Source organism: Ceratotherium simum, chromosome 9, assembly GCF_057802395.1.
Source record: "Ceratotherium simum simum isolate JZ-2026a chromosome 9, ASM5780239v1, whole genome shotgun sequence".
In the NCBI taxonomy this organism is placed as follows: Eukaryota; Metazoa; Chordata; class Mammalia; order Perissodactyla; family Rhinocerotidae; genus Ceratotherium; species Ceratotherium simum.
This window is the reverse complement of record NC_141908.1, coordinates 40,637,618-40,925,975: the sequence shown is the minus strand read 5'-3', so window position 1 is coordinate 40,925,975 and position 288,358 is coordinate 40,637,618. Positions and strand designations below refer to the sequence as shown.

The 288,358-nt window shown below is 38.8% G+C and overlaps 2 protein-coding genes and 1 pseudogene across 7 annotated transcripts; all 3 read left to right on the top strand.

The window, feature by feature from the left end:
* The first annotated feature begins 19,383 nt into the window (after positions 1 to 19,383).
* Positions 19,384 to 132,257, top strand: PLA2R1 (phospholipase A2 receptor 1). Of its 3 annotated transcripts, XM_004428276.3 has the most exons (30): positions 19,385 to 19,718; positions 37,716 to 38,099; positions 40,699 to 40,872; positions 54,044 to 54,217; positions 58,202 to 58,312; positions 58,802 to 58,945; positions 61,019 to 61,213; positions 62,949 to 63,106; positions 66,170 to 66,268; positions 69,534 to 69,646; positions 78,187 to 78,356; positions 89,801 to 90,003; positions 92,107 to 92,252; positions 95,582 to 95,666; positions 98,083 to 98,215; positions 98,796 to 98,831; positions 99,334 to 99,491; positions 104,590 to 104,654; positions 104,917 to 105,020; positions 106,590 to 106,729; positions 114,729 to 114,846; positions 115,846 to 115,976; positions 116,338 to 116,485; positions 119,714 to 119,952; positions 122,390 to 122,558; positions 124,596 to 124,736; positions 125,245 to 125,361; positions 126,748 to 126,924; positions 129,482 to 129,514; positions 129,641 to 132,257. In XM_004428276.3, the coding sequence occupies exons 1-30, from the start codon at positions 19,472 to 19,474 to the stop codon at positions 129,853 to 129,855; spliced, it is 4,527 nt and encodes a 1,508-aa protein (XP_004428333.2). In that variant the 5' UTR covers positions 19,385 to 19,471; the 3' UTR covers positions 129,856 to 132,257. The 3 variants fall into 3 exon arrangements, 2 of the variants coding, with proteins under 2 accessions (XP_087291408.1, XP_004428333.2); XM_087435282.1 differs by lacking the exon at positions 40,699 to 40,872 and having other exon boundaries at positions 19,384 to 19,718; XR_015553205.1 differs by lacking the exons at positions 129,482 to 129,514; positions 129,641 to 132,257 and having other exon boundaries at positions 125,245 to 125,649; positions 126,748 to 126,854.
* Positions 132,258 to 165,541: 33,284 nt separating this feature from the next.
* Positions 165,542 to 288,136, top strand: LOC101395501 (CD302 antigen). Of its 4 annotated transcripts, XM_087435277.1 has the most exons (39): positions 165,542 to 165,676; positions 171,058 to 171,429; positions 175,975 to 176,145; positions 179,234 to 179,398; positions 184,926 to 185,036; positions 186,157 to 186,297; positions 189,079 to 189,270; positions 190,216 to 190,373; positions 191,870 to 191,980; positions 192,533 to 192,621; positions 192,769 to 192,938; positions 195,030 to 195,229; positions 196,642 to 196,784; positions 206,749 to 206,830; positions 207,774 to 207,842; positions 210,389 to 210,503; positions 214,696 to 214,731; positions 215,151 to 215,326; positions 215,917 to 215,984; positions 216,268 to 216,347; positions 216,959 to 217,098; positions 218,590 to 218,698; positions 218,927 to 219,087; positions 225,901 to 226,030; positions 227,303 to 227,529; positions 231,636 to 231,801; positions 233,262 to 233,429; positions 234,636 to 234,752; positions 238,667 to 238,861; positions 241,457 to 241,683; positions 243,179 to 243,347; positions 247,632 to 247,781; positions 249,907 to 250,029; positions 251,273 to 251,440; positions 272,905 to 273,015; positions 278,773 to 278,889; positions 279,571 to 279,744; positions 281,325 to 281,351; positions 287,847 to 288,136. In XM_087435277.1, the coding sequence occupies exons 1-39, from the start codon at positions 165,583 to 165,585 to the stop codon at positions 288,047 to 288,049; spliced, it is 5,625 nt and encodes a 1,874-aa protein (XP_087291403.1). In that variant the 5' UTR covers positions 165,542 to 165,582; the 3' UTR covers positions 288,050 to 288,136. The 4 variants fall into 4 exon arrangements, with proteins under 4 accessions (XP_087291403.1, XP_087291401.1, XP_004428337.1 ...); XM_087435275.1 differs by lacking the exons at positions 272,905 to 273,015; positions 278,773 to 278,889; positions 279,571 to 279,744; positions 281,325 to 281,351; positions 287,847 to 288,136 and adding an exon at positions 253,714 to 255,889; XM_004428280.3 differs by lacking the exons at positions 165,542 to 165,676; positions 171,058 to 171,429; positions 175,975 to 176,145; ... (29 more) ...; positions 249,907 to 250,029; positions 251,273 to 251,440 and adding an exon at positions 261,023 to 261,098.
* LOC106801531 (centrosomal protein of 57 kDa-like) lies at positions 244,160 to 246,737 on the top strand (annotated as a pseudogene).
* Positions 288,137 to 288,358: the final 222 nt, after the last annotated feature.

Genomic DNA, 288,358 nt, shown 5'->3' with positions numbered 1-288,358 from the left:
GGCTAGGATGCTCTAGTACTAAATGAGGGAAGTTCTGGATGAGGCTTCTGCAGCCAGGAGAGTGGGCAGTGGTTGAAGAGTCTCACAGTTTGAGCCAAGACATTTATTCCTTTGGGCTGTGGACCACAGGGTGTTAAATACGGCCCTTCTTGTGCTTTGGAGACATCCAAACGTGAATCACCCTAGGCTAAATGGAGGCTCAGTGACTTGATCCTCTGTTCTCTCCCACTTGGCTGCACAACCAGCAAAGAGAGAGCAGCATGGGCACCCCAGAAGCTTTTCACCCCATAGATTTGTCCTGGATCTAGCCTCTGGGGGAGACCGGGCACTGGAAAGCACAGATTTGACCCACACACAATCTTTGGTGTCATTAACAACTTCAAGACTTTACAAATCCCACAGAAGTTCTACTTCAGTTTGAAATTTCAATCTGACCTTTGCAATTCCTAAGTACGTGTTTTATGAGGAAACTTACTGCTCAAATAGTATATACTTTTTTGGTCTGAAGTGTATTTACATTCACGGTCCTTACACAGCAACCAATTCTGTTCGTGATCAACATCGAAAGATAGTGCATCGTGAAATTCCATTGTTTGTCAATAACTGACTGGGTAAAAAGTCACTTTTTTTTTTTAATCCAGTTGGCTTCACTGTACCTAATATAGGTGTGTGTTTGTGTATATATACACACATATATACATACATACACACACATATATTTCTTCCTTATTTTAATAGATGTATCTTACTAGAATTAAATAGCTTGCATTGTTAATAGAAATAGGTAACAGCTAGTGTTCCAAGAGCTTTATATATGCCAACTCGGTCAGAGCTCGAAATCATCCTATGGGATGGTATTCTTAGTACCTCCTGTTTACAGATGAGGAAACTGAGACACATAGATGTTAAGTAACTTGCCCAGGTCACACACCTAGCAAGCTTTGAAGCCAGGATTTGAATGCAAGCACTTGGCTGAAATCCATGCTCTTAACCACTATGCTATATTGTCTTATAAATCCCAAAGATATAATAATGATAAAAGCCACCTTTATAACCAGTATCATGTAAAAGCATGTCATGTATCTTATCGTATTTAGTCCTTGAAAGGCTTGTATTGTTTTCCTTGCTTTACTAAGAGGGAAACTGCAGCTCAGAAAGCTGAGGGATTTGCCCAGAGTTCCCGAGTTTATAAATGTCAAGGGCGGGATTTGGACCTAAGCACAACTCCCACCAAAGCCTTCCGTCTTAAACACCGCGCTCTATGAGAGTCACTGGCGGTGCTCACCTTTTGCCCTCTGTCTGCAAAGGAAGGTGCTGCCACTAATCTGCCCCTGGTAGGATATGTCTTAGAGTTGCTTTCCCAGATGTAATACTGGATTTGCGCTGAGCCGCGTAGGCTTAACTGCAGGGTTATGATGAAATCTAGCTATAAAATAAAGCCCCTTTTAGGACATTGGACTCTAACAAACCAAGTTAGTGAGCCTGAGAATCGGTGTGGGGCGTGTCTGGCTTGGTTCTCCTTCCATAGCCCTGCCTGCCACCCTTTTAGTCAGATGCCTCAGAGGACCGCCAATATGCACACATGTGTGAAGTTCAACACCATGAGTTCTTGGGGGAAAGTTTAGGGTGTTTTGGAGGTAGGGGTCTTAGCCTGCCAAGGAACCTCCTCTCAGAAGCAAAGACTTTCATATACCCAGCGGCCTTTCTGGAAACACTGCTGTTTTATGCTAAATGGGTGGAATTGGCTGTCTGACAGGAGAGACTCGCTCTTTCCACAATGTCCTTGCTGAGTGCATACGCTGCCTTCCTCATTGCTCCCCTGCTCCCTTCAGGGCTGCTGCCAGCGGAAGCAAGCACCCGCCGGCCTTCACTCAGCACCAGAGGGGTCCTGCCTGCTTGACAAGAGAGAGAACTTGGAGGGAAAAGAGGACAAATGCCCCCCTTTGCTAGCTGATTAATTAGAAGGAAGAGACAGGGGTGGGGATGCGGGTGATGGTGATGGAAAATGTAGCCAAAAAATGATGACAACTGTGACATGAAAGGCTCTCCAATATGGGTAATTCTGAAGCTCTCGACGTGTTTTTTTTCCAAACAAGCTAGTGAAGATACAAGTTGTGATTAGTCTTTTTAAAATTAAAGATGATGATTACCATTTTCTTAAAATTTCTTTTATAAGTTGTTCTTAGGCTGCATTGTATAAAGTGCCCTGAATTCAAGTCGTAACCCCCTTTATGAAATGTCCTACAAAAAAATATTTTAACGCTACTAATAAACTTAACAGTTATTTCATAATTTCCCTTTGATTAATAACTATTTTGTTTCATACTTTCCTTTTTAAATAAAAGCTGTCTCTTTTATTTGTTTATTCATCTCCTATAATAAATGACTATTTTCTACTATATTCTCTACAGAATACTATTAGTTTTATAAACATCGCAGTGGGATAATGAAAATTTAAATTAAGTAGACTAGCTATTAAGTGTATTTTGCATAGTTTTAGTATATTAAAAGTCTATTTCATCGATTTCAAGAAGTGTGTCAGATTTTGGAAACTTTTTTACTAAGAAGACGGAACTGGAGAAGAAAAATATAAAGAAAAGAAGATTGAAAACACTGGACAAAATAAAATATATTAATTTGTTATAGAGGCAAAAGAAAGAATATACAGTGTTTTTCTCTGAGACTTTCTTGGTAATGTTCAGTCACTGTTTGATTTAGTCAAATCTAACATTCATTTTAAGAGATAACCAACCCATGCTTTAACAAAATTCTGTGATTCATCCAAAAACCCAAAAATGGTTTCAGTTGCAGATGGACACAGGAAAGCGCATATTATAATTTTTATGCATAGTTGCAGAGCAACTTTTTCAGCACACGATGTTAACATTTAATATTCTAGGCTTAGATTTAGGCAGTAATAGGAAGTGAGTATTTAATTGTGTCATAACTTCATGCACTGAGAAGTTCACAGGGAAGAGATAATCTGATAGATACTCCTGTCCTCAACCTGGTTCTGTGTTACATGGCTATTGCATACATTCCCACCTATTCCCTAGGATTATTGTGAGAATTAAAGGAAGTAATATATTAAAGTGTTTGACAATACTCTCAATAAGGGTTCCATAAATGGTGGATATATTCATGAACTGAGTGCCTCCGATAATCGCCCTCTGTGAAAAAGAGCAGAGTACCCACGGCTAGGTTCTAGGTATGCTTGGAGAACTGGGGAAGGGAGGAGGTAAAACAGAAGACAAATTTCAAGAAAGAGCCATGAAGCACATGAAAAAGAATAACATAGAAAAGTCTCTGATACCATGAGTTAGATAACTCAGACCAAGAGTCAAATTGTAGGAGGAGAATGCCGGTTCTGGGTAAATGTGGTGACAGCTTCTTAAACCAGCCGTTCAAAGAATTCTATATAAACTGAAGTCCTACCCACTAAACTCTTGGGGCCCAGGAAATTCTAGGGTGGGGCCTTTTTGAAAAGAGTGGAACCCAGGAGAGAGGAGCCGCTTCCAAATGGCAAAAGAAAGATGGGTTCTGTTGGTTCAGAAGGCAGAGCATCATGCTGTGGTGTGGAGGTGAGCAGCAGCGGTGGAGCAGGTATCTGCCAGGGCTGCAGGGTGAGCAGAAGCCTAGAGACAGGCAGCAGAAGGTGACACAGTGACAGGAGTCTCAGGTGGGAACTGGAGGCAGGTGTTCGGCTCAGGCAATGGAGTGTGGAGCAGCGTTCTGGGCCTGGGCGTGGTGCTGTGGAGGCAGCTGCCTAAAAGAGCACTGAGAAGTTACCATGGGGCATGTGGGTGCCCCCTGATGGTTCCCAGATGCTAGAGGTGAGCGTGAACCTCGGAAGAGGTCCCTTAGGTCTTCGTGGTACCATGGTGAGGAATATAGCCAACGAAATTCAGGTCTGAATGTTAAAAACACTTTATTCATACCACTGGGTGCTGACACTTGGAAAGGTTTGGGACTCAAAGGATAGACACATTTGATACGGAGGTAGACAAAGAAAAAACAATTTAAAGCAAAATTTCTCAAATTAATATTTGTATACCCTTGGAGGTCATTGCTCAGTTCTAAGAATAATTTTGCAATAACGCGTCTTACTCAATCCTTTTGCTAGCCAGTCCTCCCAGAGGGACAGCCCAGAAAACAAATTGCAGGCTTTTCTGAGAAATAGAAAGGTGCTGGGAAAATTGGGAAGAAGGAATAGAGGAATAATATAGGTTGAGGAATAATGTAGGTCATGAGGACCTACAGGCAAAATTAAGAATACTGATGGAAAAAACAAGGCCACAACTATGATAAACAACGAACACAAGTGACAGATTTTGTGTTTTAAGAGACTCAAGCTAACAAGCCAGAACCAGTTCAGACTTGAGTTTAGCCTTTCTTGAAAATAATTGCTCTTACTAATAAACAGGAATTTGTCTGTATGGAAAGCACAAGTCAAAACATAGAAAGATCTAGTAAAAAGAGATGCCCAGGTTTTCTGTAGCTTGCATAGGTGAGTCGCACAACGCCCTGAGGGAATACAATTAAAGGCGGAGGACCAGGGAAAAATCCAGAAGGCAGAATATTTCATCACACCGGAGGAGTGGGACGATATAGAAGGTACCACCACGTTGCCTGGGTGATTTGGTGTAAGCACAGTGAACCTTATCCAACACACATCTGGGGATGTGTGCTGTCCTCAGAGCTGGAAGTTAAATTTCTCTGGAAATGAAACTAGTAAAAACCAGTGCGAATAGAGGTGATTAATCCCTTGTAGAAATAACACAAGAGACCATCTTTGACTAAGTGATTCAGGAAGATTTGGATATCCACAAACGGAAGTAAGACAACTAGAATGGAGCTGGAATGTGATTTCTGGAAGAAAGCCACAAGACAGTTGATGATATTGTCTATGTATGGTCTGGGGAAAGATAGTGCTAATAGAAGGCAAATGGTCTTCATGGAGCCTAGGAAAAGAGAGGCGAAGGGAGGACCTGATCAGTGTTTTCCCACACTGCCTAAGATGAACAGGAAGCTTCCGACACAGACCTGCCCTGGCCTGGAAAGGGTTAGCTGCTGGAGTGCAGGGACTACTCCCCAGGCTTCTCAGCATGCAGTCCCTTCTCCTTCAAATATCACTTCTGTGAAATTGGATTAAAACCCGATATCCCGATATTAAAATCATTTATAATATAAGAGTGTGTGTCTGAAGTGTTCTCCTGTAAATAAAACACAGACATTTTAGCCCAGAGACTTCAATAACTTGCTTCTAAGATTTTACATCTAATTTGGCTGTTCAGATTTGGTTTGTTTGTTCATTTTTTTAAGTTTAGTCATTGGTTCTGAAATATAGTCTCAGTGTGAAACACATCCATCTACTAACACCACACACACACACACATGCACACACCTCGCAAATACTCCTGGGGAAAAACCTAGCAGAGTCATGAGCCATTGGAAAAAGGTGTTATAGTACAGATTTCTAGAGTTCCTGATGCCAGTCTTTATTTTTTGCCTCCTCTTCCTCCTCACCTAAAGCCAGTTTGGAAGTCAAATGCAATGTGAGAAAAAATGTCCCTAAAAAAGGGATGCGACTTCTGCTTCTGAAAAAGATGGAGTAAGAAGAGCCAGATTTACCCTCCCACCTGCAGCAGAAAAGAAGAGAAAATAAACAACAACCAAACAAAATACATGAAACAATGGCTTTCAAGCCACTGGACATCAGGCATTGAAGGTAATGCCTGATGAGACAGGAAACAAACAAGGCGAGTCCCACAGTAGTCCCAGCTTACCTAATTGACATTTGTAGAACACTCTACCCAATGAGAGCAGAAGATACAATATTTTTAAGCACATAGGAAACATTTAGCAAAATAGACCATATTCTAGGCCATAAAACAAATCCAATAAATTTAAAAGAACTCAAGTCATACAAAAAGGACAAGTTATATGTTCTTTGACCATAATGGAATTTCATTAAAATATCAATAGCAAAAGATATCTAGACAATCCCCAAATATTTAGAAAATAAATACACATTTCTAAGTAACTCACGGATCAAAAAAGAACTCAAAATTAAAATGAGAAAGTATTTTGGACTGAATGAATGCACAGTATATCAGAATATGTGGGACACCACTATAGCAGTACTTAGGGGGAATTTATAGCAATAAATGCTTATATTAGAAAATAAGAAAGGTCTTAAATCAATGACATCAGCTTCTACTTTAAGAAACCAGAAAAAGTAGAGAAAATAAAATGCAAGTAAGCAGAGGAAAGAAAATAGTAAAGGTCAAAGTGGAAATCAATGAAATAGAAAACAGGAAAACAATGGAGAAAATCAATGACACCAAAATCTTCTTTAGGATAAATAAAATTGATAAATCTTTAGCCAGACTGACCAGGAAAAGAAAAAGAGAAAACACAAGTTATCAATCAGAAATGGGACAGGTGACATCACTATAGATTCTACAGATATTAAATGGATAAATAAGGGAATATTATGAACAACTTTATGCCTATAAATTTGAAAGCTTATATGGAAAGGACAAATTCCTTGAAAGACAAGAACTACCAAAGTTTATTTAAGAAAAAATAGATAATCTGAATTGCCCTATATCTGCAAAAGAAGTTGAAATTATAGTTAAAAACCTTCTCACAAAGAAAACTCCAGGCCCAGACAGCTTCACAGATGAATTCTATTAAAGGCTCAAGGAAGAAAGAACACTTATCAGTTCTACACAAACTCTTCCAGAAAACTGAAAAGGAAAGGAATACTTCCCAATGCACTCTTTGAGGCCAGCATTAATCTGATATCAAAACCAGACAAAACATTACAAGAGAAGAAAACTAAAGACCAATATCCTTTATGAACATAGATGAAAAAATTCTAAATGAAATGCCAGCAAATTGAATCCAACAACATATAAAAATAAAATACATCATAACTAAATGGGGTTTATTCACATGTAAAAAAATGAACCTCACAGGATAAACAAATATTAACTCAAAATGAACCAGAGACCTAAAAGTAAAGTCTTAAGATATAAAACATTTAGAAGAAAATGTAGAACATCATTGTGACCTTGGGTTAGACAACGTTTCCTAGATTTCAAAAGCATGATCCGTGCAATAGCAAACTGATCAAGCGGATCTCACCAAAATCTAAAACTTCTCTTCTTTAAAAGACAATATTAAGACAATGAAAAAATAAGCAGAGTGGGAGAAAATATGCACAAATTATATACTTGATAAGGAAATTGTATCCAGAACATACAAAGAATTATCAAAACTCAGGAATAGGAAAACAATCCAACAAAAAAAAAAATAAGCAACAGATTTGAACAGATACTCCACCAAAGAAGATATATAGATTTCAAATAGGCACATGAAAAGATTTCAGCATCATTAGTCATTAAAGAAATGCAAAGTTTTAAATTTATTTTTAAATTACATTAAATTTAATTTTTTTTTGCTGAGGAAATTCACCCTAAGCTAACATCCGCTGCCAATCTTCCTGTTTTTGTATGTGAGCCGCCACCATGACATGGCCACTGACAGACGAGTGGTGCAGGTCTGTGCCCAGGAACCAAAACCAGGCTGCTGAAGTGGTGTGTGCCAGACTTAACCACTAGGCCACCAGGGCTGGCCCAAATTTACTTATTTATTTTTTTCTTGAGGTATAGTTGATGAATAAAATTGTATCTATCTATTTATTTATTTATTTGCTGGGAAAGATTTGCCCTGAGCTAACGTCTGTTGCCAATCTTCCTCTGTTTTTTTTTCCTCCCCAAAGCCCCAGTACATAGTTGTATTTTCTAGTTGTAGGTCCTTCTAGTTCTTCTATGTGAGCTGCTACCACAGCATGGCTACTGACAGACGTGTAGTGTGGTTCCACACCCAGGAATGGAACCCAGGCCGCCAAAGCGTGGCACTCCGAAGATTAACGAGTGGGCCATCGGGGCTGGCTCAAATTGTATCTATTTAAAGTGTACAACATGATGATTTGATATATGTGTACATTATGAAATGATTACTACAATCAAGTTAATTAATATATCCATCAACTCACATAATTACTTTATTTTTGGTGAGAACACTTAAGATCTACTCTTGTAGCAATTTCAAGTATACAAGACATAGACATATTAACTATAGTCACCATGCTTTATGAGAAACGCAAATTTAAACCACAATGAAAATACCTCTATACTCCTATTAGAGTGGGTAAAATTTAAAAGACTGACCATACCAAGTGTTGGCAAGTATATTAGTTTCCTAAGTTCCTATAATAAAGTACCACAAATTAGGTGGCTTAAACAACAGCAATTTATTGTCTCATAGTTCTGGAGGTTAGAAATCCAAAATCAAAGTGTCAGAAGGTTGGTACCTTCTGAGGGCTGTGAGGGAAAGATCTGTTCCATGCTTCTCTCCTAGCTTCTGGTGGTTTGCTGGCAATCTTTGGCATTTCTTAGCTTGTAGATGCATCACCTCAATCTCTGTCTTCATCTTCATAGGGTGTTTTCCTTGAGTGCATGTCTGTCTCTGTGTCCAAATGTCATGATGACCTCATCTTAACTTGATCATCTGTAAAGAACTTATTTCCCAATAAGGTCACATTCACAAGTACTGGGGGTTAGGATTTTAACATCTTTTGGGGAGGATACAATTCAACCCATAGCAGTGAGGATATGGAGGAACTGGAACTCTCACATACCACTGGTGGGAAGGTAAAACGTTACAACCACTTGGAAAACAATTTGGTAGTTTCTTAAAAAGTTAAGTGTGTAACTGCTATGTCATCCAGTTACTCCACTTGTAGTTATTTACTCAAGAAAAATGAAAGGATATGTCCATACAAGGATTTGTACATGAATTGAATGTTCATAGCCACTTTATTTATTATAAGAGCACAAAACTGGAAACAACCCAAATATCTATCTATAGGTAAATGGATAAACAAATTGTAGTATATCCATAAAATGGAATGGACTATTACACAGCAACAAAAATAATTGAACTATTAATGCATGCAACAACATGTCCGTATTTCAAAATAATTATACTAAGTGATATAAACCAGACAAAAAAGAGTATACAAATGATTTCATTTATATAAAATTCTGGAGATTCCTAACTAATCTATATTTACCAAAAGCAAATCAATAGTTGACTGGGGTCTGGGATGGAAAGGAATGGGAGAGAGGGCTTACCAAGGAACATAGTGAAATTTGTAGGGATGATGGATATGTTTGCTATCTTGATTATTATAATGGTTTCATGGATGTATAGAAATGTCAAAAATTCTAAATTGTACATTTTAAATTTGTGCAGTTTATTATAAATTTGATCTCAATAAAACTACAAAGAAGCCCTTTTATAATTTTCTAATTTACTGGATTCACTAGGAATATATTAAAAATGTTATTTAACCCATCAATCTTAGTTTAAAAGACTGAGGTTTCTGGCCTTATATTAATAAATCGCTTTTTTCTAGTAACAAAATGAAAATAAAGCCATTACACAGAAACAAAACTATATGTTGATTTATAAACATAATGCAGGAAAAATTAAGTTACATTCATGGATTCCTGGTCATTTAGCTATCCATATATCCCTTTTACAAAATCCATATAGTTGACGACACTATGATTCCTGTTTTAACCTAGAAAAATTGTTAAGCTATGGAAAAGCTAAGTACCCTGCCTTGGATGATTCCGAGGAGACCTAGCAATATAAAACAGGTTTGCCAATTTCTTAGTGCTCTATTCCCTTAGCTTTGCAGACTTTCTTCTCAGAAAGCTACACTGAACTTTATTATATAACCTGCAAGTTTCTTATCATAGCCCCATGACTATCTCATGTCTAATCCCCATTATTTCTTCTACCCTGAGTTTTAGCATTTTGCTTTGGCTTAGAAATCAAACTTGACAAAGTCTCCAATCCTCCAAGCATGCACAAGAAGACAAGTGTGAAGACACCAGAGGCTCTTTGTCCCTGATCCTTTAGGATCATTTTCCTTCCCTCAGAACGGCTGTGGCCATCCTTCTGGAGGCCTTGCTGTGCCTGGCATTTGGCTCACATTATTTCTCATCTTACAATAATTCTATAAGGTAGGTTTTTATTGTCTCACATGTAGAGAGGAAACTCAGCAAGATTATGTAATTTGACCAAAGTAACACAGCTAAGAAATAACGGAAGACGGACATTAACCCATCAGTTCTACCCTGCTCTCTATCTGCTTCCTCCTTCTCCCCTTACCTACTCCTTCAAGATGTGAACACATCCACAGGCACTGCCTGGATTTATGTGGGGAGTCTTTGGACGAAATCAAAAGGTGCAGCAACCCCTCTATTTTGTTATTGTTTTTATTTAAAAGGAGAATTGGTGATTACCAAAACTATCTTATACGCTTTTCTGAATATTAAATGGAATAGAATATCTAAATTACTAGAAAGTGATTAATAGATGTTAAAATAAATATTGATCACTCCCCAGCCTTTCCCCTTAAGTTCTAGGAAAGTTATAACCCACAGAGTGACGACCAGAGATGCAAGGCCTGAGAAGGCTCATCAGTAGCGCAGGTTCCCAAATGACTCTGGTTCCCCTAGAGTCAGGCAGTAACGTTCCTCCTCGACAGCCACGCCAAGTAGGCTATGGCTTTCCACACTTTGCTCCTCCCTCCTTTGTAATGACACCACAGCCAATTGGAAATTTTACTTCTAAAACCAGCCTCATCTCCCTGAACTAAGAGGTTTATTGTAGATTCCACTTCCTTTTCATGTGCCAGACATTACCTCCTGCTCTCATCTATTCAGAACCCAACATGGATTCTGAGCACAGACCCAGAAGTTCTCCATCCTAGCTGCACATTACAAGCACCGTGGGAGCTTTCAAAAAAACACTGATGCCCGGGTCCCACCCCAGATCCCTTTAATCAGAATCTCTGGGGATAACAGCCGGTGTATTGGTGGTTTTTAAGAGCTCTCTAGGTGGCTCTGACCACAGTGAGGGCTGAGCACTACTGGGCCAGCTAGGTTTCAGAAACCATGTGCTGCTGGTGGACTTTCTCTCCCAGAGTTCTCCTCTTTCTTCTAAGATGTGTGCCCCTTGGCCTGCTTCCTCTGCACGTCCTCAACAAGGTTACATCCGGGAGGCAGAAGGAAAGCATGAGCATGCACAAATTAGGCTAGGTACAGACAAGGGCAGCTTTAAGACACCCTGTGCAGACCCAGTCAAAACAGAGGCTCAGCTGAAACTTCTGAGTGAGTAGAACGAGCTTTCTGGCTAAATACCACACACTGGGAAAGCCATTAATTGAATTAAATTGATATAAATTGCTGCCTGGACTAAGGTGAAAAAGTAGTTCATTAACTCACTACTGAAATTGGCCCTTAGCCCAATGAATTGTCACTTCTTTTCACCCCTTTATACACCAGCAACCACGGGTGTTATTAGTTAAAATATTACGGTACTGATAAAGCACAACATGAAATAATATTTTGAACACATCCAGAAATGTTTATGTAAATTGCTGGAGGAAAGCTGCTAAAAATACATATTAAATAGGTTAGAAAACTCACGTCTTATATAAACCAATATTCTCTTTTATCTACGGTACAGTTTTCTCTTAATGAGATAGCTCATTACATAATGTTGATGGGTAGCTCGGGGTAGGGCTTCAACAATAAGTCACTTAAACTCTCTCAGTGTCCTCCTCAGTCTATAATGACTGTAATAATGCCTACCTTGTGGTGTAACTCTGTGGGTATTATCTAATAATCATAGTTACATTTCATGAGCAGTCACTATTTGCCAGGTTATGGGTGCTTTCCATATGTTATGTTATGGGGTGGGCTTTCTTGTTACTCCATTTTACAGAGAGGAAACTGAAGCTGGGCAAAGTGCAATGATTTGGCACAGGTCACAGAGCAGATTCCCACCCAGGTAGTCTGACCTCTTAACCACTACACTGTGGTACAGAGCAAGCACTCTGTAAATGGCAGCTACTAAGAAGAAACAAGGACCATCAGACGGCTTTTCTCTCCACCCAGCAAGAAGCCAAATCAATACTCATTCTTTGTTTGCCTCCCAAATATTTTTTAAGTAATAACAATTAATAATAAAAACTGCCTTTGCTGAGCGTTTACTCTGTGTCAGTCACTGTTCTAAGCAGTTTTCAGATATTAACTCATTTAACCTCCACAACAAGCCAATGAAATGGCACTATTGTTATTCCAATTCTGCAGATGAGGCAACTAAGGCACATGGAGGTCGAGCGACTCGCCCTAGTCACACAACTAGTGAGTAACAAAGCCAGGATCTGAAACTGGCAGGCTGGCCCCGGAGCCCTCTCTGCCTACCCCCGCTTGCCCATCTGTGATCATGGAGCCGAGTCCTGTGAGATCCCACCACCACCATCAATCCCTCTCTTACCATCATCTTCAATTCCCTGTCCATAATATCCTGATTGGGTAACATCAATCTGGATGAGGCTCAATGTCCACCCTCTCCCTGCATGTACCTGGGCTGCTGAGCATCCTTAAGAAAAAATAATGACCCACTATAAATTCATGGTCCCTGACCACAATCTGGGCCCCTGGCGATGCCCGGGTTTCCAGTTACTTTTCCCTAGCAGCTCTCTCTGTGGACATCAGGGCCAATCTTACCTCCTCTCCCAAACTCCAGCTATCCCCTTGTTCTCAGCAGATGAACTTCCCTGCTACTTCATAGAGAAACTAGAACCTAGTAGATGAGAGAACTCTAAACTCTACCCTTACAGACTTGCCTGTGCCTACAGCCATTATTTCCTTCAGTCCTGCTATAATGGGAGGCATCACCTTCTTTTCTAAAGTGTATCCTTTTAATTTTTGTTCTGGAAACTTCTGCCTTCTCAGGGACCTCACTCTGACTTTTCCAACAGTAAGTATCTTTGACTTTCTCCCTCTCTGCTGGATCCTTCCCACCAGCATTCAGACATGCTCAAGTCTCTCATCTAAAAAATAGCATAATAATAATAACAGTGACGACAACATTTGCCCTCATCCCCAACCATATACGCACAGTCTGTGCAGCTATTTCTCCTTTTCCCTACAACCACAAACTGCTTTAAAGGGTTGTCTACTTTTGGTGTCTCTGCTCTAGCCATCCTCAAACCACCAATGTGTCTTCTGCCTTCAACCATTAGGAACACTCTCCCCAAGGTTATAACTTACCTCTTTGTCCCCAAATCCAGTGCGTATTTCTGTCCTTAAACCGTTTGACCTTTCCAGAGCATATGAAGCTGTTGATGGTTCTCTCCTTGAAACACTCCTCCCCAGCCTCCAGGCACCTAACTGCCTCTCAGTAGGCTTCCCCAGCTGTCTCTCAGATGTTGTGGTTCCCTATGATTCTTCTCAGGCCTCTTCACTCTCAACCCACGAAAATCACATCTACTCCCAAGGCTTTAATTATCAACCACAGATAACCTCCAAATCTATGCTCCCATCCTGTTTCTGACTTTGATACCCATACACGCAACTGCCCCCCGGATGTTTCCACCTAAATGTCCCATAAACCTCTCAACATATTGCAAACTGAAATCCTACTCCTCCCCCAAACTTGTTTCTCAGTGGATGGAACCACTAGATTGGCCAGGCCAGAAATGGGACATCCTTCTTGACAACTCCTCTTTCCCCCCAACACACCTGCTCAAATACTAAGTCTTGATGATCCTTCCTCTTAAACATCTCGCAAGGTGTGTTCACTTCTCCCAATCTTCACTGTCTCCTTTCTAGTCCAGATGAGGGCCATCTCTTTATCCAGACTCCTGCAGCAGCCTCCTAACCCTTATGAATAGCTCACCTTCAATCCATTCTCCATACTACAGCAGGAATGTTCTCTCTAAAATGTAACACATATATCTGGTCACAATGAAACCCCCTAATGGCTTCCTGTTGGCTTTGGTATAAAGATTTTTAACATGATTTTGGATCCCCAGCTTTCCTATTGAGCCTCAATGCTCCCAGAACCTCCCACCTCAATACTCGATCTCTCTGCCACAAGGGTTTCTCAGGTACCTTATGTCCACTCTTGCCTCTATTCCCTCTGTCTGGAACATTCATCCATGCTCTCTTAACTCAGCTAAGTCTCTCTCCTTCCACTAGCCCCCCATTCCCATTCTCACTTCCAGGCAACCACAGATTAGTTTACATTTTCCAGAATTTTATATAAGTGGAATCATAAAATATGCACTCTCTTTTTGTCTAGCTTCTTTCACTCAACACAATTATTTCAAGATGCAGCCACTGTTGTTGCATGCATCAGTAGTTCACTGCTTTTTATTGCTGAGTAGTATTCCCTTGTATGTATATACCTAAACCTATTTATCCATTCATCCCTTGATGGGCATCTGAATTGTTTGCAGTTTTTGGCTATTACAATAAAGCTCCTATGAATATTCATGTGCAAATCTTGTGTGGACTTATGCTTTCATTTCTCTTGGGTAAATACCTAGGAATGGAATGGCTGGATCATATGGTTATTGTACTGGATTGAATAGTGTCCCCCAAAATTCATGTCCACCCAGAAGCTCAGAATGTGACTTTATTTGGAAATAGAGTCTTTTCAGATGTAATTAGTTACAATGAGGTCATATCAGCTTAGGGTGGGCCTTAAATCCAACGGGTGATGTCCTTGTAAGAAGGTTATGTGAAGATAGAGAGAGATATACAGGAAAGAAGGCCACGTGACGATGGGGGCAGAGATTGTAGTGATGCAGCCACAAGCCAAGTAATGCCAAGGACTGCCAGCAACCACCAGAAGCTAGGAAAGAGGCGTGGAACAGATTCTTCCTCAGACCTCAAGAAGGAACCAGCCCTACTGACACCTTAATTTTGGGCTTCTGACCTACAAAATTGTGAGAGAATAAATTCCTGTTGTGGTACTTTGCTATGGCAGCTCTAGGAAACTAAGTAGTTACATGTTTTTTAACTTCTTAAAAGACTGCCAAACTGTTGCATCATTTTACATTCCTATCAGCAGTGTGAAAGAGTTCCAGTTTCTCTTCATCCTTGCCAATGCTTAGTGTGGCCAGCCTTTTTAATTTTAACCATTCTAATAGGTGTACAGTAGTATATCATTGTGGTTTAAATTTGTCTTTCCCTAATGCCCAGTGGTCTTGAAAATCATTTCATGTGTTTATTCACCATCTGTATATCTTCTCTGGTAAAGTATCTGTTCAAATCTTTTGCCCATTTGTTATTTGAGTTGTTTGTTTTCTTAGTATTGAGTTTGAGAGTTCTTTATATATTGTAGATACACGTTCTTTATCAGATATATGATTTGCAAATATTTTGTCCCAGTTGGTGGCTTCTTTTCATTTTCTTAACTGTATATTTTGAAGTCAGCTGAGTATTTGAGGTGCCAGTTTGGATGCCACTTTTTCTTGGAAGACTTCTCTGAGACTCAAGCCTTGATAAGTGTCCCTTCTAATTACTTCTTGAGTTTCAGATATATCCTCATATCATGACATGTATTGTACTCTATTATAATTGTTTGGTTACTGTTTATGTCTCCCCCAAGACTCTAAACTCTGTGATCATGGTCAAGGACTCATTTTGCCCTCTTCTCTGTTGTATCCTCGCACCAGCATGAAGACTGACAGAAGGTGCTTGCATTGGATATTCCCCTCTTGTCCCTCCAAACTCACTGTCCGTAGTCTCCACTCTGCTCTGTGCTCTGGGAAGCTGACTTCTGTGGACTCCTCGCCCACTGCCTTGCAGCTGGGTTCAGCTAATGGGAAGAGATCAGAGTGCAGGAGAAGACAGGACAAGCCATTTTTTCTCTCAGCTTCCTCCCCCACAGGCTTCAGATTGGTAGTAGTTGCTCTTCTCCTGTCCTGTCGGATGTTCCCTGTCCCATAGGAACAGCTGTCTTGAGGGTCCTGTGACTATTCACTGCCCTTGTTCTTTCAGGCCTAGGGATAGTAATGACGGCTTCCAGCACTTGCTAGTGGGTCTTTACCATCCTGTTTCGGTTCTCTTCGCTCTGCCCATACCCTTGTAAGTAGTTCCCTCATTAAACCTCCACTGTAAATCAGGGTCTCACCCTTTCTTGCCGAGACCCTGATTCCTATAGTGCTCAAAAAATGTTTGTTAATTTTGACCCTCACCAGAACCCATCATTGAGTTTTAATCTCCGCATTTTCTTTCAACTTATTTTCTTTCAATTTATGTTTTCATTCAACATAATTCAGGTTTATAATATTTTTCTTGAGCCTCAAGTGACTCCAAACACTATATTTCTTTCAGCCTCATTCCTTCCTTCCTTCCTTCATTCATTTACCAGAAATTTTTTGAGAATTTACTAAGTGCCAGGAACTGTGCTGCCCTGGAGATTCAAAGAGAAGGAAAATATAGTCAGTTCTTCAAGGAACTCACATTCAGGTGAGAGGTATGAATAAATAACTAATTCTAATTCAAAATGAGAAGTTGAGCAATGGAAAGATATACCACGTGGGGTCGGGAGACATCGTGACAACAGACACTGCTCTGCTCTGTGCTTGCTTCTGACCCCTCCTTTGCTCTTCTCTTTGCTGCCCTACTCCCTCCTCACACACTCAGCTCCCATGAACGAACATTGACAATATGCCAGGCTCTGTGCTAAGTGCTGCACATACTTATCTCATTTAATACAGCAACACTGTGAAGCAAGTATTATCATCTTCATTTTACACAAACAGAATCCAAGACTAAGGGAGGCTAAGTGGCCTGCTGGTAAGTGCAGAGTACCTCTTTTAACCATTGCACTACCCTCCCTCATAAATCTGAAATGGACACAAGACCGGAGGGTACAGGGAAGGATCATTTTCTCAAAGGCTAAAAAGCTCTTTGCCACAGATTTCCACCTCAGAGCCACAACACTTCAGGAAGACGACATGAAAAACTAGCTCTTTCTGAGTCTTCTAATTGTTGAATAGGAAATGTGGTGTCGGTAGGGCAGGAAGCTGTCACCACCATTCTTCATTACACTAATTGCTCTGAAGATGAAATATGGCTTGTTTCCCCTCTATCCTGTTCATATTAACAACTCTGCTATTTTGGAATATTATCTGCTGTGGGTCAGGGAAGATTTTTTCTTTTTTTCATTATACAGTGGATAAAACCGAAGCAGGTGACTGTCTCACCCAGATGCCGCAGTCAGTAGAGGTAGTCCAATGTCCCAGTGACTGACCTCACTTGCCAGGGTGCCCCAATAGCTGCCCTTTGCTCCAGCCAGGCCTGCCCACTCGCTGTCTCCCATTCAAGCATCCCTCACGCCAACCTTTGTATTTTTTCATACAACTTCTTCTCATCCTGGAGCAGCTTCTTCCTCCCAATACCCTCCACCCTATCTGAACACATCTAACCCTGCACAATCACGCTAACTCCTCCTGGTCTCTCTCTTTTACTCTCAGTGCACTGCACCTCACCAAAGGTTAACCTAAGTATGCCACATGGATTGCACTTGACTGCTGCAAAAGATGCCAGCCCACTCGGACAGGTCTGAATTGTCTACTTTGGGGCTATTCCCATAGCACATAATGTAGTTCTGAGGCCGTAAGGGAGATTGATAAATTCTTGTGATTGAAGTCTATATAGTCTGGTATGCTGAAAGCATCCCTTTTCTGCATGTTTTCAGGCAGGAATGCTGACATCTACATATAATGATATGCTATTGACTCAGTACACACACTGGAACCTCTCAGGCCCACCTCTTACTCCAGCCACCTCTGCAGCAGCCACCTCTGCACAGACTTCCCCCTGGTTTCCTCTGGGGCAACATGACAGCACCTCACTTCTGCCCATGCCACTCACTTGCTGCCTGCCCCTGGGCTTCTCAGATGCCAAGGGATAGGCCCATGCTTGAAGCTCACCACTGCTGCAGAAGTGTGCAGAGGAGTTTATAACACTAGGATCACCTTGACCAGAAGGGAAGGTGAGCCCATGGATAAATGCTTTCCCTTTCTCCCCAGGGCAGACAGTTCTGAGGCCTTCTAAGCTTCCTCCAGGACTGAGCACATGTTGCTAGTGCAATGGCCAAGGCAGTGGCTTTCCCTTCTTTCCTATTTCACGCTGATCTTGAATCCCACCCCCTGTCAGGGATCTCATCCCAGGCTCTGCTTTCTGAAGAACCAGGCTAATTCAGTTTATTAGTTTGCTTGGGCTGCCATAACAAAATATCATAGACTGGGTGGTTTAAACGAGAGAAATTTATTTCTCACGCTTCTGGAGGCTGGAAATCTAAGATCAAGGGCCCGCAGGTTTTAGTTTTTGATAAGGGCTCTCTTCCTGGCTTGCAGATGGCCACCTTCTCGCTGTGTCCTCATACGGGCTGTCCTCAGGGCCTGCGGGTGGTGAGATCTCTCTCTCCTCTCCTCCTTATACCGCCACCGATCCTGTCTAGGACCCTACCCTTACAACTTCAGTTAATCTTAACTCTTAAGAGCCCTATCTCCAAATATAATCACGCTGGGGGTTAGGGCTTCAACATATGAGTTGGAGGAGGGAGACACAATTCAGTCTATAGCAGACAGTGTTACTCAGAAATGTTGGTTTGGTCTTAGCCAATACGCAGCTGAGAAAGGCAGGGTCCTCCAAGATCCCACCACCTTCCTCTTTTTTGTAAAGTTCTCTTTTGCTTTCTTCCCTCCTCTTGTGTTCTAATGACTAATGTCAAGGTGCTATTTAGGAAAGGTCTTATATCAGCCTGTTCTTATGAATAATAAATGTTTCTAGTGTTCTGCTGGTTATTTGAAAGACTACAGTTAGAAGGACCACATTCTAGTCAGGAGTTACTAGTTTAGGGAGTAACTTTTGCTAGATTAAGGAGTAACCTAGAGCAAATCACTTTGCCTTTCGAGATAAGTTTTCTCAGCTACAAAGGGAGATAATCCAGCTATTTTGCTGGGTTAGGGGATCCAAGGAGAGGAAAGGAGCTCAACAATGGAAGAACCTTCCGGGTACTCTGGAGTGAGGAGGGTGCACACCCGGGCGCATCCGAGGCATCTCTAGGGGTCCACATTGCAGAAGAGAGGAGGTCCAGAGCGCTCCCAAAACTCCTGGGTTCACGGAGCAGCTCGGTTGACTAAACTGCCTGCTGCCAAACCCGCAGTGTTTACCAGAATCTGGGAGGTTTGCAAACCCAGATGTCAGACTTCCTGTCCCGGAGATTCTCGACTCAGCTCACTCTCAACTCCTCTTCGGCCTCCCCCAGGAAAGAGAGAGGAGGCTGGAAGCAGGAGGAGCATGCACTGGGCAGCCTCACCCCTCCTCCCTCCCCACCCCAAAGGCAGGAATTTCTGGGATGGGCAGATGGTCCACCCCCTCTTCCTCCTTCTTTTCCAAGCCGGAGTGGGTGGGGCGGGGAAAACCTCTGCGACTTCCCGGTCTCCCAGCCCAGAGCCCCGAGTGTCCGCACACTGTGGAGACAGGGGTGACGGAGTGGGTCTCCGGGGCGCATGGGAGGCGAGGCCCCGGGAGGGGTGGAGCGCGGTGGAGGCTGCGGTCCCGCCTACCGCACCGCAGAGCAGCGCGCTCGGGCTGCAGCGCTGGCCCCTGCTGGCAGGACCCGGGGCGCCGGGGGAGTCCAGTGGTTAGCGATGCTTCTGCTGCCGTCGCTGCTGCTGCTGCTGCTGGCGGCGCCGCGGGGCTGCGCCAAGAGCGCGGCGGCGGCGCCTACCCCCGAGCGGGTCCTCGAGTGGCAGGGTGAGTGTCCCCCGGGCTGGACGGAGGGATCAGATCGGCACCTCGGGGGCGGGGGTGGTCAAGGAGAGGAGCAAGGGGCGACGCTGGGGGCGGGCGAGGGCAGCGAGGACGGCCGAGTTTATATGGTGGCCGCGTCTCTGTAGTCCCGAGAAAGCCCTGAGGATGGGCCGGTCCTGCATCCGGACAGGCCTGCACCCCCTCCTCCTGCCCCGCATCCTCCCGGCTTCTACCCGGAGCGCGGCGAGGGGCGGGGCCTGGGCTCGCAGGCAACTTGACTCGGCTCTGACCCGGGACAAGCGGGCGTAGGAGGGTAAGAGACGTTTCAAAATGTAAACTCCGGAGAGTTATTTGAGGGGACTATCTTTCGGATAAATAATGGCAATCAAAGATGTCCCATTTCGTCCCCTCCCAAAGCAAGCTCTCCAGGTGTGCGCCACCACCTGCAGAGTGGCCCCAAGCCAGGCCTTTCCCCCCGCCCCTTCTTTCTCCTCTCTATTAACGCCTCGCAGACTAAATGCGGGAGAGGAGCCCCTGTGGCCCGCATGAGCTGTGTGAGCCGGAGCAAGTTACCCTCTTTGCTGGTCAGTTTCTCTCTTCGGAAAAATGGTGTCTGTGATATCCACAGACCACGAAGAGTAAAGGAGGTCGTTTGTAAGGCACGTGGCACGCCAGCGAGCGAAAGTGCCTTCCAAGTTACCCCCCGCAACACACACGTGCACACACGAATCAATTCACCAAACGTTTATTGAGCACCTACTACCACTTCCGAAAAAGTTGGCCACAAAAACTTGGTGAACAGCAGTGGAGCGCTGTCTGCTGGAGCGCAGGAAGGTGCGAGGATGGAGCAAAGGGCAGGCAGGCTTCCGCTGTGCTGCGTGCGCACAGGCTGGCTAGGACTCCGAATCGACTCCAGGGCACTAATAACAACAAACTGCACGTAAGACTCATCAAGAGACATGTGAAGAAACCTGAGGAGAGGTTGTCCTGCGGGGACTCACATTCTTGAATAACTGCATGGGCCGCCTCTGAGGAAAAGAAGCCAGTGTCCAAACGTGGAAGCCCGTTTATGAAGGGAGGAGGGAGGTAGGGAGAAGTTAAATGGACCGGGAGGAGCCCCCAGACAGCCTGCGTCCTCTCTGCCCTTGGGACTAAGTTAGGAGGGAAGGGGTGAAGCCAGGCGTGATCCGTGTCTGTGTTCACTTTTTTTCCTTCTCAACATATTATGTATACATTTTTGAGGTAGTCTTTTCTGGACGGTATTCTCTAGCACTCCCAGAAGGCTTTCTCAGGGATGGGGTGAGTAATTCTTATTCTAAAGCGGCCGAGGTCAGAGATCTCTTACCTTCTCGGTGAGTTCAATAAAAATGCTCCTGTGGATGCACCGCTGACCCCATGATGTGATCCGTCTCCACTAAGAGTTTACCGGACAGTGCTTTTTCCTTTACATTTTAAAATGTGGGCTTTGCCTGAGCACCAGGTCTCTAGAACACAGCAGCTGGACAGAAGCTGGAACCGAGCCGCACAGAGAGAATGTGCTTGTTATCCTCTGAGCCAGGGTTAGCGCTGATGGACTAATCCCTACTATATGTAGCAGACCCAAATCCTGGCCTGAAATAGTTTCTAATCAGTGCCTTCCTTTTAGTAGACAAGGACACTCTGAAGTTAGAACCATCTGCGACCTCTTGTGCACTCCAGGTGACAGTTTGCAAATCTGAGGGCATTTAACATAGTAGGCACAGAGATTTTCAGATATGAAAATGCTGCTGCTGATGTTCTCAAGAGCAGGGAGATTATGTGGCATTGAAGGTACCAGTCCTCACACAGGCCCCCGTCTCTGACTGCAATCACCCACATCGGTGGAATTTCAAGCATAATCTAGATGGGCTTGAAATCAAGTTTTTCCTATCTATACGAAGATGGAAAAACAAAATATTAGCGTTGGAAGGGACCTGAGATCCTCTCTACTCCAGCCATCTGTTTTTCAGATGTGGAAGCTGAGGTACAGCCGTGGTTTGTTTAGCCATGTTTTTGGGTGCCTCAGTTTACCATTGTGTTTGCTATAGCACGTTGACTTGCCTTTAGCCATGATCCACAGATCCTTTTGCATCCACAGAGCAACCAGGAGAAAATATGAACCCATTTCAGTTTCATATCCACTAATAAGGGATATGTAATAATGCAAGGCAGATTATACATATAGTATTTTTCCTCTGAATTGTTTGATATGTATTATTTGATATGTATTATGAATGATCTGATATGTATTATAAGCATCCCAGCCTTGGGAAGCAGATAATGGGTGGCATTGTGCTGACTTTTTAATCATTTATCAATAATTTTGTGTCGAAAGATCAGTAAATGCAGTGTCATGTAGTAGTTAAGTTCACGGGCTCTGGAGCCAGACTGTCTGGGTTCAAATCCTGGCTCTACCATTTACAAGCTGTGTGACCTTGGGCAAGTTACTTAAACTTTCTGTGCCTAAGTTTCCTCATATGTAAAAATGGAGCTAATAATAGTACTTACCCAAGTGTTGTCCTTTTGTTTCGCTATCACCACAGTGCCCTCTTCCTCTGGCCAGTCCAGACCATTCTGGCAGGTTGATAGCCCTCTAGAAATTATTTCTTGCACTGCACACGACACTGTACTTGGCATCTCTGTAGCCTGTCTCCTACCTCTAGTTGGCTATATACCAAGGGGCCTCATTGTGGTTCTGGTATCTCAGCTCTTCTTCTAGCAAGTGCTGAAACTTGATAACTTCTCTCACTCAAGTACCCCCAATACTGGGAGGGCAGGGGAGAGAATGCGGAAGGGAGTGGGCATCCTGGGGAGAGGTGGGCATAGGCTCTGTGGAAGTGGCTAAAGGAAATGACCTGGGGGCAAGTGAAAAAATTTTGAAGCTACATTGAGGGCTGAGCATTATAAATGTGAAATGGCCCCAACTGGCATAGTAGGAGAGTTTCCTCCACAGCATTCCTCTTCCCAGCGGCAGCAGTGGAGGGAGCCCAACACTGTATCCGTCCTTGGGGACGGTCGGGGTCGGCCCTTCTGAATGGGCAGTGACCAAGGGAGGTGAGGGTGCCGATGAGCGGGAGGTCAAAGTGCTTCACCGTGGGGTCCTACCTGGGGAGAAGAAAGTGAGCCGGGGGTAGGGGGGTGGGCATGTCTCCTGGCGTCCCGTGCCAATGGGAGCAGGAGTGAGGCGCGGGAGGTCTCCGCTGCTCATTCACTATCTGTCGAACACTGTGTGCTTTATCTCCCTGTCTTGGTTTGGGTTCACTCAAAAGCAGTCGCTGAGACATGTATTTATTTGGGTGCAAGTAGTTTATTTGGGAGGTGATTCTAGAAGGCACAGTGAGGGAGTGAGGAAATGAGACAGGGAAGGGAAGAAAGAAAGCTCTTACAGGCAATAGGGGCTCAGTTTCATACGGCCCCCCTGAGGGACTGGGGAGAACACAGCGGGCACGCTGAGGGGCAGGAAGTGCAGGTGCTCACAGCCCCCACCCCCTGACCTCCTCCTTGATGGAAGCTTCCCCTGGCCTGCGAGGAGCACTGCCAGGCAGGGGGACACAGAAAGTCAGTGGAGTATATGGGAACTGTCTCAGGTGAGTGACCCCCAGAGTACATGCAGTGGGTAGGGAACCAACAGAATCTGCTACTCACCCCCAGAGTGGGGAGATAAAAATATGAGCAGGACACAATACTGTCCCCAAGAGGCTGAGAGTCCAGAAACAGAAACAGAAACACAAACAATTTCAAAACAGTGCGGTAGATGTTATGATAAAAAGGAATGAGCAAAGCGCTAAAGGGATGCAGAGGAGGGACTGGCCTGAGGGGCTGGGGACTCATGAAAGGGCATTTGTTTTCCTGAAGGATAAGTAGGTAGTTTCCACACGGAAAAAGGGGATAGAGCATTCCGGGAAGACATGGAATGTGTGCCAAGCACAAAATCACGTGTTGGGCAACAGTAGTTCAACGGACTGAAAGTTCTAGTCTGGGCTCTTTTGAATGGAAGAAAGAGGGCCACTGAAGGTCACTCAGGAAAATGTGGGGCTGGATGTAAAGGTACCAGGATCTCAAAGGGACCCAAGGACAGGTTGTCCTGTGCAACCAGGCCTCCTGAGAACTGAGAACTGAGAACTGGCCACTGGAATGAAGCAACTACTTCCTCTGTTTCTATTTCTCAGGGGCTGCATGGTGTTCCCTGTTTGGTTCTCTTTCTGTGGACTGGTTTCTTCTGCACTTGCACGGCCTTTCATATGTAGCTCCCACAGCTTCCTTGGAAGAGTCTCATAATTTCCTAGGAGATGAATCTGGCCACACTATTCACAGCATGCTGGCCAGTCCCTGTGCTCTGCCCTTGAATCAGAGGCCTTCCCATGGCTAGTAGGCCATGGTAGGGGCGAGAGGTGTACACAGGTATGCTGCCCCATCAGGGGCTGTGGATGGAGTAAATCTCCAGAATAGGGTCATGGCAGGACAAGAAGCTGTGACATGTCTATATCTGGGAGCATGCGAGAGATGAGGAAATGAAAGAGAGTTTAGTTAGAGGCACTCTGCTTACGGAAAAAAATTCTGGTTGGGTGAATTGGGTACAGCTGAGAAGAGCCTCATGAGTTTTGACAAAGGGGAATCAGGTCACACTTTTAAGTTTAGGAATACTGTGGTCAGTTTGGGACTTGAAGAGGTTAATTCTGGAGGGTTGCAAAGAGACCATCTGGAAGGTTAAAGCAATTGTGCATGAAGAAAGACGCTGATGACCTGAGCTGTCAGTCCCAGTAGGAATAGTAAGGAGCAGAAAGTTTGGATTCAAGAAATATGGGTTAAAACTGAAGAAAATTAAAAATAATAAGCAGTGAAAATTAGGAGATGCGAGAAATGACAGAATAGGAGGGGTAGTAATTATACAATGGAAATAAGTTTTGGAGGTAGATCCATTCTTGGTAGTGACCAGATCAAAGATATGGTTGTAGGAGTGATCACCAAAGTGGAGAACAGGTGAAAGACGGTCCTCGGAGCAAAGGAGGTTGAGGAGCTGCGAGTCCAGAGTAGTACAGACATGTGTGTCTGGAACAAAAGTTTCATTAAAAAATACCCTTACCTAATATGATGTGCTGCTCCCTTCTACTCTGCGCCATTCTATTTTGTTTTGTAGTGCTGGTCATGACACACTAAATTGATTTCATGTCCTGTTAATGAGCCACAACCTGTGGTGGAGAAAACACTGGGTCAGGGTGTTGGGTCATCTGTGTGGAAGTTAAAGTCTCTGAGGTAGAGAGGACCTCACACTATGTGCTGGTATCACATAGTGAATCTGAGGAAGGGGTGCAGGGCAGTGCACCCGAGTGTGGAGGAAGGGAAGAAAGGGTACCCCTTTGGAAAGGTTTCTGAAAAAGAGTGAAGACAGCCACCACCTGGAGACAGCAGTGGGGAGAAGTCATTACTCTGAGATTTCCCCCACAGCTTCCATTTCTAATACAAAGGTAAAAATGCCACTCTCTGCTGCTCCTAATAGTGTCTAACACTTGGATAGTGGTTACTCTGTGCCGTTTTACATGCATTAACATACTGAATCCTCACCACAGTCAGGTAGGTGCTAGTAATACATACCCTTCATTTACAGATGAAGTGTTAAGTTAACTTGCACCATAGGAACTTGTAGAGTGGGGATTCAAACCAGGCATTCGAGCACTAATGCAAAGGACCCCTGGATAGCCTTGTGACCCCACAAAATAGTTCATTCTGTGTCCCACTGTTTGATGGGAGCATGTGACTTGATTTCGTGGCAGGAGGAACAGGAGGCCAGCCTCTTGTTCTCTGCAACTCTTGCTTTTCCAAGCCAGTACTTCCACATGTAGGAATGAATATTTTCATAAAGCAGAAATGTGCAAAGTTCTTGATTTTTTTTAATTGTTCTAGGCAATTCCTGCGCTCTTGGACAATGAGCCATTCTCCTAATCTGGAGATTTGGAATTTAAGTAAAAGCGTGAGCAGATACTGGTCTAGCTGCCCTTCCTGGCCGCCATCTGCCTCCCTTTCTCCCGTCTCTGTCCATCGTCTCTCAGAATCTCTTCCATTTCAGACTCTCTCATCCCAGCTTTTCTGACTGGCTCCTTTCCTCACAAGCCTTTGGGAGTCAGCATAGATTTCTAGTATTTCTGGACCTTTTCATCTTTCTCACTAAGCTCCTAACCTCTTTTCCTATTGTTGGTTGTCTCAGTAACTGATACCACACAATGCGGGTTCCAAACCAGTGACCACACAGGGTGAACCACACAGAGAGCTGTTGTCCCCTCAGCTCCCCTTCATTGCCCTAACAATTTGCTTATTTATATCGGGTTTTCTGAAGAAGTGATTCCTTTGTTTTGCCTATTCTGAACTCATCCCTATGCAATGAATCCTCACATGACCTATCAAAGTCATATGTTTGAGACATTTGTAGACCCGTGCTTCCATGTTCTTTCAGAAATTATCCTTGAAAGCCTTTTAAGAGATGTTCTAATACAAAGCTAGGAACATAAATTATATTTTTTTGAATTGATCAGAGTGAAAAGTAATATTATAGTTCACAAAAGAAACAAACAAAAGAACATCTTATAAACACCATATTAAGTCATTTAGGGAAAAATGTTTTATAAAGCCACTCAAGAAAAATGGAGGAATATTATTCGAATTTCTAGAAATTGTGTTCTGTGATACAGAGCTAAACAAAACAGACAAGAGGCTTCTGCTTTCATGTGTGACCACATAACTTTTTAATTTATGACATTTTCCAGACTACCACAGTTCCAAAGAAATATGCTGATGAGAAAGTTTTACTATTTCTGGCTTTTGGCATGCTTTTCTTGAGAGCTTTCCTTTTCGATTATGAAAATATAAACAGGAAATTCAAAGTGATTATCTAACTATGAACATTGTTGTCTTAGTTTGCACTGTCCATGTTCAAGTTTAAGATTTGCTTTTCTCTTATTAACATATATAAAGTGACCATAGTGACTGAGGTAATCCTTAACAGGATCCTATGATTCTATAAACCCATTGTGCAGATGGGGAAACCAAGACAGATCCTCTTTAGCTTCGAGCAGTTCTACCCTAAAAGAAGTGCTCTGTAGTCTGCCAAAGTCTTTCTTCCATAGTGTTAGCCTTGTTCAAATAAGAACAGAGTGGGCTTCGTGGGCATGTGACTAATGTGGTCACACAGGGCCTCATGTTCAGCAGGGCCTCAAACTTAAGATTTAATGCTCTATGCTTTGGGGTCTTGGAATTCTCAATAATTTTAATCTTTGAATTTGTGCATTGGGCATAAGTCCCATGGGACAATGAAGCATGAGCCAGGGGCTTGGAACTTTGGCTCAAGCTCAGTCCCACCTGGTGTCACCTCCCCACCTCTCTTGTTTGGGTTCTCAGCCTCTCCTCCCCACTCGTGCTCTCCACCCACCATGGCAAGCAGGTTGCATTGGGGTTAGGGGACTGGAGGCCCAGGGCCTGCGAGTGGACAGCCAGTGGCGTCTGGAGCAAAGTTGGGCAGTAGCTGACCCCGCTGGGCTGGCAGCACCACTGCATGTTCGACAGGGAATGAGTGAGAACATATCTCCTAATCCCAATCCAGGTAGTGTGTTACCAGCACTTTCCGACTCGGGGGTTGCAATCCCTCTTGGCCCCTGGGAAATGGAGATTGACTTGACTTCCCTGCCCCAACCAGGGCCTCACATTTTTATTTTACTCTGGGTCCTGCAAATTAGGTAGCCAGCCTGAATAAAAAGCATAGGGGCTGTTATGGGTTGAATTGAGTCCCCCTCAAAATTTATATGTTGAAGTCCTAACCCTCCAATACCAAGAATGAGACCTTATTTGGAGATAGGGTCTTTACAGAGGTAATTAAGTTACAATGAGTTGATTAAGGTGGGCCCTGATTTAATATGACTGATGTCCTCATAAGAAGGGGAAATTTGGACACAGAAATATGCACAGAGAGTAGATGATATGAAGAGACACAGGGAGAAGACGGCCATCTGCAAGCCAAGGAGAGGCCTGGTATAGATCCTTCTCTCACAGCCCTCCAAAGGAGCCAAGCCTGCTGACACCTTGATTTTTGACTTGCAACCTCTAGATCTGTGAGACAATAAATTTCTGTTGTTTAAGCCACTCAGTTTGTGGTAGCACAGGCATACCTCAGAGATATTGTGAGTTCAGTTCCAGACCACTGCAATAAAATGAATATCACAGTAAAGCAAGTTACAAGAATTTTTTGGTTTCCCAGGGCATGTAAAAGTTATGTTTACACTATACTTTGGTCTATTAAGTGTGCCTTAGCATTATGTCTAAAAAAACAATGTACATACCTTAAATAAAAAATACTTTATTGCTAAAAAATGCTAACCATCATCTGAGCCTTCAGCAAATTGTAATCTTTTTGCTGGCAGAGGGTTTTGCCTCGATGATGATGGCTGCTGATTGATCAGGGTGGTGGTAGCTGAAGGTTGGGGTGGCTGCGGCAATTTCTTAAAATAAGACAACAATGAAGCTTGCTGTGTCGATTGATTCTTCCTTTCACAAACGATTTCTCTGTAGCGTGTGATGCTGTTTGATAGCATCTTACCCACAGTAGAACTTCTTTCAAAATTGGAACAATCCTCTCAAACCCTCCCGCCGTTTTATCAACCAAATTTATGTAATATACTAAATCCTTTGTTGTCATTTCAGCAGTCTTCACAGCATCTTCACCAAGAGTAGATTCCATCTCAAGAAACTACTTTCTTTGCTCATCCATGAGAGGCAATTCCTCATCTGTTCAAGTTTTATTATGAGATTGGGGCAATTCAGTCAGATCTTCAAGCTGCACTTCTAATTCTAGATCTCTTGCTATTTCCACCACATTTCGCAGTTACTTCCTCCACTGAAGTCTTGAACCCTTCAAAGTCATCCATGAGGGTTGGAATCAACTTCTTCCAAACTCCTGTCAATGTTGGTATTTTGACCTCTTCCCGTGAATCACAAATGTTCTTATGGCATCTTCAATGGTGAATCCTTTCCCTAAGGTTTTCCATTTATTTTGCCCAGATCCATCAGAGGAATCACTATCTATGGCAGCTATAGCCTTATGAAATGTATTTCTTAAATAATAAGACTTGAAAGTCGAAATTATTCTTTGATCCATGGGCTTCAGAATGGATGTTGTATTAGCCGGCATGAAAACAACATTAATCTCATTGCATGTTTCCATCAGAGCTCTTGGGTGACCAGGTGCATTATTAATGAGCAGTAATATTTTGAAAGGAATCTTTTTTTCTGAGCAGCAGAAATTACTTAAGATATTCAGTAAACCATGTCATAAACAGATGTGCAGTCTTCCAGGCTTTGTTGTTCTATTTATAGAGCACAGGCAGAGTAGATTTAGCATAATTCTTAAGGGCCCTAAGATTTTCAGAATGGTAAATGAGCACTGGCTTCAACTTAAAGTCACCAGCTGCATTAGCCCCTAACAAGAGAGTCAGTCTATTCTTTGAAGCTTTGAAGCCAGGCATTGACTTCTCCTCTCTAGCTAGATGCCATTTTCTTCCAATATAAGGCTGTTTTATCTACATTGAAAATCTGTTGTTTGGTGTATCCACCTGCATGAATCATCTTAGCTAGATCTTCTGGATAACTTGCTGCAGCTTCTACGTCAGCACTTGCTGCTTCATCTTGCACTTTTATGTTAGGGAGACAGCTTCTTTCCTTAAACCTCATGAACCAAGCTCTGCTAGCTTTAAACTTTGCTTCTGCAGCTTCCTCACCTCTCTCAGCCTTCATAGAATTGAAGGGATTTAGGGCCTTGCTGTGGATTAGGCTTTGGCTTAAGGGAATGTTGTGGCTGATTTGATCTTCTATCCAGACCACTAAAACTTTCTCTATATCAGCAATAAGGCTGTTTTGCTTTCTTATCATTTGTGTGTTGACTGGAGTAGCACTTTTAATTTCTTTCAAGAACTTTTCCTTTGCATTCACAACTTTGCTAACTGTTTGGCACAAGAGGCCTAGCTTTTGGCCTATCTTGGCTTTTGACATGCCTTCCTCACTAAGCTTAATCATTTCTAGCTTTTGATTTAAAGTGAGAGATGTGCGACTTTTCCTTTCACTTGAACACTTAGAGGCCATTGTAGGGTTATTAACTGGCCTTATTTCAATATTTTTATGTCTCGGGGATAAGCCAAGGAGCGGGAGAGAGACAGGGAACAGCCAGTCAATGGAGCAGTCAGAACACACACAACATTTATCGATTAAGTTTGCCATCGTTTATGGGTGCAGTTCATGGCATCTCAAAACAATTATAAAAGTAACATCATAGATCATCAGAACAAATATAATAATAAATAAAAAGTTTGAAATATTGCAAGAATTACCAAAATGTGACACAGAGAAGGAAGAGAGCAAATGCTGTTCGAAAATGGTGCTGATCGACTTGCTCGATGCAGGGTTGCCACAAACCTTCAATTCATAAAAAACGCAATATTGTACTATGTTATGGCAGCCCTAGCAAACTACAGTCATGCACTACATAATGACATTTTGGTCAACAACGCACTGCATATACAATAGTGGTCCCATAAGATTAGTACCATATAGCTTAGGTGTGTAGTAGGCTGTACCAACTAGGTTTGTGTAAGCACTCTCTATGATGTTCGCACAACAATGAAATTGCCTAACAACACATTTCTCAAAATGTACCCTCGTGGTTAAGCGATACACGACTGTAATACACGGTCTAACAACATATCTACCATTAAAAGTTGGTTTTCTTTTTGCTGTAATTTCTACCTGCCACTGAAGTAAATGTATTTTTTTAATGGATGTATTCTCAAAGCAGTTAAGATGGATAGCTCATTATTGAAAGCTCATTATTGTGACATTATTGAAATCAAAATATCTGTTAGATACTTTCGAGTTAAATAAAGAGAAATTGACGGAGGAATAGACGAAGAGCTAAAAGGAAGAAAAGTGTTTTCAGCTTCATTTAAAAATTCTTTGGTAAGATTCTGCAAGCTCCTGCTAAATGAGAAAGAGAGAGAGGGAGGGAGGGACAGGGCAGGGAATGAGAATGGCAGGGAGTGCAAAGGACATTCTGAAAGGGTTAACTCACTTCACACAGGGGTGGGTAACAGGCAATTTGAATCCTCACCAAACTGAAGCCTGGTGGAGGTGATTAAGCTGGGTTTCATTTTTCCTGCATGTGAGAAAGAGTTTTGTATGCCTCATGGAACTTGGAGCGAAGATTTGGGGAGATTAGAGAGAAAGGGGATGAGAACATGTAAAAAGATTTAACAAGAGGGGTCCCACGGGCCTGTGGAGGTGGTGATTATCCAGGTTCAGAAGCTGCGGGAAAATGAAGAAGGCCCAAAGTCAAGGACAATGCGAGGGCAGGGAAAGAGGAGGAAGTTCTGAGACAGGACGAGGAGAGATTTTTTAATGTACTCAACTTTTTAGTTGATTAATAGAAGGCAATTGATAGGAAGCCACAGGCTTTTTAGGTGCTGCCAGATTGTCAAGAGACAAACACCAAATCTCACATAATCTGGGATAAAATGCAAAGATGCATGCAGAGAGGGCCAGGGAGGGCAGGCACACTTTTCACGTTGTACTGTTGAGTCTGTTCTTTCAAGTACGGCACACATGCTGCAGGCTACAAGCTTCAGAAATCCCTTGCTTATTGGATTGGAAAGGCATATTAAGCTTCCAGACTTTCTGCATCATTCAGCCATGAACGGGACTTGATTCAGCCGCTTACAACATCCCTTCCTGCTACAGAGTTATCTAAGTAAGGAACACAATCACATCTGAATCTATTATTCACTGGACGGAACAAACCCAAATTTGTGTAGCTGGAAAAGGTCAATCCATCTCAAAAGAGAAGCTGCTCACCTTCAGATCGGTTGCGGGACAGAGATGCCCTCCCCACTACCTCCCGGACCCCTTCCGTGCTGAGATTGAAATACTGTCAGAACAGCAAGGAATTTAACAGATATGAGATGATACGGGGCAGGAAGTGCCCAGCTGTGTGGGTGGACAGAGTGGAAGAGGTTTAAACCCAGGGGAGTGGGGTAGGAGATTGAAATTGGATTGCAGTTGGAAAGCTGTGGTTTCCTAATAGCTTTTCTTAAATATTGCACTTGACGTGAACCGTGCATTTGAACTTTTCCTTCCAGTTCCCTTAGCATGGAGCAGCACAGAGGCCGACTATAAAATGTGTGTTGGGTTAGGTGGCCAGCATTATGGTGTAATTTCTTGAATACCAGAAAGCCTAAAATCCAGCAGGCCTAAATCCAGCTGGCCTAAAATCCACTATAAAAAGAGTATTTCTTTAGGAATTGTTGTTTTACTGTTTGTTTCGAGTGTTTTTTGTTAAAAGTATAAAAACCTCACCCAGGCTTAACACTTCAAACCATCTTATTCACTTAACACTTCAAACCTTCAGCTAGTTCTAAGAGAAGAACAGTTTAAAGCAGAAGGGAGTACCAAAAGGCGGGTGGAGGTGATCAGAAGCGGTGATGAAAGTGATGTGGGAGGGCCTGAAGAGAAAATTCCTACAGGTACCCCCAGTTGGCATTGTTCAAACAAACGGATCAAACTGTAAGAGTAGCCCCAGGCTTTAAACTCCAACCTCATGGTATTGTAGGAATTGGCAGGCATCTGACAGCCAGTTGAATACCTGACGCCAGAAAACAAGTCATTGCAATTACTTTTTCCAGAATCCTCACATTCTATCAATCACCAAATCCTGTCATTTCTTCCCCCTTTGAATTCTCTCTCTAGTGACTGGAGTCTAACCATTCCCTCCTCTCCTTTCTCATCACCACCAGTTGAAATCTGTCTCCCTTGCCAGATCATGGCAATAGTCTCCAGACTGTTCTGTGTTCCATCCATGGACCGTCTCATCCCACCTAAATGAGAACTCCTCCAGGCCGGGAACTGGGACATTTGCCTTCATAGCTATATTCTCAGCTCCTAAAACAATGCTGGTCACACAGTAAGTGCTCAATAAATGTTTTTGTTCAATGATTCGCCATCCCAATTCATCTTCCACACCACAGCCTCAGTCACTCCCTCTCTTGTTCCAAAAGCTCCCTTTCATCTGAAGAATAATATACAAATTTTTGAATAAAATTCAAGTTCTTCATAAAATGACCCCAAACTACTTCTTTTCAACTTCATATTCTACAACCACCAAACTCTTTTACATAGCTAGGCTCTCGTCACCCTAGAGCTGATTATTTTTATCACATCTGAGCTTTGGTGACATTCGCTCTTCCCAGAACGACCCTTAACCAATCTTTCACCTCTCTATCTATAGATCTCCTCCACCTTCCTGAACTCTCTGTAACAAGGGTGGACAGGCATTCATGCTGGTCTAGTTCACCAATGGACCTCCATGTGTAACAAATATTAGGTCCCTAATAAATGTTTGCTGAATGAAAATGTGTGTGTGTGTGTGTATGTGTGTGTGTGTGTGTGTGTGCAAGAGAGAGAGAGAGAGAGGTTGATTTCTCTGATCTTCTAGGTCAAACTGACCCCTTCCACCCCTGGCTTCCACCTCATTGTGCTTATACCTCTTATGTCAAAATATATTTTGGCAATAAGTGATAGTTCTTTCTGTACATTTCATGATATACTCCCGGGGAGACCATCAGGTCCTTGGGGGCAAACACTGTGACGTATATATCCTTCTATCTGCAGGGTTCCTACCATACTCCATGTTAGGTACTCAATAAATGTTTGTTTGAAATTTCAAGTCTCCTACTTCAAATTCTTGGGCATCAAACTATGCCAGTTCATTTTCTTCTTTCTAGGTTATAAAGGAATGTATGTAAATAAAGCTAGACCTAGATCTATGTGGTCTTCCCTGAGTATATGGGTATAAAATTTCTAAGACAAAATGGATTTAGAAAAAAGATGTAAAAGAATGATTCAATTAAATGAGCTTTACAGACCCATCCCACTCTGAAGTTGGTGATTCTGGGTTAAGGGGTAAGGTTAGTCTCCTCTGCCATGTCCATATTCCTTCCAGAACTGTTTGGCTATCTCCTCCCTGCAAAATGGGCAAGTACGTGCGTACACACACACACACTGTGCACGCAGAAAGGTCCTATGACAGTGAGCAGTCATGTCCACCTCACACGTGACATCAGTCGAGGATCCAGTTGAGTCTTTTAAATTCTGGTCTACTTTCTTTTTCCTTATTTTTCATCACTTGTTTTTAAGGGCTTATTTTAAGTGCAGTTATAATGTTTTCTTTGGAACTGATGAAACTCCCTTCTTTCATTAACTAGGAGAATGCCCATGATTCCAGAACAAATAGATATAGTTTTAAGGGACAGATATTTAAGCAAATAATTCCTCTTTCTATCTTTAGCCCCCTACACAGTGCCTACCACATAGTCAGCACCCAGTGAATGCTTGTTGAATGAATGAAGTCAAGACTGCAAGGAATGCAGTCATGAAAAGACTCCCGAACCTTAAATTCAACACTTAATCAAGGAAGCATTCTCCTCCTATTCCTTAGAAAAGTACATATTATCCTGTGGGGCCACAGGATGGGTCTAAACTGATCTCCTCCTAAAAGGAACTCAGAAGAAGAAAGTAAAGCCACTGTCTTCCATGAATTTTACTCAAAAAAAAAAAAGATGATGGGGGCTGGCCCTGTGGTGCAAGCGGTTAAGTGCCCGTGCTCCGCTGCAGCGGTCCAGGTTTCCCCGGTTCGGATCCTGGACGCGCACCCACGCACCGCTTGTTAAGCCATGCTGTGGCGGCGTCCCATATAAAGTAGAGGAAGATGGGCAGGGAGGTTAGTCCAGGGCCAGTCTTCCTCAGCAAAAAAAAAGAGGAGGGTTGGCATTGGATGTTAGCTCAGGGCTGGTCTTCCTCACCAAAAAAAAAAAAAAACGATGAAAATTAACTTATAAGTTACTTCTAGTAAATCAAGTCTTGTCTCCTCCTAAACTTATAATTATGAAGGAAAGTACAATAACATTTTACTGCAAAGAGATTTAGTAATTCTGGCAGTACTTCATTAATCACTTAATCAGTGTTCAAGCAGAACTGATATCCTTGACGGATATAATCAATCTCGATTCTTCTTACATTTGATTTTCATCCCTTTTGAAATCTGACTACTGACACTAAGGATTGGTGGCTTATTTTCACATTATGTTTTTGTTACAGACAGCCCATATGTGTATAATAATAATCAGAATATTGGTACCTATATTGGGTCTCCTCATAGTCTATTTGAAAATAATTGTTTTCTCTTCAGTGAATTTATGGAGATTAATGGTGCTAGGACCAGATTCTATAATAGCTTAATGGAAAAATGGGATTGGGCCACTTTTTAGCTGAGTACAACATAGTACAGTTTTGAAGATGGCATGTTTATTGTTATTGGTAAGCCAGAGCTACTTGTTTATGATGCATTCTGAAGAACTTATCCAAAGCTACATTCTAAAGGCAGCTGGGCATGGAAATCGAATAGCACCCCACAGCTGAGCAGTGTGGGATTGAGTCTGTCTAATATCTTCTGCTTTGGAAAGGTATTTTTATGATCACTGATGTGACTTCAGAAGTTCTGATTCTATCACTCCTTTTCTCTTAACACTTAATAATTTGGATGTTTAAAAACATTGTTTATTCACCCCAAACTTTAGTGATATATAATTTTCATGTACACTTACTCACAGACCACCCATTCACCCATCCATACACTACTTATCAACATCATGTATTTTTCTTTCCTATCAGAGAGCTACAGTATAGACTTTACAGGTAGCTAGTGTGGAAGATGAACCGATGAAGACTCATAATTCATAATTACACATATATCTGAACAAATGAGACAAGGATTGTGTTATCTTGTTGTTGTTATCTTGTTTCCTCCATCAAAGGTGGTAGCGTGGTATTTCAGAATTGTTTAAAACTAAAAAGCTTTTGTGTGCTGCAGAAGCTAAAGTAAAAATGAGCTTTTGTGCTAATGATAGAAGAGAAGTCTGTGGGGTGTGCTCAAATTAGCACTCTACAGGTGTTCAATCAGGTGTACAGCTGGATCTACAGATCAAGAATCAGGAAGCCAGAGGGATAATAATAACAACAACTCACATTTACTGAGGCCTTCCCTTGCCAAGGTGGGGCGTAGTGTGCTTTGCATGGCCTATTTAATGGAATACTCAGCATCCCCATGAGGTCAGTATCATCCACAGTCCCAGTTCAAAGAGGAAAGGCGAGGCTCACAGAGATCAAGAAATTTGCCCAAAGCTACAAAGCCAGTCTTTGGCAGGTCTGCCTGATTCCAGAGCTCTCAACCACTAGCCAAGTAGTCTACTCACCTATCTTAGTGTATAAACTGAAGCCCAGAGGGCTGAGGTCCAGCCAGTAAGTTGCAGAGTTGGATATACTTGAACATATATATTAGATAGATGCAAAACTATAGAATAATTGGGGTAAAATAATTATCCTTTAGTGAAAAATTAATGGAACTCTGGTCTAGCTAGAAAGTAATTAGTAGATTACAATAGAAATTAAGGTTAACATTCTACCCAGTCACAAAAAGGAGAGTTGGAGAGGAGGTTGAATATCAAAGTCCACATCTCATTGGCTAATGGTAGATTTGATCTTGAATGACTATTACTAATAAGCATACGGACATGGGCTTCATTAGGAAAATAAATTTCTTGATCTAAATGAAATCTCCCTTAAACTATTCATTCTCTCCTCCCCCCAACACACACTCCCTTCTGTTTTGCTCTGATGTATGGTGATCAAAGCAATTTTATGACAACTAATTCAACTCCTCAAATATATAGTTATAAGTATGGTTTTCAATTGTTAAATGAAGTACAGTTTTCATTAATACATTGACAATCTTTTTTTAACAGTGTCTTAAGTGATTTTGGTTACCGTAAATCAGTTCTTCTCAGCCCGAGTAACTTCGGGGGGAAAGAAAAGAACTTTTACCAAAATGAAGCATTGTTCTTATGCACCAATATGTGAGGAGGCTTGTTCTGCACTGTTCTGAATCTCTAGGCCTCTGCCTGTCCCTGCTGTGCCCCTACCACACAACACGACTTGACCTAGAGTGCAGCCATTTTAAGGAAGCCTTAAATGTCCCTTCAGACTTTTGAAGAATGGACAAGAAGTAAAATATAAGAGGAGAGCCTAGCTAATGAGAGAACAGAAGAGCTCTTGGACCTGACCAGACCTTCTGAGGCGAGCAACTTCAGCAACTATAGACCCAAGCAGCTGCTGCCAGAGTGTTTAATCAACATCAAGCATTTACTGAACTTCTGCCATGTGCTCAGTACACTCCGTGCTTAGACTAAAGAATTTTGACATGATTTCCACCTTCGAAAAACCTGTGGGAGGACAAGTTCATAACTGTTGTGTAATAGGCGCCTTCCAGGCCAGCAACGTGAGGTAAAGTTGGGTAGCAGGCAGGTAGAAGCATTGTTTCTCACCAGCATCACAGCATCACATCTTGTATCAAGACACAAAGCAGCACTTCACTTCTATCCTTTGCATTTTCCACAGGAATTTGATAGTATAAATTTTTTTTCCAGTGGCTCTTAATTCAGCTGCCATGTTCTTAACATTCAGGCACTTGTCTGAAGAAAACCAAAGTGTCACCATACCTCTGGGCACCCAATGTCCCTCCCCTCTAACTCTGAATATCATGACCAATCCCTGCTCTCTATCCAGTTGTGACAAGCTCCTTCTTTGTTAGTACCATTCCTGAGTGGATCGATACCTAAGATGCAGGTCTTCGATCAGAGGTATCCCATTAGATCCAAGAAGTCCATTTATGCTTCTGTTTTGTGCAAATAAAGCCCTCCTGGTGGACCACACCCATCAACTCCAGATCTGTTCAAAATGGCTGTCGACTATGACATATCACAGCTTAGACATGCACACTGGGATCCTTTGACACTGGTTAATTCTATGTGGAAATTCCATACCATATCTCCTATTTTCCTGTTTCAGGTAAAGGAATATTCGTTATCCAAAGTGAGAGCCTCAAGAAATGCATTCAAGCCGGCAAATCTGTACTGACCCTGGAGAACTGCAAACAGCCGAGCAAGTACATGCTGTGGAAATGGGTTTCAAACCACCGCCTCTTTAACATAGGAGGCGGCAGTTGCCTGGGCCTGAATTTATCTAATCCAGAGCAGCCATTAAGCTTATATGAGTGTGATTCCACCGTCGTTTCCTTGAGATGGCACTGTAACAGGAAGATGATCAGCGGCCCGCTCCAGTACATGGTCCAAGTGGACCCTGACAACACGCTCGTGGCCTCACGGAAATATCTTCATAAGTGGATTTCCTACATGTCAGGCAATGGAGGCATTTGTGAATATCTGCACAAAGGTAAGAAAAATTTAAACCAGAGTACTCCTGAAATGATATATTTAGAAAGATGCCCATAAGTAAAGATTTGTAAAATATATTATATGAAAGAAGTACACAGCATCCGGAACCTCAAGGGACTTCTGCTAAATACATTTTAGTTGCTTACTCACTTATTGTGAAGCATTACCAGAGTCTTGGAATGTACTTGCTAAATTCTTCTAAAGAAGCAGAACTTCTCAGAATCTAAAGAGAAAACACTTAACTTTGGGAATCAATGGAAAGGAGGAGAAAGAACAGGAGGACAAGAGGGGGAGAGACAATGAAGGTGGAAGGAAAAGATCTTTGAAGGTAAAGACTTGTCAGGACAAATATTAAGAACCTCTCTTGCCACCATTTCTCTTATTGTGAAAACTCAGTCCCGTGTATGGAGCGTGTGTGGAGGACACCTCCATGCCTCCTAATGCCCGGCTGGCATCCATGTGATGGCCATGTTGTTACAAGGCATTTAAAGACAGACTATTTTCAGGGGTTATTTAGTGTGTGCCAGGGAGTGAGACAGCGTGGTTTTGGGGAGGAAGGGGTGCTTTCCTTTTGCATAGTTCTGTAATATTTGGCTTCTTTTTTTTTTTTCTTTTGGTGAGGAAGATCAGCCCTCAGCTAACATCTGTTGCCAGTCTTCCTCTTTTTGCTTGAGGAAGATTGTCCCTGAGCTAACATCCATGCCAGTCTTCCTCTATTTTTGTATATGGGACGCCACCACAGCATGGCTTGATGAACAGTGTGTAGGTCCACACCTGGGGTCCGAATCCTCAAACCCTAGGCCGCCAAAGCAGAGTACACGAACTTAACCATTACGCACTGGGCCTGCCCTGGCATTTTTAAACAGAAAAAAAAAAAACCAGTAAAAGAAAGAAAGCAGCATAGTTAAACTCTGAAACCGCAAACCTTTTGTCAAGTTTTGTTTTGCAGCTATCTTCATTCCTTCATCCATCCGTTCATCATCTATCACACATTTATTGGGCCCTGACTGTTTCTCAGGCACAATGCCAGGCGTTTGATGTACAAAGACCAACAAGATAGATGTGGTCCCTGCCCTCATCGTGCTCTGTAGAGGCTTGCCTTAATAAGAGCATATCTTTCTAAGAACTCTATACCAGTCCTAGGGAGCAGAGCAAGGAACTCCTAAGATCCAAGGCAGGACTTTTTCCTGTACCTAAAAGAAATGGGTAAAAAGATACAGAGTCAAGAGCAAGCCATTTTCAGGACTCACTACAATAAAGCAAGGGCTACAAACCAGCACTCTGAATAATCTACAGTTCTAAGGAAGAACTTGACATTTTGTTTAATGCTAACCTTTTAGCCCTATAACCACACTCACAATGTCTTCAGGGGAAGCCTGAGTAGAAGGCAGGGGATTGAAACCTCAAGATGTGTCCTGAAATACCTAACCTCTGGGGCTAATGATGTGAGCTCAGTCCAGCCCCTGCTAATTGTGGGAAAGGGGTGGGAATCTCCACAGCCCATCCTTTCACTCTGGGACCTATTTACTTAGTTGAGGGTGGCCCTGATCCCCTTTCATAGAAAGCCCCAGTTGAGTCGTGAAAAGTTGTTGTTGTTTCCTGCTTAAGGCCAAGGATGACCGATTATTGAAATACTCTGAGAAAGCCAACCAGCAGGCCACCTCAGCACTGTCCTGTCTCTCCTACACTACTGTAGAGGCCTCCCCGCTAGTCATCCCATTTCACCCTCTCCCTGTGTAGGCTCTGTTCACCACACTGCATCCCGAGTGAGTCTTTAAAAATAGAAATCTGATCAGAGTACTTGCCTGATTCCACCCCCTCGTCGCGTCTCCTTGCTCTCCCTCATTCACCCCACACACGTTCTTGTCACAGGTCCCTCGTATTCACTGTTCCTTCTGCCAGAACAACACCTTTCTGAAGATGTGCTCCCTCGCTTCACCCATTTCTTATTCAGAGAGGCCTTCCCTAACCACCCTATACAAAATAGCGCTCCTCCACCCCTCACACACACACAGTCATTCCATCTTCTTACCCTGTTTTGTTCTTCATCATGGTACTTATCACTACCTGAAATTATACGTTTACTCGCATATTTGCTTTCTCTTTCTCTCTCCCACTAGAACAGGAGCTCCCTATGAAAGGTTTGTTCACTATTATATCCCCAGTGCTGGGCACATTAAGTGCTCAATAGATATCTGTTGAATGAATACATTAATAAATCCTATAAAACTCTTGAGGTACAGATGCTGATGGCTGATGTATTTGGGGGTTGGAAGATATTTTAACGTAAAATCTCCATTTAATTTTCTTTTGCATTCATTCACATATATGTATGCTACTGTAGCCGTGCACCATAGTGAATAAACAAGTAGATAACTACATAAACAAACCATTTATCAGCACCTCCTCTGACCCCAGCACTCAGCCTTGCACTTTTACATACACTAGACAGTGAGTTCCTGAGGATTCGCTGTGGTAGAGCTAGGGCCTGGCCCATTGCAGGTTTTCAGTTGACAAAAATGCATTTCCTATATGACAGTTTCCAATGATAAAGCTGACATAATACTTACTTGATTTTGTCCTTTTCTTTCTCCTAGATTTGTATACAATTAAAGGGAATGCCCATGGGACACCATGCATGTTTCCCTTCCAGTATAACCATCAGTGGCATCATGAATGTATCCGGGAAGGGCGGGAAGACGACTTACTGTGGTGTGCCACGACAAGCCGATATGAAAGAGATGAGAAGTGGGGATTTTGCCCAGATCCCAGTAAGAATAAAATCTAGTCTTCCCCATATGTCATGAATGAATCAAGGATGATTAGAAAGTTATCTGTGTCTAAAGAAAAGAACTGGGATTGATATATTGAAGTCTGAATAAGCACTCTGATTCCATTTATCCAGATTTTGATTTTGTGTTTGTTTTTGCCTTGAAAAGACAATCCTGATGTATATTCCTTTTTTCTCTTACATTCAAAAGATGTTAATTAGCCATTCTTCATTAAGCTCAGTGCATAAGGATGCTTTAACTGGAATCAAATCATAATACTCTGTGATCTCGTTAATCCCAGCTTCCGGGCAGAATACTTCAAAACAAACCTGAACGCGTATGAAGCTCAGTTATCATTTTAGTCCACTTCCTCTTATGAGCTGCCTTAATTTTTCCACGTCCAGGCCGCTTGTCTTGCCCATTGTCAAGCCCAGGCATCAGCTAGACACTTGATGATCTTTCTAAAATCACAGTTGCCCTCATTATTTCTCGACGATGAGTTTTCATCTTGATTCCCTTTCCTTAGTACTCGAGTTCCAGGTACAACCTCAAAATCTTTTTCTCTTCTTAACTTGATTTTCAAGGTCCAGTGACAGCTGCGATGTTCTAACCTTTTTTTTCAGTTAGTACTTTATTATTTTATTTTATTTTATTTTTATTTAGCTAAAACGTTTCCAATGGTTCCTAAGTATTGGGGAATATTTATATATACCTTCTACTTCCTATATTCATTTTCCTTCACCTTGGTTCCTGCGAGTCAGAGAGTATAGCTTTTACAATCTCCTCATCCTCCATGCCTACCTCCCCTCCACGAAGATGATAAAATACAACAAACAAATTTGAAACGAAAGCAAACTGAAGAGATTGATACCAAAGAATCTGATTTATAAGTTATCTTAGAATTGTTTTCTAATCTAAGAGCCAGCAGAGCTCAGTGAATAAGAGAGAATATGGGCTTTGAAATCAGGCAGACCAAGATTGGAGTACGACTTCCTCCCAATGATGACATCTTGTGTCTCAGTTTCCTCACCATAAAATGGAGATAATAACAGTACCTATTAGGGTTGTTAAGAAGATCCACTTAGATGATGCATCTAAGGCACTTATCATGGTACCTGGCACATGTTAAGCATTCACCAGGATTAGCCATTGCCATCAGCATCATCAGCATCATCAAACCTAACTTACCCTTTCAGCATACACTTCTGAATCAATGATCCTTCCTCTTCATTGTCTGTCAACAGCATAAGCCAGGCACAGTGCTGAATACCAAGAGTGTTAGGACTTAGGACCCTCCCTTCAAGGACTTGGCATTTAGATGGAATACAGGACAGATTTGCTGTACACCAGAAAATGCAGACTATATTTGACATGGTGCTCTAGAATCACCTGGGTGAGAGTTAAAAATGCATATCCTGGCCCCTCTCCTAGAGTGCAGTGAGTCCAGTGTGTGGGACCCAAGCATCTGCATTTTTGACAAGTGGCCCAGGTAATCCTGTTGCAGATAATTCTTCATCAGACAACTCGTAATATGAAGGTAATTCTATGCAACGTATATCTATGTACAGGGATGATATTAAGATATTTAACAACCAATATGGTGTGGGCTATTGACCAGTCCAAGTGGAGACCTTAATGTGGGGGTTAGGAGTCCTGGAGTCCCACTGCTGGTATTAACTCCTTAGCTGCTAGAATGTGAGGAGGGGGAGGGGAAGGTGCAAGGGAGACTGGGGCAGCAAGGGGCACTCAAGGAGCTCAGGACAGCAGCTGTTCACCAACCAGCATGAAAGTATTTCATTATTTAATAACTGTCAGAGCATCAGCCTTCTCACTCTTAATCTGAATGTACCTATGTAGGTGTATGTGCATGTAATCCCTACACTCCTTGGATTCTTAAATCACGTCATATTATTTGCATCATTTTCTCTTTCCATTTCTATCTCTAATAGATGTCATTATTAAAAATAAGTAAACTAATACTAATAAAATCAACATGTATTTCACATGGCCCTAATATTAGGGACATTTTTAAAAACTACAGTATTCTCCTTGAGGTTCTGCGAAGAGCGCTGTCCCCGTCCTCTGTTCACTTTTAGCCAGTTATCGTTTCCCAGGTGGAAGCCTGGGTTTAGAGGTGCTCAGGGCTTTTCACTCCCCAGACTATCTATTTGTTCAGCTTCCTACAGCTCAGAAGCTTCCTTCGCTTGACAGCCTGCCAGATTCCAGCTCTCCTGACCTTTACCACAACCAGCAGAGAGCATTTTTATTTGTGCAGTGCTAAATTACAGTTCCCGTTTTCTTCCTTTCTTGTCACTTTTGGTTCCTGGTGGCCAACATAACCCAAAATGATATGTCAGAGACTGAAATCTGAACAAGCTGATAGCTCTTTCCATGCGATCAACAACCCTGGATAGGATGCAGAAGAGTGAGTGGAATAAAGCAAATATCCATCTTTCTGTATCTCATCTTTCTTACGTGGAAGTTTTTTAGTATCTCAATGCAAAATGATGTTTTTTAAAAAAAATTTTTTTGATTGTAAGTGAGCAAAATTTAAATTTAGTACTAAACACATGCACAAACACACTAGCAGTGAGGGATGTGATAAAATATCTGTGACTATAGATCTTCGGGAACAACAATGATACATAGGAATCTCTCTGGATTTGTTCAGAGGCAATTCTGAGTCATGCTAGGTCCCTCCTGGTTGTGTATGTTACACAGCTGGAGAGTCATGATTAGTTAGTTTGAGATATTTTTAGGATACCAACCTCTGGAATGATCTGATTGCCCTTGAACCTTATTCAGCTGCTACTATTTTTATCAGTAACTTGAATGATACAACAAAGCCGATTGGTACCAATATAGGTGTATGATTGCCAACCTCACCTGAGCCTCCAACATTGGTCAGCAATGCTATTATGTCTGTCTTATGCTTTATGCTCTCTCACTCCTCACAAGGACCATACCAACCTCTCTATTCTCCTCTAACGTCTAACTCTATTTTCCATTCTCATTCCCAACTGTCATCAGAAGACCTCAATTCCTACCTCATAATGTAAACAGGATCCATCAGAGGGGAAGTTTTGACAACTTTTTGCTCCCTCTCCTTTAAGTCTACCTGGGTCTGGACCCATCTTTTTTCCCTCCATCCTGTACAATGGCACTCCTCCTCCTACCTAGGGCAAATCTCCCCACCTGGACTCTGGAGCCTCCTGTCCAGCCTTCTCCAACCTCTATCTCAGCGGTACTCAAAGTGTGGTCCCCATTTCAGCAGTGTTAGCATTCCCTCCAAGCTTGCTAGAAATGCAAATTGTTAGTCACACAAAAACAACTATATCAGAAATCCTAGAAATGTGGTCCTGCAATCTGTTTTAACAAGCCTTCTAGGCGATTCCAGCGCACACCACTCTACTAGGTCCTTCTCATTAGCGGTTAAACCTGCCCAAGTCTTAAAATAACACCTTAAAAATAATACATCTCTTTATCCCCACTTCTGCCTCCTGAAAATACCTATCCCTCTCATCCACTACATAGACAGACTTCTCAAAAGAATTGTCTATACTTCCTCACCTTGCTTTCATTCCTCAGTGCACTGTCTCTTCTTGATTCTGTGATGATGTGTGTCTGACCTCCATTTCCACAAACAATTCATTCATTCATTTCCACAAATATGCATTGAGCACCTGTTATATGCCAAGCACTTTGCTGGCTGCTGGGATTATAACCATGAATGTGAAACATGAAAGTCATAGTGCCTGCCCTGATGAAGTTCACATTCAAGTATAATACCCAAATTGATTTAGAATTACAATTTTTGATAGATGCTACTTAAAAAAAACAAAAATGGTGTTATAAGTGAGAAATCAAATGTAAATTTGAGAGTCAAGGAAAATTTTACTGAGGAAGTTGCATTTAAACTCTAGCCCAAGAAATGAATGGGAGTTATTAAGATGGAAATTAGGGGGATGAGATGTCCGTCGAGAGGTGCATGGTGCAGCAGTGTACCAAGGAGGCAAGGGGAAGAAGCCATGGGAGTGGTCAGCACTGGTACAGGCAATAAAGGAAGTATATTGTTTAAACAGAACTAAAAAATAATAAAACCAACTAAAGGTCATTCTGCTTTTGATTGACCATGCACATGCACTGGCAATTCTAAACAAAGTCCATGATAAAATACTCCCACCTGTCCAGGTTGACTGCTCCCCACCCCCACCCCCAGCATGCCACTGGCCAAATGTCTGAAGGCTTTGAGGAGGGAAGGGGTTTTACTGTCTAGGGAAGAGGATGTGGCAAGAGGACCATGAGTGAGGGAGAGGAACAAGACATTCTGGAAAGGTAGGCAGAGGCCAGCTCACACAGAGGCAAGATAATTCAGGATGTCCTAGAGGTAAGAATTTACCTAATTTCAAGAGTAAAAGAAATCCATAAAGCAGTCTTAAGCAGGGGAATGATAATGATTTAAAAAATTTTTAAGGATCATTCTGGCTCCTTATGGTAAATGGCTTGGAAGGGAGCAAGAAGGAAATCCTAGAGCTCAGTTATAAGGCTACAACAAGAGTCTGGGCCAGAGATAGTGGTGACTTGGGTTAGGTGGCAACAAGCAGATTGGAGAAAAATGGATGTATTGAAAATCTAATTTGGAGACAGACCAAACAGGACCTGGTTGTCAGGAACTCAGCTGAGCTGGAGAGAGAGAGCTAAGCTGTCAGGTGTCTGAGTAGCTAATTAAAGCAATAAGCCAAAAATGAAAGAGTGAAGGCTTTAATCACTTACCATGATGGCATAAGCAAGAGCCTAAAAACTGGAGGGAGCACCGACTCCCCCGGTTCCATTTTTCCTTATGGAATGGCACACGGGTCAAGGGTCAGGCAGATCAGCATAGACTATTGAGAGAGCCTTGAACAAAAGACTCTTCAGTTTTATGGACTCTGAGGTTGAGGGTGAAGTGAGGGGAAGGAGTGGGAGTAGAAAAGTACAGGGTACTGAGTCAGAGTGGGGAAAAGTGTCTTCAGAGTTTTCCCCTCCATTCCTCCCCCAACATCAGCAGAGGTACCTGAAGAGGATCTCGGCTCAAGGCCTCAAATAAAGAGACCTAGGAATGAAGGCGCCAGGGCTAGGAATACAAATGTGGGAAGAGCAAAAGAGTATGACGGGCCAGAGGGGCCTAGTCCTTGACTGCAACTCCATTCAGAGACTGCAGTGCACTGACTATGTACCAAGGCTGGTGTGCGGAGGGCAGCTTTCCCCCATGAGGCCTGCCAGGTAAAGCCTTTGTAATTGCCTATAGTCAAGCCTGAAAAATCACTGTAGATTTTTAACCAGGAGTTGGACTCCTTACTGATAAGTACAGACTTGGAGGATAAGGGAGAAAGTGAGGTGTTAATTAAGACCCAAGGTTTCTGATATGCATGGCTAAGTTAATGGAGATACAGATTTGGCAGAAAAAATCAAGCATGCAGGTTGGGACATGTTATATGTGAGTCAGTCAGGTGGAGATGTGGAATAGGCAGTTAAACATAAAGATCTGTATATATTTGAGAGTTATAGGAAAGGGATTTATGGGAATGGGTTAGTTTAGAGTGTGTGTAGAATAGAAAGGAGTGGGACTCAGGGCCAAGTCTTAAGACCTCAACATGTAGTTTGAGTAGAGGAGAATGAACCAGCAAAGGAGACTGAGAAGGGCATCCACGGAGGTAGAAAGGTAGCCAGGCATGTGAAGTCGAGAAAAGAGACTGTATCAGCAAGGAGAGGGAGCTCAACTTGCCAAATGCTGCTGAAGGACCTGCTTGGACAAGGTCTAAAACTAAGTATCTGGTGGTTTTGGCCACATGGAGGTCATCGATGGCCTTAACAAGATACACTCTAGTTCCATGATTGAGTGGGTTAAAGAGTAAATGGAAAAATGGAAGAGGAGGGAACACTTCCCAATTCATTCTATGAGGCCAGTATTACCCTGATAACAAAACCAGATAAAGACATCACAAGAAAAGAAAACTACAGACCAATATCTATTATGAATATAGCTGCAAAAATCTTGGACAAAATACTAGCAAACAGAACTCAGTAACATATAAAAGAATTGTATACCATGACCAACTGGAACTTATTCCAAGAATTCAAGATTTGTTTCAAATCTGAAAATTAATTAATGTAATAGCCATATCAGTAGGACAAAGTACAAAAACCACATGGTTATCTCAATAGATGCAGAAACAAAATTGACAAAATTTAACACCCGTTCACGATCACTCAAAAAACTTGGAACAGAAGGGAGTTTCCTCAATATAATAGATAATGATAAAGGGCATCCATGAAAAACCCACAGCAAACACACTTAATGGTGAAGAACTGAATGCTTATCCCCTAAGATCAGGAATAAGACAAGTATGTCCATCTTATCACCACCTCTATTCAATATTGTACTGGAGGTTCTAACCACGGCAAGTAGGCAAAAAAGTGAAATAAAAGGTATCCAGGTTGGAAAGGGAAGTAAAACTATCTCTGTTTGCAGATGACATGGTCTTGTATATATAAAAGCCTAAGGAATCCACCAAAAACTATTATAACTAATAAAGCATTCAGCAGGTCACAGGATACAAGATTAATATACAAAAATTAATTGTATTTCAATACAGTAGCAATGAACAACCCAGAAATTAAATTGAGAAAACAATTCCATTTATAGTAGCATCAAAAAGAATAAAATACTAAAGAAAAAATTTAACAAAGCAAGTGAAAATCTTATACTCTAAAAACTACAAAACATAGCTGAAAGAAGTTAAGGAAGACCTAAATAAATGGAAAGATGTTCCATGTTCATGGGATCAGAAGACTTAATATTGCTAAGATAGCACTACTATAGCAGTCTCAATCAAAATTCTAGCTGGCTTCTTTCCATAAATTGACAGGCCCTAAAATTTATATGGAAATTCAAAGGACCCAGAAGAGCCAAAATAATCATGAAAAAGAAGAAAATTGGATGACTTACCCTTCTCAATTTCAAAACTTATACTAAGCTACAGTAATCGAGACAGTGTGGGACTAGCAAAATGAAATAAAATTGAGAGTCCACATTTATGGTCAATTGATCTTTGACAAGGATGCCAAGACAATTCGACGAAGAAAGAATAGTCTTTGCAACAAATGGTATAGGGAACACTGGAGATCCACATTCAAAAGAATGAATTTGAACTCCTACCTCTCACCTTATTAGAAAAAAACTCAAAATAGATCGAAGACTAGAGCTAAAACTATAAAACTCTTAGAAGAATACATAGGGATAAAGCTTCATGACCTTGAATATGGCAATGGATTCTTAAATATGACACCAAAATACAAGCAACAAAAGAAAAAAAATAGATAAATTGGACTTCATCAAAATTAAAAACTTTTGCACTTCAAAGGACACAAGAAAGTAAAAAGACAACCCACAGAATGGGAAAAAATATTTGCAAATCATATATCTAATATGGGACTTATATCTATAAATATAAAGAACTCTTGTAACTCAATAATAAAAGACAAATGAACCAATTTAAAAATGGGTGAAATGTCTAAATAGACCCTCCTCCAAAGAAGTTTTACAAATGGCCAAGAATCTCATGAAAAGATGCTCAATATCATTAGCTATCAGGGAAATTAAAAAAAAAAAATCACAGTAAGATGCCTCTTCACACCTACCAGGATGGCTACAATCAAAAAGACAGATAATAACAAGTGCTGATGAGGATGTGGAGAAATTGGAACCCTCATTCACTGCTGGTAGGATTGTAAAAGGGTACAACTGCTTTAGAAAACAGTCTCTCAGTTCCTCAAAATGTGAAACATAGAGTTACCATATGACCCTACAATTCCACTCCTAGATACATACCCAGGGGAAATGAAAACGTATGCCCACATAAAAACCTATACACAGATGCTCATGGTACCACTACTTATAATAGCCAAAAAGTAGAAACAACCCAAATATCTATCAACTGATGAATGCATAAATAAAATGTAGTATATCCATACAATGGGATATTATTTGATGATAAAAAGAAATGAAGTACTGCTACATGCTACAACATGGATGACCCCTGGAAACATTACCCTAAGTGAAAGAAGTCAGTCGCAAAAGACCACATATTATATAATTTCATTTATACGAAATGTCCAGAATAAGCCAATCTATAAAAACAGAAATTAAATTAGTGGTTGCCTTGGACTGGAGGTGGGGGAGGGATTGAGGGGGAAAGAGGGAGTGACTGCTAATGAGTACTGGGTTTCTTTTTGGAGTAATGAATGTGTTCTAAAATTGATTGTGGTGGTGGTTGCACAATGTTCTGAATATACTAAAAATCATTGAATTCTATACTTTAAATGTGTGGGTTATATGGTATATTAATTATATCTCAGTAAAACTGTTATTGTTTTTAAAAAAGTAAATGAGAGATGAAGAATTGGAGGTAGTATGCATATAAAAGTATGTGACTAATAGGGGTAGAGAGAAGGCAGTGACTGGAATGGGGAGGCCAAGGAAGGGAGTTTTTTTGTTTCATATTTTTTAAGGATGAGCAATATTAGGCCATCTTTTAATGCATCTGGAAATGCTCTAACAGAGAGCAGTTGAATATTTGGGAAAGTGAAAGCAGCTGGTGGAGTATGTGTGGTCTCTCAGAAGACAGAACAATGTAGGGTCCAGATCATAGATGGACAAACTGGCCTTTTATAGATATAAAGACAATTTCTCTGTAGGAGAGGAGAGGGAAGGATAGTACCGGTCCAAGAAAGTTGATGGATTAGGTAATGGGAGAAAATGAGGAGAAACTAGTCCAGTGGCTGTGGACTTTCTCTCTGAAGAGGGAGAAGAAGGAGTGAGAAGTTTGGGCAATAGGAAAGGCATGAAATGGTCATTGTGGCTGCTGGGAGAGCAAGCTTGCTAGAGAAAACTACTAATGTTTCCAGAAAGTATGGATGTAGTTGATAATGCACTAATTGGAAATGACTTTTCTTGGTAGTGCTCATTTGTTGGGTGAAGGCACAGAGAAGGCAGATGATTGGGTTCCTCTGTTGAAACAGCATCCCATAAAGTCACTGATGGACTGAGTCTTCATCGGACTCAAAGATTCAGCAACATGTAACAAAATTGACACCAACTCTTTCTCTGGGCTTCTGTGGCCCACACCTACCAGTTTTCCTCTTTCTTTTGTGGCCGCCACTTCTCAGCTTCCTTTGATAGCATATTCTCTTCTACCCAATAATGTTTAAATGCTGATGGGCAAACTTGGAGAATAACATGAACAAGATGGAACATGGTACCTGCTTTCCTGACACTTACATTTTGTCAGCAGAAACAATCAACTAGCAATCACATAACGCATCATTTAATTTCAGTTGTGATCAAGGCTACCAAGGAGCGTGTAAGGCATTGGGAATGTATAGCAAGAAGTCCTGACTTGGTCTGATACCTCTTTTACACGAGATTTACCAACACAGCACTTTGCGGGAAGCAGATATTCAATAACTGTTTGCTGAGTATATGAAAGACCAAAGAGAGAGAAAAATAGTAACTTTGTAGCTTGGAGTTGCTCTAATAGTAGAAGAATTCACTTTTTTAAAAGAATTCAACAATTTTAAAAAGTGGCAAGAAATAGCACAGCTGGGACGATGGCAAAGCTGTATCCTTAGGGAAGAAAAACAAGCCTCATTAATGGAGAAGGAGGAATGGCTGCGTCTCAGTCATAATCCATAATAAAATCAGTGCTGATATGAATATAACTCAGTTCATTAAAAGAGAGGTATATTTTGGAAGGGGAAAAATCACCTATTTATAACTTCATGCAAAAGATTTTGGTAATCTTTCATCAAATAATAGGAGATACAGAGACAGCCCTGATGGCCTAGTGGTTAAGGATCGGCGTGCTCCACTCTTGTGGCCTGGGTTCGTTTTCCAGGCGTGGAACCACTCTTCTGTCAGTGGCCATGCTTTGGCGGTGACCCACATAGAAGAACTAGAAGGACCTACAACTAGAATATACACCTATGTACTGGGGCTTTCGGGAGGGGAAAAAAAAGAAAGAAAAGAGAGGAAGATTGGCAATAGATATTAGCTCAGGGCGAATCTTTCCCAGCAAAAAAAAGAAAAAAAGAGAGTAGAAAAAACTAGGAGATACAAAGATATACCACACAGTTGCTTCCCTCAAAGAGCTCCAAATTTAGAAACCAAAGAGATAATATAAAGATAACCAAAGATGCAAAGAAATATAATGATATGATTCTAGCCCTTAGATTAGAATTTTTCAAAAATAATTAAATATACCTGAGATCCCAGGCTTCAATGTTGCATTTTCAGTGGCTTGGAAAGAGAGATTATATATGAAGAAGCAAGAGAACTAAGAGTGAATAAATGCATACGCCCCAGGCCAAGATGGGTGCCTGTGCCAAGTGGGTTCCCAGGGAGCAATTTTTGAGGCAGAGAGGAACATGCGGGAGGTCTCTTGGGAAGTGCTGTCAGGATTAATAGACATGGAAAGGAAGGGAAGAGAGCAGGATTGCACAGGATTGTGATGAAGGCCTGGCGACCTCTAGACTGACCATATGAGGAGTTGTCAAGCTGGATTTGCCCCTACTTGGGATGAGAGGAGGGGCCTGATAGCCCTGCACTGACTAGTCGCGGTTTACCAGCTGCCCTTGGGAAGTTCAAGTGACATTGGGGAGAGACTCTTCAGGCAAGTCAATCTTTGAAGAAGGTTTAACATTGAAAGGTGTCTGCTGAGCAGAGGAAATAAGGCCTTTTGTCCTGAAGGGCAATCAGGGCAGCCCATCACAGCGCCTGGGCCCGGGGTGGCATTTTCATTCCACTTGTTACCATACATCCTTCAAATAAGGTCCATGGAGCGCCATGCAGCCCACCTGGAGAAGCAGGGAGAGGACTTGTGTCTCCCTGCATAGAAATATAAATTCTTATATTTTAGTTAAAACCAAATTTCAATGACAAATGAACTTACTTGTTAGGAGAATATGGGCACATGTTGCAAATATTTGACTGGAGTTTCCTTTTGATTAACCTTGAGAATTGGCACAGATAATCCAAACCCAAGGAAAATTTAACAAAACTGGGCTACATAACTTGCAGCACAGATGAGATCACCTGCAAGTCTCTCATCTTAACTGTTTAATACATAGAATTCAGGCAGGTTACTTTAAAGGGCTGTGTTTACATAGCTTGATCTATGTCCAGTTAAAGGGCAAGACCAACTCTTGGCAAAAATGGAAATAAGATCAGTTGAAGTGTCCTCCAGACCTTTTCTTATCATGTACGGGGCTGTGGTTTGGTGGCTTATAATTAGGACTTGTCAAATCTTTCTCTACAGCAGGAGATGAGAGGCAGGTGCCCTATTCCCAGATCTCCCCTTCTGACATCCTCTCCCTACGTCTCCCCTTCTGCCATCCTACTATTTTCTAGCAGTCAAAGGCTACTCAGACGTGCCCTCCTTGGGAAGTGCTTTGAATTTTTTCTTTCTGATCATTATTTCCCAGTATTTGCTTCATAGACCATCTGCCTGAGAATCAGGAATATGTTTAAAATGCAGGTTCCTGAATCCCACCCCAGACCTACTGATTCAGAATCTGAGACTGAGAACAAGGAATCTGCATTTTTTTACAAGCTGGCCAAATGATTCTTATGCACACTGGAATTGCAGACACTTCCCTGCTCCTCCCTCGTGGCCTCAGCTGTCACACTGGATGAACGGGGCTGAACTGATGTCTGATAACGCTTAGTGTTGTCCATCTCAGGGATGGCCTAGCGTTTTAACTGAAGACCGTCTCTAGGGACTCAGCCTTAGAAATTTCAGCTGCCAGGGAAAGATGATTACTGAAAATTTCCTCCTATCTTTCCCTTCCTTTCTCTTCCCTTCCTTCAGTTTTACTTGGTAACAATAACCCCGTCTTCTGCCCTCCTTCAATCTTGGATCCTTCTACAAATACATGTGTCAGTCAGGCAAATCTATAGACAACCTTAGATCTATAAGTGTTTTAATAACTTCTGGTTAACTACTTCAGTTCTGGGGAAAGCACGTTGCAACCAGACATGAAAACAAACTTTCCACATTCCCGAGGGAACCATCTAACTAAGATGGTGGGAAAAAGAAAATAAACAAAAAAGATTTCATTGTCAAATAACTTCCAAGTATACTGAGTTAAAATTAAGTGTTTCTTTACTACAGAACTTCTCAGAGCCTTTTATATGGTAATGTATTTAATGAATTTCCCAGGGGAGGCTATATATGCATTATATCCCAGATTTTCTTGAGAAGGTCTTGAAGTTATATTACTCTGTGGATTATACTTCGGGAAAGGCTGTTCTAGATTTTAGAGATTGCTTGTCCATCAGCTATTCTCATGCTGTAGCATGGTTCACATTTTCTACATTCTGAAATTCTTTGGCTGAGTTTGATTTCAGGTAAATATTATGGCTGCTTAGTTCACCTTGGAGTTTGATTTAAAATTTTAGCAAAAGCCCCCAAACTAGGTCTTCATTTTCTGTTATTTCAATAAACTTCAGATTTCAGACCCACATTTCATACTTTATTAAATTTACTTTTAAGCATACTATGCAATCCTTGGCCAATGTTTTACCAGTGGATTTTGCTTCTCTTCTTTTGGCTGAAAGAACTTTCTTTAAATATCAATGTTCCTGTTCTCAATGTTTATTTGAAAACTTGTGTTCATTATAGACTCATATTTCTACTGCATCTAGAATTTAGTATTGAGGGGAAAAAAGCCTTTTGAAACAACATTTGATTCTATCTCAAATAAACCCTTCAATTCACACAGCTTTCAGTATAAAGTTCTAAATGATTGCTTTTTAAAGAACTCAGATGTTATTTCCCAAATGCTTCACTTCATTGCCTTCTCTAAAATGGCTTCTATTATTTTCCCAGAAAGGAACAGAACCTCTTTATTGATAATTTCTTGAATTTCCATAAAGTCTTAAAAGAGTTTAACCATAAAATGCCCATGGGATAACAATGCAAATTTCATCTTGAAGATCTATCAAGAATCAATAATGCACTGAAGTTTTAGAGGTTGCAAGTTGGAATCATTCCATTCTAATTCATCTCAGAAACATATTGATGTATAGATAAAATAAGATTATAGTTAATGTTTTAATGGATTTTGTTTCCAGCATCTACAGAGGTGGGATGTGATGCTGTCTGGGAGAAGGATCCGAATTCACACATTTGCTACCAATTCAACCTGCTTTCCTCTCTTTCCTGGAGCGAGGCTCATTCGTCATGCCAGATGCAAGGAGGTGCTTTACTAAGTATTGCAGATGAGACTGAAGAGAATTTTGTAAGGAGTAAGTAGGTGGATGATGCACATTGATATTAATACAATTAAAATTACTGTTGTGAATAGTTATGTCCATGTATGCGAAGATAAGTTCTGGGGAAAAAAAAGTAGCTGGGAAAATATTTTTCTTTTATTAACATGATCCAAACTCACACCCAGATTTTGACCTAAACTCTAGGGCATTCCATTTGGTACCTGATCATGTCTTCCTTATTTCCTCTCCCTTGGAGAAGAGAAGTTGAGGGCACAGCGAGGGACCCAGGAGAGTTTGCAGCTCTTACAAGTGGATCTGGAGACTCTAAACTTGAGGACAAATTCCTGCTCTGCTGCAGATCTTAGCCATTCAGTTTCCGTTAATGAATAACTAAGTTGTTTATTAATTAAACAAAATATTACCTATTAGTCACTGTGCACAGGTTAGCCGTAGGCCTTCTGGTGAATGCCAAAGAACTTAAAATTTAGTTGGAAAAGCAAAAACACACATACTAACATAATGTTAACTAACATAATGTAAGATGTCAAAAGAGTTGTGCTAATAGGCTGGGTCTTGTGTTTCACCTATCACCTAAACACTGCTCTTACTGTTCCTTTATAGACTGAATGTGTTTGTACCTGTGTACATACAGCTTTTTAAAAATTTTTGGAAACATTTGAAAGTGCCACAAAATTAGCCACTTTCATCAAAAGTTTCTGATGCTTTTTTTTCCAAATTTTATTGCACATGTAGAACATGTTTATTCTAGAATAGTTTTAAAATTTCAAATATACAGAAAGAAAAACAAAAGAAAAGTCTCCCATAACTCCACAATCCAGAGACAACCATGTTCTTTTGTAAAAAACACATAAATGCATGCATATATAGTATCTACGAAAATCGGTATTGAATTAAAACATGAGGCAGCTGTTGCACAGTGGTTAGGAGCAGGGACCAGAGAGCCAACTGCCTGGGTTTGAATCCTGCCTCTACCCCTTACTAGCAGGGCTGAACAGGTAAGTGACTTAACCTCTCTGTGCCTCAACTTCCCTCCTCTATCAAATGGAAATGATAACAACGCCTACTTCTTGGTGGTGCAGGTTACATGCTATAGTGCAGGTGAAGTCTTAGCAAAGTGCCTGGCACCAAAACAAACACTCCATGTGTGTTAACCATTTAACAACAGCTTTGCACGTAGTTTAGTAATATGCTTATTTAATTTACCTGCATGTAATGAACATCTGTCCATGTCTGTAAATATAGATCTACATCGTAATTTTTAACAGTTACATAGTATTATAGGTTAGCAATAATATATTTACCTAATCTCCTATTATTAGATAGGGATACATACACAAAATTACTTGTTTCGTTTTTATTTATTTATTCGTTGCTATTATAAACCATCCCTGCACATAGCTTTGTGCAAAGATCCCCAGTTATTTCTCTATAAGTTTGTAGAAGTAGATTCACTGGGTGGAAGAGGAAGCACATTTTAAGGCTTTTGAAAGTTATTAAGACCTTCCAGAAGGATTGTAACAAATTCGTGAGCAGTGTGTGCCTGCCCCTTTCCCCACAGACATGCAAAAGTGGGAAATTAATCATAAAAACTGATTTGAGTGAGTCGTATTGCAGGAAAACACCCATTTTCTGTATCATTATTAGCCTGTAATGGTTTTTATAGAAAATTTTGCACACCATTTGTGAATTAAAATTTCTATCTATCTTGACTGCTGGGTTTTTAATAAGAGGGTTTGGACTTACTCATCAAACTTGAATAACGATTAAAGAAATAAGATATCCTAGAGACTTTGATTTAAATACCACAATTCTATAATTAGACTCTGGGGATTGTTTAGGAAAACAGAAGTCTATTCACATAGACAGAAGCCTGTTCTGAGCCAGGTATTTTTCAATGATGAGAATAGTCTACTGTTTCTTGCTAATCACTGATGGACATTAGCTATGGTGTAAGGAATTACCTAAGCTGTCACGAATGCCGAGAAATAGCCAAAGGAATTTAGGTTTGAATTTGTTGTTATAAAATTGTGAGGCAATTTAGTTGTAAACCTAAAAAGATTGTTTTGGTACACTTAAACAGAGATTATAAATTACAAAATGATTTTTTATGTGTATTGTTAAAACAATTACACAGAGGGTATTCAAAATAACATAAGAATACTTAATATTTAAACATTTTGAGTAGATTATTTGTGATATCACTTGGCACTTACCCCAATATGAAATATGAAAATTTCTCCTTCTTGTCAATCCATCTTCCATTCTGCCTCGTGTCATCAGGATGCCTGTTACATGATTTACTCAAGTGGTGCTATTGAAAGAATTAATCCAACCGACATTAGGAAGAAACTCCGTGTTCACGCCACAGAAATTTGGAAGGGCAGGGCCCATGAATGTTATGCTGTTTCTGTTTAGAGATTTCTAGGGTCTCAAAATTATAAAGCACCTTTTTCGCTTTCCTTAAGTGGGTTAGGTTCTTCCAGTTTTCCACAATTGTATTGAAATGCCTAATCACAGAGCATGCTGCAGCCTTTTTATGTGAATTCACTAATCTTTATAACCTGGGTGACCATACAATCGATCATTCAAACTGAGGCTCTTTTGAGAGTAAAAAGGACTGCGATTAATAATTATTCTGGAACTACTAGCATAAACCATGAGTTTTCCAGGCAAACTGGGACATATTCTCATCCTATTTATAACTCTTATCTGTCAGGGGCTCAGTCTCAGGCAGGGCCCCTGCATCTGGCTCAAAATAAACTGCGTTCTGAAGCACATGAAACATAAGAGAACAATGTTCTTTTTTATGGATTAAAAAATTAAATGGCAACATTTGAAAGTGTCACAAAATTAGTCATTTTCACTAGAAGTTTCTGCCTCTGTTTTTGTCCCCAAATTTTATAGCACAAGTAATACATCTTTATTCTAGACCAATTTTTAAAATTCAAGTGCACAAAACAAAAAACTAAAGTTTCTCCTAATTCTATGATTTTAAACCGTATTTTTCTGCAGAAGCATGTCAATGCACGTGTTTATATACAGCATTTATAGCAAAACCGGTATCGAATTAGAACATGAGGATCTGTGGTGCAGTGGTCAGGAGCGGGGGCCACACAGCCAGCCTGCCAGAAAACCTGCTGCCACCCCAAGTTGAAGGAGCAGGCTCGTGCGTTTGCATTACACATGGCCCGTATGTCCCAACCTGCTATAGATCTCTCTGGATACTTTGGTCCCTTGGATTATGCTGCTCCACTTGGCCAGACAACACCTACTGGATAGCTCCCTCCCTTCTCTGCTTTAGCATATCTTCTTCAAGTTGAAGACTTGCCTCCATTCACCAACAATATTTATCTGCTTTCCTATTCCTTCCCTGAAGAAAAGCTTCTTTAAATTGTTCAATTTTTTAACTGTGAAATATTGCAAAAATATTGAAAAGTGCAGAAAATTATATGTGCAAACACACATACCTGTTATACAGATTTAACAGCATTTCTCCCATTCCTCTTGCTCAGGGCCTGTAGCCACCTCAGAGTACTGGGGTCCCGAGCCTCAAAGCTGGGGCCACAGGGCACACACGGCAAGAGAAGGAAGACAGAAGGGCGCTTTCTGGGAGTGGCCCTGGACACTTCCTCCTTCTCGCGCTAAAACCCTTAAGTGCACGAGTTCAACAACTCAAATGGTCTCAGATTTGTGACCATGTACTCTTGGATGGATTGACCACCATTGAAAGGCAGCATTCCTGGATGCTTAGATTAAGCACTTCACAGCTTCTGTCAGTGAGCCTTTAGGAGATTGCTGTGTTTCTCAAGGCAGCAGGAGACCAGCTTTGTTGCTCTGAAGCATCAGGGTGGGGCTTAGTAGCACTTGAACTCTTGTCTGTCATTGACTGGAGTTAATTTATGACTGCATGCTCCAGGAATAGGAAAACAAGAAAGAAGCGTAACATTGATTTTTTTTTTTTTTTTTTCTGAAACTGCATATTTCTCTTCATTTCAGAGCACTTAAGCAGCGAAGCGGAAGTGTGGATAGGTCTGAATCAGCTGGATGAAAATGCTGGCTGGCAGTGGTCTGACAGAACACCACTCAACTATCTGAGCTGGAACCCAGGTACCCACGGCGTGTTATTTACCTTCTACAGGTGGCACCATCCCACAGCCTTAAAGAGTAGTATTGCCCACGTATAATAAGACATGTTACTTTGAAAGTGGTTTATAAACGTTTTTTAAGCCTGCCTGAATCCTATGAGGCAAGCTTTTCCGGACAAGAAAATGGAGGCCAAGCAAGTAAGCTATGTAACCAATGTCGCAGGAGGATTTGGGTCAGAGCCAAGATTCCAGTCAGCTGTTTTAAAAATAGCAACAAATTGCAAACTATTTCTCTACTTTAAAACAATAAAATCAGCTGTTGCTCTCTTTGGAAAATCATTTCGTTGTCGTGCCTGGGCTTCAACTGCAAAATCATAGGTATAACATCTTACAGGATTTACTATGTGTGCCGAAGAGAAGGGCTGTCTCCTTGATGCTAAAACTACATTTCAGTACACATTAAACTAACCGCTTCTGCTTCTAACATTAAACACACACATTGTATTTTCAGAAATAAACTTTGAGCCATTTGCTGAATATCACTGTGGAACATTTGATCCATTTATGCCAAATGGCTGGAGGAGTCGGGATTGTGAGGCCACCCTGCCTTACGTGTGTAAAAAATACCTAAACCACAGCGATCACGGAGGAGTCGGTAAGTGTTTTTTATTTAAAAAAACTCGTTTTTATGAGTTGCTTGCTTATCTTCTCAATATATTCAAATTTTTCTTTTTTTTTTTGCTAATAATTCAACATTTAAACTTAGCTAAGGCTAGTTTTTATATGAACAAAAATATGTAACTAGATAATATCTGTTAATATCTGAATTTAACAAATGCATTTAGATTTTTCCTAAAAATGAAAGCAAAATAACCTAAGTGTAGAAAATTTTCTTCCTCTGGTTTTAAAAAACTTGCATTCTTAGTCATTCCACCTTCGAAAAACAAAGATATACTTCCTTTTCTATTCTAGTTTTGAGTTTTATTTATGGTTACTCTAGAAATTAAATATATGTTAGAAAATAGTTTTATAAAATTCTTTACTTCATTGATTTCCTATTGCCCTCTATATCTCTTATTAGTAACACATCCTCTTCCCCAAAATAACATACAAAACTTTTAGGTGTGTTTAAGACTTAAATACTACCTAATTACAGTCTAGTACCTGAAACCCAATTATTTCTGTTTTTAAGATCTATTACCTCTTTAGTTTCTGTGGGAATTAATGTCTTAGAAAGTAGAGATAAAAACATAACCATTTTGAAAAGAATCATTACCAGCATAATTAGAAACAACTCTACATTTAAAAAAATAAGCTGAGTTATCATTTTTAAATATTATCCTTTACAAGTAGGCTTTAACTTTCATTTTTAAGTAGCTAAGCCTAAGGGTATTGTAGAATATGGGGGGGGGGGGAGAAGAAGCATCGAGCCATTTTTTTATGTAGCAATTTTTTCATTATTTCAAGAATTTGCTGAAATTGCTATAGCTCTTATTGTCCTTTCTCTCCCTCTCTTCCTTCTTTCATCTTACTTTCTCCATTTTTTCCTTTTTTTCTGTCCTTATTATGCCGCCTACACTCCCTCCTCCTTTTCTTCTGTTTTATTGATTCTCCCAATCTACTAATTGAGGTCAGAAGACCAGAAATGAGGGTAGTTACACGAAGTTTGGATTATTTGCTGTTGCTTCAAGTTCAACAAATTCCTTTGATGATCTGGTCCAGGGTCTTCAAACTGTGTTTCTAGAATCCCCAGGTTCCTTGCGTGGCTCTGCCTTTGCATCAATCAGAGAAGTTCCTCTTTCATCTTTTTATCTTACCTTTAGTGTGAGTTTAAGGTTACATTTTTAAAAGGGGTTCCGTGACTATTTTTTTTTTAGGTTGAGAACCACTGGGGTAGGTGATATCTAAATGTTCTAACATTCTTTGACTGTGATTCTAATTGCTGTCAGAGTCCTAGAGGCAATTTTAAAAGAATGTCTTGTTTCCCAAATAGCAGTGAGTTTGTACCTAACTAAATTATTGCTTAAGGGAGGCACCCATTGTGGTTAATAAAATGGAGTAAAAATGTTATCACCAGGTTGGGGACAAGCTTCTGGAAGAGGAGAGCCACAACTTGGCATGCACACCACTGCCTTCCCCAACAATGTCAAAGCATCCTGGCACTGTTTTCCTGTTAGCCTGACCCAGAGGCCAGTGGGACACCACAGGCACTCAGAATGACCCTCAGGATGAAAGCTATTTGTCATCTCTGCTCTAGAGGAAGTGGCCAGAATTTCAGACTCTTTTCAGCTGAGGATAAATATTTATCCCAACCTACATACTGTACATAAAATCCTTGGGATACCATTTAAATTGTGTTTCATAATACTCCTTTTTCAGTGTAAAAATAGTTAAAAAATGGACAACTCAAACTGGTAAATCTTATACCTGGCCCTGACTTTCAGCTTTGGCTGTATGACTTTTACAAAGTCTCCTTACCTCTTTGCGCCTTAGATATCTCATCTGGAAAATGAAGCTCTGAGATTCGTTAGATCTGAAGTTTAGATCGTAGATTGGATCCTTCTCAACTCTGAAGATCTAGAATTCTATGAGCTATATGTTATTGTTTCATATGTTTCTGTTTTTCAAGTTTTAAAAACAATCATATATTAAGGGTAATTTACGTTAAGTAATAAGTAGTGTTAAAATAATTTTGGAAAATGACATTGTTTTTTGTCGGTTTAAAAAGAAAAAGATGCTTGGAAATATTATGCTACCCACTGTGAGCCTGGCTGGAATCCCCACAATCGTAATTGCTATAAACTTCAGAAAGAAGAAAAGACCTGGGATGAGGCTTTGCATTCTTGCCAATCTAATAACAGTGTACTAATAGACATAGCTTCGTTAGCAGACGTGGAGTTTCTTGTTACCCTCCTTGGAGATGGTGAGTGCCAACTGTCCATGATTTCAGAGGTATGAAATAAAATGTAGTAACTATCTTTATTAGTGGAGTTGAAAAGAAATTAAGCTATTTAAAAGTGATTATTTATGGCACATATTTATGAAGTTTCTAAAAAATATCCAGGAGTGAAAATTTATTGGATTTTTACAAAATACGTATTCAGAAATTTTGTGTCATCTCACATATGCTAGATATATTAGATTTTTAAAATTTTTTTCAAGGGGCAAAGATAATTTCTGAAACTTCTAATGAAAAAATCTGAACCTGTAATTTAGCTTTATGGCCACTACATAGCAGTAGTGTGCTGTGGTCGTGTAATCCAAGCAATAAAGGGAATTCCTTAGACAAATAATTGGATTTAAATCACTTTTGTTGTTGTTAGTGCCATGGAGTCAATTCTGAGTCCTAGCGACCCTGTATAGAGCAGAGCGGAACCCTGCCTGGTCTTTTTGCGCCATCCTCTCATCTTCCAGCGCTATATCATCCAATGCTCCACTGCTATTTACAGGGTTTTCATGGCCAGTCTTTTCAGAAGTGGGTGCCAGCCTTCTGGTCCTTCTTCCTAGTCTGTCTTAGTCTGGAAGCTCCGCTGAAACCTGTCCAGCATGGGTGACCCTGCTGGTATTTGAAATACTGGTGACACAGCTTCCAGCAACACAGCAACACACAGGCTGCCACAGTAAGACAACTGACAGACAGGTGGTGTGGTTCCCTGCCCAGGAAACAAACCTGGACCGCGGGAGTGAAAACGCCAAATCTTAACCACTAGACCACCGGGGCTGGCTTAAATAACTTTAGCCAGTGAAAATGGATAATTTATTTGGTGTAGTGGTTTTCAAACAGTGTGCCATGTTCAGGAATTCTAAGCTCCTAGGCCTCCACCCAGCTTTAGTCCATTAGGGTACGTCTGCTGCTACCTATGTCATGTATTTGACATAGGATTCTGCTGCAAAACATTGAAATCACTGACTTTGAGTAAATTTTTTTAAATAAAAAAAAATCTCCAGAGTCTACTCTGATGACCTTTCCAATGCTGGTTTTAGTTCAGAGTGAAAACAAAAATCCTTCTCTGTTATTTTTCTTCACCCTTTGCATTTGGGATTAAAAGAATCCTGTGGCTGCCTTTATCTCAATAGGGGCACTTGAACAGCTCTCTCAGCAACCTCGGGTCTTTTCAGCCTACCAGGGCTGTCAAACTGTTTACTTTTCCAGCAAGCCCATTGCTCCCATTTCAATGCTTCTAAGAGTTTCTGATCCTTTTTCACCATGGGAAAAAAAAAGCAAGAAAAAATGTATCTTAAAGCTAGACTACCATTAAAAGTTGTTTTTTTTTAAAGTGCCCTTTTCCTAATCCAATGGACCTTTTTACTTTTCCTCTCTCTGGGCAGAAGCAAAACCAGACTTTTCAGATCTACTTTGCATACAGTAGCAGGACCTAATTAGAGTCCAAGCAATCTGACTTGCTTAAGCTGTGTCCTTGTACTGCTTTTAGGTCACACTCTGCCTCACATATAAGGGCAATATCAAGCTGACTGGACAGGATGGGGGGAAAAGATTTAAGCAGGTGTTTTATACCAAGACTTAAACAGATTTCATCACATGAAGAAATAAAGAAGTAATCACACGCAAAGTGGTATATTTTGGTAATAGCCCCAGTGCCTTATCTCCTTTGCAGATTCTAGGATTCCTATAAGTAATTTACATTTATCTCTTACAGAAAATGCCTCTGAAACATGGATTGGTTTGAGCAGCAGTAAAATTCCAGTTTCTTTTGAATGGTCTAATGGCTCCTCAGTCACCTTTACTAATTGGCACACATTTGAGCCCCAAATTTTTCCAAATAGAAGCCATCTGTGTGTCTCAGCAGAGCAATCTGTAAGTTGATTCATTTGTTCAATGCTCAGTTTGCTGGACTTGTTTTGAAGGCCATCTGTGCCAAGGATTTGGACTGTGGCAGAGACCAAGACAGGCACAGTTCCTGTTCCTCATGGGGGTTCCATGCTGGGCAGTGAACATGTGCACCCAGAAAAAGCATGGTGATGATAGTTGTCATGATAGCTCTGAGGAAATAGGTGACACGATGGTGAGAAACAATTCCTTCAGACGGGACAGTCATGGGAGGCTTCTGAAGAGAAGCCATTTAAGCTAGGACTTAAAGAAGAAAAAAAAAAACCTCTTGAAGACAAGAGGAGGAACACTCCAGGCATGGGGCAGCTAGTGCAAAGCCCAAAGGTGGACCAAGGCCATAATCAAAAAGGAGACCAGTGTGGCGTGAAGGTATGAATGGCGAGGGGGTGGTAGGAGATGGGCTCATAGGCCCAGTACAGACCACTAAGGGCTTCAGGGAGACAAAGGGCATGATCTGATTTACATTTTTAAAGTAACTGTGGCTGCTAAGTAGAGAATAGATTGGAGAGGGATAAAATGGAAGCAGAGAAACCATTTTGGAGGCGACTTTCGTGGTTGAATTAGAGTGTAGTGAGTATGGAGACAAGCAGACAGATTCAGTGATTCTCTGGAAGATAGGAATTGTTGCTAAATTAGATGGGGGGTTGAAAGAGAGGTAGGTTTTTGGCTTGAGTGACCACCATTTTGGTGGATGGTGGTGCCATTGACCACCATAGTGAAGACGAGGGGAAGAACTGAGGTGTTGGGAGTTTACTCTGGAGAGTGATGGTTTTTAAGGTCCGCTATCTTATTAACATAAAAAGATTTCAACAGTGTGTGCAACCTCTTTGAAAACTGTGAACTAGTGGAAAATCTTGCTCTTTTCCTCACATGACTATAAGGTCCCAGTGGCCTCAGCATCACACTTATCCCTAAGCTCTAGTCTCTCATTTATATAAACATCTGATTATACAGAATTAGTTTAATCCCAAGCCATTTGAAGGGCCTATTATATGTTTAGAACAGACTTAGTCTCTCTGATCAGATAGCTGCTGAACTCACTGGCTGAGTTTTCGGACGTTACAGGGATTTGATAGGCGTCCTCACTCTTTCAAACCACCAGGAAACCATAGCAACTTCCCCCAAGAAGCAGTTTATTAAATGTTACTTAAGTAGCTTGACAAAGGAATTGTGCCAAGCAAACATGGAAAATTTCTAGGCACTTACTTTTATGACATGTTTCATTGTTTTACCTTTTAAGGCTGTCACAGATGTGCATAGTTATAATTATAATGCTTAGGCAGTGTCTCAGAGTCACATTTGAGGAGGGACAAACAATGACCTCTCTAAATGCTTGCTTGGGTCTAACTCTGCTGAAAGCCACCACAGTTTATTCTACAATATTTAATGCTTCATTGGTTTATTGGTTTTGATATAATTAAGATGACCTTCATTTCCTACTGGCATTCTCCTTTTTTATTTGACAGACATGGGTATCTCACTTAGCATGTTTATAGAACAGGAGCCAACATTTAGACAGAGAAGTTATTTTTAAGACAATGAGGATAGGTGTTAATATTATTGGATGTGTCAGCACAATGCTGCTGTGAGTGTGATATGTTGTGGCCCCCTTTTGGCAGCTCAGTAGCTCCTTAAATAGTAGATGAATAAAAAGTACCATGTATTCTCATGAAGTAGAACTCAATATGAATATAATTACTATAATTAATGAGTTACCTAAGCATGGTTGAAGCCTAAATTTGAATGTGAGAGCCTAGGAAACTATTTATTTGTTCATCCATCCATTCAATAGTTATTAAACAACTACGGTATGCCTGACACTGTCTTATTACTGGACGGTTTCCTGAAATACTCCACAGGGGAGGGCTACAGGCTGCTCTTATAGATGAAGGTGTCAGCCTCCTTCATAGGATGTTTCTGAGGGTCATGGAAGGACTCCATATTTCCCTAAAACCCTGCATGCCTGAGATACCACCTAAAATTTAAATTGTGCGGTTTTAGCCTAAAGGTCTGATTTGTGTTGAAATAAAAAAATCCTTTGGGAGGATAAAATTTTAATCTGTTAGCAGTTATTGTATTTCATTATTAATGAAGGTTGTGAGCCTTCAGTAGAACTAGGCGAAGACATGAATGTATCTGCCTGTTATATAAAGAGGAAATGGAGTGGAGCTTTGGAAAATTAGTGATGAAGAAAGATATCGGGGGTTGAACATGACGTTCGGCGATGAGAATGTTATCTAGGATGATTCCTGGTAGCTTCCAGGCATTTCCCCAGCATCAGGTTTATACTTGTAACCAGTAAAGCAATCAATTTAGCGCTCAGAAGTGGTTGAAGAAAGGAGGCAGCATTCTCACTTGGTCAGGGGGATGGCTTCATCCAAGTGGTTCTCAAAGTGGGGTGCCCAGACCAGCAGCATCAATGTCACCTGAAAACCTGTCAGAAATGCAAATTCTCAGGTCCCACCTGACCGACTGAATGAGACACTGATCATGGAGCCCAGTCATCACCCTCCACATGGTTCTGCTGCACACGAAAGATTGAGGATCACTGCTCTATCCCATCTCTTTGAAAGAAAAATTGAGAGCAGCCTATTGTAAAGTCAGACTGAGCTTGGTATTAAATCCTAGCTCCAACTTTTACTGACTATAGGACCTTGTGCAAAATATTAAACCTAACCTTTAAAATGGGAATCATAATGCCCACCTCACAGGAGCATTGAGATAATATATGAAAATCACCCCACATTAAGCCTGGCACACAATCAAGAAACATTGGTTGCTCCTCCTCTCCTGCCCACCAATCCAGGATTGCATGTCTTGAAATTGTTTACCCACTGGAGAGAGAGCAGGGCCTCCCACTCACACGTAAAGAGAGAATCAACCCTTTCTAATGACGACAGAAGGTGCTGACACATTACCCCTGCCTGAAATACTTATTATAAATCATATTTTTATTCAAAATAATTGCTATTGCCTCTCAGCATCAATAATGGAGTGTTTTCATTCACCTTGTAATATTTTTCCCCTTAGGAGGGACACTGGAAAGTTAAAAATTGTGAAGAAACACTTTTTTACATTTGTAAGAAAGCAGGCCACGTCCTTTCTGACACGGAATCAGGCTGTCAAGAGGTAAACGCTGTTAACATTGTGATTTAGGTACAGGGACTCCATAACTAGAATAATTTATCTGTCATCAATTTAAAGTGAATCTCTCCCTCTCTCTCCTGCCTTTGCTCCCTCCTCCCTCTCTTTTCCCTCCCTCCCTTCCTCTTTCTTTCCTTCCTTCCTCTTTTTTTCTGAGTGTGGGCTCTTTTAAACAAACCAAACCATTATCAGCTAGAGGCACCTGAAGGATTTACAGCTCTACAAAGGATTATTGTCTTGCCATCCTCTTTGACCTAAGATTACTTTTCTTATGATATAAAAAATATAAATGATCCTGTTGTACCATCTGTACAAACAATGTGTGTCACGTGAAGCCCTGTCTCACACGTGGTTCATGGTCTTCCAGTGGGATGTCAGAGTGAAAATGAATGCACTCCTTTGAGTCAGAGAGTGAACTTCTGCACCCAGAGTTTTGCTTTCCTGTTCACTTTTCTGAATAGCATACAATAATGGAGAGAAGTGCATGTTTGCAATATATTTATTATTTGGGAAAGAAATCATAAAAAATACTTTAGTATTTTAAGTAATAAAGTATTTTCAGTACTTTAAGTAATAAAAAATACTTCATACTTTACCTTTAAACTTGAGGTAGAAAATTATTTGTTTTAAATTTCTTAAAATACATTCAATTTCCTGCAGTAGAGTTACAAAAAAATCCACCTATCAGTGTCTTCAGCACATGCATTCTCTCTCTCTCTCTCTGTCTCTCTTTCTCTCTCTCTCTCTCTCTCTCTCTCTCTCTGTGTCGCTCTCTCTCTCTCTCTCTAGTTCACACACACACACTAAAGAATTTGGATTTAAATATTGGAGATTTTTATGCTGTATGAGTCTCAAAAATTTTCCAAACCTGATTTTTATGAAATTCTGCTTTAATTATTTTTTCTTCTAGCCCAATTATTTATGTTCTAATTAAACAATAATGCATCTCTCCAGAAACTGTATTTTATTCGTTAATCACATTCGTTAATGTGTAAACATATGAATTATCTTCATACTCTAGCTGAACAATACATGTGCCATAGCTGACATGTTACCGAACATTTTATCTAATGATTATAATTCCCGAATTAGTTATAGCTGATCACTGATCTAATCTCTATCTGAATAGAAATATTGGGAAAAAATTGTCTTACTGTGTGGCTTTCAAGGCAACTCAACATGTGTTATTTGTCTTGAAAGGGCAATTAACTTCATACATAGCAGAAACAGAAATGATGTTCTAGTCAAACTTTTGTATACTGCTTCCCTTTTCTGGCCAGCATTACCAGTATTTAAAGATTCTGAGTACAGACCCAGTTTTCTTTATGGCAAAATTCCCATTAGTTTTTTTATGCATCAGTCTATGGTTTTGAAAGTTTCTTTTCTTTTAGCCAGTTGCTTCAATGCAATTATCTAAACAGTCAGCACACGCAAAATCAGCTTATAAAATAAGTCTTGATAATTTCAAAGCAAAAAAAAAAAAGATTTATTCTTCCCTCTGAGTCACTTTTTTGGGATTGGACAATATGAGCCATTGTTTCAGTATTGTTATCATCATTTCATTTAAAATGAAATGGTACCTCATGTACAAAGGATATTCACAGATACAATCAGTTATTCTTCCCACTTTCACTGTGTGGACAAAGGCTTAAAGAGTAGTAGTAAAGAGTCTTTGTTTTTCTAGTTATTACTATGCCACCTTTCCCCCCTACCCTTTTCTTGGGCCTGGTCAATTCTTGGATTTTTTGTTTTGCTAAGCAGCCTGTGATCTAAAAACTACTAATGAAGAAGGAATACTTTGTTAGAAAGGTCAAATTGTCAGACTTCCTCTGCCTCTCCTTCCAAATACAAAAGTAGTGTAACCTCTCTGCCCCATCTGGAGTGATTGAGGGAGGGCTCTGGCCGGAGCTGTCAATTACTCACACAGATAAGGTTGGGGGAGAAGTTGAGGGAGTGAGTTCAGTGCACAACCTGGCTGGCTGGATGTGGAACTCCTGTGATTCACACTTCATTTAATAATATGTTTTGAACTAAAATAGCTGACTTCTAAAATAAGGTTTTCTTTAATTTACTGGAAGACCGAGACCTTTTCCAAGAAATATATATTAGAAATCATTGTATATCTGATCAAAATCTGGCAAGTAGTAGCACAGCACAAAATGAAGTGTATTTTAAAACTGAGGAATACGTAAAAATAGATAGATATAAGTGATGTGATTTTGTAATACGGGAAGAAAAAGAACTAAAATAACTCAGTTGAAATATAGAAGACGAATGAAGGCATGTCTCCTGTACCGTATGATTTTAAAGAACAGAGCCACCCTTCATTGCTCCCAGAGCTGAGCCATGGAGCTACACATTTGTCATTTTTGTCTGAATGCCAAAACTTGCTTTCTTACTCTCTAAAAGGCTAGCCAGTTGATTTAGTGATCATCTTTACCAAAAAAAAAATTTTGGCCATTCTGTATTTGGCAGCATTATGATCCAGCCAAGACCATCCTGGATTGTACCAGCATTGGGTTCCAGGCCAGCTTATCCACTAAGGGACTTATCCAAACCCCTAAACTCAGTGAATCTCAATGGGATGATATGAAATAGGCAATATGAAAGAAAGTTGAAAAAAAAATACAATATATCTAGATACCTATGTCTTCTTTGCTCATACTGAGTCCCTGGCTCTATTCTAAGGTCTCTGCCTGCAATGTCTCCCTTTGATTCTCAGCACAGCCCTATGGGTACTATAATTACCCCATTTTACAGAGGAGAAAACTAAGATATGGAGAGATTAAATAATGTCTCATAGTGGTAGAGGCAGGATTCAAACCTATGCTTTCTCTCTTCAGAGCCAACACTTAATTTCTACCAACTTGTAGGAACCATTTGTATGAAATTCTATATGTCTGAACAGAGTGTGTGTGTATATGTGTGTGTGTGTGTGTAAGAGAGAGAGAGATCTTGAGTAAGTGCCCCTTTATTTTCATTTGCTTTTAAGATTTTAGGTTTTAAGATTTTAAGTTAGTTAAAAATTGTAGGTTTTAAGAATTAATTAAATAAATGTGGAAGTTGCTATAGCTAATGGCATTACCAGATAGAATAAATATAAAGCTATCAAGACAAAAATTCAAGTTTGGAGTTTTGAGTGGGTCAGAGAAGAAAGTCATGTAAGTGGTGAATGAAAATACACAAAAAATGATATTTTGCATTCAAATAAACCAGATTATGTCCTTAATTTTCCTTTTCATTTCTTAAGGGATGGGAGAGACATGGTGGATTCTGTTACAAAGTTGATACTGTCCTTCGAAGCTTTGGCCACGCCTCCAGTGGTTATTACTGTCCTCCTGCACTTATAACCATCACAAATAGGTAAAATAGAAATTTTCTGTCAGAAATATAACTGTGCTTTTTTGACATGAGGGCTCTTGGAATGATAAAATCTGGCCAGAATCAGTAACTTGTCAAAATCTAAAGTGTACTATACATTAAAGTATTAAATTATTTAAATTATTGATTGAGATGAATTTAAATCATACAGTGTTATTCCTAAATTGATTTTTGAGTAACGAATAGTAAAATTTAAGGTGACTTTTACTTTCCATCAAGATTTATTATTTATCTAGCTTTGCTAATATATTCCATTGTATTTAGATTTTAGCTTCTAAGTGCTTGTAATGCAAAAGAAATATGTTATTTAACACAAGTATTTTTTTCATGTAATGTGAGTCATGTGGGTTTTTTTCAAGAACAAAAATAAGTATAACTCAACTGTGGAGGATATTCGAATGCTTCCCCATTGCTTCTTAGGTCTATGTCTGTTTAGATTTAGACTTCTCTGTGCACAGCTGTCTCCTCGATGCTTACAAAGAAGCTGTGGCCTTTTCACACTCCACACAATTTGCAACATGCTACAGATGCACAAGACGGAATAAAAGTACCAACAGCAGAAGTGACCTCAGTGTCACTATCCATGCCAGGAAGACAGTGAGGGCTGGGAGACCAACTCCTCCTTGCTGAAGGTCTCCAGTGGTTCCATGAGAGATTATACCTGCAAAGCTAGTCACTTGCTTTTTCACAGAGTCCATTGCCTTTAAAAATACCGACTGAAGACCAGGAAACAGGACACTGGTGCTGTGGTTTTCTCTAGCGACCCTTCACATGTAGGTCTAACCTGTAGGAGGAATTCCCGTGTGCTTTCTCTGCTCTCTCCACGTAGGAAGTCAACATTCAAAGCTGCCAGTATTTCCGTGCTCCTCTTACCTCTTGCCTTCTTTCCCATTCTTTCTTCCAAACAATGCACACACACACACACACACACACACACACACACACAGAGGAATAGATTGACAGCATTTGGCAGAATAAATTACCTCAGGGATTTATTTAAATGCTCAGCAAGAGTCCTTCCTTCAGGGTATAGCACCACCTTTGATGTATCTTGCTGTTGTTTTTAGTTCTACCTTTCTCCTTCCCTGAATAGCTACCAGGCAGATGGAAGCCTTTATCCTCAACTTGTTCACCCACCCAAAAGGTTCAAGAGCACCTTGGGTTGGAAGTCCTCTAGTCAGTGAGTCAACATTGGACTTAATTCAGGAGGCTGACCAGTGAAGCTATGCTCTTTTGTTAATTATAATTTAATTATGTTTTTCACTGAAGAAAAATAAGTCTAATTGTTTCACCTGTTTTTTATATCTTATTCTTTCTTTTCCTTTTTTTGTGTAATATTCATTGAGTGCCTGTCACATACCTGGCGCTGTGTTAATTACTTTTCATATGTCATCTGACTGTGCAAAAAATCAATAGTCAAGAGTTTATCAGAAAATTATTTATTGAATATCTATATTATGAGAGGCACCATATTAAACACTGACATGCTGTATGAACGAAATAAAAGGCATGGTGTAATTGTCCTGGTGCCACTTGCAGGCCAGCAGCTATAGAGATAGAACACAGACCCATGAAACAAGTGAAGAAGGTGGAATAGCACAATAAATGGTTAAACTCAGAGTAACATTGTAGATAACCCACAGTGCCAAAGTGACCCAAGGTTAAGGCAGAAATCTGTTAGAATGCAAATGCTTCCTTTTCTAAGAACCCTTGGGACCTCATGCAAATGATAGAGAGTGTTGGGGAAAAATCTACTCTGTTTCCCTTCTCCCAAAACTTGATATAAGAGTATGCTGTGAATACTTTAAACTTTTTCTTATTCAATAGCCAATATTAATGTTTCTTATTTAGTAGCCAAAACTAATTCTTATTCAGTAGCCAATACCAATTAGCCAGTCTTTAGCAGAACTATGGCTTAGGTAAATTTGTTTTCATCCCATCCACAACCTCCTAGGCCTACCCAGGTGACCTTGCACTGACATGCTACTCAGTCACCAAGCCAAGCCCCCTCAGTACTGCACTTTAGCCCCAGTGAGGCATCTCTCTGAGGCAGTTAACATGCATACTGCCCTGCAAACATGTCTACAACCAAAGTAGTGCCTCCAACACGGGACATGCAAGTTGAGGAAAGGAAGGGCCTCATGCTCTTGATTTGTATTCATTCAGACCCCATCAGGTAAGAAACAAAGACCCACACGGTACTGCTCTTTGAGTGACAACGCATGTTCGAGTATTTTTCAACAGCATCTTTTGTCTGAGAAGGTTGGACAGTAGATGGAAAGCCTCCTCAGATCCAGGATGTCCACTAGCAGCCGTGGTAATCATTTTCTTCCATTACTGATTTCCTGTTTGAGTTAAAACACTCCTGTCACTCACCAGTACCCAAGCTTGTAGTTGCTAATTGATTTTCCACTCTTCTGCACAATTGAGCGACAGGTTTGATGGGCACAATTAGAACCACCTGCTACGAATTACGTATTTCTTTTGTAATCGGGCAACTGCTCCTGGTCTAGAACTTTTAACACTTTGTGGAATAGAGAGGAGAAGAAAAACAGACCCTTATTGCTGAATAACAGAATTTTATTTGCTTGCTAACTGTCACAAAATTTTTTCAGGCCTGGCCACTTTGCTTCCAGACAAATCATGAATACAAAACTTGAGTTTCAGAGTGGTCATGGATAATTGCCTAAATGCATGTATATTTACATCTTGGATCAGCCATAGAATATTTGGTACAAAAAATCCAAATGACATTAGATTTTGTGAATTTTGCCAAAAGTGAGAAATCCTGCAGTATCTAATTTTCTCTTAAGTTTAAATGTGCGTTATTTTCAAGCATTTTTACAGCTCTACCATTTTCCCGCAACCACCATATCCCCCAAACATTTTTGCAGCTAAATTTTTTTATTACAGTAAAATATACATAACATAAAATTTATCATTTTAACCATTTCCAGTGGCATTAAGTACATTCACATTATTGTGCAACCATCACCACCATCCATCTCCAAAACTCTTTACAGTTTCCCAAACTGAAATTCTATACCCATTAAACAATAACTCCCCATTCTCTCCTGCCCCCAGCCTCTGGCCATCACCATTCTACTTTCCATCTCTATGAGGTTGACGACTAGTTACCTCATAAGTGGAATCATGCAATAGTTGGCCTTTTGTGCTGGGCTTATTTCACTTAGCCTAATGTCCTCCAGATTAATCCTTGTTGTATCATGTGTCAGAATTTCCTTCCTTTTTAAGGCTGAATAATATTCCATAGTAGGTATGTACCACATTTTGTTTATCCGTTCATCCATTGATAGACATGAGTGGCTTCCACCTTTTGGCTATTGTGAATAATCCTGCTATCAATATGAATGAACAAATATCTTTCAAGTCCCTACTTTCAATTCCTTTGGGTAATATACCCAGAAATGTAATTCCTGGATCATATGATAAGTCCATTTTTAATTTTTTGAGGAACAGCCATACTGTTTTCCATAGCAGCTGCACCATTTTAGATTCTCACCAGCAGGCCACAAGGGTTCCAATTCCTCCACAGCCTGGCCAACACTTGTTCTTCTCTGTTTTTTTGATAATAGCCATCCTAATGGGTATGAAATGGTATCTCATTGTGGTTTTGATTTGCATTTCTCTAATGATTAGTATTGTTGAGCATCTTTTCATGTGTTTATTGGCCATCTGTATATCTTCTTTAAAGAAACGTCTATTCAAGTCCTTTGCCCATTTTTGAATGGGAGTGTCTGTTCTCTGTTGTTGAATTGTAGGGGTTCTTTATATATTCTGGATATTAATCCATTATCAGATACATAATTTGCAAGTATTTTCTCCTATTCTGTGGGTTGCCTTTTCACTCTTTTCATAGTGTCCTTTGATGCATAAAAGTTTTTAATATTTATTAAGCCCAATTTATCCATTTCTTATTTTGTTGACTGTGCTTCTGGTGTCATATATAAGAAATCATTGCCAAATTCCATGTCATGAAACTTTTCCCGTATGTTTTCTTCTAAGAGTTTTATAGCTTTAGCTCTTACATTTAGGTCTTTGATCCACTTTGAGTTAATTTTTGTAAATGGTGTAAGGTAAGAGTCCAACTTCATTCTTTTGCCTGTGAATATCTAGTTTTCCTAACATCATTGTTGAAAAGACTGTCCTTCTCCCTCTGAATGGTCTTGGCAACCTTGTCAAAAATCATTTGACCATATGTGCAAAGGTTTATTTCTGGTTTATTTATGCTATCAGTCTAAATGTCTCTCTTTATGCCAGTACCACACTCTTTTGATTACTGTACTTTTTAGGAAGTTTTGAAATCAGGAAGTGTGAGACCTCCAACTTTGTTCTTCTTTTTCATATTTGTTTTTGCTGTTCATGATCACTTGAAATTCCAAATGAATTTCAAGATTGATTTTTCTATTTCTGCAGAAACTATCAGTGGGATTTTGATAGGGATTGCATTCAATCTGTAGACAGCTTTGGGTAGTGTGGACATTTTAACAATGTCTTCTAATCCATGACCATATGATATCTTTCCATTTATTTGCATCTTCTTTAATTTCTTTCAGCAATGTTTTGCAGTTTGCAGTGTACAAGTCTTCACTCTCCTTGGTTTAATTTATTCCCAAGTATTTTATTCTTTTTGGTGCTATTATAAATGGAATTGTTTTCTTAGTTTCCTTTTCAGATTGTTCATTGTTAGTATATAGAAATGCAACTGATTTTTGTGCATTGACTTTGCATCCTGCAACTTTGCTAAATTCATTTATTAGTTCTAACAGGGTTTTTTGGTAGAAAGAAGCTAATTTTCTTTTTAAAAACACATTTTAGTTACCCTCTTTAAAATTAGGCAATAAGAACATCCCCATTGGTACAAATTCAAGCAAGCCAGAAGAATATAGACAAAAAAGTGAAAGTGCCTCCTCACTCCCTCCCCCCCCAACCAATCCCACTCCCCTCCCCAAAGGTAACTGCCATTAACAGTTTGGAATTTGCTCTTCCAGGTTTATTTCTTGTGTATATGTTAAGTATATCTTCCAAGTCTATATTTCTCTTCTAGTCTTTTGCAAGAAACAATATCCAAAAACTTCACATTTCTAGTTCTTGAGGAATGCCATCAGAAACTTCTTGCGAGAATGATCATGATGTGTGTCTCCCACTTTAAAACTGATACTCTATTTCTAGTCTTTATTTAAAAGAAAAATAAATTTATCATTGTTATATTAGTTCAGCAATAGAGTCAGTTATTTGAAAATGGCAACAAAAATGTTAACAATTGTGTTATTGGGAGAAATCCAGTAGCAATTACTCAGTTCGTAGCTGAGTCTCTCTCTGTTTTGTTTTGTTTTTTTTGGTGAGGAAGATTGGCCCTGAGCTAACATCTGTTGCCAATCTTCCTCTTTTTGCTTGAGGAACTTTGTCACTGAGCTAACATCTGTGCCAATCTTCCTCTGTTTTGTATGTGGGACGCCGCTACAGCATGGCTTGATGAATGGTGTGTAGATCCACGCCTGGGATCTGAACCCGTGAACCCCGGGCCACTGAAGTGGAGCATGCAAACTTAACCACTATGCCATCAGGCTGGCCCCCTGAGTGTCTCTTAACTGGATCATTATATATAAAGACTACCACTATTTTTTAAATTGAAATAGCTCTCTAGTGAAGCTACTTCCAATGCATTACTTTTTTTCAATTTCTTATTTTAAGTAATACAAACACAATCATTATAGTACTGCTATCTGCTAAGTACTGTGTTGTTCACAGACAGGAAACTTTTTTTTTTAGCTACATATGTCACTAGCTAAACTGCTGAATAAATATAGTGTTCAATTTGAGATTTAAGTATAAAATACTTCCTTTTGAAGTGTGCATTTTTTGAAATGCCAAATATTTATTTTGAAATGAAAAAACTTGTCAATATATGCCCCAAATAGTATCGCTGTCTTCAAGTTGATTAAAATTTAATGTTTAGCACCATGAGCAACAATTTCATGTCAAACCTATGGAAGTTCAAGATATAATTTTCTTGTTTACACTGAAAACACACAGTTGATTTCTAAACTTTTTTAAGGAGTTGATTGGAAAAATTAATTTCTTTCAGATTCTAAGAATTATTCCTGTACAAAATTTGATCTTATAAGTGGGTACACACAAGCAAAATATTTTATCATTTGTTTTTCTAAAGAATAATAAAGTTGTTATTTTACTGAATTCTTTAGAAGTAACATGTTATCTTGGTTCAAATAATAATATAAAAAACATGTACATTTGGTTATTTTTTGTTCCTTAAATCATAACAACATTTGAATTAAACAACCTCAGTGAAAACAGACAAAAAGGACAGATGCTATAAAACTATGGAATAGTCTCAAATGAAGAATTCTAAAACACAGGGCCAGAAAAGACTTTGAAAGGTCATCTGCTCTATTTCCATAAGCCAGAGTTTTTTCACAACCCCTTTAGTGTTTGAAACCAAATAGTGAGTGGTAAAGAATATAAAATATTCTCTTGTTTCTTTATCAGTTGGAAACAGACACTCAAGAGATTGCATACTGTTCTCCAGAGTTCATTTCTTAGAATGTATGGTTTAGAAGAAAGACATGTTTGCTGAATTACTTTATTAACAATACCATCTTCTAAACTAGACCAAGAAAACTAGAGTCCTGTTTTGATTTGAAGGTTTTAGGATTTAATGTATGAGTATTATATGCAACTACTTAAGAGACACACTTGCCAATTCAAAAAGCAGAAGGCTTCTATTGTTTTAAACAATGATAAATGGTGCTAAAACAGCAAATCAGAGTGAACTAAATAAATCTAAAACCAACAAGGGACAAAAGCAAAATGTTGTCATGAATAATGACACCAGAGGCCAAGTTCGCAGATAATGTTATTTCTCTCCATTATCAGATAAATGCCATTGTACAAGGTAATGGAAGAACCAGCAGTGCCCCTTGGATTTAGAACCAGTACAGTGACTAGTGGTCCTGGCCATAGCCTCCGTGGGCAAGTCTAAACGCCTTGCTGGCCTCCTAGCACAGCAGTTTCAGGCACCAGCTGGGCATGATAATGATGCTACTGTGCCTCAGAGGGGAGAAGGAAAAGCAGATCCTATGTTAGAAGAGCATGAACCAATGGAAGTGTAAGGAAAATCACAACAGTATCTAGACAATATTTAGTTTTATATACCTTCCTGTTGAAGCATATTTACATAAGGTTCTGCCACGGCAATCTGATTAAAAAAGAACTTTTCTAATTTCAGATGTGCGTTGTTTAGATTATTAATAGAGTATCTGCAGAAAGTATTTACTAAAGCTTGATGAACATGCATATGCTCTGCAAAGATGACTATCATGGATGCCTCAGATCACTAAATGTTACTAGTGCTGCTCATAAGGCGGTTAAAAATCTTTCTTCCTTGTGTTCTCTTCTCCTTTTCTCCCCTGTTTCCTTTGAGATTTCTCTGTTCTTGAATGACCCCACTGCTTTTGCTTCCCTTAGCAAGTTAAGGATGCATGGTAATAAAAAAATCCAAAATCGAATGAAAAAGTCTAATATGCTTCCTCCTTAGGTTTCCTGGGTAATTTCATCAGGCCTTTCCTTTCCCATTGATTCAGCAAGTCGGCCCAAAAATCACTGTTTGAAATGTATTTCTCCAAAACTTTATATGTATTGAAAATAAATTTTTCAAGATAGTTTCCAACTTAGCTTAAATTTTCAATGCTAGTTAAATTTTAATACTCACGTCTATCTATTGGTATTCATGTGGAAGCATAGATACAAGTTTTCTAGATTCTGTTTTTGATGTACTTGTGTTGGGAAGGAAGCATTGCCACCAAAATCAATGAACACTAATTCATTCAGCTGTTTGGGGAAAATATTAGTGGGTGTACTTCCTTGGATTCATTCCTAGAGTTTTAAATTTATCTTCAGTGAATATGCACATCGGAACACATTTGAATAAGCCAAGGACTCCATGTGCCTGTGAACTGATTTGGGAGACATAAAAATACTACTCTAATCTCTGTTCCATTCTCACCAGGCAAGTATGGTGGGTGGGTGCATGTGAACTTTATGTTGGTAGATGCTCATTCAGAAAAGCATAATATCCTTTCTCCTCCCCTCTGCCAACTCTCCATCACACACATATTATGGCATGGTGTGTGCTGTGTGGCCTAACTACAAAATAGTGCACATGTTGCCCCAAGAGATATATTGCTAGCTTTGTGGACTTTATCACCTACCCTCTGAAACTGGAGCTGGACTTTATTCCTTGAAAGATTTAAGCCTTGTCTGTAAGAGTCAAATTCTCCTCACTCATGTATTTCTGGGAATTGCACTATTTGGCATTTATTAGTAATGTTTAGGGTCTTTGGGTATTTTTCTGCTCCATGTTCTAAAGCATTCATGAGAACTGCTTACTCTGGTGCCATTCTGTGCACCTTGTTATGTTTTAATGACATTTTTTATTGCCCAGAAACTTACTGTAACCATTTCCTTTTTCCCTTTTTAAGGTTTGAACAGGCTTTTATTACCAGTTTGATCAGTACTGTGGTAAAAACGAAGAACAGTTATTTTTGGATAGCTCTTCAAGACCAAAATGACACAGGAGAATACACTTGGAAGACAGCAGGGCCAGAGTCTGAGCCAGTGCGGTTCACACACTGGAATGCACATCAGCCCCGTGAGTAGAGGGGACTGTAGCACCCCTTCTCCTCCTGTTTTATTTGCCCAAAATTCCTTTCACTCCTTGGTCCATCTCCTTTGATTCTTCCTTAATGTTTTCTTAATGCCTCAGTCAACTAAAATGATTACCACAGGTTCTCGGGGGTGACATATGTCTGGTCATTTTTAAAAGAGTAATCCATATGAGTTATTTGACATGTTCAAGGTATAGATTCATTGCTCAAGACCACACATGCCTTTATTAGTAGAAAGTCCATTTTCTCCCTCCTAAAGTCTTTTCCGCATCCCCCCTCATTGTCCAAGAATCTCAGGTATTTACTCAATCCAGAATAGTGTGTTATACTTTGAGGCACAGTGAATGGGCACATCTAATCGGTTCACAGTCACTGCCACGTGACTTTGCTGTGGAATATTGACCCATTACTTAGGTAACATTCCTGTTAGTCCATCTCCTCTGTGGACTTCTGTGGCACCTTAGCCAGGATTCCAGAGTAACAGCTCTATTAGTTCACCCTCGTGTGCGTGTGCTCAGCTCTGGATCCCAAAGCACAATACTGTGCCAGGTTAGCCAGTTCCAGTGAACCTAATGGCTTCAGCCACAACCTATGCTAGAGCCAGCCCCTGTGGAACAAGCTTTGGGCCCTTGTATTAAGCTAAGTCAGGAACCTAGACCCAACACTGCTTTACCTCAGCACAAGTTCCTGTTTGGATGCCCTTTCCTATGAATCTCAATCATGCTACCCTAATAGATGATAGGCAATAGGTTACCTCTAAATTTGTATTTGGAGGAAATGGGTTAGGGGGCCTCAGGCCCTTCCCTGAGGAAAGATAAATATTATTATAATATAATAATAATTATCATATATCAAATATATAATAATAATTAGTCAAAGGACTAAATATACCAATTAAAAGACAGAGATTGTCAGAGTGGATCAAAAATAAGACCCAGCTATATGTTGTCTACAAGAAACCCACTTTAAATATACAGATACATTTAGATTAAAAGTAAAGAGATGGAGAAAGTTACACCATGCTAACATTAATCAAAACAAAGCAGAAATAGCTAAATTAATATAAGACAAAGCAGACTTCAAAACAAAGAAAGTTTTCAGGGATAAAAATGACATTGTGTGGGGGCCAGACCCATGGCCTAGTGGTTAAGTTTGGCACACTCCACTTAGGCGGCCCAGGTTCGTGGGTTCAGATCCCAGGCACAGACCTACACCATTCATCAGCTATGCTGTGGCGGCAACCCACATATAAAGTAGAGAAAGGTTGGCACAGATGTTAGCTCAGGGCTAATCTTCCTCGAGCCAAAAAAAAAAAAAAAGGGCATTACATAATGATAAAAGAGTCAGTACTCTAAGAAGACATAACAATTCTTAGTATGTATGCACATAACAACAGAGTGTCAAAATACATGAGGGAAAAAATGATAGAACTGCAAGGAGAAATAGATGAATCTACTATTATAGTTGGGAACTTTAACACCCCCCATCAGAAATGGACAAATCCATCTCTGAATCAATCAGTAAGGACAAAGTTGAACTCAATAGCACCATCAATCAACTGAATATAATTAATATCTAGAGACTACTTAATCCAACTACAGCAGATTACACATTCTTCTCAAACTCATTGGAACATTCACCAAGATAGACCACATTCTGGGCCACAAAACGCACTTTAGCAAATTTAAACAAATAGAAATCATACAATGTCTGCTCTCAGACCACAAAGGAATTAAAATAGAAGTCAATAACAGAAGGACAGCTGGAAAATCCCAAAATACTTGGAGATTAAACAATACAGTTCTAAATAACACATAGATCAAAGAAGAACTCTCAAGAGACATTTTTAAATATTTTAAACTAAATGAAAATCTGAAAATACAATTTATCAAAATTCATGAGATGCAGAGAAAGCAGTGCTTAGAGGGAAACTTATAGCACTGAATGCACGTATTAGAAAAGAACCATCTAAAATCAATAATCTAAGCTTCCATCTTATAAAGCTAGAAATAAAAAGCAAATTAAATCCAAAATATGCAGAAGAAAAGAAATAATAAGAATTAGAGCAGAAATCAATGAAATTGAAAGCAGGAAATCAGTAAAGAAAATCAATGACACCAAAAGCTGGTTCTTTGAAAAGCTCAATGACATTGATATGCTTCTAGCCAGGATCACGAAGGAAAAAGAGAGAAGACATAAATTACTAATATCATAAATGAAAGAAGAGACATCACTACAGATCCTACAGACATTAAAAGGGTAATAAAAGAATATTATGAACAACGCTATACCCACAAATTTGATAACATAGATGAAATGGACCAATTCCTTTAAAGACACAATCTGCCAAAACTCACACAAGAAGAAATAGACTGTCTAAATAGGCTTATATCTATTAAAGAAATTGAGTCAATAATTAATAACCTTCCAAAACAGAAAGCACCAGGCCCAGATGGATTTGCTGGTGAATTCTACCAAACATTTAAAGAAGAAATTATATGAGTTCTCTATAATCTCTTTCAGAAGATAGAAGAAGAGGGAATACTTCCTAACTTGTTCTATAAGGCCAGCATTACCTTAATACCAAAATCAAAGACATTACAAGAAAAGAAAACTACAGATCAATATCTCTCATGAACATAGATGCAAAAATCTTCAAGAAAATATTAACAAATTGAATCCAACAATGTGTAAAAAGAATTACATACCACAACCAAGTGGGATTTATCCTGGGTATGCAAGGCTGGGTCAACAGTCGACAATCAATTAGTGTCATCCATCACATCAACAGGCTAAAAAATAAGAATCAAATGATTATATCAATAGATGCAAAAAAAGCATTTGACAAAGTCCAATACCCATTCGTGTTAAAAACTGTTAGCAAACTAGGAATAGAAGGGAACTTCCTCAACTTGATAAAGAACATCTACAGGAAACCCACAGATATCATACTTAATGGTGAGAAACTAGAAGCTTTCTCACTAAAATCAGCAACAATGCAAGGATGTCCCCTATCAACACTTCTTTTAGACATCGTACTAGAAGTCCTAGCTAATGCAATAGGACAGGAAAAGCAAATAAAATGTATACAGATTGGGAAGGAAGAAATAAAACTTTGTTCATAGATGACATGATTATCTATGTAGAAAATATGAAAGAATCAATAAAAAGATTCCTGGAACTAATAAGCAATTATTACAAGATTGCAAGATACAAGATTAATGTACAAAAGTCAATTGCTTTCCTATATACCATCAATGAACAAGTGGAATTTAAAATTAAAACCACATTGCCATTTACATTAGCACCCCAAAAAATAAAATACTTAGGTATAAATCTAGCAAAATATGTACAATATCTATATGAGAAAAACTACAAACTTTAATGAAAGAAATCAGAGAAGAGCTAAATAAATGTAGAGATAGTTCATGTTTATGGATAGGAAGACTCAATATTGTCAAGATGTCAGTTCTTTACAAATTGACCTATAGAGTCAACACTTTCCCAATCAAAATCCCAGCAAGTTACTTTGTGGATATCAACAAACTGATTTTAAAGTTTACATGAAGAGGCAAAAAGACCCAGAATAGCCAATTCAGTACTAAAGGAGAAGAACAAAGTCAGAGGACTGACTCTATCTGACTTCAAGACATACTATAAAGCTATAATAATCAAGTCAGTGTGGCACTGGCAAAAAAAAAAAAAAAAAAAAAGACAAATAAATAAAACAGAATAGAGAGCCCAGAAATAGACTGACATAAACATAGTCAACTGATCTTTGACAAAGGAGCAAAGGAGGCAATATAATGGAAAAAAGATAGTCTTTTTGACAAATGATTGTTAGACAACTGGACATCCACATACAAAAAAAAAAAGAATCTAGACACAGACCTTATACCCTTCACAAAATTTACCCAAAATGGATCATAGACCTAAAGGTAAAATGCAAAGCTATAACACTCCTAGAGGATAACATAATAGAAAACCTAGATGACCTTGGGTATGTCGGTGACTTTTTAGATACAACACAAAATGCACAATCCAAGAAAGAAATAACTGATGAGCTGGACTTCATTAAAACTAAAAAGTTCTGCTCTGAGAAAGATAATGTCAAGAGAATGAGAAGACAAGCCAAAGACTGGGAGAAAATATTTGCAAAAACCACACCTGATCAAGCATCCTTATCCCAAATATACAAAGAACACTTAAAACTCAACAATAAGAAAATGAAGAACCCAATTTAAAAATGGACAAAAGACCTTAAACAAAGAAGACATAAATATGAAAATATGTTCAACATCATATGTCATTAGGAAATTGCAAATTAAAACAATGAGATACCACTCAACACCTATTAGAATGACCAAAATCCAAAACACTGACAACACCAAATGCTGGTAAGGATGTGGAGCAACAGAAATGCTCATACATTGCTACTGGGAGTGCAAAAATGGTACAGCCACTTTTGAAGACAATTTTGCATTTTCTTACAAAACTAAACATACTCTTACCACACAATCCAGCAGTCACACCTCTTGGTATTTGCCCAAATGAATTGAAACCTGATGTCTACACAAAAACTTGTGCACAAATTTTTATACAAGCTTTATTCGTACTTGCCAAAGCTTGTAAGCAATCAAGATATTCTTCAGTATGTGAATGGATAAACAAACTGTGGTGCATCCTGACAATGAAAAATTATTCAGCTCTAAAAGGAAATAGACTATCAAGCCATGAAAAGACATGAAGGAATCTTAAATGCAAATTACTAAGTGAAAGAAACCAATCTGAAGGACTACATACTGTATGATTCCAACCGTAGGACATTCTGAAAAAGGCAAAACTGTGCGACAGTAAAAAGATTAGTGGTTGCCAGGGGTTGGGGGGAGGGAGGGATGAATAGGCAGAGCATAGAGGATTTTTTGGACAGTGAAAGTATTCTGTGCAATAGAAAGGCGGATATATGCCATTATACATTTGTCCCAACCCGTACAATGTACAACACCAACAGTGAACGCTAGTATAAACCATGGACTTTGGGTGATAATAATGTGTCACTGTAGGTTCATCAATTGTAACAAATGTACCATTGGGGTATGGGATGTCAGTAGTGAGGGAGATTTTGCATATGTGAGGCCAGGGGTACAAGAGAAGTCTGCACTTCCACTCAATTTTGCTGTGAACCTAAAATGCTCTAAAATATATAGTTCATATCTTTTTTAAAAACTGTACTTTTTAAAGATGCATGCAAAGTGAGGTTAAGACAAATTAGATTTTTTGTGTATAAGCATCAGTTTAGGAAATTTATATAGAAACTGGTGACTTTGTGCTCTAAACAGGAAACATCAAATTCTTTCAATAAACAACCTTCTTATTCTACAAATCTATGAATATTATTAAAACACAGAGAATAGTCAGGATCCATGTCACACTATTACTGAAAAAAAAATTTCAGGTATCATTTCTAATATATTTTGGAATTTTGTTAAGAATGTCTATATGTGTCAAAATAAATTAATACATTTTGAGTAGACAAAATTCTTGGTTTTTAATGTTACCTTCCTTGGGGCATATTTGGATGTCTAAAATCTGGAACTGAAGCAGAGCTCCTTGTCATTCATAAGTTTCTGCTGTAATTTATTTGAGTGGCACTACTCTTTTTCTCTTTTCCCTGAAGCAAAAATAATATCGTGATGCTCAGTTTGGCTGCTCATGCTGATTGACATTGAGTAAATTGTCTCTGAATAAGATGAAAATGTAAATCTTTTCCTGAAGAAAATAGCAATATAAAAGCCCCTGTGTTTCCTTTTTTCTTTTAAATTGCAGTTTTCAGAAACACCGTCCTGAATCACATTTTTTCCTGCCTGTCACAAAAGAATCATTAGCTTGGTCCCCATGTCAGAATCTTAATCCGGCCCAGACTGACTATATAAATTGACCACCGAACAGTAAGCCTGCAGCTTTCTATAAACTCAGCTGAGATACTGTGCTTATGTCATATCATCAAAATATTCAATCTGTGGTGGAATCATAGTTTTGCCATTTTTTTCAACTTTGTATTATGTTCTCCAAATAGTATGATGAACCACCATATATCCCTCACCCAGTGTCATCAATTATCAACTCATGGTCAATCTTGTTTCATCTGTACCCCTGCCCACTCCCCCCACTTCTCATATTTTTTCATAACAAATCCCAGACATCATATTGTTTCATCCATAAATATTTCAGTATTATCTCTAAAGACTCCTTTTTAAAAAGCATGAATTGAATACAATTATCGCAACTAAAAGTAATTAACTATAATTCCACAACATCATAAATCTTCAGTTAGTGCTCAAATTTCTAAATGACTCATAAATATTATATAACACATTTTATAGTTTGTTTGAATCAGGATCCAAAAAAGGTTCACACATTGCAGTTGGTTGACATATCTCCCAAAGTCTGTTTTAATCTCTAGGCTTCCCTCTTCCTTGCCCCGTGTCGTTTTTTGTTTAATTTGTTGATGTAGATAAGTTGTTTGTCCTGTAGAGTTTCCTACAGTCTGGACTTTTTTATTGCATCCCCATAGGTTGTTTAATACATTACTCTATCTTCTTTATTTTCCATAAATTTGACATTTTTACTTTTAAAAACTTAGAGGCCTGATCCAATTCAGATTTTCGTTTTTTTTTTAAAAGACCATTTCATAGGTTGTTGTGTGTTCTATCTGGAGGCACATGATGTCCAATTTTCTCATTTTTTGCAATGTTAGCAGCCACTAATGATCAATGCCTAAATCCATTGATTCACTGGGAGTTTCTTCATTTATAGCTGGGCTATTTCTATAAAGATATAATTTCCTGCTATTTTTACTGAAACAACAACAAAGAGACTATGGCACTTGGGATTTCAAGACAAGTAACTATTCAGGAAAAACAGTTTTGATCTATACCAACTAGCACAACTGATTAAAGGGAAAGATGTTAAGCAGGGCCTTTCTCATTTAGGGAGAAGCTAATGCATTAGAAACTAAAATGTAATTTGTACTTAGATTAAAGATTCAGCATGAATGGAGACTGCTCTATGGTGAAAGAAAAATACGTGAGTCCATCCTTGTTATGTCAAAAAAGCTTTTCCAGGTTATATTAGAGTTTCATAGGTGTCTATACAGAGAAAAAGAAACACTTTGAGACTGCTATTTTGTATCCATCCATAACTCAGGCTCTGTGACAGAAGTTTTGTGTTTCTAGATCTAGATTCCACTGCAGAAAAGCCATTTCACTCATATGGGATAATTCCAGAGCACGTTTACCCCAACTGTCCCAAGTTAATGGAAATCTTCTGCCAGTGACAAGGAAAATGGGATCCCAGTAGACCAAGTCAGATCTCTTTTCTTGAAAGTGCCCTACATATAGCAAGGAGAAGCCTGTCCGACTGGTAGATAGATAGGCTGATCCATTTTAAGGCTCATCAGAGTTCTGGAATGAACTACCACATAAATGAGGACAAACTTAGTCTCATTCCTGAACACCCTTTGGGTATTTCCATATCTTTTTATAACCATATAAGTACCTGCCATACAAGGTAAAAATGTGATAGTAGATCTTCTAGGAAATGCTGTGGTCACACGAAGGAGAAAAATGTGAATGAGAGGAGAGTGAGAGGGAGCTCCATGGAAATAGAGGAGCATAACTTGAGGGGAAAATTCAATCATTCATTCAACAGCTATTTATTGAACGCCCACCTACTCTGTACCTTGACATTGTCTCATAGTAGACTCAGTTAAATCTGGTTTCAAATTCTGGATCAAACCCTCACTAACTATGTGGCCTTAGGCAAGTTACTAAACCTCTGTGTCTCAGTTTTTCCCTTAGCAAACTGTAGATACTAATACCCACCTCAAAGAGTTTTTGAAGATAAATAGGGAAAAGACCATATCAAATGCGTAACGCAGTATCGGGCAGGAAGGTCAGTAGGGTAGAGGACTTGAGAGGCAAGGATCTGAAAGGGTTGTTGCAGAGAATGGGAAAATAGTTAGACAGACTCAAGTAAAATTGTCTAGAGGCTCTGACAGTCCAGCTACAATTCCCTCCTGCCCTGAGGTCACAAATAGATTTTGTTTGTTTGTTTGTTTTCAGGTATTTGGCCAGAAAGGTGAAAGATGGAGGCTTTCCTAGCTCAGTTCAATTTATATGGTTAGATAGCTTTGCCAATTAGAAGAGGCTAGTATATTGGGCCGGCTTGGCGGTTGGGTGCGCGCTCTGCTGCTGGCGACCTGGGTTTAGGTCCCAGGCGCGCACGGACACGCCGCTTCTCCGGCCGTGCTGGGGCCGCGTCTCACATGCAGCAACTAGAAGGCTGTGCAACTATGACATACAACTATCTACTGGGGCTTTGGGGGAAAAAAATAAAATAATAAAAAAAAAAAAAGAAGAGGCTAGTATAGTGAATTGAATTTCTCAATTAACCGAAAGTTTTCCCGTTCATGTTTAATGGAGACAGTGGAAGTGGGTAGAGGGAGGGTAAGGCAGGTAAGGAGAATCCGTTTAAATGTGAGATTCACCACTGAGGAATAGGATGATAGTTTTTCTTCTCCAATGGGAAATGAGTTATGGAATTTGAGAACAATTTCTCTGGGAGAAAAACCACCTCCACTCTTTCCCACACTCTACCCTTATTATTTGGCTTTGCAAGCATCCCCACAATATAGGATTATAAATCCAGTTTATATCTCCCTTAGCCCAATCTCCCTTTATTACACCCCTTTACTGCTTCTTTGGGGCTGAGATTCTAAAATTTGGGTCAAATGTTCCATTAAGTGAACCACTTGAGAATACCAATAACACTCCTGCAGCACTTTTCATCTCCATAGCAGTTCACAAACATCTCCTTCTTCACTAATGAAGATGAGTTGAATATCTATAGTGTCTAAAACCAAAGTTATTTAATCATTGTCTGATGTAGGAAAGTAAGACAAAATGCAAGACCAACAAAAAAGTATATTACATTTTAAACTTGCTGATTCAAGCTTTTTAAAAATTCTTTGAACATGCGGGCAGAACTCCTGGCACAAAACCCCAGGTTTTGTAATGAAAACAGTCAAGGTAAGAATAGTAGCAACATATTAGGGGTAGTTTTGGCCCTTCATACTTTCAGTGTGCTTTTTAATACATTATTTCATTTGATCTTCTTGAAAACCTATGAGAAAAAAGGAATTATTATCCCCATATTTTAGACAAGGTTTTTTGTGATTAATTAACCTGTTCAAGTTTCAAGTTACTAAATATTTGTGCTGGGACTAGAACCCCAGACTTCAGTCTCCAAGTCAAAGCCTGCTGGAAAGCAAGGATGGAGGAATCAGGTGGGAGTGCAATTTTTCCCTCCTCTTCCAACTAGAGCAACTCCATTAGTATATTATGTTTTGAGCTTCCACATGGATTTCCACAATTCAATTTCATTAGAATCTCATTGCACAGAGCTTGCAGCATCTCCTCTATTGTTCATGACTCAGCTAGATTGTGAGCTGTATTCCAAAACTACACTCATCAGGAATGCAAAGCTCCGTTCATGGCAGGTTGTGTTTGCATGCTATAATCTCTCCCCCTGGCCTGGCCCTCAATCATTCATTTTTAACACTAACTAGCTGTCTGGCCAATGGAGCTGACTGATGGCCTTTGTCTGGACCAACTCTCTCTTGACTTCCTTTTCTTCTATATGTCATGCTAATCATGTTTTCTTGTTTACGACTGGTCATTTTCACCTTTGCGGGTCTCTGTGATACATCAGCATGCACACATACACGACTGTGAGCTTCTTGGGGATGGGCGTGATGCCCAGTGCCTATGCACCCAGGATTGTTGGAGACACAACACTCATTCTTTAGCTCCTTACTCTTTCTCCTCTTTCACAAACTCTTCCATTCCTTTAAGAGAGGCTTTTTGTATGTCTTCCTCTGTCTTTTTTCTTCTCACCCCCACTCTTCATTTTCCCTCTCTTTCGTCTTTCTGTGAGCATATACAACCCAAATATGGCTGACAAGGATAATGCCTGTTACCCTGTATCTAAAAAAATTGAAGCCGTTACTTCTGAGGGGAAATTAAGCAAGACAAATATCTAGTACATAGTGACTACATTTTTAAAAGTGCCTTTAGGTCCAGAATCATCACAAGTCTTCAGGTGCTCCATCTATAATTGCTTGCTTTTTTCAAGCACTCCTTGTCAACTCTTTTTCTTCTTTTCATCCTTCAAAATTCAGCTCAAACGTCACTTTCTGCAAATCCTTTACTGACATCCCAAGGCAGACTCCATCACTCCTTCTGAAGTCTCCTCACAGAAATTTGAATACACCTTTGATAGCACTTCACACAGTATGTTTATTGCAATTAATAGTTTGTGTCTGTGCCTGACATTAAACTAAGAGTTGGATTTTGTTTGTTTTGATTTGTCCTTCTATCTCTAGCAGCTAATATACAGCCTAGCCTGCTATGTAGAAGTAGATGCACAATTTTGTTGTTGTTATTGAATGTTGATTTAGTTAATTGAATGATCAGTCTGGATTCAAGAAAAAAGAAGTTCATTCTTACTCAATTTTTATTCTATTTTTGGAATGGGATTTTTTTCTACTATTCACTGAAACTTGAAGTGTAATTTTTAGCTGTCTTATGAGTTGTATAGATTTGATGAAAAATTTGAGACTCTTAACTCAACTTAGAAATTGTTTCTGTGGAAAAATATATTTCATTTTCCAAAATGTTCAAACATACACAAAAGAATGAAATGGAGTTCTGTCCATATCTTAATGGTCTTTCCCTTTTCCTTGTTGTCTGCCCCATTCCTACCCCCAGAGTTTCCCCCCATTTAGAATTTATCTCATTCTCTCCACTCTCCCATGGTTTACAGTTTGGTTTTCTGTTATGTACCTTGCAGTCTGCCTTGAATCCATCATTTATGTGTTTTCTCCATTGAATCTATTTCTCAGAGGATGAGCACTCTGCATTTTTCATTGTTGATTTTTCACAATGGGGTTTCCAAGCACAGTGTATAGAGTAGGTACTCAATAAATGGTGAGTTAAATTTTTCTCTGCACAGTGAAAAAGCTCAATAATTCAAAGTAGAGGGATGTTGGCATTTGATGAGATATAGCGATATTTTGTTCCCAAGTTGGAACAGCTCCTAGTTTCCCATCATTTGCCATCTGAGCTCAAGATGCCCAAATTTCAGGCTTCACAGTCTCTCTTCTCTCACATTTCCATCTTCTAATCTTTTCTCCAGAGATGAAGAGAAATGAGATAATCATACCAATAAAGCGTCCTTTTTTATCTTTATTGTTCTTATTGGGTGCTTCATTATGAGATGTCAATTATTCAACACTCTAAAGAGCTGACTTCCAAGCACAAAGTGTTCTGATCATCTAGTATTAAAATGTGTTGTTTGCTGCTTTTAGGCTACAGTGGTGGTTGCGTTGTCATGCGAGGAAGGAGTCCACCTGGTCGCTGGGAAGTGAAAGACTGTAAACACTTTAAGGCAATGTCCCTGTGCAAGCAACCGGTGGAAAATCAGGAGAAAACTGAGCATGAAGAGAGATGGCCCTTTCACCCCTGCTATTTGGACTGGGAGTCAGAGCCTGGCCTGGCCAGTTGCTTCAAGGTGATGCCAAGGTTACGTGGGCATTCTCAATGGGACCAACATTATTTCGATTTTGTCCATGTATCCCAAATTCCTTTGTTCCAGAACAGTCCTGGCGCACAGCAGATACTTCATGCATCTTTGCTGACAGTCTCTATCCTTTCAGTTATATTCCAAAATAATTTTTAAGTCAAAAGATTGACATATCCCTGGTGACATTGAAGTCTTCCTCATGAGGGCTGATGTCAAGGCCCCAGTCAATATTGTTCTTATTGCATATACCAAATGAACAAGGCAGACATTCATCGGGTGCTGAAATGGTACAATTCCATGTCATTGGTAAGCAAATGAATAAAGTTCTTATTGTGGAATAATACCATTCTGCTGTTAAGAATTGCTATTGCAGTTTGTCAGACACCTGAAGATCAAACAAATTAGTACACACAGTTGATATATACGTGTGCGTATGTATATATATGTGTGAATAAATGTCTTTTTGCAAAGCAGCTTTAGATCCTACCTTTAAATCAGTACCTACAATTTTCTTGTCAGAAATACATTTTTTTTTCCCCCCCCCAAAGCCCCAGTAGATAGCTGTATGTCATCGTTGCACAGCCTTCTAGTTGCTGTATGTGGGACGCGGCCTCAGCATGGCCGGGGAAGCGGTGCGTCGGTGCGCGCCCGGGATCCGAACCCGGGCCGCCAGCAGCGGAGCGCACGCACCCAACCGCTAAGCCACGGGGCCGGCCCAGAAATACATTTTTTGAAATATGATGTTTTTGTTCGGTGGTTTTGTAATTGGTTTGTTTTATAAATAGAGAGTTCCAAAAGCCTGGGAGAAAGTTCTCCTCTGGCACGTGGGCACATGCAGAGCAGAATGGAGACAGCCTCTATCTCTAGAGATATTGCAGTTTCATAGATGGCATGAAACACCTGTGAATGCACTCAATTTAAATGTACACATGTATAATCCTACATTAAATTCATGGAATAATAGGCCCAGAAATGACCTCACAGACCAATAAATTAAACCTTAGAAATGAGTAAACTGAGGCAGTGAGATGTAGTGATTTGCCCAAGATCACAATTATTTATTGACAGAGTTGGAATAAATCCCTGGTCTTGGGACTCCTGGTCCAGTGCTTTTTCTACTAAATGCCTCCCTGATATGTCAACAAATGTATGGTGTGTTGATGGGCATAGTAGTAGGCTTTATGATTTTAAAGTGATTTGAGAAAAGGTTCCCAGAGGAGGCAAGTATTGACGTATAATTTAAAAGATGGAAAGGCTGCACTGTGGTTCACAGAACTGGGAAAGCTATTCATTCTGGTCCCTGCAAATCAGAGCCTGGTGAAGCCTGGCCGCAGGGTGACTGCCTGGCATCAGAGACAGTTAAAAATGAGCAGGGTGCAGGGGCCCAGGATCTGGAGCTCTGGGTCTTCAGTCCCTCATCCTTGATCTTAAATAAAGTCAAAAGCAGACCCTCCATTTGATGGACTTCTTCCTGCTACTGTGAGGACAGCTGAGAAACAGCAGAGAATTTAGGCACAGCTAAGACCCAAAGACCCTAGAAATATACTTGCCCTAGCTCCCAAGTCTCATTTCTCACTTCTTGCCATAGGTCAGCCAGATTCATGATCATTCAGCCAATGTTAATTTGTCAGAAGGCAGTCTGGTGGGATGGCAATTCATGGACTCTGGAAGCGAGGAGAACTGGGTCTAATCTTAGCTCTGCTGGTTTGTAGCTGCGTGACCTGAAATTTGTAACCTCACTTAGCCTGACTCTCCTCATCTTTTGACAAACATTTATTAAGGGACAAGTATATGCCAGTCACAGGAAATTTAGGGGAAAAAACAGTCCTCAAGGAACTCATTTATAAAACTGAGCTTATCATATCCTCCTCATGAATTTGCTATGATAATAAAATGAGATAGTTTTTTTGACAACTAGACACATTCTAGTTCATTAAATGTTATTTCTCCCTGCTGGGTCAAGCTTTTCATAGAGAATAATGACATAATGAATAATATAATAGTTATATTAATGTTATTTTCTTGTCTAGAATTAAACAGCTTCACCTTATCCGTGACAGTGTCCACATTTTTTCTTCTTTTACTATACAGGTATTCCATAGTGAAAAAGTCCTGATGAAAAGAACATGGAGAGAAGCTGAAACATTTTGTGAAGAATTTGGAGCTCATCTTGCAAGCTTTGCCCATATTGAGGAAGAGAATTTTGTGAATGAGCTTTTATATTCAAAATTTAATTGGTAAATACTTGTTAATTTTGAAAAATTGCAGTCAAATAATCTGTCTCCCAGTAATGGCTTCTTAGGGAAGAGTACCCCAAATATTTGTTTAAAATCTCAAGTATTTGTTTTAAGCCTAAAACCAACTAGACACTAGTTGTGAAAGAAAAATGTGTACATATAACTGTATTTAAATTGCACCAAGTTCTTCTTCCATAAAACAAAGAACAAAGTGATGATTGCTTTGATATTTGAAATCTTTTCTGTGGGCCTCAAATCAGAATTTTAGAGCTTTTCTGCCAAGCTTAGAAATTATCTAGCCCAGTGTTTTTCAAAGTGTTGTCTGAGGATCCCAGGGATCCTGGAACCCCAAGAGCGGGAGGGGGCCAAGTGGGCAGAGCTCCTGGTTCCTTGCTCACTGATTCATCAGAGCAGCTCCAACCAGCTCTACTTCTAGTTATTTTGTGTATAATAGGAGTCTATGTAAGATTTTGTTTGAAAAAAAGAAAGTCCCACTGATTTAAAAAACAAAATTCCAATCCAACCTCCTAATTTTACATTTGAGGAAACAGGCATTCACTTATCTGCATCCACTTTGCAAGTTTACAGAACCTTGAATTCCATGGAGTTAGAAAATCAATTAAATTTAAACTTGAAGAAACTTAAGAGGTCTTGTGCTACCTCCCACCCAATACAGGAATTCCTTCCACCACATTTCCATGGTCATCTACTGTTTGCAAAATTCTTTTCAGTTTCAGAGGGTTCTTTAGTTGTCAGAAAGCCCATTCCATGGTTGGAGGCTGGTTTCAAAGATCACCTTGTTAGTAAGCCAGAGCGATACAGAGCAAGTCTACTCTATTTTCAAATATTTGAAGACAGCCGTCATATTCTCTTCCCATCCCTTGGTCTCTTTCTCTAGAATGTTCTTGTCAGCATACATTTTGGTAATATCTTCTATGGAAGGGGCACTGTTACATGCATAGCTGGCTGGAGAATCCAATAGACATGGCAGACAAAATCCTGCCCCTGAGGATGTTGTGGTCTAAGAGGGATATGCCCCCATGGCTCCATACATTTATTTAACGAAAACAAGTGTAACACCAGGCACTCTGCTCCAAGCTCTGGAAATCTGGAGTCTCAGTGAAACAGTTGCCTGAATCTAGAGAAAATCCAGAACTATTTTTTTGAGGAAAATCCTGGCCTTCCAAATAAGTGTCCTTTAAGACACTCCCATAAGAAAGTTAATACGTAACATCTATCAAATTATTCATCTCCAGCATCTACAAAAATAGCCTTAAAGGTGAGAGTCTTTGACAGCATCTCCCAATGTGTGTCTCATGGATTACTCTTTGGGGAAAAAAGGGAATTTTGTGATCAAATATGTTTGCAAAACAAGGCATAATCTTGGAAATTTGCCATATACATTGGCATTATAAAGTCTCCTAGAAGGAAGCACTTTCTTTGACCCCAAAACTCTTTTTTTGAGAACATTTATCAACATCCCATGGTACTGCTGGTCCCTACAGGAAATGCTGACCTGAGACCATGGCTCCCAAACCTGGCTGATTATCATTCACTTCGGACACCTTTTAGCACAGAGCGCTCTGTCTCACACCAGAACTGCTGAGTCAGATTCTCTGAGGCTGAAGAAAAGCTCAAGAAGCTTCCTGGCTAATTGGATTGTTAATCTGGTGTGGGGCCACAGATCCAAGGGATACATGATGGTCTCCATTGTTCTAAGTTATGACTTTGCTTCATAAGACTTTAGCCCCTTGCAAAACTTACTCTCATACTGCACATAGTGAAGTTTGCTCTATGAACAACCACATTCAAACTGCTTCCAAATTTGCTGTAAGATCAAATATTATTACATCATTTCTATCTATGTACATTCTCACACTTGGAATTTCTCATAGAATTTAGTGCCAAGAATCTGTCAAATTATTGATCTTCAGCACCTAATCATGAAAGCTATATATTGTATGTTTTACTTTTTGCCCAGACTGCCAGGGAGTTTAGCCAAATCTGATGCTTAATTATAGCAAATAAACCAATTATCATTGTTAGCATATATGCTTCTTCTCCTTCCTATGGCACAGTTTATCTATTTCTATTTTATTGTTTATTATATTTATATTATATTATTTATTAAAAATTATACAATTTTAGGGAGTTTATGGAGACAAAATAAATAGCAGTTCATCTTCTAGGAGCTGGTATACAGTAGGAAAAGTGTAGAGCTCTGAATCCAGTGAGGAAAGGAATGAAAAATTCTCAATGCAGGGAGAGTGACATGGATTTCCAGCCGAGACCATTGAGATTAATATGCCTGGTTTAACCTTAAGGCAGCATCCTTACCTTCCCACAGCCTTAAATGTAAGTTGTAATCATGGCAGTGACCAACCAGGCCCCACTGATCTCTCGGATTTTCTAAGTCACAATTTACTTTCATTTGTATCGTTCTGGCAGAGTAGCTCAAATATCTGAGAAGGGGATGCTTGCTTCTCTGCACTAAGGAAAATAAAGCATCTGTCATGATTTCTGAATCTTTTAAATCTTTAATTCTTCAAAATTATTCTCAGAAAATTATCTTAGTGAGACGGTTCGTTGTACAATTAGGCTTTATTGCTTGATTTATTGAATACTCTGTGGTTTGACATATTTGTCCTCTGCCTAAGAGGAGGGAAGATGGTTCTCTGTGGGGCTTCTTGCCAAGTCTAACCCAATGGTGACTGCTGAAGTTAATCTACCATGCCTCAGACTGATTCGCTGTGGAATTGTTTACACTGGGATCTGAAAGAACCTCAAATCTGCTGTGTACTTTTTGTTAAATGGGGGTGGTGGTGATTAACTTTCAAAGGATACATGAACATTTGACAAAAAAGCAACAAATCAAAGCATAGTAAAGTAGTATAAATAGTATAGAAGAGTAGTAAATAAATAGTAAAGCAGTAAAAATTCCTCGATGGAAAAGATGTTCCAAAATGTCTTACCAACTTGCTATCACGTGTTCTTGTCCTGATTGAAAGGTGTTGCCATTCCTACCTAATGAACAGGAGAAAGCCATGTTCTCAACATGGGCTGACTTTCCCCCAACTGCACAACACCAATGAGCACACCATACAAACCAAGAGAAATAGGAAGCGAGGCTACATCTTCTCTCAGTTTATTTCATAGCTTAGGCTTTGCATATAGGAAATATTCAATAAATGTTTATTGACTTGATCAGTTCTGCTAGTAGCATCAGCTGTTTCCTGCACACATAGATACTTTAAAATATTTCTTGAACCTTTTACATAATGTTGTGAATTCAATGGGAACAGCCAAGTATTTGTTTCTTCTCTTCATAGGACAGAAGAAAGGCAGTTCTGGATTGGATTTAATAAAAGAAACCCGCTGAATGCTGGCTCTTGGGAGTGGTCTGATGGAACTCCTGTAAGTCTTTCCAAACTGGAAAAAAGGAAATGAATCCAAAACAGGTGGCGCTGGAACCACTTGGTAAACCAACCAAGAGAACCTGGAAATAATGACCATATTTCCCATGACTCAGACCCAAATCAAAAACTGCACCAGACTGGGGTACCAGAAGAATTATTTCAGCCAGGTCCTGGGAAACCTTTGCTAGCAGATAGTTCTGAGGCTAGCTGTGGGATCTCATCCTGAAAAGAAATAAAAATCTCCAAAAAGGGCCCCACACCCATGTGGAGAGTCTCTGGCAGAGAAGCAACTATTCTTTAAAATAACACCAGGCTTCCTTTTCCCCATCCTCCCTTTCCTGCACAGCACCTGTGAGTGGGGGACCCTTGCCTGTGTCACAACAAAAAGAACCATTTTTGGTTTATCTCACTCTAAAAGGACAGAAATGCCAGCCTTAGAAATATCACCTCCTTCTCAGCCAGAGCAAGTTATTTGGAAGGAAAAAAAGACTTGCTTTTCATTTAGCCTCATACTTGTAAAAACCTGTGTGAAGGAAAGAGGGAACTCACGATTACATTTTTTTCAGGTGCAATGAGGAATTTCCATATTTTCCTCAAGATGGTAGGGAAAACATGGAAGCAGTACCTGGGATTGAAATAAGATCCATCCAACGGAACATGCAAAATCAAGTCACTCAGCTTCACCTGTGAACTAGGGAGGCCAGCAAGAGCCTGCAGTGAGCATTGAAAGCAGCTCCTGCTCATTGAGCCCCAATTATGTTCCAAGTCCTAAGCTGAGTGCACTCCTACACAATCTCATTTCATCCTTACAATGATTCAATGCAGTGGGTATTAGAATGATTGAGTAGCTTGCCTAAAATAATACATAAGAGAGACAGGATTTGTACACAGGTGGTCTGCAGCCAAAGCCACACTGTCACAATGTCTCCTAGTTGGCAAAATATCAGCAGCCAAATTTTGAAATAGTAAAGATCAATAGAGCAAAGGGATCTCTAGGCCCACTACATAGATGGTGTTCACATTTGTGGCAAGGAAGGGATTTGTGGAAAAGCTATATGTGTATAGTGGGAACAAAAATAATAAGGGTATGCTAGTTAAAAAAATAATGTTTCCACGCCAGTCCTGCTTCTTTGAAAAGAGCATCGGGACCAGAGAATGTGAAGAGATTTTAGAGATCACCAGCCCCACCCACCTATTTTACTGATGAGGAAACCAAGGCCTAGAAAGCAGAAGAGACTTAGCAGGGTCTACCTGCCCCGTAAATGGCAGCCACCACATGGCACAGTTGGCTGCTTAACATCAATATGGCACTTGAAAAATGAAATGGGATACGTAGAGGTTGAGAACACTTCATTTTGTTTTAGTAAAACAAACTCATTAGTAATAGGAGAGGAATAGATAATTTGGTTCAGAATAAATGAGATAAAGCCATGAAGCAGTGGACCGAGTTCCTCACCACTCCCCTCTGGACAAAATAAATATTCATACTCATGCCATTCTCTGAATCTGAGTTTATATATATTTCGGTAGACGAATCCTTGCACGACTGTGTACATGTTTGAGGAGTATAAGTGGTTTCCAAATATCCTCTTTTTTCCCAAATTTTTACCCCAATTTTACTTGTGGTCCATCCATTCTTCTGTCAAGTAGTCATTAAATCATGGAGAAGGTTGAATATTTCATACGCCTGTTATGTGATTATTCATGGAAAGCATTGGATAGTTTCCTGATTAAAGCTAGCGATGACTTAGAAGTTAGTGATTAGAGACTAAAAGCTTAGTGTATGTGCAAAAGAATCTACACCAAAGGGGAGACCCAAATCTGCCTGATCCCTGAGCCTCTAGAAGTTTACCCAGGATCACAGGGCGAGCCTAACTCTGCCGGTGAGAATACAGTGCAAGTTCAGAAGGAAGCTTGATCTGATTGGTTCCTTCTGGAGAAAGGAGGAGCATGCCTCTTATTAAGAAAAAAGCATCTTGGGCCGGCCCCGTGGCTTAGCGGTTAAGTGTGCACACTCCGCTGCTGACGGCCTGGGTTCGGATCCCGGGCGCGCACCGACACACTGCTTCTCTGGCCATGCTGAGGCCGCGTCCCACATACAACAACTAGAAGGATGTGCAGCTATGACATACAACTATCTACTGGGGCTTGGGGGAAAAAAATAAATAAATAAATAAATAAAATTATTAAAAAAAAAAAAAGAAAAGAAAAAAGCATCTTTAAGAGAAAATGCTAGTCTGATTAGCTTGCTCTTCACAAATATGGAGCAACCTTTAACTGGAATCACATCCAGATGTTTCTGAAGCTTTCTTCAGAAATCTATTGTAATTTATTTACAAGGATGCCTTTTTTGATCTTTTGAAACTTTTTGTGGGGGACCATCACTAAGGAATAATGAACTTCATCTGCTGCAGGTTGTCTCTTCATTTTTAGACAATATTTATTTTGGAGAAGATGCAAGAAATTGTGCTGTTTATAAGACAAATAAAACACTGCTGCCCTTGCACTGTGGTTCCAAACGCGAATGGATATGCAAGATTCCAAGAGGTAAAAATATGAATGCGATCTTTATGTTTGCTTTCTGATCATCTATAGCACTGTCCCAAGTGAGGAGTTACAGAGATCTAAAATTTAAGCACCCTGGACCATGGTACCAACAACCCTCATCATGAACCAAATTGCACTATTTTAGCAAAGAATGTATGGCAGGGGGCTAGGAAAAGATGACTCCGGGGAAGTATGCTATGGGAGTTAATAGGAAATGAGGATAACTGGCTATATTGTAGAATATTGTATTTTGTGCATCCAAACCAGAAGAAATGTCACTGTGACATTAAAAGCAAACAAAATTACCTTTCAAATGAGTAAGTGAAAGCACCTAACAGTGTGTGACACACAGTAGGCCATCAACAAGTGTTCATATCCTTTCTTCTTTAGTCAGAGGCCTCTCTTGAACCTCCTCTCCAAGTATGAGAACTCACCATATTCCAAACGGCAAAAAGGACCTGGTTTTTAAATGGTCTTTTAAAAGGCAAAGTACACAATACTGTGTTTAGAGCTGATGTAATTCAGAAATAGTGTATCTGTGAGGAAAGGTCACTTAAAGCCGTGTGCTTTTGCTTTGCAGATGTGAGACCCAAGATTCCACCCTGGTACCAGTATGGTAAGAACTATCCTGGCAGTCCTTGAATTTGTAATTATGTGTTATTATATACTCTTACTGTATTATTACAGCCCTCCAATCAAGCCTCTCTTTTCTTATGTTAATCTAGAACTAATTTGTTCAAATTAATTAATAAATAATCAAATTAATAAATGTCATTAAATATGATTAAAAACTAATATCATAGCTTAACTCCATTTTCATGACACACGATTTTAAAATATGCCTCTATCCCGGACCTTTGAATACAAATGAAGGTTTCTTATATGAGATGACCAAAGAAAATAAGCAAATTACGTACTTATTTATGTGTGTGTAAGTATACTTATTTATGTATATACATATATACACAAACACACATATATATGCACACACACACATTCTTTTAATGCTGAGTGACCAAATTACAAATTTGAGGTCAATCATAGCTTATCCTATTTAAGTCTGCATTATGTTGGTCAATAGTTTTTACGTTATTTGCATTGTTTATTTTTTTTTTCAGATGCACCCTGGCTCTTTTATCAGGATGCAGAGTACCTTTTTCATACTCGTGCCTCAGAATGGTCCTCCTTTGAGTTTGTCTGTGGCTGGCTGCGCAGTGATCTTCTCACGATTCGTTCTGCCCGTGAGCAAGAATTCATCCACAGCAAAATAAAAGTGGTACTTGAATACAATTAACAATGAGAAATTCAGAGCTTAGCTCCTCTTCTGTCTTTGGGGGGATTTTTGTTTGTTTGTTTGACTTCAGACATTTATTTAAGTTTCATTAAAAGCCATAGGTTTTTGAGAATTGTTTTTCTTCCTGTTATAGAGATTAAGAGAAAATAATGGAAACACAGGTTTACTATGTTGGTCAGTCATTTCACTTCTCTTCATTCTTTACTAGCAACAATGGTGAGTAAGTAGTTTTATTGTTTCTGTGAGGGTCATTCAATCATTCAACACATATTTATTCAGAGTCTACTCTTCTAGGGACTGGGGCTCTATCGGTGATTAAAATAGACCAAAATTCCTGCCCTCGTGAAGTTTATAGTCTAGTCTGGGAAGAAAGACCATAATCAATATAGGTAAATAGAATTACATAGTATTTTAGAAAAAGATAAATGGATAAATGCCATGGAGGAAAATAAAGCACAAATGAGAGGCAAGGAGTACCTGGGAGTTGCATGGCTGTTTTAAAGTTTTGAATTTTACATACAAGAGCACAATATTTTTAAGTTTGTAAAGACTCAATATACAGAAAGTGGTAAGGAGTGGTTTTCCATTTCAGCTTAAGACAGAGAAAGACTAGACTTAATCCTTTGAGGAGCTAGGCTAATTAGAAAAGGGCATGCAAAGCCTGTTAAATAATGAAATAGACTGCCAAGGAATAGTAGGTTTTCAGTGTATTTCTTCAACAACAAGCATTTATTGAGCATTAGATATGTGTCAGGCATTTGCATCCAAGACACAAAAATGTTAAGGACACAAAAATGAAATATAGTCTCTGTATTTAAAAAGCAGGAGATAATACAATGTAGTAAGTAAAAAGGGAGCAGTATGTACAAATTACCAAGGGGGCACTAAGGAGGGAAAATCTCACTCCCAATTTTCCCTAGGAAATCTTTGAAAGTAAGAGAAAGCCTTTTTTCTTTTTCTATAATTTAATATTATTTCATGATCCAGGAATCCTTTCTCCCTCTATCATCTTCTCATGTGTTTGTAAGTTGACTGTTAAAATGAAGCTCTGTATTAAAGCATCCTTGGCTTTTAAGAGAATTGTCTTCTCTCACAGCTCATGGGGCTTTCCCATTTCTGTGATCCTATCTGATGCACATACAGCCTGTGAAATGCAGGCAGGTCAGAACTGCTACTGAGTTTTGATGGCAAAGCCAAGAAACAGGGGGGTTAGGTGACAACTCCATGGTCCCACAGACATACAGTGGCAGACCAACCACTAGAACCAGACGTTTCCCACTATTGGTTTGTGCACTATTGTACCACCCTTCCTCTCTGACAAATGGAACGCTCAAGCCAAAACTGTAGTGTTAAGTATCAACAAATTACATATCATGATGTCAGAAAATATGTTTGCTTCTTTAGCTAGACAGCAGACTCATCACCCCAACTGGCAATAACAAAACATGAGGTGAACGGCTAAAAACCAATCGATTGACATGGCAAAGTACACATTCCGAAAGGAGCTGATATTTGGCCAATATTTATGGTAGCAGTGTCAAGCACTGTGCTAAGTGCTAACGTTTAATAGCATTTAAGGGCCGGCCCTGTGGCTTGGTGGTTAAGTGCGCGCGCTGCAATGCTGGCGGCCCGGGTTCGGATCCCGGGTGCGCATCGAGGCGCCACTTCTCCGTCCATCCTGAGGCCGAGTCCCACATGCCGCAACTAGAAGGATGTGCAGCTATGACATACAACTATCTGCTGGGGCTTTGGGGGGAAAAAATAAAATAAATAAAATCTTTAAAAAAAAAAAAAATAGCATTTAATCTTTCCAAGAACTCTGTGTGGGAAGTCTGTTATTAGTACATTTTACAGATGAGGAAGCTAAGACTCCAAAGAGGTGAAGCAACTTGGTTACACAGCAGCTGAGTGGTGGAATTTGGAAGTGAACCCAGGCCATCTAACTTACAAGGTCATTGAAAAACCCTCTGCTGGCAGCCCAACAGCAGCGTCATTGGAAAACCCTCTGCTGGCAGCCGAATAGCAGTGTTGGGCGTATATAAGAACACAGTGTCTTCATTATATTAAAATGCTAGTTCTAAAATCCCTTCCCAAACGATGACACCAGCTCTGTCTCAGATGCACAATGAAGGGCTTCTTTCATCTTTCCAGCAGAGCTTAGTTCTCCTGGAAGCATCTACAGGTCTTCTCTCTTCACCTTTCCTGTAATTCACTCACCCAATCTTTGGTGGTTGGGAAGCCAGTGGGGATGGCAGAGTTAATACCTCCCCTAGAAGGGAATAGTAAAACCCACTGGTTTAGCAGTTTGACAGTAAGTCGTAGCCAGTGCCATGATCTAGTTGAGGGCTAGATCTAGTTGTGATCTCAAACCAGACAAACATTGTGGTGTCTTATATGGCAAAATTGTTACCCAGCCTGTGACCAGGTTAATACAGAATGCCCTGACAGTATTATGGGTGAGGGGATGACTGATCTAACCCAACACTGACTGTGCTACAAAAGAAAATTATTGGATTGTATACGACATGGAGACGGAGAAAGGGGCTAGGGGGCCACAGGGAAAAGGTATCAATTTAGAAAGAAGAGAGCTGAAGATTTCCAAAGCAATTCTTATTTCTGCATAATTTGTGGTTGTGTTAGGTACTTTTTGTTGGTGGTAGTGGTGATATTTATGGGACTTTACACTTCATAAGTAAGAAATCCCATATCTAAGAACGTCCTACTGGAATGGGTCAGTCCAGAAGTTATTTTATTGCAGAATAAGGAACTAAACATGTAAAGATCATACCACTCACTTTTGTGGCACACTCGTCCGGTAAGTGCGAGAAGAATCAGAATAATTAATTAAATATTTTTAAAATTACATATGTGTTGTCTAGTTGCCCTGTGAAAAGAAGTAACTTAGAAATGGGAAAAACAAAAATAACATTTAGTTGGAAAGTAGAAGAACTAACTGCTGAAAAAGAAAGCTGGGTAAGGTTTTAAAAATCTGAAGTAGAATTTTTTTAACAAAATGTTTCTATCTCGGGAAAGTTATGAGTCAGTGTTTTCTCTTTGAATAACAGAGTACCACAAGGCATGACGAGAGTGAATTTTTGAGTCAACTTGTTTTTTGAACCATCTTGGTGGTTAGATTAATGCCAGAAAGGTAAAAAGCCGCAAGCACTTTCACAGTTGTTTAACATGAACTGCTAGCCAATTAGTCCACTCAGCCAACATTTTTATGCTGTGTTGTACAAAATTTGCATTTCGAAATTGCAACTTACTCTTATGTTTTAAATTTCATTTCTAAATAATTCTAACAAAAATATATCAAATCCATTAGTCAGCCTCCAAAATACGGTGTTTTAAACCCTTAGGTAACATGGTTTTGTTATTTTTGATGGAAACATTTGAAGCCATGACAGGTTGTTCTTCCTTATATTCTTAGTAGATTAATATGTTAGTTGTTGCTGTGTTTTCTTTCTTTTTGGTAAGTATTCTTCCGATATGATGCTATGTATAATGGCTGTTTGTAATGAAACATAGTTGATATTATAAAATCCGCAGTCATATCACATTTCTTTATATAAAAGAATGTTGTCTTCTACTGTTGTGGTTGTAGGCCTAAGCTAAAATCAAACCATCCATTTTTCATGTTGGATTTTTCACTCTGAGTATCTTTCTAGTTTGTCCTATGAAGTTCTGTTCCACTTTTGTGCCACGTGGAAGATTACCATGCTACAGTTGAGGTGGTAATAAATAAGCCACTTAAGACGCAGTAGTTATAATTTCTCTTCAGAGGTCCTTACTTGGGGGCAGTGAACAATCAGGCCGTGATTTCCACTATTGTTGCACATGAGCCCTCTTTAGATTGAGTGAAATTGTTGTGGTTCTCCCACTGAGTTCACAGCCAGTCTCAATGGACCCATTCCAAAGTCTGACAATGGGAATCTAAATTCAGCGTGTAAGAACACATCCATGAAACAACACCTCAGGGATCCAAAATTATAGTTGCTCCATCTTGCATTATTCTCAAATTGCTGATATGGCAGGCAGCCACACTGTTTAAGGAGGAAAAATACCTGTTTATAAATTCGAATGTTAGAGATTTATTAGGTTCTGTTGTATGATGACCTGAAATTCACAGGGAAAAAAATATATCTTAAAATGTATTCCTAAGATTTTACAGAAGAAACGGAAATGCAAATTTAAATATATAATGCCTTCACGTTAACAGATTTTTAACTTAAAAAATTGTTATAGTTCACACATACACATACACACATGTGGCACACACACAATAAAGTATGTTGATTTAGAGGTCTTAGAGAAATCCTTACTGCCTCTTCCTCTCCTATAGTTAGAGAATTTCAATTTCCTAGGTCATAAGTCCGATATTACATCTGCTTTAATATTTGTGTGGGTGCACGTGCACACACATGGTGTTTCAATTTTATGCTTTATTGTACTGAGATCTGTGTGATAAACAATGTAAAATTAATAAAATATATAAAGGATAAATTTCTAGTTGTCAAACACTGGAAATTCTGTAGTATTCTTTTGTCCTATATTGCATCTGTCTATTTGTATGGGGAGGGTGCTAATACTCAGTTTAAAAACTTAAAAAGCAGGTGAATGCCTAAAATTCAAAATCTTTTTACTATTGATGTCTTTGTGCCTTGAATTGTTTTTCAAATAGTGTGATGTATGCAATGAACTTCTATAAATCACTGAGAGGATAAGTAACTAAATTTTTAGTCAAAAAAAGGAATCCACATCCTATTTTACTTTACAATACGTATTACTTATTAAATCGCTATTATGAGAGTTGGAAAATTTACTTTTAAATACATAGGGAAAGTTGTAAGAAAGATGTTCAATAATTGATTCCAATTTTCCTTCATAATGAGGAGGGGATATTTTAGAATAATGAAGCTTCAGGTTTTCTCAAGATGCTAGGCTTCAGTGTACTCTTCTTTGGATAATTGGGTAAAATACTGAAGAATAGAAAGCTATTAACAGCAACTCCATTAATCTTAATAGTGAAAAGGGAAAACAAGTAGAATAAATGCTGACATTTTCTTTTTTTTTTTAATAGCTATCAAAGTATGGTGTAAATTGGTGGATTGGACTTCGAGAAGAAAGAGCCAATGATGAATTTCGGTATGGACCTAGAGTCATTTGTATTTAATTTTGTTTGATGGATTTTATTTGCAGAATGATTGGAGTAGATCTTAGTGATCAGTTTGTTGAATAGCCTTCAAATGTTATCTTTAACTTATAAATTTTCATTTCCCTAACTAAAGAATAGGTATTTTTTTTAATTTAATAAAATATTATGCCTTCAATCCATACCCCAAGAATGGTGCTGGAGGTTGAACATGCAGAGGGAGCCAAGACCTTAAAATTTTTAATTTTCCTACAGCTGGAGAGATGGTGCACCAGTAATATACCAGAACTGGGACAAAGGACAAAAAGGATCTATGAATAATCAGAGCCAGAGATGTGGCTTCATTTCATCCATAACAGGTTATTTTAGTCATCCATTTTGGGGTTTATAATACAAACTGATAATTTTCAGAGGCTTCAGAAGTCTCCTTTTCATTGCATTAGTTCAGTGAGGTTTTGTTTGGTTATTTTGCTTTTCAATTGAATGTGTTCAATTTCATCAGTCTTAAGACTTAAGGATGGCCATTTCTACAGTTTATTCCATACATTCATGTTCGTGAAAATAACTTACATCCAGATAAGTCCTTCTTCATGAGCCAAAACAGCACCAAAAATGGGCGCATTGAAACTAGTCAAAAATATGCCTGACAAATCCTATTCTCTATGAAATTTCAATATGGGCCCATTTTTTATCTCTTCCTAGTATCCACTTTATAATTGGCCAGAACTTTAACCTCTGTGAAATTCACTTCTATTTTCCCATTTAAGAAAAATTTTCATTGAATTCAGTATACTTTTTTCAAAATACCGGGCATTAATTGCTGCTCGTCTTAGAACACCAACTGTTTGCAAGTTGGATTTAGAAGTACATGTTTAAGATGGGTTTTTTAATTCTATTCATCAGTACAGTGTTATTTGGGTTGATTGTCCACTCATATCCACCCCACTCTTGCTATCCAATAAAAGGTAACAATGTTCCTGACTCGAACAGGTTCATAATGAACCTGTGCCGCAGGTCAGGAGAGGGATAGATATGGAAAGCAATCCTTGGTGTAAGAGCATCTGCCAAGAGTCAGGAAAGGAGAAATTATGTTGTTAATCAGCTCGCTTTTGCCAGCAGGTGTCACAACAGCCTGCAGAAAGGCTGTTTTGTGATTCTGGAAGAATAGCAGCTCATCTGCATTGAAAATAGCATTCCAGCCCCTCCTTCAACATGCCATCGTCTTTTTGGCTCATATCCCTCCCACTAAAAAACTGAACTTTCCCTTGCAATTTACATACATCCTTGCCCTATGCTGGAATTTATAACTTGAATGCTAACGAAATGCATTCTATAACCTTTACTCTGAAAATACAGCTCTTCTAAATTAAAAAACATTTTCCAGGAGACTGAGGACTTTGGGATATATCTTCCTGAGGGCATGTGTGTGCCCGTTTTGCTTAAGGGTTAGTGTTGAGAAGTGCATCTTGCTTAGAAGTTCCTGAGTTAATTTTTCTAAATCATCATATTTTCTAAAGAATTATAAAGTAGAAATGATCTTCTATTGTTTTAGAATCTTTTTTCTCTCTTTAAAGTTGAATATTTTAAAACAAAAATCTTACCCTACAAAGTACTCTTTTGCTAACCAAGTAAAATATTTTTAGAACTTGAATCAGTTCTGTGATTGCAATTGCAGTATTTGTTTAGTTATATTTTTTGTTTTTTGCATTTACAAGATTTCTACATTCTTGAATTAGAATTACTGATTAGGCACCTTGCCCAGTTAGCTCTTGTCACTAGAGAACTCTGTGACTAGTAGTTTAGTTCAATTTCTAGATTTAAAAAACAAATTTTGATAAACCATAGCAGTCACAAAAGTAGTGATCAATAGAAATGCCTACAAAGAGTCACCGTTGTTTCTAGTCATTTTAACCCATTTTCTCCTCCAGGACTCTGGGCTAGTGAAGAGTGTTCAGTTTCTATGCCTAGCATCTGCAAGCGAACAAAGTTTTGGGTCATAGAAAAAGAGAAAGATACACCAAAACAACATGGAACGTGTCCCAAAGGGTGGCTATATTTTAATTATAAGGTAAATTTGTTTTTAAAAAGTTGCCTTTGTTTCTCTTTTGTAGACATTAATATTAGAAAGTAATCAAGAAGTAGGTGTGGCTTTGAAAAACCATGAGTTGTTCCTTGGACCTAGAATTTTTTTGTCACAACTTTCAAGAGATTTGAGAAGTTTTCGATTTAGGGACAAATCTCCTAGGATAAAAAGTTTTTGTCAGAAACAGCCTTGACACCACCCTTCATTTGTGTACTCAGTTTTTGCTGCTGACACAGTCATTCGTTGTGCTGTACGACTGTTTCATTAGGTGTGATACGTGTGTGTGTGTGTACATGTGTGTGCATGCATGCATGTGTATCCAGGCCCTGCTCCCAAATGAGCTGTCAACTCCAGAGGGCCCAGACTCCATGTCCTTTTTTTGTGTCTTCCCTACCTGGAGCTGGCATAGAGCTCTAATAACGGAGCTCACTCAATGTCGTCATGAGCCTCCTAAAGCTGGCGCTTCCACGCAGATTTCAATTAAAAAAAAAAAAACTGCCGGTGGGGTTATTGCAAACCAGATTTATTATTTCTGATACTGCCTCCAATTAAGGCTGAGACTTCCCCTTCACTCCTTACGTTTTATAATAAAATAACTTTATAGGCCTTAGGTGGAAATAATTAAAACGCATCCCAAATTATAAATGTTTAACTCTTCAATAATTAAAAAACCCAAGCTGTGTCATAATTCCACATGCTAATATGAAATTGCTCTTCAATCGTGAACAGAAGATTTTCAATCTATATGTCCGGTTACATTGTCAGAGCATTCTCTCCTTTCTGATCTTCCTTTCATTGTTAATTTGTGAAATGGGGCCATTTGGATTTTACACACTTATTGAGCACCCACTACATATTTTGCACTGATTTTTTTTTAATTGTGGTAAAATTCACACACATAATATAGAATTTACCATCTTAACCATTTTTAAGTGTACAGCTTAGTAGTGTTAAGTATATTCACATGGTTGCAATGAATCTGCCATCTTGTAAAACTGAAACTCTAAACCCATTCACCAACCATCCTTCATCCTCCCTTCCCCCAGCCCTGGCAACCACCATTCTACTTTCTCTCTCTGTTAATTTGACTGCTTCAGATACTGCATATAAGCGGAATCATACAGTATTTGTCCTTTTGTGACTGGCTTATTTCACTTAGCATAAAGTCCTCCAGGTTCATTCATGTCGTAGCAGGTATTGGACTTTCCTTCCTTTTTAAGACTGAATAATATTCCATTGTATGTAGATAACACATTTTGTTTTTCCACTCATCCATCAATGGACATTTGAGTTTCTTCCACTTGGCTAATGTTTTTGCTGGCTGATTTCATATATATATATCTCTTACTTTATTGAATTTTTTAAATACACAGAATTGTTATCCCATTGTACATTTGAGAAGATTGAGGCTAATATAATTGTGTGGTTTTTCTGAAACTTCACAGCAAATAAGTGTCAAGCCAAGAATCAACCTCAGGTTTTCTGACCCTGAGTCTGGTAGTCTTGTCCCTTTCCTACAGCTGCCACTTGATATGAGAACTTAAGGATTACCACACCAGCTTAGCCCCATGATACAATCAGTCCAGTGGCACTGTGAGATATTTTCTAAAATAATATAGTGGTTCTATAAAACTTTATGTAGTGTTGAGATACACTAGTTTTAATAGTTGATACTTTCTGTCTGCTTCCTGTTTTCTCAAACTATAAAATCTTTCTACCAGTCATTATTTATGCATTTCAATATGAGAAATGTAGCAAATATTCAATAGGATGCTGAATATTACTAAGTCTTTTAATAAAACCTTTGACAATTAGTTTTTTTAAGCTATTTTATTGTGGCAAAATATATATAACATAAAATATGCCATTTTAACAATTTTTAAGTGTACAATTCAGTGGCATTAATTACATTTACAGTGTTGTTCCACCATCACCACTATTTTCAAAACTTATCATCACCCCAAACAGAAACTCTGGTTTTTAAGTAATAACTCCCCATTCCCTTTCCCCTCCAGCCCATGGTAAGCTCTAATCTATTTTCTTTCTCTGTGAATTTGCCTAGTCTAGATATTTCATGTAAGTGAACTCATATAATATTTGTCCTTTTGTGTCTGGCTTATTTCACTTAGCATAATGTTTTCAATGTTTATCCATGTTATAGCACATATCAGAACTACATTCCTTTTTATGACTGAATAATATTCCATGTCACATTTTGTTTATCCATTCATCTGTTGATGGACTTAGGTTATTTTCACTTTTTGGCTATTGTGAATAAATCTGCAATGAACACTGGCATACAAGTATCTGTTGGAGTCCCTGTTTTCACGTCTTTAGGGTATACATCTAGGAGTGGAATTGCTATGTCATATGCTAATTCTCTGTTTAATTTTTTCAGGAAACAGCAAACTGTTTTCCACAGTGGTGGAACCATTTTACAATCCTTCCAGCAGTGTATGCTAGAAATTTCTCCACATTCTTGACAACACTTGTTATTATCTGTCTTTTTGAGTATTGCCATCCTAGTGTGTGTCTAGTATTATCTCATTATGGTTTTGATTTACATTTCCATAATGGCTAACAATGTTGAGCATCTTTTCATGTGCTTATTGGCCATTTATATACTGTCTTTGGAAAAATGTCTATTCAAGTCCTTTGCTCATTTTTATTTGGGTTATTTGTCTTTTTGTTGTTGAGCTATAGGAGTTCTTTACATATTCTGGATATTAAACTCCTATCAGATATATGTTTTGTAAATATTTTCTCCCATTCTGTAGGTTGTCTTTTCACTTTCTTGATAATATCCTTTGATGCACAAAAGTTTTCAATTTTAATGAAGTCCAATCTATCTAATTTTTCTTTTGTTGTTCCTGCTTTTGGTGTCATATCTAAGAATACACTGCCAAATCCAAGGTCATGAAAATTTACCCCTTATGTTTTCTTCTAACAGCTTTATGGTTTTAACTCTTATATTTAGGTTGTTGGTCCATTTTTAGTTAATTCTTGTATATGATAGTTTTTCACAGCTGTTAGAACAAGTATATCCTGGAGTGGTCTGTAGGGAACAGGCACAAAGAAATGCCTACCTTATCTTAAAATCACATTTTGATACAGACAGCGAGCAGCCCCAAAGCATGAACACAACTGTTCTAGGAACTAATCATAATTTCTCCCCTGTGTAAAAGAAGATACTTTAAGGAAATTAATGGCAAGTCAAACCCTTGGCATTAGAGAAATAATTCTTAGAAACTCACAATGGTTCTTTTGGGTCAGCTCTTGGCTATTATCCTTCCCCCAGGCTTTTTATCTACAAGGCTTAGGTCTGCTCCATATTTCCTCCTGTGTGAGCACAGGGAGTGTGCACACACATGGTCACGGGAGCAGTGATGATGCAGCAGACCCAGGGCAAAAGAGCAAGCGAATGCTTCCTTTAAAGGAATAGAAGGGGGCATGAGTGGAGCACAAACGCATATATGATAGGAAAAGGGCTTTCTGAAGCTAGCTGTGGGGCAAGATTAAATACCCTTGTGTAGCTCAGTTTTTTAAAAAAATCTTTACTGATAACTAACAGCTAGATTAGTGGTTCACAGCACTGATCAAATATTTAGAATCACCAGGTAAGCTTTTAAAAAATATCAAGGTGCAGGTGACATCCTAAAGATTCTGATGTAATTGATCTGTGTGGGATCCAGGCATTGGTATTTTTTAAAAGCTCCCTCGGTTATTCTAATGTGCAGCAAATATTTGCCCAGGAACGCAACAGTTGCACAACTTAGCCTTTGAGTCATTCGGAGGATTTTATTGCTAAGGATACTGTCACAGCAGACTTCACAAGAAGGTGACCTTTCACAGAGTGAAGTTTCAGGGTCCCCGAGTGTGTCTCCCCACCTACGGTTCCTTCCCTGCCTATTAATGGCTAAAATCCAATGGAGTCTCACTCCTTTGCCTTAACACTTCCCTTTATTTTTTTTAAAGGGAAATATTTCTGAGATTGCCTCATCTATTATCTACACCTTAGAATAAGTGGGTTTATCAGATCATTAGAAAAGCTGAAAATAGGAGGATTGATAGTTGAAAGGAATGGAGAGCTTAGTGGAGTGGTTCCCCTGATTAACAAAAAAACTACAGAAGGAAAATTGGGAGCTAGCAATGACAGACGTTACTCACTTCACAGTTCCAAATAAGTGTCAATATATTATGTCCCATTGAACTTTGATTCTTGTTTGTCAATTTCCTAGGACAAATTTTTTATTTATTTTTTGCTGAGGAAGATTCACCCTGAGCTAACATCTCTTCCGAATCTTCCTCTTTTTGCTTGAGGAAGATTTTCCCTGAGCTAACATCCATTGCCAATCTTCCTCTATTTTGTATGTGGGTCGCTGCCACAGCATGGCCACCAACAAGTGGTGCAGGTCCGCACCCAGGAACCGAACCTGTGGACCCGGGCTGCCAAAGTGGAGCTCACCGAGCTTAACCACTAGGCCACCTGGCCAGCCCCCTAGGATGAATTTTTATTGATTATTTCTAAGAAAAAAATCCTAGCTAGTTGACTAATTATCCACCTTTAAGAGTTTTAAAACTGAGATACCACCAGAAGTTAAGCATCTTTTTAAATGTCTCATAAGTTATTTTCTCCATGTTTGATGATATAAAAGAGGCTTGACTGGGGATTACCCCAGGAAGAGTGAGTCATCTAAGACAGTTGTCACAGCAGAGCTGCAGGAGGAAGAAATCTAAGATTGTGTATGTGTGTGTGTGTATTAGATTAACTCTTGTGCTTCTACTTACACATTTTTATTCAAGGATCTGGATTAAGTGCTAATGGATGCTTTGCACCATCTAGTTTAGGATTAGCCAATATTTGATTTCATGCACAACATAGTTCTTCCTTAAAAAATACACTGTCTTCTGTTTTTTAATTTATTCAAATTCTTAGCACTTCACTCATTCATCTAACTATGTTGGATATTGTTAATTCAATGGTGAAGGAAAACAAACACAATCTCTTCTCTTTTGGAGCTTACAGACTAGAGTGGGGACAAATATTAGTAAATCAATCAGGAAAATAACTCTAATTTACAATTGTGGTACATGTAATGAAGGAGAGTTACATATTTCTGTAAAAGTATATAACCAGAGGACCTGACTGAGGTGATCAGAAGGACGGGAAGCATTAAAAGTAGGGGGAACAGCATCTGCTAGGTCCTGTGGTGAGAGGGAATGGGACATATTTAAAAAGCTAAAGGAACTGTAGAGAACTAGAATGCAGGAGGTGAGAAGAAAGAAGTAGGCAAGGGTCATATTGTGTTAGAGTTTCTGGTTTTTATCCTCAGACCAATGAGAAATCCCTGAAGGGTTTTAACTCAAGAGGGACATAATCAGGACTGAGTTTTGAAAAGAATCACTCAGGCTGTGGTGCCAAGGATAGATTGGGAGAGGGCAAGCATGAGGAAGGTAAGAGCAATTAGGAAGCTAATTGCAGTGGTCCAGGCAAGAGAGGAGTAGGTTGGGCTAAGATGGTGGTGCAGAGACTGTGGGGCAGTGGGAATGGTGGACTCTGAGAAATGGGATGGCCAAATGGTAGCATTGAAGGTGTGATGGAGTGGGAGGGTGAGGAGACTCCCAGGTTTCAGGATTATAAAAATGTGTGACTGTGCTAGTCAATGTCAGTAAGAACATGGGAAAGGAGCAAGTTTAGGGGGAAGATCATGAATCCCATTTTCAAATTTTGAGCTGAAAATAACTTTGAGACAAAAAAGAATTTTATATTCAAAACTCATTTGAAATACAGTAGGATGTCCTTCATTCACAGTCATAATCAGAGATGCATTAAACTTGATCACATTTTGCAAATTAGTAGGTAAATAGACAATTTAAAATTAAAGATGCTGTACTTCATCTTGCTGCTTTGCTTTCTTTATTAATGACACCATTTTGAAGTGTGTTAGTAAATACGTCGTATTTTTAGAAACAATGAAGTCGTGGTAATGGGAGGCTGCACTCCCATAGTCAAGCTAGTAAATCTTGGCTGAGGCAAAGCAGGGGCGGGAAGGGAAGGGGCACGTGTGTGTGTGTGTGTGTGTGTGTGTGTGTGTGTGTGTTTTCTGGAAAGATTTATTGAGCTAACTGAACCAATGAGGTTCAGTGGTATTTATGAGTGGTTCCTTAGTGTGACTATCTGAACATAAGGTGAATTCGCATTAAATGATAAGACTTCCTAATAATTAGGATGTGTCATTCTTTGGAATTTGTAATTAGGGGAAAGAGGCAAAATGAAAGGAAATAGATTAAAGGATAGTTGTTATAAAATTAAAATCCTTTAAAGCCAATTCCATTTCTTTGTGAAGCAAACAAGGTGAAGGCGACCAGAAGAATTAAAAACGTACTTCCTCTCTTAGTCGGTAACTCAAGTTCAGGCTAGATCAAGGTTTCTGGTTTTTTCCTAAGAACTGTGGAAAACCCCTGAAACATTTAAACTAACGAGTGATATGATCAGGACTGAGTTATGAAAAGAATTACCTGGGCACTATTGACATTTTGGTCTGGATAATTCCTTGCTGTGGGGGACTCATATGTGCATTATAGAATGTTTAGCCATTTCCCTGGTCTCTACACATTAGATGCAAATAGCAACTCCCCCCACCTCCAGCTGTGACCAAAAGTGTCTCCAGACATTATCAAAATACCCCCCGAAAGGCAAAATGGCTCCGCTTGAGAACCACTGGACTAAATATAGAATGCCTGAGAATGGCCTTTGACAACCATTTCAGAGTCTATTGACTTTTATTTTGTTCCACAAATATTTGTTGGGGTCTTTCTTTAGTGTGATGTTCAAAAAGGAGTAACGCTTAACCTCTCTGCTTTTTAAGGCAGTCATGATGGTGGGGAAGGGGTGGGGGACTGACAAACTTGGAAATTAAAGAAAGATGGGGAAGGATGTCATGCCAAAGGAAGATGAGGAAGGATGCTCTATCAAGTGTAGGCTTCCACGCTAGCCTAGGATTATCTTGTAGCTGGGATTTTCTCAGTGGCAAGATCTTGAGATCTGACCTATCAATGATGACAGTTATCTGTGTTCATTGATGAGAGAATATTCCACATGGAACATCCTTTGCATAAAGTCTCTCCTGACTTCTCTGGAACTTCACCTCATCTGTTATGGCCTGTCTCTTCTGTCTACCTCTCCCCTGGCTCTATCTGGCCCTAATGTGCTAAATTTCACTGAGCTTTAAGGGGAAAAAGAAACAGCGTTTCTTCAACCTTGCCTGTCCTGCCTAGCAGTTACTGTTCCATTTCTCATCCCATAATGAGTAACCCTTGCCAGGCCACAGAGTCTCTCTGGAGTAACAATCACCTCTCACTGGCAAATTCACAGCTTTCTTTTTGAGTTCCATTTGGCATGGCTGCTCACCCTCCCCTTTCTTTCTCCTTCCTAGGTGTCCTTGGTCTGGCCTTGCTTCTCTTCCCACTGGGCTCATTTTTTCTTTTCTGGTTCTTCCCAGTGGACTTAGATGGCTGACTCTAAGTACTCAGTGAATTTAAATACCTGATGTGGTTTGATTCCCCAGTATTCCTCTCTCACTTAAACTAATGAAGTATATTTGTAAATAAAATTGAACTAAGCTGTTAATTGCCAACCACAGAATTTTTTTTAGATTAAATCCATCATTGTAAACTTTGCAGTGAGGCTGGCTCCTTTTTAAAAGGAGTACCATTTTCCATTGAGCAGAAGACGTTGTTCTGATACCCTGCATGACAAAACACATCTTTGCTTCTCTTCCTGCCTGATGCAAATACACACCAGGCATTGACTCACCCTGGAAGCTGGTCTTCTTTGTTTTACTTTCACATCTTGGGAGCAGCTCAAAGAAAAAATGTCATTTTTGTAAAGAATTTTCAAGGCTGATCCTCAGTATTTTGGGGAAATTTTTAAATCATTTAGAAAAACACGGAAATGAACACTTTGTTTTGACATTTTTTATAGTGCCTTTTGGTGAAAATCCCCAAAGACCCAAGGGATTGGAAGAACTGGACGTCTGCTCAAGATTTCTGTGTTGAAGAAGAGGGGACGTTGGTAGCCATTGAAAATGAGGTGGAGCAAGGTAGAGTACTCAATGTTCAACCAGGCAAAAATTACCATTTTTATTCAAGTATTTATTAAAATATTCCCCCCAAATACTAACGTTTTCAAATCAATATTTTATTTATTTATTATTTTTTTAAATATTTATTTATTTATTGTGTGTGTGTGTGTGTGTGTGTGAGCACGCACTCGCAAGGAAGATCAGCTCTGAGCTAACATCCATGCCAGTCCTCCTCTTTTTGCTGAGGAAGGGCCCTGGGCTAACATCCGTGCCCATCTTCCTCCCCTTTATATGGGACGCCGCCACAGCATGGCCTGACAAGCAGTGCATGGGTGTGCACCCAGGATCCGAACCTGGGCCGCCAGCAGCGGAGCGCACACACTTAACCGCTACGCCACGGGGCCACCCCCTCAAATCAATATTTTAAGTATTTTATTGCTGATGACACATAGATTTTCAGTTTGACCTATAAGCTTTAGATCATGACATCTATAAAAGTTAGTACACTGCGTTGCTTATAAACTGCTGATTTTTGGAGGCTTTTGTCTCACCAGTAGTAGTGGAAAGAATATGGACATATTTATGATCTGTATTACAAAATGGCTAAAATAATCTGAGGCATAGTCTATTATAATTGCATGGTATAATTTTTTAGACGCCTTTAGATTTACTCATACACTTTTATTTGATATTTAGGCAATTATATACTTTAGCAAATAAATCCTGTTTTGTTTAGAAAGGCATTGAATGAACACTAGAAATTGTTTTGTTAATGATATGTTGAAAGCCCAGGCTTAGCCAGCTAATTTCTGTCAATTTAAACTGAAACAGAAGTGAAAGAGACTGCGTTACCTTAATAAGGACAAAGTAACAAATTCCTACAATTGATTTGTAATTAAGTTTTGCAGTCATTTAAATAAAATCATAGCTATAAACAGAATTCAGTGATAGTCTGAATTATCAAAACCCAAATAGTTTATATGGTATTAAATTTGATAATGTATTCCTATTTTTCAGCTTTCATTACTATGAATCTCTTCGGCCAGACCACTAATGTGTGGATAGGATTACAAAATGATGATTATGAAAAATGGCTAAATGGAAAGCCTGTGGCATATTCTAACTGGTCTCCATTTGATAAAATAAATGTAAGTTTTTAGATTTATTTTTTACAAGTCATTTTAGCAAGAGATCCTATTAGAGACTAGTTTATGAAAGTTTCTTTTACTTATATTTTGTAGGCATAATTTTTATTAGTCAGTTATTAATATATTGATTTTTAATAATATAATTTCATATAATTTTCATGTGTTCCATAAATGTAATTACTTTACTCATCACAATAATTATTTATTTTGTAGGTTATGAAGTGATTTGTGAACAGGCTTATTAAATGCAAATAAAGGAATAATGGTGTTTGAATTTTTTAAATTATGTCCTTAATAAAAATGTCAGTTATAATAATGTTATATGTTACCATTTTTTTTGAAAACATGTATTCCTTTAAAGATTCCAAGTCATAACACCACCAAAGTTCAAAAACACATTCCCCTCTGTGCCCTGCTGTCAAGTAATCCTAATTTTCATTTCACTGGAAAATGGTATTTTGAAGACTGCGGAAAAGAAGGTTACGGGTTTGTTTGTGAAAAAATGCAAGGTAAGAAATATTTGCTTTTTTATTCTTTTCATTTCCGTGGTCCACTCTTCTCTTGCATGTTTGTTTCACACACTGTATAACTGACGGTTTCATAGCTAACAGTGCTAGGCACTTATTCTTTGAGCTTTACTTGTAAATGGTCATTTAATCTCTACTATCACAGGATTATAGCCTTTAGTGGGGTTCTAAGGACTGCAGAGACCCCTTGAGTGATGACCAAGTTTATGCATCCATTTTGGTCATATTAAAAGGCTTTATTGCTTTGTTCTGGGATTATGTGTCTGTTCAGGCAATAAAAAAGACATTGAGAAAATGTTGGGAAAAAGTCAAGGAAATAAACCAACTCAATACTTACGCCTTTCTTGGAACCCTAAAAATGGTCTCTGTGGCTAAATATGGCATGCAGCATGGTTCTCGATCTGATGATCAGAACCCCCAATGACTTCTGGAGTGAAATACCAAAGCGATCCTATTACAAGTAGCCAATGGTGTCCATGAACAGTGTGAATGCACTGTAAGTGACCTTGAGTAATAAAAATAAAAACAACAACAACAATAGCTCACATCTCGTGCTTTTACTAATTGCTCCGCTTCCCTGTACCATGGCAGCCTAGAAGGCCATAGTTTGCATCTGGAGCTGTGTGGAATTCTGGGCAGCCTATGTTTACTTGGAATACGAATGATACCACTTAGTGTTGCATACATGTGAACACTTTAATGATACTAAATATCAACCCATCCTCAGAAAAGTGGTTCCAGGGAAACCCCATTTCGTAGTTCACACTTATCACACAGTAGTGGTCAGGAACCGAAAGAAGACAGCAGATCAGTTATAGCAAGAGAATTTTGAGAAAAGCAGAGTCTCCTGGGGAAGGAAATAGTATCAATATAGCATGTACTTGCACACTCATGATGTGCCTGGCACCGTGTCTTGGCTTTATAAGCATTATGCCATAAAATCCTCACAACAATTCTATGAAGTAGGTAAAAGTCTCCCCATTTTACAGATGAGGAACTTGAGGCTTAGAAAAAATAAGTAATACACTCAAGTTCTCTCAGTTAAATCTGATGATTCTGTTCTATGACCTTGATGTTGACCTCTTGTTGAAATGTACTCTCAGACCACTTTCTCTATCATTATTGGGACTAACAATGTACATGCTCTTTTGGAAGTAGTATAGAGTAGTGGTGGTTGAGAGCATAGGTGCTGGAGTTCACACCACTCCTGGGTTCCCACCCCACCTCTGTAAATAAACTGTCAGTCAAGTTTCTTCTCTTCTCTGAAACTTGATTTCTGAATCTGTAAAATGGGATAATAGCTATCTCACAGATTCTATGTATATACAATGCTTAGCCAGTTCCCAGCGTATGTTTAACAAATGAGAGTTGTTTTCATAATTATTATTTCCAAGAAATATTATTCAACTACACAAATTCTTGTAGTCAACAATGAATACCCAAATTCTGCTCGTCGTCTTTACGTGCCACAGAAATATGTGTTTACATTGGGCTTTGAGCCTAAAGTCTCTTATCGGCCTGAAAGAATAAAGATATCAGAATAAAAAGAGAGACAAGGACAAAGTCAAGAACCCTAGTTGGGAACTTGGTTTCCAATGGATCTTTCTTTTTCATGGCAACGGGTGGCAAAATCATGTTGTTCAAATCACTTATGTTTTGAAACTTGAAGAAATCAATTACATAGAGAGAAATTCACATGTGTGAAAATACAGATGCATAACTTAGTGGGAAAAAAATAGTTAATTTGGTATTTGGGTCAGATATACAAAGAATTTCAGTAACTTTAATTTTAATAATTGTTATCATTTTTAAATAGCTACTTTGGTATTCTATTGGCTTTGTATAAATAACCTTAGGCTTCATACATAGGCTGGCAAACAGACTTCTGGCAAAGAATAAACAGATGATAAAAGTGTGGTCCATCACAATTTAGTTGGTAAATAGATTAATTTCACTTTGGCTTTACAATATGTACTACTGCTGTGTTGAGATAACAGTTTCAGGTAAAAGTCAAATTCCCACTTTGCCATATTTATTTGGGAGAGTGTGACAAAAGGAGGAGAGGGGAACAAGAACAAACATTTATTGAGTGCCTGCTATGTCCTAGGTAGTATAGTTAAGTGCCCCATGTATGTATCTCATTGAATTCTACCCACACCCCCTAAGGAAGGCCTTACTAATCTTACAGACCAGAAATTTGAGGTTTAGAGAGCAACTACTTTGCCCAAGTTTTCTCAGACATTTAGGGTCAGAACTAGGGTTGAGTCGGAGGTCTTCTCACCTATCCACACCTCACCATGCTCCTTTTCAAGCCCAAATGTAATAAAACCCGTATACGGAGAGAAATCCTGGCCCCTTTGGATCAGACAGTTCAGAAACTCTTACTTTGTTTTTGTGATTTAGGTTTTCAAATTTAGCCTATCCTAGTACATAATATAATACAGAGCAAAAAGGCAAATGCACATATTAAAGAGGAAACATCTATATGTAAAACACGGGCTTAGTTTTCACATGATCACAGCCGCTCATGAACAAGAAAGCACCAATGATCACATATGGGAAAACCTTGCCTCTTAATTTATAAATCTTGACTCTGCCAGGTGATACATTAATAGCAACTCTTTATAAGACCTGTGTGTGTTCCTAAGCATTTATTAGCTTAATTTTTAAACCTTTTTTTAAAATTTATAATGTAAACTTTAAACACAATAGCAACTATCATACAGTCTCAAAAGTTTAATAAAGTGTTGTATTTGAGAATATGCAGTCATTAAATTATGTTTGCAATGCAATATATGACTACATAAAATATGTCAATATTCTCTTAGTAAGCAGTAATTTCTCCCAGAGCAGCATATGTTAGGCCAAGTATAGCTAGTAGAAAGAAACCTGCCTAAGGAGATCACATTAGTTCCACCAAAAAATGGTCATTTTGACCAGAGACTGTCAAAAATGGGAAACTTTCTAGAAATTGTTCAATATATATTTATATTTTTTAAGAAACTCATTCATTAAATTTCTTAAGTATTCTAATTCTTTGGCATCACCTACGCTCTCAGGTAGTGTCCACATTTTGAAATAGTCAATTCTGGAAAGAAAAACTCTGATGTTAACAACAGCATGGATCATTGTGACAGTGATCCATGCTAAGCTTTGCCTCTCCCTTTCTCATCCAGATGCTACAAATGATTTTTGTTGTTCTTGTTCTAGATACTTCTGGACATGGTGTAAATACATCTGATATGTATCCAATCCCCAATACCTTAGAATATGGAAACAGAACTTACAAAATAATTAATGCAAATATGACTTGGTATACAGCGACAAAAACCTGCCTCATGCATGGAGCAGAACTGGTCAGCATTACAGACCAGTATCACCAGTCCTTCCTCACTGTTATCCTCAACCGGCTAGGACATGCCCACTGGATTGGACTGTTCACTGCAGACGTAGGTGTCCTCAAATCCCTTAGACAATCTTTGCATAATTAAGTTTCACATCTACCTCCTTAATGATATAGCCATTGAGATTAGCACAGAAAAAAAATTCCCAGAAATAATAGTAAATGTAACATCTAAGTAATGGGTTTATACAATAACTACTGGCCAACTTTATGAGCATCCTATGACTACAAAGTAAAGGTGTACACCTTCTTAGAGTAAACATTCACTTGCCTAATTTCTGGAAATTAATGCCCTTCTAAGGTTCTCTGAAAGTTTCTGAGAAATTTCAGGATACTGCCTCATGTGTGTGCTGGAACACATCCTAAACTCAGGCACCTGCATTTGGGTAATTTGTTGCATTTAAGGAATCCCAGAGAAAAATGAATCATGCTTCCTGGCTAGAAATTTAGTTACTAATTAATTCAGTCCCCCTTGGAATTTAACACGTGGGTTATTTTCCCACTCTAGGTACGTGGTTTGGAGAGTAAACATTTTTTTAGTTTCCTTTTTTTTTTTTTGTGAGGAGATCAGCCCTGTGCTAACATCTGCCAATCCTCCTCTTTTTTTTTGCCGAGGAAGATTGGCCCTAGGCTAACATCCGTGCCCATCTTCCTCCACTTTATATGGAACACTGCCAAGCATGGCTTGCCAAGCAGTGCGTCGGTACGCGCCCAGGATCCGAACCAGCGAACCCCCGGCCACCACAGCGGAGCGCATGCACTTAACCTCTTGCACCACCGGGCCAGCCCCTTGTTTTCTTTTTTTTAATAAAAGTATTACACACTCAGATTAGTGAAAAGTAAATCTATTCCATCCTGACCTCTAGTTCTACTCTCCAAGGTCAATCACTGTAAACAGTTTCTTGTGTGTTATTTAGAAATTTTCTGTGTATGCACATATATACACATGTAATGGATGAATATGTGTGTGTGTGTGTATATATATACATATTTTTTTTCCTGAGGAAGATTCGCCCTGAGCTAACATCTGTTGCCAATCTTCCTCCTTTTGCTTGAGGACGATTTGCCCTGAGCTAACATCCATGCCAGTCTTCCTCTGTTTTGTCTGCGGGCCGTCACCACAGCATGGCCGCCGAAGAGTGGTGTAGGTCCACGCCTGAGAACCAAACCTGGGCCACTGAAGCTGAGCGCACCGAACTTAACCACTAGACCACAGGGCCAGCCCCTGTATATTGTTTTTATTTATTTATTTATTTTTTTTTTAAAGATGCTGTATACATTTTTTTTTTTTTGAGGAAGATCAGCCCTGAGCTAACATCCATGTTAATCCTCCTCTTTTTGCCGAGGAAGACCGGCTCTGAGCTAACATCTATTGCCAATCCTCCTTCCCCCCCCGCCCAAAGCCCCAGTAGATAGTTGTATGTCATAGTTGCACATTCTTCTAGTTGCTGTATGTGGGACGTGGCCTCAGCATGTCCAGAGAAGCAGTGCGTCGGTGCGCGCCGGGGATGTGAACCCAGGCTGCCAGTAGCAGAGTGCGCGCACTTAACCACTAAGCCACGGGGCAAGCCCCTGTATGTTGTTTTTAAAATACAAATGAGATCATGCTATATATGGTTTCCTTAAACTTGCTTTTTTGTTTAATGTACCTTGTACAGCTTTCCATGTCAGCACATAAAAATCTAACACATTCTTTGGGACAGAAGCACATAAGGATAGACCACAATTTATTAAAGCATCCTCCTGTGAATGGACATACAGACATTCCCAATTTTTCACAATTACAAACAACGCACAACAAATGTCCTTGTACAAGTAGGATAAATTCCGAGAAGTGAAATTACTAAGTCCACTTTAAATTTTAACAAGTGGTGCCATATTGCCCTCCAAAAGTCTGCACCAATTTACCACAGTATATGATAATATCTAGTTTTTTCACATCTTTGTGAACACTGAATATGTCAAAATTTTAATCCTTGCCAGTGGGATAGGTGAAAGGATGGTATTTCATAGTTGTTCATTGTATTTTTGTATTACAGAATGTTTTAACTTTATGTAGTCAGTTTTGCTTTATGACCTCTGGATTTTGTATCAGACTTAGAAACATTTTCCTCACACCAAGAGTATAAAATATTTAGCCAGCTTTTCTTTAGCACTTTTATGTTTTTAATTTTATGTTTGAATCTTTGATCAATCTGAAATTTAGTTTGGTGTAAAGAACAAGATACTGATCCAACTGCACTCTGATTGCTTACTGGGAAGTTATGGTGGCAGGGAGCCAAGGATTCCCAAAAACCAAAAAAGATACTGCTCATGGCAGACTTTTTGTGAGGACATATTTGCAAGCTATTCTAGACCCCCTAAAATATAAATCTAGATGTGAAAAAATAAATCTATGTGTGAAGTGAGGGCTTCTCAGACAGCATTGAATGATGCCACCAGCAGTCTTGGCAAGGAAATGAGTGCTCAATTTCCCTCCACAGAATGGTCTTCATTTTGACTGGTCAGATGGCACCAAATCCTCCTTCACTTTTTGGAAAGACGACGAGTCATCCTTCCTGGGTGACTGTGTTTTTGCTGACACCAGTGGACGCTGGAGTAGCACAGCCTGTGAGTCATTTCTGCAAGGAGCCATTTGTCATGTGCCCACTGGTAGGTTCAATTCTGTTTGACTTAAGAAATATGTACTGTGCACCCACTGTATGCAAGGCACTGTGCTAAGCAGGAGCTATGAGGAAGAGCAGTGAGAAGTATCTGCTCTCAAGAAGCCTCTGGTCTGGTACATGATGTACAGACAAATAATTGTTATACAAAGCAGGGCTCCAAACTATATAAGAGAGGTAGCAAGTGTTGTGGGGCGAGAAAAAGAGTGCATCATATCCACTTGGGGAAAAGTAGACAGGCTTCTTGAAGGAAGTGACTGTGGAGACTGGCTTTGAAGAATGGGTGGAATGTAAACGGGACAATGATGGGACGTGGAGAGGCATTCTGAACAGAAAAGGTTGGGCAAAGACGTGGAAGGAAGAAAGGACTGGGCATGTACAAGGCAAAGCAAGTGTTGAGATTTTCCTGCATCGCAGGTTACAGGTAGGAAGAGATGGGAAATTAGGCTAGAAAGGTGAGTTAGGAACGTGTGTGGAAGACCTTGAATGCCAAACTGAGGATTTATGTTTAAGTCAAAGACTAATAGGATTCTAGAGTCATAATAATAATAATGATAATAATATTTATATTTATAGTATATATATTTATATTATATAATAATAATAACACCTCATTACACTTTAAGTTCACTGGGTCCAACCAGATGAACTTTATTTTAAAGATGAAACAAACTCAGAGCATTACATAGCTTCGTGAAGATCTCATAGATATCCGGCAACAGCACCAGGAGTAGAAGCCAAGTTTCCTGGCTCTCTGATGTGATATTTATCCCATTATACCACGTCCCCTTTCTCTTGATTGCTATGGTGTACACAAAGAGAGTTCCTTAACACTAGCTGGTTTCTTTTTAAATTTCTCATTTACTAAAAGTGCATGTATGTACTTACATTCTGGATACTGTCAGTCCACTAGCATACACATTATGTAACTTCAAGCCCAAACAGTTCAGTATTGGGCCTGGCCCTGTGGCCAAGTGGTTAAAGTTCCACACACTCTGCTTCAGCGGCCTGGGTTCAGGCATTCAGATCCCAGGCACAGACCTACTCCACTCACCAGCCATGCTGTGGTGGTGTCCCACGTACAAAGTAGAGGAGCACAGATGTTAGCTCAAGGCTAATCTTCCTCAAGCAAAAAAAACAAAAAAGTGAGGAGGATTGGCAGCGGATGTTAGGTCAGGGTGAATCTTCCTCAGCAAAAAAAAAAAAAAAAAAAGGAATTCACAATAAAAGTGTAAATGTTAGCCACATATATTGGAAAAGCTAATTCTGCTTCTAAAACACCATAAAAGTTAGTCTTCCCTTTTCAATAACACTGCATTTATTGAGTGCTTAAGAGGTTTCAGGCACTAGGTTATTTAAACTTCTCAAGTTGTAAAAAAGATGTTGTTATTAGCTCTCTTTTATAGATAAAGAAACCAAAGTGTAAGGAGGTTGGGTAACATACCCACAGCCATACACCCAGGATCTCACATGGGTGTGTCTGACTCTCATGCTTGCCCTCTGAAGCAAAGTCCACCTCAAACTTCCCTTAGTTACGTGTTGTTATGTTAGGTTATGTTATGATATTTTATTGAATGCATTATTTTCTCTCGTAGGTCTACTAGTAGGTAAGGAATTTTTAAATCTGTAATATTCAGCACTGCATGGAACACATTTTGTACATTTGGAAGTGCCATTCAGCTGCCGGTACTTCTGTGAATCACATCCCCCAGTTTTTCCAACCGTGAGGATACTAATTGTAAACATGAAAGACAGCCATCCTCACCCAGGCAGCACCCAAACTAAGCCCATGGAGTTATGCATTAATATACTCTGTTATGTGTAGGTAAAGATTATTTCTGCCAGAAACGCTATAAACTAGTCCTAGTTTTATAACCATTTACATTAAACCCACTCTTTCAGAGTATTACCGTGAAAATCTCATCACATATATTTATCTTGGTCTTTCATAGAATGTAATGCAATGTTTATCTCAATAAACGAACCCAGTCACCACCCTGAAATCATAACTGATTTTTGTTTACAGAAACAAGAGCATTTGGATACCCAGAGTTGTGCTCAGAAACATCTATCCCGTGGATAAAATTCAAAAGTAATTGCTACAGTTTTTCTACAGTCCTAGACAGTACAAGTTTTGAGACTGCTCATGAATTTTGCAAAAAGGAAGGTAATTCTTTTGTGATGGTGAAATGCTTTCAATGTGCTCCTTCTTGACATTTCAGTAAACAATGTGGTTTTCTTCATTTGTCTGATTATTTGGTGACTTTAGGAGCAACAAAAACCATTGGAAAAATAAATACTATTGAATTTGCTTGTTTGGGGAATGGCTGATATATGAAACTCAATGTCCAGTATAGAATTTGAAAACCTAAGGTGCTGTCTCAGAATGCTGTGTTTTCCCAAGAAAATGTTCCTTTTGAATGTGTTTGAATTATGAATTTTTAATGTTCCCTAAAATTAATATTCTACGCTTTAACTTCTAAAGTACAAGCTTGTATCTTTTAATAAATGTAGTTTTACTTTTAAATTTTTAATCAAAAATCACATATTTACAATGAAAATTTTCACTTTTAAATGCCTGAACTTTACAAATTATGGTATAGGAGACATTTTTTTAAATTGTATTTATGTGTAAACACAAATACTTGTTCATTTGCTGTTGGTCTCTTTTATAGGATCTAATCTTTTGACAATCAAGGACGAGGCTGAAAACTCATTTCTCCTAGAAGAGCTTTCTGCTTTTGTTTCTTCTGTCCACATGGTTTGGTTGAATGCTCGGTTTGATGGTGACAGTAAGTAATTTGGGTAGAGAAGAGGAGAGGGCATAAATAAATACACAGTGGTCAACGCTGATGAAAATGGCTTCTGCAAACCAGAACGCTCTCCTTGGATACACTTGCTGTGAAAAAATAGCATGAGTCCTAAAGCCGTTTCTTGCAAAGACAACATTGCTAACTCTTTTCTCTCTACCGTCTTGTCCTTTAAAATACTCCCACAGTACCAAAAGTGAAAACAAACAGTTTATCTTATATTTACCCTCACTTCATGAAGATGCTTAACTGGAACTTTGTAGTCACAGGGTAAGTCATAGACACCAAAACCATATTTACTTGAAACTACCCCAGGTTCCTAAATGTTATAAAAACACCATAGAGTAATGGAAGTGTTTCAGTGATAAATTGTGCTATTAGAATTGTTACTTGCTACTCATAAAAACCAGAGTTTGTAATCAAATAAGAGCATGGTAGTCTTTCCTTTATGTAAGTGATGGTTATTGAAAGTACATGTAAAGAAAATTATTTTAGAGCCAGCCCTGATGGCCTAGTGGTTAAAGTTCAGTACGCTCTGCTTTGGCGGCCCGGGTTCGGTTCCCAGGCATGGAACCACACCACTCATTTGTCAGTAGCTATGCTGTGGCGATGGCTCACATAGAAGAACTAGAAGGACTTACAACTAGAATATACAACCATGCACTGGGGCTTTGGGAGGGAAAAAAAAAGTGTAAAAAAAAAAAGAAAATTATTTTAATTGGTATAGAAAGCTTGTTAGAGTGTTGTACCAAAGTGGAGAAGGGTCCACCCTGGTGAGGAGGAGTATTTCCATCACCGATCTTGTTTAGAATTTCTAGCACATGGTGGCAATAAAAAGCTGACCGACTTTTAGTTTTTATCTAAATCCTTTTCAGATAATGCACCCTCTTATTGCCTATACATGGGTGGACTCTCCCACCACCCCCACCCCTTGGTACACCACTTGCTTGCTATTCAAAGAAACTCACTGTAAAATTCTTTCAGAAAGTGAGCCATTTTGTAATGATTTGGATGTTAGGTCCTATTGGATTTTTCTCTGTATTGATTAGTTTGGTTTATGAAATGAATTCTTTAAATTGATTATAATGATATGGAATATTTCAAAATTCAAACTGTTACATTAAGAAATATATCCTAAATGAACTAAATTAGAACAATATATCTAAAATAAATAGAGTTGTTCACAAGGCATCTTTACTAATACCTACCTTTTGTTGTTAAGTTCGTGACTGTACCTACTGAGTTGAATGCATTAAATAAGAAGAAAGTCTCATTAAATTTAGGGGCTGCTTTTTGTGGTTCATTCCAGTCTTAGTATGTTTGATAACCATGCACATAATTCATAATAAGTCAGCAATTTTTCCACAGATGAAACCATAAAGTGGTTTGATGGAACTCCCACAGACCAGTCAAACTGGGGCATTCGGAAGCCAGAGATGGACCACGTCCAACCGCATCTGTGTGTTGCCCTGAGGATCCCCGAAGGAGTGTGGCAGTTATCCCCATGCCAAGAAAAAAAAGGATTCATATGTAAAATGGAGGCAGGTGAGTAAAGTTAGAGTGTGATTCTTCATTTTGATTCTACTCCGATTAATGTTGACCCACCTCCTTAGCATTTAAAGGTTTTAAAATCCAAGTATTCAGAGAGGATTCAGATAGATTCTGACATTATCTTCTCGGTCTACATCAAAAGAGTCAAAGGACATTGCAGCTCCTTCTTTCTCTGATATGAAAAAAAAAAGCATTATAAATCAATTCAAGGACTATGACTTTCTTGTGTCACCCAGCTGTTAACCTAATGGGCAAAAAAGCAGCGTACCTCAAGCAAATAGAGCCAGAAATGTAAACCAGCTAGCCTCATTCTGGCCACTCCTACTTAGAATTTTTAAGGTTCATCTTTGGTCCCAGGAAATATAATCTAGGCCTAGGCATCTCTGTTATAAATAAGTAGATGTGATTCTCTGTTGCAAGCTATGTCATAAAAGTCACTATTTAGCTTCATCTTGAGCTACATACTTAGTTTGTAAGGACATTTTAGAAATCTAACCCAGAAAATTATAGTCAGTTGCAAACAATAGCAGGGATTTCTAAAATAGGCTGTTAATGAGATCATTGACGTAGCACAATGTTTATAATAATTGCAACAGTTCTAGATACTAGTATTATAAAGAAGGAGGGATTGGTGTGGCCTGGGCCACTGGAGAAGGCTTCAGAGAGAAGATGAGGCTTTGGAATCCCAAAGGATGAAGAGAACAGAGGAGGGAAGGCATTTCGGACAAAGTCCCAGCATGATTAAAGGCAGCAGTTGAGAATGGGCTTAGATTGGAGTGAAGGGCTCACATTGGGTGGCGATGGGAGTAAAATTGGGCAGTGATGTAGGATCCATTCACAGAGAGTGCTGTGAAGAGCTGAACCTCATGGTGAAGGAGGCAGGGACCTCCATGTGCTCTGTAGACAGCTGCAGTGGAGTCACACTTATCTGGATGTAAAGGGAGGCAATTTTAATTTGAGTGACAGAACTAGGGACAAAAAAGGAGGGTAGAAATGGGAAAAGAGAATGATCAGGCCTTGGTAACTGATGAGATACTGGGAATGAAGGAGCAAAAAATTGGTAGATGTGGCACCAATGTTTGAAGCCCCAGTAGTGTCAATATCAACTCTGTATGGAAAACAGGACTAAGCCTAATAAATAGTTTGCCCAAGTGATCACTAGTATTTAAGCATCAAGAACAAATCAGAAATACTCCGTGTCCGTATAGGACTTTAGAGCTTCCTATAACACGTAGGATACCTCTTTCGTACTTCACAGCAACTTTCCATGGCAGTCAAGCAGATAAGATATTCCCATTTTACAGATGAGAAAAGTAGTTGTCTAAACTGAGGCTACATGGAGGATTACACTCCAAATTTTCTGGCCATGGGCTCCTTCTACACCTGCTCACTGCCTCCCTTCTGAGAATAAATACTCTTTTAACAGTCTTTCTTTAAAAAGTATCTTCACACACACACACACACACTAATACATGTTTTAAATAATATTATGCAAAGTTATACAATTTTATTTTTAAGTTGCAAAAAAAGGTTTTTTAAAAAATATAGTCTGGGGCTGGCCTGGTGGCATAGTGGTTAAGTTCGCACGCTCCACTTTGACGGCCTGGCGTTGGCGGGCTCGGACCTGCACCTGCCCGCTGCTCATCAAGCCATGCTGTGGCCTCGTCCCACGTACAACATAGAGGAAGACTGGCACAGATGTTAGCTCAGGGCCAATCTTCCTCACACACACAGAAAAATATGGTTTTACTATTGGTAACAATGTTGATGTTTCTTTTAAGTCTGTAAGAGTGAATGGGCATAAGTAGTGCACCAAGGCACTTCCTCCTCCACTCACAAATCCTTTACTGATCTTCCTCTGGGTCATTCTCTACATATCCTCTGGATCTTTACCTAGATCAAAATAGCAGAGTTCAAATTTTGAGATAGAGTTTACTTGAAAGAGATACGTTTTTACAGTAGAAAATCCTCAAACAAGAGCCATCTAACTTTTTGAATGGTGGAGCCATTATTCATTTCCCAAGATTCTTGAGACCACAAAGGTAAGAAGGTGTTGATTTTAAAATCCTTGCATAGAAGCAGGGAGTTTATCATTGCTGGACAGACTCCATGTCAGATCCCAACCAAACTGAGTTCCTTGCGGACAGAGACTATGTTTTACTTATATTTTTATTGCAGCACGGTGCTGAAACTGGATGGGAGTTCTTCAGCTTAAAAAAAAAAGTAGCGTATGTGTTTGTGAGCACTAATAATGATTCCTATAAATCAGGGGCCAGCAAACTTTTCTTGTAAAGGGCCAGATAGTACATATTTTAGGCTTTGGGGGCCATGATGGTCTCTGTCACACTGCCATTGTCGGATGAAAGCAGCCATAGATAATACATAAATGAAGGAGCGTGGCTGAGCTCCAAGAAAACAGTAATTATAGAAACAGGCAAACAGATTTGATCCGTGGGCCATAGTTTGCTGAGCCCTGCTATAAGTAATGACATAATTTTGCTGAATTAAAAGGAAAATTTCATCTCAGTATTTTTTTTGTATTTGATTTTAGATATTCACACAGTAAAGGAACATCCAGGAAAAGGTAGGTTCGGAACAGTAGGGAAGATTTTGATTTTTCTTAGAAATAATAAAATAAGAAATAACTATGTGACAGTATCTATCTTACTTTATCGTCATTGAAGTTTTCCTTTTTTTCACCTTCTTTCAGGACCAAGTCACAGCATTGTACCTCTTGCAGTGGCACTGACACTGATAGTAATTCTGGCAATTTCCACACTTTCCTTCTGCATATACAAGCACAAGAGTCGTATCTTCAGGAGACTTGCAGGGTTTGAGAATACTTACTATCCTACAACCAACTTTAGTACAGTCCATTTAGAAGAGAATATTTTCATTTCTGATCTTGAGAAGAATGACCAATAATAATGAAGTCAGAGAAGGCCACAGCCATGAGGATAAGTAAAGAAGACCATAAGAGAGTCTCCTCTGTATTTTCCTTTCCAGACCAGATGCCATTATAATGTGAAATTGTGTCACTAGTTGAATTATTCTTAAAGTGATTACTGGTTTTGAACTGTAACCAAATCAGATGAGTGTTAATTTATTCATTTCCCCAAACTGTGATCTATTCTTAAAAAGGGGAAATTATACAAGTCTTATTATTCAGAAAACAGGAGCTATTAAAAGAAACTCCCTATTGAAGACTCTCAAACCAATGTGAATAATAGTTTTTGCATTAATGTTTCTACCAAAATTTGGGGGGAATTTTTAAACTAATCTGGTATCTATTAAGACATTTACTCACACTCACTCTTTAAAAGAGAGAAGGGGAGAGCAAAACAAATTTTAAAACCCTCCACTTGTATATGAGAGGCAAAAGAAAAGGCTTCTGAAAGGTTTCTTGTTTGTTTTTAATGCAATCTTTTAAATTCAATCAGTTTTAACTGATTTGGGTTAAATTCAATCAGTTTAACTGATTAGGTTTGGGAAATACTAATTTCTAAGCTTAAAACTCACAGGTTCTGGGCTCTAAACTAATATTTAGAGTGACATTCATTTTTATTAGTTCTCACTTATCAAACTAAAGGAGAAGAAAAATAATCTTTCTTTAAATAGTAAAGATCTTGGATAGCAGCACACTTTCATAAGCAACCACACAATGTGGCCTAAAATTTTCAATTATTAAATGATGACTAAGTTTGATAGTTAAAAACGTCTTGTAGATAAGCTTAAAGGAATTTATTGAGATCTTAATACTGTTAAAACTCATGGGCCTTATTTAAAACTAAAGGTATAAAATAATACGTAACACTCAACAACCAAAAGATATAAAATGTGACTTCAATTTAAATAGGAAAAATTGAAGATCTAAATTACAGTCCCATTACAACCAGACTAGACGATATGTTGGGAAGTACTAAATAAATTACTCTCCAGTAGTAATCTAAATACATGTGTTATATAAATGAGTTTATTTGGGGTGTTCTATTTAGTAAACTATGGTTTTGGGGAACCACATCCTTTTGTGTTGGACTAGTTAGTGGAGTCACTAGTTAGTGGAGTAAATAATGATTAAAAGCATGATTTTGTTGTTAATGCCATCAAGTTGATTCCAACTCCTAGCGATCCTGTGTACAGCAGAGTGGAACCCTTGCCCTGTCTTCCTGCGCCATCCTCTCACCGTCTAGCACTGTATCGGACAATGTTCTGCTGCTATTCATAGCGTTTTCGTGGCCAATTTTTTCAAAAGTGGGTGGCCAGGTCCTTCTTCCTAGTCTGTCTTAGTCTGGAAGCTCAACTGAAACCTGTTCACCATGGGTGACCCTGCTGGTATTTAAAATACCAGTGGCATAGCTTTCAGTATCACAGCAACACAGAGCCACCACCTGCCACAGTATGACAACCAGGTGGTGTGGTTCCCGAGAAACGAACTGGGCCGTGCCAGTGAGGGTGCTGAACCTTAACCACTAGACCACCAGGGCTGGCTTAAAAGCATGATACTGTCCATAAATTAAAAAGATTTGATCCTCCTTCATTAATTTCTTATAAGGAAACATGACTTCATGACCAGTATTCAAAAGTTACTCATTACATAAACATTTATTAAGTTCCTATTAAGAACCAAGTGCCATTGTAGGAACTGGGGTACTGGGGTAAGCAAGTCAGTGAGATCTGTTTTCATTGCACTTATTTTCTAATGAAGGAAAACTGACAGGAACCCAGTAAAGGAATGCAGAAGTAGAAAATATCAGGTGGTTAGGAAAATTAAGTAAGGTCCCACAACAGAGAGAAGCTGAGGGACTCTCAGGGCCTCCCCAGAGTGTGCATTTTAATTATTACAACCAGCTGCCTCAAAACTGGGGGCCACTAGTCACAAGGTGGAGCTCCGGGAGAAAGTGTGAATAAATTTCTAAGTGGAAAACCATCATCACTAGAAATAGAGTTTGAAGAGCATGCTCTAAGAAGGAAGGCCTTGTGGCCTGAAACATTAATACACCTTCCAAAAGCAGCTCTTTGCGACTGCTGTGTAGTTTATATGCTGGGACAATCAACTTCCGTGATTTTTTTTATTTTGGGGGACTTTATTTTTTAAGAGATATTATATTATGTGGCAGTTGTATATTTATGACTCAAAAGAATAATTGAGTTGAATTACGCAGATGGTATGAAAGCCCAATTTAACAATCTGTCAAGTGAAATTAAAGTTCTGTTCTTTTCAGTAGACTTGGTAAAAACTGCTAATCAATTATCCTTCCTGTCAAGGTATATTGAAGTGGAATAGTCACACATAACAATTTGACAAAATATGTCATTAATAAAGTGGTTTTTCAGAAAGAAACTGTACTTCTTGTCAATGCTCTGTACTTTGATATTTAATATTGAACCACATCTCTAGGGAATCTGTTTCCATGCACAGATCATGCACTCCTTCCCATTACTGAAATTTCAGAAATAGAAAGTACTGAAGTATTCTGTTTTATTCATATATGTGTACTTTTAAAAACTTTTTCCACATCTATTTTTAATCTGAACTACATTTCACAGCTACAGCATGAAAATAAAAAAAGTAGCAGAGTCACAAACTCATTCGTACATAATTAATGTGCCCCTCTCCAAAAAAAATCAATTATTTTCTATGACTCTGAGTAATGGAAAATCTTGGATTTTCCAGTTAAAGATATCTTGGACTCTTCCAATTCTAACAGTCTTCCTTCAGTTTAAATGTTTCTTCTATTGAAAGTTCTATTCCCTATCAAGGGCGGATTAGATGGTCTCTTTAGATAAACAGTCAGTCTTTTGGAATTTCCTTTCCCTCCTCAAAACAATGGTTGGATATTCGAGAACTTGTTGTGTCCTTGAGGTACTGGAGGGAGAAGGTGATAACTGACTGTGGATGTGTGTTATCTGATGTCCAGTGAGGGTAGTTGTCTGGCCCCACTCCTGGGAATTCGCCTGGGCATCTGCTATGAAGCCTGTAGTTGGTGCAACCTGTAGTCTATTCTCTTTGACTTGGCCCCATCCAGGCTCTCCCTGGCACTGCCGTATCCCCAGAGAATTGGCTATGATTCCTATTCAATTCCCTACCTGGACATTGTAGTTCTTAGCTACAAGGCCACTTCATCCCTGTAGTACTGAGACCCGATCTAGTACCATCAGCTACCCTATTAGTCAGGGAGGCTAAATGCCGTAACAAACAATCCCGAGATCTCAGTGGTTTAACACAGCAGAGGTTTATTTCTCATCTACACCTACATGGGCTTGCAGGAGGACTTTGCTCTATTCAGTCATTCAGGGGTCCAAGTTCCTCCAGTATAATAGGGCCTCCATCTCCTAAGGCATTGGAGTCCCGCAATGGATCTCCTGCCTCTGCCTGACAGAAGAAGTTAACTTGAGATCTATCTTTGATTAATCATGTAGCTTCCGTGGGCTATTGAAATACATTCTCTAAGTTAATAGTCTTCAAACTGAGGACACATACCTTGAAGGTGCATAAGGATTTCCAAGAGATATAGGAGCATGGATATTTTTAAGGAGTTTAGTTTCCAGAACCTTTAACCTTCATATATATTTTTTCTTAGAACTGACTTGTCTGAGAACATCCTGGAGATCAAGGTGTCATGCTGGTTCTTCTTTCTCACCTCTCTTTGCACAAATGCCTGTCTCTACCTTAAAAAAAAGAAAGAGAGAGAGAGAGAGAGAGAGAGAGAGAAAGAGAAAGAGAGAAAGAAAGAAAGAAGGAAGGAAGGAAGGATGTAAGGAAGGAAGGAAGGAAAGAAAGAAAGAAAGACATGGCTTTCACTCCAAATTTTACTATGATGGCTTACCTTGGGAAAATCCTCCACGGAACCAAACGAAAAAATTTCAAAGTAATAATATCAGTGAAGCGTCCTTTAATAAAGGAATTATAAACCCAGTGTAGAGCCTCATGTCTTTCCCTGTGTTCATACATTTTTCTGTTAAGGATGACGTGATGAGTTATTTTGCCCCATGTTGGGATATTCGAAATTAGTATATATGGTATAGTGGAACAGCATGAGTGATAACTACTTTTGTTTAAGAATTTATCTCATCCAGCCCCCAACTGTTGTCAAAGAAAATATTTCTGGAGAGAAAATCTGGTGAAAGCAAAGTAAAGAGAGTGTAGATATTGATAAGAAGAACCTGATGTCTTACTTTATCCTAGTGGAAAGCTCAGGGCAAAGCTCTATGCTTTATCTATCTTAAATTTCTAAATGAGAGTATTAGCATGCTTATTGAATTGAAAAATGAAATCAGACTTTTTCTGAACATTGTCTTATTTGGCTTATGGGTTTGACAATGAGGATTGGCTTTACCAATTAAGTTTTATGATGAATATTTTTCATTAATTGAATAAACTAAATTTGCAACTCTAGTGTTCTGATTAAAGCATATATTAAGATAAAGACATGTTAATAGGAAAACAGTATTGACAAAAGTATAATGAAATTAACAATATTTCATTTTTCCCAACCTTACTTTGTATATCAGGTAAAACAAGGTGCCTATAAGTGAAAGAGTAACAGGCATAGGGCCGGCTCTGTGGCTTAGCGGTTAAGTGTGCGCGCTCTGATGCTGGCGGCCCGGGTTCAGATCCCGGGCACGCCCCAAGGCACCACTTCTCCGTCCAACGCGAGGCCGAGTCCCACGTACAGCAACTAGAAGGATGTGAACCTATGACATACAACTATCTACTGGGGCTTTGGGGGGAAAAAAAATGAATAAATAAAATCTTTAAAAAAAAAAAAAAGAGTAACAGGCATAATTAATAGTCATTTGAAAAGTCTTAGTAAAGCCTTTTAATTTTACGTCTAGGAAATTGACAAAGTGAGTCACTCCGACTGAGTAACAAATCCTTTTGCAAACCAAGTGTTTCCAGTTCTTTGCTTTAAGCAAAACTCAAGGAGGATGTAATCAAATTATCAGTCAAATAATAATTTTTAATGAAGGATCACTGTAATTTTAGGACATATGAGAAAGGAATTCAAATAATGGCGTTATATTGCTATAACAAACCTCCTTTCATTCTTATCTACTTATTTATGTGAAAAAAGTTTCTTTGTTAGTCAGGATAGGTTAAGGTATGCTGTGGAAACAGACAAACAAACAAGCTAATGTCAGTGGTTCAAGACAAAACTCAGAAGTTAATTTCTTAGTCATGCAAAGCCTGCTATGGTTCCATTGGCTCTCCAGGGCAGCTCACTTTCAAGCAGTAACTCACAGATCCAGGCTGCATTTTCCTTCCTCTGGAACATGAGGCTTCTAGTGATGCTCTGGCAGGAAGAAGGAGTAGAGAACTCTTAAGTTCCTGGGTCCTGAAACAACACATGGCACTTCTACTCACATGTCATTGGCCAGAACTAGTCACATGGTCCAATCTAACTGCAAAGAAGTCTGGGAGATCTCCCAGTGTGCTCAGGAAGGAGAGGATAACTGACTATGGTGAACACCAGCAATCTCATCAGAGTTTCTCAGCATGTATAACTACAAAAAAAAAAAAGAAATAGAATTCATGCTGGATCTTGACTTATTCTAGCAATTTTAAATGAATATTAATTAATTTTATCTATGATACATCCATTTCATTAAGAGATACATTACTTATCACATTTTAGATTGATATATACTAATTATTTATTAGCTGTTGTAATATATTTAATTTGTTCTAATCAATTGTGTACTACTAATAATTATACACAAAATAATAGACCACTTCAAAAGTGTCCAGATCGTGAAAGATAAGGAAAGATTGAGGACATATCACAGACTGGAGGGGAATAAGGAGATATGACAATTGAATGCAAAGTGGAATCTTGGATTGGATCCTGGAACAGAAAATGGACGTTATGGGAAAATGTGAAATTAGAATAAAGTCTATATTTTAGCTAATAGTATTGTACTGGTATTAATTTCTTAGTTTTGTTGATTGTATTTTGGTTATGTGAGATGTACCATTAGAGGAAGCTGGATGAATTATGAACAGGAATTTATTTATTTTAAAATAAAAGTGTCATGTCACCCTTTTAATATGTCCAATGGACTCTAATATCATAGCAGATTTTTAACTTTGTATTTTATTTTATTTTATTTCTTCCCCAAAGCCCCAGTGCATGGTTGTATATCCTAGATGTAAGTCCTTCTAGTTCTTCTATGTGAGCCACTGTCACAGCCTGGCAAGTGACAGGGTGTGTGGTTCCGCGACTGGGAACTGAACCTGGGTCGCTGAAGCAGTGTGAGCGCCAAACGTTAACCACTGCACCATCAGGGCTGGCTCTTAATTTTTTATTTTGAAATGACTTTAAGTTTATAGAAAAGTTGCCAACAGAGTACAGAGAATTCCTGTACATAATTCAACAAAACTAAGCATATTTATAATATGCTGAAAATTGCATCCTAATTATAAAAAATTTTAGATGTCAACTTAGAAATGTGTGAAGGTATATACATTGTTTTCAAAATTCTCTTAGGAAGTATGCAAGCAAAAACGTTTGAGGACCACTGCTCTACAACATTCTTTCTCTCCTGTCCCAAATGAGAAACAAGCAGAATCCAGCTTTTCTTCAGTCTGCCTAACAGCCTACCCACTGGAGGATTTGGACCAACATGTGTCTTGCTGTCAGCCACATTTACTTCTATCTACTCTCTTTCCTCCACACTCTTCTTTCATTTTGCCTCCCTGTCTTGTCAGCACCTCTGATTCTCTTACTCCTGCTCATCCACTACAACCTCATGGTTTAGTCTTAATGGTAGACAGGGTACGGGGGTGGGGGGGAAATTCGCTTAGTTTTCTCTTTGTTCCTAGGGAACAAAAATTGGGAGATATTTCAAAAATGTTATGTCCATCCTAATTCTTATTGCCAACATTTATAAGAAACTTGGACTGTAATGATTATCATGATACACGGTTGGAATCTTTATGCCCTCTTTTTCCACTCCTCAAAACAATGATTTAGAGCGGGGATTAGCAGGGCCAAATCCAGCCAACTGCCTGTTTTTGTAAAGAAAATTATGGGAACACAGCCATCCTCATTCGTTTCCTCGTTGTGTGTGACCCCTTCCAGGCTGCAACGGCAGAGTTGAGTGGTTGGGACACAGGCTGAATGGCCCTCAAAGCCTACAATATTTACCATCTGGGCCCTTACAGAAAAGTTTGCTGACCCCTGATTTAGACAATAAGAGCTAAATGGGAAGTCTACCATAATTTGACATGTCTTAGCAAGCACTAATATATATATGGGCAGCACTTGACAGTGTATTGGCAAGCAATTCTGATCAGTAAACATTTATTGAGAGTCTACTATGGCCAAGAGAGAGTCCTAGGCTCTGGGGCTGGAAATATGAATAAAACCCCATCTCTTTACTCACAGGGTCTCAGGGAGAGAGGAATATGTAAATAATAAGTAATACAACGTGACAAATAATAACAGGAGGAACAGAATCAGAAAAAAATGGGTACTGATTAATTCTGTCAAGTAGAGAAAGAGGCTTAACCGGGAGAACAATGCCTATTTTAAATAAGAAATTTTAGATAAAACAGCTTTCTTTGATATCTTTTTGAGTGAGATAGAAAGTTTTGGCTTTTGGGCCAACAACAAAGAAAAGATGGCCCAAATTTACATACAGCTAAATTTTTAATCCTCAGAAAAAAGACAATAACAAGAATGGCATACCTTATTACCTTTATACTGTGGCCAAATCCATTTAAAGTCAACTTGTTTATAGTGATTCCTAGTTACTTCTGGGGTAGATTGGAAGAGGTGAGTGAATATGCATTGTTGATCATACCACAAGTTAATTCAAATATTAACTTCCATAAAGAATTTCAGTTTAAAATCTATGTTATATCATGTGTTATATGAGCAACGTAATTAACACATACTATGGCTCTCTTATAATTCTTAGGCATAAAAATAATGGCTTACCCTCGAAAAAACTAATGCTTTTACAACTGACCATTAGAAATAAACATTTAAAAGTTATATGTATTTTAGAAATATTGACTTAGCTCTTTATGGTTCTCTAAAACCTGATGAAACTTTTGGTAACTTGGATTATTTACAAGAATTTACAGCATTTAGAATTTTATCTCCAATGTTTACAATTCAATATAAAATGACTGAAAATTCAGATTTGTTTATTCTTTATGTTATACATTATGAAATACAATAGTGTATGCAGTTTAAAAAATTAAGCTATAATATTCAGGCTTAGATAAAAGGTCACTATTTTAAGTGTATTTATAAATATGTTGAACCATATGTTTCGTTTCTTGAGTCAATTCCATTATTATTGTTGCATTTTAAATTTTTTTAGAGAAAAAATCAACAAATGTGCCTAAATTTGAAATGCTGGGTGAAAAAGTAAAACTCTGCATGTGCTTATAATGCCTAATGAAGAATTCTAATTGCAGAAGAAAATCTATAACTAAAACCACAAAATGAGTCCTGTGTATACCAGTGACCTTCTTTACTCAAAGTTAATTAACACAAGCACTTGCTTCTTGCAGAGCACTTTGCTGTAATTTAGAACAAATTAAGGGAAAAAGTCATTCAAGAGCTGTTTTCTTCACACCATGAAGTGAGTATGATGGGCAAAAGTTAACTCATTTAAAATATTGTCATCCATTTCTATTATGAGTAGCAATACCATTTTTTTTGCAAAAAAAAAAAAAGACATCCTGATCTATGCTATTTTCAGTTTGTTTCCTGTGCTTCTATTTAATATTTGAAATTGATTTTTAAAACTAACATAAAATGCCCTATTTCTCCTATTAAGTTTCTCATTTACGTTAAATTCCAGAATGGTATATTTTCCTGGGTGTTTTTCAAATAAATATATTTTGAGTTTAATATAGCAAATTATTAAAGGACTATATTAATATTTTCTCTTGCCCCTCCCCCAACCTTGAAATTGTGACTTTATTATTGTTTCCACATGGTGGTTTATGAATTAACTTAAGCTCCTTCTGTCCCAACTTAGGAGGTCATGTCCCCAGGAGGTTATTTAAACTTTACTCTTCATCTTCTTAGACAGTAGAGCTTGGTAGGAGCCGGAAACCCAACCCACAGATGTAGGAATCAGCCAGACTCTTGTCCCTGTAGACTTTGGCTGGGGAGAGGGGGAGACCTGGTACCAGAAAGCAGAATCAGGGAAAACTCAGTGAAAGGAGTAGAGAGGGATGGGGACTTAACAGAGTTACCTCGTGAGTCACCAAGGGCTTTGGAGTTCCTGATACAAAATGCGGTTTTGTGGAGATGAATGAGAAACTTGTGCAACACTGAGCATGTCTGAATAAATGTAATGTTTACTCAGGCCATCAGCACTTGTAGTCCGCAAGCAAGGACTCCTCTGGTCAGACAAGAAATTGTTTCACTCTGATAACACCTAAAGGTGCAAAGGAAAACAAGTCTATCTGCACACTGCCCAACAGGGGGCGCATCCGAATGAAACAGCACCTCCTGGTGACAGGGAAAGATCAGAGAGCTTGGTGACACTGGGACTCACAGTAGAAACTCCCTGGAGTTGATACTGCAACTTCCCAAGGGAAGCTTAGAGAGAAAAGAGATATATTGAGCAAGAAGGCCTACTTATTTATATATTATTTTAGAAGATAATGTGTAATTGCATATTAATAAGTAAATTTAATGTTACATTTTAATAATAAACTGTATTTGTTAAGAAATATAGCTCCATGAATGGTAGCCATTATATTGTTATTATCATTTCTCATACTACACTTGAAGCACTCTTATCTGACTCAGTTGGGACCTCTAGTCAAAGAATCTAAAATATCAGTTAAAGGAAGGAATTATAAAAATTGATAGATGCAGACTTCGCTTAAAGATTTTATTTTCTATTAGAACACATAAATATACATTTATTCACAAATCTTTTGGTGTAGGGAGAGTATCATTCATTTTAACATAGCTTCATGTTGGCCTCATGCATAAAGCACATCCCTCAGGTTTTGTTCATAATATCCAATTTCAGCGTCTTTAGTGGAGAGAAAATTTAAAGACAACTGTAGGCCAATCTGAGTGCAAAGCCCTACATTTTTATAATTTTCCCCAATATTTATAATTGTCTTGCTCCACAACAGAATTTTTAGCTCTTCACCTTCATTGAGTCTTTGTAAAGCTCTTAGCTTAGTTTTCATAAAAGAATTCTCTTTTTATACTTATATTTTATGTTTTATAATTTAATTAAATCATAAAATTACAATACTTAGTACAATTGGCATAAAGGGATTTGGGAACAAACACAACCAACTCACATTAAGCATATGAAGGGATTGGTGGGAGCAGCAGCCTTACCCCACGTTAACAGCATGTTTCACAGAGGGCTTGGCTCGCTCAGCAGGGTAGTGAAGTCGTAAGCTTCTTCTTCAGCTGTTAGTGTTTGAGGTTTACTCCAAACATAGGGAGTGAGAATTTCCCTCAGAACTTAACTGTGAAATCCACACAGAATGGATCTGTACATAAATAAGCAAGTCATCTACGACAGACAAAATAGCTCCCCAGGCCACCTGTCTAGATTGTAACTTGATTAAACACGTCTGAGCAAAGTAAGAAAGTGCTGAGGAGGGGAGTGGGGAGGGGAATCAGTCCCCTGTGGAAGCAGGCTCAGAGACAGATATCCTCAGCAGTTTTGGGGTGAAGGGGACTTGGATATTGGGCAGGGTGTATTTTTCACTTCCAATGGCAAGGCTCTTAGGGATATGGCCCAAGGATTTTAGGGTTCCAAAGACATTCCTGGGTGTGATGGATGTATTACACCATCTTACTTTGTGCTACAAGCATAACTTCCTTTGTTTCATTTCCATGCCCACCAAAAATCTCTAGATAGGATTTTGGTGCTCAGTGTAGTTCTGTCTAGCGTTGAGGGAATGTCTGATCTCCCAGGCTTTAAGAATATTAGGCCCCTAGGAGAGGGTTGCCTATGATAAAGGAAATGGCTTGTGATTGTGATTAAATTTTGCATGCAGCTTGAGAGAAGGTGCTGATTGTGTAATTATTTGTCTTAAATTTCTAATTATAAATTAATATGTTGGCATTGTAATGGCTACCTCAGTCTCCTGCGTGATTTCATTGGGTCAGTGACATCTCCAGAATGTCACTGTAGAAGGTACCCAGGTGTGAGTAATCTCATCGGAAGGGAGGTCTAGACTCGAGAAACTTGTCCTGGTACAGAGATTGAAGAACAAGTGGACGGTGCTTACTTGGATGGCAGAACAATCATAAATTGGCATTACAGTCTCTACCTCCGCTTTGGTGGGTGTTTAGTTAGGGTGAGTCAAGGCATGACATCACCCGGTCCCAAACAAGAGTAAGTTTCTGTGGCTTAAAACCAAGAACCAGGTCCTGGGACATAATTGTGATCTGCACAGTCCAACCCACCTCCAATCAGCCTCCATTTCCTGTGAAGACAACAAGTTCTTTTCTACCCACTCTCATTCTATTTATTTCATGGGAGCATTTGACGGATCACTGATCAATTTCATGCACCCTGTTTTCCAGATGATAAAAACAAGGCTTAGAAATAGTCTTTGATTGGAGCAATGAATGATACATAGCTAATTTGTGGCAAAGTTGAAATCAGAATCTATTTTCATGAATCCCAGTTCTGAGCTCTCATTGGTAGTCGGTGTTGCCCACAGTTCGACTGACCTCAGAGCAAGAAAGGTGGAGGTTCCCAGGAGTCGGGGGTGGCAGACTGAGGACAATGAAAGAGGCCATGCTATAGGGCCATAAAATCAGAGAAGGGCAAATAGGCTTCTCAGCTAGCTCAGACAGCTGGGAAAGTGAGACATAGTTGCAATTCTGCTTTGGAATCCAAACAGGTCTCTGGCGCAGGGAAGGAGTCCCAAGGAGAGCTCTGAAACTGAGAAGCTGAAGGAAGGAGGTGCGGGAGACCGTGTCAGAAACCCCAGAGGAAGTCTACAGAATACCAGACAAACGAGCAAAGTTACCCATTTGCTGCTTTTTCTGATGGATCTTGTGAATGGCAAGATTTCCTCCTGCAGTCCTGGATAATAGCAGGAATTGGGTTGTTTCTGTTTTGTTCCATGTTCCTAGAGACTGATGAATTCTTGTTAAAAGCTAGTAAGTTGCATTTCAACCTGATTAAAGATAAGAAACAAACAGCTGTGAAAGTCATATAACCCCAGGAAAAAAGAGAACTTTGAAAGAGGCTTTTTTGACTGGAAAGCAAAAAAATGGGAAAGAGAAGATCATTGGCTTTAGATTGTAATTGGTCACATATGTATCAGATATAAATGCAAAGTTTCTTAGCATCAGTTTTGTTCATCATTCCTCACTTCCAGTCTTGTACGTGTGCTGGATATTCCCCCAAACCCACATCCCACCTGTCTTCACCCTGCTCTGTGCCTCGAGCTATATCACCTGGACTTCCTTGTCCTCTAGCTTCAGTAGAGTCCAGCCCAAAGAGAGACTCGGAAAGGAGATTCAAAGAGGGGAAAAAAGAAAGACTGGGGATTTTAATCCCCTTGACTCCCTCTTTGCCTTATGCAACCTAACGGTGGCCACATTCCTCCACTGAGGCCATAGCATCTATCGCCTGCCCCCTCTCCCACAGCTACAGTGTTTTCCAGATCCAGGAGCAATAAAACCACTTGCTTCTTGAGGCCTGGGCTGAAGGTAAAGGCTCCCTGCTGCCTGGAGTTCCTGGGTTCTTCATCGTCTTTTGTTGCTCCCCTTAACCTTCCCACACCTTTATAAATAGTTCCTTCATTAAACTCTCTTCAATTCCACTTCTCATGAGCCACCCAGTTCCTGGAAGGCCCCTACTGACACAGCAAGCTTACAAACATGGGCCATGCCGTTGTTATTGGAATAGCTCACTCTTTAGCAATCTTTATTCTTGCTTTCAATTTCATTTTTGTGTGAAGCTTTTCCAAGACAACAACATAAAATTCCAATTACACACATGTTCAGCCCTACTAGACTCTAAAAGCAAGCATAGTAAATTATTCCCGAGTAAGCCATTCTTGGGCTAAAATAAGAGTGGACACTGTCAAGGGAAAAAAGGTTATTATAAGCCCAAACTGTTAAATTATAGTTTCATGACTGAACACAACTGTAATCCATATTATTATTTTAAATTACACTATAAAAAGCAGTCATTTATCGCCTTTCCAAAACATAGTGATAATATATTACCAAATTATCAAGGGTCCTTTATTAAAGCTCTTGAATTTGATTTATAATGCATGATGTAGCTTATCCTTGAGAAAGATCTACTAAAAGGTATACTTAGTCTTAAAGCTAGGGAAATAAAATCTCCCTCTAATCAGCCGCCAGAAAGCTTCCGCTTCAATGCTTTGTTGATGCTGGTGTCAGCAGGACATTAAAAGCTTGACGCTTTTTATGTTTGATCAAATACCAACATGCTGAAGCAGAAGTATTAATGCATAGAATGAAGCTTCCAAAACTTCTCAGGTTCTCCTTCATCCTTCCTCCCCCCACCAAAGAGGTCACACCAAATCGGGGGTTTAAGGACAAAACAGAGATGGACATTTTGTGAATGTTCCATATACACACAACCACTCTAGAACCCAAGGGAGAGACAAGCACTAAAATACTCGTTTCTAAAAATGCCAATCACATGTAAGAAAGGGGAAAGTAACTGGTGCTGGGAAGTAAGAAGGTGACATGGTTATTATATATCATCTTACAATGAGAAATGGAGCACCAGAAAGAGTTAGGAATTTGCCCCAAACTTTCAGCTAGTGTTTGGGGCAGCCGGGATCATTGTCAATCAGACCATGATACCACAGCCCCTTCCCAAATAAAATCTCTCAACAAAGAAATAGGAAGCCTCCAAGGTTAAAGAAAAAATCATTTTTTTTCGACAACTTTAATTTTTTTTCATCACTTTGATTCTGGGCCTTCTAAAAGAAAGTTTTTATTATGCTGCCACATTCACAAAAAAACGCTCAAGGGAGCAAATTGAATTTTAATTGTGTCTTAGAAATCTGCAGCAAAGTGTCAACAATGAAAACAATGTTTTCAGAAGATTATTTACACAGAAGAGCCCAAGATGTGTTTACACTGACATCTACGTAGTTGCTATAAATGGTAATCTCAAAAACTTTTACAAGGTTTTTTCCTTCTCTTAAATACACATACACCCCTAAATGTAGAATTATTATTCCCACCACAGTAATTTGGATACTGTGCAACCTATAAGATGCCTACCATCACTCTAAGACTATTAAGGCATGGTAGATCCTAACAGATTATTTAATTTTTTTTTTGACAGACTGATTAGGAAAATAAAAGTTGATACCATTATTTCCAGCAAGTATACAAGTCAGAAGAGCTGGGAAAATTAATTGCTGACATAGAGACACACATGCGCATTGGGGAAAAAGGGTAAGGTACAAGAAGGATCTTTTGGTTTGTTTGAAAATCACATATCAGGAAGTTGAAGAAACAGAAGTTGTCTCCCTCTTATTGCCCAAGTCCTTATTGCCATAAATATATTGGACAATGCTAGGCACCACAGGAGTAATATACATCAGACCAGATAGGAAATGGAATTTGCCATGACCTTATAACCAAATGTCATTCTTGATGAAATATTGGATCTAATTGAATTGTCCATATTATGGTCCTGGGGCAGATTTTTCCTGTGATCAAAAGAGAACCACAGCCCAAAAGCCATACCTGATGTTTTCATTTTGTTTTGTTTTTGCCACTCCCCACCCCATGTCAAAAAAAAGATTTCCTAGAAGGACAGTTTTCCTTGTCAATAGTTGTATGGCTTGAAATTTGGTGCCCAAAACATTCAGCCATAAGTAGCTTCTCTCAGTTTAAAGATTCTGGCACCAAGGTCATTTTTATGAAGCATTAGAGACTATTTTAGTTGAAATTTGACATATATTTTGGCCACCTATCATCTTTGAACACCCTTCCTGACAAGCTCACTTCCCAGCCTCCCTTGCAGCTCAAGAGCAGGCATGGGACCCAGGCTCCACCAGTGAAATATACACAAGTGAGACTTCAATTCAGAAGCAAATACCATTGCAGTAGGGCTGAATAATGGCCTGAATATCGGGTCCTAATTCGTGGAACCTGTGAATGTTACCTTGTATGGTAAAGACTTTGCAGATGTGATTAAATTAAAGGTGTTTAATTTGAGACCAGGAGATTAACCTCCTCATCCAGGTGGGCCCTACACCAAATCACATGTATCTTTATAAGAGGAGGGCAGAGAGAGATTGACATACACAGGAGGAGAAGACAATGTGATGACAGAGCAGAGAGGGATTTGAAGATGCTGGCCTTAAAGATTGGAGTTATGCAGCCACAAACCAAGTAATGCTGGAAGCCATTAGAAGGTGGAAAAGGCAAGTAACTGATTCTCCTCTAGAGCCTCCAGAGGGAGCAAAGACCTGCCAACACCTTCCTTGATTTCCCCCCAGCGATACTGATTTTGGACCTCTGGCCTCCAGATTTGTGAGAAAATAAATTTCTTTTGCTTTGTCACCAAGTTTGTGGTAATTTGTTACACTCCAGAAAGTAATACAAACATGAAGAAGGAGGCCCTGCACAGAATCCATTGTGGCAGGGGTGGTGGCAGATGCATACAGCTTTCAGAAGCAGTAGTGGCCGAAGTTCCAGGACCACCTTCAAGTGCACAGTGAGCTGCAGAGTCTACGCCCAAACAGTGTGGCTGCGGCGTCCTCTGGTACAATTTATGCATTCCTTTTGCTCTCTAGTCTCTGACCCTCTCAACAACTCTGTGAGCTGCCTAATATACTTTCATAAATTACTTTTCTCTTGAGCTAGAGTGGGTTCCGTTTTTTGCATATAAGAACTCTAGCTATAACAATAATTAAATTAGCATTATCTTATACATGTTGGGCCATCCTTGCCCACAACAGGTCACATATGGGGCATCCCCTTCTTCCCACATATTTATCCATATGAAATCCAATTAAACTAAGAATTGAGGGTAATCATGGAGCGGAAAATAAAAGGAGATGATACCAGAAGCATATTCAATTCACTTAAAATAAATTACTCAAGTCACTGTATTCAACCAAAATAACGATGAGCCAAACTCAATCCCTGTCTTTGAGGAGGCAGAACGGGTACTTTAAAGATTGTAGAATATTGTAAATAGATAATATACAGTTCCTTGCCCTATGGTTTAGTGAAAGAACATGCTTCTCTCTAGGGCCTTGCTACTCCAAGAGTGGCCCAGGGACCTTCAGCGTCAATGAGGAGTTTATTAGAAATGTAGAATCTCAGACCTTAACTGAGACCTACTGAACAAGAATCTGCATTCTAACAAGATGCCCAGGTGATTCATATGCATATTAAAGGCTGAGAAGCAATTTACAAGGGGACAAGGAGGAGGATTTCATGAAGGAGATGGCATTTGATTTGGCTCTTAAGTTGGCACTTAGGCTGAGCTACAGAGAAAGACACTCCGTATAAAGAAAACACCCTAAGCAGAGACATGAGGGTGGGAGGGTATGGAATACGATCACGGGTCATAGAGTGTTAAAGAAAAAAATCCCAGATATAGGACAAATAAGGGGAAAGTAGGTTACAATCAGATTGTGGATGGCTTGGGAGGCAGGTTCTAGAGTTTTTACTTTAGCCTGGAGGCAGTGAAGGTGCATGAAGGGGCAGGAGAGAGGGTGATAGGACCAGAACTGTGTTTTAGGAAATTTAATCTGACCACATGTGTCAAGTTGATTCAGGGGAACAACTAGAGGTAGGAGCTCAGTAGGGAGCATATGACAATTGTTTAGGCAACAAGGTAATAACAGTGTGAGAAAAAGGAGGATATGAGAGGTACTGGTCCAGAAAAAATAAAAAGAACTTGGCACTGTTTGTTTGGGGATGTGAGGGACAGCATAGGTAGAAGAGTCCAAAGTCTGGGTGTTCAGCAAAAGAGAGATGTGGAGAAGTGGGTTTATTAGCAAGATGAAAGTTGGTGAGTCTGAGTTTTAGTCTTGTTGATTTTGATGCATCAGAAGGACATGGAGGGGTGTGCACTGGGAAATAGGAGATTAGATTAGAGCTCAGGCGAGAGGTGGAATCTGGGAAAAGATTTGGAAGAAATCAGCATAAAGGTCATAACTAACACCTAGGAAATAGATGAGCTTCCCAGAGGAAAAAGAGTGGATGGTGAAAAAAGACAGCAAGGAAAGAGCCACAAGGAATACCTTCACTTAGGGGATGAAAGGAGGAAGAAAAGAAAATGTACTAGCCAGGGATCTGGGGAGCAAACCACAGAACCCAACTCTGGCTCACCTAAGCAGAAAAGGAATATGCTGGTAGGATATGGGCTTGCTCCCAGAGAGCCAGTAGGGGAGAACCAAGCTCAAAAAACAAGAAGGAACCAAATGAGGCGGGCAGCTGTGAGCCGGGACAAGCTCACACAGGCTGCAGGAGTGGTTTAGTGGGAACGCCACCACAGTGCTGCCTGCAGGGCACGCTCAGCAGTGCTGACGGTGCCCCGTTGCCCCGGCTGGGCGACTTTCAGTAAGTACTACTACTTCCACCTGCGGGAATAACTTCTGACTGTTGCAGGCAGGAGCCTGTGATTGGCAGGACGCTGGCCATGTGCCAGCAGGCTAGCTGCCTGAGAGGGGGAGGAGAGGAAGAGGTGAGTTACTGCCTCCACCCATGGCTTCTGCCAGCCTCCCCATCCCCGCTCCAGAGATTTCCCCAGACAGACAGGGGTCCAGATGCTGAACAGCCAAACACTGACAAATGTTCACTAAAGCGACAAGGAAGGAAAGGCAGCAGAGGAATTAGGATGCAGTCTCACAGGAGGGGAGAGAGCAGTCCGTGGTCACGTGGTCACCGGGGGCAAACAACCCGGAGACCAAAGAGGATGCGGGCAAACGGTTCCCCGATCATGTAATTGCCATACTGGTAACTTGAAGAGAAAACAAACCAGACTTTAAGAAAAACAAGTGAGAGGCAGAGTGAAATGAGAACATGGAGGCTGTGTATAAACTATTCTTGTTGTTTTTTTTTTAAGTGTGGAGATGGAAGGAAAGATAGCCAAAAAAGGTTGTTTTAGAATAGGAGCCATTTGAGCATATTTGAGGCCACTGAGCAGGAATCTGTAAAGAGGGTGATTGAAAATTCCAGAAAAAGAAAAGGAGTGAAATAAGATCCTAGAGGATGTGAGAGGGGTTGAGAACCAAGACAAGCCCGTGGTGGCGGAGGGAGGTGGCTGGAAGAGAGAATGGAAATGGGAACAAGCAAATCTTGGTGTGGTTCCTTTAATTCAATTTAAGTAATATTTATGATGTATCTACCTTAAGCAAGTGGTATGCTGGGAACTGTGGATATAGATATACAAGTACTGGTGAGACAAGCCATGACCTCAAGGAGCTGATGAGGTAGACACATTAGATGACCTTTAATGTTCATTCAACCTGAAATATGCTACAACTTTAATATTTTTAACTGCAAGTACCAATAAAAACAAGTTAGAATTTAATAAGGTCAAACAAGATACAAATTGCTAGAGGAGTTGAGGGCAGGAAGCAGACACTTTCAGCTGGGAAGGTTTCAAGGAGGAAGCTGGATCTTAAAGAATAAGTAGCACCCATAGTGGGGATGAGGAGCATTTGGAGGGTTTGCCAGAGAAAACGGTGTAAACTATAGCACACACACCAAATTGGACGTTAGAGTAGACATTTATCAATTATGAGGCTTCCCAGCATCTGAATCTCTCATTTGAGGTTCCTCCATCTTATGAGGCAGAGCTATCGCTCTAAAAGCTAAAAGGTCAGATCCTCATTTTTCCTGCCACCTTTATGCCTAGGGCAGAAGGGTATGGCTTAGATTCATCAGTTAGGCATCCCTGCCTCTGAGCTCAGCAGTGGCAGTCACTGTGCTGGCTCGTAGCATGATTTTATCTGTTTCCCATCTACCACCTAGATTCATTCTCAGAGCCTGGTTCTCGAGCCCTCCAAGCAATTCCACAAGCTATCTAAAATCCTTTCAATAAATTTCTTTTCTTTTTAAGTTAGCTATATTCTCTTTATGTTGCTTGCAAACAGATATGATAATCCTGACCAATACTAATGTAATCATGGAAAAAATTCGTAATCCAGTTTAAATGAAGAATTGGGGGGATATATTAGCCAAGGTCATGTCAGGAAAACAGAGAGCTCTCTAAGCACGTCAAGTAAAAGGGGATTTAATACAGAAAATTAGAGGATTACACTGTCTCTGGAAGGCCCAGGGGAGCAAAGGTGAGAGAAGCAAGCCACTGTTGGAATTCGAGAAATTTAGAAATGCATACATTGCAGAAACCACTACTGAAGATCTTAGCCCTCTGCAGTGCCAAAGTAGATGATTCTCAGGATGCTTGGAAATCTTGGTGTGTCTGCCCAGATGTCTACCATCTGCCAGTGCTCATGCATTTGCCCACAGCTGCAGCTGGAGAAAAGTAGCTTCTCCGCTTCTACCTTGCAAATCTCAAAACAGTACCTCTCATAGGAGGATTCTAAACTGAAACTCCACTAGCAAGGGAGTCTGAGAAATGTAATTTTCAAATTTCCAGTCCTGACATAAAGGAGAGCGTTTAGAAAGATGGTCATTGGGTTGGTGAGAGAGAACTGTCCCCACTCTGAAGGCTCAAATGCCTGGGTCCAACTCTCTTCTCCCCTTCAGCTTCCTCACTCTCCTACTCCCCCTACATCTGCCAAACCAGTAACCTCACTAAGACTTCCAGGACTTTGATACCTCCGTTTTCTGCAGTCTATCAGCTCCCTCCACCTTTCTTACAATCTTTGATTCTATTCCTCCAACTATTGCCTCTCTATGCAGTGTAAAATCCCAATATTGTACTAATCCAACTGTCTGGTTCTTAGGTCCAAGCTGGCAGATGTCATTGGGGAAAAAATCCTACACCATGCAGACTGGTGTCACTAGCAGTAATAGCCTCTTACAGGTCCCAAGTGAACTACAGCTCCCATACCCCACAGTTACTGTTTAAAGCTTAATAATACTCCTATCAAGTCCGACTACTACCCATTTGCTCCCCACCTCACACACACTCTACACAATGGCCTTGTCTCCTACTCTACAGAGAAAATAAGTAAGATGAACTTGGAATTTCCCATGTCTGCCCTCTCTCCTCCCCACATAAAACCTCCATACTATCTGTACCTGTTTCCAGTTCTTACCACTTCCCTCCTCTTAGTGGAGGAGGCAACCTCCTCCTGCTCAAGGCTGAACTTCCCTCCTGTGCTCTAGATCCTTAGGGATTTTGTTATCAGTTATCATCTCACTTGCCTAATTGCCTCATATCCTCTCTTTCCTGCCTCATATCCTTCACCATATAAGAATGCTCAATTCTCACCCATCTTTAAAAAAAAATATTGCCTTCTTTAACCCTACACTTGGCCATTTCCCTTTCTTTCTGATCTTGAACATAGGCAAGATACCTGGCTATCTGGAAGACTAGTTATCTACACTCAGTCTCCGTCTCCACTAACTAACCTCACACTGGGAGACATTATAGCATATTATTTAAGAGCTCAGCTTTTGAGATGGTCAACATGGATTCAAATTTTGCTAGGACCACTTACTTAGCTGGGTGACCCAGTACAAGTCACTTAGATTCTGCAAGTCCCTGATTATTATCTTAAATCAAGGATATCATAACTTCTTCTCTGGGTTGTACAAAAAGTGCTTAAAATTAGCACAGTATCTGGCATGTAGTGAGTGTGCATTAAACATAACCTGCTATTGCTTACTCCTTAAACCTCTGCAATCTGGCTGTCCCTCTTCTACTATTGATACTGTCCCCACCAAAACCTCCAGTGACTGAGTCGTTAAAGGTGATTAACGTTTTTCCATTTTTTTAAGATAATATTTTATTTAATCTCTTCAAGGTGTTTCACACTGGTGACCCCTCCCTCTTAATTTATACCCAATCTCCAAAGTGGGGCACACAAAATGATTCGCTTAGGTGGGAGAAGAAAACATTGCAACTTCTATCAATTGTAAGATGCACCATTATTTTACGTATCACTAAGAAGGAAAAACGCTGCCAATTAAATATGACACAGCTTTCTTTTCATTTACAAGTTTAGTAAATATTATTGCAAGAACTTTTTTAGATTTATTTAAACATATATTTATTTAAACTTACAAATAATGGCAGTACGATTCCTTGTAACTAAGTTTATATATGTGTGGACATTGACATCATTTCAGCTGCCTGATGGACAGACATTAAAATGGGGAAAATATGCATCTTATGCTAAGTAAAATATATTTAGTTTATATCTAAAACTTTAAGAAATTGTTTCACTAATAGTTACTAAATGGAAAAATTTTATATGTATATAATTCATAAGTAAATATACATATATGCAGATTGTTCAAAAAATTATTGTGAGGCCGGCCTGGTGGTGCAAGCGGTTAAGTGCGTGCGCTCCACTGGAGCGGCCCAGGGTTCGCCGGTTCGGATCCCTGGCGCGCACCGACGCACCGCTCTGCAAGCCATGCTGTGGCGGCATCCCATATAAAGTGGAGGAAGATGGGCATGGATGTTAGCCCAGGGCCAGTCTTTGTCAGCAAAAAGACGAGGATTGGCAGACGTTAGCTCAGGGCCGATCTTCCTCACACACACACAAAAATTATTGATTGGATACACAGTTTAAAAGGTTTGGAGACCACTGATTTAAACCATCTCCATATAAGTACTAGTCTCTCATCATTTTCCTCCTCCACCTTTTTGGCTTGACTGTCTTTGTGCCTCCTCTCTCCTCTTCCTCTCTCCTTTTCCTTCCATGTTAGCATTCTCCAGAATTCTTCATTGTTTAGACGCTCCTGTAACTTTATCTAATCTGATGGCTCTCAAATCTTTGTCTCCAACATAGATCCCTCCTGAGTTCCGGACTAAAGGGATTAGTGAATTTCTCCACATCCAAACCATGGATACCTCAAACTTATAAATCTAAAACAGAATTTGTCTTCCCCTTAAATCTTTCCCTTCTTCCTGTCTCCCTTATCACAGCAAATGGTACCATCGTTTGCCAGTTGCCCAATTCAAAAGGCTGGAATTTATTCCTTCAACTCCCACTTTCCACTTCCAGATATTATACCTTCTAAATAGCTCTGGAATATGTCAGCTGCTCTCCTTCTCCACCATTATTCTTCTAATTTAGGCCCTGGCTGCAACAGAAAATATGTTATGTTTAAGGCCAATAGCTCCATCTACAATATAAAATTAAAATGAAAAAATAATTTGCATCATTAGCTTATCATGCTAGAGTTACTGAGATCATCAAAATGATCCAAAACAAAGACATCTGCTGTTAGGGGGTATGTGCCAGGACTCAACACAATATTGTTTTAAGCCAATAATTACCTGGGATGCTGAATTGATTTTTTTATCTCATAATTTGATGTCTAGTGACTTAAGTATCTGGCTGTTAGAGAAAATCCCATTACTACTTGGAAATGATTTCAGACTGGATTGATTAGCCATGAAATGAATGCAAGTGATTTGCACTGCTTAAATATGCACTTAATAGTTTAAATATGAGATGACATTGACAGCTTTCCAAATAGTGCTTATATTCTAATAGAGCAATTTCACTAACATATTTCAATATAACCCTTACATATTACCATTACCACCCCATTTTTTCCTTTATACCTCCAGAATTTCCCATTTTTATCTTGACTATATTCCTAAATTCTTCAGTCTGACAACTTTCAGGAACAAAGGACTGTGGCAAATACAAGTTAAGCTACAATGACCATTGCAGCTTTATTGCAGCTTCATTCTCTTTCAATATTTACATTTCAAAGGGACAGAACAAGTTTGACTGGAAAGTACAAAACCCAAGACCATAGTATACAGTCATTTGCCACATAATGATGTTTCAGTCAAGAACAGACCGCATACACGACAGTGGTCCCATAAGATTAGTACCATATAGCCTAGGTGTGTAGTAGGCTATACCATCTAGGTTTGTGTAAATACACTCTATGACGTTCACTCAATGACAAAATCGCCTAACAATGCATTTCTTAGAACGTGTCCCCATTGTTAAGCAACGCATGTTTGTGCAATTTGAAGAGAAATGCAAAGAATTTCAATTGTACATGGATTGAGAATCATTAAAATGAGAAGTTTCTTTAGAATAATTGGGAGGGCCTCATTGTAGTATAAATAACAATTGTATCTCTAACCCTTCCAATAGCAGCTTGTTATATTCTATCTCCCTGTACGATCTCCCTTAAATTCTCTCTATTCTCATTGTTAACTGTCCTAGTTAACACTCTCCTCATCTCTTGCCTGGACTTTCCTAACAGTTCTTTCAGTCTTATCAACTTTGAATTTATCTATAGCTGCCAGAATCATCTTGTCATCTTTCTAAAATGTAAATCTAATTATATCTTTTTGTTGTTTTTTGGTCAAAAAGGAAACAATGGTCTGCAGTGCACAGAGGATAACGTCCAAGCTCCTTAATGTTGCACACAAGACTGTTTCTTGACGTGGCTCCACCTTACTGTCCACCATCAACTCTGGCAGCTTCTGCATAGACAGACCTTGCTCCAATCCTGGGTATCCACTCAAGCTCCCAAATGCACTGCACTATGTCATGTCTTTATGACACTGCATATACAATCCTCACTACTAAAAGGCCCTTCACCCTACTTCCATATGGCAGCCTCACCCAGCCATTAGTGTCAAATGCTACCCCATGGCCTCCTACTCTGGAAGATCTTCCATTACCTACCCAAACAAAATTAACCATCTTTTAAGCCACAACCCTGGAGTTAACATGTCTCTATTGTTGCACTGAATCCTACCATAGCATAAATGCTTCTTCACATGTCTCATTTTCCATTAGGCTGAGAGCTGCCTGAAGAGAAGGACCATATCTTGTCCATTTTTTATATCTCCAACACTGACATCGGTACCTAATAATTATTAATAATAAATATCATTATCGCACACTAGAACTGTTTCAGGTGCTGATCTAAATGCTTCCTTCAATTCTCACCATAACTCTATGAAGTGGGTAATATTTTTAGCCCCATTTTATAGATTAAAAAAAGCAAGGCACAGAGTAGGTGCTCAATAAATGTTAGTGAATGAATATTATTGCTTTTTAAAAAAATTTAATGTAGTCATATCACCAATACCCCTGAGAGCTCTCAGATACTATTACAACTGGAAGTCAATGCCTTGGTGCTGGTGGGCGTATGCAGTCACAGGAGTACAGCAATTTGGTTTGGGAAGAGCTAGATTATCTGCCGTTCTGAAACTCCACATGCGCTGGGCTTGCTTTGTTTTTATTTTTGTTTTCGCATTCTCTACTGGCTTTGTAATGATTTTCCCCTTCCCTGATCTCATTATCTACATGAAGGGATGGTACTAGTATCACTTGTATGTTTCCTAAAATGTTAGATACAGAGATAAGATTGCCAGGCTTGGGAAGAAAAAATTCCCACCTCGGTACCCTAAGTGGGCAGTCTTGGTGCCAATTTAATGTTTTTCTGGTTTAAATCTTCTCTCCAGCAAGTCTCACTACTAAGACAGATTGGAGAATTATCCTAGATTATAAGAAATTGCTGTTCTGTGAAACCATAGTTTTGCAATTCTTTAGCTACAGCACCGCACATGAGCGCATGAACTTAGATAGATTGTTAACTGATATGGGTTTTTCCCAGAAAACACTTTCATTTTAACAACTCCAATATGCTGAGCACAAATGCATAATAAATGGGGGAGTCTGGGGCTGGGTGGAAGAGAGGCTGTGGTATTTGTAGTCCACGGACTGGTGCCAAATCGTACAGTTTGTAGCAACTATCTACTGCCCACCATGAAGCTGGCCCTGCCTGTGAATAGAGAGGTGTTACAGACAACACTTCAGTTTCTAGACTAATTCACCAGAGACACCCACAGCCCATATTGAAAATCACAGAGGGATGACTTCAGTAATAATCTAGTCAGTCGTCCCAAGTGGAATCTACACTTCAGCTGACAGAGACAGGTGAGGAAGAGAGAAAACAGAAGGAAACAGAATAATAAAGTAGTTGAACCCGGGGATTTGATCATCTGCTTCTTATGGGGGGACTCATGCCTGTTGACCTTACTTTATACTTAAGGTATTCTGTCATTACAAAAAGCAGTGATAGAATCATGAAAGACCACTTCCCAAGGGCAATGAGAAAGTGCAGCTGAGTGAAACCAGGGCACATGCCCACACACAAAGAATATAAACTCTGTACACTTTTGCTTCTCTTCTTTTCAACTCTCTCTGCTTTTTCTTACTCCTGCATCCTGCTGCCCCAAGAATTATTGCTAACTCTCTGTGTGTCTCATAGCCAGATCCCTAAGGGAGAGGATCTGATTAATTCCATGAATCATAATAGTCCCTGCTGGGCAACCTCTCACACAGGCCTGGAGAACCCAATGACAGTGCTCTGTGCAGATCTCCTCTGATCGCTGTGCTAGTTAGTGTACTTCAGTTCTGGAGGCCTTTCACTCCCAGCCACCAGCACCTGCATCTGTTTGTTGGAAGGCTGCTCTCAGGTCACATGCCACCAGCTTTTTCTGCATGCACAGAGAACAGACGGTGCTGGGGAATTTATATACCCCAGGTTCAGCCCTTAGCCAATGATTGATGAGTATGGGAGTATAAATACCTCATCCCTGATGGGACTATCTGTGATGTGACCCATTTGTCTCCAAACCTCTCTGCAGAATTGTGACAAAGTTACCTTCTGTAGGGCTTTGCTTGATATCCCACCTTTGTTTGTCTTACTTTCCTTCCCTGTCCCATGTCCCCACTACCCTAGTTCTTTCTGGGAATATTTCCTATCTCAAGAGTCCTGTGACAGCAAGACAAACTCTGGATTTTATTTGCAGATTCTCTTCACTGGGTCACTTTCACACAAACCATCCCAGGATCTGTTTCTGGGGGACTCATTTAGAAAAAGCCATTCCATATACTGCTAAGCCACTTAGAGACTGGCTGTCTTTCAGGCAGGTGCCCATCCTTGATCCAATCAGCTGTGATCAGGGTTGCAGGGTCATGTGGAACAGAGCATCATAATCTGTGCATACCCTTTATCAGGGGCTTTGGCCATGGGCCATGGCAGCCTCTCTGAGTGTGAGAAGCAGAAGCCCAGAGCCAGGATCTCTCCTGCAAGTGCACTCATATTCATCTGGGTAATGCCTGCAGGGCATATATATGGCAAGTTCATAACAAGTGAAGGCAACAGTTGTGAATTGCGTATGTCAAATTGAAGAAACTAAAGTGTTCTCTGTACCCGGTGTGGAAATGATGTCTCATTTGCAATCATGAAGCAGTACCTTAAAATATGAAACAAAAAGATATAAGAAACAAACCTAGGAGTACAGTATCAATAGGGAAAACACACACAGAGATATGCATGCACATACACACACACACATGCACACACACCACACACAAGCACACACACATATAAAGGCTCCAGAAACCAACCCTTCTCGCTAAGAGCAAAGTGAGGTTGAACCACATTTAAGAACGTTAACAGTATCTGCTCAGTTTTCCATTAATTCACTCACAGGGGAAGTCGGGCCACTCATGGGGCAGAAACCGATTACAGCTATTTACAAGGTAGCAAGGGTACACCTTTATTTATGGTTGTATTCTGTTTTTAATTTTTGAATTGCTAGGTATCTATCTTTCACTCTGTAAATGGCATACAGGAAACCTGGTAGGTGATTTACAGATTAAATTATTTTGTTGTAAGAATAATAAAACACTAAAAAATCCTTTAAGTTCAATTACTTGCCTTGACTCACACACAGATGTCACAATATGATAATAACACTATAAAACAGCCAAACGATGAATGAAATCACAAAACACACAAGGCACCTTTGAAGGAACTGAGATGAGAAAGATCCATAAAGATTCTACCCAAATTTGTTTATAGTAGCCTCACATAGCACTGTAGTCCAAAACCTACCCACAAAAGGGAGAAAAAAAAAGTGACCTTAATGGAACAAGCAAAGGTTTTAATTTTCATTCTTGAATTATCATCCATTGTTGCCTGACAAAGTTATTTTCTTTGCATTAAAAGGAATTGTGCCGGAGAGTAAGGAATAAAAACGTTAAGACTTAATGCCTGCTCCCACAGGAATGATAAGCATGCACACAATTATAATACAAAGGAAAACCTGTCAAGCATTCTCATTCTAGCTGATGGAATCAGGGTTGGCTTCAAGGAAGAGGTCTATTTGAACTAGAGGCAGGAAACAAGATGCTCTAAGGACTTATTCCTGTGATATCGTTTTTTTCACTACCACAGGTTAAAGCAATCCCTGCCAGTCTTGGCTTCTTTCTCTTTCATAGCTTCTCATTCATCTGTCTTTAAGAAGAGAAGCAAGAAGCCCAACTGGGTCTTTTTCTTGCAAAAGGGAGTAATTATTTTGTTTCTGAAAAGTCCCTCTTTTTTCTCTTATTTCCACTACCACTTCTACCACTGAAATTCAGACTTGCAATTGCTAGACAATTTAAGGCTTGCGAAAATCCTATGAACTATATGTTGTTCTCTATTCTTTTTTCAAATGAGGAAACTGAGGTTCAAATTAAGTATCTTGCCTAAGGACACAGCAAGCAAGTGGTGAGATGAGGACTTAAACCCATGTCTGATTTCAAAACCATGATGGAAATAAGGACCACTCATCAGGAATGAGTACTCCTAGTACCCAGTCATGGTCTCTAAATACCATTTCCTACTAAAAGGAGGCAAAGATCTTTAGAGAAATGGCTGATTCCAGGTCTGGGACAAGAAACACACAGGTTGAGGCCAAAACATCTTGTCATTCCAGATCATGAGGAAACTGTGAAAGACTCCTATGCCCTTGTCTCCCCAGCCCAAAATGGAGCAGTGGAGCATCAATAAATACAATAACTGCAACGGATTGAAACACATCAAATATGTTTAAATGATAATGAAAAAACAAAAATTTCATTGGTCACCTTAGGAAGATGCTAGGGAACCACCTCCTTATTTTCAAAACTGATATATAAAGGGAAAGAACCAAGCATTTTCCTGCCTTTCCTATATGATCTGTAGCTCTAGGTAACCAAATAGTTAATAAGGAAAAGTTTCTCTTCAAAGAAGCATCCACTAATTTATAGGAAATATGAGGGATAATGGAACATGTTAAGCAACACAACAGTGATGCAATAATCAAAATCCAGACTGTGAGAAATTCTACAAATAAGCTGGCTTTTTCTCACACAATTATAAGGGAAAAAAGAATGGAAAGATGGTACCTAGAGATTAAAATATACTTAAGAGACATATCAACCAGCGTCAATGTAAAAACCTTATTTGGATTCTGATTCAAAACACTATAAAAACAAAACAAAAAACATCTATAAGATAATTGGGGAAACGTGAACACTGGATATTTAATAGTATTAAGGAATTATTGTCATTGTTTTTAAGTGAGATAATGTCTTGTGGTTATGCCTTTTATGAAATCTTATCTTTCAGAGATGCATACTGACATATTTACAGATAAAATATTTGATGTCTGAGATTTGCTTCAAAATAATCTGTGAGGAGTGGAGAGCGGGTCGGAGTAGAGATGAAGCGAGACTGCTCATGAGTTGATTACTGCTGAGGGAGGGTGATGGGAACAGCAAGTTCATTACACTGTTCTCTCTACTTTGGGTACAGTTTTTACATTCTATGGTAAAAAGTTAAAAATAATTTTTTTTTTTTTGTGAGGAAGATTGTACCTGAGCTAACATCTGTGCCAATCTTCCTCTATTTTTTGCATGTGGGATGCCACCACATCATGGTTTGATGAGCGGTGTGTGGGTCTATGCCAGGGATCTGAACCCGCGAACCCCAGACGGCTGAAGCAGAGCATAAGAACTTAACCACTATGCCACCCGGCCAGACCCCAAAAATAAAAATTTTAAAACAGGCTCGGAGTCTCTCCCTCTGATTCCTGGAGAGGGAGAAATGAAAAATCTAGCAAGGGGAGGAATATGGTTGGGAGCACAGAAGAAGTTATGCTAAGAAAAGGGGGGCTGATTTTTTCTGCAAGGTTGAGAAAAAGATGTTTACAGAGAGAAAAACAGAGACATGGTGAACTCACACCAGGTGGTCTCAAGCCTATCAGGAAAGGAAGAGGCATGTTCCTTTCCATGGGCAGATGATACTGGGTCCTAAGGAGGAAAAGGTTTGGATCATCTGCTTCATGAAGATACTAGTGAGTTGACAAAAGGTGAATAAATGGTAAAATTGGTAAATACAGTGATATTTTATAGTTTCATACTTCTCAGTAATAAAATTTCTTGGTAGCATTACCAGTATTACACTTCACAAATGTTTCTAAAAATCCATAAGCCAGCATTCTTAACCTTACCCTTAACTCACAGGTTAAGTGGCCCTGAACATTGTTCCTGGCTTATAAATCAGCTTTGATAGAGGGTCCCATCACACTCATTTCCAAAGCTGGAAAACCTGACTTTCTCTATCTCCTGCTAAAGTGGGGAAAATAATTGTTCTAAAGTGTAAACCTGGGCCAGCCCCAGTGCCCTAGTGGTTAAATTCAGCATGCTCCGCTTTGGTGGCCTGGGTTCAGTTCCCGGGTATGGACCTACACCACTCATCTGTAAGTAGCCATGCTACTGCAGCGGCTCACATACAAAAAGAGGAAGATTGGCAACAGATGTTAGCTCAGGGTGAATCTTCCTCAGCAAAATAAGTAAATAAATAAAGTGTAAACCTTATCAGTTTCCCTGAGGAACAAGGACTGCTGGGCTTTGGTTATTTATCATTTAAACTATTGTTTTCTTGGAGCAGATTTGGGCAATGAATTTAGTTAATCTGAGGAAAGAGCCTCCAATTACACAAGTAAAAAGCAAACAGATCACCCCTGTCTAGCTGAAACATAGTGAATGTCCGTCTCTGCCAAGTCAAAACTTACCCCTTTATCACATTTCCCACATATAGAAAATCATCTGTACCACAAAAATTGCTTCCTTATTCTCCAAAGTATGCACCTACGTTCCCTAGAGAATTCCCATCATCCTTGAGATATTGCACTCCTACCTGAAACACATTACTGATCTTTGCAACACACTCTTACCAGCTTTTACCAACACCAGCATCCTCTGGATCTGTGATCCACCATTGCATCATCGCCTCATGCCCAAATTTCATCTCTGCCTCCTATCGGAAGCAGGTAACTAGCCCTAAGGTGCTCTCATTGATGTTTTTGGATTCCTCCCATGAAGCTCAGGGGTCCACATCTCACCTCTCTAATGCTTCTCATATCCACAATGATCACTGAACCCTCTGAGCCTCAGTGGCCTCATCTATAAAGTGAGAGGGCAGAGAATGGATTCCCAGATCTCTAAGAGCTCTGTAAGCCCACAGTTCCTTGGTGTCTGTGCATGAGGTTAAGCTGAATAAGTGAATAAGTCAACCACAATGGTTCCTTGTGCAGCCTCTTGTGTCAATGCTCTGTAGACATCCTAGTAGAACATTTCCTCATCTGAGAATTCTACAGTTTAAAGTCTTGGAGGAAGTTCAGTTGTTTTCACAAGATGAGTTGTTTAATTTTGTTTTTTGTTTTTTAAGTGGATAATTACAACCTTACATTTGCCCTTTGGGGTCTAGTCCAAAGGGCAAGAACTAGTTATAATTCTCATGAATTTAGTTATGACCAGGAATAAATGCAGACCTTTACTATCATGGCATAGTGGGAATTGTTTAAAATTTATTCTTGCCCTTGCCTGGGCCTCCTTACCACCCCTGGGACCATCTGTGGGCATCATCATAACTTGCAGTTTCAATGCATCCTGCACTGGCTCCCTTTATGCCACAGCTCCTCATGCAGCTGAATATGCTCCATTTGTAGTCTTTCTTGTTCACATCTTACTCAATTTAGGATGCTGTCTCAGGTACAGTTCTTTCATATGTTGAATCAGTATCATCAAGGTCCAGCAAGGAGAACAAAACCCATGCTAGGTAGTTCAATAGAAGAAATTTAATATAGGGAAATAACTAGTGACAGAGATGTTGGAAAAACTAAAAATAAATGCTAATGAGGCTATCCAGAAAGTAACAGCTACAAGGGCTACCACTATCCATGGGGCCTGAGGGACAGAGAAGGACTAGTGTTATTTGAATAGGAGCCAGGGCTACCCAGTGGGAGCTAGAACCTTGGAGAAGGAACCACCTAAAAGGAGCAGGAAGCACAGCAGGAGATGCATGGTAGATATTGGGCCACAAAGGGTAGAGCTTCCAGGCAGGAGCTAGAACAACAGAAGAGACACAGCCACCACTTGACAGGCTCCCAAAGCAGAGAGGAGAGAAACACCTTGGGTTCTTCCTCTCCCAAACTTCCATCTCCTGCCAGGAACTCCCATTGGCTGAAGCTAACCAGAAGACAGTGAGTGAGGAAGTCTTAAGAAATGCAGAGTAGCCCTTTGGGATTCAAAGCAGGAAAGGGCAGGGAAGAATCTAAGAGAAAACAGGCAAATAACCTGTACAGGAATTGGAAAAGGAAATACAAATAGCCAATAAACATAGGAAAATACGTTCAATCTCATTAGTATTCAGGGAAATGCAACTTTATTATTTTTTTATTTATATATGAACACTGGGAAATGCAACTTTAAACCACAATGAGATACCATTTTACTCCCCACCAAAAATTTTAAAATGCCAAGTGTTGATGAAGATGTTAGGAGTGTGAACACTTGTACACACCACCAGGAGTGCAAGTTGGAAAGCACATTAGCAATGTCTAATAATGTTGATGCTGAACATACCTATGCTCCAGGAGTTCCACTTCTAAGAACACATCCTCAGGAAAATTCAGCAATGTGCACCAGGAGACCTGGTGTACAAAAATGTTCAAAGATGCATTGCTAAGGACAGCAAACTACCCAGCTGGAACCCAACCAAATGTCCACCAACAAGAGAATGGATCAAGTGTGCTTTATTATTATAATGGAATACCACACAAAAATGAATGAACTATAGCTACACACACCAATACAAATGAATGTCACAGGCATAATTTTGAGCAAAAAAGATATGTGGCAAAAAAACACCTCAAAATGATTCTATTTACATAAAACTCAAAAACATACAAAGTTATATAGACTGTTCAAGGAATGAATCATATATGGGAAAACTGTAAGGAAAGGAATGATAACCAATTCAGGGTAATGGTTACCTCTGTGTGGGAGTAAGACAGATATGATCAGGAGGAGGCTCACAAACATAGTTACTCTTTTTTTGGTATGATATATTTTATAATTAAAAACATGACTTTAGAGGTCCTAAAAGCTCATATTCTCTCTCTCTAATTGTAATTGGGAATAAAATAATACTAACACCCTCACACACTCATGCAAGTTCTATATTGAGATTTCCATCCTGGTATCTTCACTTATGGCTATTGACCTTGGCTGAGTTATTGGTTTTGTCTGTGTTGTCTCAGTTTTGACATTTGTAAAATGAGGATAATAGTAGTAACTTCATAGGATGATTATTAGATGAGAGAACACACGGGAAATGCTCAGCACAATGGCCTGGCACCCAGTGGGTGGCAGATGTCTGTTATTTTGCTCACGTTGTTGCCTCAGCTCGGAGTGTCATCCCCACGGCCTCTATCTACTGAATATTACTCATCCAAAGACATTCAGCCCAGTGTCTGAAGACCCTCCCTCCCACCCCCCCAAGATGATTTCTCCTTCTTTAAAATGCCTAGACCTCCTGTTGCCTGCACCAGGTATTTACCATTCATCCAGCAAATTATGAGGCATTTACCATGTATTTATTTATTCATTCATCCTTTTTGAGGCATTTGCCATGTATTTATTCATTCACTTATCCAGCAAATCATGGGCCAGGTACTGGGAACGTGGAAGTGACTAAAGCAGACACAGTCACCGCCTTCATGGGTTATGCTGCCTGGAGAGGGAGACAGACATTCAACAAATGAGCAAGCACATAATTATTTAATCCAGCTGTGCTAAGTGCCATCAAGACAAAGTGTGGGATGCATTGAGAACCCATCACAGAGGAAGCTCACTAGACTGGCAGAGTCAAGAAAGATTTCCTTGAAGAAGTGACATTTAAGGTGAGACTTGAAGGATACACTGCTTTCTACTGTCACCATGGATAATAAATATTTATTGAGGTTCTATAACCTAGGTGGAGAATCAGTGCACATGTACCTACAGAAAAAAGAGCAGCAGGAGGTAGCACATGTTAATGCCATGTGAGCAGAATGTACATTACCCAGACGTTTGGAATCTCCAAGGGTTAGGGCCCTTGTTAGAAACATTTTATATAAAACATGAGATTTGAGCAGAGCCTTATCTGGAAGGGTGGAACTAAGACAAGGGAGGGGAAAAGAGACATTCTGGATAGGGGAAAATATGACTATATGGGCAGAGATATGAACAGGCAAGACAGATTCAGACAGGTTGCTTGAACCAAGGAATGACATAAGAAGGCAATTAAAGATAAAGGTCAGATCATAGAGGGGATTGCTTTATCCCAGATGGAGTTTTCTTTTTGTATCATGGGCTTCTTTGAGACTCTTAGGAAAGCCTTGGACCCCTCCTCCTCCTCAAAAAAAGTGCATTCATAAAGCTGCATACAATTTCACACAATTTCACAATCTCCCTGAACTCCCAGTTAGGAAACCCTGCTATAAGCAAGTAGCGCTGAAAGAATTTGAGTAGAAGAAAGGGGACATGTTCCAAACAGCATAACAACTGTTCGCAGTGAGGTCAATTGAGAAACTACTGCAATACAATGGAAGCAGGAACTCATAACGCCCTAGGCTAAGGCGGTGGTTCTAGGAATTCATTACTTAAGTAAACTAATATTTATTGGGAGCTTACTCTGGGACAGGCCTGGTGCTCAGGGTTAGGGACGTGATGTTGAAGAAGATAAGACCACTGCCCTCAAGGAGCTCCAAGCTGAGCAGGGTCAGAAAGGCAGGTAACCACAGATGCAGTAGCAGATTGTCTTACTCAGAACTTTCCACTGCCCATTCCCTAGAGAATTAAGTCCAAGTCTTTAATATCATATTCAAGACGCTTCACAAAATACCTACAACCCACCTTTATGCTGTCATTTCCTCTTAGGCCCCCACCACAACTACTTTCAACACACACACACACATGCACACTGCAGGGTGGCCACACTGGACTCTCAACTGTCTTCTGACCCTGCTTTGCATTTTCCTGCCTCCGTTTTGTCACTATTTTTCTCCCACCAGCTGTCAAATTCCAGCCTGGTCAAATTGCTACCCATGACCCATTCTTCAAGACCAAATTGAGATGTTGCCTTTGAAGCTTTGTCTGAGTCTCCATTCATCCTGCCCTGAGTTTGCTGTGCGTGCCTCAGTCTACCCCAATACTCAGTAAGTTTGAGAGGGTGAGGATGTTGTCTTTTTATCTTATTCTGAGAGGTGTCCAGTTCCTGTGATGGCAAGTGCTCAACATATCCACTGAACTGAGAGGCTAGAGCCTGGGGAGAGTACAGAGCCAAGGTAGATTTGGGAATCAGTGAAGACTTGGCAGTTGGAATCAAGTAAGGCAACCTAGATATTCACCTCCTTGTGGAGGAATTCACTCTTGGGGGGCAGGGATGGAGGCCAGCCCAGGTACTCACCATGTGCTCAGTAAATATGGGGTTTAAAAATATAGGACATTCATATCCAAGCAACTTAGGTCACCCTATCTATAATGATAGCAGTTCCCACAGGGAGAGGATAAAGTCTGCTCTCACAATTGCCAATTTGGGGCATAGACTTCCACATTTCTACTGGATTGTTATTATTATTGTTGTTGCTGTTATTAATTATTAAGAAAAGAGCTTACTTGCAAAAGTCAAGCGGGTATAAAGCCTAAATCATCCTTGGAAATATTATAGGGTCACTCGAACAGCTCTTGCTTTTAATTCTTTAACAATTGCGGGTGGTACTGCAGGGTGCCGTTACCTCATCTTTGTTTGCACTATCAAAATACGCAAGACGTTGCCAAGGACTACTGAATTCTTTGGCTTGACTGCAGCCGCAATACCACAGGTGCACATTTACCCCTGTGGGATACGAGAGGATGTGGGTGCCTCTCCAGCTCAGCTGTGCATTGAAGAAGTCATGCCTGACTGCGGGGCGTTAAGCAGAGAACAAGATCTTCAACTGACCGAACGCACCCACCAGGACGGTGCCAGGTTTCAGCCAGTGCCGCGTCTCCTCAACTTTACTGATGGAGAGGCGGCGGCCAGGACCCCCAAGCCGGGTGGTTTTCGCGGCGCTCTGCCCTCTCGCTCCACGCGCACCTCCCGCCTCCTCGAGGGTCCCGCGCGTCGCAGGTGCGCAGAGCATCTGGCGTGTCATCTTCCCGCCTCCTCTCCCTCTCCCTTCCCCGACCCGTCCCCGCCCGAAGACATGGTGCTCTGATTGGCCGAGGGCGGCGGGGGCGGGGCCGGGGCGCCCCGGGAGGCCAGGGCAAAGGTGCAGGCGGGGCACGTTGGGCGCGCCAGGAGGGGTGGGTGCCGTGTGCGCCCGAGGAGCCGGTGGGACCGCTTGGGCTGGCTCAGGATGAGGACGCGCTGGGCGACCCCTCGCCGCGCGGCGGGGCTCCTCGTGCTACTCCTCTGGTGCTGCGGACTGGTGGAGCCCTTTGGCGGCGCAGGTAACCGCGGGCGCGTCCACTAGCCGGCCAGCTAGGGCCCTCGACGCTCCCACCTCTGCTGACTCTCCTCGGTTCAGGTTAGGGCTGCGCTCCGAGGTCATGTCACCTCTGCTTTCCTCGGGGGTCTGGAGCCAGAGAAGTGAGCCGAAGGGGAGGTCTGGCGCCAGGGCGCTCCATTGCCCTCGGGGGCCGGGAGGAGGGCAGAGTGGGGCGTGAGAGGGCAGGGCCTTTCTGGCGCTGAGGACAAAGAGTTCATGGTAGGGACGGCGCAGAGTCTTTTCTGAAAGGATCCCCCGCCCCTTCCTGGTCTTTTTCCTCTAAAATCTTGCTTCCCTGGATTGTAGGGCTCCTCAGCACCTCCTATGCCCCATCCTGCCCGTCTCGCCCCTCCTTCATCCCTTGGTCACCTTGGCCACTCAGTGTCAAGTGGAGTTTTTCACCCACATCGCCAAGGATAAGCAATGATTCTTGGAGTTCAGTGCGCCCACGGTGCACGTCAAAAAAGGAGTCAGGTTAAACCATGTCTCCTAAAGTGACCAGGATCTTGACTCTGTTATGATGCCCTCCCCCAGTGCCTCGAGCAGCGACCCTTTCTTCTAACTGGCTTATCAGGTCCAAATAGCTCCCGCGAAGCCGACAGTCCCACGGTGGAGCACAGGTCGCTTGCCCGGAGACTTCCTGCCTCTCACTGCGGAAGCAGAACCAAGAACAGACGCCTTTAGCTGATGGGCGAAATGCCAGCCCCACCATCCCCCTTGGTAGGATCCAGAGTTTGCTTTTACTTTCTCTTTTTGCCTTGACAAGAGGTGTGCTGAGGACTTTGTTTCATAGTCGGTCTGCGTAGAGGGGAATCAGAGGGCCGTCCCCACCCTCACTTCTGTTCTCTTGTCTCTATGAGGAAGTAAAAGATGGTCAAGGAAGTTTCTGAAAAACTAAAGATTGCTTGGGGCTCTTATTTGCCTTGCTTGCCAGTAACTTTACTTTCTGATTTAGACTTCCTTCAGACAGTGGTGGGAAGAGGTTTCCCAGAGTGTGAGTGACATCACCCTAGCTACTTGAAGGGTGGACCCTGCTCTGATTCACACTTCTCCATTCTTCTTTGACCCTCCGTATTGGAAACTACCAAAAGTCCTTTATTGCTGTGAAAATTCTATTCTGCCTGCACCACAATCCAGGGAGAAAAATTTCACTGCAGCAACTAACTACAGTCAAAACAAACTAACCTTTCAATCGCCAAACTCTTGGTTTCCATCTACATCTGTTTTAGTCTTATCTGTTTTGTCTCCCCCACAGAACTCAAGATTTCCTTAATTTTTGCAATGTCTACAATTCCTGGCCTTTCTCATCAACCCAAAGCAAAGAGCACCGGCTTATAACTCCATTCTGCCTGCACTAGGCCCTCTCGGGTATTTGTTTTCCTACAGCCTTCCTCACCCTTAGCAGCTGCTCTGGTTGGCTTACACACACCCTCATAAAAGACTTGTGGCCCTATTAAGGGAAGCACTGGTATTTTGGAACCCCAGCCATTTGGGTAGCTTGTTTGGCACTGTGTCAGCTTCACAATGCTGGTAATGGCGTGCACTTTGTCACATGTATGCGGCTAGGCTTGTGCAGGTGGTCTCGGTTGCTCAGATGCTGGAGAAGTACCTCTGTGTCCTTGGGGAAATACCCATTGCTTATTTTCGTTTTTTCCCTCCTTGGACAGCTAACAGCTTGAGGTAAACCAGATCTTCAGGGACTCCTGAGGTTTTCACCAGCCCACACCACCCAGTCTGAACTCCATGGCTTTCCAACTCCTCATAGACTGCCATGGACCCACTGTCACTTCAGGGCCTGTCTGTGAACTGGCAAACCCAGACTTCTGATTCCTTCAGAAGTTGCACCTGTTTCACCTGTACACTCCGCACACATGGCAGCGACTTCACAAAGTGCTTATCAGTATGGGCTGTGGAAGTTCCCCTGAAACTAAAAATGCTGCGGTCTTCATCTTTTTTGCCTTCCCAAGCCATCTCCCTCTCCATTTGTCTGTGGTTATAAAATGTTGACGTCCAGCTTCTCTTTGGAAAGTGCAAAGCTCTCTGGTTTAGAACAAGACGGGAGTTAACTAATGATCAGACAACAAGAGATAGTTTTCCTCTGATTGATGTGTAAATGCTCAACATTCACTGTCAGTTTATGATAATGCTACTTATCCACTTCCTCTCAAACACCACTAGAAGGTTTATGTAAAATGAACCATATAAAAAGTAGTACCATGGCTGATGAGGCTTTTCATCAACCTCTCCTTTTCAGACTTGTCCCAATATTGTGTGTGGAGGTAGACATTAAAATTCCATTTAGGACCAGTCTAAGGTTGTAAAGTGAACAGGATACAATATAAGGAATAAGTAAAGAATCTGTTTTACAGATTTCTCTATAATTACCTTTTCAAAGTGTAGTATGTTTCTGAAATATTTTATGTACCCTTATTTAACAGATTTTCTAAATAAGGAATTATTTTTACACTTTCTCAGTCCTTCTTCCCACTCTTCAACCTACCAGCCCAAGTCACAAGACTGAGGCAGACTGAACAGCTCCTGCTAAGGGTAGGGAAGGATATTGGGAAACATCACGAAACAGCAAGACTCTCCCTAGCTTATGTATTATGCATGAGTGCTTACACATACATTACATATGAAGACTAATAACAAGTTTCCTTAAGTCATATCAATAATTAATGTCTGTGCTAAGTGACCACTATAAATATCAAACAATGATATTACATACTTGGTTAAAATACACATTTAGAATGAGGCAAGTATCTACAGTCATAGATGTTGCAATTAAGTAAGAAGTTTGGCAAATGCCCTTTAACATAGCTACTCCATGTTCCTCCACACCTCTTTTATAGACTTTCAGAGTTCCTACAAGCTTGTTGGTCCAGAGGTAAAACGTATAGTAAACGGAAAAGGGTAAAAAATTTTTTCTCCTCCAACGAGTATTTATAAAGCAGCACTGTCACCTACATGCACATACCCAATACAAATGGGATTAGAGTGACCTAAAATGCTACTAGCAGTAGCATGACATAATAAAGCTGTGGACATCTGTTCAAGAACAATATGCAACAAACTTAGCAGAGACTACAAAAACCTGCAAAGCTAGGAAAATTGTTATCTTGTGGAAGCATAGGATGTTAGTACTGGAAGTGGCTTAGATATCTTATACTCCGATGCTTTCATCTTACATTTGAAGATATGAAGACCCTGGGGCGATTAAGTGACTTCCCCAATGATTCCCAGCTATCTGGTAGCAGAGGTAGGTCTTCAGTCTAGGACCTCTAACTCCTTTTTCCACTGCTCTTTCCACTATACTAAGAGCTGTAGCTACTCCACTGGATTCTGCAAAGGCAACTTGAAAAATCTAGAACCCCAAATTGCAAGGGTAGGCAAAACTGCTGCTTGTCCCTTTAACCTGTTTGGGGTCAAGGAGCACAGAGCAGAGTGCTCAAGAAAGAGAGCAGTGAGACTACAGAGCAGGAGAGGGAAAGGTTCCAGCAAGGGTGGCAGCCGCCCATTCTCCTGCAGGAGCAGACTTCTTTTTTTTTCCTGCAGTAATTCCTGATACTTTGGAACACAAGATTTATTTTGGAGAGGTGAGAGAGAATAGTTTGGAAAAGAGGTACAGCATGGGCCTGAGTGACTATTAGATATGTGGGAGAAAGACATTAGAGAAAATGTGAGTGATAAGTATGTTTTCCTTTTTTGTTAACTCTCCCCCCAAACTGTGTCCATAAAGTAGAGAATAGCAGAGTGATGTTAAAGAAGAAAGAGTGAGGGATGGAAGCTGCTATAGCAGACATACCTAGTTGCAACTCTATGCAGTATTTCAAAGTACAGATTTGAAAGCAGAAATAACTTAAAGTTTTAAAGGATTTAGTTGTTGTTCTTATTGTTTCCCTTGTTGTTGCTGCTGCTATTTAAAACAAAAACTTCTGTCCACAGTTCAAACTAGAATTGGACTTTATTTTATAGTTATTATTTACATGATGAAATTTCCCCTCAAGGCCTTGGTATGAGGAATTTCCCCTCAAGTCCTTGGTATGAAAATTTTTAACCCTGAAAGCCTGTGAATTATTATTAGAAAAGGTGTTTAGTGCTGGTAAAATCAGTGATTGTGAAGCTGGCGTCAAAATAAAAGTGACTTTTGGGAACTAAAATTTAACAGGCCCTTCTGCTGAACCCTTGGTTCATGGACAATGATTATTTAAGTAAGTTTGTCTAAAATATTTCAGCTTTAGTCTCATCAACATGAAGTTCTGTGCTAATAACTTCAAAAATTTTTTCTTTGTAAAAGTACTGACCAAATGGTTAAATTGTAGTTTGTTGTAACAGATGTGAATCTTGCTGCACAAACTCAGGTGTGCAAGAAACAGTGCATTACTTTACTTTTGTAAAACCAGATTAAATTTTATTCTGAGGTCCCATTCCACCAGGTTAACAGAACTTCCAGTCCTGTCGTTCCTGAAGTCTTCCCCAGCTCGTGCAAAACTGCCCGGGGAACAGTCAGGGAGGACCTTCCCCTTAGCCTTCAGCTCACACTGGTTGCTTCTGAGTTTCTCTTGTCCAAACCTAGTGGGTCTTGAGTCCTGTGGCTCAGGTTTGGCCTCCCTAGGTGATCCACACAGTCAGTACCCCCAGCCCCTCCCCAGGGGCTTCCTGTCACCTTCCTGGAGGTGCTACAATGGAGCTGGCCACAGGTCTCCCCTATCCTCAGAACCCAGACCTCCATTTCCTCTCATCCATTTACCCCATTATTCTCCTTGTGCCCTCTCAGAAGTCTCCCCATCTCCTCTGAGACACATCAACGTCATGTAATAGTTTACCCTGCCGTAGTGGCTGAAGCGTAAGCAAGACAGAATTGTGGTCCTGAATAGGCTCGGAATATTTTCTGTTGACCGCGGACCACCTGTCCAAGGAAGATGAAAATTAAGGAGCTTCTTCATCTCGTTAAATAAGGGGGGAAAATATTTCATACAATAACAATATACATACTATTCTAAGTGCTTTACGAGTATGAGCCCACTTTATCTTCACGTCTACCATGTGAAGTCCTATTTTACAAAGGAGGAACTGAGGCACAGTGGTTAAATAACTTGCCTGATCACCTGGCTAACAAGTAGCAGAGGCAGACTGTGAACCCGGGCAGACTGGCTCTGGAGCCCATGCTCTTACCCAACACTGTGCTGCTTCTCTGGCCACCACTGTCCTCCGACCTTGCATAGTACATTACAGTTTATACAGCTTGGTACTCAGACTCTCCTCAGCAAGCAGGTCCAAGGCACATTGACCACATGATTCAGAATCCTGAAATGTCTTCTTTGACTGTCTGTCTTGACTCAGGTAATGATCCATTCACCATCGTCAGTGAAAACACAGGCAAGTGCATCAAGCCACTGAATGACTGGGTAGTAGCAAAGGACTGTGACAAAAACAGGGACATGTTATGGAAGTGGGTGTCCCAACACCGGCTCTTTCATTTGCAATCCCAGAAGTGCCTTGGCCTAAATATTACCAAACCTACGGATTCCTTGAGAATGTTCAGCTGTGACTCCAGTGCCATGCTGTGGTGGAAATGTGAGCACCACTCTCTGTATGGAGCTGCCCAGTACAAATTGGCTCTGAAGAGTGGACACGCCATAGCAAGTACAAACTCATCTGATATCTGGAAGAAAGGAGGCTCAGAGGAAAGCCTCTGTGACCAGCCTTACCATGGTGAGTATTGGAGAGCAACTTTGACTCATTTACTGTTGTGTTTGGTAAATGTGGCATTGAACATGCACAGCTGACCACAAATAAAGTTGTACTCTGGTAAGAGCAGTGAGCTAGCATTCAGGTCCAGACACTGCAGTAACTTTGAGTTACCTCTGTGAGGTCAGTGCTATTTGCCTCCTTTTACAGGTAAGACTAGGAGAGGTTATGCACCTTGTCAGAGGTCACACAGCATTTCTGTGGCACCCTGGGATTTGAAATCTCTCTGATGCCTGAGCATATGTACTTCCTATGATAACATTCTCAACTCTACAGGAAAGGAAACTTTAGAGAAACAGGAAATCCTTCATACAGGATAAAAGTCAAATGATTTAGTAAAGTCGAACCTGTAAGTTAAAAAAAGAAGAAAGAAAAAGAAAAAAAGGAAATGTACTTTTCCTTGTCTTCAGATTTTGATTTAATGGAAAAATTTGAAGAAGCTCATGTGAGTTTATTTATTTTTGTTTTTGGTGTGGCTATCGCACTCTGATGTTTGTGTTTCTGATTCGGCATTTTAAGAGTGGACTTTTTCTCAGTTGCTTCCAAAAATAAGTATATGAATATTGCCTTTGGGAGAGCTGATCATTAACTTTGTTTTGAGTCTAGAAACTGGGTTACAACGAATTTCCAGGTTTAAAAAGAATGAATAGACTTATTTTTTAAACCGCTAAATGTAATTAGCTATCACCCAAGCAAATCTTTTTTCATTATCTTCATCTAAATTACATCAAATGTTGATATATATATATATTTAATTATCTTATCTAAGTCTTAACTATTATCTCACCTTTGCTTTTCTTTGTAAATTTACATAGCTTTACAGAGATCTTTCCTCTTCTCTTAAAGCTCATTTTAAGCTAAATTTGGCCTCCCATCCTTCCCGTTATCTGCACACATTTTTCTCCTGGGGGAACCTTTTTCTATTTCCTAGTGAAGATGCAGCTGCTTCTGAGATGTCAGGTTCTACCGTTATGGGGAAATAGAGAATTAGAGATGGGGTTTTCCTTTTCTTCAATCCACAACCCTTGAGTAGTTGAACAAGTCTGTTTCTCCTAGCCAGCTTTCTCCTGACCTGAAAAAGCAATTGCTTTCTGGATACCACTTAATGGCAAGCTCAAATTTTGTGCTAAAAGAGCCTTTCTCTTACCTGGCAGCCAAGAGAAAATATACCAAATAAAATGCCTTTTGCACTGGATTTGACTTGTTTCATTGTATTTCATTGTATTCAAGGATCAGAAAGGATAGTTTTCTTGGCAGGGCTCTTTCTGTCTCCTGCGCCTAATTCTTTTGAGGGACATATTGTAATTGTAAATTTCCTCAGTCCTCAGAATGCCTTCATTTTATTTTAATTGGTTTTCTTTGTAATCCTATGTGTTTTATTTTATACATTTATAACATTCTTCTGAGAACGGGGCCCGTGTGCTTCACACAGCTGCCAAAGTGATCAGTGGCACAAAGAAGGTTAAGAACCCACCTAGGGCACCACCGCAGAGAGAGCGCAACAGTGCCACCAGCAAGAGCCAACAGGGATAAAGTGTGTCTTGACCTTACCGAATACTATTTTTGGAACACTAAATTGACAGATAAGACATTTAGAAATTTCTAAGAAAAGGCACATGTAGTTCTGACTCCTCAATACATACCTCAAGTTTTAATTTGCACAGAGGCCAGGGCCAAACCTGCCTCTTCTTCTCCATTCCTCTCCAGGGGACTGGTACCATCCAGGTCATCTATGTCAGAAATCTGCAAGTCACCCTAGAGTTGTCCTACTTTCCTCTCCCACCATTCAAATTTAATCAAATATTAAGTCCTGGCAATTTTACCCTTTTAAGTTTATGTAGACCTTTCCTGTTCTTAGGTTGAAGACTGCTGTCTTAAGTTGGGCACTTTCTCTAGGACTGCTCTCTCAGACTCCCCATATTGGTCCCTGCCGCCCCTTCTTGTCCGGTTGTATAGAGATAAGAAAGATAAGATACCTAAGTCCCAACAAGGTGAAGCCCAGGGTTACCCAGCTTATTACAGCAAAGCCAGGACTCAAAACCAGGACTGCGTTCCCCAGATATAGCTTCTTTATTTTTCCCTTGGCTTTTGCTATATACATTTTTTTACTTCTGATATAAGAACATTTATTTGTCATTATGTCCTGGGTTTGCCTCTTTCCCCAACCCCCATCCTGTGTGAGTCACGTTCATCTCAGAGAAAACTTTAGTTGTATAAATTTTATGAATAAATGGCTTTTGACTGGCATCCAGATATGCATTTATATCATTAGGATATCTTGACCTCACTAGCACTCTTCAAATTTTGAATGTTTGGTGAATCATGCAGAGGAAATGGACTTTTAGTGAACGGGTGGCTGTAGAACTATCTTAGAAGCCTGCCAACCTCTTTATTTGAAGCTATTTTGTCTCACGTTACCAAAGGAATTAATGTTAATTTTGCATGTAAGCACCTCATCTAACAAATTTGTGCCTATTGCAGAATAAGCTGTTGTTTTAGGGCTGCTATCACCATAAATTCGCACATTCAAAAAAGATTCTTCTCGGGAAAGCCTGTTTCTCTATGGTCCAGCAGAGGTCCAGCAGCAGCGAAGAATGTATGAGAATAAAACTCTTAATGAATAGTTAGCATAATTTAGCTGCTGCTGTTGTGGTGTTTGTTATATGCTTATCATTCTTCAAAGCTTATTGTAAAGGAGAGCTTTTTAACTGAAGCCCAGCTTTGAGCTATGAAACATAACTTGAAACCCGAGAAGGCACCCAGTGATGTCACAAGTTGTCCTTATATATCAAGGGCTCTAATCAGAAAGCCAGTTCTCATTGCTGTCACAGCTGAGTGACTGAATGTTTCACTTAACTACTCTGCAAAAATGAAGATTTCACAAAGTATAATCCTTCCCCAATGATCTCAGGGGTTTATGGTAAAAAGCAAGTGAAAGAAATGTATGTGAAAGCACTTTGTATTACAGAAACATAAGGTTTTAGAAAAAAATTGTTTGTTCTACAAGTAATAGTCATTGTGCTCAGGGAGTTTCCTGTGAAGTGTTGTAATATGGAAACAGAGATTGGTCATGAGCTATTGGGAATTTTGGTATAGATAATAAACAGGCTCCTTATAAAATATAAGGACAAATTACTCTTTAACAGAAGTACCCTATTCAAAACCATTTATATGTCAGTGGAAAACAAAACCAGTGTTCCTTAAAAGATTGTTTGCAAGTAAAAGCATCTAGATTATTCTTACCTTTTGCTGTACTGCTGCTTAATACATTATAAACTATTACATTAAGTTTCACAGTTAAGTGAACATTTGAGAATAATAAAGGATGTGGAATCAAATACTATCTTAAGCACACTTTTAAGCAAATTTATGAGACATTTTGAGGAACCCTAATAGCCTGGTAAAGGGTGATAACATCTGATTACTATGCTCTACCTAATAGCCATTTTTTGATCTGGTAATGACCATGGTTTTAAACAAATTAAGGATATGGAAAAAGGTGACTGAAATAGTTACAGGGTTAGCTGTTCCATAAAAACACTTTTCCAAGAGAACTGTTATCAGCATAAGTTTTGAGCACTTCCTCTAGCGTTTCCAGGCATATTTGAGGTTGGAATAATTTTTCAGTTCTTCTTCGGGTACCAGGGAAAATTATTAAAATGAAAAGCTAGCTCTGCTACCTTGCTGGCCACAAGCTGGTCCCATGACTTCCAAGTTGAAGCTGGTTCTTCTTTTATAACCTGAATTACCATGTCTCGCCCCTCTCCAAGAATTCACCCAGAGAGCCAGCAGCTCTTCCTACCATTTCCTCAAAACCCACAGCCACAATCCTGCCATCAGTCTCTGAACAACGGGGCTACGTGTCCACCTCTCTAACTCCACAGTTGGTTCCAAAGTCCACTCCTGCTCTTAATGATTCCAAGGTATTTTTCGGCCCCAATCTTACTAAAAAAAAGAAAATAGAATGTAAGTTTAATCTCAGGGCACCCCTTCTGGTAAAGTACTCTGCCAACCACAGTGGTCAGTTGATCCTTACTTGATCAAGCCAGGATCATCTTTCAGCTGTTCCTCACACCACAATAAATGAAGCTTTACAGAGATTATCTCATTGAATCCTCATGAACAAACCTAGGAGCTAGAAACTATTATTTCTAATTTGCAAATGCAGAAACTGAGGCTAATAGAGGTTGGAGAGCTTTCCCACAGCCACACAGTTGGTTGTTAGGGGAGCCAGCATTCAACTCCAGAACTGAGCAGTCAGCCTCCGTGCTCTGAATTTCCACACTGTGCAGCCTATGCAGATACTATATTCTCATAATGTGGGGCTGTTGGCCATGTGCACCTATAACCTGTCCACGGCTGAGGCAGTTTTCTCTCACAGAAAGTACATGCAGAGCACCACGGTGGAGCAGTGCCCCCCCCGCCAAAAAAAAAGCAGTTTTAGAAATTAGTTAACTGAACCTTAATATCCAGTTTTTAATTTTTCTTTACTTCCTCCCCAACCTACAGAGATATATACCAGAGATGGGAACTCCTATGGGAGACCATGTGAATTTCCATTCTTAGTTAATGGGACCTGGCATCATGAGTGCGTTCTTGATGAAAATCATGGTGGGCCATGGTGTGCAACCACCTTAAACTATGAGTATGACCAAAAGTGGGGCATCTGCTTAAAACCAGGTATGTATGGGCTAGTAGACATTATATATGGAAAGAAAAGGATACCATTTCTATGAGGCAAAAGGGAGAGGGAAGAGTCCAAGATGACTCAAAAACGACTGCAACAAATATTATCCTAGATAAGGAGTATACATTTGAAGAAAGAGGAAGAAGTCATGTGTAGCCATGAACCTGCTTTCAGAAGTAGGCTAGGAGGAGCAACAAGACAGGGTGGTGTCATGGAAGACTAAGGATGAGGGCGTGTTCTGTGGCACAGATACCTCAGGGAGAGGAAGCAGAAAAGGCGTGAGCAGTTAGGAAATTGCTGCTCACCTTTAATAGAGCAATTTCAAGACTAGTGGTCATAGAAGCTGGGTTATAGCGGACTGAAGCGCAAACAGGAGGAGAGTAAGCCTTTTAAGTTTTATGGAAAAGAAAAAGAGAGTGTGAATGTGGTGGGTTGAGGGGGAGAGAGGTTGAAGAAACACATTTAGGATGGTGGAGACTTAAGTAAGTTTATGGCCTGAAGCAAAGAGTGGTGGACAAAAGAGAAAGATATCCCTGGCCCTCTCAAAATTGGTGACATTGTTCCCTCTGCTGTTCATGTACCGTTGGTCAGAGCATTTTTTCTAATTGCTTCTTATTTGAAATGCTAAAGAATTCACTGTTCTTTAGAAAGAGAGAGACCAAAGTAGCAGTTGCATCATTATCTGGTATATAACTGAGACATATTTTCTCACCAATCAGGTCAGAGTTACAGGGGATCACAGTACCTGACGTGTGATAGGTGCTCAAGAAGTATTTTTTAATGGGCAGCGGGTTGGAAGAACCTATAGTAAAGAGAAAGGGAAAATTTCCAGACCTAAGTAGTAATAGTTAATACTTATAGGGCCCTGCCAGGCGTCAGGTACTGTTCTAAGCACTCAACATATATTAACTCATTCAGTCCTCACACAACCCTGTAAGGTAGGTACCATTATTTATCCCGTTTTACAGATGAGCAGAGAGAGGTACAGGGGAGTTAAATTACTTACCTAAGGTCACACAGCTAGTAAATATCAGAGCTAGGATTCAAACCCAGGAAATCTGGCTCTGAAGTCCTTGCCCCAAACAACTACACTATCCTGCCTCATTCAGTAGCCAACCTGGTGGCATTAGTAATGCTGATCCCTCCTTAAGGGAAGCTGAGCTTCAAAATGCAGAATTCCAAGCAACTTGAAGAGGTTATACTAAGCCAACGGTTCTCAAACTTCAGGGTACAACAGAATCACTTGGAGAGTTTGTCAGAACACAGATTTCTGGGGCCCGCCTCCAGAAATGATAATTTGCCAGATTTGGGGTGGGGCCCAAAGATTTCAAGTTTGATCAGTTCTCAGGTGATACTGATGATGCTGGTCTGGGAACCAGACTTTGAGAATTACTTATCTAGGTAAAGGCCCAGATTTTCCAATCACTAGAACCAACTGAAAGATAAAAAGCCAATATTTGCTTCTGCTGTAATTGATAACAAGCAGAGTTTGGTCAACCAGGCACCAATTTCATTTAAATCTCACTATAGTGCGGATCAGAAATTTTAGATGTGAAAGGGAGCTTAGAAGTTATCAAGTGCAAACCCTCATTTCTCAGGTGAGGGGCAGCAGGCCCAGACTGATGAAGTGGGTTGTCAGGGTCAGACCACATTCCTGTGGAGCCTGGTGGAGATCCCAGGATTCTTGACCCTCATTCCCCAGCGTATTTATCCCATTCTACCTTGCTTCCTTGACTGGCACGTGTCTCAGTGCCTTTAGCCTCCTTTGGGTGGTGGTGGGGGGGTGGATTATTAATGCATTCATATGCCTCCCAGAGCTATTTTTATGGAAGAAGGGAGAGTGTGAGTTTCTCAAATGTGAGAACTGCTAAACCCTGGAGATTGTATTTTATAGCAAACACTGCCATCCCACTGGAAGCTTCTAGATTTACAAGCATCGGGCCTCAGTGGTAATACAGAACCTTTAGGCAACTTTCGGTGCAAATCCACCTATTTTGTTTTCACCACATGTCACAACAACCTCTTTTACTCTATAGGCCATTCAGAAGTGGCTGAAGCAGGAGCATATGCCATTCAGAAGATCAACAAGACCAGACGTAGAGACCAGTGCTCCGATTATAGCTCTGCCACAAACACTGCTAGATCTTTGTTCCCATCTGTGAAATGAGGGCATTAGACAAGACAATCTCTAAGGGCCATTTCAGCTTGAAGGTCCATGAGTCTAACATGTGATCTGTGACTGGTTATGGGAGGCCCTTTGCAAAACCCCCCACGTGGAGCTTGGGACACACTTGACATAGCCTACATTGGGTTTCTCCTCTTGTAGGGAGCACGTGGGAGGCTCTGAGTATGTTTTTGAACCAGTTGTATCAAGACCTGTATATCTTGTCCAGGAAACAGCTTGAAGTTTCTTTGTCTGAAATTATACATGCTTTTTAGATATTTGTTAAAGAAAATGATATGTACATTATACAATGTACATATATGTTTATATACATCTGCACACATATATCTACCTATATAATGTTAATTATATAATATAAATTATATATCATCTTTTAAGATATTAAGGAGAAACTTGGACTTAGTTTCCCAAATAAGGTAGTCACTTGGGCTCTAAATCTTCGGCATTTAAGCAGCATGTCTGCACACACACACGCATACAGAGGGTTTACTGCAGACCATGGGCAAACCCCTCCGCAGTCTGCCACCATCTGCAGGTCAGCTTGTTTTCCATCAGTTCAGGGCTTTGACAATGTGAGCACAGTTGAAGACTCCTACCTTTAGGCAGAGGGCAGACATGGGATAAAACATGGCATTGTAGTTGACAGGGGGTAAAGAGAGAGTGGAAGACAGAAGGAGAATGGAAGCTGTAACCAGCCTGAGTCATTTGATGTCCTATGACTTCAATATCTTTGTGTAACCAAAGAATCAAAATATGGTCTAGTTGAGCAAATGGCAGCCTCAATTTTAGCATATTCTAAGAGTATGCACATTGAATTGCAGTATTTGTAAGCGTTCTAAGTAATAGAAAAGATTATGTCCTACTTTATGACGGCTAATGTATCTTTTTATCACCAGAAAATGGCTGTGAAGATAACTGGGAGAAGAATGAGCAGACTGGAAGTTGCTACCAATTTAATACTCAAGCAGCTCTTTCTTGGAAAGAAGCGTATGTTTCATGTCACAATCAAGGAGCTGACTTACTGAGCATCAGCAATGCTGCTGAATTAACTTATCTTAAAGGTAGGTTTAAATTAAAGGTTTAATTTGCATGTGGTAGAGCAAATTGCTGAAATTGCAATGATGCTGTCTTCTATTTTCATATCTAGGTATATTGTTTTGTATCTTCTCTTGGGATTTAAACTTCAACACTAAAGCCTGTAAGCAAAAAAGTACAGAATATAGTCCTGTTCCATCCATTAAAAATACATCTCGTGATGGAGACTAAAGAGAGGTTAATGCTCAGAAAATGGGTGGGATGGCAAGATTGATGGGCTACACTAAACCTAAGTGAAAGGATTTGAAAAAAGGTGAACATTCAACTCTTTGAACATTGAAAGGTAGAGAACTCAGGAAGGTAAAGAAGTTGGCTGAGTCGCACTGGATGGCCTCAGTAAAATGTCCTCAGGTTGGAGTAAATGAGTCCAGTCCTCAGGAGCTAGGAGAGTTTTAAGAAATCCTAATGTGGATTTAATGACATGGACACATGGAATGGATGGGATTTTGTTTTATTTTGTTTGTGGGGTGGTGGTATTTTTTTAACTTTTGATTATGAAAACTCGAATCATATAGATAAGAATAGAAAATAACCTAAAAGAGACCTATGTAACCACCACCCTAACTAAATATATACTAACATTTTGTCATATTGCCTTACATGGATTCGTTCCCTTCCTTCCCCTTCCACTCCCCTCTCCCTCCTTTCCTGCTTCTCTCCCTTTAAAGAAATAAAGTGTTAATAGAGTTAGAGTCAAAATAACCAGCCCTTGAGTGTTTTACAATGTATATGTGTTTAAATACTATATATGTTTTCATTATACTATGTTCTATGCTTTAAAATGATACAAATACTCTCTTATTTACCCATGTGTAAGTTTATCCATTGTTAACTCCTGCTGTATAGTGTTACACTGTATGAATAAACCAGTTTATCCGTTCACCTGTAGAAAACAGGACGTTTTCAGCTTTTGCTATTGCAAACACCTCTGCAAGGAGTATCCTTGTAGGTGCCTCTTCTGGCAGATGTGTATGAGAGTTTCTCTAGAGTAGGAATTGCTGAGACATAGGGTGCACATCTCTTCACCTCTAATCAAAAATTGCTTTCCAAAGTGGCTGTATTAGTTTACACCTCTGCTAGCACTTGGTATTATCAGACATATTAATTGGCCAATATGATGATGTGAAATGATATTTCATTTTTGTTTTACATTTCCATGATAATTAATGTGGTTTTGCATCCTTGTAATTTGGTACAGGTTTTCTCCTGGTAATTTGCCAGTTCATATCCTTTGCCCATTTCCTACTGAGTTGTTTGCTTTTTTCTTATTGATTTGTTATAGTTCTTTATATATTCTGGATGCTAATCTTTTGTTGGAGGATTCAAATATCTTTTCCTAGTCTTTTTTCTTTTCACTTTATTTTTGTGGCTTCTTATCACAAAAAAAATGTTAATTTTAATTTGGTCAAACTTGTCAATCCTTTCCTTAATGTTTTATGCTTATTTATATTATTAGCAAATCCTTCCTTAGCCCTAATATGATAGAGATATCCTCTCATGTTTTCTTCTAAAAGTTTATAATTTTGCTATTCATATTTACATCTTTAATCCAACTGTAATGTAATTTATAGAGGTGGGAAACTGTCTTCCTCCACATGGATGGTCAGTTGACCAAGCACTATTTATTTCACATTTCCCCTCTGATTTTTTAAGCCACCTCTAATAAATATAAACTCCCCTATTATATATGTGTTGTTTCTAGGTTCTCCATCTCATTCCTTTGGTCTATTTTTCTGTCTCTGTGTCTATTCCACAGTTTTAATTACTCCAGCCTTACATAGTAAATCTTGTTTCTAGGTGAGCAAATCCTCCCTTATTCAGTTTTTTTCTTGAATTGTCTTGGCTATTTTTTTGAGCATTTATTCTTTCATAGAAATTTAAAGATTCACCTTGTTAGTCTCAATGAAAAACCACGTTGGGACTTTGGAATAGCATTGAATTATAGATTATTTAGGGAAGCACTGCTGTCACTACATTATTAAGTCTTCTCATCTATGAAACTGGTATACTTTTCTACTATCTAGGACTTTTTTTTATGTACTCAGTAAAGTTCTGTAACTTTTCCCATCAGAGTACCGCACATCTTTTACTGTAAAGTTTATAAATAGAAAGTTTTCATATTATTTTTAAAAATCAAGAAACGCAAGTTACTGAGTCTCAGATGATTTGTTCAATGAATGAAAAAAATAATCATGATATATGATGATGATGTTCAGACAGAGTTACTCAATGCTTTTCATACATTATTTTATTTAATCATATGAAGCAGGTATTATGATGATGATGATGATGCTCATTTTGCAGATGAGGAATGTGAGGCTCAGAGAGGAACTGTAACTTGTCCAAGGTCACCCACGAGTAATTAGCAGAGCCAAAATTTGAACACAATCAGTCTGACTTGAAAACAAGTTATCAGGCATGTACCTGCATTCACCTTTTATAAGACTATCAACTTCTTTGCAGGCAGAGATGGGTCTCATGGGTTGTTTTTTCCTTTTGCACAAAACTTGAGGCATTATTTCTATATATTAAACAAGCACCTATTGACTAATTCAGATAAATCCTGTCACACTGTTTTATAATAATTGTAAATATTTGATAAATGCTAACTATGAGCAAAGCCCTAATATCTAATATCTCCAGATAAATTAAATGATTTAGTCATCATTTCAACCTCATAAGAGAGGTATTTTTATCCCCCTTTACAGATAAGGAAATTGATGCTTAGAAATAATATACCCAACATCACACAGCTAAGAAGAACCAGAATTGAGATTTGAATATCAACATATATAACTCCAGAGCCCTTACTTTTTATTATATTACTTACTCTTCTTAGACATCTTTCTTTATTTCTTTTCGTCATTGAAAGTCTACTGGTCTTTTGTTGTGCTTTTTGCTAAAGCTTTATTCAGACGTCCTTTCTTGCTTATAGCTTTAACCTTTTCCTGTGTTGTGTGGTACTTGAGTTGATTGACCTCTAGAATGGAAATCTGTCAGACAAGCTTAATGGGCTAGTGTTGGGCAATGGAATTCTCTTTCAGACCTTACTGAAACTTTACAAAAAATATTGTTGAAAGCAGAAAGTGCCGATAAATTTAAGTTTCCTGGAATATTGACATTTGGGAAATGATGACTTCAATGATGGAGAAAAGTGTCCAAGTGTGATGGTCAACACCCTACCAAACAATCTAACGCTGCACTTGGAGGAATGAATGTTGCAGGATTTCTTTTTGCATCAGTTTTCTTTAATAACTCGTAAAAGTGGATAGTATGTTAAAGGACCCAGTTGTCTCCTACCCCTAGCCAGACACTCCCCACATTTTATGTATATGAATAATTTTAGAGGTATATCTCTTTCTAATGTTTTGAGCTACTCTTTCACTGTGAATGCTGTTTAGGTATATCAATATGCCTAATTATGATTGCTGGTTTCCCAAGACCCAAAACAGCTATGCTTTAACATCTGAAACTCAGAGTATCCAAATCTTTAAAATTTCTTGAAGTTTCTATTGCATCTCTGCACTGAAAACTACCATGTGTAAATGTTGAGGTAGGAGCAGAGAGGCCAACAAAAGTGAATCAGACAGAGATTTTTTGATCCAAGTGCTTGATCTAGTTGGGGAAATAAGAGTTGTACATGTGCAGAGCATAATGGAGAATATTATTGCCAAAGGACTTCTACTTTGGTAGCTAGTGGTCGGATGGGACCAGGGAATCTGCTGCCAGAAAAAAAGCAGAAGCAGCCCCCTTGAAGATAAGTCCCATGCAGTCTGAAAGAGCTTCCTTTTTCCTTTTTGCTTGCCAGCACCTCATTAGTTTTGTTTTGATTTTGTTTTACTAATACAGGCGCCCAGGGGTGGGGGATTTGGTTTCTTTATACTCACTGGATTTTGTTTAGGAGTCAGATTTCCCATGGCTCTGGCCTTCTCGGGGGAACTCTAACCACAGATTCACCCCAGAGCTAGAAAGAAGACCTGACAGTCCCCAGAGCAGAAATAGCACATTTCCGTTCTTCCAAATTTGCCTCCACCCTGAGGGGCTGTTCACTTTGAGCTACTTTGTCAGGTGCCTGAAGGCTAGGACACTTCTAAGTCAGGGCCCCTGCTGGCTGTGGCCTTTCCGATGCATTAGAAGAGGCTCTTCTCTGGCTGATCCCAGATGTGTGACTGTTATCAGGCCCTGTAGTCTTTTATTGTGGGCAGAGGAATAGAAATACATATATATAATATATCAGATGTATCTGTGTGATTTGCATGTAGAAAACCATATCCAAACTTTAAGAACCATTTATATGTATATAATATAATGTTATAATTATATTTTATATGTACATATACAGATATATAGATTATATGTATAATACAATAATAAATCATACATAATTCCCTGGGAGGAATTAAGAAACTGTTATCAAGTGTTTTACTGCTGAGAATATTTAAAAATTTTGTCAACATCGTCCTTGTCTTCTGTAGACCATTTCATCAGTTGCTCTGCCTCGTCTACATGGCCCTCAATATCTTCAAATTCTTCCTTCATGATGTTGAAGTCTTACCAGGTCCTTCAGTAATTCTGTTGACTTCCTTGACAGTGGTGTGAAAATCCTTTCCGTCGTTCATACGTTCTTTTCATTCTCTTTCCAATACATGTGGTCCTATACAAGCATGATTACATCCATTGCTTGTGAGCATATGCATATTGAGTGGCATATCTGCAATTGGCCTCACTATTTAAATTATTTCTGCTTCTGTGTCTTTCTCTCTATATTTTGCTGATGGCATCTGGTTGTCAAATAATGAATTTGAATGATACATCTCCACTGTAGCATGTGTGTTTCTATGTGCAGGTGTGTGTGTGTGTGTGTGTATGTGTCTCCCATTCTGTATCTCCAGCCTTAAATGTCTCCTTTGGACTGTAGAGCTATATATTCCATTGCCTACCAAACAGTTCCTGTACATATTTCTGAAACAGTACTGGTAACACTTTACCATTTTGGAGATCCATATCCATTTCTGTCTACTAGATTGAAATCTTTATGAGGGCAAGGACTTTGTCATCTTGGTTTTTATATCCTTAGCACCTGGCAAATAATATGTACTTAATGAATTTAAATCAGTCTGGAATACAATCAAATCTTCAAAATCTAGATATACAATAGAAACTGCTTTTTCTATATCAGTACAAGAGGGTTAAAAATAGTGAAACAGCTATTCTGGGAAGATTCTGTTCCTACCTTAGAACAAAGAGCATTGGACAAGGTAATAGGAAAACAGAACTGAATTAACTTATCAGCCTTTGGGTTTCTCAACAGTCTGAAGTTTTGTTGTCTGTCAGCATCACCTGCCTTTGTTGGATAGACAGCCCCATCCTACAGGGATTCCTGCCTTACAGCCAAGGCCTTCAGATATTTTTGCTATTGGTAGAAACTTAAGTCTGGCCTAGCTAATAACTTAGCTAATTTTGTCACTTGTTAAAATTATGCAATTCTTACAGAAAAAGAAGACATTGCAGGAATTTTCTGGATTGGCTTAAATCAGCTGTACTCTGCTAGAGGCTGGGAATGGTCAGACCACAAGCCATTGAACTTTCTCAACTGGGACCCAGGTAACTGCTCCCTCCTCCACCTACTCTGCACAGAGCAAAAACTTCAAAAAACTAAGAGCTTCCCACTTACTGAGAGCTTATAAAAATTTCAAATCTTGACAGCTCTTTTTATGGTTACCTCTCAGAAGAATTTTTTTTCCTAAGCCCTTCTTTATTGTGATATCATTATAGCCAAGTTGAACTACACCATGGACAACTAAGCATTTATCTCTAACCTCTAGAGCAACCCTACATTTTTAGGAAAGAGCAGAATGAGCCCCATCACATGGCCCAGGAGCCATTCTGCATCCCTTAGGGGACATGATATGTAGGACTGACCCAGGCTGTGTTTCATCTGCTGCTTAATTCTAATACAGAGATATTCTCTCATCTTAAAACTCTTGGGGTCTCCCACTGTAGCACACAAATACTGACAACGTAATGGTTATATTTTATTACACAAATAAATACCTTAAAGAAAAATTTGTAGTGAATAAAACAAACAAAACCCTAGTTAGCCAAAAGATTTTTTTCCCCCAAAAGAAGGTTTAGATACCTTTTTTAAAAATGAAATGTTAGGCTTCTGACCAATGTAAACCTAAAAGTTAACACCAACTTCAGTACAAAAGCATTCTGTACACATATTATAAAAACAACTTAAATGCAGTAAAATACCAATAGGTCTTTTTAGTTTAATGAAATTTCATTATTAATAAATAAATTCTCTATTATCTCAGTAAATAGAATCTTTAAAAATAATTTAATCTTTAATTCAAGGCCTTAAAGGCATTGCAGAATCATAAATTAGTATATTTATTGTATGGAGTAGCAGATTAAGAGCTACTGACCTCAAGATATGACAAGGAAGTTGATTGGGGCCAGAGGTTTGGGTTTTGGTTTTGTTTTTTAAATTAACTACAGTATATCAGTGTGTTTCCCCCGTATCCTGTATTTTAGAAGAAAAACATATTTAAGCACATAGTTGTCCATTAAGGCTTATACATTTCAATTTAGTAGAAGGTTTTAACTATTTTATGAGATCCCATAAAAGCAGAAAATTAGGAATACAAATTATTTTTTCTAACCACCACTCTGGCCCTAACCTTCTCCTTCTAACTCTTTGAAAATCTTTTCCTTTAAGGTATGCCTAGTGCACCTACAATAGGTGGGGCAAGCTGTGCAACAATGGATGCCACATCTGGTCTGTGGCATATTTTTTCCTGTGAAGCTCAACTGCCTTACGTCTGCAAGAAACCGTTAAATAACACAGAGGAGTTAACAGGTATCTTTCTCACTGTCTTGTACAAAGAAGTCTTAGAATTACAGTTTTGTGAACCAGCCCTGATGATCTAGTGGTTAAAGTTTGGCGCACTCCACGTCAGTGGCCCGGGTTCAGTTCCTGGGTGCAGAACCACACCACTCATCTGTCGGTAGCCACGCTACAGCAGCAGCTCACACAGAAGAACTAAAAGGACTTACAACTAGAATATACAACTAGGTACTGGGGCTTTGGGGAGGAAAACAAAAGAGGGGAATATTGGCAACTGATGTTAGCTCAGGGCGAATCTTTCCCAGCAAAAAAAAAAAAAAAAATTTCCTATTAAAAAAATAAAAATTACAGTTTTGTGCAGTCAAGTAAATGCATTTCAGATACCTATCTCCACCTTTCCTTCCCCTGATATTGCCAATGCCAGCAAGTATTTGATTTTGACCCTGTGGTTAGATATTATCAACTATATATGAATAAAGCTTTGCTTTGATATATGCCCATAAAAAGGCAGAGAGATTCTCGACAGGAAATGTATTCTGTTCACAGGTGGCTCTTATTTCTCTAGAGCAATGTTTCTCAAAGTGTGGTCCGCAGACCAAGAGCATCAGCATCATCTATGCCTGTTAGAAATGCAAATTCTCAGGACCTACTCCAGATTTACTGAATCAGAAACTCTGAGGGTGGGACCAAGCAATCGGTGTTTTAAGAAGCCTTGTAGGTGATTCTGATGCACACAAGTTTGAGAAGCATTACTCTGGGTCCAGGTCTTATGTATTACCTGCCCTGTGAGAAGTCAAAAAAATGATGGACACAGGAACGTTCCCGGGCTTCCTTACCCCCTGCCCCACAATGCCCACCCCTCCTCTCTCCTCCTTTGCCAGGCTGGTTCCTTAGGTCTTTGTGTTGATAAATCAGGTTGAAAAGGAGAGGTGCAGAGGGACAAAACGTCTACAGGGAGGGGGTTTTTCCAGGGAGTTTGTGGGTAAGAGAGACACAGAACAGCTGAAGTTTTGGGGAGCAGAGAAGTCTGAGGAGTCTGTGAAAGGATGGAGAAGAGGAGTGCCCTTACTGTCTTGTACAGAGCCCACCGTATACCTGGGATTTGATTAAATCCTCACTGAATAAGAACAATTAATACTCAAAACTGAGAGGAATAAAGGAGGTTTTAAAATGTCTTGCTTTAAGGAATGTTGGGGGGAGAGAATATAGCATAAAACTTCTTATCCACATGGAAGCATAAAGCCATTTTTTAAGATTAAAAAATAAGTATATAGAATAAAGAATGTAAGAGGATGTTTTAAAATAAGAGGGGAGGGCCGGCCCCGTGGCTTAGCAGTTAAGTGCTCGCGCTCCGCTGCTGGCAGCCTGGGTTCAGATCCCAGGTGCATACCGACACACCGCTTCTCTGGCCATACTGAGGCCGCGTCCCACATACAGCAACTAGAAGGATGTGCAGCTATGACATACAACTATCTACTGGGGCTTTGGGGGGAAAAAAATAAATAAATAAAATTATAAAATAATAGGGGATAATGAACATTCGTCTTCCAAGTTGATTCAAACCAAATTTAGTCCACACAAAAGGCATAATGGAAAAGACAGCACAAATGAAAATAAATCAGACTTGCTGATGATAGATCAAATAAATATCCCGTAGTAGCAATTATTAAGTAAATCATGATGTTTCCACATGATTGAATAATATGAATTTATTAAAATAACTGTGCCAGCAGGAAAATACAAAGAACAGAATGAAATGATATGCCTACTCATCATTTTAATCTTGTAAAAATATGTATTCATAGAGAGAAAGACTAGAATAGGAAAATGATTGTTTTAAGTTCAATTATGTGTGATTTTGTTCCTCTATTCCTTTATCATAATTGTAAAATATAATAACAAGTGCTATTTCAGAACCTGAAAGTTAATTGAGTTATCTTGCAAGTGTGAGAAGCTAGCTGAACCTGAATTTTATCCTTTAATAGAAAACAAACTGTCTACATTTTTAAGATGCTGTGTTTTCGTACAACAAACATTCCAAACAGTTCCAAATCCATGAAGTCTGAGTGATCAAACTGCTCTCTGGTTCTATTAAGAGGGGTAGAAGTATTTTGTATGGTTTTGTATCTCACTCTTTTTCTCTCATCTTTCTCAACCACCATTTGAGTGAGTTTTATCATGGTCAAAACAAAGCATCACTAATTCCATGAGGACTATAGGTCTAGCAGAGGGGAGGAAAGAAGAGGTCCAGAGATGCCCTTTTGCCCTTTCCCTCTGTTGCTGCCATCTCTTGGGTGTGGAGTAAACAAATGTCTTATTCTGTTCCTTAAAACTCTGCCTGCCTTTGTTCAACAGTGAGCATTAATGCACATCCCCTTGCTAAACTGACCATATATGAGAAGGAGACTCGACCTCATAATCTCTCAAAGGCAGAGGCTGCAAGGGAATCTAACAAGTCCCGAACCAAGGAAGAGATTTGTCAGCAACTGGCTTACCCCACACCTTTCTTTGGTCTCCTAGGACTAAGAGCAATCCCTCCTTAAATAGTTTTGAGCCCAGCCATGTAGCGCATTTATATCACATTCAAGTTGTATCATTATCTGACTCTCTGCAGTCACTCTTATGATGCTATGTATACATTAGGCACCACATAAATTCATGTCACTGTACTATCTGACATCACACTCTCCAGTTTTCCAGAAGCCTTATGATTCAAGAAAGAAGAGTTTGCAATGTTATTGATTCTAAATATATGTATCTTTACTGGAATGTAAATAGCTGCTTTCTTCCCAGATGTTTGGACATATTCAGATACCCGCTGTGATGCAGACTGGCTGCCAAATAACGGATTTTGCTATCTGCTGGTAAATGAAAGTAATTCCTGGGATGAGGCACATATGAAATGCAAAGACTTCGGCAGTGACCTCATCAGCATTCATTCTTTAGCGGATGTGGAGGTGGTTGTCACAAAACTCCATAATGGGGGTAAGTTTTTAAAATATCCTATTTTAGAAGTTTAAAACATTTTAAAGTATCCCTATTTTCAGACTCTTAGCAGGAATGAAAAACTTACAGTTTGATCCTTATAGATCAGCACTGTCCAATAGAATTTTCTGCAATGATGGAACTGTTCTATAATCTGTGCTGTCCAATACAGTAGCTACCAGCCATGTGTGGCTTTTGAGCACTTGAAATGTAGCTAGGGCAACTGAGGAACTGAATTTTTACTTTTATTTAATTTTAATTCATTTACAAATTAAAATAGCCACATGTAGCTAGTGGCTACCGATTTGACAGTACTACCATTGATTGAATAATTTCCCTCTTCTCATAAGCTAAATGCTATTTAAATTGCTCCAAATACTTAAGTGATGATTATTTCACTTTTGTAATTATTGAAAGTTAAAGACTGAAGAACAAAAATACACTACACTGCCAGTTAAAACATCTTCCTAGGATTCACTAATAATAGCAGCTAATAGTAGATTTCTATTGTGTGTGAACATGATGCTAATTTTTTCACCTGGGAAGGCAGCATAGTCATTCCAGGGTAGTGATGGACAATATTCTTATTCCAATTGGAATATCTATGATTGTATTTGTAGAATTTCATTATTTCCCAAAAGCAAGGCTTACCTAAACCAGATATCAGAAACACCCAGCCCACAGGTCATCGTACAGCTGTTCCATCTGTGTACTCTACCTGCATAAGTGATCTCAAAAGCCCTCATCACACCACCTATCTAACTTGCCAACATTTTAACAGGTTAATTAAGAATACACTCTTCTGAATTAAAATTTTAAAAGAGAAAAAAAGAGAATACCATCAAGGCTCTTAAAACCCCATATCAGAATGTAAAATCAGTAACATGTACATATTGAAGTATATAATTGAGTAAAACCAAACTAAATAAAACATTGTTCTTTTAGATGCCAAAGAAGAAACATGGACAGGCCTTAAGAACGTAAATATACCAACTTTATTTCAGTGGTCAGATGGTACTGAAGTTACTCTAACATATTGGGATGAGAATGAGCCAAATGTTCCCTTCAATAAGACTCCCAACTGTGTTTCCTATTTAGGAAAGGTAGGAAACCCCTTGTGGTTTATTTATATTCTTATTGTTATTCCTAATAATAATATTAAGATTACTTTGGTTGGGATATTTGTGTTTAACCTGGGAAAGAAAATAAAAGCTATGAGCCCTGTGGATTGTCTTTCCGGTAGCTACTGAAAAAAAGTAAATAAAGCAACAACGAAACAAGCAATCCATTTCCTGTCTGAGAGTATCTGCTGGTCTGAAACAGATCAGGAGACTCCCTTTAGAACTCAGATTCTTGTGCCAAATAGGTTCTAATAACTTGCTTTTTCTAAGGACCATCAGTGTGATATTTAGCATGTAGCCACAATTTAACCTGAAAAATCCCATCTTCTGAATTCATGTTCAGGTTAAGTTTTATATTAACCCTACTTTCAGTAGTTAAAAAATATTTTTATTAAACAAGTGGGTCTAACTTTGTTCAGAGAACATCTTACTCCTGTAGAATGCTTAAACATTTATTGAACATGCTTTACTTAAGAGTCCAAAATGATCTGTATCTTGAGCAGAGAGGATATACGTACCTCTGCATTTTTGTTTGGATCACTTTCCTGTGGACTCCTAATTGTTTAGGAGGTTGATTGTGTCACCTAAACTTCTAAAGAGACTTAAGTGGAAGCAATAAATGGTATGTGTATTTAGAAGTGTTTCAGGAGTGAAAATATATTTAGAAAGGTGTCAAAGATGAATTTAGAAGGATGTCACTTTTGGTGCTCTATTTAAAAGGATATCCAAGACGTCTTTCAAAGAGTGTCCAAGATAGAGATGAGGTTCCGTAGACGAGAGTGAACTGATGGCATACCTAGTGTTCAAAACTAACCCTTATCACAATTGACTTATTAAAATTTAATTTGAAGAAAGCAGTGACTTAGTAAATTAAGCAAAATAAATGTTAAGTAGTATATTTGAAAGAGAGAACTTGGAAGTCTAGGCTGAAGTAGAGTTGGAAGAAACTGTTGATTCTAGAATTCTTGGAGAGTAGCTATTCTAACTACCATCATCATTTTACATATGAGGAAACTGAGACAGGGAGGTAGTTGACATGCCCAAAAGTTTTCAACCTATGGATGAACTTTGACCATGTCATATGGAAGAAGGCTAGAACATTGGTAACTATTTGTGGGCTGAGTTCTTCTCTCTCCAACTTCTATACTGAGTGTCCTTTGATGGTTTTATTGTTACTCTTATAAGAAAATGAAATTCATCCCCACTGTGACCTTGAGGTGATGCTGAAATAACAGGCTGTGGGCCACAACCTTGCAGGCCTGTTGGGTAGCATTTTCTAGGAGTATGTTCTCAGGTTTGATCATTCATTTATATTCATTCTCTCCCTCTCTTCTCTTCCTCCTCCACCTCCCCCTTTCCCTCCCTCGTAGTTTTGTGAGAAGAAACTATCTTGATTTAAAATAAGTTAGAGTTCAATTCTAAATATATGGCAAATAATTTCTCTTGTGGGAAAAATTTTTTTTTCTATTTTTTAAAAGCTAGGTCAGTGGAAAGTCCAGTCATGTGAAGAGAAACTTAAATATGTATGTAAGAAAAATGGAGAAAAAATGAATGATTCAATGTCTGATAAGATGTGTCCTCCAGATGAGGTATGTAAAACCCTGGCAAAAAATTTTCTAAGCACTATTACACCTTCTTGGTTAGGGATGATAGTTTAGACTTAAACAATTCAGACTTGGAAAATAAAAGAAATTACTAGCTTCTGTCCATTTGCATTAGAGCAAGCCAGAGGGCAGAGAATCATAGTTTATTGGCATTCTTACAGAAGGAAAAAGAGTTACCTATTCTTTAATTTCTACAAAAATGTACATGATTACTATCCTCAATGCTGATATCTTTACTTCTGCCACTTATATTATTCCTGTTCAAAAATAATTCAACCAACAACTGTCAAACCCTTATAATGAGCTAGGTGCTAGGGGTAAAGAGAATTAAGACACACCCTCTGTCTGATATAGGCTCACAGTCTTGTGGAGCTTATCCATGAAATTGTGTCCCACCCATCAAGTGTAAGAAGTCACTGGCCATGTCCTTAATTTCCATAAGTTGTGAGATGTTATCAATGTAGCAAACCTTGCTTGTCAGACGGGGACATCATCAAGTCTGGAAAATGCTGTGATAATATTTCTCCTCTGATTTAGGGCTGGAAGAGACATGGAGAAACTTGTTACAAGATTTACAAGGATGAGGTCCCTTTTGGAACCAACTGCAATCTGACTGTAACTAGCAGGTGCGACCATCAGTAAACATGTACTAGTGAACTTTTAACGCTGGGTTCCTTTGCTAAATAATCTTCCTAAGAAAAAGGTGCATCTTTAATTTATATAGTACATCAGTCATTGTAAAAACGCTTGCTAATTTTACTCTTGTTTTGTAGATTTGAGCAAGAATACCTGAATGATATGATTAAAAAGTATACTAAATCTCCAGGAAAATACTTCTGGACTGGCCTGAGAGATCTAGGTTCACGTGGAGAGTATGGCTGGGCAAGTGTTAGTGGAGTAAAGAGGGCTGTAACCTTTTCCAACTGGAACTTTTTTGAGCCAGGTAAGTGCCTTTGCCTTTAAAATAGTGGAAAACAGTGACGTGAAATGCAGCATCCCTCCCAAATATGTTCTTCACTGACCTTTGAAATGTGAGGGAAATGATCTTCAGGGCTAAAGTCCATCTATGGAACCATAAATAGAAGCAGTGACTATGTCTTCTCTATTAAATCCTTGGGCATAACCCACTAAAAGAAGCTAGAAAAGTCAGTTCTCAGAAACCACCATCTAATGCCACAGAGCTAGAACCACCTATGTGAGTTTTTTATCTTTTCCACAAAAGTCTCAAACAGAATCTAGACACTTCATTGTGAAATACTTTACATTTTCATCAGTCTGCTTCTTACCTTCTTTCTTCAAAATTGAGTGTGTTTATTTCTATTATTCTCAGTGGGTGAGAATTAAGGAGGCACTATGTTGTGAGTATTATTTATTCTGAAAGTTAGTTCATCCTCCTTTAACCAGCCTAAAGCATTGACTGTCATTAGCCATAGAATCAGAACGTTTGAGTCAGAAAGGACCTCATAAGTCCCTTCTGATTTTAGAGTTGAGAAAACAGAGGCATAGAAAGGTGATTTACTTGACAAAAGTTACGTGGTTATTCAATTGCTAAAATCCAGATCTCCTGATTTCTAATCTGATGCTTTTTAGATGATTTTGGCTTTGTATAGGACAGCACTTATAAAACATTTGACTTTTCTCCCTTTGAATTATTTATATTTTCTTGTGTTTGTACAATGTGATCATTAAGACCATTTTTTTATAACAGAAATTGGAACATGTGAGTGTATAGTTAAACACAATATTTGAAATAGAGAATTCCCACAAAATTTGTAACACACGGTCATCACCATAAACGTGAGTGGTATTGATAATAACAAAATCATCTTTTTACTTGTAGAAGATAGAGGATACAGATGCTAATTGTGGTTAAATCTTGTCTTAAATTAGAATATTCTAATATATAAAACACATGCGATTTCTTTTATAGACACCTAGACATCTTAGAGTCAATGTCACATTCTTCATGGATAAGCCTCAGTGGTTGGAGAGGTGCTCAGGAAGTAGTTACAGTGGCTATTCTCTCAGTCCTGTAGCCAGAAAGAGTGCCATTAAGCTCTCTTTGCCATTATTACTTCTAGCTTCAGCCAGCTTGGTCTATCATAGACAAGCCATGGGTAGGAGGAAGAACAGGGGAAAAAGCACACCCATCCAGGGTAACACAGCATTATTTTTCCCAGTTCCTTGTTCCTCTTGCTGGCCATGTCTAAGTATGAGACATGAGACCATATGGCTTCTCTGTTTGGTGGAATAGAAGTTGTCCTCATTACTTTCCAATGTATGCTCTTCTTGTCCTCTGCCCACTTCAAGCAGTGTGGTATAATGGAAAAGGGAGCATGGCATTTCGCCAGACAAATCTGGGTTCAAGCCCTGACTATGGGTTCATAGTCCACTCACTATGCTTGTGGCCAGGTCACGTATTCTTCATCTGGAAAATGGGTCTGATAATACAAACTATCTTTCACTGTTGCTGTAAATAAATAAAATTCTGGCTGCCATAAAATAAATAGTATGTTACCACATGCCTCCTTCTACTTTTGTTGTACTGGCCTTTCCTTTGGATCTGAATCTGGGAGAGTTTTGTTTTGAGATTTACTAAGTTGCTTAAAAACTGTTCAAAGTCGTTAAGCTAGTATGAACCACTTAGACCATCCTGAGCAGCATAGTGGTTTAGGGTATGGCTCTGCACACAGACAATGTGGATTCCAATCCTGAATCAACCACTTACTAACATGTGACCTTGGACAAGTCACTAATCCTCACTGTACCTCCGTGTGACAATAGAATCCACTCTATAGGTTTGTTGTGAGGATTTACTCCTCCTAGAATAGTACCTAGCAAGTAATAAGCACTTTCTGTGTTACCATCATTGTCATCATCATCATCATTTTTGTGAACAATACGTTTCTTTCCTCCATTTTCTTTCCTATTCTCTCTCCCCATCTTGACTCAAATAAAGAGTAGAGCCACTTGAAAATGTTTGGTCTTGATTTAAAAATGTAATTTTTAATTTAACTTTCCAATTCAACCCCAGCTTCTCCAGGCGGGTGCGTGGCTATGTCTACTGGAAAGTTTCTTGGAAAGTGGGAGGTAAAAGACTGCAGAAGCTTCAGAGCACTTTCAATTTGCAAGAAAAGAAGTGGGCCCGCTGAGCCTGAAGAAGCAGCCCCCAAGCCTAGTGACCCCTGTCCGGAAGGCTGGCAAAGTTTCCCCTCAGGTCTTTCTTGTTATAAGGTAAATTAACATTCTCATTCCATCCCTCAAAGACGTTATCTTTCTGCTATCCTAGTCCATGTCCTTGTACAAATTATGCTCCTTCTCAGGCACCTATATAACCTACGAAAGTGTTTGGGAGCACAGAGTCCTTGTCAGGGCATCATTGAACCTCTGGTGTCAGACAGCTCATCCCCACAAAAACTCATGTCCTACCCAAAACAGCGGGACCAGAGCCAGAACTCTCTCTTTCCTAGGATTCTTTTGTTCTGGGAAGTGGGTGAGTTGCGTGCTGTGCTAACACTTCACTGATGATTCTCATATCCCTCTAATTCTTGTTGTCAAATGAAGAGTTCCATCACTTCCTACAATGTAAAAAAATTTATTTTAGGGTCTGTATCAGTCAGCTCTTCCCATAAACAAACCGTTACATACCACCCCAAAATTCAGTGGCTATGACAACATTTAGTCTCATGTTCACAAATATCTGGGTCAGTTAGGGTTTGATGGCATATGGGCTTAAATGGTCAGCTCTGCTTTCAACTATGGATCAGCAGTCCTGGGCTCCAGGCTATGAGTTGGGGTCTGCTGCCCTTCAATCTGGGGCTCAAGCTGAAGGGGCTTGTTCTTCTCTTAGTCAATCAGTGGAACCTGAGAGGAAGCCCAACCATGTAAGCACATTTCAGGCCTCTGCTCATTTTACCTCCACTAACATCCCACTGATCACAGCAAGTCACATGCCGGGCCCCAAGTCAAGGTACAGGGAAGTATACTCCACCCAGCAGGAGGCCATGGCAAGAGTGTGTAGTTATGTTACAGGGAATTGAAGAATCGGGACCAGTCATTCAATCTACCATTGTCATCTGCTCCTCCTCTTTTTCTTTTGAAATGACTATGGTTCCTTTGGCATAAAATTAGTCATCACAAACCAAAGCAACAGTCCAAAGTGGCAAGGTTTGTTTTGCCATCTTCTGTCAATGTTCACACACCAGTGCAGTCTGCCCTTTGATTCTTCTTCATCAGAAAATAGTATTGTACTTGTGCAGGTCTCAGTGTATTATGTTCAAAATTATGTTGCTAGCACATTTCTTTGCAGAAGTCTGCTCCCAAACCATTCATATGTATCCTTTAAAGCCTTACCTGCTGGTTCAATTTATCTCTCAAAATCCTGAGAATGCAGGAGAACATGGTGTCTTGTTCCCCAGCCTGGCTGAGGAAGGTCATCCATTTGACAACAGTGCCTAGCACATCTGCTGGCCTTTAGTTGACACTTTCAGCAGGACCTGTCCATGTCACCGTGTATGTGCATTTACCCACATCTTCATTACACCTATAAGACTCCAGGGGACTACCAATTTGACTATAATGGGCTTTAAAATTATGAATGTTTTATGATTATACCAGAAAACAAGTTAACATTATATTTTGTTAAGCTATTTCATATAGAAAGAATTGTAAGAAAGAGGAACTGGGAAGAAGCTGAGAGATTCTGCCAAGCACTTGGAGGACACCTTCCTAGCTTCAGTCATGTGGATGAAATAAAGGAATTTCTTCACCTTTTAATGGACCAGTTCAGGTAATACTTTTAGAATGAGATCTTCTATGCTAAATTTGATGTCCTCTAGGTATTCAGAATTGACATGTTTTATTATCTAAAAGGGTCATTCAGTGCTTAGCAGTCTTTCAACATTAAGCATTTTTATGTGCAAGACACTATGAGGGATTCAAAGATGCGGGAGAGAGAGTCCCCACGTTTTGTGTAGCATAATGAAGTCCAACAGTGTGGATAAGAAAAGTATGGTGAAAAATCTAGAATGTAGGTAAGGAGGGGCCATGGGAATTCAGAGGAGGGAGGAAGTGTTTCTGGGAGGTATAATTGGGAAAAGTAGTATGAGGAAGGATCGTTCTTGGAGGGTAAGGTAATATTTTGAAAGGTAAGATAGGAGAAGGAGCCAGAGAAAACAGACCGTAAGCAAAGGTACCGAGACCAGAATATACTACAGATACAGTTGAGGAGAAATGAGTCATATAACTTAGCTAGAAAATGGAATTTGGATACTAAATGGAACGTCATTGCTTGCCAGGGAAGGAGGTTGACCTTAAGTCAGTAAGCAAAACACAAACAAAAACAAAGCATGTATGTGTGTGTATATATATGAGAGAGAGAGAAAGAGTCAGTAGGTAGATGCAGGGCGACTAATTAGAAGGCTAGTACAGCCCTCTGATGGAAAGCTACAGTGAGGAAGGGCAGTAAGAATGGAAAAATAGGGAAGTGATCAGAGATATTACAGAGACAGAATCAGTAAGCCATTGCGATTGTGGTGTTATGGTGGAAGGAGGATTCCTGGACAATTTTCCTGATATCCTTAAGGACAATGTGGAGAAATATGGGCGAGGTGATGCTATCATAGGAGGAAAATTTCACTGAAGCTTTGGGGACAATCGTGGGTATGAGGAGCTTCAACTCCATAAATTTATGTTTTTCTTCCATTACTTTTCCGAACCAAAAAGAAGAGCCAAATCTGTAAATCAAGGCTTCAGGGTATACCAGGCAAAATTATGGAAAAGAAACTACCAACTGCACATATCCTAGTGAATTCTTTCCTGATCATTGTGACTCAAGCAAACAAAAACCTCAGAGAAAAACATCAAGAAAATAAACAAAACAGGTACCAAAACACAAAGAAAATCCAGTTAGCCTTCTTCTCTAGGACATTAAATGTAAGAAGAGATTTTGAAACTGACATGTAAAGAGTTTTGAGGTGGAAAATGTTTGCAGTGTATTAATTTTAGTTCCCAATTACATTGCTTTTCATTTGTGAGGATAGTAATTGATATATGTACCACCTATGCTCCCTTCTTGAAAAGAAAATTTCAAAGACATTTTCCAGCTCAGAGATGAATAAAAAATCAAGAACACATGAATAGGTAGTTTGTTTTAAAAGAATTGGAAGGAAGAATATCTAACATAAAAACAAAGCTCCAAGTCTAAATAATGCAATATATGTAATTATAAAAATAGAATGAAATATCCTAAATCCTGAAAGAGATATATAAGGACATTTTCATAAAACCAGGTGTTTAACTCTGTTTATAAATAAATACTGGGACGTAAAGAGATAAAACAATTGTGAAAAATCAAAGTATAAATTCCTCATTTTACCTGGAAATCATATTTAAAACACAGATTATGTATATTTTTAAAACTTTAAGATAACGTGTAGTAAAATGCAAAAGAGTGTGTTCATCTACTGAATGGGTGAAAAAAAGGACCATATAGAAAGTTACAAAGAAATAAAATAACAAAACATGAAGTCAGCATAAAGCAAATTGCTTCATTAATAGTTACGCTCAGTCCAAGTCTGCAAATTTGTTCAGTAATGAAATCCAACAACATGCTGTTGAAAGAGACCTAAAACAAATTTTGCCAATTAGTACCTTGTGCAGCCCAAAGAATATGATGTTGTTTTCCTGAAAGGAAGGGGCCACAAAATGTTTCAAAATTGAGAACTTTAGATAAAAATCCACATTTTTCACCTCTCTTTAAAAATTAAAACAACTGGCAACATTTTCACATTGTAGCAATAATTAGTTAATACTTTAATGCTGAGTAGCCAGTGGCCCACTGAGATGGGGCATCACTCTCCAATTTGCTATGGTTCCTAATTTATTACTCCTTGACCCACTACACTTTCTTATGTTATGTGCTTGTCCCATATTAACCCAAATAGCAATTGAGTTAATAATCACAAACTTAATACAGCAACAAAATGGTAAAATTAAAACAATGGGCAAAATATATTTAGCAAATGTGAACAAAAAAGCTAGAGTCATAGCATTAATATTAGATAAAATACAATTGAAGTAAAAATTCATTAAATGTGAAAATGAGATCTATTTCTTATTGACTAAAGATACAATCTACAGGGGCTGGCCCGGTGGCTTAGCAGTTATGTGCACGTGCTCCGCTACTGGCAGCCCGGGTTTGGATCCCGGGCGCGCACCGACGCACCGCTTCTCCAGCCATGCTGAGGCCGCGTCCCACATACAGCAACTAGAAGGACGTGCAACTATGACATACAACTATCTGCTTGGGCTTTGGGGAAAAAAAAGGGAGGAGGATCGGCAATAGATATTAGCTCAGAGCCCGTCTTCCTCGGCAAAAAGAGGAGGATTAGCATGGATGTTAGCTCAGGGCCGATCTTCCTCACAAAAAAAAAAAATACAATCTACAATGAAGTTGTAATAGTCAAGAACATTTATGCACTTAAATAAAATACCATCAAAATATACAAAGCAAAAATATTAATTATGTTAGTGAAGTTTCCCAATAAATAACAGTAATTGGAAAATTGATCACTTGTCTCATTCATCGACAAATGAAACAGGTAAAAAAGAAATAATTTAGAGCACATGAATAGTATAGTTAAGGTTGATTTAATAGTATCCTCTTTGTTTATAGATTGCAAAGTCTATATATATTTTCTCTTCAAGCTCTTTGCCTAGATTACTTACAATAATTGATCTATTAGGCCAAAAAGAAAATCTCAAATACCAAAGTGGTAAAATTATACAGGTAATGTAAGAAGTGAAATCAAACACTATCTACTTACAAATTCAATGTTTTTAAGTAACACTTTTGGCAAATAAATCAAAACTATATAGATGATAATAATAGCACTCATTCTAAAATTCATGAGATATAGCCAAAGCTATAATTGGAGGTACATTAATAGCTTTAAGGGCTTTAATTTTTAAAGAAAAATAGTGAAAATAAGCATTCAACCAACACTGAAAATAAATATCAACATAAATATGAGGAGACCATAAAAAAGAACATAATAAAGGTAAAAATGAATGACTGAATTATAAAATAGAAAAGCAGTGGAGTTGACAAATTCTAGAGCTATATCTCTGGAAATAAGACAAAAAAATATTTTAAAAAATCCACTGATAATTAAATCATGAAAATAAAAAAGGAAACACACACTTAAAATGAAACCTGAGTAAGGGATTATAAAATCCATTTCATGGAGAAATTTTTTAATTGGTGAGAATACTAAGTGTAATTATATACTATTATTCCTGAAATTATTAAAATGAACAATTTCTAGGGAAATACAAATTAGTATACAATTGATTTGATAAGTAGAAATGCAGTAATCCAATAGCCATGGAAGAAATTGAAAAAGTTGACAAAGAATTTCTTCCAAGAAAGAGATGGAAAATATATGACTCTATACGTGAATTCCTTCACATTTAAAAAAAGAGATCATTACCGTGTATTTCAGTAGTACAAGCAAGAGCTTGTATTCCATTACATAGAAACTGAGGGAAGCATCTGGTTTATTTCACAAACTAGTCTAATTCTGATATCAAAGCCTGTCAATGATAGTACAAAATAAGTTAAAAAAACGTAATCATTGTTAACTCTGGGAGGTAAGATTTTGAGTGATTTTTTAACTGTTTGAACATTTTTCCACATTTTCCAGATTTGCATTAACATACCCACTATTGTATTTTTCTCATTAAAAAAAATAACATTGGGGCCAGCCTGGTGGTGTAGTAGTTAAGTTCCTGTGCTCCACTTTGGCGGCCTGGGGTTCCCAGGTTTGGATCCCGGGCTTGCACCTACACACCGCTCATCAAGCCATGCTGTGGTGGCAACCCACATACAAAATAGAGGAAGATTGGAACAGATGTTAGCTCAGGGATGATCTTCCTCACCAAAAAAAAAGAAAGTAACGTCACTACAGTGTACTGGGAACCTGAAGTAATGTACAATACCTGTGTTCCATAAGTATTCATTTATTAAGCATCTATTGTAGAATTTCAGGTATTCTAGACTTCATTTTCTAGCATTAGAAATTAATATACAAAGTTCAATTGCACACTAACCTAAGTTAATTTGCATATACTAACTCTTAGGTTCTTAGCTACTCCCCACAACCTTGCGATTAGATTATAATGAATGCAAAACTCACACCAAATCCTTCCACACCTACAGACATTTATTAAACATTCATTGAAGCAGGCACAAAACGTTCATACAACGTGTTTTGTAAGCTTGACAACATCCCACTAGACTGTCCTTTTAGTGTTCCAACCACCATCTTGCATGGAAGGTTCATTTGAGGCAAACATGACAACATTCCAGAGTCAGGATTCTATTCTCACTATAGTTGGCATCAAGCAGTCCCAATTACCTGACCCAGTGACTGGACATGGGACCGTTTAGAGATCAAACGCCAGACTCATTTCTAGTGGTACAGGCTACCAGCCTCACCAGATTCTAATACCCTTTCATGAAGGGTGAGAGTGTCTCTAAGAACTTTAGCTATTCCCCATATCTTGAATAACTCGAGTTGTGCCAAAGAGAGCCCGTTTCTACATCATGTGATTAACAAGCTTCTCATATCACTGATATAAACCCATGTCTGACATTCGCTCTGCTAATGACCAAAGCCTCAGGTGGCTTTGGATCACAGACATCCTTGTAGTGACCGCCTCTGGAGCGTGGCCTTTCTAATGCCCTGCTGATTCTCCCTGAAGTGAGAATTTCAAGCAGAGCGACTCACTGACCCCTAGATCTTAAACTTGACACACACAATATCATACTGTCTAGGCTAAGGTATTTTTAAGTAAAATACTGACATAAACTGGATTTTGAACAACACCAGGTGAGGAATTAGGAACCTCTAAGTGGATCAGGGAACCATGGATTAGTACTAAGCAGTGAGGTTGTAGATGTCTGTGGGACTCACTTGATGGAAAATGGACTAACATATATGCTATAAATGATCATTAAGAACTCACTAGGAAACAAAAGTAAAGTCTGAGAGGTAATTAAGGAATTTTCTTGATTTGTTTCTTTGTTTCTGATCACACTTGCCAAGTCCCCCACTCCCCCCAATTAAAAGGTAATACAAGTTCATTATGTAAAATTGGGGAAATATAAAAAAGGATAATGAAGAAAATAAAAATCACCTCAAGGGCCGGCCCCGTGGCTTAGCAGTTGGGTGCACGCGCTCCGCTGCTGGTGGCCCGGATTCAGATCCCGGGCGTGCACCGACGCGCCGCTTCTCCAGCCATGCTGAGGCTGCGTCCCACATACAGCAACTAGAAGGCTGTGCACCTATGACATACAAGTATCTACTGGGGCTTTGGAGGAAATAAATAAATAAATAAATAAAAATTAAAAAAAAAAAATCACCTCAAATCCTAGGTCCCAGTTGTAAACTTGGTTAATATTTAGTGTAAATCTTTTCCATTTTCTCCCATTCCTATACATATGTCTGTTTTCCATAGAATGTACAATGTTTAATTTTTTTCTAATCACAAAAGTAATGCATATTGAATTTAGAAAACAGAAAAGCACAAAGAAAAACAAATCGCCATAATCCTTTCACTCATAGGGACTGTATTTTATCTATACTCTCATCCCAGCAGCTAACAGAATGCCATATTAAGCAGACTGTGTTGTCTGCTTGATACGTGCCCCGATAATAAAGAGATCATTTGTCGATGCTATACTTAGAAACACAGCATATTCCAAAACCAATATTGTGACCAGGGCTTGAAGGGAAAGAAGGAAACAAACCCATTTATATCAGAAAATGATTCTGAAGCTTACTCCTTGAACACCTTAGCTTTTTATTGCAGGAATTGGCCTTTCTCAGCAAGATGTCCATGTCCCAAATTGTGTATTGCACGCCAAAGAGTTAAATCAGATTACTGCGACACTTCTCACAATCTAAGTTCCACATCTCTATTTGTATTTCAATGAAAAGGATTCATGGTGCACCAAGTCATTAAGGCTCTAAGATCTTTGCAATTGTTAATGGCAGCCCACCAGGGAAAGCCATTGTAGAACAAAAATAGTCATAGGATTAGAGAAGAAAGCCTTGTTTGCAATGCCATTGCTGCTGTGTGCACTACCTCCTGTGATGTGGCATGAATGGATTTAGATATAAATCTAAGGCTTTGCAGACTAAGCCCCCCCATCAAATAGTATTTATTAGGGGTTATGGCTGAGATACTGTTTTCATTAGAAACCAGAGGCAGCGGGAAATTTGATTGAGAGTAGGAATTTTAACACAAATACACATATTAACCTTTCATGCAATGTCTTCTTAACCTAATAGGCTTAAAACCGTATACTTAGCTCTTGGAGTAGAAGCAATTTATAAAGAGAGAGAGAAAATTTCAGTTTGATTTGATTCCCCAGTTATGATCCATTTTCTTCCCTCTAATTTTCTAAAATCCACATTAGAGGTGTACAATGATTAACATGATTTTCAATATCTTCTTCTCTTTATCTGCCTACAGATAAACCAGGTCAAACCAAGAATAAGTTACAATTGAAGAAATATTTTCCACATCTTACCACACACAAAAAACCCCACAAAGTAGCTACTATTTTCTATATTTATAACACACTGAATCCCTTGAAATGAAAGCTGAAAACTATAACTGTCTGGGTTGAAATGAAGTTCAATCTCAGAAAGTAGTAAGATAAGAAATTTTGGACAGTTTGGCTAACTCTGCTCTCTAGAAAGCTGTTTTCTGAGATGAAGGAGAGGAGGCAGAAATGGGCTTGAAAGCAGAGGTTTCTAAGGAGGAGGAGGTGGAGCTGAGAGGGAACTGGGTGGAAAGGTTGGGGACGGATCTCTAAGAGGCTTTCTGTGGAATCTGACTCTAGATAAATGCAGGTGACAAATGATCTTTGATCATCTTCCTGGTTGTACTGAAGATTGTGTAAAAAAGATCAAATATCTAATGCTTGCTTTAGGGAAACACAAAATTCTGTACAAATTCCCCAGGTCCAAATATATAATGTGAGAAGATTTGAAAGAAATGAAGTTATATCCCCAAGTAAGTATTAGGTAGCAAACTTAACCTCCTCTTTGTTTTAGCCATCTGACTTTAATTATAGTGTATATGGCAATTATCTAGACCCTGTGGTTTAGAAATCCAACAATTGGTGAGTATGATAAATTTGGAAGCCTGTAAGAGAGCTCTGATTAGTTGAAGATGCAAACTGCAAATTTCTCTTATAGCTGCTAAATTCAAACTGGATTTAATTGTCTCCACTGGATTTATCTTAAGTCTACAAATTGCTGATCTTTCTTTATGAAAGAAAACAGGATAATAGTAAAAACTAAAAGGAGACAGTCCTCATATTCCATTGCAATAAGTTGAAAAGCTTGAGGTTGAAAAGATGAAAAAGTGCTTATTGGTATTAAAATATGAAGGAATGTTGAACAAAGGAAAGAGATAAAGAAAAGCAATTATTTTATTAAAAGGTGAGAAATTAATTTAAAATTAAGTTTGCTCTAGCCCTTGATTTACTAGCAAATTTTTTAAATGCAGACTTATTATATTTCACAGTAGTCTTGTAGCTATACATTCCTGTATGCCATATATTCTACTGAGCTTGAGAGTAGGGATTGATTTTAGACTTGGCTCCCACCCTTTCTCTAATATGTATTATATTTATATGCATATAACATTTATATATGTGTTATATATGCATATATAATATACACTCATATGTACTGATATATACCACATGCCATCAGAAGGTTAAATTATATGGGAAGTGGTCTAGCTATTAAGGCCTAAAAAGTATAATACATTTTAGAGAATATTTTCAAGTGGGGTTAGAGGTGGAGAAATTTTTTAATGATTATATCACTTCTATTTAGACTGGAAATGTCTCCCTGGCTAGAGCATAAGTTTGAGGAGAAAAGATCAGTTACAATGAATGTCCCTGCCTCTATATGTTGTTGTGTGTATTCTTCCTTGAAATACCTAAGCTTTCTCATCTCAGCCAGTCTGAACACGTGGTAAACTCAGATTATGGCTCGAAAGAAGTTAGCCGTCCTTCGAAGACTGCCTTTTGTCCTACCAACCTCACAGAATGTTTCCTGACTCCCTGCAGCCCACAATGACCTCTCCTTTTTCTGAACTTTTATAGCACAAACATAACAAATTTGATGTCTTTCAAAAATGGTCTTATATTTTCTTTGTTCATATGTACCTTGTCCTCCGGGCTAGGTTATATGCCATTTGAGGATGGATTTCAGGTCTTGTACTTTGTGTCACCACTGCACCTAACTCAATGCCTTGTACATAAAAGTATAATAGTTATGAGTGTTAAATATATTCACTTAAGTGATCACTTAATTATGTTGGTCTGGTATAACCCATGGAGTTTGGCATTTAGAAAAAACTTCAATACCTCTTTACTTTAAACTTAATGGGTAGTGGAAATTAAATTCCTGTTTTAAATCTCGTTTGATAAAAATTTAGCCAAATCGTTTGTTCTGCATTTTAAAGAAAAGATATTTGATATACCACATCTTCTTTATCCATTCGTCCCTTGATGGGCACTTAGGTTGCTTCCAAGTCTTGGCTATTGTGAATAACGCTGCAATGAACACAGGGGTGCATGTACCTTTGCAAATTGGTGTTTTCAAGTTCTTTGGATAAATACCCAACAGTGGAATAGCTGGATCATATGGTAGTTCTATCCTTGATTTTTTGAGAAATCTCCATACTGTTTTCCATAGTGGCTGCACCAGTTTGCATTCCCACCAGCAGTGTATGAGAGTTCCCTTCTCTCCACATCCTCTGCAACACATGTTGTTTCCTGTCTTGTTAATTATAGCCATTCTGACGGGCGTGAGGTGATATCTCATTGTGGTATATATACACAATGGAATACTGCTCAGCCATAAGAAACGATGAAATCCAGCCATTTGTGACAACATGGATGGACATTGAGGGTATAATGCAAAGTGAAATAAGTCAGAGGGAGAAGGTCAAATACCGTATGATTTCCTTCATTAAGTAGTAGATAATAACAACAATAAACAAACACATACGGACAGAGATTGGATTGGTGGTTACCAGAGGGGAAGGGGGGAGGGAGGAGGGTGAAAGGGATAATTCGGTACATGTGTGTGGTGATGGGTTGTAATTAGTATTTTGGTGGTGAACATGATGTAATCTATGCAGAAATAGAAGTACAACGATGTACACCTGAAATTTTTACAATGTTATGAACCAATGTTACTGCAATAAACAAAAAATTAAAAAAAATAAAATCAATGTAATTCATCAAGAAAAAAAAAAAAAAAAAGAAAAGATATTTGATAGTGTTAAGGACAAATGCTTTAAGGAAATGCCATTGTTGCATTTGACTGTATCTGTCTAATATTGAAGCTCTGCAGTAAGTTTGGAATAATCATACACATTTTTTTCCTCTTAAGTTCAAAACAGAATAGTTTTTGCCTTTTATATGAATAAAATAACTTAAAATTTAGTTTCAAAAAATATGGTACTTTTTCAGTAGCTACCCCACATTTAGGGTTTAGTTTCATTTCATAAGACTTTTTTATATAGCTTGGAACTGTGCTTTTCAGTGAGTGACAAGGTCTTCTGAATAAACTTACATGTCTTAAGTATTTTAAACACGTAAATGCTAAATATATCTGCGAAATGCTTTTTTTTTTTTTTGCCTCCTTTTCACCTAGTGGCCAGCGTTGGCTGTGGATAGGTTTGAATAAAAGGAGCCCTGATTTACAAGGATCCTGGCAATGGAGTGATCGGACACCAGTAAGTTTAAACTTTCTTGTTTGGGGTAATATGGAAAGAATATTTGTTTCAACAACAGGTAAGTTGATTGTTAAATAATACATGCACATACCATATAACCATTAAAATTATGTAGATGTATCTTTATTGAAATGGAAATAGATTCACCTATATGAAGTGGGGAAAAAACAAGTTACTAATCTCATTTTTATTTAAATTTATGACTGTACATATAGTCTCTCTATAAATAGTTCAAAAATATAAAAGTGTAAATATATGGATATAGTGGTCATCTTTGGGTAGTACAAGTGATTTTTTGTTTTTCTTTTTCTTTGTATTTTTTCCTTTTTTTCATAATGAGAAGCTTTTATTTTATTATCTAAAAATGTAAGAGTTATGTAAAAAAGAAAGTATCTTTATTGGGGGAAATAATTTGTTTGGGTTAACATTAAAAAGTCCCTAAAAATTATTTCAAATGTTTACATTATCCTAAAGAGAGGTTTTAAGTAACACTTATGGGAGCAAATTATTCTCAAATATTAAATATTTGCTCCACATTACCCTTGTGTCAGTTCACTATGCATTCTTTCTAAATGACTTGACTTTCATTTTCAAATTGGAGCATATCTGAGAATAGTTAATTGAGTAGCTAGCTTTTCAACACATGCAAAAAAAAAAAAATGTCTTTTTCAAGCTCCTGATTCTCTGTGACTCCAACTGGGAACTTAATACACTGTTAACCTCCACTCCTGAAACTATAGCTTCCTTTTTTGGAAACTGATGACATTATGACATTTTCTAAGTCCTCTCATGATATTTAGCATCCTGATATAAAAAAAGATGAAAAAGTTTTCCTTTCATGGCATATGAATGCACTTGAGTTATTAAAGCTGCCTAAATTACATCTAAATTGCAAATATTTATACATTAGTCTTAAATTCTTAAGCATCTCTTGTCTTTTAAGGTATCTACTATGATCATGGAAAATGAGTTTCAGCAGGATTATGATATCAGAGACTGTGCTGCTGTCAAGGTCAGTACAATGCTGGAAAATCTGCATATTTAAAAAATAAATCTGGCATTGTGTACAGTCAGGTGAGGGATCCACGGAGTACCTTTGTGTGTGGAGCATGATATTAAGTACAAGGGAGGTAAGAAGTACACCCATGGCCTGGCCCTCAAACAACCTAACTGACACTTAATTTGAGAAGATAAAATTCATATTTGAGAAAGATGGCCCTTATTACTATATAGTAATAAACTCTAAATGAGTGGGCTGAAGAGGGCTAATGAAACTCAGAAGAGGAAGTGATTCCTGTGAATATTTCTAGAAGGAGGTGGGACTTGAGTTGGACCTTTAAGGATGGATAGAGTTTGTACAGGTAGGATAGGGTAAGGCTTTCTAATGGGGAATGGAGAGGGGAGGTAACATAAAATGATTGGGAGTGGAAGGGAGAGGATACGGCAGTGAGAACAGAATATAGATCAAGAGGTTTTAATTGGCACTGTGGTTGAAAACAAAGTTGGGAAATTAGATCGATGCCAGGTTTAAGGAGTTGGTACATTTTTTGGTAGGCAACAGAGCATTATTAAAGGTTATTCACATGAACTAAGGAGGGTATGAGAAGATTCATCTTGAGACAGATTTCAAGATGCAACAGATAGGACTGGAAGACATAAAAGACCAGTCAGGCATCTTCCTTTGCAGAATTCATTTGTTTATTCATTCTGTAAGTAGTATGTCCAAGCAGTGACACTCTGGGTGATACAACAATGACAAGGTATAAAACAGGTGTTGTCTTCATAGAACTTACAGTCCAGTAGGAGATAAAGACAAGTAAGCACGCAATTAGAAGGGCTGTGGCACATGAAGTATAAGTTTCATGCAAGAACAAGAGTGTTATGGGAGAGTAACAATGATGGTGATGGTGGTGATCATGATGATAGCAGCAGCAGCAGCTAACACTTGTTGACTCATGAGCTAGGCACAGTGCTAGGTGTGTCACATATGTCATTCACTTAATACTTAAACAAGCTTGAAGTAGGTTCTGTTACTATATTCATCTTATGAGGAAGAAATTTGAGCTCTGAGTAACTTACGTGGTTATAGAACTGAAATTTAAACCAGCATCTGGCTCCACTATGCCATATGACTAGGTATTTATAGAAATAGTCAAAAAGTGGTACTGGTTTATGGAGAAAATAGTACATTTTTTTTAATTAATTTTTTCCCCCCAAAGCCCCAGTAGATAGTTTTATGTCATAGCTGCACATCCTTCTAGTTGCTGTATGTGGGACGCAGCCTCAGCATGGCCGGAGAAGCGGTGCGTCGGTGCGTGCCCCGGATCCGAACCCCTGGCGGCCAGCAGCGGAGCTCGCGCACTTAACTGCTAAGCCACGGCACCGGCCCGAAAATAGTACATTTTGGTTTAGATATTTTGAATCTAAGCTAGCAGTAGGAAATATCCTATAGTAAGTTGAAATCAAGAGACTGGAGTTGAATGAAAAATGTATATTAAAAAAAGTGCAAGAGGCCAATAAGTAGATTTGGGGGAATCACCAACTGCAAAATTTAAGAAGATGAGGAAGGAAGAGACATCTAGATAATACCTTTACTATGTAAGTCCAAGAAAGAGATTCAAGCAGGTGATTGACCAGAAATGTTACAGGAAGGTTGAGACAAAGAACTGAGAAGGCAATTGGAAAGCACTATTTACAAAGTAGTTGCTCTAGTAATAAACTGTGTAGTATCATGCCATTTTTGTAGAATTCCCAGTTTAACCCAGGAAAAGGTGAAAACTTCAAGGAAGCTTGTGAAGTTTCCAGAACATTGATGCAATAAACTATGTTCTATGTAAATAGAGTCTCCATGTGTGAAGAGATTTGAAAATCTATCAAAAAACTAAATAAAGGAGACATTGATGCAGCCTGCAAAAGGAACAAGGTCAGCCAGGGCAGTGATCTGCAAGGAGAATCTTACCTCACCTGCCACAGTACACCAGAATCTTGGCCTTAAGAGAAAACAGCCCAAAAAGTGATGGATGCTCCTCCCAGGCCGTGCCCTCCCCTTTCCTTTCTTTCCTGCTTGCTGGTTGGAATTTGTAGAGAGCCATCTTGGACCATGTGGAGGAGGATAACATCCTGACAGTGCAGAGCAACACCAAAGAAGGAGCCTGGGTCCCTGAAGCTAGACTCCTATATCACTTTTTCATAGATCTGCTTTAATAACAGCCTGGTGTTTGGAAACCACTGAAGTACATATTCTTTTCTAGCTTGATCTTTCCCAAATTTAAAGTTGCAAGATTCTATTATTTCATATCAACAAAAACAGAAACAAACCCAATAATTTGCATTTGGACATAAACATGGCCTTATATGTATTTCCTCTATCAGCCCTTTGAAGGCTCTTGCTTAGGCTGTTCCTGTTTAAACGCTGCATTTATTCATGTGTTCATTCATTAAACAAATATCTTAGGTGCTACAGCTAAAATAGAGTTAAAGACCATAGGGCTTAAAGTTTAGTGTGTTATAAAGGCTGCATCAACATCAAAATATTCTGCAATCCTTTTCCTTCCCTAGGTGGTTCACAGGCCATGGCGAAGAAGCTGGTATTTCTATGATGACAGAGAATTTATGTATTTAAGGCCTTTTGCTTGTGATACAAAACTTGAATGGCTGTGCCAGATTCCAAAAGGTAAGTGGTAGTTACTCCTTTTCACAGTCTTCTCATGTGAACATTGTGAATGCTGAACCAGAAGTACCTGAGAAAGCATTTTAGTCTATAATTATAATTTTAAAAAGCCTGTGAAGATGCAGTTAACATATTAAGCTTCATCCTGCCTGATTCCTACCCCTACTAGAAGGCTGGATTATTGAAATAAGATGATACCTTCCTGTTTGATCATGAAAGAATTTGTGTAGAGGATAAAATTTAAGGCTAGTTTAGAGAGATTCGATTTTGGAATGAAAGATCATTTCAAGTAAAAGAAGACGCGTAGCAGAGGGAATCATTTTAATTTTTATATTGATGCAAAATGAAGGATAAAATGAAGATAAGCTTGGGAAGCATGTGACAAGAGTCAAAAAATTAAAATTGGGCAGGTCCCTGTAAAATGTAGAAGCAATTTTCAGTGAACTCCAAAACAGCTAATAGTTTATGGAATTCAAATTCAAATTCAGGAAACCAGTTAGCTTGATAGTAGAGGCTTTGGTGACAAAAAGGAGAGAAAGGAGAATAAATAGATATCTTTTTACTAGGAAAATGTTAAAGAAATAGTAAGGAAAATGTTAAAATTTTTAACTCCAAAATTCTTTTTTAATAATTTTTATTGAATACATTAAATTAATTAGTGGAAAATGCACAGAAAGCTCTAAAATGAATTTCTGAACTGAATGTATAACAGATCATTGAAAGTAAAGGTATATCCTCCTACAAGTTCTCAAAGAACCTAAAGGTTACATCATGGAACTACCTCTTAAAAGGTAGTTCTTCTAATTGTTCTTTTTCCTTAAAAAAAGGCCTTTAAAAGAGCTTCAGCGTGACATCTGGTACAGTAACTGGCAAGTCTTTTGCACAAGGGAAACTGGCAGGCCGTTAATAAAAGGGGAATTGTGTGTGTGTGTGTGCGCGCACATGTGTGTATGTGTGTTGATGGGGTTTTCCAAAGGAGAAATTATACCTGAGTTATTCCTGATTATTTGATAAAACCTGAAGGATGGACAAAGGAAAACCAGTTTGTATACCCTTTAGATAGGTGGAAAAGTAACTAACATATGTAGTTAATTTGGACAATGTCTCTGGTTTGAAGCATTACTGGTGACGCTCCCATTAGTCTTGGGCATTTGCTAGCATGCCACAGAGAGTGTCACTGCTCCCTCCAGTAATGCCTGTACTAGTAAGCTGCTACCCCCACCCCCCACCCCACCTCCTGTTTGAGTGGTGGGACAGATCCAAGAGTTTACACCAGGGTGACCTTAGAAAGGACAAACCAGTAACCACGGGAAATATTACAAAGAGCATGTGGTTTCCTTTTTTCTTTTTTATATATTTTTATTTTAAACAAAAGAGAAGGGAATTAACTAACTTAGCAAACATAAATCAATTAACCAAATAAATCTTCTAAATAATTGCATCTCCGCTGTCCCCATGCAGAAACAAAATTAAAAACTAGAGAACTTTCTGTCTCAGCCTATTCACAATCATTTGAAGCAATCAATGATTGCTTGATCCAGAGTTTAAACGTTATGTTAACTCTCCTTTGACAGTCCCTAAATTTCTAAGTGGGAATGTGTCACATTCACCTGGTTGGATATTTTCTTGGTTATTAGAGCAGCCAAAGTCTGCTTAATCTATATTTTTGGGTTTTCATAAAGCAGTTTACCTCTTGGATAGCCTAAATCATCATACTTTTTCTCTACCTCTTGACTTTTTTATTACCTGATCCAGCTGGTTCTAATCCCTTTCTAATTAGAAAGGGATCTTCTGGGGCCGGCCCCATGGCTTAGCAGTTAAGTGCACGCACTCCACTGCTGGCAGCCCAGGTTCGGAACCCGGGCGTGCACGAACGCGCCGTTTCTCTGGCCATGCTGAGGCCGCGTCCCACATACAGCAACTAGAAGGATGTGCAACTATGATGTACAACTATCTACTGGGGCTTTGGGGGAACAAAAATAAATAAATAAAATTAAAAAAAAAAACATAAAAAAAAAAAGGGATATTCTGGCAACCGAGAAAAAAAGGGATATTCTGGCAACCTAAAAAATTTTAAATAGCCATAACCATATGGATATATATACTTTTTAAATACAGTCATGCGATGCATAACAGTGCTTCAGTCAACAATGGACTGCATAAACCACTCTGGTCCCATGAGATTAGTACCAGTTAGCCTAGGTGTGTAGAAGGCTATACCTTGTAGGTTTGTGTAAGTACACTCTATGATGTTCGCACGAGGAAATCGCCTAATGACACATTTCTTCAGACATATCCTCATTGTTAAGTGATACATGACTGTATTCTTTCTTTTAATTAGAAAACAATATCAAAAATAAGGCTCATGGGGCCGGCCTGGTGGCGAAAGCAGTTAAGTGCGAGCACTCCGCTGCGGCGGCCCGGGGTGCGCCGGTTCGGATCCCAGGCGCGCACCAATGCACTGTTTGGCAAGCCATGCTGTGGTGGCTTCTCATATAAAGTGGAGGAAGATGGGCACGGATGTTAGCCCAGGGCCAGTCTTCCTCAGCAAAAAAAGAGGAGGATTGGCAGATGTTAGCACAGGGCTGATCTTCTCACAAAAACAAAATATAGTAAGGCTCATAAGAATGTTTTTAGGAAAATTATCTATAATGCCACTACCCAAACACAACCTTTTTTATATTATATTTCTTGGTACCTTGTACACACATACGTATGTGTAATCTTGTGCAAAAAACACCTTGCATTCTGCTTCTCTCACTAATTTAAAGAAATTTAAAAGTTAGACATAGCTTCCTCCAACACACAAATGAACAGAAGTCTTTGACAAGATTACAGACAAGAAACTATGTATATTTTTAACTGATCTGCAGCATTCTTGATGGAAAGTGTCCAATATGCAAAGAACTGACTTAGAGAAACCAAAGATGCTCGATATATAGGCAATCTTCCGAGTAGGGTCTTCCCATGCATTAGGCCCCATACAAGAGCAAAATTAAGAATCAGCTATTTTACCCTGTAATTTCTAAGATTCATCAAATTACATTTTTGACTTGAAACCAGTGTGACCTACGGCCCAGAATGAAAAGGAAGAGGAAAGCAGCTAGCATCCTGGGAAGAACTGCTCTGTGCCTGGAACTGTGCCGGGTGCCTCCACAAGGGGGATCTTACCTGATCTTCACACTGTCTTTGTGAGTCAGGTAGTAGAGTCTTGTTTTTATAGAGTAGAAAGTTGAGGCTCAGGGAATTAAGCAACTGATTCAAAGTAGCACGGCAGCGGAGTGTCTGAGGACATTGGAGCTCTGACCCGTCAACTTCAAAGCCCACAATTCTTCGTAAGCACCATATTTCCTCTGTTCTCATCCAGGAATCTTGGGTGATTTTTATTATTTTTTTCTTAGTTTTGTCTCTCACCTCAAAAGGTTTAGTACTGGATTGTTGTACATTGTTTCTAAGGATATCCTGGGACACAATAAACTCTCAACCCAGGTTTACAGAATAATTACTCAAATTCCAGAATGTTAGATGGAGAAGTGATACCTGAATAACCTCATCCTACAATGATGATAATCTTAATGCATATTCTTAGTGCTTCAATGTAATATATACAATATCATCATTTACTTATTTGTACTTTCTAATTATTAGCTATATTTTATCCATCTAGTCTTCCTTTGTGATTTCCATGATACAGGTAGAGAACTGTTAGTAATACGTTATTATTATTTAACAGATCTTCCTTTTTTTTTTGATGAGGAAGATTAGCCCTGAGCTAACATCCACCTCTTTTTGCAGAGGAAGATTGGCCCTGAGCTAACATCTGTGCCTATCTTCCTCTACTTTATGTGTGGGATGCCTGCCACAGCATGGCTTGATGAGTGGTGCGTGGGTCCGTGCCCGGGATCCAAACCTGCAAACCCCAGGCTGCCGAAGCAGAGCATGCAAAATTAACCGCTCCGTCACCTGACCGGCCCCAGATCTGCCTCTTTGATTGCCACTACAACAACTTTAAGCATAGGCCCCACGAAATTCAAGTTGAAGCAATCGTAACATGAAAGGAAATAGTTTGGCGGGAAATGGACAAACTTCAGCAATATTGCAAGTCCTTTTGAGTTACATAAAAGCCCTACTTATGGTATGCCACGCTCTGTAATTGGATACTAAACTTAAGCCACTTGTTGTCTTCCTTATACAGGCCGTACTCCAAAAACACCAGACTGGTACAATCCAGGTGAGTTAAGAGAACTGAAACTTAGCCAAAGCTGCTTTTACTTTTTTAATAATGTATTTAGTTAATTATTTAAGCCCAGACCTAAGTGCCAGCTTCCTCTCTATCACATCTTCAAATGAGATGAAATATCTCCAGGCAGGGAAGGTGATTGGCTGGTTTGGGATGAGGCTATGAGGCTGGATTTGTCCTTCTCTATGAGTTCAGGAGGATGGCAGAGGCACTCACTGGCCCAGGAATCCTTGGTTTCTTCCAAGCAGCACTGCCCTGACCAGAGAAAGCCAGTAATCTAAATGGATTACTATTACTATTACTAATACTATTACTAAATTACTATTTATAAATAATTTTGAACATTAATCCATACTTAGAGGGTACAGTTTAGTTTGCACAGTCATAACTCTGATCTTCTTCTTCTTTAGACCGTGCTGGAATTCATGGACCTCCAGTTATAGTAGAAGGGAGTGAATATTGGTTTGTTGCTGATCCTCACTTAAACTATGAAGAAGCCGTCCTGTATTGTGCTAGCAATCACAGCTCTCTGGCTAGTATAACATCTTTTGCAGGACTAAAAGCCGTCAAAAACAAAATAGCAAATGTAATTTAAAAGAATATATTTTTAAATATTTTTCTTATATTTATTCCATTAAAAATATTCCAAAAATCTACAAAAGTTAAATGGTCCTCTAAAGTAAAATTTGCTTGCCAACATCCAAATTCATCATTTCATGTTAGAAAAGTTAAGTAGAATTGCTTAATATTTTAGAATGTTCAAGATTAATTACAAATGTCAATTTATAAGATGAGCATCAATAGATAATATAAATCATTTTAATTCCTTGTCATATTTTTTACTAAGAGTTAACTTTGTAATTAACTTGAGTTTCTGTTTCTACTAATATCTGACTTTGCAAAATAGCTTTTTGGAGGAAAAATAATTTGTATATTTTAAAATTTATAATTAGTTGCAATTGTACACTGTATGTCCAATTAATGTATACCCATAATTAAAGTGACCATACTTTTCTGTATACAAAATAGGGCCTGTGAATATACAAAGAGTTTTCAAAGCAGTGGAATGTCTGGAAATTTTAGTGGTTTGTGGTTATGATGGGACAGGGTATTTAAATCAAAACTGTTCTAGAAAACTCAGCACATATAAGAATAGGTGTTTGGTTTGTTTTTCAGATATCTGATGATGAACAGAAGTGGTGGGTGAGAACTACCGAGCAGGCCCTAGATCGCCATTTTTTATTGTAGGTGACATCATCAACACTGCCTTTGTAAAGTTACCATACAAAAGAAGCAGTCCCTAATTCCCTTTTACTAAACAGATTTCTATTTATAATTAGTTTTGAACATTACTCCATAAACTGCCTACAGTAGAGAAAACAAGTTCTTTTGCATGTTAGCGTCCAGAAAAAAGTGGTATAAAATAATGGCATGACATTAAATTTAGAATTAAGATTACTTACAGTAAAAAATAGACTGGTACACGTAAGTACATTATAAGTTGTCGAATCTCTCATTTTCTTTCAGCTCACGACGTCCATGGCGTCACTTCCCTATAACATTTGGAGAGGAATGCTTTTACTTGTCTGCCAGGACCTGGTTTCATGGTAAAGTTAATTCCAAATCTTTTAATGTTGATTATGTAATACTTGAGCTTCGGGCTCAATTACTAGCTCAATCCTGTTTTCCTTTTGATTATATGTTTGGTAGCTCTCTCTTATTCTGATTATTGCTAATGACAATAGCTCAAATTCCAGATGTAAATAAAGGTTCTTTTCATTGTGAATATTTTGACTTCCTTTATTCTAAAATTAAGAAATAAACTTACTACTTTCATAACTGATAAGCATATAGACAAATTTGCAAAAGATGAACAGGCAGAGTTCTAAAATATAGTTTAGGTCCTTTTCCTCCTCATTAGCCTTCTCCTTCAACTCTCTTCCTATTTCCTGCCATCAGGAACTGTGGTAACTGTGGTCGGTATACCAAATGTGTGCATTTTTATAGGCAATTTTGGTATGTTATAACCTACTGATATGAATAATATTAGAAGACAAAAATGGCTAGAGAAGAAAAAAAATGGCTAGGGAAGAAAAGGAATATATTTTAACCATTTGGGAAAGACCAATTTAAAGAGATTTTCTTTGCTACTGGATTGTTTTAAAAATGTGCTAAATGGTAAATTCTCACCAGAGTAATCCTGTTTTTCATTTCTCAGACTTCAATAAACCAGCAGACTGTAGTATCAAGTTGCCCTTCATCTGTGAAAAATATAATGTATCTTCATTAGAGAAATATAGTCCAGATTCTGCAGCTAAAATACAATGCTCTGAGGATTGGATTCCTTTTCAGAATAAGGTAAAAAGAGAATTGCTATGTTATGCAAATGATGATTGCTTTTATGATGGTTGTATACCCTGTGGCAGAATGGCAACCCACCAAATAACTTCACTAAGATAGCCTCTGCATATTTCAGCATCTCACCTGATTCTCAACATTGTCAGAAACCAAGTTAACTTTCAAGTTAGTCATGCCTACAGATCTTTCAAAGTACTGTGTTCCTATTCTGTTGCTACTAACACTTAAATTGCTGAAGTTGATCTGTCAATGGATAGTAATACATTGAATAGTCAGGACTGTCTCTATGGCATGTAGGAAACTGACTTAATTTCTGCCTGATAAATGTTCCCCCTGAAAGAAAACAACCAAGCAGCATCTACCAATCAAATTAGACCAGCATTTCCCAAACGACTTTTTGGGAACTACACATATGCTAACAAAGTGTTAATCATTGATCTTGCCTCCAAAGAGGGGTTTATGATTAAATAGGTTTGGGAAATGCTGCATTCTATATCTGCCTCTTTGAGATGCACAATCCATAGCGGGATATGTATCTCTTAGGAAATGCATGTGGCTGCTAAAAAGAGAGATTACTACAGTATGTTAAAACGCTTGTTCTGTCACATAAAAGAAGTTTGAAAGTAAGCAGGTTGGGGTTGGTGTGGAAGCTCCATGAAGTCTTTGAAACCAGGCTCCTTTTGTCTTTCTCTTGTGCCATTTTTAAGATACAGCTTTCAAGCTCAAATTCAGAGTGTTCTCTCTAGAATCTTTTCTAGAAGCCACCCAATGACATATTTCATTGGCCACTTCAGTCTGAAAAAAAATATTTTATACAATGTTTCAAGAAACACAATTTGGGATATACCACTCCACACTAACATGATCATAATATCGAAAAGAAAAAGGCAGGGATGTGTCTGACAGCTGAAAGCATCTATAGTAAAGTTAAAATATTAGGGGTATATTTTGACTTTTTAAAATTAAAACTATCTTTTTTCCCCAAGGTACTGGGACCAAAGTAATTTACATAGTTGAGGTAAATTTGAATTAAAATATCCTGCCAAGAGACAAAGGAAGGATTTCTTTAAAAATGTGGTTTTTTATATAAGGAGGTGATGATTAAGAGTACAGACTTTGAAATCGGATGGAACATAGTCTAAATGCTAGCCATACCATTGTATGGCTATTTTACTTATGGGTAAAGTTACTTAACTTCCCTTTGCCTCAATTTTCCCATTTATTGTGAGAATTAAATGAGATAATACTATGCAAACTGTTCAGCACATAGAAAGCGCTCAATAAATGGGAGGCTTAAAAAAAAAGTTTGAAGATGACTCTTCAATTGTTTAAATTGAGAGTATGGATCTGCATTCTTATGATACTACTTTGTAAATTTCCATATCTCACAGACCGAAAATTAGCAGCCCTCTAAAAGATGAGGCATTTACTTCTTATCTGAGCTTTCCCATGTCTAAAATCTTATGCTTCATATATGTTCTTTGTTTGCAGTGTTTTCTAAAGCTCAAAAAACCCAAGTCTCTCCCATTTTCTCAAGCGAGCGATGTCTGTCACTCCTATGGTGGCACCCTTCCTTCAGTGTTGAGCCAGAGAGAACAAGGTAGCGGAATTGTTTTGGAAACATGTTTTATTCTGATTTGGGGCCAAGTTAGTTTGGGGAGGCTGTGGGGAATTAACATGTAAAAATAATATTATTAAACTACTTTTTTACGGAGTAGGTAAAAGACTATTCTGGTAGTTAGATAAGCAAGATGTATTCATTGACATTTTTAGTATATCTTTAATTTGAATAAGTCAAATGCTTTTTTAAAAAATCTCTTTCCAACAGATTTTATTACATCCTTGCTTCCGGGTATGGAAGATACTTTATGGATTGGTTTGCGCTGGACTGCCCATGAAAGGAAGAGCAAATGGACGGATAACAGAGAACTGACATACGGTAACTTTCACCCATTACTGGTTGGTCGGAGGCTGAGAATACCAACAACTGTAAGTTTTCTTGAATCAGTAATCTATGTAGCTCTATGAAATACCCGAGTTGTCCATAAATTATTTGATTAAGAACAAGGGCCTATTTTATGAGTCCATTTATGTGAAACATCCAGAATAGGCAAATCTATAGAGATAAAAAGTTGATTAGTGGTTGCCAAAGGCCAAGGAGAATGGAAGGATTGGGGGTGATGGCTAAATGGTATGGAGTTTCTTTTTGTTTTGTTTTGTTGGTTTTTTTTTATTTATTTTGTTGGGGTTTCTTTTTGGAGAAGTGAAAATGTCCCAAAATTGATTGGGAGTGATGGTTGCACAACTCCGTGAACAAACTAAAAACTGTGGCATGGGGGCCAGCCCGGTGGCGCAGGCGGTTAACTGCACACGTTCCGCTGCGGCGGCCCGGGGTTCGCCAGTTCGGATCCCGGGTGCGCCCTGACGCACCGCTTGTTAGGCCATGCTGTGGCAGCATCCCATATAAAGTAGAGGAAGATGGGCATGGATGTTAGCCCAGGGCCAGTCTTCCTCAGCAAAAAAAAAAAGAGGAGGATTGGCATTGGATGTTAGCTCAGGGCTGGTCCTCCTCACAAAAAAAAACAAAAAAAAAAAACTGTGGCATGTATGCTTTAAATGGGTGAGTTCTGTCACATATGAGTTATATCTCAGTAAAGCTGTGACAGGAAGAAGAACAGTAAGCACAGGGGCTTCCCCAGCCTGCAGGTAGGTGCCCTAGTTTTCACAGTAGCATCAGATTCCATAGCACTTATTTCACAACCACGTAAAACCATCAAGTAGTGCGTTGCAAATAGAAGCAAATATAAAGGCTTTACTTGACATTTTGGGATTTGGGGCTGTCAGCCTCAGTCTCCTGAGGCAAAAAGTACAAAATTGGTGATTAGTGATCATTTTTCCCTAAGAGCTAAATATAAAGAAGCTATAGAAGGGAAGAAGGCGTCACATTAACAATAACTATCCTATACCATGATACTGCTGCCCACTGCTCTGTCCTCCCTATTTACTAGATACAAACCACGTTTTGCACAAAGGGCAGAGATTAAGCAATTAACTTTAAAGCCAAATTCCAAAAATATTTCCTAGACAATAATCAACTGATGTTCCTGATGCAATGTAACTTTGTTCAAGGTTGACATTGGTGGCAAAGGGAATTCTGAATCATATGTAATTACGTACAAAGTAAATGGTCAGCCCTGGTGGTCTAGTAGTTAAGATTAGGTGCTTTCACTGCCACAGCCCGGGCTCATTGCTGTCAGGGAACCACACTACCCATCTGTCGGTTGTCATAATGTGGCAGCTACTTGTTGCTGTGATGCTGAAAGCTATGCCACCGGTATTTCACATACCAGCAGGGTCACCCATGGTGGACCATAGCAGACAGACAGAGGAGCTTCCAGACTAAGACAGACTAGGAAGAAGGACCTGGCCACCCACTTCTGAAAAAATTGGCCATGAAAACCCTTCGCATAGCAGCAGAGCATTGTCTGATACAGCGCCAGAAGATGAAAGGATGACAAAAAATTGGGAATGATGGTTGGACAACTCTGTGAATATACTAAAAACTATGGAATGTGTGCTTACAGCAGGGTTCCACTCTGCTGTACACAGGGTCGCTAGGAGTCTGAATCGATTCCATGGCACTAACAACAAAGTAAATATCAAAATAATGCTTGGATATTATAGAAAAGTTGGAAGTTGTAGAGAGTATATACAGTAAAGAAAAATATCAACTCTTATCCCACTTATATTTAGGCTGGTAGCTTTTAAACTTTTAACCATAACCCATAGTAAGAAATACATTTAAATAACCATCCAGCACATAGGTACAAATATAGTATTGAATTGAAACCAAAGTTTCAGGAAACAGTACTTACCCTTAGAGCTTATGCATAAGATAGTTCTCTCTATTCTATTCCACTCTGGTCTAGTCTAGTCTAGTCTAGTCTCTGTATCCTATCCTATCCGTTTCATTATCACAAATGTGAGTCAGGACCCACTGAATTCATTTCATGACCTGCTAAATGATAGCTCAAACCATATTTGAACCCCGATCTAGGAAATCACAATGAGTATTTCAGCATTTTTTCTTCTAGGGCTTTTCTATACACTGTTTTCTTGACATAGATAAGATCATAGTATATGTACACTATTGTGTTCTACTTTTCTTAGTTGTTTTTTGTTTTTGTTTTTGTTTTGTGAAGATCAGCCCTGAGCTAACATCCATGCTAATCCTCCTCTTTTTGCTGAGGAAGACCGGCTGTGAGCTAACATCTATTGCCAATCCTCCTTTTTTTTTCCCCCAAAGCCCCAGTAGATAGTTGTATGTCATAGTTGCACATCCTTCTAGTTGCTGTATGTGGGACGCGGCCTCAGCATGGCCAGAGAAGTGGTGCATTGGTGCGCACCCAGGATCCGAACCTGGGCCGCCAGTAGCAGAGCACACGCACTTAACCACTAAGCCACGGAGCTGGCCCATACTTTTCTTAGTTTTATATCATAAGTAGTTTCTTATGCCTTTAAAAGATGTACTTGATAAGCATTGTAATGGTTGCACAATATTTCTTAATAGATACATCATCATTTACCTAAACAATGCTGGTTATTTAGGTTATTTCCAGTTTGGCATAATCCTAAATAGAGCTGCAGTGAACATCTCTGTGCATAATCTTTGCTTATACTTCAAGTTACCTCCTTAAGATAGATTTTGGAAGTCATATAGCCAGATCAGAAGATACAAGTAGTTATAAAGCTCTGGTTACCAAATTGCTCTGGTTACCAAATTGCTTTCCAGAAAAGTTTATGAATTTATGTTTTTGTCAGCAATATATTGTGGTTGCCCTTCTATCCAGACTAGTATATTAATAATTTCTAACATTTGTTGAACAGCTAATATGTGTCAAGCAGTCTGCTAATGCATCACATGCATTATTTCATTTAATCTGCACAAAAGATGTAAAAGGGTCTGTTACTCCTCCTCTATCTTAAGAATGTGGAGACAGACAGAGTCATGTAACTTGCCAGCAGTCATACAGCCTATGTGTGCAGAGTAGGCATTTAAATCCAGGTCCAAGGGTCTGCAGAGCCAGCATTCTTAGCTGCTCTGCTCCATTGCCTCCAAGTGCATTATCTTTTAAAAATTCTTGCTAATTTGGTAGTTTAAATGATATCATATTTTCATTTATATTTCTCTGATTTCTAGTGAAAATAAACCTCTATAAATTCAATAATAATATGAATTTCATCAAGTGTGACTGTTCTTATTCTTTTCCAATTTATCAAAGCCTTCATGTATCCCTTATTGATTTTATGGCTGTGTAAATATTAAATGCGCTGACCCTGTGTTTCTTGCAGATATTTCCATAGATTGTTTTCTTTAGGTCTGAATACCAAAAATAGTACAGAAATAAGTTTCGATTTTTTTTTTGTACATGTTCAAATCTGTTTATTTCCTTTTTTTCCTCCATTGCTTTTAGGTTAGAAAGTTCACGATGTAAATGTTAGTTAAATGTATGCCTATATTTTCTTCATTTTGTTTCATAGGTTGCCTTTTTTTTCCTGACAGTATGATATATCTATGGTATAATATGTTATCAGTAAATACTGAATCCTTTTCCCTGATCCTAGCCAATTGTCTAGCATCACTTATTACATATACTTTCATTTGTTAAAAGCAATATAGGATGCCTCCTTTATCATATGAAGTGTGTGTGTGTATGTTTATATGTGTATGTATGAGATATGCTTTTATATAGCTATTACACTGATGTAAATATTATAACTTTGCCATATTTTAAAAAATATAATAGGATTAGTTATCCTTTATTATATGCCTTTCAAAAAATATTCTTAGCTATTCTTGTCCATTCTTCCAGACAAACTAGAATTATTTAGTCAATTTCCAACCAAAACAATTAAATAAAAAACTTCTGATGAGAATTTGACAAAATTCTAGGGAGAATTGACATCTTTTTATTAATTTTCCAATTGAAGAATATGGTATAATACATCTCTCCATTTATTCAAGTCTTCCCTTAGAGCCCTCAGTGAAATTTTTATAGGCGTTTTCTTTCTTATTGCCATTGAGAATGGCAGCTTCTTCTTGATTTTCTTACTGATATATAGGAAAGCCATTGTTTGGGGATTTTTATATATTTATTTCATAGGCATCCATCTTACTAAAAGCTCTTATTACTTTCCAGAGTTTTTCACTAAGTTTTCTTGGGTTTCCTAATGAGGTAATCGTAATTTGCAAATAACAGTTCATGCTTCAGTACATATGGTAGGACTTCCAGAACCATAGTCAATACCAGGAGTAATAAACACCATCCTAGACTTGATCTGGACTTTAATGGGACTGTCTGCAATCTTTTATTGTTATATATGATGTTGCCTCTTTGTTTAAGATATCTCATTCTGTAACTAGCTTATTTAGAATTTTTATTCAGGAATAAGTACTGGATTTTCTAAAACTTGTTTCCAGCATCTATTGAAATGGTCATATAGTGTTTCCCATTAGGCTTATTGATATATGGTATAATACATTAATAGCTGTTATAGTAAGCCATCTTTATCTTCTCGTCATAAAATATAGTTGCTCAGAGTGGCTTATTATTTTATTATTCTACTGAATTAGATTGTTAGAATTTTATTTGGGAATGTTTTCATCTCTGTTCATAAGAGTTAATTTTTTATGCCACATTGTCAGATTTTTTTCTGATCATGTCAGCTTCCTAAGATGAACTGGGTAGCTTTCTGCCTTTGTGTTTTGAAACTATGACTCAGCCTGGGAAATTATCTTTCCCTGAAAGTTTAAAGGAACTACCCACAAAACCATGTGATGTTAGAACTCTTTTCAAAGATCATTTTTTAATAATAAAGAGATTTGGTACAGTATTTGAGGGCCTAAACTGTAGAGTGAGATTGTCTGAGTTTAAATTCCATTTAGCCCTTCAGTATGCATTTGGAAGTTTGCTTAACTTTTCTTAAGCCTCAATTTTTCATCTGTAAGTTCCGATACTGTTGTACCTACAATACGATGTGAGGATTACATAAGACAATTCATTCAAAGCTTTTAGCACAGTACCTGACACATAGTTTTAAAAATGAGCTATTAATTTTCCATTTTTTCTAAACTCCTTGGTACATTTCTTTTATTTTTTTTTTGCTGGGAAAGATTCACCGTGAGCTAACATCTGTTACCAATCTTCCTCTCTTTTTTATTACCCCACAAAACCCCAGTACATAGTTGTATATCTAGTCATAAGTCCTTCTGGTTCTTCTACATGAGCCTCTGCAATAGCATGGCCACTGACAGATGACTGGTGTAGGTCCATGCCCAGGAACCAAACCCAGGCTACCAAAGCGGAGCACACCACACTTTAACCACTAGGCCATCAGGGCTGGCTCCCCTGGTGTTTCTACTTCTCCCTATAACAGTTATGCTAATTTGTATTTTTCAATAAAGTTGTCTATTTCATTTAGATTTTCAAATGTATTAGAATAAAGTTTTTTTTGGTTTTGTTTTGTTTTGTTTTTTGTGAGGAAGACCAGCCCTGAGCTAACATCCGATGCCAATCCTCCTCTTTTTTTGCTGAGGAAGACTGGCCCTGGGCTAACATCTGTGCCCATCTTCCTCTACTTTATATGGGACGCCGCCACAGCATGGCTTAACAAGCAGTGTGTCGGTGTGCGCCCGGGATCTGAACCAGTGAACCCAGGGCCACTGCAGCAGAGCTCATGCACTTAACAGCTTGCACCACTGGGCCGGCCCCTAGAATAAAGTTTTGTATGCTATTATCTTCTTAAATCTTCATTTCTTATTTTGATTGTTTTTACTTTTTCTTATTTAGATTTTTACAAACACTGGTGTATGCTATTGGTTTTCTTCTCCCTCTTCTCCACCCTCTACTCCTATTGCTTGAGATATATTTACAAACACCACTACATTTTTCTATCCTGTTTTTCTTGGAGTTACATTTTTGCTGATTTCCTAATCTCCTACATTGAATTCTTAGTTCATCTTTCTTTTAAAAGACAGAATACATTTAATAATACACATTTGCCTCCACATAAAGTTTTACTCATAGCCCTTATAATATTTCTCATATTATTCTTTCCTGTAATTTTTTATTTTATTTTTAGTTTAATGTATATTGAGTAGTGTGTGTGTGTGCATTTTAATTTTTAGCTCCTAGGATCAGCTTACTTTTCTTATTTTTCTAAGTGTGATGTGTTTCAAACATATAGGAAACTATAGGAACAATATACTTCAAATAAATTTTCATGTCTAGTATTGTTGATTTGTGGTCAGAGTATGAAATCTAGATAGATACTTTTATTTATGGAAGTTTTTATAGTGACTAGTATAGGATCAAAGCTTTCAGGTGAGTTGAGTTCTCTATTTTGTGGTACACAGTTTGCCATTATAAAAAGTTTATAAACGTCTAATAAGTTGAGTTAATAATCATTGCTTTTTTTGCTTACTTGAAATGTCAAGAATGATAGAGTGTTAAATATTACTATAATTGTGTTTTTGTCTTATTTCTAACAGTTTTTCTTTATCTGTTTTGAAGATATATTTATCAATATTGACACTATTTTGTTTTATAATTTCTAAAGTTAATTGTCCTCTTCCCATGCTTTGGAAGTTTATCAGGATTTTCTTAATGATTTCATGGTCAGCTCCTTAATGGAATTTTTTTACAGGGGGAAAAATCCAATTTCGAATGTAAAGTTCTCCTGCTAGGATCCTCAAACTGTTCATTTCATGATCATTTGTACGTATTTGTCTTTTGGGTTTAGATGTTTGAGGAAGACTCTCACTACTACTGTGCTCTAATGCTCAACTTCCAAAAGTCACCTTATACTGGGACATGGAATTTTACATCCTGCACTGAAAGCCACACTCTGTCTCTCTGTCAGAAATATCCAGGTATAGATTATTATCTAGATGACTGTGCTACTTTATGCTGTTGATATGTACAGTACTTTTTCACAAAACATCTTATGAGCAAATTAATATTAATTTGTAATCATATAGCTTCCTTAAAATTTCAGCATGGCTAAATCCATATGGGCTCAGTGAGTCGTATTATCTCAAACGGAATGTGATTTTTTTTTTCAAATATCATTGCCATAATTAAATATCAAAATTAAGTATCAGATGGCATTTGTTAATAGGAGTTATCTAAGATAGTAAGTTATGGTTGAATTTTGTTCTCCTTTCCACTCTGACATTTTTCAGATTTTACTTTCTATCATAGGGAAAGGAGGAGAAAAAACTTAATGTTTTTAATTGAGCCTGGTATAAACATTCACAGTTAAATTTAGCACTAAAAAAAAAATATGAAGCATTAATAACAGATCACTGTCTATGTCTTCCTGTAATCCAAATAAAAATAAAATGTGTACTTAAAAATAGGAATCATCATCATTTTCAAAAAGATAATTTTAAAAGGTATTAATTTGGGGCCAGCCCTGTGGTATAGTGGTTAAGTTTGGTGCACTCCACTTTGGCAGCCCAGGTTCATGGGTTCGGATCCCAGGCGTGGACCTACTTGTCAGCCATGCTGTGGTGGTGACCCAGATACAAAATAGAGGAAGATTGGCACAGATGTTAGCTCAGGGCTAATCTTCCTCGAGGAAAAAAAAGAGGAAGATTGGCAATGGATGTTAGCTCAGGGTGAATCTTCCTCAGCAAAAAAAAAAAAAAAAGGTATTAAATTGTTTTCATTGATCAAAATAAGTTTTTAACAAATGATTAAAAAAAAAACTTTGTCATATAATGAGAACCTAAAGTAGGTAATCCATGTACTTCTTTTCATGGGAGCTCTCCCAGATGAAAATTTTGTAAAAGAACACCTAACACCACCTCATTTTGAAGCAATTCAAACAAAGGAGGTATTTGACAACAACTTGAAATAGTAATCTTATGGCAGGCCACTTTTATTTATAGATTTTATCCTTCCTAAAGCAGACCAACTAAAACAGAATTTTGTTCTAATTTTAGAAAACAAATGTTGTGGCTCACACATATTACCTAAGGTGTATAGCAAGACATACCTCATTCTCCCACCCAAAATCTAAAATAAATGAATATATAAGTAATATCTAAAGTACATTATTATGGGTAGAAATTTGAACAAAATGTCCCACGACTTGCAGAGTGAGTGGTTTTTGTGGGGTTTTTTTCTTTTACACACAGAAATTGAAGGCAGACAGACCTTGCAGAATACTTCAGAAACTGTAAAGTATCTAAATAATCTGTACAAAATAGTCCTCAAGACTATGACCTGGTACGATGCTCTAAGGGAGTGTCAGAAAGATAACATGCACCTGGTGAGCATCACACACCCTTACCAGCAGGCGTTCCTAACCGTGCAGGCGGTCCTTCATAACTCTTCTTTGTGGATTGGACTCTCCAGCCAAGACGTAAGTTTTCAGTCCCAACTTCGAGGACTGGGTGATGGAATGTGACATTTTTTATTGCACACAGCATCTCTCATATTGGACTAAAAGAAACCAGAGATGGTAAAATCTTCCTCCAGTGAATGAATTTCGTGAAATATGTAATTTTTAGTGGCAGTCATCTTTCCACTGTTAAAAGATCTGGTGCTTTATTGTTTAGATTAAGAAAAAGTTCTAGTGGACATTTGTAGCTGAGCACTTCTTTTTATTTATTCCAAAGACTACACTGGAATCAGGAGTTGCTATGTCTCCTCAGCCAATGAAAAGAAAAGAGGAAGGGAAGAATCAAAAAATCAGAAGGGGTTGGATGTGTGGAAGCACTGTGGGTGGTGTTGAAAAGTCCTTTTTATCCCTTTGAGAAACAGCAGAGTGAAATTAAGCCAGTCTAAAAAGGGTTTAGAATACTGTTTCACCACATCTCAAACCCTGATCCTGGATAGATGTCATGGGTACTTCTCACTCATTTCATAGCCCCAGCAAAGAATGCTAGTCTCCTGTTAATTCCAACACTGAACTACCTGCATGTAGCAAAAACAGGAATATTTGTGCTACTGAGGCTTTTAGCTATAATTAATAGGGAATTTTTTTTAATAAAGCTGTGGTATTCCTTTCAGCAATTTAGGCCATTTTTACCTCTTTTCCAGGCCTTTTATGTAATAATTTGATATACTGCCCACTGAGCTGTATTGAAGGGTAAGATATAGGGCTGGTGTATAAGATTGCATACATTATGCACTGCATAGGGGGTACCATTTACAAAGATAGTGATGTGAACTTTGCTCCCTGCGTCTGCACAATGCATGACTGGTGAAGCCCTAGTTAGATAAAAGTCACCTAGACTAATATTGCTAATCCACTCTCAGAGAGAGGGTAATTGGCAGAGTAGGAGAGAAAAGTCCATTGCGTTATGAAGCAACCTTAAGTTATGTATACGTTAGGGCAACCCTCAATATACCAAGATGGTTTTAGGGCTGCATGGAGAAAATGTGATTAAAGACAGTTTAGTCCTAGCACAAACCCAGAGCTGAACTGGAGAATGCATGAAAAAATTTAAAATAGACTTAGAAGTAAACATTATCTTTGACAGATTTTAGATTCATTACCACCAGCATTTACCAGAAGCTCAATTAAAAGAAGTAGTATTTAGAAATTGCTTGAAGAGTGGTTTCTCCAGGACTGAATATTTTTAAAGTTACCCTCAGGTCAAGCCACATCATCAGCTTGCGGTTGCTCCCCTAGACCTCACAGTATCAATTCCTTCATAAAATTGCTTTTACTTACTTTTTCTTTGGTGTTTGGTATTATGTGAAACCCATCATTGGTCTCTTGTGAGGGTGGTAATAAGTTATTACATTTCCTATTTTCAATCACCTTAAACCTTTTGAAACAAAAGCAATATTGTCACTGCAGGAAATTTGTAAAGTTATAGTAAATTAACAGAAGAAAATTAAAATCACCTGTAATCCTAGTATGTAGTGATAAATATGGTTTAATAATTTGGTATATATCCTTCAAATTACTTTTCTATGTACATGTGTTTATTTTTAAGATAATTAGGATCATACTGTTTTGTAACTTTTCTCCCCACTTAATGATTTTGGTCTTGTTTCTTATTCTATTTTCAATCTTCACCTATGTTCCTCTTTTTCTTTTCACTCTTTATTTTAACATAGTCTATGTAGCTGTTTATTCTGTATCTTCATGAGCTGCCTTAAATCTTTGGAACATACAGGATATGAATAAATAAAATTTGACAGTGAAAGCAATGGGAAGATATTGAAAGATTTTAAACACGGTAGTAACAATATCAGATTTTTACTTAAGAAAAATTATACTGGGCAGAAAGTCGGGGAGGAAGTGAGTAGTCTAGAGATACGAGACCAGTTAGCATCTCTTGTAGAAATTCATGCAGGAAATGATATTGGCGTGCACTAAGGCATGTTTACAAGGTCTGCGGTGCAGTGGTTCTGGGTTATATAAAGTCCAGAGTGTGGCTGTGGCACTGCGTCACTCAAGTACGTAGAAGTGAAAGTACATAGAAGTAGAGGAAGTCAAGAAGGCTTGGGAACTGGATGAGTCATACACATGAACAGATATCTCTAAGTCAGTGGTAGGACCGAGAGGACAGAGCAAGACATGGGGCATCTCCTTAGTGAATGTCAAGGAGGGGCAAGGGGGCCAAGTCCTCCATGAATGTCAGAGAGAGGCAAGGAATCTGGGAGTTTGCAGTGATAAGAAAGGCATAAACCTAGGGCCGGCCCGATGGTGCAAGCGGTTAAGTGCGCACGCTCCGCTTTGGCGGCCCGGGGTTGGTGGGTTCAGATCCTGGGCGTGCACCAATGCACCACTTGTCACGCCACACTGTGGCGGCGTCCCATTTAAAGTAGAGGAAGATGGGCACGGACGTTAACTCAGGGCCAATCTTCCTCGGCAAAAAAGAGGAGGATCAGCATCGGATGTTAGCTCAGGGCTGATCTTCCTCACCAAAAAAAAAAAAAAGAAAGAAAGAAAAGAAAGGCATAAACCTCAAAGGAAATAACTGAAGGAGATAAAAATACCTACTATGCCATTCTCATACCCCTGTGATATCTGAGAATGGAAAAACAAACAGCCTTCCCTTGTGGGTGCTGAAAGGAAATTATTCCCTTGGAAAAGATAGATTTTAATTAACATCAATTGAGGTCAAGAATTTAGTAAAGAGATACTTATAGTCATAATAAAGAGATTTAGTATTCAGTAAAGAGAAAGAGGGTGTGGGATGATTTATCTATGAAGAATAGAAGTTCCAGAGGCCCAGGGACCTGGGTTAGTTGGGAGTGCAGCAAAGGGTAATATGGATGAGAGCACAGGCAACATCACATGGGCAAAGGGCCACATTTGAGGCCACATGGCTTAGGGATTCCAGCCACAAAGTTACAACTGGGACTCTAGTGGAGAACGGTTCAGAATGAAACCGTTGCTGGTGTTGAGGCTTCACCATGTTTGCTATTTATGGTTCACTGGGGAGACAGTGTGTGGCCTTTGCCCAATGTTCCACATAAACCAGTGATCTGAAATTGCCTTGGGTCTCAGGAAAGCTTAGCTCAGTAAGTCAGTGCATAAGGCCTGGTGCTCTGGCAGCACCATGGGGAAGCTCAGACAGGTCTGTACCCTGTAATCCATCCCCCTACTTTAAATGGGACGCCCATCCCCTGGACTTCTGCACCTACTCTGTAAAGCCTCTCTCAAGATAGGTGGGTAGTCAGCCTTGTTAGGACGTAGAGATAGATGTTCACAGACTTCTAGCACATAATAGAATATAGTGATTGAGGAAACTTCTCCCCAAAGACAAGTGTGAAAACAGATCTACAAGGCCTGAGGGGTTAAGAGGAAGGAAGCTAACATTTATGTTAGCTCTTCTTGTGTCCCAGCCAGCCACTGAGTTACGTGTTTTACACGTGTTACCCCATTAATCCCAGCCCCATGAGGTGAAGTGTCACATCTATTTAATAGATGAGGGAAGGGAAACTTGGCGAGGTAAACTCACAATCAAAAACTAATAAGTGACCAAACCAGAATTCAAAACTAGGTATGCTTAGCTCTGAAGCCCATGTTCTTTCCACTGCTCTTTCCACTGTTCTTTCCATGTTGCCTCTAATTTAATCATTGCTCACAGTGGTCCTCACTCCATTCTAGCTTTCTGATTTCCAGCAACCAATGGTTCCAGTTATGTGTGAAGCATTATAGCATAATGGTTCAGACCATGGACTCTAGGGCCTGATGGCTTGGATTAGAATCCCAGCACTACAGTTTATATTCTATATGACTTTGCCACGTTACATGCCTTCAGTGTCCTCATCTGTAACATGGATATAATAATAATACCTATCTCATATGGTTGTTATGAGGACTAAATAAGTTAATACTTGTAAAGCACTTAGAACAAGGCCTGACACGTAGTAAGTGCTATGTAAGTATGTGTTAAACATAAGATAAAATTAAAAGTCATTAGATTGACCATGAGAGTCAAAATAATACAAAAGGGATAGCATGAAGTATTGCCACTTGAAATGTACTTCTGCTCCTTACAGGATGAACTCAACTTTGGGTGGTCAGACGGGAAACAGGTTCAATTTAGTCGCTGGGCTGAAAATAATGTGCAACTTGAAGACTGTGTAATATTAGATACTGATGGATTCTGGAAAACATCTGATTGCGGTGATAATCAACCGGGTGCTATTTGCTACTATCCAGGAAGTATGCTAGTTTCAAATATTTTAATTCTTAAATTGCTATCAGTTTCATGAGTAGTGGAATTTTGGGGGAGTGCTTTTGTAAAATCTGGCAATTGTAAAGAAAGTATAATCATGTCCTTTTTACAACAAAATTTGTTGTGAAAATTTATATTCAAGTAGAATTATTATATATTAAATATTTTGTCATTAATTTATTTTAGACACATTTTATCTTTTTATCAGCTGACAATGGTAATTGACCTTTTAGTTTTTGACTAATTGATCTTATATGCCTCATTTTGCATATATTTTGTGTTTATATTCTTTTAGAAAACTTATCTTTGTGGGAATTCTTTTATAATTCTTATCATCGACAAGTAACGTTTCTTTTATGAGTCACCGTTAAGACTCATTTGGGTGCAAGTAACAATAACCAGCTCAAGCCAGCTTAAGCCAAAAGGGAAAGTTAGATCCTCAAAAATGGGTATAGAGCTGAGCCTCATGAGGAAGGGGAATCAGGAACCCAGAAATACTGTTTTCCACCTATCCTTTCTGTTTCTCTCTGTGGATCTGCACTCTTTTCTTTATCTACTTTCTGCTTCTCTCTGCACATGGTGAAGCATGGCCACTCTGCAGCTTTCACTTATAGCCGTAACTGGAGATGAATTTAATGTCTCTGAATTCCACTTTTCAAGTTCTTAGAGAAAATCTGATGGACTCAGCTTGAGTCAGGTATGCAATCTCTACCCCAGTCAGACGAAAGTGGTTTTACAACTGCCAGGGGCCCACATTTGTGGGTTTGTGGTAGAAAGAAGACACTACTTCATAGACAAAAGGAGTTGCTGTGAGCTGAGAGAGATACTTACTGGTCTCTACTACATACTAAATCAGTTTGACTGGCTTTGAGAAGAGCATATCTATATTTGCATCTTCTTGAATGTGTGGCCTCTTCATAAAATTTTTTTAAAAAGCCATATTCAGATTTTCTACATGTCAGATTTTAAACTGTTTCTATTTGCCTTGGTTAAAGCAATAACTTATTTAGAACATCAAGTATTTCATTAAAATGTTCCTTTAAAATTAGAGAAGGTATCAGTAACCAGCAACTTGAAGATGAATTCTCAAAGTTACAGTTAGGTACCTATTATTAATATGTTTGTATAGTTTCTCTGAGGTGGCCCCTTGTATTTGAAGTTCGGTGAGGCAAGAAGACAGAAACTGCCTTTAACCTAATAGCACCTGATTTTTTACATTCCTCCACTCACTCCACAGCAGGGGAAAGAAAATTGTGTTAAATAATTTCCTTCCTACAGAAAGCCAGTTAAGAGATCACATTATATTTGAGTATAAACAGAACAAGCATCACCAGGCTATTATTTCTTAGCTTCCTGAATATTTCCTACAAATCAAGTCTAATTGTCATGAACAGAATTTAACGTTTATATCCAAAATTAGAATTCTTACCATTAATTCTTTTTCTAGATGAGACCGAAGAAGAGGTCCAACCAGTTAACAGTGTTCAATGTCCATCTCCTGTTCTAAACACTCCATGGATACCATTTCAGAACTGTTGCTACAATTTCATGATAACAAAGGATAGATATACGGCAACAACACAAGACGAATCTCATTCTAAATGCCAGAAACTGAGTAAGTATATTATATGGCCATTATACATTGCATTATGCTTATTAAAACACAAATCTCACCTGAGTGTGTTATAAATATTCCTAATTAGATGAATTAGTCATCTCCTAATTTCTCCATTATCCTGATTTCTCCATTATCGATGCCAAAGTATTAAAATTTGCATTTAGTTAAAATGGAAAGTATAGGAGTTACCTCTTTCTTTCCTCACCCGTTAGAGAACTAGTCTGTCTTTACATGTATAAACAAAATAGGTTCTACTTAAAAAGGAAAAGAAATGACACTAAAGAGCAGAGAACTGGATGTTAAATCAAGCTAGGCTGTGAGAAAAGTGAAAATAGGTTAGTTTGAGTGGTCAAAAACTTAGAAAAGCCACAAAGAAGCGGCTCTGCTTAAAAGAAATAAATATTTCACACTTTTGGCTCTCAAGACTCTTCAGATATTTCCCATGAGATCCACTGAGGATCTGGGACTTCTAAACAATGGACCTATGAACTCTGTGGAAAGTTCCTGTGGAAAATATCAAACCATTATTCCCCAGAGTGTGCTCTGTAGAACACTAGTCTTAAGAGATGTTCTACGAAAAAGATCCTTAGAAAAAGAACAAGGTTGAGAATCACTGCACACCATTGCTTCCTGTTAGATGTTACATTAGCATATACTGTAAGAAATACTGTCATAAATGAACTATTTAACTTTGTTTAACCAATATCTGCAAAGTCTTTATCCTTGTAGTCCTTTTCTGAGGAACTCCTGTTAATTTCCTGACGAACACACTTTGGGAAATATTAAACTTTTTTAACTCTAAAAAATCTAAGGAAAAGGAAGATTTGTCTTACAGCCCATCCAAGAGGTTTTATTTATTGTGGTCTTTGACAGTGTATCATTAATATAGCTGGATTTGTACCAACTCAAAATAAGTGTTAAATGGAGAATAGTTAAGTGAATCCGTGTTTTAAATTCTCTACTCAGCTACTAGTTTTCTACTATTCTAGAAGACCAAATTTAACATCAAAATGTTTGAAAACTTCTTAACCTATTCATTTTAGTACAATATAGTTTTAATTTACATGTCTTTCTTACTTTTCACTATTGTTTAAGTTTTGGAGTATATTAAGCTGGGAAATAAAATTTTCTAAATCTAGCAAACAAAATATAGTGTTCTAGGTAAGTAATTATTAAAATTACTGACTGTTTTTTATTTAACAGATCCAAAATCACATATTCTGAGTATTCGAGATGAAAAAGAGAATAACTTTGTTCTTGAGCAACTTCTGCACTTCAAGGATATGGCTTCATGGGTCATGTTAGGTATAACTTATGAAAGTAAGTTGTAAATCTGCTGATTTTCTCTGTTTATATTCATACTTCATTATAAACTACTTGTTTATCAAGCTGTAAAAGTATAGTTCTTCAAAGATTATGTTTATCAATATACAAAATTATAATTATGCACTTAGTATAACTTGTATAAATACCTAGGCAGTTTATGTCTGCTCTGGTGTTAAAATGCCTTTACTGCCAAGCTTATAGTTAAATGGTAGAAAATAATTTCCTTTCTCCACTCTCCCTCCTAGCAATTCAAGACTAACTAAAAATGACTACACTCCCATATAAATCTCCAATACTTACTTTATATCTCACTTGTATGTAGGATTAGAAGAACAGAATTATACTTATATTAATGTTGCACTTTTGTGTTTATAGCGTTGGCTTGAGGTATACATTAGAGAAATTGAGACACATAACCTGACAGTACGATAGAATATTTGAAATTGGGACTAAACACCACAAATCCAAGATATAATTGCTATGAAAATTTTTAAAACACAGACACTACTAATAGAAGAAATAAGACCAATTTAGAAAAATACTCAAATAATGATTTCCTGAAAATCATGGAAGTTTTGGAATTAGGAAAAAGAAAATCTCTCTGTGGGCATAGAGCATCAAAAGCATACATTCACCCAAAAAAAGTATTTAATAAGGGGTACAGGACAATGATAGCCAGAGGTAGGGGAGAAAAAGAAGCTAAATAACTCAAATCTGACCATTTTTAAAATAGCCTTCTCTTTGCTATCTAACCTGTCTCTTTCTTAGAGTTGCCAATGTTTTTCTTAAATGTTTATGGTTTGCAGACGAGTTAACAAAAATTGAGCTATCAAGCAATAGGTAAAACTTGGGTTGCTAGTTGAAGAAGAGTTCGTCATAGTAGGACTTAGTTGCCCAAGTCTTTTCTCCAATGACACTTGAATACCCTTAAATTTAGGAATGGAAAAAAAAAGTGGAGAGAAACTAGGTGGAAAGTTCCCAGACTTTACCTGAAAATGACTGAGGAAACGGGTCCCCTATGGAGCAGTGGAGATCACTGGATCAGGGGGTATAGTTAGAGATTCCAATTGTACCCTCTGATGTACTTTGTTAGTTATATTATCAGAAATAACTGAAAATGTATTCTGTATTCTGAAGAGCATTTTCATATCTGTAGACTTCCTTTTAATCATCTTAACTTCTTTTATAAAATGTATGAGTAACAAAATTTCTATGACAATATATAGACATAGGAACAATGTATAGAAAGATGTTTCAAGCAATCATCAAATTTGGTTTAAATCTAATTCTTACTGGCTTAATTTACATCTATAGGTTTTTTTATTACTTCAGTATTCTTTTTTTTTTTTTAAAGATTTTATTTATTTATTTTTTCCCCCAAAGCCCCAGTAGATAGTCGTATGTCATAGCTGCACATCCTTCTAGTTGCTGTATGTGGGACCCAGCCTCAGGATGGACGGAGAAGTGGTGCCTCGGTGCGCGCCCGGGATCCGAACCCGGGCCGCCAGCATCAGAGCGCGCGCACTTAACCACCAAGCCACGGGGCCGGCCCACTTCAGTATTCTTAAGTAATATTTAATTGTATATACCACTGGTACAAAGGATTTTGTTTTTTAAAAAGTTCTGACTTTTCAAAAGTAGGGCCATGAATTGAAATTGCTAAGAGAAGCCATATGTCAACTGAAAGATACTTCAAGCCAAGTGAAAAAGTGACCCTTCCATATAGCAACTGTAGAAATATACCCAACTCTAAGATTGCCCATTGTATTGGCCAGAAAATTATACCTTTAGCATCTGGGGAGAGCAAAGAGGGACTGGGAGACACGAGGTGATATAAAGCATCAGGCAAGAACCAAATCATATGTCCAGTATTTCTAGTGTGTCATTACTGCAGGCAGAGGTTTAGGTAACAGTAATATTATTGGGAGATAGTAATCAGTGAAAGATAGAAATAACCAGGACAACAAGGGATATGTGTAGGTAGTAATGACATCACAATTCATAATTTTAATAAGCCTGGCAACTTGTTTTTCCAAAAATTTTAGTAAGATATATTCATTTACCATATAATTCAGCCATTTAAGGTATACAATTTAATGGCTTTTAATATAGTCACAGAATTGTGCAACTATTACTACCCCAGAAAGAAACACCATACCTATTAGCAGTACCTCCTCATTCCCTTCCCTCTCCTGACCCTCAGCAACCACTCGTCTATTTTCTTTCTCTATAAATTGCTTATTCTAGACATTTCATATAAATGAGATCATACAATATGTGATTTTTTCGTGAGTGGCTTATTCCACTTAGCATAATGGTTTCAAGGATTATGCATGTAGCACTGTAGCATGTATCAGTATATCATTCCTCTTTATGGCTGAATAATATTCCATTGTATGGAGATACCACATTTTATTTATCCATTCATCTGTTGATGGGCATTTAGATTGTTTTAACTTTTATGGTTATTTTATGAATAATGCTGCTATGAACATTTATGTACAAGTTTTTATGTGGATATATATTTTCATTTCTCTTGCATATTTACCCAGGAGTGAAATTGTTGGTTCTTTTGTTTAACCCTTTGAGGAACTGACAGACATTTCCAAAGCTGCTGTACCATTTTCCATTGAGGGTTCCAATTTCTCCATATCTATGTCAACACTTGTTTTCACCTGTCTTTTTGAGTATAGCCATCTGAGTGGATATGAAGAGGTATCTCATTGAGGTTTTTATTTCATTTCCCTGATGATTAATGATATTAAGCATCATTTCATGTGCTTGTTGGCTATTTGTATATCATCTTTGGAGAAATCCCTATTCAGATCCTTTGCCCATTTTTTAATTATTTGTCCTTTTTATTATTGAGTTGTAAGCATTCTTTATATATTCTGGATGTAAGTCGCTTGTCAAATAAATGATTTGCAAATTATTTTTTCCATAATTTTCTTGATAGTATAATTTGTAGCACAAAACTTTTCAGTTTCAATGAAGCCCAATTTATCTATTTTTTCTTTTATCACTTGTGCATATCTAAGAAGGCTTTGCCTACCCCAGGGTCATGAAGACATACTCCTATGTTGTCTTTTAAGAGTTTTATAGTTTTAGCTCTTTCAGTTAGGTCTGTGATCTATTTTGAGTTAATTTTGTGTACGATGAAAGGAAAGGGTCCAACTTCATGTTTTTTGCATGTAGGTATCCTATTGTCCCTGCAATTATTCTTTCCCCATTGAATAGTCTTGGCACCTTTACCAAAAATCAGTTGACACAGGGGCCGGCCTCGTGGCGTAGTGGTTAAGTGCGGGCACTCTGCTGCTGGCGGCCCAGGTTTGGATCCCGGGTATGTACCGATGCACCGCTTGTCAGGCTATGCTGTGACGGCGTCCCATATAAAGTGGAGAAAGGTGGCACGGATGTTAGCCCAGGGCCGGTTTTCCTCAGCGAAAAAAAAGAGGGGGATTGGCATGGACGTTAGCTCAAGGCTGATCTTCCTCACAAAAAAATCAGTTGACATAAATGTGCACAATTGTGCATGGCTCAGGTCCAGAAAAGAGATTTCTGTCACTAGTTTTATAATATACTAATTATTTTTTATAAAATCATTATGTTCATTTCCATTGCAATTAAACATATATGTAGGAGAAATGAACATTTGATGAAAAAATAACAAAATGTAAAGTTGAATGGTGGAATTATAAGTAAATTTTAATTTTCATGTTTATAATTTGTACTTTCCAAATTAAAAGTAAGCATGATTTAGTGTTATAATCAGAAAATATTTTAGAGGGATACACATAATCATACACTGTTTTAGAAGAAAATTAGTTGAGTTTGAAATATTAACTTCATAATTGTAATTCAAGTTTTGATTTTATCTCTAAGCATAGAAAAAAATGTTTCTTCTCTAGATGATTCTCTTATGTGGTCTGATAAGACCATGCTGTCATATACCCACTGGAGAGAAGGAAGACCAGCTATAAAAGATGGCAAGTTTTTTGCTGGCTTGAGTACTGACGGCTTCTGGGATATTCAAACCTTTAATGTTATTGAAGAAATACTTTACTTTCACCAGCACAGCATTCTTGCTTGTAAAATTGAAATGGGTAAGTATGCTAATGTAGACTTTCCACTCCTGGGAAAGAGAAAATAAAGCCTTTAGCTTCACTAGTGGGAAGTGCAATTGTGTTTTTTGAGCACCTCCTCTGTATTCAGTCCTATGAGAGGTGCTGCAGAGATTAGGGAGGAAGGGAAAGATATGGTCTCTGGTGTCACGGCCTTGATCCCAAGAAGTAAAATGTAGTTGGGGAGACAGCATTAAATTCTTTATCATTGTTTTATGTAGGTTAGTCTTAGGTTAGTTGGTACAGTCTTAAATTTGGGGGAAGTCAAAAGAGATCAATGAAAACAGGAATAATGAAAACAAAGAATGCATTGAGGAGGAGGTAGAACTTGGTTGAATCTTGAAGGATGGATAAGATTTTTATAAATAAGAAAATGTGTTTGGGTAGAGTTTTGACATTCCAGGCTAAAAATGAATGTCTCTCAACCTTGCCTAATTCCTTAAATAAATCTATTTTTAAATGCATGTCAGTTTTAGATTTTTCACAGCTTAACAACTGTTATTATGGCCCCTCTGCTCTAAGCCCTCTGCCAACATGGAGCCTGTCACAGTGGCGTCCAGGCTGAACTTCTCCCTGCATAGTGCTGCAGAAAAACTTCCTGTAGCATCATTTCCATCAGCAGTCTCCAGGGAGTCCCTATTATCAATTACTTTGAGTCCATGTAAGCTTTTGAGACTTTTTAGAAACCAAGGTCTATTCTAAAATTCTAGGCTTTCTCCCAGCCCCCATTTTTTCCCATTCTCAGCTCAGTAAAGATCTTTTTCTGTCAGACTGATCTCTTCATTGTCCCATGTACAATATACGCCCATCCTCATTTGCACCTTTATTTGTGGTTTTTTCCCACCAAGAAGTCTGCTACCTTCTTTCTTTTTTTTTTTACCTTTTTTTTAAATTTTTTTTTTTTTTTGAGGAAGATCAGCCCTGAGCTAACATCCATGCTAATCCTCCTCTTTTTGCTGAGGAAGACCTGCCCTGAGCTAACATCTATTGCCAATCTTCCTCCTTTTTTTTTCCCCAAAGCCCCAGCAGATAGTTGTATGTCATAGTTGCACATCCTTCTAGTTGCTGTATGTGGGACTCGGCCTCAGCATGGCCGGAGAAGCGGCGCGTCGGTGCGCGCCCGGATCAGAACCCGGGCCGCCAGCAGCAGAGCGCGCGCACTTAACCGCTAAGCCACGGGGCCAGCCCCTTTTTTTTAACATTTTTAATAAACTTTTCATTTTAGAATAGTTTTAGATTTACAGAAAAGTTGTAAAGATAGTACAGAGAGTTCTCACATACACCATAACCAGTTTCCCCTATTGTTGACATCTTACATTAGTCTGGTACATTTGTCACAACTAATAAAGCAAACTGATAGATTATTGCTCACTAAAGTCCATACATGATTCAGATTTCCTTAGTTTTTACTTAATGTCCTTTTTCTGCTCAGGATTCCATCCATGATGCCATGTTACATTTAGTCATCATGTCTCCTTAAGGTTCCTCTTGGCTGTGATAGTTTCTCAGACTTTTCTTGCTTTTGATGACCTTGACAGTTTTGAGGAGCACTGGTCACGTATTTTATAGCATGTCCCTCAGTTTGGGTTGGCTGTTGTTTTTCTCATGATTAAACTGGGGTTATGGGTTTGAAGTTTAGGGAAAAACCACAGAGGTAAAGTGTCTTTCTCATCACATCATATGAAGAGTATACGCTATCAACATGACTTATCACTGTTGATTTTAACCTAGGTAATGTTTGTCAGCTTTCTCCACTGCAAAGTTACTGTTTTTCCCCCTTTCTATACCGTACTTTTTGTAAGGAAGTCACTATACTCGGTCTACACTTGCAGCGTGGAGAGTTATTTTCTACCTTCCTGAGCAGGAAGTTATCTATATATATTATTTGGAATTCTACTGCACAGGAGATTTGTCTATTCTCCCCCATTTTTAAATTTATTCAGTCATTTATTTATATCAGTATGGGCTTATGGTTATTTATTTTATACTTTGGATTATAATCCAAAATACTACATTATTTCACATTTTGCTCAAATTGTTCCAGCTTTGGCCATTGGAAACTCTTTCACTTGGCTCCTATGTCCCTTTGAAATACTCTCATGATTGTGGTTTTGTTGTTGTTGTTATTTGTTTATTTTTAGCTTACTTTCTGGTTACTTATTTCTTGTTAGTCCTAAATTGACCTACCTAATCTCTGGAGCCCTAATTTATCAAACAGGCCTTCTGACTCCCTTAACAGATGAATCTCTCCTTCTCTAGTTAGTCACACATATTCTAGTGGTTAATTGTTTTGCCCTCATTTCAGGTGTTGTTTTCTGTCCCCAATTAATATGTGAGCTCCTTAAATGAAAGATGATGTTTATGCCTTTTTTTAATCAACCAGACAACTGTAATATTTAAGAGTCTACTATATGTGCCGTGGCAATAAGAAAAATAAAGTATGCGTTTGACCTCCCTTATTAATGGGAAACCCAGTTTTATTTAACTTTTGAAATGATTGCATTCCAGTCTTACCCAAAATATGTATTTTAAATAATTTAAATTTAATTACTAACACTTTTAATTTAAATGTTATAGTTGACTACAAGGAAGAATATAATACTACTCTGCCACAGTTTATTCCATATGAAGATGGTATTTATAATGTGATTCAAAGAAAGGTAACATGGTATGAAGCATTAAACATGTGTTCTCAAAGTGGAGGTCATTTGGCAAGTGTTCATGACCAAAATGGCCAGCTCTTTCTGGAAGATATCGTAAAGCGTGACGGATTTCCACTATGGGTTGGGCTCTCAAGTCATGACGTAAGTCTTGTTTTGTTTTCCAGAAATTTTCCAAATATGTTAGAGGGTTGGAAATTTGAGCATAAAATGTTAATTCAAAGTCTAACATCAGGGCCGGCCCCGTGGCTTAGTGGTTAAGTGCATGCGCTCTGCTGCTGGCGGCCCGGGTTCGGATCCCGGCTGCGCACCGACACACCGCTTCTCTGGTCATGCTGAGGCCGCGTCCCACATACAGCAACTAGAAGAATGTGCAGCTATGTCATACAACTATCTACTGGGGCTTTGGGGGGAAAAAATAAATAAATAAAATCCAAAGTCTAACATCAGATTAAGTCCTGGGACTCAATTTGCATAGCGTAGTGCTTTCTTATCTTTTCACAACATGAAACAAATAGAAAATTATATTTGTAGAGTGCACTGGGGCAAATGGCTGGGACTGCAGCTGCCCTAGAAACTGCCAGGCCATCCCAAGGGCCCAGTAGATAAATATCTCAACACCTCTGTAACCTATTTGGGGCAGACCAATTAGAAAGCTGGTGAAAAGGGAATAGCACAGAATCAGAAACACCTGAGTTCCAGTACTACTGGGAGGTCTTCCATTCACATGTTGGGTGATGATGGGCAAGTTATTTAACCTTTGCAAGCTTATTTCCTCATCTGTAAAATGGGGATGATAATATTTTCCTTAATATAGGATGATAGTGAATATTAACACAAAAATTTATGTAAAGTGTCAAGTAAAATTCTTAATGTTAGGACTAATAAATGTATATTTTCTTCCCACATTCCCTCTAGAAATTAGCACCATTTGAGAATAATATTCTGCTGCTAAACTCATCTTTTGTGCACTATTTCAATCCTATTAATTAGCATATTCATGTACCTATAATAATATCTAATATACAGAAAATAGACATCTATTGAGATTAGAATAGAAGGCCTAATTTAAATAATCTTTAGAACAAAGTGGGGAAAATAAAATATAGAATGGCAAATTAGGATTATAAAATCAAGGAAAAATCAAAAGTAATCTTCCTGTATGAGTTTCTTGGGAAATATTTTCCTCTTCCAGCCCCCTGCTGCTTGATGGCTTCTGTAATATGAAAAAATGTAGTCAGAGACACAAGCCCAAAAACTATAAAACACAAAAAACAATATTCAGAATAATATGAAGGATGAGATTGTAAATCTGCAGTTGTGACAAATGGAAGCCATTTGCATGTCATTTAATTTCAAGCGTTATACAACTCATCCTTAAAAAAAATAAATCTAGAGACAGGGTATAGTAACTCTATCTTCAAATTTAAAGTCCTACTTAAATTGTGCCAGAGCAATGTCTCAAATCAATGCATCAAAAGTAAATCTCTGATTTTACAAATAGGTCCAGACCTACAACACTTATAAGCAAATAATTAACACTCCAGTCCCATATTTCTTAAAGTATATGTGTTCTTCTTAATGTTCTTTTTGAAGTCATACATCTGAGTTCAGGTTATCTCTATTATTCTTAAAACAGGGAAGTGAATCAAGTTTTGAATGGTCTGATGGCAGTGCATTTGACTACACCCCATGGAAAGATAAAAAATCTGCTGGAAATTGTGTTATCTTGGATCCAAACGGAATTTGGAACCATGAAAAATGCAACTCTGTTAAGGATGGTGCTATTTGTTATAAACCTACAAAACGTAAGACATGATTTTGAATAACTGTATATTTACTAAAATATGACATTTGTTTTATATACACAATAAATACTCAAAGGAATTTTTAATGAATTTTAAATAAGGTTTATTCACAAGTCCTGTAAAAATAATTTTGATACCTTGTGAAGAAAAACAAATTCGACATACCCATTCAGAGAATTTATTCCCAAAGATTCTCAATTGTTCTATCACTAGGTAAGTAGTTTACTCTAGAATTTGTGATTTTTTTTTTTTGCTGAGGAATATTTGCGCTGAGCTAACATCCACTGCCGATCTTCCTCTTTTTGTATGAGAACTGCCACCACAGCATGGCCACTGCTGGATGAGTGGTGTAGGTCCGTGCCCACGAACCAAACTGGAGCCACCAAAGCAGAGCACGCCAAACTTAACCACTAGGCCACTGGGCTGGCCCTAGCATTTGTGAATTTTAATTTCATTTAGCAATGTTTTTCGAAGGCTGAGCTGTTCCTTTAAAAAAGGGTTCCATGGCATATAAATCTGGGAAATACCTCAGGTGATTTACCATATTGATGGCTCTGAGAGTTTCTATAGTAAAGAAATCTGCTTAACTTGGTGTAACTAAGCGTTTTCCAAACTTGCATGATTTCCTTAAAATCTAAGGAAAGTGCCCCTTCCATCAGAGGCTGGACTTGGGTTCGCCCCTGGCGGTTGGAGCATTAACCCTGAGGAAGAGCACAAGAACCTAGACCACCCAGGAGCTGCAGAGGCTGCTGGGCAGGCCAAGAGATAGTGGCGGCGTTAGTCTCTGAAGCTTCTGGTTCTCAATGCTTGCCATGTTCTCTGCTCTGAAGAATCCTCAAGAGAAGATTCAACATTTAGAATTGAACAGACTGAGGCAGAAGAAAATGTGAAAACCTTATCTAGAGAAACAGGTAAACACAAGAAAGGAAGAATGATACAAAGAATGAGAAATAAAGGCACAATCAAGAACTGACATCTCAGTTGTTAGGTACAGAAAATAAATGTAATCTTTTGGAAAATCAGTTGGAATACATGAGAAATACAATAAAGCATGTAGAAATGAAGAGGACACCTGTGTTAGAGAAACAGACTTTACAGGATGAAGGAGAATGACAACGTGATCAAACACAATCAGTGCTGTACTGGGCTGAATAGTGCCCCCCAAAATTCATGTCCACCCAGAAGCTCAGAATGTGACCTTTGCAGATGTAATTAGTTAAGATGGGGTTATACAAGTATAGGCCTAAAATCCAATGACTGATGTCCTTATAAGAGGAGAGACACAGACACACAGAGGAAGAAGGCCATTTGACCACAGAGGCAGAGATTGCAGTGATGCAGCTATAAGCCAAGGATTGCCAGCACCACCAGAAGGTAAGAGAGAGGCATGAAACAGATTCTCCGTCAGAGCCTCCAGAAAGAACCAACCCTGCTGACACATTTTGAGACTTCTGGCCTCCAGAACTGTGAGAAAATAAATTTCTATTGTTTTAAGCAACCAAGTTTGTGGTAATTTATTATGGCAGCCCTGGGAAAATAATATAAGAACAAACTTAAAAAACTGAACCTTCAAAAAAAGAAAAGAACAAGTGTTAGTGAGGATGTGGAGAAATTAGAACCCTTGTGCATTGCTTGTGGGAATATAAAATGGTGTGTAGCCACTGTGGAAAATGGTATGGTGATTCCTCAAAATACTTAACGTAGAATTACCTTATGATCCAGCAATTCCATTTCTGGGCATATACCCAAAAGAAGTGATAGCAGGGGCCAGCCCTGTGGCACAGCAGTTAAGTGCACGCTCCGCTGCTGGCGGCCCGGGTTCAGATCCCAGGCGCACACCAATGCACCGCTTGTCAGGCCATGCTGTGGCGGCATCCCATATAAAGTAGAGGAAGATGGGCACGGATGTTAGCCCAGGGCCAGTCTTCCTCAGCAAATAGAGGAGGATTGGCATGGATGTTACCTCAGGGCTGATCTTCCTCACAAAAATAAATTAATTAATTAATTAAAATTTAAAAAAGTGAAAGCAGGAACTAGAACAGATAATTGTACAACCATGTTCTTAGCAGCATTATTCACAATAGCCATAAGGAAGAAGCAACCCAAGTGTCCATTGACAGATGAATGGATAAGCAAAATGTGGTATATACATACTATGGAATATTATTCAGCCTTAAAAAGGAAGGAAATTCTGACACATAATATAACATGGATGAACCTTGAATACATTATGCTAAGTGAAATAAGTCAGTCACAAAAGGACAAATACTGTGTGATTCCACATATATGAGGTACCTAGAGTTGTCAAATTCATAGAGACAGAAAGTAGAATGGTGGTTGCTGGGGAGAGAAAGGAATGGGGAGTTATTATTTAATGGGTACAGAGTTTCAGTTCTGCAAGATGAAAAAGTTCTGGAGATGGATGGTGGTGATGGTTGCACAATAATGTGAATGTACTTAATGCCACTGAACTGTACACTTAAAAATAGTTATGATGGTAAATTTTATATGTGTTTTACCACAATAAAAAAAATCGAACCTTCTTGAACAAGAATATAGCAAACTTGGCCCTTGCAGAAAAATAAAATGCAAGAATTGGAAGCAGAACTCCATGAAGAACATTAAAGAAAGAAAATGTATGCAGCCTAAGCCAGCCCAGTTGCAGACTGGACTAGGAACAAATAGACTTTGAAGATAAGGCATCTCCATATGTTCCCAGTATAAGATGAATTAAAAAAAAAAGCGAAGCCATTCAGAAAAGTCCACCAGTCCTAACCATGCATTGGTAGCCAGTGTTCAACATGTTTTGCATCTAATGAAGCAGCACACATCATTGCCTTGTGCCATGATGGAGTAGTCAGCAGTATATTTTTGGCAAAGCAACTATTTTCATGAGGTGGTAAAAGCAAGAACTTACCAGTAACGTCTCCCTCCACCAGCAGCATTAATGAATAGTTGTCACAAGTCCTACAGACTTTACAGATGAATGTGGCAGATGTTTTGATCATCAGCAACTAGGAAACTTACCCAGGAGTTATCACCTGTCAAACTGAAGGAAGACTGAGAGCTCAAACTAGTGGCATCAGTGGGAAGAATGGAGGCAAAAGCCAATCAAAGAACTAAAGTTCTAAAAAGATCAAGCCCAGCTGGAGAAACAGAAGATAGCAGAAGAAGGAATTAAGAGCCATCAGACAGTCCCTTCACGAAGAAAGAAATGGCAACAGCCATTCTTCTGGAATCACAGGGACCACAAATAAGAAGAACTCGACCAAACCAAGACATAGAGAAAAAAGCAGTCCTCTGTTACTGAAGGACACCCAAACTGTACATAATGCATACAAAGCAGTAGTTTGGGTTGAGATTACTGACCATACCACGTCAGATTCTTGATTCAGATTATCTGTACCTCACCAATAGGATGCTGATAATTTACTTTCCAGTTCTCATGCTCTCTTCTTGTGGAATTAACAATAGGTGTTGAGGAACATGGGCTTCTTGTGTAACACAGCACAATTAAAAATTAAGCAGTTTAAATGGAAACCAGAGGAATTTTTAAGAGCTGAGAAGCCACACCTAGTCTTTTTTTAAAGATTTTATTTATTCAGTTTTTTCCCCCCAAAGCCCCAGTAGATAGTTGTATGTCATAGGTTCACATCCTTCTAGTTGCTGTACGTGGGACTCGGCCTCGCGTTGGACGGAGAAGTGGTGCCTCGGGGCGCTCCCGGGATCCGAACCCGGGCCGCCAGCATCAGAGCGCGCGCACCCAACCGCCAAGCCACGGAGCCGGCCCTAGTCTTTTTTTATTTGAGACAGATTTTGCTGTGCTGATATACTGTGCTTTGTAAACAAATTACCAAATTTTCACTTGTGGGTGTGATTTTTTAAAGTAGTTCTTGATATAGCAAGGCAAAACTAGGCTTACTTTATCAAAATAAAAAGGAATTCAAAGAAAAAGAGAATGTTAATTATTATTTCAAAGTAGTTACAGGCCTATCTTTGCTTCTTTTCCTATTCTGTCTTTCCAATTGTTTTTACTTTAGTCTAAATCCATCTTAGAGGGCTACATACTTTCCTCTATCCTCTAAGTTTTAAAAATGGTGTTCTAAAAAGCTAATTAGAATGTATACTCTTAGAGTGTGGGCTGTAGCTTTCTCTGGTGTGTGTATTGAGTTGAATGCTTCTTACGTACAGGAACCACAGTTTCAAATTGGGACATTTAATGAGTTTTTAAAAGTCAATCATTTTTTCCATGCATTTTTACAGTTATGTCTAATATTTTTACAGCTCAAGAGATGTCCTCTCATACACACTCATCAAGATGTCCAGCAGTGAAAGGGAATGAGTCACAGTGGATCCAGTACAAGGACCACTGTTACATGTCTGACCAGGCATTGCATAGTTTCTCAGAAGCCAAAGAGTTTTGTTCAAAACTTGGTGAGTTAAAATTCATTGATTTTCTTTGACTCAATAATTTAATCATTGGATTTTTTCTTAAGGAAGTAATTTGAAATAATAATTATATTTTTGAAAATATTTTTAAAGCACTCACTATTTATCTTATTATAACCTAATTGCCGAGTGGTGGGGTTAAGTATCTTGTGATATATGAGCTCAATGGAATATTGGACTAGCCATTATAAAAATGCTCAATTTGAGAATAAGTACATGGAAAATAAAAGTGGGAAGACGTAGAATCAAAAATTGCTAAGTGAACTGATATATGAAAATACTGATAAATGAAATGGTTTTGAATATAGCTAGATATGCTTAGATGAAGGGATTAAGAGGTAAATTTTTTGTAAAGTTGGTTAAGTAGTAAATACAAAATTGTATATTTTCCGTTACTTAATTATTAATAAGTAAGCTTAGCCTGACCAGGGTAACAAAATCAAAGAACCATGAGTTGTTCTTTCATTCATTCTGCAATAGGAATGGCCCACAGCCTCTGAACACCACAAGGAACAGGACTTTTTGTCTTCAGATTTAAGTATTTTAGAAAGAGCAGCAATCATTGCTGCTCCCACGATAAATTTAGCCTGTAGTCAAACTGTGAAATGACTTGTAGGGAGACTACCTGGAGTTATTTCAAAGACCTGCATCCTTGGGTACCAGTTTAGCCAGGCAGATGGCATTTATCCCATTTATTTTGCTAACTGTCATAGAGACACTAGACTGATTTAAAAATCTCCTTGTTACTGCTTAACTACATGATGGGAATTTTTGTGTGGAAAGTGTTGCGTGTTATGCGTGTGTATATATGTGTGTGTGTATATATATATATATATACATGCGTGATAGGAACTGTTGTGAACTATATGTATGTTCTGAAAGTCAGAAGCCTCTTGCTCCTAAAGGAGAAATTAGAAAGGTTTACTGTCATTGTAGTGTGGCGGTTAAGCACTTAAGCCTTGGAGGCAGACAGATCTGGGTTCAAATCCCAGCTCCCACACTTACTAGCTGAGTGATATTGTGGAAGTTACATAATTGTTTCTCTTTTCTCATCTGAGCAGTGAGAATGAAAATAGTCTGCAAAGGTTGGGTAAAGGTTGGGTTGCTGTAGGAATGAATGAAATGAGATAATGCATGCAAATGTAGCACAGTGCCCTGCAGATAGTGAGCATTCAAAACTGTTATTATTAGAAAGATTGAGGTTGACTTTCTAATTCTATAACTGGCTAGCTGTGTAAACTTGACCAATTTACTTAATCTCCTTGAGGCTCAGTTTCCTCATGTGTAAAACAGTGATAATCCCTTCCTCTACAGGGTTATGTAACATTAAACAAGGTAACGTATAAAGTACCGGCACTCTGTGGTGATTGATAAAGGAGTAAGGCTTTCCTTTGCCCTTCTTTAAATAGCCTCCGCCACGAAAGAAATGCTTTAGGTCAAGTATGGAGAGGCTTGTTGCTGTTGAACACTATTTGATTCCATTTAGGATTGATTTCCCTGTCTAGTTATTATTTTATTTCTAGCCCGTACCCAGTACTGGCAATAACACTATTTTCTCTGTGGGTTTAGCATGACCTAAACTTCAAGAATACCCACTCATTCAATTCCATACCATATTTAGGAAGTGACAATATAAAGTAATATTACAAGGAAACCAGTGCTCTCCAATATCCCAAACCTATTGCTTTTATTTTCATTTTAACAGTAGCAAATTTAAAGCTGAGTTATTATACAGAAGTGGTTGTTGAAGAGAGAGTACTGAAAATCTATAGGGGAGCCCGCATCTCTACCCTCACATACCCCACTTCTTATGACTAGGTGTTCATACACAGAGGTCTCATGGGATAAGCAGTTCCAAGATCAAAAAATATTACCAGGTAAACATTTTGAAGAAACAAAATTTCTATCTATGAAGTTTCAATCTAGAAGCTATTAATGTTATACTTTTAAAAATCTGACATAAATATCGGATTTTTAAAACATTGTGTAAAATGTGAATTTCTCAAAGATCTTGATCATGATAGTTCTTTTTCAAATGGCTTCTTGAAAATAAACCACTTCCCTAGTTTGCATAAAGCTAATTAGTTTGAGATTTGTTTTCCTTCAACAGATCATTCTGCAACTATTGTTACCATAGAAGACGAAGATGAGAATAAATTCGTGAGCAGACTGATGAGGGAAAATAATAATATTACCATGAGAGTTTGGCTTGGATTAGCTCAACAATCTGCTGGTAAGTGACATATTCGTGAGTGCACTGTGCAGACAGAGTTCTAACTTGTCCTAAATACCAAGTCAGCCTTGCTAAGGAATGTCAAGTGGTGGCCAATTCAACTGCTTCTTATTGATGAATAAGCTAGGTCTGCTAGCTGTTTTGGAAGCTAATAAATTCCTAATGAATAAGTGAGTGACTTATTAGTAATGATGGAAACACTAATGAAATGAAAATCAGGTTAAATCAACTGGAATTGTTGTAGAGACTTACAACGCCTGGATCAACAGGATATTTTTTTCTCCTATAGCAGTATCTATGTCCCCTGTGTCCCCACAAGGAACCCATCACTTACTTCCCTTAGAGTTCTAGTGTCTATCACCCTGTGTTTTTGCAGCTTATAACTCTGTTATTCAGAAAGTTCTCTTCTTGTCATTCCCTTCCCTCTTGGAACATTTTTACCATAGAGCAAAATTAAGTCTTAATAGTGATTTATTTTTCAAACTAGCTTAGTAAAATTGCAGAGAACTGATTCAAAAAGATTTGTGGAAGAATTTTTCAATAAGAAATAATAGATATAAGGTTTGAGTGAACTTGGAATTGATAATGAGTTAGTACAAAGCTGATAGAAGAGTAGGAATCTGTTTCACATTTTATGCAAAGTTGAATTCTAAATAATTAAAATAAACGTGAATTCCAAAATATTAAGTACTTGTCAAAAAGTGAATGGATTCAAAGTTGGCCATCTAACTGAATTATAAATTGTATTTACACTATCACCACAAGGTGGTGCTGCCTCAGCTGGAAAACAAAAATGGAGTCATGGTGGGGAGACCCTCCTGGATCCTTCCTCCCCACCAGCACATCTTTAAGGATATGAGTTTTTTAGTTGGAGGAAGAGAGGGAGGGGGATACAGGTCTTTAGAAATATATCCCTCACGTAATAAATGTGCAAGCATTCTGCTCTTTAATCAAAACACCACATTCTATATCAGTGCTAACTGAACTTTCTGCAAAAATGAAATTGTTCTATATTTGCACTGTATAGTCCAATATAGTAGTCACTAGCCATGCATGGCTGTTGAGCACTTGAAATGTGACAAGTGCAACTGATGGAATGATGTTTACATTTTTCCACTTTTAATAAATTTCATTTTAAATGGCACAGCACAGTTCTAAGTAAGTGAGTTGTATGAGCCACATGCCTTTTTACCTTAGTAATTTAGTTGCAATAAACATAGTCGTACTTAATTTCTTTCTTTAGATCAGTCTTGGAATTGGTTAGATGGATCAAAAGTGACATTTGTCAAATGGGCAAATAGAAATAAGAGTGGTGGTGGAAAATGTAGCATCTTGTTAGCTTCAAATGAAACTTGGATGAAAGTTGAATGTTCGAATGGCTACGGAAGAGTTGTCTGCAGAGTTCCTCTGGGTAAGTACGAAACCTGTCTTTAAGGAACATTTTTGCAGAACAGGTCAGGAAATAAATGTACAGTTCAATTATATGCAAAGTTTTGTACTTGGTCCTAAAGTATTTAATCCTTAAAGTATATCCAAAAAATCTTGATTAAGTCAGAGATGCTCTCCCTCAGAAAAATAGGTTACAAAAGACAGTAAATGCACAAGATGTCTAGGACTCCCAGAGGAAACTGCTAAAGAGTCTAAACTTTGTATAATTCTTTCCTAAGAAAAATGGAAGCTGCCAGAGTATTAAGGAGGTCATTTCCTTGAAAATCTTCTTAAGATATATTTTATTCTATGGTTTGAATATGTAAAAGCTCAAAGATCTAATTCTTCAATTAGTTTGCTTCCTTTCTCCTCATTCCCATAAAACTCATGATTAACCTAACAGCAATGCAAAACTGGATTTAATTACTTAAAATGTCCTGGGTATCTGTAGGAAATCATAATTTGAACTTGTGTTTCATCATGAATTGATATATAAAATAACCATAAAAATCTTAATAACTTCATTTCTAGAGAAAGAGTCTAAATTTTTCACAGCAAGATTTTTAAAGATCTACCATAAAAAATGGCCATTTTGGTGTACTAGTTTAAAAGATAAAACCCCAATTCTAGGTGATCGGTTTCTATATAATCACTCTTTGATTCAGCAAATAGTTAGAGTGTCTGCTATATGTCATGCCCTGTTCTGTGAACTGGAGTGCACCTGTGAACAAGACAAATAAGATACCTTTTCTCACAGAGCTTACAATCTAGTGGAGGAAAACAGATAATAAGTAAACAAGCAGGTCCATTTTTTAAAGTGAGGAAGGGCCGGCCCTGTGGCTTAGTGGTTAAGTGTGCGCACTCTGCTGCTGGCAGCCTGGGTTCGGTCCCGGGCGCGCACCGAAGCACCGCTTCTCCAGCCATGCTGAGGCCACGTCCCACATACAGCAACTAGAGGGATGTGCAACTATGACATACAACTAACTATCTACTGGGGCTTTGGGGGAATAAATAAATAAATAAATAAAATTATAAAATGAGGAAAATATCAAATAGTTATAAACTCTGTGTGATCAAGACTAGGGGGATGGCTACTCTAGACTGGGTTATCAGGGAAGACATCTAAGAGCGGAGACATTGAAGCTGAGATCTGAAAGGCCAGCCAAGCAAAGATCAGGGGAGAGCACACCAGGCAGAGGTACCAGTTGGATCAAAGATCCTAAGGCAAGGCCGGCCCTGTGGCTTAGCGGTTAAGTGCGCGCGCTCCGCTGCTGGCGGCCTGGGTTCGAATCCCGGGCGCGCACCGACGCACCGCTTCTCTGGCCATGCTGAGGCCGCGTCCCACATACAGCAACTAGAAGGATGTGCAACTATGACGTACAACAATCTACTGGGGCTTTGGAGGGAAAAAAATAAATAAATAAAATCTTTAAAAAAAAAAAAAAAAAAGATCCTAAGGCAGAATCCATGAGCATTCAAGAGCTGGAAGGTAGGCAGGTGCCGGATGGTTAGGGCTCTGGAAGAAAGGGTTGAGAGTTCAGGTTCTATCCTGAGTGGAATGGAAAGCAACTGGAAGATTTTGCGGGGTGAGTGGGAGCAGGGTTAAGGTGGTGTAAACCAAGAGCTCTGTTTTGGCATTTTGAGCTATCCATATGGAGATGAGATATCCATAGGGAATGTCTAGCATGCAGCTGGACATATGCAAGAGAAGGGAGGTCAGCAGAGAGAGGGTATTTAAAGCCATGGGACAGAATGAGTCCATTTGGGCAGCATGCAGAGAACCGGCCTGGGACACCATTTGAAATTGAATAACTAGGAACTAAATGAGGTCATCCTAAAGGCCTAAATGATTTTAAAGAAATAATACTTCATTTGGCCCTAGATAAGTCAAACACAAAAATTTACAACTTTTAGCAATTTGCTATCAAAGTAAGGTAATTTACTGAGAGTTGTATTCTGAAAAGGGTGATGGTAAGGGAAAGTGAGGATTATGATAGTGCTGTAATTTCTTTGGAAGAAAATTGCTTTAGCAATGAAGAGGATTTGAATGAAAAGGAAAACAGATAAATTTGAAAAGAAAGCACTTATGTATTGGATGATGAGTTTGAATTCTGTGTTAAGGCTATGAAACAATCAGGTGCTTATTGTATCTAATTCGTACAGGGTTTATGAATGTGACACACAGCCTAAAGAACAAAATCAATAATGATCCTTTTTATATTCTCTCCTCCAACCTCAATCCTCTCCCTCTTCTAGGCCCTGATTACAGGGGAGTCGCTATCACATTTGCTGTGCTAAGCGTCTTGGCTCTCATCAGCGGACTGATCTGGTTCCTCCTGCAGAGGAACCGTTTGCGCTGGGCGGGCTTCTCTTCAGTTCGATATGAACACGGAGTGAATGAAGATGAGATTTTGTTTCCTACTTTCCATGACTAAATTCTTCTGAAAGTTTGCTAATTTGCACTAATGTTTTATGAAAAATGAGCCATTTAAAATTTTGCCGGTATCAGTATTTACTCTGTTCCAAAGTAGAAGTCTTAGGGATGTGTTCAGTTGTTCATTGCTGTTCTGGTATCTACAGTTAATTACCCTCGAAATGCCATGTGTGTCACTCAATAGAATGGGAGAAACCAAAGCTGGAACGAAAGTGCAATTGTTTGCACAGTAGTAAGTTCAACCTGCATTTTCTCTGTAAGAATGTGGTTGGTAACTAGGATATGTATATTTTAATGGCATTTTAACACAACTTCTTAGAAAATTAAAATTGGCATATTACTAGGTCACACATCTACCTTTTAATTTTTAAAAACATCTAGCCAAATGCAAAATGAGTACCTCAAGGTAAAAACATAACTGTAAATAATATCAACATTGTTTTAAAATAGTCATTTGTAGCATTGTGGGTTAATTATTAAACCATGAGACATGCTTATTTTTTACATAGCAAAATGATGCCTCTTGGCGAGATGCTTCTTATATTATTCCAAAGATATTTCATACCAAAATTATTTAAATGCAAATGTTTTATTCATAGTTATTCATAAAACAATGGCTTTTAAAGAAAATTTGGTACTTAACATTTTCTAAAGTTTGGGAACATTATTTTTAGATTGAGTAGATACCCTGTAGCAGTGTGTTTTTTATCTTATGTACAACATATGACTGTTTCCAAGGAATCAGCTAAGGATAAGAGTTTTTGAAAATTTTACCACTTATATACTTTACATGGCACGTCAACTTTTGACTAAGAAATTTTTATCACTTTGTTGCTTTTTTACACAAGCTAAAGAGAGAAAGGATCTGTGTAGGAAAATTGTATATCTTGCATTTGTAAAAATGAAAATTTTACAATGAAATTCTAAACGTTATGATTACTACTAAAACATATAAAATTATGAATGATTAATGAAACACTGTTTTGTGGTTATCACTTTAAATTTTACCACCTATAATATATTCTTAATAATAGCTTTCACTGGACATGGTGAATGTTTTATTCAATGTTTAATTTATATTTGTACTTTAGAATATTTTTGTATAAAATTCATAGATTTATTTTAAAGTTTAGAGTGTTTATACTGTGATGAAATTGTAAATAATTTTCTAAGATAGTTTTAGTATGGTCTGAAAATATAGTATAGTTGTCCTGAAATATTTTTTATTGAATCTGTTAGACTAGTTTTCTTGCCCTATGATCTGTACAATTTTAGTCATTAACACTTTCTTCAAAGAATTTAACTTGATGTGAAAAGTACAGCTCCACACAGATCTTCCTTGACTTATGATGGGGTTACATCCCAATAAACCCATCAAGTCAAAAATGCACTTAATACACCTAACCTACCAAACATCATAGCTTAGCCTACCCTACCTTAAATGTGCTCAGAACACTTACATTAACCTACAGTTGGGCAAAATCATCTAAAGCCTATTTTATAATAAAGTGTTGAATATCTGTGTAATTTATCGAATACTGTACAAACAGAAAATGACAAACAGAATGGTTGTATGGGTACAGAACGGTTTTAAGTATTGGTCATTTACCCCATGATCCCGTGGCTGACTGGGAGCTGTGCTTGCTGCCACTGCCCAGCATCAGGAGAGCATCGTACCATATATCGCTAGCCCAGGAAAAGATCAAAGTTCAAAATTTGAATTACAGTTTCTACTGAATGCATATCGCTTTCGCACCATTGTAAAGTTGAAAAATCATAAGTCGAACCATCATAAATTGGGGACCATCTATGTATAGTAATGATGCCATAATAAAGTTGTTTTAAGTATGTGTTGTTGATCCTCGTTGAAAAAAATATCTCTAGATAGGGCTCTATTATGTTAGGCATATAGTATGACAAGAAATAGTATCCAGCTATTGTAAAGTGAGGAATCCTTAATATTTTGTATGCATTTTTTAAAGAATAAATATAGTTATTCCTATATCTCTGAATGTTTGATTTTAGTCTCCTTTCAGATTCTTTTGACTCAGCATGTCTTGTAACTATCGGATCAGCAGAGATTCCATCTGAGGTCCACTTACTTCTCATTCTTTGTGCCCCCCTCAGGAGATCCTGTCCACCACCTCCCGCCCCAAGGCATTCATCAACCACTTCTCAGTCAGTACTTCATATATCTAATTGTAGGTTCGTAGTTCCAACTCCCACTGGACAATCTCCATGAAAGTCATTCTCCACATGACCAGAACTGCCACTATTGGTTCCCCTCCTCATTTCTCCCTGTTCCAGATGTCTCAGAAGAACTGAAGACAGCCTTTTTCCAATATTTCCTAACTAACCCAACCCCAACCTGTGGTCTGACATTATTGATCTTTCAAAGTGAGGTACCTAAAAAAGCAAGCAAAAAGACCTAATGATCATGTATAGGGGACAAATATAGAAGTGATACCAATGATCACTGTCTTTTTCCCCTCTTCCCTCCCCCACAGCATGTTCCTCTCCCTGATCCTAGGCAAGATATTTTCATTATCTGGGAGTTCTCACCTGCAAATGGCTGCTGTAGTGTTGGTAACCCCCAATCGCAACCCCACTGCTGAGTTTATGCTAGGGGAAGTCAGAGATTCAGATTTCTTTATTTTGGGTTCATTTAATCCTAAAACCCTCTTGCAGAAATGACCTAATTGTTATTAGTTCAACAACCTTATCTTGCTTAGGAAGACAAATTTTAGCTAGATCTCAAAGACTTTTTTTACAAGGCCTCACAATCTGTACAAAGTTACCTCTAATCCCTGTATATTCTAAATTAAAACATTCTCACAATATCTACATCTCAACAAATTTAATATACATGTATTTCTCTTCTTCCTAAGCTAAATTAATCACAAACAGAATTTTAGAAACTTTTTTTCCATTCCCCCAACCAAGTTCTTTTTATATTCTCTTTCAATTAATATGAAGACATCATACCCTTGTCTCCTAGGCTAGAAACTCAGAAGGCATCCTCAAATCCTCTCTTTCTCATCTCTGTAAATCCAACAATTCTGTCAATTTTACCTCAGACTTCTCACAGAGTGGCTATCTCCACTGCCAACGGTCTTAGTTCAGGCCTTTATCCTTTTTTTTTGTTGGATTATTTGCACCAGCCTCTTCACTGGTCTTTCTCATCAGCCTTTCGTCTTCATCACATTTTCCCCATTCCTGGGCCGAGGGAAGCTGAAAAACACAGAGGAGGACTCACCTGCTGTTTGGTCTAAAGTTGTCTGGACCTGACTATCTCAGGCCAAAAGGGAGCTCTGCAATGCCCAGTGTAGGGACCTTCTCCAGGGACCTTATGTGGGTTGATATCAGGCCTGAGAAGTCCTAGGGTTTTGGTTCCCTGGCCAAATACCCTTTTAATACAGTGTAGGATCAAGTCAATATTGCTCCAATTGCTAAACAACACAGATGCAAAGTGAGATAAAACTGGACTCCAGGAATTAGCAAAACAGTGGTGATCTTAGCCAATGGAAATGCAGAAGAGGGGTCGAGCCAGAATCCAGAGGGGAGTGAGCTGAAAAGTAAAAGCGAAATTAAGAAAATGGGGAACATGAAATTTTGAGAAGTATGGTGGAGATGGAAAGGAAAGGGGTTGGGCTATAGCTAGAGCGAGAAAGAGGGTTGAAGACGGGTTTTTTCCAAAGGAGCAAGGAAAGAGATTCACAGGTTTAGAAGCTGAGAGGAAAGACAAAGCAAAAACAAAACCAAAAACAGTGGACAGAGAGAAGTTTATGATGCAGGGGAGAGAGGGGGAGTCATTAATGGAAGAAGATCTGGGAGAAGATGGAATGAGACAGGGAATTCTAAGCCCACAGAAAGAGGAACTGGGTTTGGATGGGTTGGGGGGAAGCATGCCTTCCTCTCTGAGGTCACGAGAGGAAGACCCGCATGAAAGAGAAGGGGAGAGCAGATAAGCGTTTGAGGATGTTTGTTACACCTGATGGCCCTCACTTTCCTGTTGAATAGAGAGGGTGAGGACTTCTGCTGAGAAACAAGGGTAGCAAATTGGGTCTCAGCTTGAAGAGAGTAATGAAAAATTGAAATACCCGATGAGGGGGAATGGCAGAGGACAATAACCAAAACAAAATAAAAGGATTACACAAGAGGCATACAGGGCCCAGATGAAATTAAAAGGCATATATTTGTAGTGACAACCATCAGGAGAATTGATTGATCTCCTCTACCTATCCTCAGTTACTTCAGTAAAGTTGAGGAAAAGCAGTTTGTGAAGAAGAAAGAAGAGACCTCATCCTCAAAAAATTAAAAATAGAACTACCATATGATCCAGCAATCCCACTTTTGGGTGTATATCCAAAGAAAATAAAAAACAGGATCTTGAAGAGATACCTGCACTCCCATGATCATTGCAGCATTATTTACAATAGCCAAGACATGGGGGGCCGGCCCGGTGGCGCAAGCGGTTGAGTGCGCGCGCTCCGCTGCGGCGGCCCGGGGTTCGCTGGTTCGGATCCCGGGCGCGCACCGACGCACTGCTTGGCGGGCCATGCTGTGGCGGCGTCCCATATAAAGTGGAGGAAGATGGGCACAGATGTTAGCCCAGGGCCGTCTTCCTCAGCAAAAGAGAGGAGGATTGGCGGATGTTAGCACAGGGCTGATCTCCTCACAAAAAAAATAAATAAATAAATAAAATAAAATGCCAAGACATGGAAGCAACCTAAGTGTCCATCAATGGTTGAATGGATTTAAAAATGTGATATATATATTTAGATATACATATATAGATATATTTATTTATTAATAAATACATGTTTATTTATAATGGATACATATCATGGATATATATATCATGATATAATAATGGATATATATATAATGGATATATACTTTGATGGATATAATATCAAGGTTATTGGATATATAAATATTTATAGTAGAATATTATTCAGCCGTGAGAAAGAAGAAAACTGCCATTTGCAACAACATGGATGAACGCTGAGGGTATTATGCTAAGTGAAATAAGCCAGCAACACAAGAAAAAAATTTTTTGTAACTACACATGGTGATGGATGTTAACTAGACTTACTGTGGTGACCATTTTGCAATATATACAAATATTGAATCATTATGTTGTACATCTGAAACTAATATAATGTTATATGTCAATTATATCTCAATTTTTCAAAATGTCACACAGAGAAAGACGAATACTGAATGACATCACTTATATATGGGATCTAAAAAAGCCAAATTCATAAAAACAGGGAGTAGAGTGGTGGTTATCAGGAGCTAGGAGTGGGGGAAAGGGGGAGCTGTTGGACAAAGGGTGCAAACTTCCAGTTATAAGATGAGTAAATTCTGGGGATCTAATGTACAGTATGGTGATTATAGTTAATAATACTGTATTGTATACTTGAAAGTTGCTAAAAGAGTAGATCTTAAATGTTCTCACTACAAAAAAGAATTAATAATGTGAGAGGATGGATTTATTAGCTAACACTATGGTGGTAACCATTTTGCAATATATAAGTGTATCAAATCAATGTGTTGTACACCTTAAACTTACACAGTGTTATACGTCAATTATATCTCAATAAAGCTACGGGAAATTTTTTTAATTGTAAAAAGGAAAAAAAAAAAAGAAAGAAAGAAGAGACCCCAGGTTCAGCGTTGGCCGGGTGGATGCAACAGAGGAACAAGGGAGGGTGTGGTGCCCAGGCTGGATGGAGAAGGGAGAAATAACAGGCTGGGGAAGATGAAGTCAAGGGACTGGAGTCTGGAATGAGGTCAAAGAGGAGGTAAGTTGGAGTGAAAGAGATGAAAAAATAAAAGGTGTGAGGTGTGATTGGAAAGGAGAACATCACAGTGAGATATTTTAATGAAATATCACATTGTCCCACACAGAGGTAGTCAGTAGTCTGTTTTGTCATACTATCATAAAAAAATGAGGAAGTGTGCCCCAGAGTTAACAGTGGAAAAAATATACCTTCCCTTAGTTCAATGATCTAGAAACAAAACACTGTAGAAGTGGGTTACTTGCCTACATTAAAATGATTTGTTAGGATGCCATTTCTATCGTAAATCTAACGATTATGTGAAAATTAGTTTAATGCAAAGTAATCCATAGTGATAAAATATACTTTGGTGCCTTAGGCGAAGGTGCAGAAAACTTTTTCAGTTGTATGGTTGCAGAGAACTGTTCGTTTTACTTGCGTAGTTAGCAGGACAGAAGAGTCCAGAATCAGAATGTTTGAATATTAAACATAGAGTACCTTTGAAACGATTCATTTTGGGTTTGGGTTCAGTATATAAACCCATTTTTGACAGCCTGAGAAGAAGAAGGGAAATAAGTCAAGCCAGACCTTGATGCTTCAGCAAGGGGCCAAACCTGGACTGGGTGGCAGAGTTCAGCAGAAGCCCTGGGCTCTGGTTTGGTTTTGGCATTCACTGTGTGTCCATGAGTAAGTTATGTTCCTTCCTATCAGTAAATGCAGATGGCCCCAACACCTCTGGCACTATGACTTTCCTTATAGACCCCTTTGGTCAGACTTCCTTGGTGCAATCACTCCATTTCAGACTGGACTATCAGAGGCACGGAAAGGGTTGGAAAGGGTTAGAAAGGGTTGAGATCACGAAAGACAAAGAATGACAGAGGAGCTGTCTCACATTGAAGGAGATCAAGGAGACATGACATCTCAATGCAATGCCGGATCCTGGACTGGATTTTAGAACAGAAAAACATTAGAGTGACAATTGGTGGAATGAGATACGGCCTGTAGATTAGTTAATAGTATTCTACCAGCGCTACTTTCCTGGCTTTGGTCATTGTACTGGAGTTATATACGATGTTAACATTTAGAGAAGCTGGTTGAAAGGTTACGGAAATTCTTTGTACTATTTTTGCAACAGTTTTGAGAGTCTGGAATTATTTCAGTTCAAATGAAAAGTTTTAGAAATTACGGAGAGACGTTCCAGAAGGCAGCGGGCCAGCGGGATCTGGCAGCCTGGGTCAGCGCTAGGGGGGGCCCCCTCCACTCCAGCCCCTCCCCGCGGGGCCAGCTCCGAGGGAGGGCTCAGGCGGATCCGCACTTCCGAGAAGCGCCGCGCTCGGCGCCCGCACCCGCCGTCATGCCCCGGGCCGCGCTGCCTGCTCTCCTGCTGCCGCTGCTGGGCCTCGCCGCCGCCGTGGTCGCGGGTAAGCTGCCCCCGTGCCGCGCCCCCTCCTCGGCCTGGGAGCCCGGACTTTGCGCAACTGCCTTCGCCCCCTGCCCAAAGGAGCAGACTCTCCACCCCGCCCCGCCCGAGGGCGGCCGGAGGGGCTGCATCCCGACCGGGCATCTCGCCGTCACCCGCATGCCCACCCCGTGCGCCCCCGTGGACGCTGGTGCCTGGTCATCCCCCACTCTCCTCCCCGTTCAGTGGGTTCCGAGACAGCGCCCCGCGGAAGGGGTCGCCGAGGATCCGAGAGAGCCCCCTGTCTTCCACGGGGTCCACATCCTCAGCGCATACCCCACTCCGCGGAGAGGGGCCCCCAAACGGGGGCTGACAGGGGGCAGAGGGACTTAGAGTCCCACGATGAGCCTAGTTTCAGGGTCATTTGGGCTGAAATGAGACACGGGGAAGTTGGCAGCGGAGATGTCCCCAGCTCGTGCACAGCGGGGCGGATGGTGGGGGTGGGGGAAGCAGGCCCTCTTCTGCCGGCGGCGTTGTTTGTCCAATTGGTTGGTGTTCAAGTTGTTGAAACAGGAAGAGTTCAGCCAAATAAGCCCTGGATCGAAGTGGGACGTGAACAGGCGAAGCATTGGATTTCACCTAAGTTGTGATTTAAAAATCTTTGTCTAGTCTGCTGTTGTGCAAGTGACATCTGAACAATTATATATGATTAGTCAGTCGCTTCCAAAATGACTCCTGAGGGAAATAGACAATTCTGTTGAATGTGTGTTTTGTGTTTTTTTAAACAAGTGTCCCATACAAGCATGTCAAAAATGTTGATGGGGGAAACTCTGGGGAAAGACTACCATCCCAAAACACTATTGATTCAACAGTTCCAGGAATTAAAGAGCAAAATAAACAAGAACTAAGTGAATATTTGTTTGGGTTTGAATAAAATGATTATGCGAGAGTTTGGGTTTTTTCCCCTGAATTTCACTGCCATTTTCTAAGTTCCTGCTGGAAGCCTACTGACAGGCAGGCACGTGTTAAAGGGTCTCAGTGTTGGAGGCAGCAGCAGAATAAGCAGCTCAGAACTTGCTTACAGACTCAAAGCTTCTTTCCTGAAAGCTTTGTCGACCAGCATTTATGACCAATTATGCCATCTGCTGCCTCCGAAGGAGCAGAAACAAGAAGTGCCCATTTTCCCACTGTTCAAACTGAGCACATCAGTTTTATCTAACACAGGCTGGACTAGAGAGTCTGCCAAGGCTAACTGTTTTGAGTCCTCCATAATGCACGCCCTCGGTACTTTTGCTGGTGACATCTAAACGCCTGTTTAACCCACCCTCTGGGTTGCCATGCCTTCATCCTTCAGTGTAGTCAAAAAATACTCCTCTTGTCAGATTTTAAAAAAAAATCTGCTTCTAGATTTTGATATCTCTCTTCTTCAGAGAAGCTATTTTGACCAGCAATAAAGGACAAGCTATCTTTGCAAAGTTTTATTCTTTTTCTTTTGGTAAGTCCAGTATGGTTAAATCGGCTTTTCAAGAGCTTTAGAAGAAGTGCATGTTGAATCAATTAATGCTATTAATTAATCAGCTTCTCTCAGTCAGGAGGCTTTAAGGATTCATTTAGAAAGCATGAGCTTTGGAGTTAGGTACAAACTGTGTGGCCTTGATCAGGTTGCCCAACTCACTGCACTTCAGTAAAATGAAGATAATACCCCATACGGCTATCATGAGCATTAAGAGAGAACTCTATGTCTAGTCCTACTACAGGCATGGTAAATCGTGGATTCCTTCCCTTTATTCTCTTCATACAAAATGAAAGGTCAGTATTGCAACCAGAAAACATCAGGAGTGCCACATTATGTGTGTTGGATGTTTATGGTTATTCACATACACGTTGATGATATAGGACTGGAAAACTATGTATGTTTTTCATCATAATACAGCACAAATCTCCTATCCAGACAAGATTAGGTAGGCTATTCAGCTTAGAACTAAATCAAGAAAGAGCTTTCCAAGGTTATCACCGAATTAGCTGAATGGTAAGATCTTAACAGAAAAGCTTCTATGGTATTGCATGAAGTATAAATTTAATGTTGAAATGGAAATCATTGTTATTGTTCTCTGTTATTTTGGAGTTTATTCGTGTAAGTAATCTTATGTTGTTCTTAGTTATTATCTTGAAAATCACAGTGAACAAAACATTCTTTAAATTCCCGAGTAAGGTTCCATGGCATCTCTCTCAAAAAATCCTTCTGTAATGGTGCTTTTTGCACAGAGTAGATGCTCAGTCTATGTTCACTGGGTCAGTGATTTCCCATGGCGGTATGAGATGAATGAATATAAGCATGTTCAGAGTAAATCTTCATTCTGTGGTCATCACGTGAATCAGAATCTAGTTACTAATTTTGAATTGCCATAGCCTATAAGACTTAGATGAGGTGCCCCTGCCTTCCTCCCTGACATCACCTCTCACCACCCTTCCTGCCATTCACTCTGTTTATCCACACTGCCCTCCTGGGGAGTCAAACACCTGCTGGTTCTGTGCAGACCACCCTTCCCTTCCCTGGTCCTTGGCATGGCTGCCCCTACCCACATCATTCAGATCTGTCTTCATATGTCACCTCCTCAGGCCTTCTCTGAACGCCCCACATTCTCTATCACATCCCCATGTTTCATCTTCTTCAAAGCCCTTAATACCATCGGAATGCATCTTGTTTATTCATTGTCTTCCTGCTTGTCCCTCTTCTTACCAGAAGGAAGCTTCATAACAGCAAAGAGTTTATTGTCTTGTGGATTTTTGTTTTGTTTTGATTTGTCTCTGTACTTTATTCTAATTTTATGTAATAAAAGAACAAAAAAACTTAGATGAATTTTAAAAGTAGGGGAGATAACTGGACTGCAGTTTCTTTCAAATTATTTTACCTCTGCTGCAAACTCACCTTAATTATTAATTCAAAGCATTAAATCATGTTAATCTATTGATGTGACTTTTTCTGACCCTTGTGGATGGCACTATTATCTTTCAGGGGAAATTATCTCAGATATATTTTTGTAAAATTTGAAATGTTAATAAATATTTTTCTTCCAATGAAAAAGTGAAATTACAATTAGGTATTATTCCAGGACTTCTTTCATTGTTGAGAAGCATCTAAAAATGTGCTTATGTGTTGAAATGAAAACAGGGTTACTGTCCACAAATTTTTATGATACATATCAAGTATTTCATTCCTTTTGTGGGTTATTTTAGATTTTAAAGGCAAATCTTGAGACTGAATTTCTAAGAAAATGGACCCGTGATGCCCAATGAGAAAGATGCAGAGTAACACTGCCACCCCCGTTCTATGAATAAATATCATGACAGCTCTTCTGAGAAAGGACGTGAGGGGTGAAGATGGAGGTGGACGTCTTGAAAGCCAGGTTGGGAAGGGTGACGTGGAGAGGGGATGGAGTGTCAGGGTGGCTGAATTTCCCTGTGATTCAGGGAGATCTTGAATCTCCTGATACAGCCCCCCGGATTAGTCAGAGACTTGGAACACCACTCCTTCATCCATATATATTGAGGTAATAAACAGCTCCTTTTCTTCCTCTGTCTCCGCCACAGTTGCCCTTGTGGAAGGTAAGTGACTGCAACTCATAGCTGAACGGGAGAGGGGCAAAGGTCTTATTATTGACATGGGAAAAAAAATACAATCTTTGCCTTTCCTTTGTTAACATTCAGAACAAGTATGTCTCAAGGATCACTTCCTCTTATGGTGTGCCTGGTTGTTTAAAAAAAGAAGTTATAAGGGAACAGAGAATTCTATTAGAACTGACCAGTAATGCAAAATATTCTTGTGGATACACCATTTTATTCTTTTATCACATGGTAATTTTAGGCAGAGGATCTGTATGGAAAATTCTGGAGTTATGTTAAGTACAAGCTTTTAAAATTTTCATCAGACTCCTAAATTCCTGTACATATTAAATCAATAGAATTATAAAATTATAAAATCCATAGAGAGTCATTTAGGTGCATTAGTAATAACCACCTATCTTTCAGGACTGCTCTGAAGAAGTAAGAGTAACAGAACAGCACTTTGCAGAGAGCATTGTGGGCAGGTTTTTTTTTGAGTGAAGTGTATTTATTGAAATATATTTTTATAGAAAATATTACAGAACCTGTAATTGAAAATCTGTGGCAGTATTTTGGGGAGGCAGTTTTTTAACTATAACAGGATTATAGCTAAGATACTTAGCATTGAAGAAGACTTAGTTTAGCCTTCTGCTCATGAAGTGCAGGAACCTCAACAACTTTCCTCACAGGAGGTATCCAGCCTCTGTTTGAACACTGTTCTTCTCAAAGTAAAAATGTATCTCTTGAGTAGTGCTTAAAGCTGGTTTCCAGGCACACACTCTGACCTGCAGCAGGAGAAGAAGGGTTCAGTGCTGAATTAACTGGAGTTACTGCTAAGGCTGAAATGAGCCTAAGGAGAAGGCAGTTGAAAGTTTTGAGGAAGTGAGTCAACACTTAGTTTCTTTTCTATTTTTCTGCTTATAGTTTTTTTGGTCTAATCACGTATTGCTTATTTAATTATTCAACAGTGGTCTTTGAGCTGCTACAATTATCATTATCATCATCATACTCACTCCCATCTCAGGGGCCTTGTGTTTGTCCTTTCCTCTGTCTGACCTAGACATCCACATGGCTTTTTTTCCTTCAGCTCATTCAGATCTTTTTTTATATGTCACCTTTATAATGAGATCTTTCTTAGAGACCTTTCTAAAAGTGCAACCCTAAACTCTACCCTATACTCAGGATCTTGCACTTTTCTCCTTAGTACTTACCACTGTCTGTGGTTGCTAGCCTCCAAGATGGCTCCAATGATTCTCACCTCCTGGAATTCATACTCTTGTGCAGCTCACGTACACACTGAATAGGGCTGACCTATATAACCAATACGATATTGTGGAAATCACAGTGTGACTCCCAAGCCTGGACTATAAAAGGCATTGCACTTCTACCCTGTTCTCATTTGAATCAGTTGCTCTGAGGGAAGCCACCTGCCATGTCATAAGGACCCTCAAGCAGCCCTGTGGAGAAGTCCACATGGTCAGGAACTGCGGCCTTCTACCCACAGCAGCACCCACTCACCATGCATATGAGTGAGCTTTCTTGGAGGCTGATCCTCCAGCCCCAGTTGTTTTCTGATGGCTGCGGCCCTGGCCAGCATCTTGACTGCAACTTCATGAGAGACCCCAAGCCAAAATCACCCAGCTAAGCAGCTACTTCTCAATTTTCAACCCGGAGAAACTGTGTGAGATGATAAAGGTTTTTTGTTGTCTTAAGCTACTAATTTGTTACATAGTAATAGATCACTAATATACCATCTAAGTATAAAACACCATCTAACATTCTACTTTACTTACCTATCTTGCCTTTGTGTATCTGCCTGGACTAGGACATAGACTCCAAGATGGCAGGAATTCTTTTCCTTTTTGTTCATATGGAATCCCTAGAACAATCTTTCCACAACAGCACACTGAGATAGGTACTATTATCATCTCCATTTTACAAATAAGGAAACTGGGGCATGGTAAGGTTAAGTAACATACCCAAGATCATGTAGTCAGAACCAGATTTTCTCCACAGCCTAATATGCTTAATCAGAACCCTGCAGTGTCCTACTTCTCTGCATGCTATCTTGTGTTACGTACAAGACACTATGATAGTTATCATTGGGGGTATAGTTAGATTTAAGACATGGTCTTTGTTGTCATGCAGTTAACAGTCCAACTGAAGAAAATGGAATAAGTATCAGATAGCTACCATACAGAGCCGGATTTGATCCATTTGATCCATGTGCATGTGAATGTGTGTAGGTCATCAAAGGGTAACACAGCCTCTTTTCCAAGAAGAATGGCTACCTATGGTTCTTATTCATAAATCCCCATGGTACGGATGTTAGCCCAGGGCCAATCTTCCTCAGCAAAAAGAGGAGGATTGGCAACAGATGTTAGCTCAGTGCCAATCTTCCTCACCAAAAAAAACAAGAGAGAGAGAGAGAAAAAGAACCAGAATAATGTAGAAGGAAAAAAAGGAAGAAAAAGAAAATCTAAGTTTGCAATTCAGAGTATCGTCTGCCCTTGTGACTTTCAGTTTGAGTTTCATTCTGGAAATGACTGCTTATTTTCTCTGTCATGACTTAATACATAAGACATTATCTGGCAGGAGGAGGGGGAAGAAGGAGAGACTTGCCTAGTTCACTCATTCAAGCAATATTTGGTTCCTTACCGCGCCTGTCGTTGTGCTTTTTGTGGTATATTCCCTCTGCCTGGAATTTCTCTTCTTTTTCCTTTTCTGCCTGGCAAACTCATTTATCTTGTGAGCTGTAGCTCAAATGTTGCCTCTTTTTTGAAATGTCCCCTTACTCTACAAGTCACGTACTCTTTCTTCTATAGTCTCATAGCATTTTACCCGTCATGCCTTTGTAATATGTATGAGTGTCTGACTCTCCCATCAGACTGAGCGCTTTAACTGTAGGACTCATTCCTCTTTATATCCCTTTCTCCTTACCGCTTAGCGCTCACCATTATATCCCACACAGAGGAGTAGCTCAGCAAATGTTTGTTGGATGGATGATGGATAGATGGACGAACAATTTTTGATAAGTTATTCAAAAGTGTGAAACAGGGAATTCTGCTTCTGGCTATAATGGATTGGGAGGGTAACACTCCCATTAAGAACTAGAAAATCTAGATAAAATTCCCTAAGAACCATATCTGTAGGTATCAGAGAGCTGCTAAGGCAGGTTGTTGAGGTGAGCCCAATATTCTGTGTTACTTTTTTCCTTAGGAGAGTTGCCAAAATTTTAAGCAGCTAAAAGCAGAGCAGAGTTTTTGGCAGTCTCATGGTGTTAAGGAGACAAAAATATGAATATTAACGTGGCAAAGAGAAGGGCCTCTAGTTAATATCCAGGCTTTCCACTGGGATCTATGGACATTGGGCCTCACAAAGGCTGTAACACCTCCTCAGGTCAACTCAATCCCTGATTGTGTTAAGGTAATCTTCAGTACTCTAGCTGCCAGAATCCTTTCTAAAGGAGAATAACATCATCTAGACCCTCTACAATTTTTCCTACACAGTGTCTGGGATTTGATAAAAAACTACCAGGCATAACAAGAAACAGGCCAAAGCGGGAAAAAAGAATAATAAAAACAGACCAACAAGTAACCCAGAAATTAGAGTTATCAGAAATGGACTTTAACTATAATAAGTTCAAGAATATAGATAATAAGATTGAGAACTTCACCAGAGACCCAGAATCTATAAAAATATAAACAAATTGAAATTCTATAACTGAAAAATCACTGACATTATGAACTCAATAGATGGGTTTAACAGCAGATTTGTTAAAACTGAAGAGTAGATTAGCAAACCAGAAAGAGAAAATTACAGTACTGAGAGCCAAAAGTATTAAAAATATAGAAAAGAGCAAAGGGAACGCATAGGACATGATGAAACGTCTAACATATACATAATTTGAGTCCCAGAAGGGGAAGAGAGAGAACATGGAATAGAAGCATTATTTGAAGTGATAATGGCAAAGAACTTTCCCAAAGTGACCAATGAAAATAAGCCACAGATTCAGTAAGTGCACTGAATTATTAGCAGGATTTAAAAAAAAAATACTAAGCATACCGCTGTCAAACTGCTAAACACCCAAAATAAAGAAAATTTTGAAAGCAGCCAGCAAGAGCAACAATCCGACTGACAGCTAATTTCTCAAAAGGAACGATGGAAGCCATAACAATAAAATGACATCTTAAATGAAAGATAAGCTGCCATTATAGAATTCTGTATTTGCAAAAATATCCTTCAAACATAAAGGCAGCATAAAGACATTTACAGAAAACCAAGAGCTGAGGGAGTTTGTAGTAAACCTGCACTTAAAAGAAACACCAAAGAGATTTCTTCAGACAACGGAAAATTATCCCAGTTAGTAATACAGAAATGTAAGAAGGAATGAAGAGCAATAGAGATGGTAAGTATATGTTTAAGTCTAAAGGAACATTGACCATGCAAAATAGTAATAAAACAATAACAGAGGAAGAAAGGTCAGTGAGGTTAAACTATTATAAGATCCTAGCATTGTCCAGGAAGTGGTAAAAGTACTAATTTATTTTAGGTACTAATAAATCAAAGGTGCGTGTTGTAATTTTCAGGGTACCCACTACAGAAATAAAATTAAATAATATATAATTAATAAGGTAAAATAAAAAATGGAATATAAAGAGGTTTAATAATCCAAAAAGAAGACAACAAAGGGGGAAAAAGGAATAAAACAAATAGGACAAATAGAAAACAAATAGTAAGATGGTGGATATAAACTCAGATATGTCAGTAACTACATTAAATATTAATGGAAATACTCTATTTTAAAGACAATGATTATCCAACTGGATTTTTTAAAAAAACCTACTTCCTGCTTATAAGAATTATAACCACTTTGGAAAAGTGTTTGGCAGTATCTGCCAAACCTAGACACACATATACTCTGTGATCCAGCAATCCACTTCTAGAAATATACCCACAAGAAAGCATGCATGTGTGCACCGAAAGATGTGCACAGGATGTTTATAGCAGCATTACTTGTAATGGCCACAAACTAGAAACTACCCAAATATTCATCAACAAAAGGATGAATAAATTCATACAACACTATATAGCAAAGAGAAAGAACAACCTATAGCTACACACTACAACATGAATGAATCTCATAAAAGTAATGTTTATCAAAAGAAGCCAGGGACAAAAAGAATTCATACTGTATGGTTTCATTACCATAAAGTTCAAAAACAGGCAAAATTAATCTATGGTGTTAGTAGTTAGGACAGTGATTACCTTTGAAGGGGAGTGGTGACCAAAAGAAGTTAATGTTCTGTTTCTTCATCTCACTGATGATTACATGGGTATGATCACTTAATGAAAATTCACCAAGCTGTATATTTATGACTTGCATATTGTATCTATGTTGTATTTCAATAAAGTTTTTTTTTTAAAGTATACCAGTAAAGGTATTAGAACTGGCAGCGAGGTCAATCCAGTTACACTTCAGGATATAAGAAACTTAGCATGATTCCAGAAGGAAGAGATGAATACACTGGAAAGGGAGTGTTTGAAGATGTTGAAGAGATGATAAATTAAGCTATTTAAAGGATGACAAAGAGAGAAGATTCATTCATTCAGCAATATATTTTAGTACAAATATTTTTTAGAATAAATATTCATTCATTTAGCAAAATATTTATTCCCTCTTATAGTCCAGGAGCTATCCAAGGTGTTTGGGATTTGAATCTTTGGGATTAATAAGGCTCAGTCCCTATTTTTGGAGAGGTCACTGTCTAGTGGGGAAGGGTACCAAGAATGATGATAGTTAATAAAAGCTAGGTAGTTCGAACACCTTCATTGTACTAGGCTCTATGCTGTGCAGTTTTGTAGCTTCTTAGCTAATGTTCACAACCATCCAATGAGGTTAATATAATCCATTTTTCCCTGAGAAAACACAGGAAATAAGTTGTCCAAGTTCTCACCACCAAGAGAAAACCCCAAGTCTGTCTGACTTGTTCCTTCTGGTATTTCACATGGCCACTGGATGGTGGCTTAGAAGAGAGAAAACAATGTCATGAAATTGCAAGTAGAAGTCAAAATAAATTGCAGTGATGATGTTTTGGAGAAGATGGTATAGATAACTGGCTTGGACCTCACAGGATGAGCAGAGAATAACGTTTGATGGTCTGGAGGTGGATTTAGAGAAATAAGTCTTTTCCTCTGAGTGAGTAAGGGCCAGACTTTCAAAGAAAGCAGCAGAGGTATATAGTAAAACTGAGACGGCTGCGTACTGTTTCTCAGGAAGAGGATCTAAGGGTCTAGCTGCTCCATATACAGACTTTCAACCAAGCACCTTATTTCCAGGTTCTCCCTGAACTCTCCTCCTACAAAGGTGTCTGGCATCTTCCATTCCTGAACCTTTCTGGACTTCCTTGCTTTTTAAACCTTGGGATCACACTACACATATAATTTTACAGCCAAATTTTTTTTTTTTTTTTTACTTTCATTCATAATGAAACTCATGTTTCACTATGAGCATTTTCCCAAAGGAAAGTGCTTGTTGCTAAAACATCCCTATCCAACTACCTTTAACCCATCATAATGGGAAAGTTCTAGATTCCTACCAGAGTTCAAGCCAAGGTAGTCACATGTGTAATGCAAGTATTTATAAAACAGCAGGAAGGAAAAAACCTGTATACAAAATAAATTGTATCTTGGGACACCTACTCTCATGCCAGTATATCTTGGATGGTTTAACTACTAAATGTAGCAGTACAAGGCCAGGGAAAAACTTGTATCTCACACATTGGGATAATTTTAAGTAGCCTATTATATTAATTAGATTATTGATCCAGCTGCTATAACAGTGACCTGAATTAATGATGGCTTAACAAGATAGAAGTTTATTTCCTCTCTCGTTACAATCTGAGTGTGATATGATGGTTGCACCTAGGATCTTCCATCTTGTTGCTCTCTTATTCCTAGGCTGTTTCCATTGTTTACATGATTCAAGTTGGCTAACTACATTTTAGCCAGTGGGAAAAGGGAAATATGATCCAGGGAGCACACTCCCTTCTTTTAAAGGCACATTTTGCACATTTCACTTTCGTTCACATCTCATTATCCAGAAGTTACCAGAAGACTGGAAAACAATCTAGCTTGTTGGCCATGTACTCAGTGCTATATAAGAAGCCAAGGTCAAGTACTGGGGACAGCTAATGGTCTCTGCCATAATCTGAGTTTAGTAAAATCAAGGTTGTTGAATTTAGACTAACATAGCTGATTGTTAAGTTCTGATCTTTGTAGTAGGGCATTCTTCTACTTGTTTATATTAAAACTGTAATACATCCAGAACTTAAAACTAGGTAAAACCCTAGTGATTTTCCCTATATAGACCTAAGAGAATATGGAAGATTAATGCCTTATACTCCTTTATTCACTGGAATTCAGTAAAATCCTTGTATCCTTTCTCCACCCTGGCCAGTGAAGTCAAGCTCTTACAGGCCTACTTTTGCTTCTAATGCAAACTAATGAAATTCCAGAGTCGAGGCTTAGAAATGTACACTTTTATAATGAACAACAACAAAAAGAGACCTGGAGATGAAGGAGATGCCCCTCTACCCTACAGCAGCAGAGGAAAAGATATGGTTCGATATGGTTCTGTTTCATAGAACTTCTTCAAAGAATCTGCTTTGATGAAATGTTAAATGAACAACACTCGTAAGAACATCAATCTTATTTTCCTGTGCAATTTGAAAACTTGTCTGAATATTCATAATCTAGCAACTTGTTTTCTTCTCTGTTCTTGGAAATATAATTTGAATGAAAAGATCTTGTGAAACTCTTAAGACTTCTGAAATTGTTACTATTTACTGCAAAGATAACCTTCAAAGAGAGCTTGTAATTCTGATTGGTTGTCTTCCTTGATAGTTTGCTGCCTTGGTAATAATGCTGTAACTTACATGTCTGAATTCCTAAACAACCTAGACACTTGTAACTTTGCTCTGTCAAATCAGAAGAGAATCATTGGCACATTTCTCTTTTCCCACATATACAATGGAGAAAAATAAATTCCTTTCACACTAGTCGATTTCTTATTTTAACAAAGACTGAGAGCCTTGCTGCTAAATTAACAAGGGAAATTGCCTTTCATTTTTTCTGTGAAAATTTAGTATCTATTATCCTTATCTTTAGGAATTCATGAAATTCTTATTCTCAAGTTATTTAAGTGTTTCTCTTTTTCCACATAGACTGTCCTTCATCTACCTGGGTTCAGTTCCAAGACAGTTGTTACATTTTTCTTCAAGAAGGCATCAAAATAGAAAGCATAGAGGATGTCAGAAATCAGTGTACTGACCATGGTAAGGAGCTTATTCTTTTTTGTTTTTTCACAAATCAGTAGATAGTGTTCACTAATCTCTTTAAAAAATGGCATTGTCATATCTTTTACCTGCGTCCTTATAATAAATGGACAACTTTTATTCTACAGTACACAAGCCACAGGCAGTGGAATTAGGCGTACATTTAACCCTTGAGTTGGAAGACAGTTGTTAGACAATACTGTCCAAAGCATAGTGACAGAACCTTAGCAACAGCAGTATCTATTTATTTATTTATTTTTTGTGAGGAAGATCAGCCCTGAGCTAACATCCATGCTAATCCTCCTCTTTTTGCTGAGGAAGACCTGCTCTGAGCTAACATCTATTGCCAATCCTCCTCCTTCCCCCCCCCCCCAAAGCCCCAGTAGATAGCTGTATGTCATAGCTGCACATCCTTCTAGTTGCTGTATGTGGGACTCGGCCTCAGCACGGCCGGAGAAGCGGGGCGTCGGTGCGCGCCCGGGATCCGATCCCAGGCCGCCAGTAGCGGAGCGCACGCACTTAACCGCTAAGCCAGGGGGCCGGCCCAGCAGTATCTATTTAATGTGCGTACTCTGTGGCAGGCACTGTGCTTAAGCACATCATATACTTTACCTAACTTTAATTATCATGACAAACCTATCAGCTAGTCTATTATTAGCCTCCTTTTATCAAGAGAAGAAATTAAGTTGTTACTTGTTCAAGGTTACACACGTAATAAATTGGCCCAGCTAGGATTCAAACCAGAGTCTGTCCGATTTTAGGACCAGAGTTCATAATCACTCTGTCATTCTGCCCTGAAAGTGCTGTTTCAGGCATGCGGTGTGGGCAGAAGACAGATTACACAGGACCATGAAGTGAGACTATGGTAAAGAAGGGTACGTTAAAGAAAAATGAGCAAAAGTCTATATGCTAGAGGATACGCTTAATGTTCTCTGGGAAATATATTTATAACTTCACATTGTGAAATATTTTAAATAAAAACGTCATTTTTAAAAAGGTGTGCTTGGGTGCTGTTTATAGTTTGCCTGTTTGGCCCAAAGTACATCCTTGTTGTTAAGCCTCTAATTTTTGTGATACTCATCAGCACAAACTAAAACTATGATGTGAGCTAGCATCTTTTTCAACTGAAATATCTGTGATAGCAAGATGAGAGTCCTTGATTCTTTAAAGGTGCTTTTTATTACTGTGTGAGTTCTAAAAATCTCCTGATTATTCCATTAATTTTGTCTTAGGCATATTTACACCTCCAGCATTTAGATATCCTTTTATCTAAAAAAACAATTTCTGACAATCCACCAATATAACATCTTGGAAGAATATCAAATTGTATTAGGAATACTTTAATTAAAATCATGTTCACTTATTATAGAAGGAATAAATGTAAGCACAGAAGTTTTTAATCCTATTACGTGCCACGTAATACCCAATACATATTTGTTTCCCTTTGAAAAACTCTTACCCGCCTAATGGTGTTGAATATTGGCTCTTTCAAAACAAGACAAAATTTCCAACGTGCCAATATGGTTTCATTTCAAGGAAACTGAATAATAGGAATTTTGTTGGTCTTACAAGATTTTTTAAATGGGGTTTCCTCTACAACTATCTTCTATTTTTTTAAATCATTTATATTAGGTATACTTAGACATAAACACACAGAAATTATATTGGAGGCTGAGAGCCAAGACAAGACATGTTCCTATACTTTTTTCGTTTCTATGAACCACAAGGTCAAAGTTCACTGTCCAGTTTTAATACTTATCTTAAGCAGTTAAGCAACTCCTTACTGTACAGAGACATAACGCATGTTGACTGACTTCCTCTGTAACTCAACTGTAGTTAGTTGTATTAGCTATTTTTCTTTAGCAAACAAAGCAAAACAAAATTGAAAATACCCAGAAACTTTGTGGTCTGATTTTTGATTGCTTGTTTCAAAGTCCACTGATTCTACTTGTTTAAGCCAGGTAGCCATTTAGGAATTTTAAATTGTTGTATACAAATTTGCTTATAAAATTTGTCTTGTGTCTAAAGATAAGTGTTTTTTCCACAGTTAATATTTTATAAATTCAGTTTGTCTTACTGACTTCATTGTTTTAAATTTCTCATACATTTCTGATAATCCTCTGCATTTGCTTCCACTCTGGACATAGCCATTTCACTGATGAATCAGAAAATTAGCTAAAATTAGTTAATAATACTGTTCCTTATTTTTGGCTAGGGTAATGTTTTGGTTTAGAACAGGAGGTGGACATGAATTCAGTTTATGCTATGTATGAAGAAGAAAAAGCATAAGGAATACTAGAATATTTACATTTGGATTTATAAAATCTTCACAGCTATACAAAATCATATCTTAAACCATAGGAAATAAGTGACTTGTTACCTTTTGGGCTGCCAAGAGCTGTATTTAGAAATATTCCCAGTGCTTTGTGCTAATTTACTTGATGTTACCTCTCCTTTACTTTTGGTACTATTATTCATTTAGGAAATTAATTGTGATAGGCTAAAATTTTTCTTATTTTGCAACATTTACCTTTAATTTATATATTATCATTAGAATAGAAAAAAATATTTTCAATCTTTCCTTTTTGTGATCTATGAGCTATGTCACTAGTCATAAAAAGAATTAAAGATGCAAATGACATCTCAGTAGGTACTGTCACTGATAATGCATTATAAAAAAATTTGCTTGAGTGCATGCATTCTTCAGGGACTTATGCTGTCATTTGTTAAAGAAAATGAAAGTATGTCTTATTTGCCTGACATAGTAATTTAAGTTTATATAGTATTTAATTAGATTACAATGTAAAAAATCATTAAAGTTCCACTGGCTGCCACAAGGTCAGAGAAAAGGATGAAAAACTCATCTCCAAACACTTATGCCTAAACTATAACCTAGTTAAATATTTCCCTTAAGGATTTTTCTAGAACAGCATTTTGGTCAGATTTCACAAGTACAAGTAAGTACACTAGGGTAAAATAGATTAAAAGTCTCTATGACATTTAACAGACAGGAGGTGATAGGAGCTAGAACTGATAAGAAAAACCATCATAGAGTTTTAAAAATGGAGATATGACTCAGAGAGAGAAGCTTGCTGAATCCTGACTTTGGATTAATTGAAGTGTTATTAAGTATTTTAAAGATCAGTCTTTTTTCTTTTATTTTAAAAGTTCTTTCTTAATTACACAATTAATGCACAATCACTATAGAAAACTTAGAAAAACACATATGCAAATATTTAAAAAATAAAACCAAACCACCCTAAATTGTACCACCCTAAGGAAATGTAACACTGTTAACATCCTGGTAAGCATCCTTCTAGACTCACCCCCAGCCCCAAGCAAATATATTTTAAGAAATGTTTGCATGTATATATATATATAGATCATATTAGGCAAACTGTTCTGTAATCTGATTTTTCCCTTAAAAATGTCTTTCCATGGTAGTAAATATAGAATGCATATTTCCTAGTAACTGTACATTATTCCACTAGATAGATATGCCATAATTGATTTAATTAATCCTCTAATATTGGTTATTAAATTATTTCCCATCTTTCAGGGTCATAAACAACGTGGGATGAACATTAATGATCGTGCCTATTTGAGCAGAAAGCCAATGACTGCCTTAGCATAAGTTGTTAGGGATTGCTGGGACAAAGAATATGTACTTGTTTTTAGGGCTTTTGATATATCTTGCCAAATTGTCTCCAAAAAGGTTGTGCTAATTTTCACTCCCACTAGCCATCTGAGTGCCTATTTTTCTACACCCAAGGCCCACACTGTTTAATCTGCAAATCTTAAAGTCTTATTTTAATTTTCATTTCTTCAGCAGTGAGACCCCATTTTTCACACATTTCTTGTGTTATATTTCCTTTTGTGAGGTGAACCGCCTTTTTAACAGTCTGAGACCAATTTTTTCCTTCTATTAAGGTGTTTGCCTTTTTATTTTTTATTTACAATAGAGCTTTAGTCTGCCCAGTTTGTGACTTTCTTCTTTAACAATATGGTATATTTTTAGAGAGATTTTTGGCCCTATACTAGTTTTCTCTTCCTCTGTAGTTAAACTTATTGTTTTTAAAGCCTCTTCTAAAAGATGTAAAAGTGTATCACCCAATACAAATTTTTCTTACTATATCAGAACATAATAGGAGCTCTTTCTCTTCTCCATTTAACTGTTAACATTATAAAAAAATTTATCAATTTTACAGTGATGTCATAAATACATTAATCTATTTTTTAAGCCTCCTATAATTCTCCAAGTGTGGTCCCTGGATCAGTAACATCAGCATCATCTGGGAACTTGTTAGCAATGTAAATTCTCAGGCCCCATCTCACTCCTACTCAATCAGAAAACCTGGGTGTGAGGCCCACCACTTTTGTTTTAACAAGGCCTCCAGGTGATTCTGATGCACACTAAAATTGGAGAACCACTGATCTAAGACAATATTCTGAAGTCTTCAGGAGCCTTTGTTAAGTCAGGATGATTTTGGAAGAATGTAACTTAATAATAGAAAAGGCTTCTTGCTCATCTCTCCATGTATTTGAATTAGTTGTAGTACACAAAGCCTCCAAGATAATTTTAAAATATGTGTAGAACCAACAACTTCTCCTTGGAAAATAATAGGAAAATTGTTACTTCTAAAATTACTGAGGTTGAAAGTCACGTTTCCTAGGAACATTTGGATATTATATTCCTCATTTAGCTGCGTACAGCTGAAAGGATGTCCTTGTTACTTCCCTTTATGTTCCCCAGGGGTTAGATGTCCCCTCCCCACCACATTTCTGGTTGCTATGAATATAAGCTTTGATGTCATCATTCATTCACTTGTTTTCACTTGCAAAAACATACAATATCATGAAACTAACTCCACTAGTGTTTTCTCATAAGTATTATCCAATGAAGACAGTGGAATGATTTTTTAATTCAAAAGAGAATCTTTGTTTGGGTTAAGAAACAAGGTTAAATACCTCTTGGAAAAGTAGTTACTGCAATATTTATAGGATGCTACGTAGCTTACAGAGTGTTATAAAAACAAGTTAATGTATGTGAGACATAAAATATACGTGGCTACTGCTCCTTACTCTTGAACCAGGTGAAAGAGTCCCAAGAAAAATCAACTATCCAGTATAACCGAGGACCTCCTTTATCCGTCAGTTTCTCTAACCAGGACATTTTAAAGGATGATCAGAGGAAAGAAAACATGCGAAGGCATTGGTTTTGGGCAGGAGACACATGAAGGCCAGTTAAGTGAGGCAGGTCAGAGAGAGAGCTTGTTGCTTGAACTTCATTAGTGTTGAGACTGCTCTGGCAAGTTGCCCTCATACTTTTCAGCTCTCCTGGGTGTGCTCAGAGCTACTCCTCCCTACACACATGAACTGAGGGCAGGAGAGGCCATGGTTGCTAGAGGAAGGGGTAGTGGGAAAAAGGAAAAAAAAGTGGGAGATTCAGAAAGTGTGTTTTACTGCTTAAGCCTCCCCAGGATGTTTTGTTTCCCTGTTGTTTATAATTGAGATTACCAATTCTAGGTGAATGAAATAAGAAAGTATAAAATGATTCTGTTCAATTTATCACATTATCATTTTACTTTTCTTGAGTGAGTATATTGTCTCTTCAGAAATGTACATATTCTCGTTAAATTTAAAAAGATGTAAAAGTGTAACATACTGTATATATTATAATAATGAAAATTTTTTATATACTTCATGTGATTTTCATTGATTCTGGGAATGTTTTTTTCCTCCCTAAAATAATTTCAGGAGCAGACATGATAAGCATACATAATGAAGAAGAAAATGCTTTTATACTGGATACTTTAAAAAAGCAATGGAAAGGCCCAGATGATATCCTACTAGGCATGTTTTTTGACACAGATGGTAAGTGATATTTACCTTATGGGATCTCACTTTCTTTTTTCTTAATGCTAGTAAAACTGATGACTTTCTTTTAGATTCTTCAATTCTCTAGTTCAAGCTGATGTTTCCTGTGGTCTCCAGGTATTGTATTTTCAGGATGCATCCATGACTTGTACCACAGCTTTTCCCTGAGCAGTTCAATGTGTCTGTCACATTAGAGACAAGGTTTCTTTTGTTTGGATTAAATCTGGTTCTAGGCTCAGTATTTCTGTAATATGGTAGGGTCATAAAAATTAGTATTAATGTCAACAATTAATTAAGATAAAGAGACTGAACTCTCAAGGTTACAATATGTAAATGTATTTATTGTCACTGTAGAAAATAGAAAGTACATATATAATTATTTTCAAAATGAAATGAAATTACTAAGGTTACTATTACTACTTTAACTATTTTCTTAGCTATTTCCCCATTAAAATGTTATTATATATATTTTTTCTTTACAAAAATGAGATCTTCTTCAGAACCTTCTTGAATCAATACCTTTGATTTGCCTGTACAGGATATTTAAATTCTACAACCAAAAGTTTAGACCACACATACCTTAAGTAACTTCCTACCTTTAATCCTAGATCCTTTTCTTTGACCTTCTAACATCTTTTTATACTTGTCATAATGTTGAAAATATTCCTTAACTGACAGATTCAAGTTTCAAGTGGTTTGATAAGTCAAATATGACATTTGATAAGTGGACAGACCAGGAAGATGGTGAGGATCTAGTTGACACCTGTGCCTTTTTGCACACCAAGACAGGTGAATGGAAAAAAGGAAGTTGTCAAGTTTCTTCTGTGGAGGGAACCCTTTGTAAAGCAGCTAGTAAGTATAACTGAAGGCCTTTTTCCATTCTAAGAGGGGTGAGGAAAGTAGGGCTGGTGTTAAAAATAATTTTGAGACAAGTGTGCCTCAATAAATAGAGGGAGTAAGACTTCAGTATATATTAGGAAGTCCTGGAAGTCAAATATGTAACTCTCTTACATTTCAGAGGTGGGGCCAGATCATGTGACCCAGGCATACTTTTATTCTATTTGCTTATTCTTAGAGCTTGCAAGAGGTCAAAGATTTCTTCTGTTTTGTTCAAAGGAATTATCATACCCTCTCTGCATGTGATTTGATTAAACAGTGGAAATGGTGAAATAATCATGTCTGATTCCCAAATTCTAATGATTCCAGAATTCTAATATTAACTTTACAAAGAATTTGATTCTCTACAAGAACTAACATCCTTTGTTTAGGCAAAGAAAAATTGCATCGTAGTTTATAATTTATTCTGGATTAAAATATAAATTTTCTTCTGACCCATGAGAATGCTTTCTAATGAACAAAATTATCCTGTCCTACAATATTTTGATGTTATTGTTAAACAGCACACAAAATTTGTTCTAAGTTTTAGAAAGAATCGTTTTCTCATTAAAGACACTTAAAATTTCAAAATATGATTTTGGGATGCTTGCAACATGTCACAAACAGCCATTTCCCCACTTCGCATCCTTAGTAGTCCCCTCTTCTACTTCAACTGTAAACTGAAACTTACATCTGCCTCTGATTCTTTTTTTCTTTACATCTGGAATTACATACATTTTTTTACTTCCCTCACCAGGGTTCTTGACTACAGTCGTTTTTTGTGTGTGTGTGAGGAAGATCGGCCCTGAGCTAACATCTGCCAATCCTCTTTTTTTTTTTTTCTGAGGAAGACTGGCCCTGGGCTAACATGCATGCCCATCTTCCTCTACTTTATATGGGATGCCACCACAGCATGGCTTGACAAGTGGTGCGTTGGTGTGCGCCCAGGATCCGAACCAGCGAACCCCGGGCCACTGCAGTGGAGCGCGCACACTTAACCGCTCACACCACCGGGCTGGCCCCCTTGACTACAATCATTTTTATAGTGATTATATAAAATCTGTCACAGTTTTATGGTAGTAGCATTCAACTTCCAATATTTATTGGAGGTTTAAAAAATTGGTTCTTTTCATATACAGTACCTCGGGGCACCATTATGTCAACCAAATTTTAAATTAAACTATAACTTTGAAACATCAGGAATAGTGAGCAAATCCATACTAATGAGGTAAGGTCACACTTGTATACTTTAATTTTATTATGTTAATTTTTTACAGACTCTCCAACCAAAATCCTCCTATTTCCCTCACCTCATCGTCTTTTTCTTGAGTTCCGTTATTCTTTTTCCACCAACCAAGCTAATGTATTTTTTTAGAACCCTACATCTTTTTTTAAAAACTAAGTTCAAAACAGATAACACAATTGACCAAGCAATAGAAATACGGATAATACTAAGCTGTTAAAAGGTTCTTTTTTAACTACTTTGAAAGTGTTTAAAGGCAATCTTAGAATAAACCATACTTAAATTTTAATTTTAATTTTCTTTTGTATTTTAGTCCCATATGAGAAGAAATATTTATCAGGTAAGTAATAGAGTTTTGTTAAAATTTTTCCCACAAGTAAAAATATACTGATTCTAGCATGTTAAAATACTACTAAAGACCCCTTTAAAAATTAATTATACAACATAACGTAAAGTAGAACAACTCTTATAAGAATGTAGAAATGTCTTAGCTTAGTAGTAAGACTTGACATTTTAAATATAACTGCAAGATATATATGAAATGAACATTTTTTTAAACACCTAATTTTCCCATTGAATTCCATTACCTGTTTTTGTAGGAAATGACTCTGCATCTTTTGTTAAAAAAAAATTCACCTCATAGTTGTAATTACAATTCACAAAGCATCTGTCTTAAGGGCTTACTAAATGCATTTTTTTTTTGGAAAAAGGAACAGGTAATATATTTACGTGGTTTAAAAAGCAAAACTATACAAGGCAACCACTGAAAAATCTGTCTCATACTGCCCCACCACCCTCTTCTACCTTTACCCTTACTGGGCACCATTTCAGTTTCTTCTTATCTAGTGTTTCTTTTGCCAATAGAAGCAAATTGAGATATAGACTTATTCTGACCCTTTTATTCACTAATATATTCTAGATATTGCTCCATATCATTATCTCTAGATTGATCTTTTTTTTTTTTTTTTTTTTTTTTTTTTACAACTGCATACGCTTCCATTGTATGGATATACATAGTTATTTAGCTCCAGACTCCCACTGGGGTTGCTTCCACACATTTGCTATTACAGACAATGCTGCAATGTATGAATCACCTTGCAAAAGTACATGTTTATCTGCAGATAAGATTTCTTGAAATGTAATTGCTGGATTGAAAGTGAATATATAACTTTGATCAATATTGATATAGTTTCAGAGGAGTTGTACCATTTTGCATTCCCAGAAGCAATATATGAGTGCCTGTTTTGAAACTTTTGGATTTTTGCCAATTGGATAGTATTTTTTAATCTCCATATTTTTGAAGTATAATTAACATAGTTTGTAAAATGCAGTCTTAAATGTACAGCTGGATGGTTGCTTATGTATATATCTGTGTAACTACCACTCAAATCAAGATATAGAACATTTCCATCACACCACAAAGTTCCCTCATGCCACTTCCCAATAAATGTCCACCCTACCACCATCCACCCCACAGGTAGCCACTGTTATGAATTCTATCACCACAGGTTAGAGTTTCTTGTTCTTGAACTTCACATAAATTTAACTCTACTGGCTTCTTTCACACAGGAATTTTTTAAAAGATTCACCCATGTTATGCATATGATATTGTACTTTTTCTGTTGTTGCATAGTATTTTATAAATATCCCACAATTTATCCATTCTCATTTATGGATAGTTGGATCATTTCTAGTTTGGCACTAATATGATAGAGCTGCCTTTGAACACTCTCATATGTCTTTTTTTGGACCTATGTTCTCATTTTCCTTGAGTATACTCCAAAGAGTGGACTTGCAGGGTCAGAGGGGAGCTAATGTGTTTAGCTTTATTAGAAACCATCAAATAATTTTTAAAGTGGTTGAACCATGTTACATTCCTACTGCAGTGTATGCAAGTTCCATTTGCTCTACATCCATCCCATGATGGTATTGTCAACCTATTTAATTTTAGCCACTCAGATGTGTGTGTAGTGATCTTACTGTAAGCTCCTCAAAATATTAAAAACAGGATTACTATAGGATCCAGCAATTCCACTTGTGAGTATATATCCAAAAAAGTGAGGAGGGATCAAAGAGATATCTGTACACCCATGTTCATAGCAGCATTATTTGCAAGAGTCAAGAGGCGGAACCAACTTGTGTCCATTGACGGATGAATGGAGAAGCAAAATGTGGTATACACATACTATGGAATATTATTCAACCTTAACAAGGAAGGCAATTCTAACACATGCTACAACATGCATGAACCTGGAGGACATTAGGCTAAGTGAAATAACCCAGTCACAAAAGGACAAATACCATATGATTCCAATTATTTGAGGTACCTGGAGGAGTCGATCTCATAGAGACAGAAGGTAGAATGGTGGTTGCCAGGGCTGGGGGGGCGGGGCTGGGGAGTTATTGTTTAACATATAGAGTTTCAGGTCTGCAAGATAAAGAGTTCTATGGATGAATGGTGGTGACATAGCACAAGTTGAATGTACTTAATGCTACTGAGCTATACACTTAAAAATGGTTAAGATGGTAAATTTTATGTGTATTTTACAATTAAATTTTTTTTTCTTTTTTTGTGAGGAAGATCAGCCCTGAGCTAACATCCATGCTAATCCTCCTCTTTTTGCTGAGGAAGACTGGCTCTGAGCTAACATCTACTGCCAATCCTCCTCCTTTTTTTCCCCAAAGCCCCAGTAGATAGTTGTATGTCACAGTTACACATCCTGCTAGTTGCTGTATGTGGGACGTGGCCTCAGCATGGCCGGAGAAGCGGTGCGTCAGTGCACGCCCGGATCTGAACCCGGACCGGCAGTAGTGGAGCGCGTGCACTTAACTGCTAAGCCATGGGGCCGGCCCTAAATTTTTTTTTTTTAAATCAGGAAAAGCAGTGTAAGCATGTTATTTAGAAGCATGGAGGCAAATAACAGAAGTAACAGGAGTGGTTAACTTTGAGGAATGGAAGTTAAGGGTGAGGAGTGGCAGGGCAGGAGGAGCACAGTATTTTACGTTACATACCTTGTAGAACTATGAATTTTAAGCTATGTACATGTATACTTTAGAAAAAGTAAAAGCATATATGCTAATTGAAACATGTTTAGAAAAGAGCAGGCAGGTCTATGATGGGTCTCAAGACCATGACAGGAATAGCTAAAAGATCTGGCAACATTTGGTCTTTAGACTCTAGAGGTACCTTTGAATTCATTTAAAAAATCTATATATCTCATAAATATGTATAACTACTACGTGCCGGGCTTTCGTGATATTAGACATTGAAGACAGCAAGAACAAAACAGAAAAAGCCTCTGCTTTCAAGCTTACATCTTAGTAGGAGTAAATACATGCAAATATATAGTATGTCAGACTGTGACATGTACTATAGAAAAAGAGCAGGATGAATGAGAGTACTGGGAGAAAGGGAGGTCTTGTGTTTTTTTTAGTAGGGTGGCCAGAGAAGGCATCACTGATAAGGTCATATTTAAGCAGAGTGAAGACCTAAAGGAAGTGAAAGGATGTCTGAAAGCCTGTCATACAGAAAGGGATTAGGTTTAAGTCTATGACCTTAAGGAGTAAATGAGTTGAAGCAACCAAGAGACAAACAGTTGAATGGTGTGGCAATCTGGGCAAACAAGGATTTCCCTTTCATACAAGTGTAGGCTGGAAGACCCCCTTGGGAAGAATGTTGTCAAAAGAATTAAAGCAGCTGTACTAGGATGTACATGGTATAGTAAGCATACAGAAAAAGGGAAGTTAACCCAAGCTGGGTTCAGCAAAGGCTTACTGGAAGTAATGCATGAGTTAAATCTCGAAGGACAAGTAGATAACAGACAACAAAGAGGAAAGGTTATCCAAGAGGATGGATCAGCATAAGCCAAGGTGAAGGGACTGGATTTTTGTTCTGCCACTTAGTAAAAGGACTTGGGCAAGTCATTTAAACCCTGTACCTGGGGCCGGCCCCATGGCTTAGCGGTTAAGTGTGTGCGCTCCGCTGCTGGCGGCCCAGGGTTCAGATCCCAGGCGCGCACCAACGCACTGCTTCTCCAGCCATGCTGAGGCCACGTCCCACATACAGCAACTAGAAGGATGTGCAGCTATGACATACAACTATCTACTGGGGCTTTGGGGGAAAAATAAATAAATAAAATTATAAACCCTGTACCTGTTTCTTATATAAGAAAGGGTAGAAAATTGGCGGGTTATATGTATACATTAGGCACTCAAACAAATTAGCCTATAATGATAGAGTCCAACAAAAAAATTTATATATACATTCTTTTTTTGGGGGGGAAGATTAGCCCTGAGCTAACATCTGTTGCCCATCTCCCTCTTTTTGCTGAGGAAGATTGGCCCTGAGCTAACAACTGTGCCCATCTTCCTCTATTTTTATATGTGGAACATATATGTGACACAGCACGGCTTGATGAGTGGTGCATAGGTCCACACCCAGGATCCAAACCAGCAAACCCCGGGCCACTGAAGCCGAGTGCGCGAACTTAACCAGTACACCACCAGGCAGGCCCCTTATATTGTTTTCTAAAGGCAGATTATGTAGTTTGGGCCTCAGATGATCAGTGGTAGAACTAGGGTACAAAGGTGGCAGGAAGAGGAACGGTCAGACAGGAAGAAGGTTGTAAAGACAGAATGTGTCACCTTGATTAACAAATGAAAAGTCTAGGATAATTCCTAGATTTGATGACTCAGCAGTGGCTACTGGTGTCATCATTTAATGGAATGTAAGAAAAAACGGACTTGGAAGTAACGAGGGGAGAGGCATCAGCTGCACACACTTATCGGTAAATAGATTTAAGACTCAAATGGTTTACATCAACCAAGGAGAGTTTTGAGTTCACGAAGATGATTAGGAAGGAGCAGCCTGAAAAATAAAAGGGAAAAAGGAGAGAGTAATGTCAGGGAAGCCAAGTGAGAATGTCTCAAGGCTGGGTGGCTAACAGTCCAGCTGTGGCAGATACAAGAAATGAAATGTGTCTATGTGTTTCTACATTTATACAGAGATCACTGGTGACCTTTTGTTAAGACAGACTGTATAGATTTGACAACTGACAGGGGAGTGAAAGCTTATGTTTCAATATAAATATTTGCTATACATACTTATATGTATAGGTTTGCCCAACTTCCTTTTATTAGGCTAAGGAAGATTTCTCATCTTCCTAGCCACAAGCTGATTTTTAAATTAGGACTGTTATATAACAGCAATTATTTACTCAGTAAAGTGAGCAGCAGGTTTTTCTTTCAATTAATGAGTAGATTTTCTAACGTAGAATTATCCTTTCCTCCAGATATAAAACCTTACACATTGTTTTAATGACACCACTCAATTGCCTCGATTGGCTTTCTTCCACATTTCAGTAGTATGCAGCTAGTCAACTCAAGGCTTTGGAGGCAGCTTGGCCACAGGTCATTTGCAGAATGTAAAAACACAAAGAGCATATATACTGACTGTCCCACCAATGCTGGATGCTGTTTAGTTCTTGGGATACCAAATCTTTTAATTTACTGTTAAGGTGTGTGATTATGTCTATAAATCATTCTCTCAATTACCATTATCTTTCAGGCTACAGTTTACTTTTCTCCTTTTTCCTTTATTGAGCTACAATCATGTAAATCACTATTTAAAGTAGATACTACTGATTATGAATGTACTATTGTACATTCATTAATAGACTGAAATAAAATTAGTATATTCACATTGGTAAAGTTAGGGCACTATACTGCAAAATGGGCTGTGTTAAGTTTAATACAACGATTAACTATGAAAGAATCCCATTTGAAATCAGTGTACGGAATTCTTGGCTTAACATCTGGCTTTTCACTTAAATGTTTCTTATAAGAATAAGACGCCCCCACATCTTAACAAGTTGTGACCACTACGAAATTTTATCTATTTTAGGATTAAAAAGAAGAGAATTCAGCTGTGGCCATTTCCTGACTCTTCCCAACTGTGTGTTTTTAAAGCCCGTCAATACTTTAATAATATCAATGGCTCTCCCTCACCTTAACAAATAGCTTTTGGCCAGATTTTTCTTGCTAAGCCTTAAATTTCCCAGTTCTCACTTTAACAAGCATCAGCTGAAGTATTATGAGTATATTCAAATAATCATAATGCAAAAACATCTGTAAAGAGAAAATAATTTGGGGATTTTTTTTTCACATACTTTTGGGCCTTTTATTTCTAAATATAATACAAATACCTTCCCAAAGGAATTTTCTTCCTGCTAACTTCTAAACCGAATAATTTCCCTTGATTTATTAAACTAAATTCTTACAGAAAGATTACAAGGGTTGTGAATAGCCAAGAACTGTAAGGTTATACATAATTACTTTAGGAATACACAAATATACAGTTATTTGAATAAATTAAAAAAGCAAAAAGGGAGATACTTAATTTACTGCCACTCTCGGTGTTTTTTCAGTGAAACAAATCTTAAATCCCAAAAGCCCGCTGAACCATTAAGCTTCATTAATGTAACAAATATCTAAAGACTACTATGCTTAAAGAGAGTGGTAGGTCTGAATTTGAAGTTTTAGATCAGAAAGGAAAAACCGAGAAAGACAAATCGGACTATGGTGTACCCTGGGTGTGGGTAATTTCCATTTTAGGGTCTTAGAGTGGAGAATTGCAAGATTTACTTGAAATTTTGAAGTATGGTAGTTGTTTAAGCTAAGAAATATAAATCTTGATAGTAATAAATGTGTAATTTTATTTTCCTCATCAGTGTGAGAAATTCTCAAAACAGGGACATATTTACGTGATAAACTATTGCAATACCAGCAACTTGTGTACTCTGATTTCCCCTATTTCCTTTTATTTTTTCCTTTTCAGATAACCACATTTTAATATCAGCTTTGGTGATTGCCAGCACAGTAATTTTGACAGTTTTGGGAGCAATCGTTTGGTTCCTGTACAGAAGAAATTTGGATTCTGGTTTCACCACAGTTTTTTCAACTGCACCCCAATCGCCTTATAATGATGACTGTGTGTTGGTAGTTGCAGAAGAAAATGAATATGCTGTTCAGTTTGACTAAAATTTTGGAAATCTCAGATTAAGACATCAAATACCTTACAGTAATTCTTGTGCAAGATTTTAACATAAAACTTGACAATGAAAATTATAGCTTATATGGTATATTTCGTTATTCTAGTAACATTATTCTCATGTAATCACCGTGACAAAAACTAATCTTTAGGATTATAAAAACACAGTATTAAAAAAGGAATGATCTTAGATATAGTGGTTTTAACAACTTCTCTCAATGCACCTTTCACTTGAATGAGGAAAGCTTAAAGCTCAATAGTGAAGCAGATAAAAACAGAAACCCAGTCTACTTGTCTTA

Excerpts from the sequence above, each read along its gene's own strand:
- PLA2R1 (XM_004428276.3), top strand. The coding sequence starts at position 19,472 with ATGGGAGGCGAGGCCCCGGGAGGGGTGGAGCGCGGTGGAGGCTGCGGT. Across the intron at positions 95,667-98,082 it reads AGTGGTCTGATGGAACTCCT|GTTGTCTCTTCATTTTTAGA; the intron begins GTAAGTCTTTCC and ends CATCTGCTGCAG. Across the intron at positions 119,953-122,389 it reads TTGGACTGTTCACTGCAGAC|AATGGTCTTCATTTTGACTG; the intron begins GTAGGTGTCCTC and ends TTCCCTCCACAG.
- LOC101395501 (XM_087435277.1), top strand. The coding sequence starts at position 165,583 with ATGAGGACGCGCTGGGCGACCCCTCGCCGCGCGGCGGGGCTCCTCGTG. Across the intron at positions 190,374-191,869 it reads GTGTTTCCTATTTAGGAAAG|CTAGGTCAGTGGAAAGTCCA; the intron begins GTAGGAAACCCC and ends ATTTTTTAAAAG. Across the intron at positions 210,504-214,695 it reads GCTGTGCCAGATTCCAAAAG|GCCGTACTCCAAAAACACCA; the intron begins GTAAGTGGTAGT and ends TTCCTTATACAG.